Source organism: Aphidius gifuensis, linkage group LG2 (genome assembly GCF_014905175.1).
Source record: "Aphidius gifuensis isolate YNYX2018 linkage group LG2, ASM1490517v1, whole genome shotgun sequence".
Classification (NCBI taxonomy): Eukaryota; Metazoa; Arthropoda; class Insecta; order Hymenoptera; family Braconidae; genus Aphidius; species Aphidius gifuensis.
In genome coordinates this window covers 21,851,035-22,139,392 of record NC_057789.1, presented here as the reverse complement: position 1 = coordinate 22,139,392, position 288,358 = coordinate 21,851,035, and the positions used below count along the sequence as shown (strand labels likewise).

Sequence of the window (288,358 nt, the reverse complement as noted above, 5' to 3'; positions counted from 1 at the left end):
TTCTACTCTCTCTCTCTCTCTCTTTTCTTTAAAACTTCAAGTCTAATTAAACAAAAACAACATGATGGCTAAAATTGAGTCGATGAGTATCTAAAAATATTCAACTCTTGGTGATGATTTAAAAGGAAAAACAGAAAGCAAAATTTATGTTAAATAATTAAACGATTAAACATTATTTTGTTGCTTTTTTTTTCAAGGTGGTATACCGAATCAGCTGGAAAAAAAATGAATGAAATTTTTTTTTTTAAATAAAATCAGGAAGTATATATTTATATATTAACAAAATATTTAATTTGAATTTATGGCACATATATATATTTTAAACAATAATATGATTTGTAATTTATAATAAAAATTTAAGGTGATATTTATAATTAACTTCGATATTAAATATTGTTCTTTGTAAAAGACCAACAAGTAGTCAAACAATTAATTACCTCTTGTTGTTGTTTTTGTTAATAATTAAACTTTCAGTAACAATAACATACATCAAGTTGACATGTAATCAGTAATTACGTGTGATTATGAAAAAAAATGAAGTAAAAGAAAATTGTCTATGTATACTAGCCCCAACACAGTTTATATTTGAATATATAATTTTAAAAATATTTATCCTAAGTATCGTGATTTACGTATGAAATATAATGTATTGAATATCATGTTTTTTTTTTTTGCACAATCCCATGTTTCTTTGTAAAGTAGTGATTCACTAGGTCTTGGTCTGGAAATTTCTACAATCTATAAACTAAATCATTTTATTTGTTAATAACTAATATAGTAAATATTTAATATATTTATAAATTAATTAGCTGAATAACTGTGTCTGTCACAAACTAACATGAAAACTAGCTACAGCTAGCAAGCAGTTGGTGATGCTGGTTGCAATCCACCATTATAATATAGGTATCATAATATGTACATATATTATACCTAGATTTTGAACTTATTCACTTTCGTCAATGCCAACTAGCTGATAGATGTAACATGAAAATTATTCATAATTATTAATTCAATAAAAAAATAGAAACATATTATTTTTTTTTATTTTAAATTAGTTTTAGGAAAAGAAATAACGAATAAATAAAAATAGTAGTTAATTGCAAGTGGATATTTAAATTGAAACTGTTTAGTGTTGTTTATTAAATTAATATAATATAACAATTTTTCTTATTTATTCAACTCTAGACAAAAAAAAAAAAAACAAAACATTATTTGATTCCACTAAACATCATCTTCAAAAGAATGATGTACTTTCAATGGTTTCTTACGTTGTTTCTCTAATTTATATTAAAATAAATTATTATGGTTAATCTATGTTTATTGTTAATTTAATAATTCCGACATTGTTATTTTTTAATTCAGACAATTCTATTAAACGATAATAATTAAACGAAAACTAGGGACGCGGGATCGATCCGGGGCCTCTCACGTGGAAGTCCAATGCGCTATCATGTCGACCATCGGGGTATTGATAAAAGTGGTCGTCAAAATTTTTTATATAAATAAATTCTATTGAGACTAAACACACAGTCCTCGCGAATGCCTTACACAATAGTCAAAGCCTAATAATTTTTATTTGAAATTTATATTAAATTTATATATCTAATTACTATAATTTTTTTTTTTTTGAGTTAAATATATGCATAAGTCAAGTCTCGTGTCGGGCTTGGTGAAACAATGGGCACCAGCTTGAAACAAGGCTGTATTACGAGGCTCGTGTGAGGGCGGGAAAAATCAAGGGGACAGTCTTGTGTCGAGCCTGGATTAACAAGGCTTGTCTAGTGACTGGAAAAACAGGCGTGACACAACCTTGAAATTTTTAATCTTGTGTGAGGCTTGGAATTACCGATTGACACAGGCTTGGTACAAGCCTGGACTAGCAAGTCTTGTGCAATGACTGTAAATACAGGCTTGATACGAGCTTGGAATTTTTAACCTTGTGTAAGGCTTGGAATTAACGATTGTCACAGGCTTGGTACAAGCCTGGAATAACAAGTCTTGTGCAATGACAGTAAATACAAGCTTGACACGAGCTTGGAATTTTTAACCTTGTGTGAGGCTTGGAATCAACGATTCTCACAGGCTTGGTACAAGCCTGGAATAACAAGTCTTGTGCAATGACTGTAAATACAAGCTTGACACGAGCTTGGAATTTTTAACCTTGTGTGAGGCTTGGAAATAACAATCGACACAGGCTTGGTACAAGCCTAGATTAACAAGTCTTGTGCAATGACTAGAAAAATTCTTTGTGCCAAGCTAGGCACATTCTAGTCCACCAAGGCTAGGAAACACAAGCTTGTAACAAGCCTGGCACGGCCGTTCACCCTTGTGGGATCCTACCTGGGCCGTATATAAATCGTTTTTAGTGTTCCGTAGGACACTTATGTTTTCGCTTTTCTGTAACTTTTTGTTATTTTGAGATAAAACGAGAAGTCCTGAATCGAATTGGCTTGTGAGATGCTCATTTTCTTTATTTTTTTTGGCCAAAAGCAATGGTCATATTTATTTCCAATTTTGGGGCCTTATTGGATTTAATATGCCCATTTTTGGACATGGCGCGATTCCAAATATTGATCGATTAATTCCCGCAATGTTTTAATCGATGACGCTTCATCTGTAGACTCTACGATATTTTTTTCAAATTTTTCGGTCGTTTATTTTTTTTTTTATTCAACGATATGTAGTGTCACAAACTGTTTTTTTACAATATTTTTTGAACCGCTGAACCGAATTAGTCAATGTTAAAACAAATTTAGGTTTTTTTTTTTTCCAAAAACAGATATGATTTTTTTTTTCAACTTTTTGGGCCTTATTAGACTTAATATGCCCATTTTTGGACATTGCCCAATTCCAAATATTGACCGATCAATTCCGGCAATGTTTTAATCGACGACGCTTCATCTGTAAACTCTACGATATTTTTTTCAAATTTTTCGGTCGTTTATTTTTTTTTTTATTCAACGATATGTAGTGTCACAAACTGTTTTTTTACAATATTTTTTGAACCGCTGAACCGAATTAGTCAATGTAAAAACAAATTTAGGTTTTTTTTTTTCCAAAAACAGATATGATTTTTTTTTCAACTTTTTGGGCCTTATTATACTTAATATGCCCATTGTTGGACATGGCGCGATTCCAAATATTGATCGATTAATTCCCGCAATGTTTTAATCGATGACGCTTCATCTGTAGACTCTACGATATTTTTTTCAAATTTTTCGGTCGTTTATTTTTTTTTTTATTCAACGATATGTAGTGTCACAAACTGTTTTTTTACAATATTTTATGAACCGCTGAACCGAATTAGTCAATGTTAAAACAAATTTAGCTTTTTTTTTTTTCCAAAAACAGACATGATATTCTTTTTTACTTTTTGGGCCTCATTAGATTCAATATGCCCATTTTTGGACATTGCCCAATTCTAAATATTGACCGATCAATTCCGGCAATGTTTTAATCGACGACGCTTCGTCTGTAGACTCTACGATATTTTTTTTAAATTTTTCGGTCGTTTATTTTTTTTTTTATTCAACGATATGTAGTGTCACAAACTGTTTTTTTACAATATTTTTGTAAACAGCAGGAAAAAAAATAAAAAATCCTACGGAACACTTAGGGTGCACCTTGGGGAACTTGACTATCTTTTTTTTTTTTTCAAAAGCTCTTTTTCTTTTTTAACCACATTTAATCTTCTATACTCGAAGGTAAAAAATATTTTTTTGATGTGTAAACCTTTATCAAAGTATGACAAATTAATAATTAAATACTTTGTTCAATTACGTATATAATTGATAATAAATAATTGAAAAAATTCAGTTGTATATATACTAAATAAAATTTTTTAGTTTTCAAGCATCAAAGTAAAGGTTTATACGATTTTATGTACTATGGATCTGTTGGCCAAGACATGCACATACAACAAATCGTCAGGTATCTAGGAGAAGAATAAAATCAATAAAGAATAAATTGAATGAAGATATTCTATTGACTGAACAAAATTGACTGTAGATATTAAATATAATTGTAAATGTTGTTTGTTCAGGTTTTTACATTGGGTTTTCCCCTGAACCATGAGTGAATACTGTACAACATCTTAGGATAACTCGAGGAAAGTCCCTAGTGGTCAAGGATCTGATTGATACAATCGGATTGTTGAACATTCTTGAAGCTGTAGGTTACGGTTGTCGGACGACAATCTTCATTAGGCTTGGAGGGTAGTGTTACGAATATGAAGTTGATCGCTCCCCTCCCTTATGATAGACAAGGACGAACAATAGGAATAGTTAAGAACAAATGACGGGAAAGAGATGAGAGAAAGAGTTAAGTTGGCAGTTGCAATAGAATAGCAAATGAATAAAGACCTATTAATTTAAATAGAAAAGAGATATCTTTTATTTTAACCCTAAAACGTAACAATATATTGAAATGATTCAGTTGATGAAATACATGAAAAAACAAATGATATAAAGTACCTAATTAATCTCTGTGGAAGTCATTTGACAAGTCTAGATTTATCAACTTATCCTACTTCTCAATTAATGCCAATGATCAATGCTAATTGTCCAAATCTTTGGAACGTCGCATTAGGATTTGAAGAAATAATGAGTCAAGATTTTGAAAATTGTTTTCTAATATGTCTAAGCTTGAAGTGCTGTCAATTGAATGGGAATGAAATTCAGCACACCAATGACTTTTAGCCAAGTCATTAGAACAAATTAGTAAAACTTTGACAAATTTAGAACTTTCATAATTTACTTACTGGAAATGATATTTTCTCACCAGATTCATTGGCTTCAGTATGTTTAAATTTTTAATAAATATTACATTACAATAAAAAAATGTTATTAAATTTTTAATAAATTATTTATTTATTTTTTAGGTATTTCCACGGCTCACCCCTGGCGGAAATGGTGAGAGCTAAGCCAGAAGAAAACGATATCGCTTTTGTCGCCAAAGCCAGAGCAAATCCAGAGTAAAGCCAGACTTGTAAAAAAGACATTTATTTATAACAATAGCACTAACTATTGATAAACAATAATAAATTAATGAATTTTAATGACTTTTAAGAACTTTTATTATTAAAATTAATTTTTCGCTTAAAAACACATCAATCTCTAGCAATACAAAAAGCCAGAGTAAAGCCAAAAGCAAACCAGACTTGATGTGTTTTTTATATAAAATAATTATATTAATAAAAAGATCTAAAAGTCATAACTATTTATTAAGCCGATTATTCAACGAGCCAGTGCTATTGTTTATAAATAAATGTCTTTTAATAAAATCTAACTTTTCCCTCAACACCTAACAAATCGTTTACTCTAAATTACTCTGGCTTTCCTCTGGCTTTTGTATTTGCCAAGATTGATGTCTTTTTTTTTTTTTTTTTAAGCGAAAAATTAATTTTAATAATAAAAAAATCTCTAAAAGTCATTAAAATTCATTAATTTATTATTGTTTATTAATAATTAGTGATATTGTTATAAATAAATGTCTATTTTACAAGTCTGGCTTTACTCTGGAAAAGGTCTGGATTCACTATTGCTTCATGCTAGGGATTTTTGTGTTTAGTCGATTCAAGTCAACCTCAAAACGTCAAAATCTGCATTTACTTACGCATACTTGTTCTACTTATATTTATCTCTTTACATCAATATTATTGCTAAAAATAATTTAAATAATAATTGAATTCAAATAATATATCTATATAAAGCCCAAATTAACGTTTGATATCGTTAATATTCTGTATTTATTATCTCTGGCTTTGCTCTGGTTTTGCTCTGGCTTTGGCGACAAAAGCGATCACGCCAGTTCTGCCAGGGACTGCTTTGAGATGTTTAAAAATATGGAAATTTGGACTAAGTCAACTATTAATCCAGTCGATAAGTGAAATAAAAAATTTGCGTGATCTATCATTAAAGTCTCGTTGGCCAAAAAATCATCCAATGTTTGATACAAGAATCAATATGTATCCAATTGGAAATATGAAAAATCTATGGAGTTTACATATTGATTGTGATTATGGTATTAGAGATGAATTTTTGATTAATCTTTGTAATAATGCTAAAAAATTAGCGTTTTTAACTGTAATTGGCACAAATATAAGTGATATTGGTATGAGTGCAATTAATAATTTAGAACAATTACATGATTTTGATCTTGGTTTAACTTTTAGTTCTTTTGATCCGCGATCAGCAAAAAATGAATTTATCACTGATGAATCAATTCAATGTTTATTTAATCAAGAATTGGAAACGCTGAATATATCAAATTGCATTAATGTTACTGATAAATCAGTACTTAAACTTGTGGAAAATTTACCAAATTTAAGATCTTTATATGTTAAAAATACAAAGGTAACTCGTCCAGCTGTCGAAGAAATATATAAATTAACAAAACAACGTGAAAAACCAGTAAAAGTACATCATTCTTTTAAAAATAATGATTGATTATTTTCAAACCATTAGTGGAATTAAATAATGTTTTTTTTTCTTTTTGAGTCTAGAGTTAAATAAATAAGAAAAATGTTATTATATTAATTTAATAAACAACAAAAAACAGTTTTAGTTTTAATATTTACTTGCAATTAATTAATATTTTTATTCATTCTTTATTTCTTTCCCTAAAACAAATTTTAAATAACAAAATTAATATATATTTCTATTTTTTTTATCGAATTAATAATAATGATTAATTTTTACGTTGCATTCACTAGCTATACTTGACATTGACGAAAGTCAATATGCTAAATATATAGTACCTAGTGTAGATTATAATGATGGAATGAAACCAGCATTACCGACTACTTGCTAGCTAGCTAGTGTACTATGTTGGTTTGTGAGTGACACAGTTATTTAGCTTATTAATTTATAAATATCAAATATTTATTATAATATTGGTTTTTAAATAATAAAAAATGATTAAAGCTCCAAATCGATTTGAAAACTTAAAATAAAAAAGTGAATAATTATTAATTAAATAATAGAATGGTTTAGGTTTTAAAACCTGAAAATTAAAAAAAAAATGATTTGTTCATTTTTCACGAAGAAATATATTTTTTCAATAAATATATGTTCATATACGTTAGAAAAATGTTATACATTATTATCTCAATTAATAATTAATAATCATCAACGTTTATAAAATGGATCCATTACAAAGATTTTTTAATTAATTAATCAATTCATCAATAAGTTTATTGTTTCTGAATCTGATACTCACTTTTGTAGTTCTAAATATGACGATTCTAAATCAGTTGACAGATATGTTTCGGTGGAGATACAAATTCATGCACAGTAAAAAATAGTTGGTAAAATTAACAAATTCAGTTTGTTAATTTAGGTCCACCAACAAAACGTTTGTTAATTTAACAAACATTTTATTTGTTAAATTAGGTCTACAAATAATTGTTTGTTAATTTTACAAATATTTGTTTGTAAAATAAAATTTACAAACAGCTGTTTGTTAATTTTACAAATTTTTGTTTGTAAAATGAAATTTACAAACAATAATTTGTTATTTACAAATTTTGTTTGTAAAATGAAAGTACAAACAGCTGTTTGTTATTTACAAATACTTTTGATTTAAATTTTTTTTTTTTTGTTTAAGCAAAAAAAATGTATGATCATTATATAATATTTTTGATACGTAAAATTTTTATTATTTTCATATAACTAAACAATTAATGACTCACTCTGTACATATATGAATATTTATACAATATTATTTATCAATTACAAAATTGACAAAAAATAATCTGTTACAATAACTAATTTTTATCTGTAGACTCGTTTATATTCTAACTTTTGTATGAGGTATATAGATTGATAACTTCATAGTACATAATTCAAAAGTATTTTCTACAATATATCCTAAGCATGATGGTGAAATACCTTCTGTCTTAACTTTGACAAATGATATAAAACTTTAAAATTATGTGAAAAAATCATAAATTTTTTCGAAAGTTGGAAAACTATTAGTATTTGATGTACAAATAAATGTTTGTATTATCAAATGTTCTCGAATATCAACACTATTATTATAGAAATATAAAATTATTTTAATTATATTTAACGTTTTGTTAATAATATCACCATTCACTTGACTTTAAACATATTATTTTGTGTTGTTAATTTGTGGTTCGTCTTCAGAATATAGTTTTCTATTATTCCATGATTGTAGCATACATTTTCAATGACGATTAGCCAGTGTATAGTGCTTTATGTCTTTGAAATTTTCAACTTGTATACAGAAACTTTTTAAAAATCCATTTTACTTTCGTATTTCATGGTCAATAATTCTTAGTGGTCCCATCTTATTTATAATCATTGGAAGGTATTTATCAAATGATCTTTCATTATCAATGATAAATTAAATTCATTAATAATAAGAACTGATAATTATTTTAATTAAAACTGTTGATCTATCTAACATATCATTAGCTTATTGTTGGAGCAAATAAATTTTCATAATTTCTATTAACAATAAAATAACTCTCCCATGATTCAATTTCGTTATTTCATCAGTTAAAAAGAGTAGATAAATAAGTTATCAAACAAAACATTTAGGCTTTCCCACGCTGACCTACTAATTTTGCGTTTTTATTTAAATCTATTGGACATGGATGATTAAGATCTATTATGTGAGCCAAAATCAAAAGTTGATATTTTTATTATTTAAATTTGACAGATCGACAATACCTATCTTGATCAAATATTTAAGTACATATTTTATATCCCGGTGACAAATACCCTCTAAAAAGTCATGGAATATATCAACAATTGAACTATCTACAAATTTCAACTCTACCCAAAGATTTTTGTTTTTTATACTATAAAAATTAAATGTATCATTATTACAAATATTCACAACTGATGATATAATGAGATAAATTCTGATTTAGTTCGCAACAGACTTTCATTTAATGAAACACTTTTCTAGCTTCTTTTTATAGTTATTTTACAAATCTACAAGAATACGTGGCATGAAAAGATTCATTCATATACCATTATTTTTTGCTCCTCCCAAATTATCAAAACTTACAGATATTAGAAAACTGAAATTGACAAAGAATTAAGTCCTTTTATAAATATACCATCTGTTTCTAAAAATTTTGAATCATTAACTATATTATTTTAAAACTGGTTATACCAAAACTTTAAATATCAAAATCATAACCGAGAATCAAGTAAACGAATATTGTCTAATTTTGAGAAGCATATGTTAAGGTAAAAATTTTTAAATGGAATAATAAAAAGCACCAATTTTTTGTGTATACCTGCTTTCGGACTCAAAGGGTTACAAACCTCAAACTCGTCATCATAAATTGTAGATGAATTGAAATTTTATTTATTTGAAAAATGTATTATTTTTAAATACACTACCATCTTTTGTAACTTTTTGTATACGTTTTTTGTACTTAATAATTATTATCAACAAATTTTAGTCAAACATTGTTGATGAAATTTATCTTGAAATTAAAACCACATCTCTGCTGCATGATTTATTTTTTATGTTTTAAAAGTTCACTTTAACCACAATAATGACAATAACTTTCACATTTTGTTAAATATCCTAAATCATTGTATGATTCAAAATATTTCATCTCCATATTAGTGATTAATGAAAAGTTCTTTCAATTGCTTGATAAAATAAAAATTAGATATTCAGTAATACTTTTGGATGATATCAGCATATTTTAATCTCAGGTTTTGTACCATTTTTTTCATTTTTATACTGAACAATAATAAAAAGCACATTCGAAATTGACATTGATCGGAAATTCTTCTAATCCATTCATATTCTTACAATATTACCTGATATTTAACAATTAATTAATTATCAAGTAAGTAGCTTTGAAAATATTGTCAACAAGCATATTGTTATTATGTTATTAATTAAGAATTAATTAAAAATATAAAAATAACATTTATAAATAATCTTGAATTGTATAAATCACTTTTAAAATTAACATACTTGATGATCATTGAAAACACGAATTATTGATTTATTATAATTATAATTTTAATAATTATTTATTTGTTTTTGAAAAAAAATACTTACGTGTTGTCTATTATCAGCTGCTTATAAAAAAACACACATCGTCCGTCAATCCGACCGTATGCAAGATTTTTTAGATATTCAACTCTTATTTTACATTAAATCTTCATTTTATATTTACAAATTGATTTTACAAAAAAAAATTTGTAAAATTAACAAACGAAATTTGTAAAAATTAACAAACGGAGTTTGTAAAAACATTTACAAATTTTTGTTGGTACAAGAATAACAAACGGAGTTTGTAAAATCATTTTACAAATTTTTTGTTTGTAAAATTAACAAACAGAGTTTGTAAAAATATTTTACAAATTTTTTGTTTGTAAAATTAACAAATAAAATTTGTCAAAAGATTTTACAAATTTTTTTTTGTTAAATTAACAAACAAAAATTTGACAAACGACTGAAGTCTACAAATTACAAACGAATTACCAACTTTTTTTTACTGTGTGCATTCATAATAATCATCTACAGTTACAAGCAAAGTGTGAAATATCAATGAATAATAGAAAAGTAGAAACTAAAGAATACAAAGCCGGTAAATTTCTAGAAAAAAATTTATATAAAAAATATATAAATGAAAGATCAGTCTTAAGACTGAAGTGAAAAATCAGCTGATGTTATCATTCACGTGGGTTAAAAATTATTTCATGCCATCAAAGGCATTTTGAGAGCACGCAGTCCTATTTTTTTTGCAATGTTTGATCATGAACTACTTGCCAATGGAACTACTTGCTGCTGCTGAAAAATATCAGGTGGCTTGTCTTGAAAAAGTTTCTGAAGAATCAGTTTGCGAAACAATAAATTTTGATAATGTTGCAAGTACACTTGTTTGTTCTGATAGATATAATCTCAAAAATGGACTATTAAAAATATTTAGAATTTATAAAAAATTTTCAAACTGTTATGTCAAATAATTTATTTTTTTTTTACGGGTGTTATTGAGCACTTGCTGAGGCATCAGGTTTTGTAAGATTTCTCTCATCTCAAGGTTGTAAACCATTGAAGAAAGAAAATTAAAGGTGCAAGAAAATTTAAATAATAATTATTTTATCTGTTTTAAAAATTCATATTACAGTTTTGAAAGTAGTGAATTATTGAATAAAAAAATTTAATCAAACCACAAACGTTTACTGTATTCAATAAAACACTATGCATAGATGTGTGTTAAATTAATTTCCAGTTAAAAATATATTATTAAAATAAGCTGTTTTTTGTAATAATCAATCATTAATTTTATTATTAAATAAAAAACCAATTATGATGAATAAATTCCTTATATAAATTTGTATTTTGTTCTTAAATAAAAAATTAATCAATAAATTCTGTAAATAATTATTCAATTATAAAAAAAACAAACAAGTAGGATACACGTGAGCAATATCCCTATTATGTATATATAATTTTTCTAATAATGTGTATAATGTTTTTATGAATCATAGTATTTATTTATTATCAAAGATTAATTACAACATACAAAAGCATTTTCAAGTTTCTAGATAAACTTTATCAGATTTTTTTTTTAAATAGTTACTTTTATCATTTTTTATGATTTATTATCTTAACTAATACATGCTTTGATTTAAAATATATTTATATAAAATATTTCAACAATTTATCCAGTTGTTCTTGTATTTATTTATCAACTTGATTAATTTATCAAAACGTGTATTCACTGTAAAACGTAAATTGTTACATTATATTATAAAATTAATAATCAATAATAATAATAAATTTGTCCAAAGTTACACTTGTTTTTTTTTTAATTTTTTAAGTTTAATTTTATAACTTGGTGTAATTAATTAATCAAAAAAATGACGAATGTATTTTTCTTTAAATTTTTCAAGTTAAATGAAAATTAAATAATTTATCTTTAACTCTTATCATTGTTTATATCGGATATAAAATTTTTTTTATACAAAATTTTATAATGAGAATGTATTACATATATTTTTTAATTATTTCAGTAAATATAGATAAACAATTCCAATCAAATGATGGAGTTTTAAAATATATATCCCCACATGCAAGAAAATATTAAAATCAATGATTAAAATCAATCCATATTTGTATTTTTTTTTTTTTATAAAAAAAAATACAAATATGGATTGATTTTAATCCCAGTAAAAAACTTTATAAATGTAAATTTTTTTTTTTTTTTCTCATTACATTTTTCATGATGTTCAAGTAAGTTTAATTCATTTAATTTATTGAAATATCAATTTTTTTTCTTACGGTCAATACCCTCAAGACGGTTTAATAATTGCAATAAAAATAAGAGAGATAGCTTGAAAAAAAAAAAAATAGAAAAAATAACTATTTTCATAAATGAAATAATATTTTAGAAATTCAATTGAGTATACATAATATAATAAGGTTTTGAATTCTGAGAATGTTTGAAAAATTCCATAGGAAAATATGAGTGTGTTACCAAAATGGACAGTTACTGATTCAATGCGTATATCAATGATGAGTCATTGATGACAATAAAAAAAGATAAAATATTTGGTAAAGGAAATTTAGATATGTTAGTGAAAAAAGTACGTTCAAATAGTAAAATAACAGCTGTATTTACAAGCATGAATTTTTTAAGACCAATACAAGTTAAAGATTTACAATTACAGGAACTTTTTGGTGTACCAGTTTATGATATAAATATTCAATTATAATACAAATATTTCGTGTACATGCTAAAACAACTGAAGCAAAATTACAAGTTGCATTAACTGAATTACCATATATTTAGACAAAATTAAATTGGACTGCTGAAGATAGTGGTGGTATAGAATAAATTTATCTGAAAGTCGTAGAATGATATTACACAGTAGAGAATAAAAATTAAAAAATTCATTGAAAAAACTAAAGGAACATGAAAAATTAATAAGACAATTGTCTATGTTAACATAGAAAAAATCTTGATATTCCATCAGTTGATGTTGTTGGTTATACAAATGATGGTAAAAACTTGTTTAATAAAAGCTCTAACTGGTGATGCATTATTAACACCTGTTACCCGTAGTCCGTACATATATTATGTGAACTAACAGTACAAGTGAGTGTACCTACTGATATATGGGGGTGGTAGCAGCCTGTTGCAGTCGTTGCAGTATTGCAGTGTTGCACGTGTTGCAGTTCAGTTGGATAGCAACAGATAGCAAGATACAGTCTTACAGGCAAGATTACAAACCACGTGGCAATCGACTTCATAAGGTATGTAAGGTTAAACACTATTTTATTCACGTGCATCGGTAAAAAAAATCATACAAAAAGCAATCAATTTACGGAGAAAAAAAAACGACAAAAATTGTTGAGAAAACAGTAGAAAAATTGTTGTGCTGCACAGCAAAGTAGTGGCCGTGTTAGAACTCTACAATATTTGTTCTGTCGATTGTGCAGTTTTTAATCATCCGGTAGAGTAATAATTGCCCTGCTGTTCAACAAACTTTGTTGTTTATAAACAGTTAGTTGAAAAGTGATGGGCTGACCGAAAAAAAAAAATTGTAGCTGATATTTGTACTTGCATTGTAGATGATTGTAATATATTTAGTTTTGTTTGTCAACTCCCTAATTAATTTTAGTTAATTAATGAATATTTGAAGTTGCCAGATAGCCGACAATTTATAATTTTTAAATGGCTGATTTTTTTTTTTTAATATTAATTAAAAACCATTGTACTATTCATACCCTTGCTAATCACTGTTAAGGTGTTACCCCCGCATATCTAGAGGCCTCTTGCGGATGGCATTTAGAAACATAATATTTCTATGAGTGCGAATGAGATGAAAAAGAAAGAGAAAATCTTGTTTCTCACTTCCACTTAAGTATTTAGACAAAGACAAAAATTTATTTTTATTTATTGTAAAATAAAAAGGTCTCAAAGCCCTATTAATTTTTATATCAAAAGTTTCCTTATTGTTTCCTCTATCTATCTTTAGTTTTTGATAAAGCTATAGATTTTCCATAAAATGGCTATGGGTTCTAAAAACTAAAACCGGACTCTATAGAACTTTATGTATAACCTCCAAAAAAGTAGCCTACTTTAGTAATTAATTACGAAGTAATTAGCTACAAGAAAATTATCAAAAAATTTGAGCGTATGTATTATTATTTCATTAATCTACTTAAAAAATTTCAAAGCTCTATCTGCGTTTTTGATTGGTGATGGTAATCCCTTAATTGGTTCTTGCGTATGGACAGTGATAAAAAATGGCGACCAAATATCATGTTGGTGTTGGACAATGTTGAGGAGGCTTAATGTGTACAGTGAGGAAGCTAAAATGTGTAAAATGATAAACAATAACGTTTTCAAATAACCAACAACTAAGTAAATATTTAATTAATATCTTATCAATTCATCATTATAATATTTAATAGAAAATAAATGAATCAAACTTCAATATTTGTTATTTTTTATATCACTGTACCCGCGCAAGCGCAAATACCAATTAACAGTGATTAGCAGAGGGATGAATAGTAAAATAGTTTTTAATTAATATTTAAAAAAATAAAAATAATTGAACAATTACAATCGAAAAATAATGATGTACAAACGATTTGCTATCAAGTAAGCATCTTATTACTATAAAAATATCAGCCATTTGAAAATTATGAATTATTGGCTATCTGCAGGCAACTCCAAATATTCATTAATTAATTAAAATTAATGAGGGGGTTGACAAATAAAACTAAATATATTACAATCATCTACAATCCAAGTACAATCAGCTACAATCATTGTTTTTTTGTCGGCCCATTACTTGTCGGCTAACTGTTAATGAACAACTTTGTCATGCTTCAAACAAAAATTGATAAACATACAACAAAATTTGTTGTGCTCCCAAAAAAAATTGTTGTATTTAGTTTAATAATTTTTATTATTCTACATAACGAAAATTCTAAAACCATATTAAATTTTTTTTTTTTTAAAAAAAGTTCTGTTATTTATCTATTTGCTCAGCCTACTGCGCGTATGCGTGGTCATGATGCGCGAAAAAAAAGTCAAGGACGCTGCCATACGAAGGCACACGACCAAGACCGAGTCTTACCGATAACACCCAAAACTAAGGAAGCCGGGTGGGGACAAAACGCCCTTCATTGTTCAGCACGGTAAAATTTGCGAAATTTGCCTTGAAACTGGATAACATTTATTGAGCAACACAACAAATATTATGGAAGGGAAAAATTGTTGTGCGGCTAAATGAAATTTGTTCAACGATATAATAAAATTTGTTGCAGCACAAAAAACTTTGTTAAACGATACAACAATTATTGTTGCAGCACAACAAAAAGTGACAGAATAGGATTTCGCCTCTAGTTTTTCGTGCTGTCAGAACAATTTGAGTCGTTTTTTTTTCTTCGTAATATTGATTTATATCAAGTTTTTTCCATTAAATTTTTGAAATTTAATATTTTCCAGTATCATAATTCATTGTGATTTTTCTTTTTTTTTTTTTAAGTTGAACGAAAATTAAAAATGGAGACTGATTCAAATGAGATAAATATGGAGAGTTCAGATTTAATTCCTTCCGAATGGCATGAAAAATTTCTTACATTATTAAAAGAAGAAGTAAGTTTTGAATTATATATTATATTTTTATATAGCTATACTGTAATTATTTATCGTTATTTAAATTTAGAAATAAATTATTCATTTTTTTCTTATATAGAAGGAGTTAGAAATAGCTGAAAATAAAGAATTATATGGATCTAGTGATTTTGAAGATAATAATAATAACGACGATGATACCAATGATGATGATGATGATGATGATGATGATGATGATGATGATAAAGATGAAACTGATTATGATAATACTGACTCTATCGATAAATATACAAAAAAAGAACAAGAACAGTGTGATTTGCGTAAGATACGCGTGGGTCCTCTGTTTGCTAGTCAACCACGGCTCGAAAAAAGTAAGAAAATAACAACACTATAATTTTAATGATATAATAATATAATTTTGTATTATACTCTTAATAGTAAATATACTAATGAAAATATTTAATTCATTTTTCAGTATGTAAAGATGAGAAGAACGAATTTCTTTCTAGCTGCTTTACAAATTATAAACTTCAGAGCAATGAAAATAATTCGGTTGATGAAATACATGAAAAAACAAATGATCTAAAGTACTTACTGAATCTCTGTGGATTTAATTTAACATGTTTAGATTTATCATGTTATCCTACTTCTCAATTAATGCCAATAATCAATGCCAATTGTCCGAATATTTGGAGCCTTGCATTAGGATTCAGAGAAATAACAAGTCAAGATTTTGAAAATTGTTTTTCTAATATGTCGCACGTTCAAAGGCTGACGATTGACTGGGAATGTAAAAATTCAACTCTACCAATGACTTTAGCCACGTCATTAGAACAAATTAGTGGAACCTTGAAAAGTTTGGAACTTTCATGTTATTTACAAGGAAATGATATTTTCTCTCCAGATTCACTGGCTTCGGTAAATTCGAATTTGTAATAAATATTATATTACAATAACAAATGTTATCCATTTTTGATAAATTATTCATTTTTTTTTCAGGTATTTCCTCGGCTAATTACTTTAAAACGTTTAAAAATAAGTAAATTTGGACTAAGTCAACTATTAATTCAGTCGATAAGTGAAATAAAAAAATTGAATAATCTACAATTATTTTCTCATTGGCCAAAAAACCATCCAATGTTTGATACAAGAATCAATATGTATCCAATTGGGAATTTGAAAAATCTCTCGTCTTTATGGATTGATTGTGATTATGGCGTGACAGATGAACTTTTGATTAATATTTGTAATAATAATAGAAAATTAAACAGTTTACATATAACGGGCACAAATATAACTGATATTGGTATGAGTGCAATTAATAATTTAAAACAATTGTATTTTTTGAATCTTAGTTCAACTTCTGGTTTTTGCTTTCCGCGATCAGGAAAAAATGAATTTATCACTGATGAATCAATTCAATGTTTATTTAATAAAAGATTGACATGGCTGAATATATCAGATTGCATCAATATCACTGATAAATCAGTACTTAAACTTGTTGAAAATTTGCCAAATTTAGCAGATTTATCTATCAAAAATACAAAGGTAACTCGTGAAGCTGTCGAAAAAATATGTGAATCAAGAAAACAACGTAATGAATTGATAGACATACATTATTCTTCTAAAAATGATGATTGATCACTTTCAAATTATTAGTAAAATCAAATAATGTTTTTTTTTTTTTTTTTTGAGTCTAGAGTTAGATAAATATTAAAATTATTATTTAAATCTAATGAAAAACAATAAAAACAGTTTTACTTGCAATCAATTTATTTTCGTTTGTTATTTCTCGACCTGAAAATAATTTAAAATAATAAAAATAATTCTGTTATTTGCCATCTAATTACTTGGTTATAAAATAGATTTTCATAAATAATAAATAAAACTGTCAAAAATTAACATATTAAAGTGTTAAAAATAGTATTAATTTTATTTATTTATATTTTAATATCTTTTATTCATGAATTTATCATAGCAAATGATCGTTTTACATTAGTTTGACATTGCTTGTTAATTGTTAATTTTTACATCTTTATTGAGGCATTACGTTTTCCAATATTTCTTTGATCTCAAGTTTTTTTCATGATTCAAGAAGTTTTTACAGTTTGGATTAGAAGTCTTTGTAATAATTCATTTCCTTTTTTAAATTCATATTATTTTTTTTGAAAGAAAAATTTAATCAATTAAAAACATTTTGTATTGAAAATAAAAAATTATACATTAATAGATGTGTTAGATTAATTCTCGATTAAGAGCAGCGATTCAAAAAGCTGGTTTTTTTATTATTAAATAAAAAACAAATTATGATGAATAAATTCCTTGTATAAATTTGTATTTTTTTCTTAAATAAAAAATTAATCAATAAATTCTATAAATAATTATTCAATTTTTATTCTTACATAAGAAAAAGACATGAGAAAAAAATTATAGAAAGGTAAAAGGTATATTCATTGTTATCATATGACACTTGTGAATAAATTTCAAAATAATAACAATAATAAAGCCACTAGTTTTTTTTAAGATAATTGATGTCAAAGTTGACAACTTTAACACACAAGGATATGGATAGAACACACATTTACGCTTGTAATTAAGGTTGCTTACAAGGGACATAGTCGTACTATTATTTAGGCTTGGAGGACTCGTATACCCCCGAGTGGAAATTTAGTTAAGGTTCTGATCAGAACCGGATCAGGAATCCTGTTCAGGAACGGATCAGAATGTAACGCTCTTTTTTAGGATTCTGATCAGAACCGGATCAGGAAACCTGGCCAGATTGTAGGGTTAGAGCCAGGATACCTGAACAGGAATGGATCAGTATTCCTGACTAGAATATAACCAGGAATCCTGTTCGGGAACGAATCAGAATGTAACGCTTTTTCTTAGGATTCTGATCAGAATCGGATCAGGAAACCTGACCAGGATACCTGATCAGGAATGGAACAGAATTCCTGATCTGAAACGGATCAAGTAATTCTAAAAAAAAATTAATTTTTATTATTTGATGTTGTGTAAATCGGCTAACTAATTTACTATAGCAATGTTAATGATGAAACAGGTTGAATAATAAGATTTTATATACCTAACATAACTTAAACTACCTAACCATTAGCGGGACGCGAACTCGGATCGTTCAGATTACAACTACGGGCCTTAACACGCGCGGCCATGTCGTCTATCGATGATCGGATGTGATTTTTTGCTTTCATAAATTACATCAGCTAAAAAAAACTTAAATTAGAATTTGCGACGTAAATTTGACGTAAAAATAAAATATAACAATTTGTTAAATTTGTCATATTTTGTTTTAGAATTAAAATTAAAATTAAATCAAAAATATTTTTCCTGATAATATCCTGGTCAGAATCTGTTCAGGAAACCTTATTCAGGATACGTTCAGGTTTTTTCCTTTCCTGAACAGGAAAACTGAATAAAAAAAATTAATTTATTTGATAAATTTTTCCTGATAGTATCCTGGTCAGAATCTGTTCAGGAAACCTTATTCAGGATACGTCAAGGTTTCCTGTTCCTTTCCTGAACAGGATTGGATAAGGTTACCTGACTTAAGGGAATCGTAAGGTGTCCTGACCAGGTTCGTGTCAGGAATGAGTCAGGTTCCCTGAATAAGGAATCCTGATCCGTTTCTGATCAGGGTTTGAGGTCAAATAGGGCATCCTGAAAATTTTTCCACTCGGGCCACTACGTTTATTTTGTGGCCCCTCTTTAAAAGTTTTGTTACGCTTTTGCCTTAAAAATCGTAGTGTGTGTGTAAACAGATAGACACCAATACTATTCCAGCAAGCAAAATGGAAATCGTGAGACACTAGTAGTTTTCTTTCACGGCGGTCGACCGCCAGAAATACCACCTCCACAACTTGCCCCTTCCATTTTTCTCCCTTTCCACTTGCTCTACGCGCAGACTTGTTGGAAATACGGTTTTTGCGCAAGCCAGTTTGAGCATGGAAAGGGAGAAAAATGGAAAATAAAGATAACAAGAAATAATACGTAAATCAACCGAGAAACTACATTTTTTTTTACTACCACTACTACAGTGCATCATTGTGTAGTCACGTTGGTGTATAACATCCCGCCAGCAAGTGAAAAGTAAAAAGGAGAAGAGAGCAGTGTAGTATGCTATATTGCTAACATCCTATCTTGCCAATAAGTTGAGCTTTTCCGGAAAGAGCGTCGACGATATTTTCTCTTTTCAGGCAGTAAAATGTCAGAAAATTAGGGAGCGTAGGGAGGTTCGGATTAACTCGACAACTCACTAACTTGGTAACACTATTTTCACTTTCTCACGTATATTAAATAAATGAAATAAAATATTTTTAGAATAATTGAAAATAGAAGCGAAAAAAAAATGAATAAAAAAATTATTTTACTTTATTCAATATTTAACGTTAAATAATATAATTATTCTAGGTACATTTAAAAATATAACATGCCTGCATATTTAATACAATATACATATATATATGTATACATTGTTTTAGTAGTAGTCTATTAATCGAACCCTCCTACGCTCCCTATCTTTCTCATTTTTTACTGCTCTGAAAAGAAGGAAATATCGTTGACGCTCTTGCCTTCATAGAACAGCAGCCATATTAATTCGTATAGTAGTATTACATATATAGAGAGCAGTGTTGCCGGATCGCAATTCTCTCATGTCCTCGTTGCGAGAGAAAGACGAAATTTCAAAATTTAACATTAATAACTTTAAAATCAACGTCAGAAAAAATTCAAATTTTTTATCGTATTCGTCTTGTCAGCACTACAATTTGATAGTAATTTGAAAATTTTTTAGTGAAACGTCGTTAAAATAAAAATGTACGGTATATCAACTTATAGTCCTATCCTCGCGTATAAAAGTTGTCAACTTTGACATTATTATCTCAAAAACGACGTCAGAAAAAATTGAAAAAATTGAAGTATAGATATTTATTTCATTTGAAAAAAAGAACCAAAAAAAATTGAGTGACGATTTAATTATTTATAAGCAACCTTAAAAAATACATATTTTCCATTAAATAATTTTTTTTTTATAATAATCAGTTAACGCGTTAAAAAATAAAAACTAAAATTTTTTTTTTGAAAAAAATACTTTTTTTTAAATATATAACTTGTGATAACTTTCTTAAAAATAAATAAATCAACTTGAAAATTCGACTGTAGCTTTATAATAATCTAGCGATACCAACAGCATTATTGAAAAAATTCTTTATTTATATTGTTTAATTTTTTTTATTTATTGTTTCATGTCGACGGAAAAATTCGATTTGTCTAACTTCAAACGAAAAAAGAGTCGGAGAAATTTTTAAATTGAATAACTTGTCAGTGACAATATTGTGTAGCAGTATACCAGGAAGTTTTATACAAATTTTCAGGTATTTTTATTAATTATTTACTGAGTTATTAATTTAACAACAAATTGCGCATCTATCGTTTGTATTTTATGAATATACAAACGCGCGCGAGCATACGCGTTTACGCGGGAGAGGGGGTAACGATCAAGCATATATAGCCTTAACGGCGGCTTGCAATTTGATGTTAAATTAATAAATTAATAAATTTATATTCATAAATTAATATATTATATTAACACAAAAATATGCCAAAGTTCCATGTTTATCAGAATTTATTTGAAATATTTCATTAATAATTTTTATTTTTTGCGTTTTCAAATTTAAATATTTAATTGAAATACATGTTATTTAACTATTTGGATTATATATAACTATCATAATGTAATATTTTCAAAAATTATTTTTAGAATTTAAAAATCATCATTTCAATTGGTAGTTGATGATGAGTTCATATACTCTGATAAATCAATTGGATAAATTTTTAAGGCGATATAGCCACCTGATGATCCATCAGGTTGTCCTTTGTGAAATAATTCAATTCCAGCAAGTGGTACACTGTAATTAGGAGCAACTTCTAAAAGATCAAAATATGGAATCGTTGTTTGTCCTGCATCTTTTAATAAATCTGATGATCTTATTCGGATAAAAGAATTTTCTTTCGAGTCATAAGTATTTGATTGAAATTTCAATGGATCATCAGGTTGATTTAACATAATTTCAGTTCTAAAATGTAAAAATCAGTAATCACATTCAAATACATAGAACAGACAACAAATTTAATTTAAAATAATGTTTATTATTAAATATTTAATAAATAAATTTTATTTACCCTTTAGCTGGCACTTTACTTAACACTTTATCACTAATGTTTCCATATTGGTAAGAAAATGCAACATAATGAGCATTAATTTCGAAACACTTTTTATCTGGATGACGATTGAATCTAACACCTAGAAGTCCAAATAAAAATTGTATTTTTAATTTTTTTTTCTCTTATAACCATAGATTTTTTACCTACCAGCTAACAAGCTTTTTCCATCAAGTATAAATTTATTTAAACATATTTCATCTGCATGACCTTCTTGAACTGACTGGAAATCTTCATCTCGTTTTAATATAAGTCTTCTTCCATTCGGATAAATAGCCACACGAGGAAAATGATTTTCATATTCAAATTCCGGTAATGGCACCCATCTCTCAGTCAATTTATCAATTTTTCCAAATGGCAAAAGGTTAGCTTCTCGAAGTTGAATATGAATCATTCTATCCGTTGCAACAAGTCTTGCACCAGTTGCTACCCTGTAATTTAAATTAAATTTATAAAAAAAAAAGTTCAAAATTCCAACATCAACCAACAATATTCTTTGAATTCTTCAAGACGTATACTCACTTGTCAACACTTGTTTCAGACCATAAAAAACTGAATGCTCGAATCGTTGTGCTGTTAGTATAAATATTTCCATCGACACATTGGCAAAGACAAGGATGACATGAAGTTGCAGTCGTAAATGTGGTTTTATGTTGAAACCACTCATATGTATCAAAATTACATGGACGATTTGTGTCACCAAAATCTGTCGTTGTTTGTCTCACATTTTTCATCCAATAATAATGTCTACTACTCGAATTGTCATTTGTATTCTATCATAAATTATTCATTGAACTTTTAATGGTCATTGTATACTTGTTTTTGAAATAATTTTATAATATTGCAATTAACTTACTCTTCGACAAACATGATATCTGACTCCGTTTCCTCCACAATTGCTGATCAAACCAGGACAACTATCATGATGATCACCACGGTTGCAATTTTTACCATTCCATTTGCATATGTGTGAATTACGTGGAATAAGATCACATCTGCTTTGGCAATTCGGGTCAAGTAAATCTTGATTTACCACAAAGTAATATAAGAAATTTTCAAAAGCAGCAAAAATTTTATTGCCTTGATAGAAAAAAAAAATATATATTTATTTATTTTATTTGCTAAAAATATTTAATGTATAAAATATAATTTTTTGCTAAAATTTAAACAGACCTATGATTTCTTCAGTCTCACTCCCTTTTAAATTACAACGTCGAATATAATTTCTGGTTTTCATTAATTTATCTTTGAATAACTCTGTATATTCATTGATGGTATCTATTTTATCATTTTTCAAAACTTCTATTTCATCTGTATAATTGAAATTTGATTCATTAGTTTTTAATATATATGCAACTGTCATTGCAGCGAATCCTTGAACTTCTGCATAAATGATTAGACTGTATATTGAAAATAATTGATATTGAGGTGACATTTCCACATCACAAATCGCACTATTATTAAACTGCAATAAATATTTAAATTTTATAAATAAATAAATTCAAAATATAGTATTATTAAATTAAAAATATTACCTGTAAAAATTGATGGAATTGTTTCAAAAAATTAATACTATGTAGTGCTGTTTTTGAAAAAAATATTTCATGTAAATTAAATAGGGTCGTTAATGGATAGTCATCATCAAGTGATATCATTTTATTCATGCTAGCACTATATCTTGATAACGCTATACTCATTTTGTATAAAAAATTAATTTTATCAGTATAATCAATTATGTCTTTATACTTGCTATAAAACTTTTCATCATATATATAATTTTGCAAATTAACATCAATTTCATGAGTTTTTAATTGCAGATTATTAATTATTTCTGGTATATGATGTGTTATTATATTTTTTTTATCATCTGCATTAAATGTCATAATAAAAATTGAGTCAACTGATTTTTTTGCATGATCACCTATTGATGTGGCTGGAGTTGATGATGAGACATTTGACATCATTAACAGCAACATCAGCATGACAAAAAAAAATTTGAGTTTCATTTTTGACAAGTGTTTTTAAAAATAAACGTCACTTTAAAAATAAAATGAATTAATTAAGTTAATATATAAAATATTTAATGCTTAAAAAAATATAAAATCAATTTATCAACATACCTTTGTATAAAAATGTTTTGTCTTGTTTGCCTCTGTTGTTTTATATATATGATCAAAATAATTTTGGGAGATGAATTATTTGTCTACAAATGGTATCAAAATGAGCCTCGAATTGAATAATGATGTTGGTTTCGATATAAATGTCGGACTGAAAAATATCACGAAGCACAGTGTCGACTTGAGTGACCTTCTCCCTGGCTTGAGGCACTTTGAGGTGTGATTATTATTAAATTGTTAATGATAAAACTATTTTTACTTATGATGATAATGGCTGATGACTGATGTGGCGGTGAAACTGAAAGTTATTCGAATAAATTCAAAGTCATTACTTATTTTAATTAAATTTAAATAAAAATAAATAGTTTTTTTTTTTTTTTTCAAATCGAAAATGTCTTCAAGAAAATTTGTGGATAACTTGTGAATTTTTTTTCGGTATTTAAATATATATGAGCTGTAAAAAAATATCGCTTTATTTTTTCGAAAAAAATTTATTTTAATTGCTATTGATAAAATTTATTGCAAGAAATAAAAAGAATTTTTTAAAAATAAAAAAAAAAAGTTATTCAAATTGGTGAGGTATTTTACAATAAGTAACAAAATTTTTTGATCATTTTTTAAAATTTATTTATTTATTTATTTATTTGACTTTCTGCCCCAGGCTTATAGTAGTAGCCTTCCAGAGCTGATAATGTAAACGATTCTATTTAAAAATTTATTATAATATGAAAGTATTTAAAACAAAAAAAAAAAATATAAAAATATATTATCAATCAAAAAAAAATATCCAAGGTTGGATGGAATCAGTTTTTTTATTTATTTATTTCATGAGTAGAATGCGGCATTATTTTTTTTTTTTAAATAAAATATAATGAGTAAAAATATTTTTTTTTAACGATATAAATGTTTTTTGATATTTTTTTTTAAAAACGAATGTTGTAATAAAACTGATTTTTTAATTTTTATAGTCGTGAATAGAATGCGACTTTATTTTTTTTAGAAATAAATAATATAAGCAAATAGAATATTTTTTTTTTATTGTCAAACTTGGCTTACACGTGCGAATAGATAACATTTTATTTTATTGTAGAACATGTGCAATATAGTTGCATTCCAAACAATAAAATGAAAATGAAAACGACATATTATTACTTTGAATATGATGTAAGTGTTTTATTTTATTGAAATATAAATCAATTTTTATTCTTTTTTTTCTTCCATATTTTTTTTTTGTTTACAAGGTCAACAAAGTTTTTAATCATTTTTAAAATTTAAAAATCATCATTCAAATCATCAATAAATAATAATGAGTTCATGTACTCAGATAAATCAATTGGATAAATTTTTAAGGCGATATAACCACCTGATGATCCATCAGGTTGTCCTTTGTGAAATAATTCAATTCCAGCAAGTGGTACACTGTATTTAGGAGCAACTTCTAAAAGATCAAAATATGGAATTGTTGTTTGTCCTGCATCTTTCAATAAATCTGATGATCTTATTCGGATAAAAGAATTTTCTTTAGAGTCATAAGAATGAGATTGAAATTTCAATGGATCATCAGGTCGATTTAAAATTATTTCAGTCCTAAAAAAAAAAAGAGCTTATTGTATAAATGAATATTCAACAATAAGTTTATTATATAAATACACAGTTAAATATATTGCTTACATTGGTTCTTGCGTTTTATTTCCAGAATATTTTTCAATAGTAACATAGCCATATTGGTAACTAAACTTGCTATACTTTGCATCCAGTTCAAAACAACCCTTACCCAATTTCCGGTTAAATCGTACAGCTGAAAGTATAAAATTATAATTGAATTATTAAATTTGTTTTTTTATTATTTTTTTATTTTTACGTACCAGCTAACAAATGTTTATCGTCCAACATAAATGGATTTTGTTCAATATATGTCAATTTATTCAAACAGATTTTATCTTCTTCAACTATGCCAAAATCTCTACCTCGTTTCAACTTATATCTCGTTCCATTTGGGTAAATAGCCAGATAAGGGAAGAAATTTTTATATTCAAATATTGGTAGAGGTACCCATCTTTCACTTTTTTTATCGGTCTTTCCAAAAGGCAAAAGTTTAGCTTCTCGAAGTTGAATATGAATCATTCTATCCTTTGCAACAAGTCTTGCACCAGTTGCTACCCTGTAATTTATATTGAATTACAACATCAAACAAAATTACTTATCTAATTCTTCACGATATATTCTTACATATCAACACTTGTTGCAGACCATAGAAAACTGAATGCTCGAATTGTTTGACTATTAGTATGAATACGGTCATCTGTGCATTGACAAAGACAAGGATAACACTCTGTCGTATCGACAATCGTGATTTCCTTGAGAAACCATTCATATGTATCGAAATTACATGGACGACTTGTGTTTCCAAAACTTATGGTTGTCTCACTGATATTTTTCATCCAATAATAATTTCTATTACTCGAATTATCATCTTCATTCTATTCAAAATTATTCATTTAATTATATAAATTTTTTTTTGTATAACATTAATAATTATTAACTTACTCTTCGACAAACTTGAGCTTTGTTTCCGTATCTTCGACAATTGTTGATCCAACCAGGACAAATTTTATCATACGTATGATCACTACTATTGCAATTCTTACCATGCAATTTGCATAAGCGTGTATTACGTGGAATAAGATCACATTCACTTTGACATTTTGGGTCTAGTAAATTTTGATATTCCACGAAATAATACAAATGATTCTCAAAAGCAGCATAAGTTTTATTACCTTGAAATAAAAAAAAAAAAAACACTTATTTTTAAATAGTTTTGTAAATTATTTTTTTCAGTATATATTTTATTTATTTTATTATATATTTTATTATATTTTATATATTTTTTCAATATATTTTATTGTAAAATCATATTAATTCAATGTTAATAATACAAAATCAAACCAATTATTTTTACAGCTTCATATTTCTTAGCATTACATCGACGAATATAATTTCTCGAGTTTTTCATTTTGTTTTCAAATAATTCAGTATATTCAATAATGGTTCGTTCTCTTTCTTTTCTTCGAAAAATTACTTCATCAGTGTAATTGAAATTATTCTGACTAGATCGCCATATATATGCAAATGCCATTGCAGCATAGCCTTGAATTTCTGCATATACAAGCTTATGGTAAAGTGAAAATAATTCATGGTGTGGTGTTATTTCACTATCACAGAGTGTAGAATTATTGTTCTGTTATAAAATAACGAGTATAAAATTTTTAAAATATTTAAAATAATTTTTTTCTTTTGTGTAGTGTCTTACCTCCAATAATGCATGCCAGTTATCTAAAAAAGTATATTCACTTGTAGATGGAAAGAATATATCGTACAAATAAAAAAGGGTTGTCAATGGATAGCCTTCATCAAGAGATATCATATCTGTTGTTTTATCTTTAAGATCAAGCTTTTTTTTATCTTTTAATGCTTTTGACCATTTGACAGTTTGTCCATGTAAAAATTTAATTTTACTTGTATATTTATTTATTTCTTCATATTTATTTACCAATGATAAACGAATATTTTCTGTTAATAAGTATTCTAGAACACGATCGTTTTCCCATGTAATTTGTGCAATTTCTTCCGATATCATTTGGGATATATCATAAATATCTCTCATTTTATTTGCTGTATCATCTAAATTCATTTCTCCAGGAAAAGCCGATCCAATTGTAATTAAATTAGATATTTGACTAATTACTTCAAGCGAAATTGTTGCTATTAATGTTGCACTCACTGCAATTGAAAATACATTTGACACCATTAACAGCAATATCAATAAAATGATAAAATATTTAGGATACATTTTATTTAATAATGTTTTTTATAAACGATATAATTATGTATTTTATTTAACAAAGCAAGGTATATATAATTTGAGACACACGTGTGTCCAATACAAATTTTATTTTTCAAATGTACATTCTTTTGTTCAAAATAAATTATACTGTATATTTATTTTTCTTTATTGTAAATATTATCTAGAGGGGAATAAAAAAAGTCCGTACAGTATTATGATTATTATGAATTTTTATAGTTTATATATCCATGATCTCAGGAAATTTAATTTTTTATTTTTATTTTCAAATTTTAATAGCTAGAATATGGCTTTATTTAAAAAAATAAAAATAAAAAATATGATAATTCAAATTATAATTCAATTTTTAGTCAATATATGTAATAAATAATATTTTTTTCATTCGACTATCAAGCAAACGACATATATTTTTATTTTATTTTTGTAAAATAAAAATTTAGATTTAAAAAAAAATATAATCTATGTATTTTTTTTTTCTTGCAAATTCAAAATATGTCAATAAATTTTTTTATTATTTTATTTTTTGCTGGCCTTTTGCTGCTAAACTAATAAATAACTGATAAGAAATTTTATTATTTTTTTAAATGCATCAAGGTTAAAATACAAAATAATTATTATTAATGGTAATAATATTAAAATCGAATCATTTTTAAGACAAATAATTATTTTTAACTCAAACATTTATTGAATTTATTATTTGCATAGCATCATTTACAAGTCATTAATATACATTGTCAAATTTAATGGAAAAACTTTCAGAGAAATATAACCACCAGAAGTGCGATCCAGTTGTCCTTTATGAAATAATTCAATTCCAGAAAGTGGTACACTTGGGTAAGTAGTGACATTCAAAAGATCAATAAATGGAATAGTTGTTTGTGATGCATCTTTTATTAAATCTGACATTCCAATTTTGATGAACTGATTTTCGGTTGAATCATGAATATTATTTTTAAACTTTAGTGGGTCATCAGGTTCATTTAATATCAATTCAGTTCTGCAATTTAATGTTATACTCATTTATATATATATTTAAATAAATTCAAGTTAAATTAAGAATAAATAATTTAAACGTTTCTTACAAATTTATTTTTTGTTTTTTGAAAGTTTTTTCAGTTGTAATATTTCCATTTTCATAATTGAATTCAACATAATTTACATCAAGATTGAAACAACGTTCAGTATTATTTTTTTTCTCATTGAAATACATAATATTGAATCTGATAGCTGAAATTAAAATTATAGAATAATTATTCTCGTAAAAAAATTATGTTTAAAATATTCATTATATATCTACCATTTAACAGATATTTTTCACCAAAATTAAATTTTTGTAAGCATATTTTATCTGAAAAAATTCTTTGTACTGAGCCAAAATCTTTATCTTGTATCAATGGATAACGTTTTCCATTTGGATAAATAGCAACACTAGGAAAATAATTATCATATTCAAATTCCGGTAATGGTACCCATCTCTCAGTGGTTTTATTAATTTTTCCATGTGGCAAAAGTTTAGCTTCCCGAAGTTGAATATGAATCATTTTATCTTTTGCAACAAGTCGTACACCAGTTGCTACCCTGTATTTTAAATTGAATTTATAAAAAGTATAACTTCAACATAAAAAAAATAATATTTATCGAATTCTTCAAGATGTATACTTACATATCAATACCTGTTTGAGACCACAAAAAACTGAAAGCTCGAATTTTTTTGTTATCAGTATGAATATGATTATCTACACATCGACATAGACAAGCATTACAAGTTTGCGAACCAATAAAACCAGAAATTGATATGATTTTTTCAGTTGCAACACATGTATGATTTTTATCACCATAAAACACTCCATTATCTATATTTTTAAACCAATGATAATGCTTGCTAATTGATAGATTTTCATCCTAAACAATTTTGTTTTTATTAATATTTATCAATACACAATTTATAAATAATATTTTTAATATTTTCATGTACTGCACTTACAGTTGGACAAACATCATAACTTCCGTCTCCTTCACAATCAAATATCCAACCAGGACAAATATGGTGATAACGTGATTTATCTGATTGAAACATTATCTGTTTGTCGGGAATACTTTTGCAATCATCTTGACAATAAGCATCATTGTATTCAATTTTTTTTTGGTTCACAACAAATGCATAATATAGACCATCAAAAGCAGCATACGTTTTACCTTAAACAGAAAAAAATAACAATATATATTTATCTGATGAATAAATCTAAATGAAAAAGAGAAAAAATATAATTATTTATAAATTATAATTCAAGTACATAACAGTTATCAATTTTTAAAATTAATTTTACGATAATTTATATTTTTTTTTTTCAATTTTATTTAGCAATAAATTACCTTGATATTTTGTTGCATCACGTGGACGTATATAATTTAATGTTGTACTTATTTTATATTTAAATATCTTTGTATATTCAGTTATTCTCTGGACTGTTGTATTAATTCGACGAATTTTCAAATTTGTATAATCAATATCAGTACTTTGAGACTTCCAGAAGTATGAAAATATTAATGTTGTAAGTGACTGAATTTCTGAATATATAATATGATTGTAAAGTGAAAATAATTGATGTTGTGGTGATATTTTCAAATCATACTCTGTCCAATCATTTGACTATAATAAACAATTAATTATTTATAAATTATTAACGTAGATTTATGTATTAAAATTTGTATTATTTACCGAAAGTAGTTCACAAAATTTATCCAAAAAATTGAATGATAAAATTTTTTTATTAGAAAACAATATTTCATATAATTTATTTTTAAGTTGTATTGGATAATTATCTTTGAGAGAAATCATATTATCTGTAAATTCAACAAGAGGCAATGTTTTTCGTTGTTTATTATATGTTCGGGACCATTTTTCACATGTTTTATATAAAAAATCAATCCTTTTCAAGTTTTTTTGAATTTCAAAAAATGTTGTTGATAAATTAACTGCTGATAGAAAATCTTTTAGATGATATGTATCAACAACATAAAGATGTGAATTTAATTCATTGGTTTTTTTCCATACAGATTGAAAACGATCATTGAATGAAATATTTTTACCAGCATTTAAATTTGATGAGATATTGGAAATTAGATGAATTATGTCGATTGCATCTGTATCAATTGTTGCGGATGATAAAAATACTTTAATCATTATCAGTAGAAGAAAAAAATATTTATTCCACATTTTACTGATTTGTATATTCAACACAATGAACAATAATATTTTTTATTAATATATATGTATAGTAGCTGAGACTGTCGTCTAGAAATAATCGTGAACAACTGTTTTATTTTTTTTTTTCTTCTGATAAAAAAAACTGAAAAAGTTAATCGTTTTATTTATTCAAAAGGAACGTTTATGGCTCATACTTTATTAGTCATCACTGTTATCAATATTGAAAAATTTGTTGAAATTATAAAATAAAAATATAAATTTATTTTAATTTGTTAGTTTGACTAAATTAAAGTTTCGCTTCCTTTGACAACTAATTAATTCGAATATTGTATGATTTGTTGATTAGTGTTTTTCGTTTTAGTTTTGTGATGGAAAGCAATTAATAATATTACCAATATTTTTTTCACGTGTATTTTTTTTCAAGACATTTAATGTTGTAATAAAAGTCTTCTATTTTTATTTTTATGGATGGAATGTGGCTTTAATATTTCAAACAAATAAAATATTGTAAATTAAAATGAATTTTTTTTTTAAGTTTTTAATGTTATGTATAAAACGTGGCTGTTTTTTTCTAAAAAATGAAATAAAATAATACAGTTTGAAATGAAATACATATTTTTTTTTATTTTCAACTAATAAATAATTTTTTATTTTATTTTTTCTTTTTCAAAGCTTACATACACGAAAAAATATCATTGTTTTATTTTATTGTCGAACATTTGCAATATCCTTGCATTCCAAATAATAAAAAAAAAAAAAATAAACTTGGAATTTTAAAAATAAATATTGCATAACGTAAAAATTTTTTATTTTTTTTTTTCTTCCATCTTTTTTTTTTTTTTTCAAGGTCAGCAAAATTTTTATTTTATTATATTTTAGAAAACAATACAGAAACAATTGGTTTTGGAATTTACATTTTAACGTTAAATTTTAATGATGCCAATATTTTCTAGATTATGTTTAGAATTTAAAAATCATCATTCAAATCGTCAATAAATGATAATGAGTTCATATACTCAGATAAATCAATCGGATAAATTTTTAAGGCGATATAACCACCTGATGATCCATCAAGTTGTCCTTTGTGAAATAATTCAATTCCAGCAAGTGGTGCACTGTATTTAGGAGCAACTTCTAAAAGATCAAAATATGGAATTGTTGTTTGTCCCGCATCTTTTAATAAATCTGATGATCTTATTCGGATAAAAGAATTTTCTTTCGAGTCATAAGTATTTGATTGAAATTTCAGAGGGTCATCAGGATGGTTTAAAATTATTTCGGACCTAAAAAAAAAAAAAAGAGCTTACTGTATAAATAAATATTCAACAATAAGTTTATTATATAAATATTTGAATATATTGCTTACATTGGTTCTTGCGATTCCTTTCCAGAATATTTTTCAATAGTAACAAAGCCATATTGGTAACTAAATTTGCTATACTTTGCATCAAGGTCAAAACAACCTTTTCCCGATTTCCGGTTAAATCTTACAGCTAAAAGTATAAAATTATAATTAAATTATAGAATTTCTTTTTATTTTTAATTTTCACGTACCAGCCAACACATGTTTATCGTCCAGCATTAATAGATTTTGTTCAATGTATGTCACTTTATTTAAACAGATTTTATCTTCTTCGACTATGCCAAAATCTCTACCTCGTTTCAACTTATATCTCGTTCCATTTGGGTAAATAGCCAGATAGGGGAAGAAATTTTTATATTCAAATATTGGTAAAGGTGCCCATTTTTCACTTTTTTTATCGATCTTTCCAAAAGGCAAAAGTTTAGCTTCTCGGAGTTGAATATGAATCATTCTATCTTTTGCAACAAGTCTTGCACCAGTTGCTACCCTGTAATTTATATTGAATTACAACATCAAACAAAATTACTTATCTAATTCTTCACGATATATTCTTACATATCAACACTTGTTGCAGACCATAGAAAACTGAATGCTCGAATTGTTTGACTATTAGTATGAATACGGTCATCTGTGCATTGACAAAGACAAGGATAACACTCTGTCGTATCGACAACCGTGATTTCCTTTAGAAACCAATCATACGTATCAAAATTACATGGACGACTTGTGTTCCCAAAACTTATGATTGTCTCACTGATATTTTTCATCCAATAATAATTTCTATTACTCGAATTATCATCTTCATTCTATTCAAAATTATTCATTTAATTATATAAATCTTTTTTTGTATAACATTAATAATTATTGACTTACTCTTCGACAAACTTGAGCATTCTTTCCGTATCTTCGACAATTGTTGATCCAACCAGGACAGATTTTATCATAAGTATGATCACTACTATTGCAATTCTTACCATGCAATTTGCATAAGCGTGTATTACGTGGAATAAGATCACATTCACTTTGACATTTTGGGTCTAGTAAATTTTGGTATTCCACGAAATAATACAAATGATTCTCAAAAGCAGCATAAGTTTTATTACCTTGAAATAAAAAAAAAAAAAAACAATTATGTATTTATAAATAGTTTTGTAAATTATTTTTTTCAGTGATATTTTATTGTAAAATTATATCAAATATATGTTAATAGTACAAAATCAAACCAATTATTCTTTCAGCTTCATCGTTTTTAGCATTACACCGACGAATATAATTCCTCGAGTTTTTCATTTTATGTTCAAATAATTCAGTATATTTAATAATGGTTCGTTCTCTTTCCTTTTTTTCAAAAATTACTTCATCAGTGTAATTAAAATTAGTGAAACTCGATTTCCATATATATGCAAATGCCATTGCAGCATAGCCTTGAATTTCTGCATATACAAGCTTATGATAAAGCGAAAATAATTCATGGTGTGGTGTTATTTCAATATCACAAAGTGTAGAATTATTGTTCTGTTATAAAATAACAATTATAAAAATTTTAAAATATTCAAAATAATTTTTTTTCCTGTGTAGTATATTACCTCCAATAATGCATGCCAGTTATCTAAAAAAGTATATTCATTTGTAGATGGAAAGAATATATCGTACAAATAAAAAAGGGTTGTCAATGGATAGCCTTCATCAAGAGATATCATATCTGTTGTTTTATCTTTAAGATCAAGTTTTTTTTTATCTTTTAATGCTTTTGACCATTTGACAGTTTGTCCATGTAAAAATTTAATTTTACTTGTATATTTATTTATTTCTTCATATTTATTCACTAATGTTGAACGCCTGTTTTCCGTCAATAAATATTCAAGAATACGATCGTCTTCCCATGTAATTTGATCAATTTCTTCTGTTATCAATTTGGACATATCATAAATATCTTGTATTTTTTTATCTAATCTATCATCTTCATTCATAAAATCTTGAACAATTGTACCAATAGTTATTAAATTCGTTATTTGACTTATTACTTCAAGTGAAATTGTTGCAATTAATGTTGCACTCAGTGCAATTGACAATATATTTGACACCATTAACAGCAATAACAATACAATGAAAAAATATTTAAGATACATTTTATTTAATAATGTTTTTATTGTACGAATAAATTTTTTAATATATACAAGAAAGCTGGTCGTATATAATTACTTGAGTCTGACGTGCGTACCATGCAATTTTTATTTTCTGAATGCACATATTTTTTTATAATATTTTGCAACGAATGATAAAGAAAAATGTATTTTTTTTATCAACAAAAGATCTGAGGTTTCAGGAAATTCATTTTTTTATTTCTATTTTTATTGTATGGAAATACTGCTGTGTTTTTCTAAACAAATAAAATATAATGACTTGAAATATAACATAATTTTTTTTTCATATTTCTAACCGACAAATAATTTTTTTTTTTTTTTTTTTTTTCAATAACCGTTTACTTTATCCTTGCATTCCGACAGATAACACAAAAATTTTATATATTTTCAGCAAAATATTAGTAAATAAATAAATAGTTTTTTAAAAAATCAATTAAAAAATAATCTATGTATTTTTTCTGTAAATTTCAAATGTATAAATAAACTTTTGTGTATTTTTTTATTTTTTGCTGGCCAACTATATGGTACTCCAAAAGCCTAAACTTATTTCATTTTAAACAGTCAATTCACAGAGTCATGAGAGGTGCTGGCATTTTTTTTGTACAAGTCAGATTTTCTGTCCTCTAGTCTTCACGGCTTGTGAGTTAGAACACTTCTTGATTTCTTGCCATTCTTGCCTTGACACCCTTGAGAAAACTGCTGCTAAACGTTGAATAGTCGTTATACATGCGTGGTTGAACTGTTAAATATTATCATAAATAAAATTATTTGATGAAAATCTTTTTTTATTTGTAAAATATGAAACTGATCAACATTACTTGGCAAAAAAATAGTTCTGTCTAATAATTATAAATAATCAATTAAATAAATTCATACAAATCTAGTATTAAATTGAACAATCAATTCTCCCAACGTCAATACTTTTTTAGTTTTATTTTTAATCGAATCTCGTCATGTCATTTTTTACTTAATATATTTGTGTTTTGACCAAAATTGTATACAATCCATACGGCAAGTAATGTTGATTCGAATTTACATTCAGTTGATGTTGCTTTGATATAATCAAGACGAAGAAAATTATCAATAGTATTAACATTAAGAGTATCATTAGTAAATGTCATTTTTCATCGAGCCAATATGGTTGATTTTTTCGAGCCAATATGGTACACCAGCCCAAGCCAACAATTAGTAAAATGCATTTTATAGTTAACAGTTGACCCAAACGGCTCACCAGATAAATTCACCAAATTTAATCATTTTTCTAGCAATAATATGTTGATCACTATTAAATCAATTGCATACGAAGCACCAATGATATGTTTACTTGAGGTATTTTTCATTTTTAGTGAAAATTTATTAATATAACGTAGTTATATGAATTGAAATAGATGACTCAGTATTTGGGCTAGTTTTGAACACAGTGCTGGATGAAAAAATAATTTTATTTTCAAATCATCTAGATAGCCTGCTTTCAATGCACGTTCAATGTCAAGTTTTCATAAAGTCTTGCTTTGAATAATACAACTAACATAAACGATATGCATAAGCCAATGACAATTCAGTGAATTCAACTGGTGCATGTGCAAGACTTTTAGTATCTGCCTCAATTGATTTGCTTATATAATCTTTATTTTTTGCAGCATTATATATTTTGTCGCCAGTTTTCCGCCAGAATATCGAGCGACCAACTGTTTTGTAAAATTCATCACGACTTTCGTCAATAGATGAAGCTGAAAACTTCTATGCCACTTTAAATTTATCTGTTCAATTTTCTATTCCAAAATTTTATCATACAAAAGAAATATGACATTAAACTATTTCTGAGCTAGGTGAGTGCGACTTTTTTTTATTTTACTCCAGTGATTGTGCTCACCTCTCATACTTCGCAGACAGACTGATTTTCCGCTAATCGAGTATAGAATCTATACTATTTCAATTTTCAATATAAATTTTCAATCATATCCGCCATGAGTGTGATGAATCATGAAATTCCATGCAACTATAAATTTATCTTTTAAAGTTTTTTTCATTTCTAAAATTCACTTTTGTTAAAAGTGTATCTGTCTGAATGTGATATATTGTTCTGACAATGATCATCACTTCCATCCATTTCTTTAATAATAAATTCGAAAATTAATTTTTTTTACATATATAATTTTTCGAAAGCTTTAATTGTTTTTTTTTTTTTCCAAACCTGAATTATATATATTTTTTATACATTAATTTAATTGTTGTTATTTATTTTTTTGAAAAACGATAAACGCTCAAGTCATAAAAATACTGACAATGTAACACGTACATGATAAGATTAGATTGATAACTTACTTGAGAAATAGAAATAGTCAATTGTTATTGGACATCATTTTATTATCGTATTGTTGATACTATTAAAAGACCTGGTTTAGTTAAATGGCAATATAACCATTTAACACCATTTAGAATATTTAATTTTTATACATTCAATTTGACTTCATGCTGCAGTCCAATTCACAGGGCATTACAATTTAGGGCTTTTTTCCTCTACTGGCGGCGCTTGTAGAGCTTTTGTATGTGAAATCTATATAAAAAAAATTTGACAAGCGCCATCAGCGGCCAAAAAAAGCCCTAAATTGTATAAAATTTGCCCTGTGAATTGGACTGCTGGTGATGGACAAATAACAACAATGCTACAATTTATAAAAGATAAATGAGAATCAACCGTTACAAGTGAAGAACATTTTTTATATTTGTTTGTCATTTATTTGGACCAAGGCAGCGTTCGATAGCTGGCCGAGGCCAAAAATCCGGCCAATTTTTTATTATGGTTTATTTTATATGTTCGTAGTGCCAGCACTGCTACATTATAATTTCAAATATTTACATGGGATTTTCTCATAGTGAGTTTTTGATTTATCAAGTTGTCTTTCCAGTTGGATCCATAGGCCGAGGCCCGCCAGCTATCTAAACGCAATACTTCAAGATGATGTCAATTTTTTGTTGGCGCATCATGACCGCGCATATGAGCAGAAGTCAAGGAATCAAGTAAAAATTTTAAAGTACGTATGTGTGCGTTACCCACACTTAGAAACAATTAAAAACTTACGTGCTTTTTCAGCTTTTGCGCAAATGCGCGGTCATGGTGCGTCAACAAAAAATTGACGAAAGAACGCACCTAATGCTAATAGACAACGATGTATTGTTGAACTTTCAGTTAGCTTATATCAAATGTTGGAACAAGTTTCTCATTTTAAATAGAACTAAAACTTCTTTATTCAACTTTGATAAATCTGTTCTCATATAATTATTGTATAAAAACTTATTATTAAAGTAACAAAATATAAAACGGTTAAAATATTACAGACTGTCCCATTTTAATCTGACAATGGAATTTTCTTGAAATATATGGCTTGAATTAAAAAATTATTCAAGTAAAAGTTGTAGGATTTGGAGGGAGACATGGAAAAAATAAATCGGAAAAATTAAAAATGGTGGAGTTTCAGGTAAAAACATAGTTTTTTTAAATGGAGACTATATTTTTTTTTTGTACCAAAAAATTTTTTTACATCAAAACTAACACTTTCATTTGAAAAATTTTTCAATAAAATCAATTTTTTTTTTTGGCCCGATTTTGTTTGTTGATGGATTATCCTCGAAAAGTATGCCTCCGATCAAAAAATAATTCTCAGAAAAAAAGTGAGGTTCAGAATCATACGAAAAAAAAAAAAAAAAATCTTAAAAATTCAAAATTCTGAACGGACTCTCAATCGCTCGGGATAACTTGCGGATAATTATGTCAAGAATGCAGCAGTGCCCACCTCGAAATATCTAGCCGTACCTTATAGAGTCATATAGTTTTCATGTTACAGTGAGTTGAATGTTTATGTGATTCTATCAGGCGATAAAAAAGTTTCCTTGTTTTTATCGGACGCTATGAGATCGACAAAACGCTTGTTAGAAATCGATGAGAATGTATGGGAACTACTAACTGTTGAGATCTTATAAGTCCCAAAACTTATAAGTTTGAATAAGAAAATTCTCATTGCGCTATATTCCTATAAGAATGATATTTAATGAGACAAAAAAAGAAGCACTTACACTTAGTGAACCTCAAAGAAATCTAGTACATCATTTTTTTTTTATAAGATTTTGTAAGACATTTCGAGGTGGGTGAGCAGCACTAACGCAGGCACTTGCGGCTTTTCTAAAATGAAGACGCAATTATGGCAGCGTTCTTTGGCCATTTTTTTTTCACGCATTCTGACAGCGCAGTTGCGCAAAAGTAGAAGAATCAAGTAAAAATTTTAAGGTATATATGTGTGCGTTACACACACTAGGTGCTTTCTTTTGTGTATTTATTTTTTTTCACTTTAATGCGCATGATCATGCACATGCGCATATTATGCAAACATGAGAAGAGAACAGTGGCGTCGAAACAAATAATTCTTAAAAAATAAGAATTAAAACATGGCTGTCCAGCTCCTTATGTCCTACGCTGTTGCAATCTGACTTTTTGCCGACTGCGCATTAAACTGCGCATGCGCGAAAATAAACAGGGAAAAAAAATACACAAAAGAAAGCACCTAACAGTAAGTGCGTTTTTTCGTTAATTTTTTGTTGGCGCATCATGACCACGCATTTGCGCAGAAGTCATGGAATCAAGTAAAATTTTTATAATATATATGTGTGCGTTACACACACTTACAAAAATTAAAATCTCACGTGCTTTTATAGCTTTAGCGCAAGTGATTAAAAAATTGATGAAAGAACGCTCCTAGTGGCGTTGAACAAATAATTCTTAAACAGAATAATGCGAGGCGATCAGGTTGCCTCGTTGTCAAACTGACTTTGTGCTAACTGCGCATTCAACTGCGCATTCGCAAAAATAAATAGGAAAAAAAACATGGGTCCGTTCGAAAACTCACTTGGAAGCCCGGAAGTTCAAAATGGATGCTACACGAATATAAAATACTATTAAAAGTTGCGATGGTATTTATGTCTATGTAGCAGCCACTTGAACTTTCGGGCTTCTGAGTGACTTTCCGAATGGAACCCAAACACCCAGAAGAAAGCACCTCATGAAAAAAGCGGCCGCAATTTGCTTTTGTGTGCTTCAACATTTACGCATGCGCACAAAGTATCTCGTGATCTTCCGCCGGTAGGTGCTTTCTTTTGTGTATTTATTTTTTTTCCTGTTTATTTTTGCGCACGCGCAGTTGAATACGCAGTCAGCAAAAAGTCAGTTTGCAACAGCGTAGGACATGAGGGGCTGGATCAGCCATGTTTCAATTCTAATTTTTTTTAAATTATTTGTTCGACGCCACTGTTCTCTCCTCAAGTTTGCATGAGGTGTGCATGTGCATGATCATACGCATTGAAGTGAAAAAAATAAATACACAAAAGAAAGCACCTGGTTTCGCTCTCTCTACAGGCGCTTCCTTTTCTGTTTTTTTTTTTCTATTTATGTTTGCGCATGCGCAGTTGAATGTGCAGTCAGCAAAAAGTCAGTTTGCAACAGCGTAGGACATGAGGGGCTGGGTCAGCCATGTTTTAATTCTTATTTTTTGAGAATTATTTGTTCGATGGGTCTTCGGTCGATTTTTTAGTTTAATACATTGGGGACGTTCCAAAAATCACTAGGAAACCCGGACCGGCGCAGTAGATGAAAAATATAGAGATAAAATAAACTTAAAAGTAACTAGAGGTTACTGTAGATATTGTAAGCAACAAAAACAGCCATATTGCATATGCCATTTACTTTTGTTACTTATTACAGTTGTGAAAAGTATTTTTTATAATTATTATTAATAATTAAACAATAATAATTTATTGTTTTGTGCCTATAAAAATACATGACCAAAAAACATGTCTACCACAACAAAATATCAAAAATTTTCTATGATCACAATCTTGACCTTCCGAGTTTCCGAGTGATTTTTGGAACGTCCCCATTATATGCTAATTCTTGTAATTTATGTAATCTATGTAATTTACATATGACGCAATTTTAAAAGCCTTTTTTCACCGACCGTCGATGAAAAGCAAGCTGTCAATTGGTGTTGACATAGTATTTAATTGATTTACTCATTATTCAATTAATTAATATGGCAAACATAGCTAAAAAATAGATAAAACTAGATGAATTGTGTAGTAGTTTTCTTTAACCCCTTAGACATTTGCTAAATTAAAATACTATTGGCCAATGTTGTTGAGGAAAGGATGTAACTAAATCAAATAATTTGTAGTTTATATTAATTTCTATTATCAATATTTTCTATAATAAATTGAAATTATTAAGTCAAATGGCTGAGAAATTAATCATTAAAGGTTCTTTTCCTTAGCAACATTTGCCAATAGCTTTCTTATTAATTAATCTTTCTAAGAATCATTTCTCAGCCAATCGCCAAAATAAATAAAAAAATGTCGAATTTGTCGAGTTACTGACTGTGGAATCAAGGTTTCGTAGTTGCTGTAAGATAGCGCAGTAAACTTTGTATTGTGGGGTAATAGAAAGTGCTTTCTTTTGTGTATTTATTTTTTTTCTGTTAGTTTTCGCGCACGCGCAGTTGAATGCGCCGTCAGCAAAATCCGCCGTCAATTTGGAACAGCGTAGCACATGAAGGGCTGGATCAGCTATATGTCAATTCTTAATTTTTAAGAATTATTCGTTCTACGCCACTGCTGTTTCCGCATGTTTGCATAATATGCGCATGTGCATGATCATGCGCATTAAAGTGAAAAAAAACAAATACACAAAAAAATGCACCTAGAGTGAAACCGGCAGAAGATCATGAGAAACCTCATGCACATGCGCGGGTATTGAAGTACACAAAGGCAAATTGTATATCTGTGTGTACAAAAATTGTGAGCAGGGGGACGTTCCAAAAATCACTCGGAAACTCGGAAGGTCAAGATTGTGATCATAGAAAATTTTTGATATTTTGTTGTGGTAGACATGTTTTTTGGTCATGTATTTTTATAGGCACAAAACAATAAATTATTATTGTTTAATTATTAATAATAATTATAAAACACACAACTGTAATAAGTAACAAAAGTAAATGGCATATGCAATATGGCTGTTTTTGTTGCTTACAATATCTACAGTAACCTCTAGTTACTTTTAAGTTTATTTTATCTCTATATTTTTTCATCTACTGCACCGGTCCGGGTTTCCGAGTGATTTTTGGAACGTCCCCTGGGAATGAAGTTGTTCACACAGATGACACAGATATACAATTTGCCTTTGTGTGCTTTAATATTCGCGCAGGTGCATGAGGTCTTGCTGCAAGAACTTGCATGAGATTTCTATAGCGTGAAGACACCGCTTTACTCCAAAGAAAAATTATTGCTTCCCCATTTTTATCTGGTTGACTCGTGAAGATTAAAGACAAGAGTGGATTATAGAGTAACGGCAAAGAAAGATAGTGGTGGGTGATGCCAGTCTAAATCATATATTTAATACTACTATATCGCGCATAGGGTATGATTTTGGGTACGTTCCAAAAATCACTCGGAAGCCCGGAAACGGGGCAGTAGACAGAAAAATTTAGAAATAAAATAAACTTAAAAGTTACTGGAGGTTACTGCTGATTGTAAACAACAAAATTAGCCATATTGCATACATGCCACTTGCTTTTGTTATTTATTACAGTTGTGAAAAGTATTTTTATAATTATTAATAATAATTAAACAATAATATTTTTCTGACCTGCACCTATTAAAATTCATGGAAAAAAATCCTGTCTACCACAACAAAATATCGAAAATTTTCTATGATCACAATCTTGAACTTCCGGGCTTCCGAGTGATTTTTGGAACGTACCCTTTGTTCGGATTCATTACGGTGCAGACAATCTCTCTGTTGCAGTCGTACTGCTCGACAAAAATTTTTTGCGCATGTCCGAATTATTATTCGAGTAAGAGCTCGGAAACATTCGGCAACGCACACAAATTCATTAGGTGCTTTCTTTTGTGTATTTATTTTTTTTCCTGTTTATTTTCGCGCATGCGCAGTTAAATGCGCAGTCAGCAAAAAGTCAGATTGCAACAGCGTAGGACATAAAGAGCTGGATCAGCCATGTTTTAATTTTTATTTTTTAAGAATTATTTGTTTCGACGCCACTGCTCTCTCCTCAATTTTGCATGACTCACGCATGTGTATGATCATGCGCATTAAAGTGAAAAAAAATAAATACATAAAAGAAAGCACCTATTGTGTACACGTGTGAACCGAACCGATTATTTGGACATGCGCAAAAAATTTTCGTCGGGGAGTATGATTGCAACAGAGAGATTGTCTGCACCGTAATGAATCCGGACAGCCCACTTATTGGAAAGCATAGGCAATACGCAATATAGTAGTATTAGATATATGGTCTAAATCAGCTTTATGTGCAATAGGCTCTTGCGCATACTCATAGTGAATTTTTTACCCATTTTTTAATTATTAATTATTAGTTAAACTATGCATTCCCAAATTATAAGAATCATCCCAAATCATTCCCAAACGATTCTATATCTCAGTTTTTTATTTTTCATAATCGTGCCAACCAAGTATATGGAGCCCGGCTTGAGAGCCGCCACAGTGTAAAGCGCTGTCGTCACGCTATAGAAATGCTTGCAAAATCTTGCAAGAAGATCTACCATCACTAGATAATTACTAGAATTTTGGTGGAAATCAGCCTTAAAAAGTCTTGCAAGACTATCGCAGCCAATAGGACATGTTCCATTTTTTCGTGCAAGAACTTGCATGAGATTTCTATAGCGTGGAGCAGTGGAGCATGGAGCGTGGAGACACCGCTTAAGGAACCAAGCCGTGTAAATTACTGTAATTTACAAACTTTTACACACTGCTATGCACTGCTACAAACCCATCTATGTATACTCTACGGTACGGACAGACCTTGGGGACATGGTAGCGTGGCTTCATTTAAAAATTTTTCCAAATTTCGTTCCCGTAATACCGGCCAAAATTTTATAGGAAAAAGCTGTTTTTGTAGTGGCAGTACTGTAATATGACATTATTTTGGCTTCCAATTATTAGATGGATAACTGTTCAATGTTTGTATCAAACTGAAATAAATAGAAAATTGACTTGTTGTGATTGTTTGTTATTGTCACATAGCTCGTACCACACATTATCGTAAACTGTAAAGCCTGGAATATTACATAGAGAAATTTATCACTTTTGTCGTTGTTTCTGTTTCTAGTTTTTAGTCGGTATTACAGGGCGAAATTGCAAAACGGAAAAAAAATTTTTATTAAAGGAATGCACCCAAGTACTACAGGTATGGCAGTAGTCCACTGAAATATAATAAAACTGGAAGCCGAACTTCGTGTCGCCGAGAAAGAAACTCAATGGTTGGCCTGTTGTCCTTGTCGGTACAGTCACGTCAACTATAATTGGTTGAGACTAATTAAAATTATACTAACCCTATACCGTAAAAAAGCCGGTTTACATAGAGATTTATCGCATATGAGAGGGAAAGTAACATATATATTGTTATTCTGGCGACACTCCGTGCATTGGCTAAAGGTACGGTCTCCAAGGAGCGTCTGGAGTTCACCTTCCAGTTTTATTATATTTCAGTGCAGTAGTCCATGCTTTTTTCGTCGCGTTCTGCGCAGCCTTATTTTTTCAACCAATCAAGAACGCGCCATCGAGTTGTTTTGCTTTTCTTTCTAACACGCAATCTCTATTATAAAATCCTCTTCTACATACCGTCTTTTGTACAACTATTTTTATATGGCAAATTAAATGTTTTATAATGGAGCATATACAGCATGTTTATAAAAATCAAAAATATAGCTAAACAAAATTTATGTTTATTTTCATTGTTGTTGTTGTTTTTTTGCCACAAACAATAGAGGTTGTGTTGTATTTATTATAATGGATTCATTTATTTAATATAAATAATTAATTTTATTATTGATATGAATCATTATAAATATACCGTATCTAGCGAAAAAATATGATAACTTTTGAAAAATAAAACCAAAATTTTAACATTTGTATCCGCGCGAAAGTATACTTTCGGCAGAAGGCGACTTTTTGATTGGTCGATTCACAGCGGCCAAACCAAGCTGCGCACTGCCATACCTGTAGTATTTCTACCATGCTTGGGAACACTTGGGGATCACCTTGGAGATGCGGACAGGCGTGAGGCGACCCGCGACAGCATCGATACTCGATAGCATCGTTAATGAACATATCTTCTGTAGTCGTATTTTATTCTAACTTCAAAATTACAATCAGTCTTAGTTAAAACTATTTAATTATTTAAATGGGTTCAGGTATGTAATTTTTAACTATCCGTAATTATATTTTTTAATTATGAATTGTAATATACATAAATTGTATCTTACATACATTAAGCGAGACCTGAGACCATGAGGTCTCAGTTAACTTAAAAATGTGCAATGCTATAAAATTTAAAGTATGCCAAAAGAAATATATTTAAAAATTGTTATAACGTGTTTAATGCCAACAAAGTATTTCAATTAATTTTGACAATTTTTCGCTTTAGGATTTTTACGATTTCGTGGCGATGGTTTTAGAAGATACCACGGCCGTGGAAGCGGTTAAAGCTAAATTTGTAGAGGCTTGACGTTAGCAGAATCGCTAGATGACAAAATGATTATAAAAATTCAAATGAAATATGACAAATCTAGGCGTGATCTCGCTAAATAGCGCATCCTAATTCCTAACCAACTCAGAATGTTGGTTAGAACAAATAATGCTTGATGCAGTATTTGCTGATGCTACACAGCCACAAAGACTATGTAACATCCATTGAGGTAAGCATATTAATAATTGTTATCAATTGTTATACCATTTAAAATAGAATATGCACACGTTAGAGCCAAGCTGGTACATTCTTGCCTACCTGGTGTCGAAGTAGTGCCATATTAAAGAACTAATTTTGTATTAAATAGATTTTTCATATCAATTTATCGCAAAATATTCTTCCGACATTTACATTATAATTAATTTAATTTTTTATTAATGTTAGATTTTTACTTATCAATTGTTTTTTTTTTTTTTGGTCCAGGTCAGCTGCATGGACCCCACGCCTAATTCAAAAGCAGTATTTCGTTGAGATTTTTAAATCTAACCACCTACAACATATGTTGCTGATGTCGTTGGTCATAAAGGCTGATCTAACATCTCCATAAACAGCGATGTCCAATTCAAAGCTATTCTCTTAACTGAGATGATTATAGTTTTTGCACGATGAAATTTGATCGAATAACCAACTTTAATCTGAAAAAATACCAGCGAGGATTTCACGATGGTAAGTAGCTTTGTATTCAGGTTTTTTTTCCTAAATTATATATGTAAATAGAGTTGGCATCATTACTAATTAGTCAAGTTAAATACATATTTCGTATTCATGAATAATCAATCAATTGATATAATAAACTATTTGGTAAAACATTTATAAATTGTTATTCTTGATAAAATATTGTAATGCCACGTGTTTATCACATTTTAATGATGATTTAGATTTTCAATGTTTATGGTTTAAACTGAACAACCTTGAAGATATTATTCTAGGGCGGTCTGAAATAATAAAAATCAATAAAATCAATAATAAAGTTAATTTTTCAAATAAAATATCTAATATATTACTTTTTTTTTTATATATTAATTTTTCAGTCTCATCGGAAACTTAGTGTTCTACCTCTAGAAAGGATCTGAATGGAGTTACCAATGTATTTGCTCAAGATGTGATGATTCATCGATCATTGGTCTCTCCAAAAAAACAAGTAACAAAAGGTATATTCAATTGAAACTATAATAAATAATAATATATTAAATATTTATTTTTCTGGACACATGATGAAAGCATGATGTGCATTTCTGATTTTTTAAATTGAAGATATCATTCATGCTGCCTTCCTCCTGAAGTCCATTAAAAAAATCTTTTTTTTTTTTTAATTTTCAATATATATTTTTTAAATTCACTTAATTCATTTCAAATAAATTGCTAAATTATTTTTTAATTTTTTTTTCAAGGTGTCATCTCATATTGGCATTTTAGTAAACTTCCTCGCAAAACACAAGGATCTGAGATAAGTTGCCTGTATCAGTACATGTCATCCAAGTAGAGCATCATTCACCACTGATTGTACTGGTCAGAAAAGTTACCACTGTCGTACTAAGATGACTGAAAGTCTACAAAATTGGGCATGTTGTCTACAACAAGGACTTAAAGGTAATTACAAGTTTCATATTTTAATTATAAGATAAATATTTTGGCCGCTTCGCGAGTCGTTTCTCTTCGCGGGTATCAGAGTTCGATGAGAGATCCTTTTCATTTCGGGGATTATAAGTGGCCATATTAAAATGCTGTATCAAAGTACTCAACATGGACATGATTTCTTGTTGAACTTACCGGTCCAGCAACATTTCAATAATCTAATAAATATAATTATAATTTAACAAGATCCTTTTTTAATCAATGCTATTTTCAATTATAGATTGTCAAAAACAATTCATCAGTTGAGTATCAATGAGAGGTTTCTCTCCCACACAAGTAATAATTCACAGTACCTAAAAAACTTATCATCACTCTTTGGAAGGTAAATTATATTCAACTGCTTATAAATAATTGTTTCAAGCATTCAATTTTTTAATCATCAACATAAAAATAATATTTCTATATTTTAAGACATAAATTAAAAATTAATCAACACTTTTCTAATTATATTTATTAAATAATAAATAACTATAAATTTGATTTCGATTATCTTATTATTTTTACTTCGACATAACAGTTTTAAAAAATTGAATCAACACTTTTTCAGTAATGGTAAACCTGTGCTGAAATATAATTTAAATCCAATTGTAAAATAATAACTACAATTTGATTTACTTAGAAGATACATCTTTTCTTGATTTATTTTTTCTAATATAATACAATTTGTTTTAAAACGTCGTTTTTCCTCAAACTTGAATTGATTCTTTGTATACTTCCATTCTGCTTTTTTGGTTAAGTATATTTTTTTTTTATGTCTACAAAAATTGCATAATAAAAAAAAAAATACATAAAATTTTTTGACTTTAGTTATTGTAAAAAAATTGAAAAAAATAACTAAATTTTGCGAGGGGCTGAATTTTCTTAATCATTTTCATTAAATGAAGCGATGATATTATAATTAATAATTTTAATTCAATTATTTATAAAAAAAGTCAGAGTAGTTTTTTGTTTTATTTTCGCATTTCTTATACTTGAAAATAAATTTTTATTCCTCGTGTTTTCTTTTCTTTTTTTTTTCTTTTTTACTGAAAATATTTTCCTAATTATTTTTTAATAACTCTATAAAACTTTAAACTGATTGATTGTACGAAAAAATAAAATATTAAAAACTGTTCAATTGTTGAACAATTATCAATTGAACATTATAATCAGGCAAAATAGAATCGGCATAAAAAATTACGATGTCTATTTTTATATCTGTTTGTTTCCTCTACAAATCATCATTGTTCATAATAAACAATGACATCATTTAGAAAAAAATCTTGAAAAAAATTATGTCTAGAACATTGAGAGACAAATTCATTTTTAATTTTATAATTTTTACGAGTGGGTGTGTTTTGTCTGAAGGCTAATTGCCATCAAGTATTTTTTAAAAAGTAATTTATTAAGTTTAATATATAATTTATGTTAGGGTGTATATCTTTCCGTCGTTTTCTCATGAATAGAGATGCAACCAATAATATTTTTATTTGCTTTTACTTGTTCATTCATACGTACTTCTTAGTACACTATTTTATATTAATTTGTAAGAGTATATATGTACATGTAACTTTATGCTTTTTTTTCGTTGTGGGCGATTTTTATATTGGCCGACTATAAAAAATTCTCATTTTATCCACGGATATGGCGTCACAGTTTCTCTCTCCATATAAGGATGATCTTGTTGCACCTACCGAACTCGTTACTTATTTCACCAATTGAAATAATTAAAAAACAAAAAAACTGGTTGACTGTCGAGTGATCAATCGAGAGACCTAAAGATTATTCTTGCAATTAAATTACGTAAATAATTAATGTAACACTTGTAACATAATAATTTTTCTAAATAAAATTTATCTTTAATACAAAACAAGATATATAAATAAATTGTTGTTGAAAATTTTATTTATAATAAAAATAAAATAATAAATTAATATTTATATTTTCTCAATTAATAATTAAGGAAATAATTTTATTTTTTCTTTCCATTTTATTTGAAGGTCTTCATGAAATTTAATTTATTTGTTTATTTTTTAAATTGATAATATATTATTGTTTCATTAATCATTATTCATATATTTCTTTTCTTATTATCTAAATATTTCAATTTTTCAATAATATGTTGGTCAATCAGAAATAAAAAAAAATACATTCAATGCAAGTCAGTGTATGACCTCAACGCCGTATTTGGTATTCACCGAGTTTTCATGATGTCATTTTTTTTTCTGTCTACATAAAAACAGAATCCTGCAGTAGTAAATTTGTAAATTAAGGTTTTTTTTTTATCAATAGAATGACTCAAATGATATTTTAAAATGATAATTTCTTTTTATCTTCAAGACGTTTTTTTTTTCAACCATTAAATTAATTTCAATGTACATTGTAATTCATTTTTTTTTTTAAACATGAAGCGTATTACATGCTAAAATTTTTTCATCTGTAACTGTAAAAATAATTTTCAAGCAACGTTTAATTTCAGGGACGAATAAAATTATTAAGAGCCTTAATATGAAATAATAACTAAATATATTTTTATAATTGAAAAATATTACTCTATTAATATTATCAAAATTTAATATCATTATTATATATTTAAAATACAAAGTAACGCATGCCAAAATGTAAAAACTATAAAAATTTTCAATTAAAATAATTATTATGAAAATTTAAAATAAACATCTATATATAGCAATTACAAAAAAGGTCATTGGACACTACGACAAGTAAGTACATTTTTATTTTTTAAAATAAAAACACAAAAATATATTTTAAGACTAAAAATAAAATTCTAGATAGTAAAGTAGATTTATTGTTTTTCCCTGAATTTTTCTTCATTTAAATTTAATAAAATAACAATTATATTTAAAGTAAAATAACAAATGAAAAATTTAAATTGTTGATATTATTATTTATAAATAAATTTGTTGCTGGAATAATTTAAATTATGTTTTTAAGTTGGATATTTAACGAGATGGAACAAGCTACTTAAAACATGCCGGGTTTATGGATGATGAGACAGAAAGGACAAGCTGATTGAGCAGATGTATTCGGGTGCGGCGACAACGGTTCCCGGGATAAAGGGGGAAGCATCCAAGTCTACAAAAGCCATGGAACGTTTGCCCGGCGCGTCATAACGCTGTTAACGTTTGAAGGAGCTCCATTGCCAGCTTCAACTAACGTAAAAATATCAGTCTGTGAAATTATTCCATTGTTGGATATAAACTATTTTTTTTAGTTTTACTACTTAAAAAGAATCAATATGGTGAGTTATTATTTTAATTTAATTTTATTATTTAATTATTTTGTTGAGTGTTTTAAAATTAAAAAATATAAATTTACATAACCAATTTTTATTCACGTGGCTGCATACGTGTCATTTTTGTGTTGATATATATTTTTAATAATTTTGTATTAGTAAGGGATTCATTATTGTTCTTATCATATTAATTTTAATAATAAAAAAGTGATGATAATTTTTTTAGTCCAAATTAATAATGAAAAAAAGGAAAACATTTAAACAGTTTCCAAAAGCCGGTTGTGTATTAGCTGAATTTAATTGAGTTAAAAAAAATGCCTTAACCAAAAAACCTTTTTTGACGCTTTAAAATAGTTATAATGAATTTTTGTGAAGAGAATGCCGGCACCGCCCTTTTTTTTTTTTTTTACTTGTGGTTTCTCAGGCGTCCATTCTGTGCCCGGTGGATAATTGTTTTTTTTTTTTTTTTTTTATTTTACCATTTCGTACTGATCATGTAATGCGTTGAATAAAAATAACGGTTCCCTCGGACGAGACTATAGTAATAATAATAAAAAAAAATTTATTTGATGAATTGATTTTTTTTTTTTTAAGTTTGAATGAATTCAATTGGATAGCCGATTCTATCATTAATATTGCTACCAGAAATGTAATAAATTTTTTTATTGATTGTTAATTTTTTTATTTTAGCGTGAATGTATCTCAGTACACGTTGGACAAGCTGGAGTCCAAATTGGTAATGCTTGTTGGGAGTTATACTGCTTGGAGCATGGTATCCAGCCTGATGGTCAAATGCCATCTGACAAGTTACTTGGCAGTGGTGACGACAGTTTCAACACCTTCTTCAGTGAGACTGGTGCTGGCAAACATGTACCCAGAGCCGTTTTCATCGATCTTGAGCCAACTGTTGTCGGTAAGAATTCGTACACTTTCGACAATAATTGAAATGATTTTTATTAATATTATATATATTAATGTTGATCAAAAAAAAAATTGATATTAACTTATTGTTTTATTGTTAATTATTAGATGAAGTCCGAACTGGAACATACCGTCAATTGTTCCACCCAGAACAGTTGATCACTGGTAAAGAAGATGCTGCCAACAATTATGCTCGTGGTCATTACACCATTGGAAAAGAAATTGTTGATTTGGTATTGGACAGAGTACGCAAACTTGCTGACCAATGTACTGGTCTTCAAGGTTTTTTGATTTTCCACTCTTTCGGTGGTGGTACTGGATCTGGATTCACTTCTCTTCTCATGGAGCGTCTCTCTGTTGACTATGGAAAAAAATCCAAGCTCGAATTTGCCATTTACCCAGCTCCACAAGTCTCAACTGCTGTTGTTGAGCCATACAACTCAATCTTGACCACCCACACAACTCTTGAGCACTCTGACTGTGCTTTCATGGTTGACAACGAAGCCATCTATGACATTTGTCGCAGAAACTTGGACATTGAACGTCCAACTTACACAAACTTGAACAGACTCATTGGTCAAATTGTGTCATCAATTACAGCATCTCTTCGTTTTGATGGTGCACTCAATGTTGATTTGACTGAATTCCAGACTAACTTGGTACCATACCCACGTATTCATTTCCCATTGGTCACTTATGCTCCAGTTATTTCTGCTGAAAAAGCTTACCACGAACAACTCTCAGTTGCCGAAATCACCAATGCCTGTTTCGAGCCAGCCAACCAAATGGTCAAGTGTGATCCACGTCATGGTAAATACATGGCATGTTGCATGCTTTACCGTGGTGACGTTGTCCCCAAGGATGTCAACGCAGCTATTGCCACCATCAAGACCAAGCGTACCATTCAATTTGTTGACTGGTGTCCAACTGGTTTCAAGGTCGGTATCAACTACCAACCACCAACAGTTGTACCAGGTGGTGATCTTGCCAAGGTTCAACGTGCTGTCTGCATGTTGTCCAATACCACTGCCATTGCTGAGGCATGGGCTCGTCTTGATCATAAATTCGATCTCATGTACGCCAAACGTGCCTTCGTTCATTGGTACGTTGGTGAAGGTATGGAAGAAGGTGAATTCTCAGAAGCTCGTGAAGATCTTGCTGCTCTTGAAAAAGATTACGAAGAGGTTGGCACTGACTCCGTTGAAGGAGAAGGTGAAGGTGCAGAAGAATACTAAAATGTATCATATCAAAAAAACCACTGAACTTGGTTGTTTTAATAACCTATGACTTTGTAAAAATATCATGTTTATTTAAATCCAAAACAAGACTTGAACCAACTCATTCCTTAAAAAAATTGGCTTCGACAAATTAATAAAATATCTTGATACTTTTCAAATAAATCGATTTTGTATTGTTCTTTTTTCACAATTAATTGCTATTTATATTCGATATTTTTTCAATGATCTTTTTATTGAGTAGATAATGACTAAAATATCAAAACATCGTATAAATTTTTTGAATCATCATCAATCATGTGAATACGTAATAAATCTAGTCAAATTAAAAGAATATTACATCAGCAGTTAATGACTAATGATAAGAAATGAAGTAAACCAAAGCTATAAAGACGAAAAAACTGGATATTTATGATGAGATTTATTTAAAAAATAAGCTTGATCAACAATCTCAATGATTATTGTCTTACCAACCTATTCATTTATTTGTTTCGATCATTATTTTATAAATTATTCGGATGAATCAAGGTATCTTAATATTATTTTCATTAATAAATGTATGTAAACTAAATTGTTAATATAAAATGTAAGAATCTTGGATCTTTGTCGACGAAACACGCAGAAGCAAAGATATTAATGAAAGAATGAGGAAATTCTGGAATTCAAATTGAGAGGTAAAAGAAAATGTGATCATGTAATATTATATATTAGGTGTGTTCGACGAACACTGTTCGTTCACTTTTCACACCGAGCGTATGCACTGGTAATTCTTTCGCTCTCTTTCATTATTATTAATTGGTAATTTGTTCTTGCGTCTGAGAAAAAATTATTAAATTAACAAAATAAACACAATGACTGAAAATAACGAATGTTTTAGTAAATTTTAGTTACTAAAGTTTCTTCAAATGACCGCAAAACTCTAGCGCTTCCTTGCATACGCTCCGTGCATACGCTCGGTGTAAATAGTGAACGAACACACCTATTGGGCAGCGTTCGATAGCTGGCCGCAGCTGGCCGAGGCCAAAAATCCGGCCAATTTTTTATCATGGTTTATTTTATATGTTCGTAGTGTCAGCACTGCTACATTATAATTTCAAATATTTACATGGGATTTTCTCATAGTGAGTTTTTGATTTATCAAGTTGTCTTTCCGTTGGCCCAGGCCGAGGCCCTCGGCCAGCTATCGAACGCTCCCCTGAATAAATAGACACTATTGAGTGCATTCCTTTAATAAAAAATTTTTTTTCGTTTTGCAATTTTGCCCTGTAATACCGACTAAAAACTAGAAACAGAAACAACGACAAAAGTGATAAATATTTCTATGCAATATTCCAGGCTTTCCAGTTTACGATAATGTGTGGTACGACCTATGTGACAATAACAAACAATCACAACAAGTCAATTTTCTATTTATTTCAGTTTGATATAAACATTCAACAGTTATCCATCTAATAATTGGAAGCCAAAAAAAATAATGTCATGTGCCAGTACTGCCACTACAAGGAACAGCTTTTTCCTATAAAATTTTGGCCGGTATTACAGGGCGAAATCGCAAAACGAAAAAAAATTTTTTATTAAAGGAATGCACCCATTTATGTTTTCATATATATATAAATTTACTCAAGAGGTAAATTCTTATTAATAAACCATAAAATTCTTTCGCAATAATAATGTATTTGAATATACTTGATAGCACTTGGTAGGTGCTAGGTGCTTTCTTTTGTGTATTTATTTTTTTGATCATGCACATGCGCATATTATGCAAACATGAGGAGAGAGCAGCAGTCCAATTCACAGGGCGAATTTTTTACAATTTGGGGCTTTTTTTTTTGCCGGTGATGGCGAATGTAAAAATTGTTTGATATAGATTTCACATACAAAAGCTCCACAAGCGCTGCCAGTAAAGGAAAAAAGCCCTAAATTGTAATGCCCTGTGAATTGGACTGCAGTGGCGTCGAACGAATAATTCTTGAAAAATAAAAATTAAAACATAGCTGATTCAGCCCCTTATGTGGTATGCTGTTGCAATCTGACATATTTAATAAAATTTTGGTGGAAATCAGCCTTTAAAAGCCTTGCGAGACTATCACAGCCAATAGGACATATTCCATTTTTTCGTGCAAGAACTTGCATGAAATTTCTATAGCGTGTGGAGACACTGCTTTACACACCCAAAAGAAAACACCTAATAGGTGAAATTAAATCGTTTATTGGTGCTTTCTTTTGTGTATTTATGGGTACGTTCGAAAATCACTCGGAAGCCCGGAAGTTTAAGATTGTGATCATAGAAAATTGTTAATATTTTGTTGTAGCAGACATGATTTTTTTTTCCTGAATTTTAATAGGTACAAATCAAAAAAATATTATTGTCTAATTATTAATAATAATTATAAAACTACTTTTCACAACTGTAATAAGTAACAAAAGCAAGTGGCATATGCAATATGGCTAATTTTGTTGTTTACAATCTACAGTAACCTCCAGTAACTTTTAAGTTTATTTTATTCCTATATTTTTTTGTCGACTGCGCCCAGAGAGAAGACTTCTCTCTGCTGCGCCACTTCCAGGCTTCCGAGTAATTTTTGGAACGCACTCTATAAGTGCTTTCTTTTGGGTGTTTATTTTTTTTCCTGTTTATTTTCACGCATGCGCAGTTGAATGCGCAGTCAGCAAAAAGTCAGATTGCAACAGCGTAGGAGCTGGATCAGCCATGTTTTAATTCTTATTTTTTAAGAATTATTTGTTTCGACGCCACTGTTCTCTTCTCATGTTTGCATAATATGCGCATGTGCATGATCATGCGCATTAAAGTGAAAAAAAATAAATACACAAAAGAAAGCACCTATTTTTTTCCTATTCATTCTTGCGCATGCGCAGTTGATCAAATACACAAAAGAAAGCACTTATTAATTATTATTGATATGAAAAAACATACCCAACCGAGGTTTTGAAACTAACCCAGGTTTACAAATAGGTGCGTTCTTTCGTCAATTTTTTGTTGGCGCTTCATGACCACGCAATTGCGCAGAAATCATGGAATCAAGTAAAATTTTAAAAATATATATGTGTGCATTTGCACACTTACAAAATTTAAAAACTCACGTGCTTTTTTAGCTTTTGCGCAAATGCACGGTCATGATGCGTGATTAAAAAATTGATGAAAGAACGCTCCTATTGGGAAACGCACAATTCACCACGACGTCTGGTGGTAAATTTCTGGAAACTATTTCATACACCCATTCATATGTGGTATACACAGTATATATGCTAAATTAATAAACGAATAATATTTTTACAAATTGTTTAAAAGGTCTGGTACAAAATTTTCCGCAAAATTGATTAAAAAAAATAAAAAACAAGACTTTGCTGGGTGCAGCAATGTAATTAGGAAAATAGAATCGGTTTCTATGCATTTTTGAGGTTAGACAAACAACAACCTGTCAAAGTAAAATCACATTTTGATAATATATCAAGTGGCAAACACATGATACTGCATGATACTCATCACTTGAATCAATTTTACCAATATAATGTATATATTTCCGCATATATAATACGATTTTCTTTAAAGGGATACGTGAGGAATTCGTTTTTCGTGCCCATGAAAGTATATACTCAATAGTTAATAACATTTTTTTAATAAACAATAAAATTCAATGTTAATGGGATATACTCGGGTGTGTGTATTTAGTTTCTTTTTTTGCCGACTGCTTACAGCGATTGGCCACGCCCACAGTGCGTTTCCCAATTGTTTCCGTAAAACATTCGTGGGTGCATTCCTTTAATAAAAAATTTTTTTTCGTTTTGCAATTTCGCCCTGTAACACCGACTAAAAACTAGAAACAGAAACAACGACAAAAGTGATAAATTTCTCTATGCAATATTCCAGGCTTTACAGTTTACGATAATGTGTGGTACGACCTATGTGACAATAACAAACAATCACAACAAGTCAATTTTCTATTTATTTCAGTTTGATATAAACATTGAACAGTTATCCATCTAATAATTGGAAGCCAAAAAAAATAATGTCATGTGCCAGTACTGCCACTACAAGAAACAGCTTTTTCCTATAAAATTTTGGCCGGTATTACAGGGCGAAATTGCAAAACGAAAAAAAATTTTTTATTAAAGGAATGCACCCCATCATTTCTCAGAAAAAAATCATCTGTGGCAACACTCTGTACATGCGTATAATACACCTCCTTATTATATCTGACTTTAATACACGTACTCGACACAAGGTGTTTTCTTTCGGTAGGTGCTTTCTTTGGGTGTTTTTTTTTTTATTTACTTTTGTGCATGGGTAGTTGAATGCGCAGTCAGCAAAAAGTCAGTTTGCAACAGCGTACCCCAGGTTAGTTTGAGGTTTAAAGTTCGACTTCCAGTTTTATTGGGGACGTTCCAAAAATCACTCGGAAACCCGGAAGCGGCGCAGTAGACAAAAAAATATAGTGATAAAATAAACTTAAAAGTAACTAGAGGTTACTGTAGACATTGTAAACAACAAAAACAGCCATATTGCATATGCCATTTACTTTTGTTACTTATTACAGTTGTGAAAAGTATTTTTATAATTATTATTAATAATTAAACAATAATAATTTATTGTTTTGTGCCTATAAAAATACATGAACAAAAAATCATGTCTACCACAACAAAATATCAAAACTTTTCTATGATCACAATCTTGAACTTCCGGGTTTCCGAGTGATTTTTGGAACGTCCCCATTGTATTTGAGTGGTTTGAACAAGGTTTATCAACGGTCAATTAACGGTTAGTTATAATTTGGTTATTTTTAGGTTTAAAAAGCTTGTTTTAAGTTTTTTTTGCGCACATTCCAACCTCGAGACGACCGTTTAATAACGGTTCATAAGGAGTTGGACCGTACCGTTAGGAAATTATTGGTTTTACGAATCTTTAAGATGGCGGCAAATACAGGTTGATGATTCAATAATTTAAAAAATTCCCATACAATTCCCTATACTTTACAGGCTTGGCTTATATGCATTTTTTTTTTTATTTACTTTTCAATACAAAAGAGAAAAATCGGCAGACCAAATCAGATCTAATAAGATTTTATCCAATCAAATTAAATCTGTATACAGATCAAACTTGATCTGCATTCAGATCAAATCTTATTTTACCAGATCTAACTAGATCAAACTTGATCTGCACTCAGATCTACCTGCATCTGTACATATCTAACCAAATCAAATCATATCTGTTTAGATCTGACTAGATCTGATTTGATAAAATTTTGGCCTATGATGTGTTATACTCAAGTAAACTTTTTGCCATATAAATAAAGTCTGAATTCCTGATATTATATAAGCAGAAAAATTAAGGGAATTAGAAGATTACATCCAGTGTAATTGTGATGTACTGAAAAAAGTTATTGAATTAATTAACTATTTAAAGTATTGATAATTAATTCTACATCGATTAATTACTGTCGTAAGAAAATTGATAATAATGGTTCTGTTTGCTAATTTTGTTTCCTTTAATAACTAATATTGTCTACAATAAATAATTTTGCATATTTAACATATAGTCAAATGCATTTGACGCATTTAGATTAAGAATTAAATTAATTTCCAATTCTAAAAACTTGTCATTAAAAAACTTACAGATTCTCCAATTCGCGATACCTGTAGCTTCTTTTATCCAATGGGCAATGGTTTCTTAATTACAGAAAACCGATTATGACTTTTTTTTTTTCTTTGCCATATGCAAAACAATCTCATTGAGAGTTGCCCGATTCAATATATTAAGAAATGTTTTATCTTTTTAATTTTCGCTATGCGCAGATTTACGATTTCTGTTTATTGCACATCCCCAATCCATTAAGCACTTTCGGTTGAAAGTGTGTATCAAACAATCATACGAAATTGTGTGGTAATCTTCATTAATTCCTTAGCCATTCGCCTATAATTAAATTACAAGCTTGTAATGTGGCAGTATATTACATATATGGAAAAAACCGGCCTTAAATACCCTATGTAAGTTATTGTAATTTACACGGTATGTTACCTACCATACCGAACACTGCTGTCTTCACCAGTCTTCAACTCTTCACCTTCCACAGACTTTTCACTTTTCAGTCATTCAGTGACTAGTGAGTACATAAATACGGAGTACGGCGTATGTACCGCATCTTACACCGTACCCATGTTACCAATAATACATTAACTATAACGTTTTACTCCAAAAAACAATATTAATATTATAGAAATCAATCATGTATGACACTGAAGAACGTAAGTAAACATATAAAATATATGTAACAATAAGTAATCCTCCAACATATATTATAAACAAATTGTAAAATTTTAGATGAATATGATGATGAAGAAGAGGGCGAAATTTCAGCAAAATTATGGCAAGAAGCATGTTGGATTGTTATAAATGCATATTTTGATGAAAAAGGTCTTGTACGTCAACAACTTGATAGTTTTGATGAATTTATTGAAATGTCCATTCAACGTATTGTTGAAGATTCACCGCAAATTGATTTACAAGCAGAGGCACAACATAAATCTGGTGAAATTGAAAATCCAGTGAGACATACTGTTAAATTTGAACAAATTTACTTATCAAAACCAACACATTGGGAAAAAGATGGTGCACCGTCACCAATGATGCCAAATGAGGCACGTTTACGAAATTTAACATATTCAGCACCTCTTTATGTTGATATTATTAAAACAGTTATAAGAAATGATGAAGAATCAAACGAGACACAACATAATAAAACATTTATTGGTAAAATTCCAATAATGTTGAGATCCAAATATTGTTTACTTCATGGTTTAATCGATCGTGATTTAACTGAGCTAAATGAATGTCCATTGGATCCAGGTGGTTATTTTATAATCAATGGATCTGAAAAAGTACTTATTGCACAAGAAAAAATGGCAACAAATACTGTTTATGTGTTTGGTATGAAAGATGGTAAATTTGCATTTAAAGCTGAAATACGTTCATGTTTAGAGCACAGTTCACGTCCAACATCAACATTATGGATAAATATGATGGCTAAAACTGGTGCAAATATTAAAAAATCAGCAATTGGACAACGTATTGTTGCTATTCTTCCATATATTAAACAAGAAATTCCAATAATGATTGTATTTCGTGCACTTGGTTTTGTTGCTGATCGTGATATACTTGAGCATATAATATATGATTTTGATGATTCAGAAATGATGGAAATGATAAAACCATCATTGGATGAAGCATTTGTTGTACAAGAACAAAATGTTGCATTAAATTTTATTGGTACACGTGGTGCTAAACCAGGTGTTACTAAAGAAAAACGTATTAAATATGCACGTGAAATATTACAAAAAGAAATGTTACCACATGTTGGAATAAGTGATTTTTGTGAAACTAAAAAAGCATATTTTCTCGGTTATATGGTACATCGTGTATTATCAGCAGCACTTGGTAGACGTGAACTTGATGATCGTGATCATTATGGTAATAAACGTCTTGATTTAGCTGGACCATTATTAGCATTTTTATTTCGGGGTTTATTTCGTAATTTAACAAAACAAGTACGTATGTATGCACAAAAATTTATTGATCGTGGAAAAGATTTTAAGCTTGAAATAGCAGTAAATACAAAAATAATAACTGATGGTTTACGTTATTCATTGGCAACTGGTAATTGGGGTGATCAAAAAAAAGCTCATCAAGCACGTGCTGGTGTGTCACAAGTATTAAATCGTTTAACATTTGCATCAACATTATCACATTTACGACGTGTTAATTCACCAATTGGACGTGATGGTAAGCTAGCTAAACCACGTCAATTACATAATACATTATGGGGAATGCTATGTCCAGCTGAAACACCAGAAGGTGCTGCTGTTGGTTTAGTTAAAAATTTAGCACTAATGGCATATATTAGTGTTGGTTCACAGCCATCGCCTATACTTGAGTTTTTAGAAGAATGGTCTATGGAAAATCTTGAAGAAATTGCACCAAGTGCAATTGCTGATTCAACAAAAATATTTGTTAATGGTTGTTGGGTTGGTATACATCGTGATCCAGATCAATTAATGGCAACATTACGTAAGCTACGTCGTCAAATGGATATTATTGTGTCTGAAGTATCAATGATACGTGATATACGTGATCGTGAAATACGAATATATACTGATGCTGGTAGAATAAGTAGACCATTATTAATTGTTGAAAATCAACAATTATTATTAAAAAAACGCCATATTGATTTGCTAAAAGAACGTAATTATAATAATGATGGATGGCAAGAATTAGTTGGTAGTGGTGTTGTTGAATATATTGATACAATGGAAGAAGAAACAGCAATGATTGCAATGAATCCAGAAGATCTTGGTTATAAAAAAGATGCATACTGTACAACATATACACATTGTGAAATTCATCCAGCAATGATATTAGGTGTATGTGCATCAATTATACCATTTCCAGATCATAATCAAAGTCCAAGAAATACATATCAAAGTGCTATGGGTAAACAAGCTATGGGTATGTATGCAACAAATGTACATACACGTATGGATACACTTGCTCATTCATTATATTATCCACAAAAACCACTTGTTACAACACGTTCAATGGAATATTTAAGATTTCGTGAGCTACCAGCTGGTATTAATAGTATTGTTGCTATATTATGTTATACTGGTTATAATCAAGAAGACAGTGTCATCCTCAATGCAAGTGCTGTTGAACGTGGTTTTTTCCGTTCAGTATTTTATCGTTCATATAAAGATGCTGAATCAAAAGTAAATGGTGATCAAGAAGAACAATTTGAAGTACCAACAAGACAAACATGTCAAGGTATGCGTAATGCAATGTATGGTAAATTAGATGATGATGGTATTATTGCACCTGGTTTACGTGTATCTGGTGATGATGTTGTTATTGGTAAAACAATTATGTTACCAGAAACAGATGATGAGCTTGATTCAACAACAAAACGTTATATAAAACGTGATGCATCAACATTTTTACGTAATAGTGAATCTGGTATTATTGATCAAGTTATGTTGACATTAAATAGTGAGGGTTATAAATTTTGTAAAATACGTGTTAGGAGTGTTAGAATACCACAAATTGGTGATAAATTTGCATCACGTCATGGACAAAAAGGTACATGTGGTATACAATATAGACAAGAAGATATGCCATTTACATGTGAAGGTTTAACACCAGATATTATTATAAATCCACATGCTATTCCATCACGTATGACAATTGGTCATTTAATTGAATGTATACAGGGTAAAGTATGCGCAAATAAAGGTGAAATTGGTGATGCAACACCATTTAATGATGCTGTTAATGTACAAAAAATATCAACTTTATTACAAGAATATGGTTATCAATTAAGAGGAAATGAAGTTATGTTTAATGGACATACTGGAAGAAAAATAAATGCACAAGTATTTTTAGGACCAACATATTATCAACGTTTAAAACATATGGTTGATGATAAAATTCATAGTAGAGCTAGAGGACCTGTACAAATACTTGTTAGACAACCAATGGAAGGTCGTGCTAGAGATGGTGGTTTACGTTTTGGTGAAATGGAACGTGATTGTCAAATATCACATGGTGCTGCTCAATTTTTAAGAGAAAGATTATTTGATGTTTCTGATCCATATCGTATACATGTTTGTAATTTTTGTGGTCTCATTGCTATTGCTAATTTACGTAATAATACATTTGAATGTAAAGGATGTAAAAATAAGACACAAATATCACAAGTTAAACTTCCATATGCTGCTAAGCTATTATTCCAAGAACTTATGGCTATGAATATAGCACCAAGACTCATGACTGTTTCGTAAATTCAATTGAATTAATATTTATTTTAATTATACCTACTGTATATATGAATTTCCCTTTTATCAATAATTTCAAACAAAATAAATTGATATTTTTATAATATGATAATGAATTATTTTTTTATTTTTTAACAATAAATAAAAACTATCAATTATCACATTATTTCAAAACCATAATTTAATGATATTAATTCTTCACCAGGTTTATTGTAATTTTTGAAATTCTCAATTTTCCATTTCCATGTACCACTGTGTTTATTGGTTTCAATTTGATTTAGTATCATTTTTATTATTATTAAAAGAAAAAAAAAAATTATTTCAATTTTAAAAATGAAGACAAATTGTTTATATTACTGTTATTTCAATGTTTCGATTGACACTGACTAACTGATTTATTAATTTTTAAAATTTATAGAAAAGAGAATGGATTGGTCGAGGTATAATCACCTATTTTTGTTTTTCGATATTTGTTTTTATAACTTTTCTAAAAATATTTTTAAACTTTTAATTAATCTGACCTGAATGGCTTAAAATATATTGATGATAAAGTAAAAAAAGTTGAAATAAACTATAAATATCAATGATAAACATATACAAACAAATATATACAACAAATATTTATATTTAAATTTATTTCATAATTAGTAACTATTTATGTCAATATTTCGATTGATATCAGGCTAATGATCTTTTTTATAAAAATAGAAATAAATGCGTCAATTTTAATAGCAGGCATTTTATCTGACGAATTTTCAATAATGTATTTCAACACTATTAATAAAAAATATTAAAATAACAATCTTATTGGGTCATTATAGTTTTCATTCATAATTTTCAAATATTTTTTCTTAGTTTGCTCCGTTAGACAAGAGAAAAATAATTTATGAAAATTTTGACAACATAAAAAAAAAAATGCAATGTTTCTTTTAAATCATTCTAAAATGAACTCGTGCTGGTGAAGCATCCCGTTGGTGTATTACCGTCTGGACGACACATTAAGTGACCGAAGCACACGAATGCCACTTGGTCTACGTGCCTAACAATTTTTATTATATTTAAATAAACCGAGATAACCAGGAATTGTTTCTTCTGGTAGAAGCTTAGCTCTTATAGCTCCATTTATGTAAATATTTCTTCCTCCGTTAACATCTTGGTTCCATGTGACTCGACAGGCTTTATTTTGGCAAATGAGATACCTATGCAAACAAACAAACAAACAAACACACAAACAAATAAATAAATAAATAAATAAATAAATAAATGAAAATGTAAATGAAAAATATTTAAATGTTTACCTGTGAGGTGAGGAACTTTTTTTGCACACGCTGTAACATGCGCTATACACAACTTTGTTGTGTTATATTCATTAGTATTAATTATATCAATTGTTGAATTTGGTGTTGCTGCATGTCGATAGAGGTTTTGTTCAATTTTTCTTAATGGTACTCCACGATATCCATTCATGATGGGTGAAATTCTAACATCACCAATAACAACAAGTGTTCTACCACCATCTTCGAGCTTTTTTATTTTAATAGTTGTTTTCTTTTTTTTTTTTTGACATTACAATAAATTAATGTGACCATCATCAACAACATCAATCACACCAGTAGAACCAGCAACAACAGCACCACCAATATTACCATCACGTTGATCTCGAATTCTTTCTTTTTTTTTTCGCAATCTCAATTTTTTTTTTTCTCTATTTTTTTTTCGTTTTTTTTCTTTTAATTTTTCAGCAAATCAGCAGCAACAGTAGCAGCAACAACAGCACGAGCAGCTTCATCTTCACTCATATTTTTTTTTAAATATGCTTCTCTTGCAGCAGCACGTTTTTGTTTATTTTTTCTTTTATCAACTTTATATTGATATCTTGCTGATTTACATTGTTCTTTTTTATTTTTGGTGTGTTTATTTTGACATTCTTTGACAGGAACTTGTTGTTGTTGTTGTTGATCTTTTTTTTCATTCTATTTTTCTTTTTTAATTGGATTATTAATATTTCTATTTTTTTTTGCTAATTTTATTCTTTTTTTTTCAGCAAATTTTTTATCAATTCTTTTTTGTTTATTATCACTAACAAAACTACCATATAAAATCTATTGTATTATTTTATCAATGGCTATTTGTGTATTTATAAATTTACTTATTTAAACCTTTCTTCTTTTGATTTATCACCAAAATTAGTATAATTTTGTAGTATAATACTACCAAATATCATTTTTAAACGTGGATCAAGACCAACGATACGTGTATATTCATCAATTGTTGCTTTTGGATCATTTTTATATTAAGATATTTTTTTAACTTTACGATAAAGATGTAATGACAAACAAACTGTGTCTGTGGTCAAAGAAACGGCAATTTTTTTTTTTAATTTTACAGAAATATCAACACAATGACTCCATAATTTTATAAAATTCATATCACTCGTGGCAGCATTCCATGTAGAAGGTATTTCGACATTTTTATCATTTTTAAATATATTTATACTCGACGGCATAATTCATAAATAGCTTCGGTTGAATAAAAAGTATGCTTTAAGCCAAGATGACCCTGGTGGAAATATTTCTCCGGAATTTCTCCGGGTTATTCCGGAATTGCTCCGGATTATTCCAAATTGGCTCACTTCAAAAAAATTCAGAAAAATACGAGAGATCCGTAGCAATTCCAAAATACTCGAACTCCTGTGTAAAATAAAGGAAAATAAACGACTAAAAGATTTTAATGGGCCAATTCCGGAGCAATACGGAGCTTTCCGGAATTTTACGGAGAAATTATTTCCACCAGGGGACTAATTGGTGATAAAATAAAATTGGAGTTCCAAAAAAAAGGTATAAACTTCCACCACATTGCACCATTTACTTCTCAATTGTAAAAACTTAAATCTTTATCAAGTTTATTAAATATAGAATCTGTTGGATAAATTTTATTATTACTTGAAAATAATTTGTTTATTATTTCATGAGTTTCTTCTTTTGTTATTTTTTGAATTTTTTTATAAAAAGTTGATATTCTTTTTCGTGCATGAGTCCGTATGTTAGTTTCAAAATTAGTCATCCACATTTTAACTGATTCTTTTATCAAACCTCTGCGTAGACTACCATTATATGAATGATTATTTTCAAATTTATACAAGTCATTATATTCATTTAACAAATCTTTCATATATGGTTTTTTACTTTTATAACCAAATTTTAATTCTTCAGCATATTTTACAAAATCTGGTCTTGTGCTTGAGTTTGCAATTTCATTTAATAAACGACCTTGTGGTTCACGAAGACAATATTCAAAAAATATTGAAAAATCAGTCATTATTGAAGATATCATTTTTACATCTGATTTAACTGCTTCTTTAATTTTTTCATTTTTAAATATTTGGTTAAATGCTGAACTAGTTGAAGCCACTGAAGTGTTTTCAAATTTAGATAAACGTGATTGTCTACTTTGATCAATGGATGATGTTAATATTATTGATTTTCAGTAGATAATTTTGTTAAATTTGGTCTTTTAAATAATTTAAAAGATGATGATGATAATGCTGTATTTATTTCATTTGTATCAGTTGTTGTTGACGTTGTTGCTGTTTCATAACAAGTACGTTTACCAATTGAATCATAAGCGTCAGCACTCAGCATTAATCGATGAATTATTATCTCTTTTTTTAAATGAGATTGAGTAACTGGTGCTTGTTCATTTTCATCTTTTCATTGAACTGTAGACCTTGACTAAGAGTCAATTCTTGACTACTGGTAACCCAATTTTCTATTCTTTTTTTATTTTCCTCTTGAGATAATGGTTTCGGAATAATCATACGGTCAAAACTTTGTACTACCTAATGTATAATCAGAAATTTCAGAAGTTGTTGCAGCATCGGTGGGTTCATTTGATGAACAATCATCATTATTTGATAATTCAGATTACTAGTCAAATTTGTATATTTTTTTGAATAATTCTGACATTTTTTATTGTTTCTGTTGTGTCCAATAATACCACATGATCCACATTGAGTAGGGGCACGTGTCTTTTTGGCTGTTGGTTTTATATTTAATGAAGATTGTGTTGTTGGTACTGGTTGTTTAATATTTGTTGTTGTTGATGCATCAGGATTTATTGTAAAGTTAATATTTTTATTGTGAGATGATGATAAAGATTGTGTTGTTGGTACTGGTTTTTTAATATTTGTTGTTGTTGACCCTGGTAAGAATATTTCTCCGCGATTTCTCCTGAATTTCTCCGCGATTACTCCGAATTTCTTCCAAGTTGACCCATGCAAAGAAAAAAAATTGGAGAAAGGTATCAAAATTTTTTTCCGAATTTTCTGCGAATCGACTTGGGTAAAGAAACGTTCGGAAATATTTCTCCACGATGAGAATACGCGGAGAAATATGTAAAAAAAATAATTTTACTGCGGAGAAATGATCTCCGCGTGTCTTTTGCGCGGAGAAATTTTTTACGAATTTTCTCCGAATCGACTTGGGTGGAGAAACGTTCGGGAATATTTCTCCGCGATAAAAATACGCGGAGAAACGTGTGAAGAAAAAATATTACCGCAGAGAAATTCTTTCGAAATCAACGACGAGGGGAAATTTTTCCACTCATTTCCTTACATTCATTAATTTGATGAAACGATCACGGGAGTTTTGTAGACCAAGTACCTCAGGTACATCAACTTTTTTGAAAAAAAGTGTTTTCGAATTTTAATTTTTTACAAAAAAAATAAACATCATTATGCTTTGCGTTATATAATAATTAATAATTAGTCATTTTTTTTTTTTAAATTGAAAATTGAAAAAGTTAGAAAAAAATAGAACATATGGTGGAGAAAGTTGGAGAAATTTGTCCGCCTCTTCTCCAACCGTGTGAAAAAATAATTTTACTGCTGAGAAATTTTTCCGTCGTTTTTCTGAATCAACTTGGGTAAGGGAACGTTCGGAAATATTTCTCCGCGAAAGAAAACACACGCGGAGAAACATGTGAAAAAAATAATTTTACCGCGGAGAAATTCTTCCGAAATCAACGACGAGGAGAAAATTTTTCCTCTCATTTCTCCGCATGGGTTGGGAGAAATTCTGAGTAATTGCGGAAAAATTCCGAGAAATATTTTCACCAGGGGATGCATCAGGATTTATTGTAGAATTAATATTTTATTGTGAGTTGATGATGATGAAGATGCTTGTGCTGAACCAACAGTATCAATGTTGCTGCTGGTATACAGTTGATGTTGTTTTCTATACAATACATGAAAAAGAACACAATTATTTCAAAAAGAAACAATATTTTTTCATCATTATATTTAATAGTATTAATAAGATAATAAATTTCTATTATTTACCTTGAATTAATGGTTGATACAGGAGTTGTATTGTCATTGCTATCACGATTCATAAAATTATGTCCACTTCATGATGATGAAGATTGTGTTGTTGGTACTGGTTGTTTAATTGTTTTATATTAGTTGTTGTTGCTTCAGAATCAATTTTTTTATTGTGTGAAAAAGTAAATGATAAAAGTAATGATAAGTAAAGATGGTTGCGATGTCGTATTCTTAAAAAAATGTGTTATTTTTTTATTATTTTCAATTATTTTTGTATTTGTTTTATTTGCATAAGATTTCGATAATTTAGTTTTATTTTCTGGCATTGTTGTCGTCGTTGTTGTTGTTGTTGTGGTGATGGTGGTGATTGACTGAGGTGATGAATGATCAATTACCAAAAAACGTTGATATTGCCCATAATTATAGCTGATATCGTTACTATTGCTACTGCTGTGGCTCTTATTTGGCCCTGGTTGATTCATGTCATTATTGTTGTTTGCCATGATTGCTTACTGTATGTTAATTGAGAACGTTTGTATTCTATACGGTAGATAATGTTGACCAATTATTTTATCCTCATCTTTAACAGAAATAAAATTATAAATTATATGCGCTGAATCAGTATAAATATTATAAATTAAGAAAAAAAAAATTAAATTTGTCCATAGCAATTGCTGACAATTTTTTTTTTTCCTCCAGAATAACCACTTGAAATTTAAAATCAATTTTCTCAAAATTTTTGCAAAAAAATTTAATTGAAAGATCATTGTTTACCCTGATAGAAATATTTCTCCAACTTTTTTCAACTTTCTCCGTCTTTTTTCCAACTTTCTCCACCTTTTTACGAAAATGACCCATGGTTGGAGAAAAGTTGGAAAAAAGTTGGAGTAAATTTTTGGTTGAAGAAAGGTTGGAAAAAAGTTGGAGTAAATTTCAGGTTGGAGAAATGGCGGGAAAAAGTTGGAAAAAAGTTGGAGTAAATTTTTGGTTGGAGAAATTTGTCCGCCATTTCTCCAACCATGGGTCATTTTCGTAAAGAGGTGGAGAAATGGTGGTGAAAAGTTGGAAAAAAGTTGGAGAATTTTATTTGGAGTTTTTTATCTCTTTTGCACTCATAGAAATATTATGTTTCTAAACGCCATCCAAAAGAGGTCTCTAGATATGCGCGGATAACACCTTAAAATTTTGGCAACTTATTTGGCATTATTACTATTATTTTTATTATACTAATATAAAAAAGAACAAAATAAATATACCTATAAATAATAATAATAATAAATATTTGTGTATATAAAATTAATTTACTTTATTTTATTTTTATTTTATTCTTATTAATTTTTAATTATTATATTACTTACTTAATTAATTTTCAGCTTTATTTCAATAATAGTCGTAATAATAATGAGATGCACGGACGCTTACTCACGACTGCTCACGACGCTTAACTCTTTTTTTTTTTTTTTTGTTTTCGGAGCGTGAACATAAAATAATATAAAAAATAAAATAAATATATTAATAAAAAGATGGAAAAATATAAATGTGTATAGGTATATATAAAATTAATTTATTATTATATTATTTTTTTTTTTTAATTATTATTACTTACTCAATTAATTTTCAGCTGTTTTTCAATAATAATGAGATGGACGAACGCTCAACTTTTTTAAAAACTATTCATGTCGCTATTGTCACCCTGTTGTTTTTTCTCAACCGATTTCGAGAATTTAGCAAGGCACTAGAGAGGGGAGGCCGAAAAATTTGTAAATTATCATGAAAATAAAATTAACATAATTAATAAAATTAATAAAATTCATCTCAATTTTTAGCTTTATTTGTATCTTTTTCAATGGTTTCCATCAAACGACTATATCGCTTTCAAGCGTTTCCATGTTATCCCATGTAGGTGGGATAATTATGTCGAGAATAGCTATTCTGCTGGATTCGCTTTATTATATTTATGATTAATAAATATAATAATATAATATTAGAAAAAAAATATAAAATAGATAAATATAAATACAATTAAAAAAGAAAATTGCTGTAAAATATAAAAAATTTGTTTATAAAAAAAAAAAAAGAAAATACGCGGTAATTTCAAATTTGATATTCGATTATAAAATAATTATTTTCTAAAATCTAAAAATACGGTTAAATATTTAAATTATATTGAACAACGTTTAATCAGTTGGTGCTTTTTCTGTATGGCATAATGGAACTGCCACTACATCTGAGTTAATAGGTCATGGTGAAGCTGTATTGAATCTTCTGAGAAATCAAGTTTGAAGAAAGTCGTGCTTAAAAGGTGCATAGTTTTTGGAAAACTTGAATTGTTTATAATCATTGGCAGAAAAAATACACTAAGTATTGGTAATAATGATAATAAATACAATCGCATCAAATAATTATTTACGTTTTTGATATTTGTGCGAAGCACTTTTCTTCATTGACCTTCGTCAGCTTGATAATGTATTCATCTGGTATATCTAATGTTGATAAATAAAAAAAAATAAAAAACTAATAAAATAAATAAATTTTTATCATATGCAATTACATTTGAGACTTATCATATATCAATATTTAATTTAATAGATAATTAACATTTTCATAAATTATTTTTCTCTTGTCTAACAGAGCAAACTAAGAAAAAATATTTGAAAATTATGAATGAAAACTATAATGACCCAATAAGATTGTTATTTTAATATTTTTTATTAATAGTGTTGAAATACATTATTGAAAATTCGTCAGATAAAATGCCTGCTATTAAAATTGACGCATTTATTTCTATTTTTATAAAAAAGATCATTAGCCTGATATCAATCGAAATATTGACATAAATAGTTAATAATTATGGAATAAATTGAAATATAAATATTTGTTGTATATATTTGTTTGTATATGTTTATCATTGATATTTATAGTTTATATCAACTTTTTACTTTATCATCAATATATTTTAAGCCATTCAGGTCAGATTAATTAAAAGTTAAAAAATATTTTTAGAAAAGTTATAAAAACAAATATCGAAAAACAAAAATAGGTGATTATACCTCAACCAATCTATTCTCTTTTCTATAAATGTATCGCACCACGTATCCAAATATACCACGATAATTTCACAAGGGTTGTAAGGCCTTATGTTTGATACAGGGCTATCAAAGGATGTGGAGGATAGGTTGTAACTTGAAATAATAGGAATAACACTTTAAATAAATCCAAACACTGTGGCTTAAATTCTATTAATATATTCACTTTATTATTTCACTAAAATTATAATTAATTGTATTGTATATTGTATATTGAGTTGACTCTAACAAGTGTTGTCATGGACAGACACTACTATTTTATATTGTAAGTATAAAAAAATCCCGTTGTACGCGAATCAATATTAATTAGAGATGTTACGTAAACGAGTGTTGAAGAGCAACTGATTTCTCAGTTTGTTGAAAATTGTTAAGTCCAAAAAATGGGTGTATACTTAGTTAAAAAATTAGTTTTAATTGGTCAAAAATTAGTTCAAGAGAGGGTAAAAAACTAGGTGTAGGTGGTGGGATTTTTAGACATAAAATTGGGCCTTGTGTGGTCCAAAGGGTGACATAAAAAATACCATGTGTAAACAAAAAATATAGATTTTACGACCGGAAAGTCCAAGACGTTTTCATGAATTTAGTTTATTTTAAAAAAGTTATAAATTTACTTTTTTATTGTCGATTTTACGATCATTCTGTGTATCGAAAATACGTTAGTGCAGTTGTTTGACAGATGTGAGATTTTCTCTAATTCTTGACAAATAATGTTTCAAAAAATATGTTATAATAGTACCAAAGAGAAACTTGAGTTTATGGTTTTATTTGTTACGTGATTTTTACTAAAAAATCTATGCATGAGTTGACCATGTGTGGGAATATTCGAGTTTGTAAAAAGCTATTAAAAGTACATAAATTAAATCGTTGTTTAAAATATTTTAGAAAAAATATAAACCAAAATTGTTAGTCATATGTTATTTGAATTTGTATGAGCTCGTGATCTAGCCATAAAAAACAGAGTAATGTTTAAAACTTATCAACTTATTGTATTTTGTTTAAAAAATAAAAAGAATAAAAATCTGGTCAGTCTGGGACCGACAGACATGTGGTTCGACCCGGAACAATAAATATTAAAAAATTAATAAATCAGTTAGTCAGTGTCAATCGAAACATTGAAATAACAGTAATATAAACAATTTGTCTTCATTTTTTAAATTGAAATAATTTTTTTTTTCTTTTAATAATAATAAAAATGATACTAAATCAAATTGAAACCAATAAACACAGTGGTACATGGAAATGGAAAATTGAGAATTTCAAAAATTACAATAAACCTGGTGAAGAATTAATATCATTAAATTTTGGTTTTGAAAATAATAAAAATGAATGGTGCATGTGGTGAAAGTGGAGAAACTCATGATAATTTGGCCTTATTTTTACATTACAATTGTGATGAAGAATTTAAAGGAATAAAAATTAAATTTAAATTTTCAATTCTTACTGGTGATGAAAAAATAAAAAATCAAACAAATTATTTATATCATCCTGGTCCTAGTAAAAGATCTTTTGGTTTTGTATCATTTTTTAAAAAATCACAAGTTATCAACAAAACTAATGCATATTTTCCTGATGATTGTTTAACAATTATTTGTAAAATTACTAAAATATCTGTTGATGACAAAAAGAGTATTATTGATATACCTAAAAATAAAATAATCAATGATTTATCATTGATGATTAAAAATCAAAGTATTGGAGGCATTGTAACTCTTAAAATTGGAGAAAAAAATTTCAATATTTATCAAGGAATTTTGACAATACAGAGTCCAGTATTTAAAGCAATGTTCGACAATAAAAATACAAAAGAAAATCAAGAAAATATCGTTATCATTGAAGACATAGATGCTGAAGTCGGGAAAATATTTATAAAATATTTACATACTGGTGAGGTGAAGTCGGAATATATGAATATGCATCTGATAGAATTACTAAACTTTTCTGAAAAATATCAGCTCAATCGACTGAAGGCTCTTTGTGAAGAATCATTGCACGATGAATTAACTGTTGAAAATTCAATAGAGACTCTTATAACCGCTGATTTTTATAACGCAAACCAATTAAAAAAAGGAACAATTAATTTTATTGTCAAGAATATTAACGATGTTATGGAAGTAAATTCCTATAAATTAATCAAGACCAAGTATCCAAATTTAGGATGGGAATTATTTGAAGCAACAAAAAAACAATAATGAAATAACTATTTTCAGGAAAAATTTTTATACTGAGAAAATTTGAAACGATTAATTTACTTACATTAAGTTATTTTATTAATAAAGACTTTTCTTTTTTTTTTTTTTTTTAATACTATATGGTATATATTTAGAAAAAAAAAATTGCCATTGATATTATTTACATTTGAAAAAAAATTTTGTAATAATAAACAAAACCTGTACATACGTTTTATCGAAAAAAAATAATAAAATGCGTTGTTTAATTGTTAAATTATTGTAAATTGGACATAAACGTTTAATTATTATCATTAAGATTATTTTTTAAATGTTCATATAAAAAGAAAATATAAGTTAAGAAATAGAAAAACTCACGTACCTTTAAAGCCTCCATTTACAACATGTGCAAACGGTTGAAGCGTTCAGAACCCCTGCATCGAATGAATCCAATGACAGGGGTCAATCTACCTAAGAACAGGTTTACGTAGATTAAGTTATGAATTAAAGATAAATTCATTTTATTTTTTCGCGTAATGTTGATCTACTAAAATTATCAATATTTTTTATCAAATATTTTCTTTTAGGATCAAGCTTTACAATTGTTTTTAGCAGTATATTTTTAGCAGCATTGATATCGCGATTGAATGTAATTTTACAATTATTAGGACAATATTGATATCTATGTGGTGATTTACTGGTAATAACTATACCACTACATACACTGCATAACATTGTTGTTCTAAATTCATCAGTATTTATAACAACAATCATCGGATGATTATCAATTTTTTTTTAAATAATGATAATGGTGATGCTGTGTATCTTTTTGTGGAACTATTCATTATAAATTGACCAGCAGCAAACAGGGTTTTTCTTCCATCATAGGATGTATTACATTTTTTACCACTGTAAGTACTATATAGAATGAAATTGACTTGTTGATCAACAGCACGATTAGTTCGTATGTACTTATCAAAATCATTCAGTCTAACATATCGTCTACTAGTATAAATTGGTATTGATACTCTGAACATTTCAAGACGATATTTAGTTGCCAATATATAATTATCTGATTTATTAATTATAAATAATTCTAATGAATTTTTTTTTCTAACAAATATTTTATTTTTTAATTTATTATTTGAACTTGGATTATCATTAGATTTTTTATTGCCATTTTCTTGTTCTTTTTCTTGTTCTTGTTCCGTCCGACACGCAAACACACTCCCACCTCTCAAGGCTTGCCTCCCACGCGTTGAGTCGCCGAGAGCTGGGATCGAACCTAGAACGTTTAGATTACTACTTTCGATCCTTCACCTCACGCCAACTCAACGTTGATCATTTATTGATTCTTTTTTTTTATTTATTTTTAATTTATGCTCATTTTTTTCTAAATTTAATGGAAATATTTACAAATGAACACAATTTTCGTTCCATTTAAAGTTATTATTTATTTATTTAGGTCCATCGATTCCACGTATTTTAATCGCAATTTGATTTTGAGAAATACAGAATCATTGTCTATATTCGTTTATTTTATAAAATGGTTTCGTATCTACTCGAAAATATGAGTGCATTTGAGCATTGTTTTATTTGATTCACAGCATGCTGCAGTATTCACAACCAATATTTGTTACATAAAAAGTAGTCCTGACATGAAAAAATTTTAGGAGCTTTTAATGATATTTGATATATAATGCAGTTTTTATCATTATATTATTATTATACCATGTATCGAAAAGCGCCAAAGTTTTTATCCACAAATATTCAACTTTATTTCAAAAAGATATTTCACGTCTTTTGATTATTAAAGTATGATTAGACAGGTATTTAAAATTGACTTTTTGACATTAATTGTAATATGTTTTGTTTATTTCACTTATTTTGTTTAAATTAATAATAAATTATATTTGTAATTCGTCTACAATTGACCGTGAATACCATAATAAATCAATAATCATTAATTTTCGAATATAAAAATTTAAACGTGTATGTATATATTATGTACGCTTTAAATATATAAAAGGAAAAAGAAACAAATTTTGCTATACATCAATGATAAATAATCACATGCGGCTGCATACAACATATATGCATGTAAAATAAGTAGGATAGTATAACGTATCCGAAGAAATTAGACATTTCAGCTTGAAAATTTATTTTTAGTAAGATTTAATATTTACTGACTTTATATCTTTTATTATTTGTTGGAAAAAATCGAGAGTAGGCTCATTGGAAAGAGAGGCATCGATATATATAATGAAACTGTTTTTATTTTTTTTTTTTAACAAATAATTAGAACGACATTTGATAAATTAAAAACGACGACGTCACGGACCACTGACTTAAAATACTTATACCCGGTAAAGAGTCTCGCTTTTTAAAAATTGAGGCGAGACTCTACCGAGTCTCTTGATATGTTATCATCAACACTATACAAATCGCACACAATTTCAACTTTCAAGATTTTTTCACGGTGAGTTGATTAGGACTGAATGAAAATAGTTATTAATTATTGCTTGATTCATTCAATTCCATCACATCGTCAGAGTACATCAGATACATACTCTTATCATATTTATGTCGTTGAAAAATTTTGATTGATCAATTAAATTTTTCTGTGAAATAAAAAGATTTAAAAAATACAATAAAAGATTTAATAAAATATATAAAAATTAAAGAAAGTTTGTATATCCCTGGGGTAAAAAAAAATTTCTCCGGAATTCTCCGAATTTCTATACGTAAGATTTCCGGAAATAGAGTTTTCTGATGAAAATTTACGGAGATATTAAATTTACGGAGCAATGCACAATCTCAGATTATTTTCATAATATCTGGAATTTTTCCGGAATTTTCTCGTCAAAAAACCAACGAAAAGAAAAAATAAATAAAAGAACGAGAAATAAGAGTCTACACAAAAAACATAATTACACAAATAGGGAATTTTTTTTCGAAAAAATCCAAAGAAAATCTGAAGAAATCCGTAGAAAATCCAGTGAAAATCCGAAGAAATTTTTTTAACCAGGGATATAATAAATAAGTAATTTAAATTATTTATATAAATTTAAAGAAAAATCAATATTTTATAAAATACTACAAATTAAAAGCATAGCTAATGGTCTGCAGTTAATAAAATTTCATTAAAAATTCGTTTATATGATTCAATATTATTTTTTTTGTTTTTACTCTATATATTTTCAGTATTTACATTATTCTCTGATTTACAAAATACAAAATAAGAAAATATCAATCCCCAAGCGACTTGATGAATATTTGTTGTTTAGCCTAAGATATATAAGTATATATAAATATATTATTATTATTTTTTTAAATATATACTGATATATATTAATTAATTTAAATAAATATACTGATGTAAATTTATTCAAAAATATATTTCAAGCATCATAAAATGTCACAAACATTTCCAATAATTATTCGTATAAAAGTGTATTTAATTCAAATACAATTGATGACTAAAATAATGCAAACATATATATATTCATTTTATAAATATTGTACGATATTGAGCGGTATTGTAGTCAGGAGAATTGCGCATGTCAAGTCAATACTGTAGCAGCGAGTCATCGTCAAAGTTTTTTTTTCATGTCTGCAAGGTAAAATACTATTACTATATATTTTTATATAGTACAATACTCGACAGAATCTAAAAGGGTAGCAGTTGCGACGACACTCCCAAAGGTTCAACAGTCGTGTTTAGTGAGACTCCATCACCAGTATCGATTAAACCCTTCTGTTCAACAAACTTTATTTTGCAAACTCTTCAAAAATGGTAAGAACCAAAAAACACTTAAAAAATCTAAAAGTAAAGTAATCGGTTTCATGTTATTATATTATTATTATTATTATTATTTTTTATTTTATTGTTGAATTTTATTGATTTGGAAAAATACTTTGTATAGTGAAGTAGAAAAGGGAGTGGACTTGGGCATTTAAATGGTTATTTTTTATGACTCTTTTTTTAGCGTGAGTGCATATCAATTCACGTTGGACAAGCTGGAGTCCAAATTGGTAATGCTTGTTGGGAATTATACTGCTTAGAGCATGGAATCCAGCCTGATGGTCAAATGCCATCTGATAAATCAATTGGCAGTGGTGACGACAGCTTCAACACCTTTTTCAGTGAGACTGGTGCAGGCAAACATGTACCCAGAGCTGTTTTCATCGATCTTGAGCCAACGGTGATTTTTTTTAAATTTTTCTTTAATTATTTTCTTATTTAACAAATTCAAATTTTTTAATTTTACACTATACAGGTGGTAGACGAAGTCCGAACTGGAACATACCGTCAATTGTTCCACCCAGAACAGTTGATCACTGGTAAAGAAGATGCTGCCAACAATTATGCTCGTGGTCATTACACCATTGGAAAAGAAATTGTTGACTTGGTCTTGGATCGGATCCGTAAACTTGCGGACCAATGTACTGGTCTTCAAGGTTTTTTGATTTTCCACTCTTTTGGTGGTGGTACTGGATCTGGATTTACTTCTCTTCTCATGGAGCGTCTCTCTGTTGACTATGGAAAAAAATCCAAGCTCGAATTTGCCATTTACCCAGCTCCACAAGTCTCAACTGCTGTTGTTGAGCCATACAACTCAATCTTGACCACCCACACAACTCTTGAGCACTCTGATTGTGCTTTCATGGTTGACAACGAAGCCATCTATGACATTTGTCGCAGAAACTTGGACATTGAACGTCCAACTTACACCAACTTGAACAGACTCATTGGTCAAATTGTGTCATCAATTACAGCATCTCTTCGTTTTGATGGTGCACTCAATGTTGATTTGACTGAATTCCAGACTAACTTGGTACCATACCCACGTATTCATTTCCCATTGGTCACATATGCTCCAGTTATTTGTGCTGAAAAAGCTTACCATGAGCAGCTCTCAGTTGGCGAGATTACCAATGCCTGTTTCGAGCCAGCCAACCAAATGGTCAAGTGTGATCCACGTCATGGTAAATACATGGCATGTTGCATGCTTTATCGTGGTGACGTTGTCCCCAAGGATGTCAACGCCGCTATTGCTACCATCAAGACCAAGCGTACCATTCAATTTGTTGACTGGTGTCCAACTGGTTTCAAGGTCGGTATCAATTACCAACCACCAACAGTTGTACCAGGTGGTGATCTTGCCAAGGTTCAACGTGCTGTCTGCATGTTGTCCAACACCACTGCCATTGCTGAGGCATGGGCTCGTCTCGATCATAAATTCGATCTCATGTACGCCAAACGTGCCTTCGTTCATTGGTACGTTGGTGAAGGTATGGAAGAAGGTGAATTCTCAGAAGCACGTGAAGATCTTGCTGCTCTTGAAAAAGATTACGAAGAGGTTGGCATGGACTCGGCTGAGGGTGAGGGTGAGGGTGCTGAAGAATACTAAGCAACTCAATAAAAAAATAAAAAATACTGCAACCTTCTCCCTGAATATGGAACAAATAAAAAAAAAAACAAAATTAATTATTAATGTAACCATGAATAAAAACTTTTGTAATAAAAAAATGTAGTAATTTGTCATTGATAAATAAATATAGAACACATATTCATACTATTTCCATGTTGAGTAATTTTATTTTATTATTCAACACTTGAACATCCTATCAAAATTATATGCTTCTCAAGGCATTATGAAACGGTTATTAAGAATGTGGAATATATATGTATAATATATTAGTATATATAACTGATTATTAAATTTATTACAAGAAACGATTTTACCAAAAAAATTAAATAAAAAAAAACATTTAAATTTCAAAGCTTTATATTTTTTTTTTATTCCGGTATTATAATTATTATTTTGTAATTTTTTAATTAATAGATTGTTTAATTTTATTTAGATGAGCGTAATTGTATTGCTATATACACGAAAAACAAACATTACAATAATAATAACAAGAATAATCCTCATAATAATATTATAGAATTGTTTATCAATTTTAGTGTAACACTAACATCTTTTACTTGATATCTCATTTTTTTTTTTTTAATAATTGTTCAAATTATTTGTTTATGTGCTTTTTTTTTACTGTGTGAAAGAACTTTGGGTTTAAATTTCCACATTTTTTTTATTTTCCACAGTGGATTTATTTGTCTTTTTCTTATTTGTTCATTTTAGAGTAATATTGTATTATTAGCAAATTGTAGGGCTTTTTATAATCCCGGTCCCATTAGCTTTGACTTTTTTTTTCTTAATTTTAAAATTGAAAGAAAAAAAAGAGATATAATTAAAATATTTTTTACCATGATTGTTAAATGAATGACATTATTGCCTCATTATTTTGTATTATTATATTATAACGATTTTTTTTTTTTTTTATCTTGTTTTTATTTATTTTTTAGTTTTTTTTTATTTTAATATTTTTGTCTCTTATAATTAATAAATATTACAGTGCATTATCTAAAAAAATCTGTCTTTTTTATGCATCTTAAACGTTCAAATACACTTTACTCGAAATTTACAATATTATTGCCCTTACAAACATTTAAATTATTATCAAGCCATAATAATATGTGATTTATTTTTTTTTTCAACTTCATACAATTATATTTTAATTTATTCGACATTTTTTTATTTTAATAGTATATATAAGAAGAATTTTTATTATTATTACTACGCAAAATATGCGTGTGCTTGAGACACTAATAAAGTCATTAGCAATTATTAATTTTTTTTATAATTAATTAGTTTGTTTTTTTTTATTTTTTAAATAATTTTTGTTCCCGTTTTTCGAGTCGAATCCCGCGTATACGATCGACTATCTTTGTTTAAAATTTTTTTTTATATATGTTTATGTATATGTAATAGAGATATATATTTTTTAAATTAGTTTTATCAGCTGTTTTTTGTTTTTTTTTTTTGCTGTTATATCATTTTTGTTAAAAAATTTAATTTTTATAAAAATCAAAATAAGTAAAATATTTTATTTACAATTTTTTTTTTTCAAAAATAAAAAAATTAAAAGGAAATATATTATTGTAAATAATTGCCTAAAAGTTTTTGTAACAAAAAATTTTCATCAAGGGAAAATGTATTGATTATTTAATAATAATTCAACCTAAAAATAATAAAAATTGATTCTAAAATATATATAAATAAAAAATAATAGAAATTTATTGAGATAATTTTTTTTTTTGTTTCTTTTCTTTGTTCAGCTTTCTTAGACAAATTAAACGGTTTTTTTTTACTTTAAATATTTTATTACATTAATTACTTTATTATTTTGAAGCTCGATTATTGTGAATTAATGAAAGGAGTTACATGAAAGCTCGATCAACACCTTCATTATTACATTGTATACATAATATATATTTGCATTCAAGTGATAACTTTTTTTTTTTTTATTTATCAATCATGAGATTTACAACAATGCTTTATTATTTTTATAATTATTATCACTCAAAACATCAAATACACTGAAGATATATAATAAAATATTGATAAAAAATAAAAAGCAAATTATCTAGATAATTTGAGCAACCTATACTGCAATAAAAGCAAAACAATAATATCAATAATGAACAAAAAGAAAAGTATTTTATAAATAAGTAAACAATGACAGCGAAAGAAAAAATATTGAAATGTATTAAAAAAAAAAAAAAACATTTCAATATTTTATGTAATTATTTTTTTAATATATGACAATTAATTAACAATAAATCTTATAAATTACAAGTACTCAACAATATTTGATTAAAAAATAAAATGATACTCTCCTTTCATCTGGGATTTTTTTTTTTCTAGCATTATTTTTTCCCTTTTTTTGTCTTCATTTTTCGTGCTCAATAATATTAATAGCAATTATGCAAATACAAAATATATATATTTTAATGATTCTTCGAGGATTTTGGACCCCGAGTTTTCGTTTGCTGTTTGCGCTATTTGTTTTGTTTTTTGTTCTGTAATTAATCTCTCTTCTTCACTTTCTCGACAACCCTATTCATTTAAATCTGTTTTCTACCATTTCTTTCACTCTTCATTTGTATTTTTTTTCAATTATACTTTTTAAATTTATAGGTATGTTATTATTTTTTTTACGGTGAATAACAATTGATATGGATTGAGAAATTTTTTTAGGTTTCAGTAGAAATCGATAAAGCGAAGGAAGAGTTGTTCAATAATTTTTTCAATCAATGCTGTAAAATAAAATTTTTATAGAGATAAATTAACTTTCATTTTTCATATTTAATAAGAAAAAGAAAACAGTGAAAATTTTTTATCAACAAAGTATACTGATAAACATCAATTTTATATAATAATTTTTTGTATCAATCATTTTTTAGAAATTGCAAAATATTTTATAAACGATTCTTTGAAAATTAACAAAAAGATAACATTCAGCATTGATGAAATAATTATGATATATCAAAACAGATATATATATATATATTTGTATAATATAATGATTTAGAAATTTTTGTTTGTTTTTTAAATCTAATATATATTTTATTAGTTAGAATATATTTTTTTATTTTTTTGACCAATTAATTTATGCAATGGTTTCAAATAATATAGACCAAACAATTCTACAATAGATATGTTTACGTTTACTACGCATTTATATAGATATTTTATTTTATCATATCTTTATTATTTGAGACTGTTCGTATTCATTATTTTTCCATAAACTTATATTAGTTTGTTTTTTTGTTTTTTTTATTTTTTATTTCCAGTAAGTATACATTATTTTTTTTTTTATTTTTAGTTTTCTACTATGACATAAAGCACTCTTTCACGCCAGCTGAGTAATCATGTTTACAATTGCAAGCCTAGTGATATCACTTGAATTATAACTTTTTTTTAAACACTTGGTTTTTAATATTTTATTTTTATTTCCATTTTTTAAATTAATTTATAATTATTTTTCATTTTTATAATTATTTTATATCATTTTTAATCAATCATTAATTTTTCTATAAATTAATGCTTACAATAATGATAATAATAGCAGTATAATGATTTTTTTTATTTAAACTTTTTTTTAAAGAAAAAAAAATTAAAAGAAGCAAAAGTTTATCTTCTAACATGTTATTTTTATTTTTTTTTTTTTGTTATTACTTATCAAGTTTTTATATTATTATTATTATTGTTAATTAGTTAATTAATTTATCATTTTTTCTGACATTTTTATTGAACCAACAATTCACTCATACTTGTTAATTTTTTTTATTTCTAAATTATTTAACGTTTATCTACCCTCTTGCTCCTTTTTTTTATTATTATTTACTTTTTTTTTAATATTATTTTTACATTAATATTGCGTTCACCCATCATTATCAGACTATTATTAAATAAAAAAAAAAATTATCATTTTACCCTGGATTGATGTACTTTTTTTTTTTTTTTTTTTCTTTTTTGCTTCATAATTATTAAGCTGATGCGCGATAATATCGGAATTTAAAACGTGATATACGAATAAATTTAATTAAAATTTTATTTTACGTGAGTTAAATCCGATAATCGCAACATCGATTTACTTCCTGCATAACCGAACTCGTGTCGACGGGGTGGTAATCATTGGGGAATAGATTTTTTTTCTTTTATTATTTAGTTTCCTCAAATATTATTATCATTGATGCATATAAATATTTTGTATTTTTATCGTCATTTAGTTTAAAAGTTAAAAAGAGAAAAATTGAAAAAACGAAAAAAAAAAAAACTGGAAGATAATGCAAAAAATTGACAATTCAAATTATTTGTATTAAAAAAAAAAAAAAAAATCTTTCGTTTGAGGAAGACAATAGTGACTAATCAATATTGAAAGTAATTTGTGGTTAATCCAGAAATAATCCCAAAGGGTTAATAGAAGTTTGAAATTGAATAGATCTTCTTATCATTGGTTTGCAAGGATGGCAAAGATGATACTGATACTCTTGATTAATCAGAAAAGAGAAAAAAAATGTACATATATATTTATAAAGTTTTAAGTCGTTAATCTTCATTTTCCAAGAGTAATAATTACGTAACTTTTATAAGAGAAAAAATCAAATTAAAAAATTTAAAAAAAAAGTTTTAACAATAACAAATTTATAATCAAATATAATTTTGGCACATTTTTAAATTTATATGATCAATAAATATTTTTCATTACCCCGACACTTTAATACTAACATTACTTGTTTATTCGACAATTATTATTTGGCACTATGATCTGCAATTTTTTTTTTTCTTTTATTAATGCAGATTATATAATTTTTAAAAAGCAATTTGGCCATACAAAAATATGGCTTTGTTAAATTATTTAATAGTCATGTATTATTATATTTTTCTAATCGATGGGTCACGCGTGCGCGCGACGACACCTAATATCCTATAAAAACTAAGTTACTTCTTAGGTGATTGCCTTGCGTTACGATAAAAATTGAATGACTGACAAGGCCCGATTAAAATTATGAACATTCAATTAAGCTAAAGTAAAAAGAAATTGAAACTAAATTTGAAAAAGATTGTTTTCTTGAAAATAATACTTTGAATTGTTTTTTTTTTTTTTTGTTAATACTATACAAAATAATAATTGTTTTTTTTTTTTAAATTTAAATTAAAGTATAAAAGTTAATTTCATCTTTTGGACCTTGGCAGTAATCACGCAGTAAGGATAAGGCCCCTGCACTAACAGATTGCTCTACGCCACAACGTAATTACAAGTGTCTAAGTACTTTTGAAAATAAAATAGAAAATAAATTAAATTTATTGAATAATTTTTATTATTATTTTTTTAAAAGTATGTCTTTCATAGAACTAACATTGCAATTAAATAAAAAAAAAGAAAACATTTTTTAATTAAAAGTGTTTATCAAATAAAATTAATTTAAATTTTTTTTTTTTTTTTCTTTAAAATGTGAATCAATTTTTGGCACATTTTTGAGATTTAAATTCATAAATAAAAATCAATTAATTTGATAAAGTGTATATGTAATATAGTTTGAGTATTATTAAAATTTGGTATAATGACAATGCTTAATAATTAAAATTATCTTTGTTAATATTTTAATTAAATAAAATTGACAAAATATTTGATTTTAACAGTCGAAATTTTCCTAAAATATATTTATGTTTTTAAAATGATATTTTTTATCGTTAAGAAATTTAAATTTTAACAAGTTAATACTAATCATATGTTTAACCGGATATGTGAATTTTTCAATTTCAATTTGACATGTTTTATTTTCTTTATCAACTAATTAATAACTAATAATCGAAGAAAAAAAAAAATGTATTTGAGAGATAATCGAATGCCCATAAAAAAGTACAGAGGCCGATAAAATTTTATATGCCAAACACATTTTTTAATATAATTTTTTTTCAAGTTTATGATACTTTTTTTTTAAATTGATAATTCTTCATTTTTTTGGCCGTAAGTGTACCTAATAATTGTTCAATTTAATCATTCTTAATTAATGACTATAAACCGATTCTAATCACAGCGATATTTTATTGTTGATATACATAATCATTCAGCATCTCACTAACTCGTATTCACTTTTTTTTTTTTTTTTTATTGTTATTTTTACTTTGTTTGTTATATTTCAATTTACTCATTCAATGATATTTTAATATAATTTTATTTTTTATAAAATTGATATTTCTGTGGAAAATTACGGTGATAATACCTTGATGTGGGGAGGACAACTGGAAATCTACTGAAATTCGATATAATTTAGTTTTCATTATTTGATGATTTGAAAAATTTGAATTTCACAAAAAAATAATTAAAATAGTAAATAAATAAAAATTTTATTTTTTAAAATTGAGCTGAGAAAAATTTATTTACAACCTAAATAACAAATTAAAAATTAATCAAATTTTATATGCAACGGCTAAATACGTTTTTTTTTTCTAAATAATAAATAAATACAATATATAATTAATAAATAATATCAATTTCAACAATACTTTGTTTTGCCGCTGGTTGATTTTACACATTTTGTTTTTAACTTTAACAATATAAAAAAAAAAAATAATTATGAAAAAATAAAAAACATAATAAACTATAAAAAAATTAAAACTTTATCGAATTTAATATATTGATTTTATGATTTTCATTTGTTTAAATGATTCAAATTCATAATAAATAATTGATAAATTCGAAATCAAAACGAGTTATTTAATCAATGGGAAGCACTGATTTTAAAGTAAAATATTATTCTGTTTGGCACGCAGCTGGAAGAGGATATAAACTTAAGAATAAAAAATTCTCTTTTCATTAATAACCTAATTAAAAACAAAAAAATTGTAATAAATATTTCTATTAGAAATAATTATTTTTAAAAGATGACACAATGCCGTTAGAATTAAAAAATCAGAATTAACTGATTATAATTAATTTTGAGTAATTAATAAAGCATTCTGATGGAAAAAAAATCCATTCACTCTAGTATAGCCTTACCTATTTACTATTATTATTACTTTTTTTTTTTTTAGTTGTATAATAAATATATTTATATATAATATATGCATGTTCATATATATAATATATATTGTTACCTCTGTATTTCGGTTGATAATTCATTTTTTTATTATTTAAAAAAAAAAAAAAGTGTCCCGAGTTATAAGTGACTACCATTGTCAATATAAATTGATGGCGATATTTTTTTTTAATCATTTTAATTAACTAATCAATCATCATTTGAAGAACACTCAGTTTACTCTCTAGAATCACCAAAATATTATTATCCTTTCCACGACTTTCTGATAAAAAATAATTTTTAAAATTCATTTTTTTTTTTATTTTTTCTTCATATAAATAAAATATATTTAAAGATTATAATTTAAAATTCTACATCTCAGATTATTTATATATATTATTCAAAAGATAAAACGAATTATTAACAAGCCAGGTGAATCATTGAATCAAAAATTAAATAGAAAATAACTTTTTTTTAAAATTTAATTTCAACCCTGTCTATCCGAATTATTTTCATTATTTTATTATTATTTATCTTCAATTGATATTCGTTCATCTGGCTAATATTTTAATTCAATTTCTATATTAAAAAATTAAAAAAAAAAAAGCATTTTTAATTGCCAATTTTATCAATTGTGAGAATATTAATTTTTTTTTATTCAATTTTATTGGAATACTTTTCAAGTATTTCCATATTTTTTTTTTCTTTTTTCTTATCTTGTTGTTATTTTATTATTATTATTATTATTATTAATATTATTATTTTTGTCTTTCTATTATTTGCTTTTTTTTAAATATATAAAAATGAAAACTAACGTATCTTTGGCATTTGTTCCCTTTACCAACCTGCGGCAGCATTATTATCTGCAACGTAATATTATGATGTTTATTAATTTATAATTTAATTTTTTCTTTTTTATTTGTTAATCTAATTAAATTGAATTTCATGTTGACCTCCTCCACCGATTTAGACATTATTCCACTTGACTCATTGACAATCATTATTCTTCTATATATAATTTTTTTTTCTTTCTTTCTTTGAAGCCTAATAAATGTTCGTGTCTATCTGGCTCAAATATTTTGTCTCCTTATTTTTTTTTCTATGACATTCAACTATATTTTTCTCTCTTTCTCTTTTTTTCATGTCGATAGATGAAAAAATACTAAAAATGTTGAAATGAGAACGAAGCAAATAAAATAATTTAAAAAAAAACAAAATAAAACAAAAACAACGATTAAAAAAAAAACTAAAACTGCAAATTAAGTTGATCAGTTGTCATTATGATGTCATTAGTGAATTGGTGCTTTGACAATGTGATTTGGAGCGATGTAATGATAAGCTGGAATCGCCATTCCAGCAGTCTCCATTGATATCCTGAAACAAAATATTTTATAAATCAGTCAAATCAATATAATTTTTTTTTGTTCTTATTTAAACTTAAATAACAATTATAAAAATTAATTTATTATATATTAATATATATAAAATACATGTATATAAATAGACACTCTACAAATCGCGACATGTATATTTTTTAATTATTTATCAAAAGATAATTGTTTGCTTTTTTTTAAAAAAAAAACAAATATAAAATAAAAGTTTGATTCGACTCTTCAAGAGTTCAAAGTTTAACTTGTGTGAACATTTTCATTATTAATAACAGGATTTAATATTGATTGTTAAGGAAAAATAAGGCTGGATTTATATAAAAAATTAACTTAAAGAGTCGATGTGATTAATAGTTATTTATGAAAATGGATAAATAAATGAAAAAATGAAAAAAAAAAAAACAATAATCAAAGATAAAAAATGAAAAAAAAAAAAAAGGGAAATATTGTTAATTTAATTTTAAAAATATATATGTATGTATAGATTATAAATAGTTAGGGGACGAATAGATTAAAAGGACTACAGAAAGGATTGTGGATGGTGCTTACCGAAGATGGGCAGGAGCCTGGGTCAGTTGTTTGGATGGTTACATCTTCTTTAATCTCTTTTTACAAATAAATTTTTTTTAACCTTTTTTTTTTTCATTTAGTCTGACTAAATACACTTTTTTCCATTGACAGTGTGTGATTTAAAAAGTGCCACTTAATCCATTTTGAAATATAAAAAAATCTTGTAATAAATTGTTTTTTTTTTTTTTTTTTTCATCTCAATTAATCACAACCCCAAACAAATGGTCTTAATTTCCATGATAAAAAAAAAAAATAAAAAATACTAATTTAGTTCATTGATTAAAAAGAAAAAAAATTTAAATAAAATATGCCAATTGATCAGTAAAATTTAAAATATTATTATTGAATTTTAATTTTTTTTTTCAAAACGTCGTAATATAAAGTTAAAAATAAAAATATAATAAAAAAAAATTTATTTTTTTTAATTCAAGAGGATTTATGAAATATTTTTTGTTTTTATTATTATTTTCTTTTATTGCTACTTTTGTTGTATTAAACACGCCGTTTTATTTAACAATGTGATACAGTTTAGCCAGTGTTTCTGCTAAGCCACACAATGCAATTGTTATCGTTTCTTAATTAAATCATACTATTTTTTTTTTATATAAAGCATATTAGCTTTTGAATTACACGATATTGATGTACATTATTTCAAAGATTAAACCTACTTAATCGTGGTTTATTAAATATTTATTTATAATTATAAATACAAATATATATATATATATATATATATATATTTATTATAAACGAATAATTAAATAAACCAATTTTTTAATTTTTTTTTTTTTCTTAGGTCTTTTTCCAATATGATTGACTAAAGAAAAAAAAAAAGTTCAATAGAAAACAAAATGACTGAATAATAAAACAATTTTCCTGGATTTTTGTTTGATCTTTTATAAAAATTTTAAGTAAACAAATAAAAATTCTTTTTAATATTGAGCATACAATATTATTATTTATTTCTTTTTCACAGTGAAAAATATTGTTTTTTTTTTTTTTTTTGTTTGTCAAACTAAAAAAAAGAAATACTATATAAATTGAAACTTTTTTTTTCAATATACTTATATTTCTGACTTTTTTTTTTTTTAATATTTAATTATCTGGATTAACTGATTTTTACAACTGTCAAATATTACAAACATTTAAATCTAACATTATTGAAATCAACAAATTTCCTATAATTAATACGAAAATTATCAATAAATTCACTGAAATTTTATATTCAAAATATATATATATTTTTTTTTTCGAATTATTAATGGACAAAAAAAGTTAACAGAAAATCAAAATAAAAAGAATAAAAAACAAAAAAACTTTGATAGTAATTGATAATGACAGTTAATTTTTATTATTATTCTTACGTTTATTTTTTAGATTTATTTTTGTCTCTCTCACACGCACTATGATACGACACTATAACTATCATTATGTTTATTATTCAAAATTGTATGCATATTTATTTACATACATATAATTTTATACATAATTAATTGTAAACCAAATGATAACACTCATATCGCAAAAAGCAGTTTTTTTTTTTTAATTACTTATAATAAGCTCTACGATACTACGATGGTGGATTTAGAATTTTTTTTTCTAAAGCACTTTTTTATTTTTATTTTTACTTGTCAATTTTTATGAATTTTTAGTTTTCTAAAAACTTTTTTTTTTCATGATTTTTACTCTAGAAAAAAATAATAAATCCACTGTCGTTTACAATTTTTAAATACACATATTTGCTTATTTGCCAACGTCACTTTTTTTTTATGTTACTATTACTTTTATTTAGTACAATAAAGATTCAAAAAAGAAAAACAAAAAAATGAATTGATAATGGGCTAGAGACAATGATGTGGATAATCTATTTTTTTTTTTTTGTAATTTTCTTGATATTTTCTTCCTTGCTATTATCTTAGCTACATAATTCCTACATTATAATCCACAATAATCGTAATAAGAATATCATATAAAATAAAAACACGTTTTTGTTATTATTATTTTTTTTTTCCATGAATAAAATAATCAAAAAATAAAAAAAAAAAATAAATAATTAAATTCTAAATATCCAAAAAAATACAATTTTCATCAAAAAAGTAGATCCTCAAAATGAGTGAAAATTTTTCCAAAATTGTTGGCACAAGTTTTACATTAATAGAAAAAAAAAAGTATTAAAAAAAACCTTTGAAGCTTCAGTTTCAAATTTTACCATGATTACGGTTTTTTTTTTTTTGTTTAGTATTTGTTTTTTTTTATTATTTTAAACAAAAATAATTAAATAAACAAAAATATCATGTGCTTACTTTTTTTTTTTATGACAATTTTTTTTAATTTTGCGATTAATCGAAGAAAAAAATAATAATTAATCATAATGAATGTTGTAATTTAATTATCATATAAATTTGTTGATGTTAATAATTATGATTATTAAAATTTTGTTGTTGATTTTTTTTTAAATCATTCAATATGGATTGTACTTTGTCCTTTCTGATTTGAATTTTCCGCTGTCAGTTGGTCCAGGTGCACCAGGACTACGAAGACGTGGAGTAAATGTCTTGTGTGAACGATGTACACCAGTTGTTTGAACTGGTAATGATGCAGCAGCTGCACCAGCAGCAGAACCAAGTAAATCCGACAACCCACCAAGGGCGGTCAGGCTAGATAGGGCGTTGAGGGCACCTGGTTTGCTTAGCAACTGAGCCAAGGGAATTGCGCTGGCCAAAGGAGAGGCATTGGTAGTAGTGGTAGAAGGGGAAGCACTGGACCCGGATGCCCCGGGAGTGGTGCCACTGCCAGGGTTTTGGGTATTTTGGGCCTCAAGGTTAGCTTTCTGCAGTTCGACACTGGGAAAAAGACACAAATGTATAAAGGTGAGGGCAGGAACAATATTTGATATTTTTTTTTTGGTTTTTTTTAAATATGAATAATGATAATGATTAAGAAAATAATGTGACATGATTGCAGTTCAACGAATTATAATTCATAAATAACAACAAAAAGAAAAAAAAAAACATTCAAAATTATATATAATAGTAATTTTTTTTTTTTTTTCTTTTATATATAGGAACAGTTGAGTAATTTTTAATCGAGCATGTTATAGAAATAAATAATAATAATACTACAGTTATAATTTATTTTTAAAAACCATCTAGTTGTTTTTTTTTATTTAAATATAGTATTAATATGACTAGAAATGATTCTTTTAGTGTGTTATTAAAAATGATAATTGGAGAAAAATAAATGTTTTTTTTTTTTTTTTTTTTTTGAAAAGAAAAATTAATTAGAGCTCAATTTAAAATGTTAATCAACTGAGCCTTGTATATGATTTTATTGAAGGCTCGACAGTACAATTGACAACTTTTATTATTTATTTAAACATTGAATAAAGTTTATTTTAATGTTTTATTTATATATTGAAAATCAATTGAACACGAGTTGTCAGGTACTGTCGAGACAACGAGTGTAGTTCCAAAGCGCAGTGAGAAGTAAATAATTTTAGTGTCACAAAGTGTGATGGTAATTACAGGCTTCTCAATACTCTATGGATTCAAAAAAAAAAAAAAAAAAAAAAAAGAAAGTGTAATAAAATAAAACATAAAAATAAGTAAAAAAAAAAATTGAGGATGTGCCTCGTTGATTGATTGCAACGAGCAAAACGAATGTAGAGTTCGACACCGTGATCGTATGATCCATTTAAAAGACACACTCAACATTATTTTTTTTTATTTTTTTAAATTCATTGAATAGAAGTTTGAAAGTGCTGTATTAGATGTGAATAGAACGGAAATGAAACCCCATTCTTTCGTTTTACTCGGCAAAATGAAAAAAAAATAAATAAAAATTGAAATAAAGTTTTTCAAAAATAATGAATAACAAATCAATGATTGTTTTTTTATTTATTTATTTGAATAATAAATAATTAAATAATAATAAGTCGCACTATGTGCACTCTACTACAAATTAACAATTATTTCATGCATATAAATTGACTTGGTGCAATAATTAAACTGTTAATAAAATAAATTTGAAAAAGAAAATAAAAATAAATAATTCAAGACAGTGAGAATAATTAGAAGGAAAAAATGAAATAATAATGAAACACCATTTTAAAGCAGAATGCAAATTATACGATGAGCAATTTGTAGTTTAATTTTTTTTATTAAACAGAAATAAATGTGAAAAAAAAAGAAAACTTGTTGAAATATTAAAATGTCTCACTAATAAAAACAAGAAAAAAAAAATATTCAAAAAAAAAATTTTAAATCTGTTAATTTGTGTGAAGCTGTAGTAATAATATTTAAGTTAATGAAAATCTGCTATAGAATGTATTTAACGGATTGAAAAGTGAATAAAAGAAAAAAAAAACAAAATAAAAACTTTTCAAGTAAAGTTTTGAAGTAAAAGTCACGAATTAACTTGATTGAATTTATTTTTTTTTTTTTCTTTCTTTTTTTCGCCAAGATCAATGGTTGAAGTATCAGATAAGCTCTTATTAATTATCAGAACAATGGCTAATTGGCAGTTTTTTTTTCTTTTTTAAACTATTTTTAATTAACAAAAAAACAAAAAAAACTTGATTCTTTTTTTTTTTTTTTTAGCAATAACCGAATGTGCTTGTAGAAAAGAAAAGAAAAGGCTGATGATAAAAATAAAATGCAAAAATTAATATTATATAATAAAATAAGTATGCAAGGATGATCTCAGCTGATCCACTTTTAAACCGCGATATTTCAATAATAAAAACAGTGAGAAAGCATTAAAGTATAAATATAAATTAAACAATGTATTCATACAAAAAAATAAAAATAATAAAAGCGTCAAAAGCCTCCAGACAGGAAGCACCTTTTCTGAGTACAAAGAAGCTCTGAAAATTAAAAAAAAAAAAAATTATAATAATAAAACCCAGAGTGAACCGTAAAACACCATGATTTTGAAAAATGAAAATATATGCACCACAACGTTAGAAAAATTATTAAAATGTTTTTTTTTTCTTTAATTTTTTTTTAGATCTATTAAAATTTATCAACATCCTCGCTAGAATAAAATTAATAAATCAATTAAAAAAAATTTTTAATTTATCCATTTAAATAAAAAAAAAAAAAAAAAAAAGAATGAAATTAAATTGAAACAAAAAATATTGCTTGCATAAAAACTAAAAATTCTAGCAAAAGAGTTAAATGCAAATTTTAACAAAGTAAAAAAAGAAAAAAAAAAAAAAAAAAAAAACAACCATCGAACAAAACTGAAAGAAAAGGACAGCCAGCGGTCATAGGAGCGAATACAGAAAGAGATCGGAGTTGATATTTATCTGCAGGATACTCAGAGAAGGTATTAAAACTGGACCTGGAAAAGTCAGGACCTGGAAATAAAGGATTATGAAAGTCGTATATACATATTCGCTATATATCTCTTTTTCTCTCTCGTTTAATTGTTTTATTTTTTTTTTATTTTCTTTTGATCCTCTTCTTCAGCCAGGTACCAGCAGAACAATGGTTGAATATTCCTTGCTATTATTATTTAAAAAATTTATGACAACTTAAAACTATATATTTATATATATAAATATAAAAAAATTATTTAATAACATAAATAAAATTTTTAATTAAAAATATTAGATAAGTTAACATAAAAATTTCTGAAACATAAGTTATTGTTTTTTTTTTTTTTTTTTTTGTCACATTTTTGTTGCTTAATTGATTAATATTTTTTCACCTGGCTTTTTTTTTTTTTCTTTTATATTTATGATTTATTTTTAAATATGTGTATATTGCAAATATAATAATAATTTATTGTGACAAGCTAGCGGATAAATTTTAGTTTATATCAGGGGAATTTTTTTTTTTTTTTTTATATCAATATAAAATATCTGATGAAAATCTTGGAAACACTTGATGTTACTTGAAAAATAAAAAAATATGAAAAAAAAGAGATACTTAAAACTTGTACTGAAAATGTCGCAAAAGTTGAAGCATACCTTGATCACTCAGAATGAGATCACAAAGTAACCCAGAAACACAATTTTCAATTCAACTTGTCACTATCACTGAGTTAACCAAGAGCACTTTATACTTCGATATTGGAAATTCTCAGCAATCTTTTAAAATTTTTTATCAAGTCGACAATATTTTAATATTTTTCAAATCACAAATTTTTCATTAAAAGGAAAAAATAATAAAAAAATTGCATAAAATGCAAAATAAAATGTAAAATAATAGTTTTTAATTATCACGACAAAAAAAAAAAATAAATAAATATGGAAAAAAATTAATTTTATTAAAATAAATTTGTCCTTTTGTAGCTCATCACAATATCATAATATTTTTAATCATACTGATTGATAGATAACAATACTTTTAAAAATAAACTCTGTTCTTTCGTTCTTTTTGTACTTGCTCAAGTGCATTAAGCTAGAAAAAAAAATAACAAAATAATACTCGTTGAAAATGAGTAGTAAAAAAACATATGAATAAATAATCGATAAACAAAAAAAGAAAAAAAAAAAAACGTGCTTGGTTCAAGTTTTTTTTTCTTCAATTTTTTTCTTATAATGGTTTATAAAAAATTTTTTTTTTTAAATATAATAATTAAAACTTTTGTTTATAGGATATCATAAAAACAAGAATATGACGTGCAGAGATGAAACGATAAAAGGAAAAATATTGTGTCACTTTGAAGAAAGAAAAATAGTTGGAAACGAAAAAATAGACAAAAAACAAACATAAAAGGAAGTTGTTGAAAAATTTTGGAAACATTTTAAATCAAACAAGAAAAAAAGAAAAAAAATATTCCATCAAGTTACAAGATTATTTTGTTAAAAAGAAATAAAATTGTATCAATATTATTGATTTTTTTTTTCTCTTTGTTATTCATAACAGGATGAATTAGACCTGTATTGTAATTAATAAATTAAAGAATATGAAAAAAATAATAATAATAAATAAATAAAAAATAAAAACTCACCTCATGTTGATAAGGTACTGTGCTAATGCAACTGCATCTGGATTTCCAGTTATTGTGATTGTACGATCTGTTGCACCACCCTCTCGTTCCTCGCAATTACTGATTCTGATCATAGCTCCGGATATTTGACGTATTTCAGCAATTTTAGTACCACCTTTACCGATTATACAGCCAATGAGTTCATTTGGTACAGTCATTTCATGTGTCTGATTATTTGCTGCTGGCTGTTGTCTGTTTGTATGACTTGTACGCAATTGACTTCCAGCCAATGCTGCTAATGCTAAAAATTATTAATTATTTATTTTAGAGTCATTCAATAATAATATTGTGATATTTATTCATCATTTGTGATCATTTTTTATAATAAATATAAAAAAAGGTAAATTCAAACATAATTACCAGCTGGATTTAAACCTCCAGTATTTGCTGGAGTTGCAAGTCCACCAAGTCCAAGTGCCGCAAGACCAGCAAGAGGATTACTACCAAGTTTTCCCATCTGTAACAACGATGAGAATTTTTTTTTGTTTTTAAATTATTAGTTTGTTAATAAAATTTTTTTTTTCAAAACGAGGATATATATATATTTTGCAACTGCGAGGGAGGGCAGGAGAACAACTAGTTATAACAACTATGCGATAACTCAAACAATAATAATCTCTGTCAGTTTAAACATTTATTTTTCGAATATTATCCTCTTTTTTTTTTATTGCTATTTTATATTTTCATAAATATTTATGTTAAATCTTTTTCCAGTTTCTGAATTTAATAGTAAATTTGTGCTTTTTTTTCAGTTCATCAAAACCAGTGTTTTATTGCACTTTGAAACAAACAAAAAATATGAAAGACTGAGATTATAATCAATAGCAATGTTCGCAAAAATTAAATCAGTTTGTTTTACCCTACGTCAACGATTTTTTTTTTTTTTTTTGCTATTTTGTGCCTCAAATACTTACAAAAGCTTGGGTGGAATAAAAACAAAATAAATAAATAAATATTTATATGAAATATTTGAAAGAAAAAAAATATAAATCAACTATTGAAATAGGAAAATACAACGCGTTCTACTTTGATGTGAATAAAACATAAACTAAAAAATGAGAAAAATAAAAAAAGTGAAAAATCTATAAGGATAAAAAAAAAAAAGTAAATTTTCTATTTTTACTTTTAAAAATGTGATATATATAAATTTAATGATAATTTTTTTTTTTGATTTTTTGCTTGATGTTTTGAGGATTAATATTCAAATGGAAGGACTGCTTCCTATTTTTTTTCTTAATTAAACATAAAAGCGATTATAATTATATTGTAATTCATCGAAGTGCAAATTTTCTGAGTCTAGAAAAAAATCCTACAGTTGATTAAATACAGTTAACGATCTAGATATATATATATCACTCTTGTTATTTTCAAACATTGTTCTCTTTGAAAAAAAAAAAAAAATATATTTAAAAAAATAAATAATTAAATTACATTAAGTACATGAACATTTTAAGGGCAGCCCACCCTCGCACAAATTCTCATTATTTTTCCTAAATTGTTTATTCATGTTCATAGTCTTTCACTTTTTTAATTTTTGAAAATTTTTGTGCTGAGTAAGCCATGCTGTTTCGTTTACAATAACTTGTTATAGATAAAAGTGTCCAAAATGTCTTCAATGGTCGTATAATAAATTTTATTTATTTAAAAAAGATAAAAAAAAAAGTTTAACTGAATAAATTAATAAAAGTTGCGTATAAAAAAGACGAAATTTAGAATTTTATAAATTAATTTAGAAGCTTTTGAAAACGAGTAAATATGATAGACTAAAAAATTAAAATTTTACAATTTTTGATATATTAATTTAAAGATAAAGTAATAAAAAAAAAAAATAAGTTTTATTATGAAGTAAAGAAGTAAATAATTCGAAAAGAAGATGAGACACTGCAGTGAGCCATGAAAAAAAAGCTTCGAGAAAAGAAATATTGCTAGTGCTTTTTTTTTTTTTACTTCTTTTTTATGTACTCTAAAATTATTTATTCACATGCACTTTTTCATCGTATAAAAGAAACGTTTCAATTTAATTACTTTTTACTTTTAGTTTTTTATTATTCTTTGTTTTTTAAATTGTTGCAGCAATAGACTCTAAGAGTCATTCTTACAATTATTTTCCTACATTTTTAAAAATAATATTTTTGCCAAATTTTTGTCTACCTTTAGCATGCAGTCGATCCACAGAATATGTATCCTGCTACCTCAAGCATAAATATTCGTGACTTGATACCGATGAACGAAAATGAAAAGAAATAAAAATAAAAAATGAATTATGTGAATGAAATTTCATGATGATTTCAATTGGTTTTTACGATTATTTGATGTCAAGAAAAAATGTAAATCACAAAGATTTCTGAACACATGAATTTTTTTTTTTTTTTTTAACGCTATAATCTGATAAATATTTTAGATAATCAGTAAAATAAAAACTAACATTTCAAAAAAGAAAAACCTTGGTTTATATATATAATCAATATAAATTGAATTTATAAAATAAATAAAATTTAAAAAAAATTGACCGAAAAAATTATTATTTTTGCCACGATATCATACTAATTATTATTATTTTTTTATCAAATGCGACATTTAAGTAATATGCAAATATTGTCCACATGCAGATATTCCATTTAATAGAAACAAATATATATATATGAAAAATTTTATCTTCATGCAAAAAAACAGAGACACATTTTTAATAAGAAAGGAGACAAAAATATTATCTAAAGAATTATAAAACAATTTTGACATTTTTAATATTAAAAAAAAATTATTATTTGTTTTTAAATTATTTCAAATAAATATTTCAATGTCAAAATCATGATAAATTGGAGAAGGGGATGCAAAAATATAAAAGTAGTGTCACAGATGACCGAGCTTTTCACCCTCCAAGATATAATCCAACAACTTCAAGTATTCGAAAGAATGAAAATATAAAAAATAAAATAACAATAATAATAATAAAAATATGGATTTTATCTTGCAGAAAAGCTTGGCCAACCGAGCGTTAAAGAATTCAGTCACAAAGCTGGATTTTTAGCGTCTGTTGGCGGTTATATAAGAAATAAATATAAAAAAATAAAAAAAAAAATCATGTGAGTGGTAAGGGATGTTGGAAGTTCAGTGTAAAGAAAGGAAAAATATTTCAGGAAAAGAAAAATATATTTTTTTTTTCGATAGTTCAATGACTTTACAAAAGAAGAAAATGTAATACAATCATGTATGTCATTCAAAGGTCGGGGGTACATTAAAGTAAGATATTAAAATTTCATTGAAACCACAGTATTGTAAAATTTTTTTCCCTGATAAAAAATTTACTAGTTTTCAATAAAAAATAACTAATAGATTTTTAATCCGATAAAATTTTTCTCTATTGTGAAATTATAATGTAATATAAATAAGCAAAGCAATGGCAGGAAAGGGGTGGAAAATATAATCCGATATATATATATATCAACAAATATACTAAAAATATTATCTAAAATATATATATAATATTATTTGAGTCTGATTGATCTTAACTGTCATAATTAATTATTTTTTTAAAATAATAATAAATCATTATCAGCTCATTTAATTTATTTTGAATTAACTTAAAAATATTAAACAACAAATGTATAAACAACTTAATTGTGTGTAATAATTGAAATATAGAAACAGAAAGGAAAGAAAAAAAAAAAATAATAAATGTATAAATATTCAAAAATAATTGATATAAATTCATTTTAAATTTTTTTTTTGTTTTTTCTAAAACAGAGATAAGGAGAGGCTGGGTGTGAGATGGAAGGGTTGAGAAATTTTGGAAAACTTTGATAGAGTCTTGGTACTAGTATGTTTGTTTGTTTGTTGTGTTTTAATAATACTTTTTGATGTTTCATTATTATTATTTTTTTGATATATCTGTTTGTTTGTCTGTTTGTTTGTTTGTTTGTTTGTTTTGTGGATCACGAAAAACAAAAAACTTACGGCGTCTGCCATGAGCGCGGGCGGGAGGGCTGCCTGCAAGTGTCCACTCTTCAGCAGGGGGTCGGCGAGGCCTGCCACGCTTGCGTGTAAGGAATTTGGATGTAATGGATGATGGGGTCCAGTGAGATGATGAGGAATTAGCTGATGTACATGTGAAGCAAAATGTGATGGATGATGGGTTGCCGCGAAATGCGAGGCGTTAAAATTTTGAGAATTTAGCGAGGGTTGGGCAGGCCCGGCAGCAGATACCGGCAATGACAATACTGTACTTACGTCCGAGTGGGCGGGCACCGCGTAATTACCCTGGATGGTGTAGGCTTGACCACCAGCCAGGATCACTGGCCCACCGACTTGGGGTTTAGGGCGATAAGGAATCGTGGCACCTTTGGGAGGGGACTGCAACATACAAAAAAATAAAATTAGGAAAATATATAAATTTTTTAAATAAATTATAAACAACAATACTCATTCATACACAATGGTAAAATGTGCATATGTCAATGTTTTTTAATAGAAACATTGCAATTTGAAAAAATTATTAGCAAATGATTAACTCAAAGTTCTTTATGAAAAAAAGTATTATTCAATATTTTTTAAAATAAAAATGTAATTTAAATGTTTAACGAGAAAATTTTGATTCAACAGTTTGAACAAACATAAATTCTCTGGAAAAATAAAAATAATAATGATATTTATTGTTGATTTTAATCATGTTCTAACTAAACAATTATTTTCTAACTTGAAATGACAAGATGCTTTTTTTTTGCTAAACATTTGAATTATATATTTTTATTTTTAAAACAATATTAAATTTACTTTTTTTTTATTGCGGAGGAATTTTGAGTTACTTTTTTGTTAATTATTATTTTAAATTGTAATGTTTATATTAAGAAACGTCGATGTATATTATTTATTTATTTATTTTTTTTGTTTAATTAAATATTATTGTAAATTTTATTAAAGAATTAAATTTTAAATATACCTCTAGCATGACACAGCAAATATGATATATACACTGTGTAATTGCTTCACTTGTTCCTGAAATTGTAACTGTACGTTCAGTCGAACTTGGCAACATTTCTGATGCAACTTGTATCAATGCACCAGTTACTTCACGTATTTCTTTAATTTTTGAACCACCTTTTCCAATTAATGAACCACATTGTGATGCTGGCACAATAAGTCTTAATGTTATTGGAGTTCTAGTTGCACCATTACCACTTGGTATCTCATGAAATTGTGAGCACCATTCTTCAAACTTCTTGCATATCAATGTAAATGCCTTGAATATTGAATTTGTTGGTCCAGTTACAGTTACAATACGTTCAGGACAAGAACCATCTGATATATTGATCTTAGCTCCAGACTATAATATATTAATAAAAAAAAAAACATTTATTATTATTCAAGTCATGTTTTTTTTCCTTGTCATTAAAATTAATTTATTGTTATTAAATACTCACTTCTTCACGAAATCTCGTGACAATTTCACCTTTCTTGCCAATGATACTTCCAACTTCCTGTAACACAATAAAAATGATAAATTAATAAAAGAAAATAATTATTATTTTTGTTGGCTAGATGATTGCATCAGTCGATTTAATATCAAATAAATTTGAAAAATATAATTAGTAGATTGTCTAGGCTTAAAGCCAGGTTTTATTTTTATTATTTTTATTCATTCTATTAACGAATTGACCCCGGAGATAGTGTCAGTCATGTCTTTTTCCACTGACAAAACAACTCAATTGACTATAGTATTCAACTTGATGAAATAAAAAAGAGAATGTTAAAAAAAATAAATAAAATAATAAAAAAAAATAGCAGTAAGCATGCAATTCTAAAGTTAGAAAAGCTCGTGAGCCACGTGGGCAAATGCCAACGGTCTTCAAATAATTTTAACTTTTTTTTTTCTCATTATAAAGTAAATGTATTTCAAGATTTTCAAATTATATATAATTTGTTTTTTTTTTTTTTTTTTGTTTACATTAAAATCAGATCAAGGTCTTTACGAAATTATAAAAATATGAATATATATTTTCTAATTAATTAAAATACATATAAACTTAATAAGAAAAAAAAAAAAAATGATAATTTTAATTTTATTAAATGTTAAAGTTTTTAATAAATTTATTTAAATTAATTTTCAAGAACTAAATTTTACTTTTTTATGGGTATAATTTTCTTTCAAATATATATAGTTTAAGAATTTAAAGGAAATTTAGATAAAAAAAAAAAACTAGCACACATAAAAAAATTGTCCATTAAAATTCGCTCGTGAATAAATGTCAATGTATGTATATTAAAATGTTCCAATTGAGGTGTCTACACGTACAACAGTTTAACTGCAAATAAATGATAAACGTGTATGTTATGTACATTGCAAAAAAAATTAAAGAGAAAAATAAGTCGTTTAAATGTTGAATAGACTTGTTTTTTTGTTCAACAGAAAAATAAATTTCCAACTATTGGCAATAGTTGAACCAAGAAGTTGTAATTAAAATAGTTTTTATTTTTCAGTGATAAAAATAAGGTACTTCATCAATGTGTACTTTTGATTTTGATTTTTTTTTAACTTGAAAAAAAAAAAAAAATTCTTTAAAAGTAAATTATTCTAAAAATGAAATAAGGGTATTATATGAAACTTGAAAGAAAATTTAAAATGTCGTTTTCGTTAATACCATGAATATATTCATTTTTTATTTTTCATGTTATATTGGATAGTTTTACGATGTAAGCCAAATGTGGTACAAGTATATTCAACGAAGCCAATGTACTTAATGTATACAAAAATATAAAATAAGATTTTATTTTACAAAGTTGTTTAAAATGAGAATAATGAGAATAGTAACTAGTTTTTCTCGGTAACACTGAGTTTAAAGCGATAATTTGTATCAAAAGAAGAGATACTATATACATATAAATTCTCATGAAAATTAAAAATAAAAAATTTAAAATTCAACAAAAATTGGAAATAAAAAAAAAAGAGGTATTAAATAATTTATTAGCAATTATAAGATACCTTGCTGAAAATAATTTCTCCAATTTATTCAGTTTTTTTTATTTCGATTTTCTCTAAATTACCAAAATTACTTGGAGCCACTTTGCTTTTGACCAATCGATTTTTGATGTACTATGTTTTTTCTAAATATAGATATACTCCGTTTTCCTCCGAATTTTTAAATTCTAAAAAAACTAAGTATTAAAAAAAAAAAAAAAAAAAAACAGACTACTTAAGGTTGATTCCCAGTCGCATCACCGAACCAATATTTATGCCACGAAGGGCCCGTATATCAATAACGCTATTTTTTATTCCCGTGTCCTAAAATTTTTTGTGGCGCCACTGATGAAAAAAATAAGTTCTTTAGTAGTATGTGTGTGCGCGGCAACACACTAGCAAACAAAGTTTACGTCGTACACTGAAACCATGCTTGTGTTCATGTCTGTGTGCTGCGTTTCTCGCGAAATTTTTGAATTTTAAAGTTATTTATTTTTAAAACGCAACAGACGAAATACTAAAAATTTATATCAAAAATTTGTCTTTTCTAGCACTACAAACTGATAGAAATTTAACGTTTTCTGTTGCGTTTTGAAAAAGTTATTAATAAAAATATGATGTACCGCCTATACTTTGCGTGTTAAAGTTGTCAACTTTGACAGTAAATATCTCAAAAAAACCACACAAAAAAAAATTGAAAAAAATTGACAATGTAGATAACTATTTCATTTGAACATAAGATAAAAAAAAAAAAAATCTGTTGCGATTTCAGATTTCCAGAATCAACCTTAAATGGAAAAAATAATTTTTATTGAGGTATGTATAATATACACATAAATATTCTAAAATTTGTATTAATATATTTTCATATTGTATTCATTTTAACGACAACGATATGGTGATTATTTTATTTAGTTTTTGAAGATCATCAACGGAGTAATATTCACGAATAGAGTACTGGAAAGCAAGAGACAGCAAAAAAGGAAAAAAAAAAAAACTATTACAAAGTAGATCGTTTGGAATAATGCCAATTTATCAGACAAATTTAAGTTTAGGATACTTTTATGACAAGTTTAAATAAAAACGAAAATTAATAGATAATGTATATTTAACCACTTTTTCCAACACGAAATTTGTATTGTTAGTTATATTATCTATGTATTACAACTTTTAATGTAATTTTGAGCTTACTATTTTTTTTCAAATTAAATGCTTTTTTTTTTACTTTTTAAACAAAAAGTAATAATTTTTTTTTTTCCATTTTTGGTTAAAAAGATGACGGTGTTATTAACAGATGCATTGAGTGAGCTTGCCGTGTTGGCTTGAATCCCTGGCATGAGTCCAACCAGCTGGAATTTACCAGACTCAGTCGCAGACGTTTCTACTTGATCCAAGATGCTCAAAAAAAATAAATAAACAAAAACCGATAAAATAAAAAAAATAAACAAACAGAAACAAAGAAGTAAGATGAAAAAGAAATGATTGTAAAATTTTCTTAGATGTTGGTTGAAAAAAAAAAAAAAAAAAAAACAGCAACTCACAGTTTAAATGCAAATTGACTAAGAAAATTAATAATAATTATAATTGAACAAATAAAAAAAATAATTTTATGATGAAAATAATTTTGAAAATGGTTAAATTGATGAATATAAAATATGGTTTTGTTAGTTTAGTAAATAGTTGCGGAAAAAAATATGAAAATTAAAAATGTGTGGCGAACAATGTAATTGATGTACTTGATGGGTGACGATAAAGTTGTCTGCCAACTGGCAACCGATGGTGAATGCTAGGTCATGGCACAGGTCGAAAAGGTTTGATGTATATATCTCTACAGTAGATTACTTGTCAAATTGACAGTGGAAAATTAGAGAGAATAAATTAACACGTCGATTTAAGAATAATTGTGTTTATATATATTCATTTGTTTGTTTAATTCTTCAAGAAAGAGAAAAATATATAAAAAATAATAAATAACTGTTGTCAAACGGATACAGGGCACATTATTATTTTAACAATAACTGCTTTTTTACAGTTAATTTATCAGAACAAACGGATTTTAAAGCAGCCATTTTTTCTTCTTCTTTACATTTAAATAACTCATTATAAGAATTTCTTACTTCTTAGTATAAAAAATTATTTACAATATCAAATTTCAAGTGATTTATTTGTATGATTCCATAAAAAAAATTATAGAATATAATTTACAACGAAAAAAAGTGTTCCATTTTATTTTTAAATGTCTTAATAATAATCTAATTATTTTAAGTTAATTTGAAAAATAAAAAATAATTTTTTATATATACATATAAGTAAATTATTTAAAAATAATATGCATAAAAAAGACAAAAAATAATAATAATTGTTTTATTTATTTAAAAATAGATTGCAACTGTAAATGAGATTATTGATTTTGTAAAATAGTAGTCTGACAAGGTTGATGTATTGAATTCACGTCAGTCTGACATAAAATATTAACATTTAAATAATTTGACAATATATATGTGACACAATAGAATATCGAAGATTTTTAAAAATCCAAATTGTAAAAAATATCTAGCAATGAAAATTGGCATTATTCCAAAGCTATTTTAATGGTTGTAATAAAAAGAAAAAAATTCAAGATACTTTCAAAGAATTGTTTTGTATATAAAAAAGAAACAAAGTGGCCATCTATTAATTTGGCTATTGATTATTAGGGAGTATGTTGAAAAAAAAAAAAATGAAAATATAATAATAAAAAAAACTATTTAAGGGTGTTGAAAAAAAATAGATGGCCAATATGAAAACTGCCAAGTTTCATTTTTTTTTCAATAATATTATTATTATTATTATTTGAATATTTATTTTTACCCCTAGATATTTCACATTATGTATTATTTTTTATTGTAAATAAGTGGGTCATGAAGCTGAACAATATATCGATTGATCAAAGCCAATATTCACACAATTATATATGTATAAAAAAAAACATGTTGTTTATTAATTTATTATTTATAAAAAAAGAGAGAAAAATGAAAAAAAAATATTATCTGTTATAAATACTGATAATTTAATAAAAAATAATAATAGGCATGAATGAATGATAATACTTTTAAACAAACAGTATTAATTAACTCAAAGAAACCCTCAAGTGCTTCAAGGTAAAATAACATAACATTTATTCATTATAATACAACTCTGGAATTTTCATATTAAAACACACTGACGAGGGAGAGATGAATAGAAATACATTTATTAAATTCCATAAAATTTTTTCTTATCATCATTATTACCCTCTTGTAAGTTCTCATTAAATTTTTCAAACAATTTAAAAAAAAAAAAATAAATATATATATAATAAATAACAATTTTTTTAAAATAATTAAATCATCATACAATAAAAAAGATTTTACAGAATTTATCTAATAAATAAAAACATAAAAAACAAGTCAAATAAAAAAAAAAAAAAAACAATAAACGTGACGACGTTATAAGCAATATAACTAGATATTAAAAACGATGAGAAAAATAAGTGAGTGAAAATAAAAAAAGTATTAGTGAAGCTCTTAGAGTTACTTTTCATTGTCGTTAGTAAAATAATAATAAAAAAAAAATATGAAGGTGTAATGAGATTTGACATCTCGGCTTCACATCCTCTTCCTCAAACCTTTATTTTATTTTTTTTTTACGACCCCCTTAAGACTTTTTTTCTCGTTTACGATCATTTTTTTTTTTTTTTTTCTATTATTTTTATTTTTCATTGGAAGCAAGAAGAAGAGAAAGACTTGTTTAAAAACCCTTTCCTCAAGTTACGTTCTTTCTAGTGCAAGTATGGTTCTCAGGGGATGATTTTTTTTTTTCCACCGTTTTTCCTTCTTTGTCTGAGACCCTATACCGCCAACTAGAGTCCATGAATGTATGACATAGAAGTAAGGATCATTCAGTTGTGCAGAAACGTGCAATAATTTTCATACTGCACTTTAGCACGATTCTATCATGTATGTGTGTGTATCATGTATATGTGACACGTCTGAAGTGGTCTGTGATATAGAATATTTGTCCTTGTATGTGAATGATATATATACGTCATTTTAAGTTTGGTAAAGTTACATGAGACGACGACTTTGATGAAGAGAAATGATGGGAGATGAAAAAAGAAAAAGGATGAATAGAATGAGTCGAGTGTCAAAATGAAAGACAGAAGCAAAGATCGATGACTCAAAATTTTGACAAAAAATCTTTACTCATCATATTTCAAATGAATATCTAGTTTGATTCATCTGTTTGATTAATGATTGAAATTTTTTTTTTTTCAATTTATTATTGATCATCTTTTGATGGTTTGAAGTTTTACAGAAAAAAGCACATAAACATTTTGATTTTTTTACTTTTTTGAATTTTCAAATACTGCGTTAATATTTTATGGGTTTTCGTTTGACGTTTAGAAACATCCCCTTGAAATAATATTTCGAGTAATTTAAATTTATGAAGAAATAATTGTTTTTTTTTTAAGGAAGACAAAAAGTAATTATTTTTAAAACTCTTTAATACTTCTTTCCACTAACTAGTTGTTTCTTCCTTATTTATTTTTTTTTTTTTCAATCAAGGTTTTCTTCAATTGAAAAGAGCTCAGTAATTAATATTTTTTATATTTTAGTTTGGAAAATATTAAAAAAAAAAAATCATCTCTGACAAAAAAAATTATTTTATTAAATTATATATATATACAAAAATTTATTCATGTTTTTTTAGTTGTTTTTTTTGACCGTGATTGTATTTAATTACTCGATTTTACAGAACAAAAAAAATTGAAGTAGTAATGGAGAAAAAAAAAAAAAAAAACGAAAAGTTTTTATTATTAATTTCAAAAGAAATGAGATAGCACAAGGATGATGTATTGTGTTAATTGGAAAGCTCGTTTTCAAGTTCTTTTATTATTATTTATTTTCTTCATCATACATAAAAAGCTGGAATTTTTTTTATTCTTTTCAGATGATACAATCATCAGAAATTTATTATAAAAGAAAAAAAAATATCAAGTTGGATGGGTTTTTGAGGATAAAGTTTTAATTATTAATTAGAAAAAATATGTCAAAGAAATGATTTATCTGAGTATAATGATTATTTTTAGGGGGAAAAAAATTTGATAATTATTTTCTTAGACAAATGTATCAAATATCAATGAGTTCTGACAACTAAATAAATAATTAAATATTTCAAGTCAGTGTAGATGATAAAAAATGTATAAATAATTTCATTTAGATAAATAAAAATCTATTTTCGTTTTTTTTTTTTTTTTTTTTCGATTCGAAACCATTTACGTCAAAACGAAAATCAAAAGAGTAAAAAAAAAAAGATACCCATGACCCATGTCAATAATAAAATTGTAGGCAAGGATGCGTGCCAAGAAAGAATCTTTATTCAGTTTATTTTATTTCTCTCGTAACCACTCGCTTTTTTTTTTTTTCCATTTCAAATATATTTTTTTTATTCTTATACTTTATATCGTTTCATGTCTCTTTTATCATTTCCCAGACTTCCATCTGATTGTAGCCTTTAATCAGAGCTCAATGACAGACACAGACACAGACATGTTTTTTTTTTTTTTTTTATTACAACATTTTATCATCTCTAATAATTTCTTTCTTTCTTTTAATATATCTTTGACAAGTTTCCTTTGTAAATTGCAAAAAACTTGAATTTTAAATGATGAATTTTTTTTTTTTATATAATAATAAACAGTAATAATATACATATACTTAAAATTAATTTGAAAAAAGTAAAAAAAAAAAAAACCTACTATAATTATTTTTTATGCTTGGTTATTTAAGATTAACAAGTTGTGATTTAAAAAAAAAAAATAAAATAATTAATAGGTATGTAATGTACTTACTTTGCCTTGCATGATGAGGCGAATAGTGAGGGTGACCGAGGGGTCATCATTGAGCGCCGGTTTGTCCATACCGTCCATAATTGTTCCAGCAGTTGTTGATGTTATTGTTGCTTGTTTAGCAGCAATATTACGTGTTTGAATATTTTGTGAAAAATTACAAACTGGGGAGTAGGTTACGGATGAGGACAAAGAGGATAGGGGTGAGGTAATAAGGCGTGTGATTTTGGCTGGGGGAGTCTCAGGGGATGAACTTCTCAATTGATCCCAGGTAGAATCAGTCTCTACACTGTAAAAAAAAACAAGAAATACGTAGAAATTAATTAATTAATCATTAAAACATTAAATATTTTTTTTAAAAACACTTGAAAGAGTATGTATATTTCATTAAATAATTTTTTTTTTTTTTTACATTCAAACTACTCGTTAAAAAAATTTTTTTTTTTCAATTATCTACAATATCAAACTTCAAGTGATTTTTTTTTAATTACATAAAAAAATTATAATATGAAAATTTAAAAGTAAAAAAAAAAAAAAAATAACTGTAAATGAGTTTATTGATTTTGTAAAATAGTAAGTTTATATTCATATGTAATTAAAAATCAAGTTAAAATTATATTTAGCTGACACTGTAATTTATATTTCCTTTAATTAATTAAGTGAAATATGAAAATTTTAGTTTAATAAAAGTGAAATACATATATATAAAAAAAAAAAAAAAAAGTCGTTTCAAGTAGAATTTAATGCACTCTAAAAGTATATATATATATAATTTTCTTTTAAAATTAAATTAAATAAAACTTTTCGTTAAAATGAATTTTTAAAAATTGGATTGTGTAGGAAAAACTTTTATATTTTATATTTTTTTAGTGTTGTTATATAATAAAAATCTTTAGATGAATTTTTCTGATGATACTAATTACATTGCAACTGCATTGTACCAATCAATGTCCCCCGTTTTACTGGAGAATATATTACAAGGGGAAAGAGGAAAAATAAAAGAAGAGCTCATGGTAAACTTTGGACACCCGGTTTAACAACGAGTTTTAGATGAAGATGTGAGAGGGGAGGACGAGTTTTGCCATGCTTTGGTCCGTTACAAGCCAGAGGATATGTCTCATTTTACATTTTTTTTTTTTTTTCATTGTATGCTTTTTTTGCTGCATCTTGGTGCATATTGCACTTGGCTTGTACGTTTTCATGCTTTGTTTTTATGCATAACAAAAAATAAAATAATATAAAAAAAAATATATATCATCACATGTGTTGACATTCACTCCGCTGCATAAATTGAAAAAAAAATTTATAATAAAAAAATATACAGACACATTTAACATATCAATGTACAAAGAATGAATAAAAAAATAATACAAATGTTATTATTCAATTTCAATTGCGTAAATTAAAACAAAAATAAAGAAAAGACTAACAATGTTGTTTAGAAAAATATTATTGTCTTTTTAAGAAAATAATAATAGAAATTTTCATGAATACTTTTCAAGTATATTTTGAAATTAAAAAACAAAATTCTAACGAGAAATTTATATTGCACAATGAGAGAAGAAAATTGATTCTTGCAAATATTTTTTTTTAATTCGTTTTTTTGATTTTCTTCGTAGAGCAAGGTAATTGGCACAAACTAACGGTCGAGTAGTTTTCAACTGAGATTCAGAAGAAAAAAGAAAAAAAAGTTGTTTGTGTTGACTTCAAAGAAATAAAAGAATAAATAATTATTAAACGAGATGAAAATTTTTTTAAATTGAAATTATATTTGTAGAAATGTGATTGAGAGAAAAAATATAATAATATTAAAAAATGAGATAAATAAATTGAGGGGTTTCTATGTGATACAGATGATAGCATAAAAATTGTATAAAAAATTGTGAGGTTTTTCTTAATTATTTTGAGTACAGTTGTTGATTGTTTGCGGTTTGAAAGTTGCGACGGATCAATGAACGATTGAATCACGAATTCACTATATTTAAAATAGAAAATAATAATTGCATTTGCTAAAATTAATAAATAAATAATGAAAAAAAAAAAGTTGTTATTAAAGATAACACATTATTCCGTGAGACATAATAATATATTTTGTTTTTTTTTTTTTGTGAATAATATTATTGTAGTTTTGGAGGCGTTACTTTAAAATGATAAAAACCGATAAGCACTCAGCTGGCTTCCACGTCGTACAAGAATAAAAAAACTTAGAAAATTACTATTTTCCTGGCGTTGAAAATTTACATTCAATTGTTAAACAGGTTCAACATAATAAATTATAACAACAACAAAATTTTAAACCAATTTAGAAGAAATAAATAAATGGGCCTTAAAATTGAAAACAAAAACAAAATCAACTTGACAATAAAATCATAAACTCTTTCATAATATAAAGTGTCAAGTAAATCAAATGTAAATCTATATAGACAAAAACACAGTCGATAATTGTGAGATTTAAAAATTTATAAACATGTAATTCTAGTATTCATGTAATTCAAAATAAACTATTTAAAATAGAAATAAAAAAAAACTGAAGTTAATCAACAAATAAATGTCTTTTAACAAAGACCTCAGAGATATTATAAAAAAAAAAAAAACACTAAAATAAAGCCCTCATATAGGAGTAAGTTAAATAAAGACTGAGAAACACAATGTAAACTACTACAACGGGTTAAAAAAAACGTCAATAAAATGCTTAACCAGTAGTCAAATAATAGACAATAAAAATCATAATAATAAGTACTAAAATTGATTATTACAATATCAGTTGTATATGTAAATTTGTGCATATATACACAAGGCCATATAAACGTAGTTTCCAACCTCCAAAATATATGTATGTGTGTATAATATTTTTTGTTCCAAATGAAATTTTGAAACAAAAAAAAAAAAAATGAATTTCACATTCCAAACTTGTTTTTAAAAAAACAATTCGGTCTTTAGTTGTGTTTCAGGATTTGATAAATTCTGTAAAAATATTCGGACAATGGAAATGCAAGGAAAATCCATTTTAATATTCTAAATTTACAAAAGCATGTAATGCCGGCGGCATGGAGACAAACGCCGCAATGGCGCTTATATTCAATGACAAAAAATGTAACAATATAAAACCACTTCAATTTTATATTTATAAATTTTACTACCTCACTTTTATAATCACAATATTGATAATCACTAACAACGTTAACAATTAGAACAATTGACAAACAATACGAAAAAAAATAACAAAAGAATAACCAAAAAAATACACTGGTCAACGATCATAAGCGTCACGACACTTAACTTCCGATGAAAATACAGTCAGTCGTGCTACTGAGAGACCTCTACGAAACTTTTTCGTCATGAACCCCTGCTTTCCCTTCCAGTTGCTACCGAGCCGTAATCGTGCGCAATACGTTGCAATACGTATTATTCATGGAGGTGAATAAGGAGGGTAATCTCTCGAAATTTACTGAAGCTCACAGAATGGAGCAAGTCAGTACGTTTTTCTGCCGGTGATGACGCTTTTGCTACAACAGTTCTATGGTCACATGTTATTTTTGTTTATATTTTTTCATGATAATGTGACAAGTCAAAAGATAAGTACCAATGCAATGTAATGTTCATGAACAAAATGACTCTGATGTTCATGTACCAGATGAGTACGAATTATATGTACCAATGCAATGTAATGTTCATGTACCAACTAAATCATCATTACATATGATACATGCGTCAACTCAGACTGTAGACCATAATGATTCATTCGAACTAAATAAAAAAAAATTGAATGTAAACACCGGTAATTTTAATTTTTTAATGATCATATACTTTGATGTGTCACATTGTCATGTATTATGAGATTGCCAAAAATGTAAACAAAAATACCATGTGACCATAGAACTGTTGTAGTAAAAGCGCCACCATCGCCAAAAAAAGGTACTGACTTGCTCCATTCCGTGAGCTTCACCAACAGCCTATGCTTTAACATAGGAGATTACCCTCCTTATACACCTCCATGCGTATTATTCAAGAAGACTAGCGGACTAGCGGCCTCTAGTCTTCTTGGTATTATTGTTTAGGCCAGCGATGAGCAAATTGAGCACTTGGAATATTACGTGTATGATACATGTAGTTTACATATGCCATGTATGATATCTACATATTGAGAATTTTAAAGTATTATTTTGACGTTGAATTGAAAGCGATAAATCTCAAACAACAACAGAAGATAAATTGCATGTATTTCTCAGTTGTTTACAAATAACTAATAATTCAAATTCTGGTTATACCCATGGTAGAAATATACCAGGTAGTATATTTATACCATGGTTATACCTAGTTAAACGGTGTGTCCACGCTACAAGGCCGGTTTTGTAGTCCATAGTTACAGTTTTTTAGTATAGTCTAACGTTTCTCTTCTCTATACTATACTATACTATGTTAACTTTACTATGGATCACAAAACCGGTACTTAGCCAATAGAAATCTCATGCAAGTTCTTGCACGAAAAAATGGAACATGTTCCATTGGCTGTGATAGTCTTGCAAGGCTTTTAAAGACTGATTTCCACCAAAATTCTAGTAATGTATTCTAGTAGTGATGAAAGATCTTGCAAGCATTTCTGAAGCGGTGTCTCGACGCATAGAGATAGCAATAGGTGCTTTCTTTTGTGTATTTATTTTTTTTTACTTTAATGCACATGATCATGCACATGCGCCTGTCATGCAAACTTGATGAAAGAACAGTGGCATCAAACAAATAATTCTTAAAAAATAAGAATTGAAACATGGCTGATCCAGCCCCTCATGTCCTACGCTGTTGCAAACTGACTTTTTGCTGACTGCGCATTCAATTGCGCATGCGCGAAAATAAACACGAAAAAAAATAAATACACAAAAGAAAGCACCTATTATATTGGTTGGCTTTCCCTCTCACGCATGCGCACATTGAATCTTGTACAGTCAACGTCAAAACAAACTAGTACTACATGATATAAAATTTACATTATATTTCATTAGTCTCAACCAATTATAGTTGAGGTGACTGTACCGACAAGGACAACAGGACAACCATTGAGTTTCTCTCTCGGCGACACGAAGTTTGGCTTCCAGTTTTATTAAGCGGTGTCTCCACGCTATAGAAATGCTTGCAAGATCTTTTATCACTAGATAATTACTAAAATTTTGGTGGAAATCAGCCTTAAAAAGCCTTGCAAGACTATCGGAGCCGATGGGACATGTTCCATTTTTTCGTGCAAGATCTTGGATGAGATTTCTATAGCGTGGAGACACCGCTATAGAAATGGTTGCAAGATCTTTCATCACTAGATAATTACTAGAATTTTGGTGGAAATCAGTCTTTAAAAGCCTTGCAAGACTATCACAGCCAATGGAACATGTTCCATTTTTTCGTGCAAGAACTTGCATGAGATTTCTATAGCGTGGAGACACCGCTTTATATTTCAGTGATCACAGCCGATGGAACATGTTCTATTTTTTCGTGCAAAAAGATGCATGCGATTTCTATACCGTGAACACACCACTTTAACAATATTTTGGTGACTTACTGGTAAGATACTGTACAACTATTAGTACCAGTTACCAGTGAAATACTGATATGTTGTTGCATGATTTAGAGCTCAAACTCACGACAAGCTAACTTTCGCTTATAGACATAATTCTGAGCGATCTGAGCATGCGCAGCACGTAAAATTACTAGAAAAGTCACGTCAGCTGGGGACATATCACTAGTTTTATGGGATGAGGACGGCCATGTTTACAAGTTTAACACAACTCAACTTGCTGCGCATGCTCAGTGCGTTTTACAAACGAATTTTAGCTTTACCGCCAAATTGTACCGGGAAAATACTAATATTTATGCAGGACGTTAATCGAATGATATACGTTGTTTTCTAGAAATTTTTGCTTTAAAAAGAAAAACTAGTTGATTCACGGTCCAAATCAAAGATAGTGTCTACTATGCAAGATTTACGTGCATATCTTACATTCAATACCGTTTATTATCAAAAATAACTAGAAATATCACTAAAAAATCTAGTTGTTTTTGGTAATAAGTGGTCTTGCACCGAAATCTTGGAACGTGGACACAACGTGGAAGCAAGGTGTCGACTTGTGAATTTTTCCATGCAAGGCCTTTATTACTATAAAAACAACTAGACTATCTAATGATATGCAAGTAAAATCTAGCTGTTTCCGGGGGTAAACAGTCTTACATGCTAGCTTTGTATGAGAAAACTTGAGTCTCTCAAGCGGTGTGGCCATCCGCAAGTTTTTTCATGCAAGTCCTTGCACGAAAAAATAAAACATGTTCCATTGGCTGTAATAGACTTGCAAGGCGATTTACGGCTGATTTCACTAAAATTCTAGTAATAGACACTGAAATATAACAAAACTGAAGGTGAACTCCTATGCACAGCCAATGCAGGGACGTGTCGCCAGAGATAGCTGCATACGGGTGCATGGAGGTGTATAAGGAGGGTAATCTCTCGAATTTCACTGAAGCTCACAGAATGGAGCAAGTCAGTACGTTTTTCTGCCGGTGATGACGCTAGTAGCGAGAAGATCCAAAGTCACATGTTGTTTTTGTTTATATTTTTTTTTTTTTTGTGTAGCTCAGTTAGAGTATTCCTTCATTATGTAAAAAAATAATACAACTACATAATACATTATTTATTTAACAAATAAAATTAAAGCAATTTATTTTAATAAAATAAACACCAAGGACAAGCAGTGTCTAAGAAAAAGATAAAGCTAAGGAATTAATGTTGCTTACCATATAATTTCTTTATAGTCACATCAATTCTTTAGCTTCATCTTTTTCTTAGCTACTGTTTTCCTTTGGTATTTTTTTTATGATAATGTTTTTTACTTTAATGTTAAATAAATAATTTGGAATAAATAATAAGGATTTGTATTTGTATGGTGATAGAAAAACCATGCTGATGGATCTCTTTTAGGATTGTTGTGAGATAATTTATATCACAATTATTTTAATGATAATATAAATAAATAATTAATAAATATCATTGTTTACAGATTGAGAAAAAAGAACGTGTACATTTTTATTTATTTATGCTAGATGTACATAGTAAAATTCATCAAGTTAAAAAAACAATGAAACGTGTTTATAGTAGTACAAAACTTTGACCATTTGATCCAATACCACTAGTTGCTGATATGATTATTGAAAAATCATGGCTAATATATGTTTTGATGAAGTTGCTGATGCAACGATATTGAAACCATTATTTACTGAATTAATTAATTATAGATTAAAAATTGGACAAGGTAAAAATCGCTGTTATTTTATCAAAATACAAGACCCAGATGATTCAGTTGGAAAATGGAAATGCTACTATTAGACCAAAAGTTAAGGAATTGATGTGACCAAAGAAATTATGTGGTAAGCAGCATTAATTTCTTAGCTCCATTTTTTCCTTGTCCACTGCTTGCCCTTGGTATTTTTTTTTATTAAGATATATTGCTATAATTTTATTTGTTTACTAAATAATAAATACCAAAGACAAGCAGTGGCCAAGGAAAAAATGGAGTTCTGAAATTAATGCTGCCTATTCAATTATTTTTCTGGCTGCATTAATTCTTTTGTTCGATTTTTTCTTTGGCCATTGTTTGTCCTTGGAATTTTTCTCATTTATTTAACAAATAAAATTGAATTAATACATTATAATAAATTAAAATACCAAGAACAAGCAGTATCCGAAGAAAAAAATGTAGCTATAAGGAATTGATAAGGCTTATACCACATAATTCCTTTTGCTGCATTAATTTCTTAGCTTCATCTTTTCTTTAGTCTCTTGCTTGTGCTTGGTATTTTTTTTTATTAAAATACCAGCAATATCAGTTACCTATGATTATCAAATATTAAATTTAATGTTTTTAATTCATCATGATTTTTTATAAATTTAATTTTGTCTTGTCTGAAATTTATCAAAACATAATAGCTATGATTTTTCAATAATCATATCAGCAACTAGTGGTATTGGATCAAATGGTCAAAGTCTTGTACTACTATAAACACGTTTCATTGTTTTTTTAACTTGATGAATTTTACTATGTACATCTAGCATAAATAAATAAAAATGTACACGTTCTTTTTTCTCAATCTGTAAACAATGATATTTATTAATTATTTATTTATATTATCATTAAAATAATTGTGATATAAATTATCTCACAACAATCCTAAAAGAGATCCATCAGCATGGTTTTTCTATCACCATACAAATACAAATCCTTATTATTTATTCCAAATTATTTATTTAACATTAAAGTAAAAAACATTATCATAAAAAAAATACCAAAGGAAAACAGTAGCTAAGAAAAAGATGAAGCTAAAGAATTGATGTGACTATAAAGAAATTATATGGTAAGCAACATTAATTGCTTAGCTTTATCTTTTTCTTAGACACTGCTTGTCCTTGGTGTTTATTTTATTAAAATAAATTGCTTTAATTTTATTTGTTAAATAAATAATGTATTATGTAGTTGTATTATTTTTTTACATAATGAAGGAATACTCTAACTGAGCTACACAAAAAAAAAAAAAATATAAACAAAAACAACATGTGACTTTGGATCTTCTCGCTACTAGCGCCATCACCGGCAGAAAAACGTACTGACTTGCTCCATTCCGTGAGCTTCAACAGCTCCCTATGCCAATACACAGTGTGACGTCACAGATTACCCTCCTTGTTAAACTCCATGTACGGGTGTATTTCGCTCTCACTCACACATGCGCATGCATGCGCACATCAAATCTTGTACAGTCAACGTAAATACAAATTAGTACTACACAAACTAGTGACACTTATGACGCGAGAGTTCACCTTCCACTTTTATTATATTTCAGTGATGATAATCTAGTGGTGCAAGGTCTTGCACGAAAAGCTTGCGTGTGGAGACACCGCTTTAGCCCCTACAGGTAGTTGATCTAGTGATATCTCATGATAAATCTCCAGACAGTATTATTTTTATTTTTACCTCTTGTTAAGACGTAGGCTATTTTGTATTTCAAACACCCGAATTCGTTTGAAATATTGAAAACAAACCGATATTACTAATTTTTAAAACACTTAAAAAATAACCATTATTGAGTAAATTATGTGGTTTTTTTACATAACTTGTAGAAAAAATATTTACAAATGTGAAATTTTTCATACACGGAAAAAAATTTACAGTAAATTTTCTTGTAAATTGTAAATTGTCTCGCACAGTATTCAAAAAATATCGGTCGACTTATCAATTTTTTTCAGTAAATATTAAGAAAAAAAACAATGTTGTGATTAAAAAATTGCAATGGACCATAGCAATGTTTGAGATATCGATTTTTTACTTTGTATAAAATAAAAACTGCAACGTAACATGAAATCTTTACAAATTTAAGTTAAAAAAAATTACTATGCTTCTTTTTAAATACTACAATAAACCAACTGACTGTAGTTATCAAAAGTGTTTGGTGGAAATTCTAATGGGCCATAGTAAAAAAAATCGAATGACTGCGCGTCAGTTATTCTGCGCATTGGTCTGCCTTTGTCGACCCGGCGAAAAATTCCGAAGATACCCGCAGATACTCGATTTGATAATATCTGTGAACACATACACAGATCGCTACAGATCTTTGAAGATACCCAGCGATCATAACATTGAATGTTATATTTGCTACTGAATATCTTTAAAGATACCCAAGGAAAAATTTAGAAGATACCTGCTGGTACCTTACTTGATCATGTTTGTGCAGGCATACACATATTTTTCCAGATCTTCGAAGATATTTTAAGATACCTAACGATCGTAACCGTAAACTTTATGCATACCGCCGGGTGTCTTCACTAATGACATTGAAGGATCTGCGCGTGTCTTTGAAGATATAATCAAATGGGGTATCTGCGTGTATCTTTTCCGGTTATCTCTGGTTATCTTCAAGATTTTTTCCCGACTATAGTCGACTTTTCGAGTAAGACGCGGTGATAAATATTAACAGTAAAAACGGAATGACATGTAATGTGTTTTATTCAAAGTCAGTAATATTATCCTTCCATTGAAGTTTTCATGGGATTTTAAAAGTAAATTTATTTTAATTTACAAGTGAAATTTTGATAGAAAAAAATAAAACTTATCGATATATGTAACTTATTTAACTTGCAATTTATTTTTTAATTGGGCGGGAGGGGGGGGGCACGATGCAGGGTAAAAAACTGTATAACTATTGTAAAATTTAATATTGCTTATTTTAAATTTTAATATGTTTCAAACAGATTTCTCGGGTGTATTAATTTTTTTTCAATTTTCTACATTGTAAAATTTACTGTTTGTCTTATCAAATATTAATATCTACTTCTTTACAATTTACATCTTCAATTTTCAATATTTAGTATTAGGTGCTTTCGTTCGGTGGTTTATTTTTTTTCACGTCGATGCGCATATTATGCAAACTTGTGAAGAGAACAATGGCGTCGAATAAGTAATTCTTGAAAAATAAGAATTTAAACATATTTAATCCAGCCCTTTATGTGCGACGCTGTTGCAAACTGACTTTTTTGTTGACTGCGAATTCAACTACCCTGCTCAAAAATAAATTGGAAAAAAAATAAACTACCGAAAGAAAGCACCTATTGGCTTTGTAAATTTTTCATATGCCTATTTCAAAAATTACTATGGTACAAGATAAAAGTTCAAACTACGGATAGGCGGCACTCATCGAGAAAAATTGCTATGGCCCATATTGAATTTTAATACAATAAATATATTAATTTTTCCCTCACGTTTCGAACCCTCAGGAATTGCGACATACGGATTAATTGGCATAATATTTAGTCTGGTATTAGTTCTTCTGAGCTGCCTCGGAATAGAAATTTCACACTGAAAAAAAAAGTTCTACCAGATAGAACTTTTGTTCTAGGAAATTTTTAGTTTTGAAAGAAGATAAAAAGGTCTTGTTATGACTGGAAAACTTCTTGTTAAAAGACCAAAAAAATTCTTGAAACATGACAGATTTAGATTTGAAATGAAACTAAATTAGTATTTTGAAAAAAGAAAAATTATTCTTGTAATGATAATAAAAATTCTTGAAATAAATGCTAAAAAGGTCTTGAATTTAGACGCATACTTCTTAAAAAGATCTTTTTGTACTTATTTCAAGAACAACAGTTCTAAATTTTAGAACAAGGCTTCTTGGAGTTGAAAATAATCCAAAATGGTCTTGAATTTGAACGCATACTTCTTAAAAAAAATCTTTTTGTTCTCACTTCAAGAAGAACAGTTCTAGATTTTAGAACAAGGCTTCATGGAAATAATCAAGTTGTGTTTTAAATTGAGGACAAAAAGATTCCTATATCAAGTCAAAATTAGATTCAATTCAATAAAAAAAAAATTATTTATTTAACATTACTTCTGTTAATTAACAGAAGTACAGTGCAACTTTACATTGTGAACGATGTTTTTTTTTTCCTAAACTAATAACCTATGAGGGGATTCGAACCCTCGAACCGACGCAAACCACGATATTTTAGCTACACTTTCCAACGGTACGATCGTGTTCTAGAATACTTATTAACAGAAAATATTCGTTTATCATTGGTAAATAAATATGAAGAAATAAATAAATATACAAGTAAAATTAAATTTTTACATGGACAAACTGTCAAATGGTCAAAAGCATTAAAAGATAAAAAAAAGCTTGATCTTAAAGATAAAACAACAGATATGATATCTCTTGATGAAGGCTATCCATTGACAACCCTTTTTTATTTGTACGATATATTCTTTCCATCTACAAGTGAATATACTTTTTTAGATAACTGGAATGCAATATTGGAGGTAAGATACTACACAAAAAAAAAATTATTTTAAATATGAATGTTCAAGTAAGCTACTCAATAATTTCAATCAATTTTATATATTTTTTTAATTATCCATTTATTTATTTTGTTTTGTTTGAATTTGTTTTAGGTCGTTGAAAGAAAATCAGTTGATAAACCACTATTAAGTCACTCATCATTCCTGGATAGTAATGATGTATATTAATAAAGAAAAAAATAATGAATATTATCAGGATAAAGATGATTATGATGATTTTAATATATTTACTTGTAATGATTTTAGTGAAGATGAAAATAATGATGATGATGATTATCAAGAAAATAATAATAATAATTTATCTAAAGAAACTTTTAAAAATTTTACTAGTTCTGATCCAGGTAAAAAATTAGCATATGCTTCAATTACTGTTACTTCAATTGATGATATTGGTGATAAAAATAAAGAAATACGATATTGTCTACCAAGTAAAAAATTTTTAGCAAATACTGGTCATTATACACGTATGATTATAAGAAAATATAACAAGAGAACCTGAAAAAGAAAAAAGACAAATTTACGATAAATATGTAAAAGTTTTCGAAGATAAATATGAAAAATTTTTAGAAAAGAAAGGGATTGAAATTGAAGAATATATGGAGGTTAGAAAAAAAAAGGTTAAAATTAAATCAACAAAAATTATTGATGATAATTATGATAAAAATCAAGCTCCGAAAGTAAAAAATTATCAAAAATGGAAATCGGAACAAAAAGAAAAAAAAGAAAAATTACAAGAAAAAGAACAAGAACAAAATAAAGAAAAAGAACAAGAAAAAGAAAAAAAAAAAGAACAAGAAAAAGAACAAGAAAATGGCAATGAAAAATCTAATGATAATCCAAGTTCAAATAATAAATTAAAAAATAAAATATTTGTTAGAAAAAAAAATTCATTAGAATTATTTATAATTAATAAATCAGATAATTATATATTGGCAACTAAATATCGTCTTGAAATGTTCAGAGTATCAATACCAATTTATACTAGTAGACGATATGTTAGATTGAATGATTTTGATAAATACATACGAACTAATCGTGCTGTTGATCAACAAGTCAATTTCATTCTATATAGTACTTACAGTGGTAAAAAATGTAATACATCTAATGATGGAAGAAAAACCCTGTTTGCTGCTGGCCAATTTATAATGAATGGTTCCACAAAAGGATACACAGCATCACCATTATCATTATTAAAAAAAAAAATTGATAATCATCCGATGATTGTTGTTATAAATATTGATGAATTTAGAACAACAATTTTATGCAGTGTATGTAGTGGTATACTTATTACCAGTAAATCACCACATAGATATCAGTATTGTCCTAATTGAAAAATTACATTCAATCGCGATATCAATGCTGCTAAAAATATACTGCAAAAAACAATTGTAAAGCTTGATCCTAAAAGAAAACATTTGATACGAAATATTGATAATTTTAGTAGATCAACATTACGCGAAAAAATAAAATGAATTTATCTTTAATTCATAACTTAATCTACGTAAACCTGTTCTTAGGTAGATTGACCCCTGTCATTGGATTCATTCGATGCAGGGGTTCTGAACGCTTCAACCGTTTACACATGTTGTAAATGGAGGCTTTCCAACGGTATTTTAATTTATAAAATAACAATAAATAACAATAATTAACAATAAATTAATTAAAAGCAGTAAGTTTGTAATTAAGTTTTATAAATTTATAATAATATTATTAATATTAATTATCGTAATATTTCAAATTATTTATAGGATGACCGACGTTCATGTAACGCTAGCACCACAATGCACAAGTTTTTAATACCGTATTGATACCGAATTTTTACATGGAAGCATCGTATTTTTGAAATCGGTATCATATTTAGCCTCACGATATCATACCGTATTTAATACTGTGTTAAATACATGGAAGTACATATATATATAAAACTCCATGATTAAATACGATACCGTACCCAGTACCATCTCTAGGTATCGTCGCTTGCTCAATTTATTATCGGTTTTTCTCTTTCGCTAACACACACACTCAACCCACAACACACATATACAAACTTTTTCCTCTATTTGTGGCGATAGATTTTAAATCAATATGAAAATAATAATTTATAATTCATGGGGTCAATAATTAATGTTGATGAATTTAAAATTATTTAGTTTGATATTTTTCATTCAAATAAAACTTTTTATTTTAGAATAGTTTGACTATAGCTTTCAAATTTTTATTTTTAAATTAATTGTTTATTTTTTTTGTTGGAATAGAAAAAAATTTAAAAAAGTTTCTGTTGATGAATGATTAAAATTCGATTAAAGAGTTTAGTTAATTAAATTTTATAAATAAATTAATGACATTATATGTTTATTTTTATTTTTCAGGTTTTTGTAATTAAAAAAGTTATTTGCAATTCTACCTAATTTTTAAAATTCAGTTACATTATATTTTCAAACTATTGGCAAATATTTTATTTAATTTATCAACTTATAACATTTTTTCGATACTTGGTAAATGCATCAGATTTACAAAAATAAATAAATAAATAAATTGTTTGGTTTTTATTCTCTCCAGCATTGATTGAATTTATTTCAGCAATTGTTTTAATTGTTTCTTTATATTTATACACAGTTGAATTTATCAATTTCTACAAATTCATTTTCGAAAAAAAAACAATTATTGTCGATGGATAGTTTCTAAATAACTATTGCAAGTACTATAAATTATTTCCCAATAATTTTTATACAATACAATATAATAATAGTTCAACTTCAATTAGTCAATCAAAAATACCTGACAAATATAAACTGACTCAACATGAGCAAAAAAAAAACAATTCAATTAATATATTGTAGTTTTTATGATCATTATACTTAACGAGTAACGTATACCAATTTTAATTTCTTTTTTCTATAAAAAAAAAATTAATAATAACTTTAAAAAAAAACCATATTCCATTTATACAATTGATTTATTGAGCATTTTTCATTTAAAAAAAAATTTTTATTTGAAAATATGGAAACCATAAATTAACGAAGAATTTAAAAAACTTTTCATGTTAGCCTTTGTGCAGGATCAGCGATGTACTACTAAAATTATGATGGGGAAGTCTGACGATGAAAAAAAGGGGTACAAGAGAGTGAGTGTGTATCAACGAGGGTGGGTTACGGATTATATTCAAGGGGTTGCTTGTACGCATTGCCAGAGGGTTCAACGTAATGCACACATGCATGTATATATATGTTAACTTGAGACCCTGGGGCTCATCTATTACCACTGGATGTGACGTCGAAGGAACACCAGTTTCAAATCGATAAGCCGATGGGTAACTACCAATATCATCGTATACTTGATTTACTAAACTATATACCTTTTTGCTATATACCTCTAATCCACATCAAACTTTGAGTCTTTTGAATAGGTATAATATTACCGTTATTGAATGATGCCATAGAAAAATATATATAACTATATCAAATGACCCTTTAAAACTACCTTTTGCTATACATAAAAAAAAAAAAAAAACTTTTCAAAACAACAATATTTAATTTAATTTTTTCTTAAATTAAGCATTAGTTTGAAAATATAAAATATTTTTTAAATGTTTAACTTTATACAAAATTATTCCAAGTTTAATCTGTTTCATAAATTCAGGTTAATTTTCGCCTACAGGATAAACTATATAGAATTAATTTTTAAATTGATACTTAATTAATAAATCATAAATTTAGATATTGATAAGAAATATTAAATTGTGAGAGAAGTTTAAGATGAAAGTTAATAATTTCACAGAAGGAAAAAAAAATATATATATATAAATTTAATTTTATCACAATATGGAAATTATTATCAACCATAATCAATCTTGTATATTAAAATTATATATATATAACTTAAGTTATTTATAAATATGATAAAATGGTTGTTTGATATTGTGTATATTATCCAAGAATTTAATTATCATTTTAGGGAAAGTGAAAAGCAATTATTGGAAATTTAGTTTAGATGTATATGGAAGATAGTAAAAGGGTATGTATGGTCAAGCTACAACCACTGGTATAATACGAATAACCATAGGCGTTTTTAGGTGGTGGTTATATATGTATATATATTGTATTACAATGTATTTATTGTATATATATTTTGCTTTCGTGTGTATATAATATATATGTATACATATACATTAGCTTTTGAGGTTTACTGATTTTCCAACTATACCAAAATTATTTTGAACATTACATAGTAGCTTGGATAGATGCTTTATAAACTCAACTTTGACAAACTGTTTATAAGAGTAGATGATGAGGCAAGGGGATTGTCAATTTACAGGCGAATTTGCATATACATATATCCTTTGAGGACGACGACACAACAGGCTTCAATACCGTAACCAGATTCAACATTTTAAAATAAAAAATTTTATTGTGTTCGAATGAAAAATAAAATAGGATAAAATTCTATAAATTAATAAAATTTGATGTATTATTATTTGAAGACAAAAAAAATGTTTTTGCCTGATCATAGCATTTTTTATAGTTTCCTAGCATAGCTAGTATTTTTTTTTAAAGACTAAAACTTTTTGGAGATTGGAACAATTATTTAATCCAAGGTTTATTGTGAATTTTTTTCCTATAATAATTTGGTTTGAATATTTTTAGTTTTATTGATTTTTTTTTTTGTTAATATTATATAGAACAAAATTATTCAGCATAGAGACAGCAAAAACTCGATTGAATACAATGTCCCTTGGAATTTATTCAATTATGATTACTGTTGTTTTGAGAAATAATTTACAAAAAAATTTACATAAAATTGAGCAATAAATACTAAAATAATTATTCTTCAAATTTAGTAGAAAAAGAAAATGAAAAACCATTTTTTAAAAACAAAGTTTACTTAAATTTAGAATAATTTTATCTAAATATGAAAACTTTATTCCTCAGTTCATCCATAAAATTTAAATTTAAAAAAAAATAATTTTTTTTTCGTGGATAAATTTTTTGTTGAGTTAAAAAAAAATTGAACTGTGTTTATGTTAAGGTTTATGTAAATTGTGTGTTATATATATATGAGTTTATTCAAAAATATTGTAAACAAGGTATAAACAGTTTTTAAAAAATTTATGGGAAAAAAAAATAAATAAAATTGTTTTTTATATCGACACTTTGTTTATGTACAGTTGATGTGGTGCTATGAATTTTCTCAAGGGGTTGAGAGTTAGTGGTACACATTTGCCAGACAGCGTGAAATTGAATCTGCATGGATAAAGAAGGGGTAATTTTATTTTCCTTTTTCTCCCTTTTACTACTTTGAAAATTCATCTTCATCGTTTCACACCATTTTCTATCGTTAACGAGATGCACGATTAACGCGAATTTTATCTAGGCGGAAACTAGGGAGACAAGTCTTGCCATCATTTAACGAAAAAATAAATAAAAAAAAATAAATTTGTCAATTTTACATAATATAAAATAAATTTAGAGAATAAACAATATCTGAAAAATATAAAATTAGTTTAATTATATGTTTTGTTTTATTTATTGTATTTATTTTTTCTTTTGCATTTTTTAAATATATATTTTTAAATTAACTATTTGTTTTTATATTATTTTTCTGAAAGTCTCGATTACACTGTACAAAACTTTTCTTGTAGAATAACAATGAGAAACAAAGAAAGAAAAAAAATTAATTCAGACTACATGTTTATATTAAATTGAATATTTTCTTTTACTACAATAGTTATGGTGTATTTGTATTTTTTTTCTACGACTTTTGTTGTTATTTTAAGTGGACTTTCGTAGCTCATGTAGTATTGTGTAGTAATATGGTACGCCATTAAAAACTTATCAAATATACCAACGAAGACCATAAAAACTGAATGCTTTTCAAAATATTTGAATTGAATTATAATAATCAAATATAAATGATCATAATTTATTATCGTTAATAATAAACAAATTTAAAAAATGTAGTCATTGACTCGGGAAACATGTAATAAATTTGTTGTCAATCGTACACTCATTATACCCGAGTGGAAAATGAGATTCGGGTAGCCGGATTCTGATCCGAATCGGATCCAGTATGGCTAAGGTAATCCGGATCCAGGTTTCTTGACTCTTTTCGGATCCGAATCGGATCTGGGTAACCGGATCCGGCTTCCCTTACTCTTTCCTGATCCAAATCGGATCTGGATTGCCGGACTTGAATCGAAGTGTGATTTTTTTCAAAGTCAATCCGGGTTCAGTCAGGTTTGGCTAAGGTAAGCCGGATCCAGGTTTCTTGACTCTTTTCGGATCCGAATCGGATCTGGGTAACCGGACTTGGATCGGAGTTTGTTTTTTTTTTTCGAAGTTATCTCCGGGTTCAGTCAGGTTTGGCTAAGGTAAGCCAGATCCGGGTTCCCTGACTTCTTTCAGATCAGAATTGGATCCGGGATGCCGGACTTCAATCGGACTTCATTTTTTTTTCAAAGTTATCTCCGGGTTCAGTCAGGCTTGGCTAAGTTAAGCCGGATCCGGTTTCCCTGATTTGAAACGGATCCAACTTAGAAGTATTTGAAAAAAAAAAAAAAAATTAATTTCAGAATGTCAGTTTGTTGTTTTGATAATATTAAATACATTGTTGCCTATATCTATTATTAATCATATTAAGTTTTTCTATTGTAATTTTTAAATAACTTTCTACGCTTGTAACCCGTGTAGGAATTGCCAAGACTCACAACACAGCCGAGTCTTGTCCCAATAATGGCATCCAATGCTTGGCAGCCAATCGTGCGCCATCCATGGGCCAAGACTTGGCTGACTCATGGCTGGTTATTTGCTTACCAAGGCTTGTATTCCAATGATATTCATTATAAAATTTAAATTGTAGAGTAATGCGGTGGCTGAGCGGTATGGGGATTACAGAGTGGCGCGAGAATAATAGAGTGGTGGGGAGTTTGGCAGTCAGCTTGGAGTTTATATTAGAAAAAGAAAACTATAGAGAAAAGAAAGATACAAAACTCCCCACCACTCTATTATTTTTCCCGCATTACTCTACAATTCAATTTAATTTTTAATAATTTTTTTAACCACTTTAACAATTATTTTTTTGGTAGCCAAGTTTTTTTTATATTTAAAATACATTGAAAAAAAATAACCTAGCTCGGCTGCCATTTATAACGTGTTTTAAAATTCATGTTTTTTTCAAATTTTCAAAAATTAATATCTCGGCCGGATGGTAATTGATAAGGCAGCCATTTTAAAATTAATTTAATACAATAAAATTAAAAGTACTTGATAAAAAATTATGTGCGGAAGAGTTGTTTAAATTATCAAATTTTTACCTGGCTTACCTGTGGACGGCAGGTCATTAAAACGGAAGCCAATAGATGCAACGTGTTCTGGGTCTCGAGGACTACCATTGAACGTATTTTTGTAATATATGGTTCTGTTCAGGTTTTTTGCAACCTACTCACCGTTTATCATGGTGTAGTTTTTTCAGTCAAATAAATTATTAATTATATAAATAAAAAAATTAAATTGTTTAAACAATTAAAAAAATTAAAAAAAAAAAAAAATATTAAATTTTTGGAAGTCTTGGCCGAGTATTGGCAGTCAATGCTTGGCCCAGTATTGGTAGCCAAGCTTAAATTGGTGTCAATCTCCAAGCCTGGTGCAAGCACTGACCAAGACTGGCAGCCAAGACTTGGCAACATTTTACCAGGCTTGGCCCAATGCTTGGCCATGTTGTTTTCTCTTTTACGGGGTAATCTTAAATGTTTATACAAATTTTAATATATTTTTTAATTTTTTTTTATGATACAAATATTGAATTTCAAAGACTTAAGAATAATAAGTTATGATAAATACAAACGGAAATATTTTTATGACCTATAAAATTAAAAAAAAAAACAGTAACGCTATTGGCACTCAATACACGGAGAGAAATCTGCAGCAAACAATGCTGTAGAGTATCAAACAAATTTTACTGTAGTCTACTGGAAATTAAGAAGTTGCGTGGGGAGGCCACCAGGATCGACTAGAATTTCCTAGTGCACTACAGTAATGTTAATCAAAACAAAACAAAAAAACGACACAAAAAGTTAAATAAAACCTTATTGTTTAAACATCAAAATAAAAATGTAACGTGATTATTATTTTTCAAAAAATAAACCATTTTATAATTTTCATGTGTTTCACCGCATTTTTATTTAGATTCATGAATAAAATAAAAACAATAAACTTTTTTAGAAGAGGTCAGGAACACAATTGATTTCCAATAAATATTCATGTCATCTGGCGGGAAAATCTGCTGTACACTACAGTAATTTTTGGCGTAAAGTATACCATTAACTCAAGACTTCCAAAAATTCAAGACTACAGTAAAAAATTCTCCGTGTACACGGAGAGAAATCCGCAGCATATATTACTGTAGTGGTATTGTAAAAATCATAGCTGACGTCATTTGAGCGACTAATTCCCACTTATTATAATGATTATTATTATATTTCATCTAAATTTTTTACTGTAGTCTTGAATTTTTAGAAGTCTTGAATTTTATATCGGTTTCGTTTCGGCGATTCAGAAGACAGTTCCGTAACGGTTTCGTCCCGAAAAACTGAAACGATACGGAACCGAACTTGTTTCGGTGTCGTGTCCGGTCCTAATGGTATCACTAAATCTGGGAATAAAATAATTTAATAAATAATAATAATTTAATTCAAAACTATTTACTCTTAATAAGTATAAATAACAACTATTAAATACTATTAATATTACTAAATGTTTTAGTTTTTATTATTACGAGCAGTGACCAGTTATTTCATGATTGATATATGATTTAATATATATGTATAATCAAAGTGCATGGTACTGAATTACAGGATTAGGCTGGATGCAATATTTCGAAGCGCCGAGTCGTTATGTTGCGCTTTGGAATAAATTGCGGTTAAAATAATTCAGCCTTAAAATTAAAAGGCATTTTCAATAAACTTTTTATATGATATTGTTTATGAGATAAAATAAACACTTTTTGAAAATACTTTTTTGGTCGCACCTCGAAGACAATCTTGTGCAATGACTTGAAATTTTGACAGTTTATTAAGTTGCCGATTGCAAATAGTAGTAGTGAAAAACATTTATTTCTATTGTTTATTTTATTATATGATATTTCATGTCGAGGGTAATATAACTTTGATGAAAAAAAAAAGAGTCGGAGAAATTTAAAATTGAGTAACTTGGTCAGTGGCAATATTGTTGAGCAGTATATCAAGAAGTTTTTTACAAATTTTCAGATATTTTTAATAATTATTTACTGAGTTATTAATTTAACAACAAATTGCGAGCTGCCGTTAGGGCTATGTATGTGATCGTCAGCCCCCTCTCTCGCGAACGCGTATATTCGCGCGTTTGTATATCCATATAAATACAAACAGTATACGCGCAATTTGTTGTTAAATTAATAACTTAGTAAATAATTAAAAAAAATATCTGAAAAATTTGTAAAAACTTCTTGATATACTGCTCAACAATATTGCCACTGACAAGTTACTCAATTTTTTTAAATTCTCCGACTTTTTTCATTCAAAGTTAGACAAATTGAATTTTTCCTCGACATTGAATAATCATATACCAAAAAATTAAAACAATATGAATAAACATTTTTTATTATAATTGTTGCAATCGGTAGCTTATAATGAAGTTACAGTCAAAATTTCAAGTCGATTTATTACTTTAAAGAAGTTGTCTCGGTTATATGATTAAAAAGTATTTTTTCAAAAAAAAATTTCGTTTTTATTTTTTATCTCGTAAACTAATTATCATATAAAAATAATGGAGAAAATATTTACTTTTAATTTTATCAACGACTGTATTTAAATTTTTTTAATTTTTTAATTTTAATTTTTCTTATTTTCCACCCACAGCAATATAGCATTTTATTTGATATATCGAGCGCTCTGACGTTATTGCATTAGATATGAATTATAATAATAACACGTAATAAGTCTCAATCTTTTTCAAGTTTTAGACGTCACCAGAATTCATTATTGTATGCACGTATAATCTATTTTGTTTTTAAAATAGAACTACGCTTTATTGCATGATTGAAAAAATAATGTTTTGATTGGATTCAAAATAAATATATAAAGTACATTTTATAATATTAAGATCATTATTTTTTTTTGCATGCCGTCTTGTCAATATTAGTAATATATTTTTGTATTTATGTATTGAGAAAATTATGAATACTTATTTCAATATACATGAAAGATAATTATAATATATATTAATAATTATTTTAGGACAACGTTTCAATATGACAATATTATATTGTTTAACAAGTTAAAGTATACGAAACCTCATTTGTGATTTGTTGTAAAGCATGGTTATATAGATTTAGGGTAAAAAGTATCCCGGCTATGCCGAAGTATGGGTCCAATGTACTTTGGGACTCATAGATGGGGCGGGAATTCGCTCTATCGATAAATATAGGTTAGGGTTCACTTGAAACCAAAGGTATTGCTTCGCCTTAAGGCGCATAATTTGAGCCTAATACGAACTCTCTATCTGGATTATAACAAAAGTTATGACTCGCCGAAAAAAAAATCAAAAAAACGGACCAAAAAATGTCATCATAGAGTTGAAATAAAATGTTTATAAGGCTCCAAAAAAAAGCCTTGATTCGAGTAATATGTTATTGTTGATACACCATTAAATTATATTTCAGCAATAATTTGAAATAATCATGGCCCTAGCCGGAGTATTGAAAATTTTTAATTTTCAACGGGTAACGCGGGCCACACGTCCCAACAAACGTTACCAGGTCTTTTTTTTTTTTTTTGTTTTTTTGTTGCTAACGAAATAAATAAAAAAATAATAAAAAAAAGGAAACAGAAAGAAATTCATATAAGAGTAAGTGAGAGACAAACAATGACCAACTAAATGTCCGGAAGACCGATGATGTTTGTCCTTTTTATATAAAAAAAAAAAAATTTTAAATAATCAATAAATCGACTTTATTTGATGATTAAAAAAAAAAAAAAGCATATATTAAGCATTGACGTATTTTCATTGCGTCACATTGTGATACACAAAATGAATATTTATATATATATTGAAACGTGTATTGGACATTTGTAGTAAACAGTGTCTACCTGTGGAGCAATAACTGAATTGTGGTAATAAACCTGACGTGACACTCGAGTCGATAACACGAAATTTCTCATCAAAGAGCTATACACTGCAGTATGAGTAAATGGTCAAGTTGAATATATATATAAACATTAGGTAAATACAGATGCTCACTCGATTCTCAAAGGACTCCGAATATAAACAACTCAATAAATGGCACAATAAACTTCTGTATAGGTTTATTTTATAAAGGAAAATACATACAATCAATTTAACTGGTATTTGATAAACATCAAAATCATGACAACGTATAATAGTATGAATTTATATATACTTGTATTATTTGTCTCAATCATAAGCAAACTAATTATATTGTAATTATTTTCAATATTATTCTAAAATAATTATTATTTTTTCTCAGTGTATATTTGATAAAAACCTAATTTGTTTACAATAAATATTTTTCAAATGAATTAATCTTTTCTTTATATTAAATTTTTTTTCATGTTAGTATGAATATAATGAACTATATACAAAATACAAATATGGTAATTAAAATGATGTTAATTATCTAGTTGTTAGATGTACCCAAATGACAATGTAGTTAGCATATATAATATGTATATATATAGTCATTATGTATATAAAATCATTAAAACATATAGTTAAGTTTTGAAATGTTAAATTTACATTAAGTCGTATATTTATGATTGTATTATTATTTTCATATTGTATGAAATTTCATAAATTATAATCTTACACTTGATAAATAATTAACCCTTTAAACTTTGTAAATATTTCTATAATACTATCAGTCAAAATGTTATCATTAATTAATATATAACTTGATGTGTCTATCTATAAAATCAAATAATTATCTCAAAATGATAATTGTATCAAATTTAAAATGTCAAAAGTTCAAGTGAAAATTATTAATGATTCTATTTAGCACAGTCAAAATATCAAAAATAAATCCACAATATGTATATAGCTAGGGAAAGAAAATAATAAAATAAAAAAAAAACAAATATTTATTTTAAAAAACAATATTTTTTCTGTTTGCTTATTAATAACAATTTATATATTTATTCTGTATCATGCTATTGTATTTATTATTATATTTTTTTATTTTATTTCAAAGAAATAGCGAAAAATTTATAAACAGGAAATATTGATAAAATGGTAATTTAAATCCTCTCGTTAATAATTTAAAATATAATAAATATAACGATACAAATTTAATACATATTATTTTGATGTTACGGAAATTTAAACAGTAATTGGTATATTAGTTCGATTATATGAATATACAATTATTGATATACAAATGCCATATGAAAATAAGTTAATGGCAAATCGATAGAATTCAATGATAATATTCAATTGAGTATTCTTTTATTTCATTTTAAAATTTAAGCAAATTGAGAGACAATAAAATCATAATAAACACATATATACTGTATTACATATACACATTGATAAAATAAATGAATATACACGCACACACACACACATGATAGGTATGAAAACATTTATATATTCAAGTTTGGCTTTTGGATATGTCAGCAACGATATCGGAGACGATTTAATTTTCAAACTTCGACAAATGAATTAGCACACGATGGTACCATTGGAACCATTGAACAAATCTTTTATACATATACATATATATAACCCTCAAAATATTCACTCGGGGTTTTAACTTTGATTAGTCACAAAAATATCATAAATTAATTGGTATAATACTAAATTATTCAGTTATTCAAATTATTATATCTTAATGATTTAGTTTATAACTATATATTTTTATGTTTTAACAACAATTTTAAGTTTATTTGCTTGTTTTTTTTTTAAGTATCAATTTTTTTTTTTTTAATTTTATTATTTTTTATTATAACAGCATGCTTTGAAATATCTTCTTTCAAAGTATTTTCTTTGTTATTATTATTTTTTTTTTTTTTGAAATAGTAGTATCAATATATATATTGAGTTTATAAAAAAGCGCATGTTAAATATATAGATAAATGAAAATTTTTATTTCATAAATAAATATGAGAAAATTGATATGAGTATACTCAAATTTTTTGAAATTGTAATAAAAAAAAAGAATTAATAAATAAAATAGGAAAAAAATAAAAATAAAATTTACTTGTACAACATGATATTGGATACTTGAAAAAAAAAAAAAAACTTATTACACAAGACTACTATGTTGAGGTAGGTATTTGTATGTTGGATAACTGAAGAAAATTTTTACTCTGAATCTAGTTTAAAGAGGTGAATACATATCTAACCCTCACTAGAAATATAATCCCTGCTTCGTATTTTTCCTCATCTTTATACTTTTTTTTTCAAGATTCCTTATTTTTTCTTGGGTATACATTCAAGTTATATTAAATTTTGGAATCATCTCAGTTGGGTGTCCATTTTCTCAACGATACTTATATCCATATCAAAAGATTCAAATGTTAATAATAAAAATTTTATATATACTATATTTTTAGTATACTAAAAAGAATATATATGAAAAAAAAAAAAAAATAAAGATAATAATCGGATTGAATGCAAAATATAAAAAGAAAAAAAGAAAGTATGTTGGATATAAAAAAATGATAAAAAAAAAATAACTAGGATGAAAAAATAGGGTAAATTGAGTCGATTGGATTTATCAGCCAACCATTGCAGTACTACAATACACGGATTCTTGATGTCTATTGTCCAGTGTAAGTCTCAGCTCAAAACCACTTGAGTACCCTGTGAAGACTCCATGTGTTTGTTGTGATAACAAAAAATAAATGAATATTTTCCAAAATTTAAATTTACTTATAATATAATTTGAATATATTTTTACGATTTGTGAGTTTCTTAGTTGAAACATTAATTTTAAGTTGAAAATTATATATTTTAATTTTTTTCAAACAATAAATAAGTAATCAATACAAATGCTCTCACTTTATTGATATAAATTTCTGTTAAAAACTCTGATATTATATATGGATGCGAGTGTAAGTGAGATATGCGTACATATACATTCATAAATATATATTGATTGAGTTATCAAGTTTTTTACCCAAGGCTATACAACTTTGACGATGACTGTCGACCAATGATACGCTGAACCGTTGGTCACAGGCTTATCATTCAAATATAATATATTATATAGAATCACAAAAATAAAATGAAAATTCACATTTCCTTTGTGTGAACCATCCCAAACGACATTGAATATCATTAACTTTCCAAAAAACTAAAAAAATAAAATAAAAAAAAACATAAAACAAATAGTCAGAATAAAAAATGTTTGAGTCATAATATTCATGAATGCATGTGCAGATAAAATTTTTTTTTTATTTCAAATTTTTTTTCCAAAGGAAATGGCAATAAAACGGTTCATAAAAAATATTTAAATGCTTGCTGAGCTAGTCTGATGAGAATATTAAAATGATTTCGCACCGTTTCTTTGTATTTTACAAACGTCCCCGTCTGATTCCTTCTCAACCTTCTTAAACTCTTGTTTTTTTTTTCCTTACTCAACTATTTTCACCTCTGGCTATATAATAATTTTATTTTATTTTATATCATTTATCCACTTTACGGAAATTTTTATATAATTATAATAATTGTAAATTACAGTATAACTATTAAGTTTTTAAAATAAAAACTGTTATAATTAACTCGTTGAAATAAACAGACATCAAATATACAAATAAAATAACGAATTGATATACACAGTACATATATATATGTATATAATTTCATTTTAGTTATGGAATTTTTTTTGTTGAGTCTACACTGAGCAAAAAAAGTTTAAAAAATTTTTTTTTTTTTGTTTTTCAATGAAGAGTTATGAGCGTGTTTTTAATAATAAAATGACAAATATTCGGGAGTAGACGAGGTTTTATGAATTTGATGGTGTGGTAGAGAGAAAATACGTCACATCGTTATATCACATTGTGTTGTGATATGAGTAGCATAGAAGAAAAACTTTTTTTCTTTTTAAATTTACGAAAAGCAAAATTGTGTGCATATAAAAAGGATTCAATGATGGTATCCTCGACTATTCAGTCATGCGACTCTATTCATCGTGTTTTTGAGTCTATACGCGCCAGAGACATTTTACCCCGAAGATCTCTACTACCCTTTGCAAAAAAAAAAAAAAAGATAATAAAAACTAAAAAAGAAAAAAGAAAAGAAATCTCACGTGACGTTGGAATATAGAGATTGCAGAGAGGGGTGATCATGTGTGCTCTCGGGTTGAGGGTGCTTTTATATATGATTTTTTTTTTTTTTAATTTTTTATTTTGAACTCAATTTTTTTCTCGCTTCCACTCGTGCACGTCGCGTCAACTCGAGGAGGCCTCGTCAATCCTTCTTTTTCGAAACTTTTTTTTTTTTTTACCTTGTATGCGTTCTTTCTAATGGGGTAGCTTTTTCAGACTGTACCAAGCACCTGACAAAGTGCATGGTCACGTTGCTAAAAATTTTTTTTTCAACTTGAAAAATATTTATACCAAAAAAAAAAAAAATTAATATTGCACCAATAATAATAACAATAATAATAATAATAATAATAATAATAAATGAGATTTATTGTAAAATTAATTGAAAGGGAAAAAATGTAAAGATCTATAAATAAATAGGTCATGCAGAAAAAGAATCGAATCAATTTTTTTCTAATTGAAATTATTTTCTTATATATGTATGTGTATAAATAAATAAATTAAAACGAAATAATCAATTTATTTCAGTAATTGAAATTTCTGGTTTGAATAATTAATATATTTATATTTGTTTTTATTTGAATCTTCAATTTATATATAAAAGTATATATATTATATTATAATTATCGTTATTAATTTATAATAATTGAAGTATATGTCATATTTTTTTATCAATGAACTAGAGCCAGAGATCTACACGGAGAGAAATCCGCACCAAATATTACTGTAGTGGTATCGTAAAAATCATAGCTGACGTCATTAAAGCGACTAATTCCCACTTTTATAATGATTTTTATTTTATTTCATCTAAATTTTTACGTAGTCTACCGGAATTTTTGGAAGTCTTGAGTTAATGGTATAGTTTATGCTTAGAAATTCTTTAGTGTACAGCAGGTTTTCCATAGATGACACGAATATTTATGGAAATCAAGTGTGTTCTAACCTCTTCTAAAAAAAGTTTATTGTTTTTATTTTTATTCATGAATTTAAATTAAAATACGGTAATAACAATGAAAATTATAAAAATGGTTTTATTGTAAAATTAATAAACAAATTAAATTTTATTCTGATGTTTAAATAATAAGGTTTTAATTAATTTTTTTTTGTGAAATTTTGTTTGTTTTTGATTAATTACTGTTAGTGTAGTAAGGAAATTCTAGTCGAATCCTGGTGGCCTCCCCACACAACTTCTCAATTTCCAGTAGACTACAGTAAAATTTGTTTGATACTCTACAGCATTATTTGCTGCGGATTTCTCTCCGTGTATGACGTGATAAGTTGATTAATTACGAATTGATAAAATAAAAGAAAACTTTATATTATTTAAACAAAATAAATAAATTTAAAAAATATTAAAGTTCATACCATTGATATATTAATCAAAAAACCCAATACTGCTTCTGATATATATATTATTATATATATTAAAGATTATAATAAAAATATCAAAAATTTGCATTTCTATAAATTGAAATGTAATTTTTTTTTATGAAAGTATTTACATCATATAATGGATTGATATATACTGATAAAGTGGTAAAAATATGTATAAACAATTTCTATATATTTTTTCCACTTGAGATAATACAACAAGCTATTATGTGTTCTGTAAGTTGAACTCATGCGAGAAAAACTTGATTTCGATTTTTTTATATTTTATCAGAATTGATAAGTTGTTTTCGTATATAAAAAAAAATAATTTATATTTATTTTAAAAATTAATATAGGCATGCAAATTTTGAATATACTTCAGGCATATTTTATTTTTATTCTATATATTTTTTATATTTTTACATACATATATATATAAAAGTTATTAAATGAATAAAAGTAATTCATATTTATATAATTAGAGTATTTTTCAAATTGCAAATATTTATTATAATTTAAATATATATTTTATTCACTTGAGTTAATATAGTATAAAATTGTATTGTCATGTTAATAGTATCTAATAAGTAAGGCGTGGTCGTTTAATATAGCGTGACGTACTTCGTTATGATATACGATTTATGCAGTATAACCATGACGCAGATTAAGCTCATTTTATGCATGCGACTATCATTCATCATATACAGGTGAAAATACAAGAGACGGATAGATTCGCAAGGTGGAAAACCAAATTCTATTGCGTGTAAATATATGTATGGATAAATGATATGTATTGCAATACATTCATGTGGTTGTTTGGACGAGAAACATGAACCATCATCGTTTACATATATATACACAATTATATACACAGTATAACACAGTTACGAATTCATATGCGCTTTTTTTGTAATAAAGGGTTTTCAAAATTCGCGTGCTCGTAATTACAATTTATCAGTATACTAGTAAAACAATGTTAAGATTTAATTTGTTTATAAAACAATTCTATTGAATTACATTTGCAAAAATCCCTTTTAATGAGTTGAAAAAAAAAAAACATGAAAATTAGTTTTCCAGTAAAAATAAAATAGTAATTTCAGTAGAAATGAGTTATTTTATTTTCACTATTTGAATTTACATATCTTAATAATTTTAAAATTGTTTTTAAAGATATAGCTGATCAATAGGTAGAATTTGAAAAAGCGTTACGTTTAATTGTTTTTAAACTTTATTATAAACTTTTTTTTTTATCTAATGATAAATTTAAACTAGATAAAAATTATTCAGTTTATGCAATGAGACAGTTTTCATAAATAGTAGATTGTTGTTTTAAAATTTTCAGACATTCATTGTATACAATGAAACTCTTCATTTTCTCATTCTACAATTTTCATACAACTCGATGAATTTTATCCCACTTGTGCATAGCTGCGACGAGATTAAACTCGACTGTCTCAACACTGACAATTGACGTTAATATACATATGTGTATTAATACATACAATTGTATACTTTTTCTGATTATATTTTTATTTTCAAATGAATTCAAAATGAATAATTATTTCAAACCAAAATACAAAACAAGTAATGTAGCATTGTAAAAGAAAAATTAGTGAAAAAAAACAAAATTAATAGTAACGTTAAATATAAAATATAATGAAAATTTTTTATATTCAAAATACCATTATTTTGTGACTAAATTTATTTAAAATTTATAAAAAAAAACAACAGTTAAATAGCGACACAAAAAAAAAAAAAAACTACTTCTATAAATGTTGAAACATTTTGGAGTTTGTGAACACACATAAAAGAAAAAAAATAACCCATAACTGTAATTGTTTTTAGATTTTTTTATATTCGTTCACATGGAATTTAATTTTTTTATGAATCATTCAAAGTTTTTTAGAAATATGTTGAACTTCATGAAACAAGTGTAAAACATTTATGTAAAAGAAAAAAAAAATAAATTCAGTGAATAAAAAAAAAACACACACACACATTAGTAAATACGTAAAATAAATTTTTTTATTATTAAAAAATAAATAGGGATTAAAAAAAGGAAAAAATTTAAATAATTCGTGCTAAGTGCAAGTGTATGTGTTTCAAAAAATTTAGGCTGAAAGCTCGAAAGACTTCAATGATAGTACGTGACTTATTTTCAAACAAAAGAATGTTATCTTCCTCATCATTTTCAACTCGGTCCTTTCTCATTTATTCTTTTTTTGTTTCATATTAATTTTTTCATGTTTTTGTAAATATATATAGTAATTAATCTCAGTAAAACTTCCGTATTACAACCTCGCACTTGACACTCCAAAAAAAAAGAAAGAAAAATAAATAAAAATAAAAGAAAAACAAACAGAAAGACAGACAGTTGAAAAATAAAAAAAGAAGTTATCATTTATTTTTATTCGTTATGAAGAATGGGGATGAATTTCCGCAAGAGCATATACATGATGTGTTCATATATATGTGAAGAAGAAGGGTGTATCTGAAATTGCGTAGGAAACGAGGCGGTAAATTTGATTCGTCTGGAAAGGGCCCAAAAGGAAATGAAACCGGTTACAAATCGCACAACTGCAATTTTCGTTTATAAACCATCAAATATACGTGAATTGAAAAGTAAAAAAAAAAAAAAAAATAAGAGGGAATAAAGATCGATTCACGATATTATTCAGCTTCCGGGGATAAACCGAGAAGTCACATTCTATAGAGAAATAAATCATTCAATAAGAAGAAAAGATACATTATTATTATGGAATTTTTTTTTCTTAACCTAAAAAAAATTTGTAGAATGAGTAGATTGTCAGAAAATTGAAATGACAAGTGGCAGATTAACAATTGAGAAATATTTTGCCAGCAGCTATGAAACTGACGAAATTAGTCCGATAAATTTCATCCACTATCCACTTTGTAGCCTCGAGGGCTAGTGGTTGTCTTTTTTTTTTTTTTTTTTTTTTATCTTTCTTCATTAAGTTTCTCTAAAAAAATCAGTTCAATTTTTTCAAATCTTTTTTGCTCAACCTGCTTCTGACATTCTATCATTTTGATAATGATGTTATAAAAAAGATCAATATTATTACTTTTTTTCAGCCCAAAAATATAAATATCGGAAAAAATTAAATAAAACTATTTCAAGTAAATCGAAAATATTTTCAATTATTAAATGTATTTTAACATATTTTATCTTTTTATATAACAATAAGTGATTAAATTAGATAGAATTGTTCAAACAAATTTATTCAAACAATCAAATCATAATTATTAATAACATGAATTATTGAATATTCATTCGCATTGTAATATATTTTGAAATTTGTAATTATCTATTCGAGTGGAAAAGATAAATATTTAAGATACAAATTATATTCAAAACGAAATAAATTATGCATTAAAAATTAATTTAAAAAATATTTTATATAACAATACATTGTGTATATGTGAAAATATATAAAAAATATAAAATATGTTTAAAATTTTTATGCCTGTGAATCTAAAAATACTATTATTAATATTATTAATATTTTCATTAGTATATAGATTTATGTCACTTGGATAATTGGAGTTCAAACTTCAAAGTAACGAAAATTTAAAAAAATATATAAATACATCAGATAAATAAAGATTTTATATAAATAAATGTTGAAAAGTTTATATTTTTAAATTTGAAATGAAAAATTTTAAATAATGAATTGAATTTTTGTTAAATATAGAAAATAAGCCATTCACAAATGGAATGAAATATTTAATTTAAATCATGATCATAAACTGCCATTTAATCCAACAGATTGATGTGTGTCAAGTGACAGTAGACTGACAGAATGGTTCAAAAACTATTTCACGGTTATATATTTCCAACATATTCACATGCATTTTATCTTGATGAATCTACACAATTCCACAATCCGATTGAATTTTCTGTGTCAATATTAGTAACCGACAGAGAAAATTCAAATAGTCACATCAATATATTTTTTAATCAATCGAAAAACAAAAAATAAATAAGAATAAAAATGAAAAAAAAAAAAAAAGGAAATAGACCAATATGTATTTTTGACAGTAATCTGCATCTAACTTTTAAGTAAGATAAAATTTTTAAAATAGAACCAGTAATAAGATATATATTTATTAAAAAATGACAGAATAAATAATATAAATTTGTTAGATATTCACAATATAAATCTTGAGTCTGAAAAAAATGAAAAAATTGTGAATCAAATAGTTTTTTTTTAAATTTTAATATTAAATACTGGGAAATATTTTAGAGCTATTGAGGTTTGGAATCACTAATGGCTTTATAAGAACTTTATTATTAAAGAGATTATTACTTCAATGCGCTTGTATTAAATATTTACATGGTCTTAGTTCAGAACTATGTTATATAATCAAAGATTTGAAAAAAAAAAACTTATATAAAATATGAAAATAGAGATTGAACATTATTGTTCATAAAACAATCGAATATAATTTTAAAATAATTTAAATATTTATGTAAAAAATAAAGAAATTTAATCTTTTCAAAATTCGAAATTAAGTTTTGAATATAGTATAACTAATGTTGAAAAAGTAGTTTTTTATAGAAAAAAATTGTTTAAAATAAAGAAAGAATTTTTATATATAAAAAAAAGTCCTTTAAGGGTGTTTTAGTTTGAACATAAGTCTTCGAAGGAAACGACTTAGAAGGCACTTTACTTTGTAGTTTGTAGTTTACTTGCTCTTTACCTCCATCAAGCCTCACTCACTGTCTAGGTCATATGTACCACGATGGTGGTGCTTGTATATTCCTATATACAACTGGTGCTTTCGACTTTCTGCTGATGCTTCTAGAGTAGCAGCACTAATGTCCACTTCATCTTTTTTATTTTACTATTTTATATTATTATGATTATTTTATTTTATTCTACTGATTATTCGTAGAACAATTGAATGACAAACAAAAAAATAATTTTTATTTTTATCAGGCGAAATGTAATAAAAATAAAATGTCAAAAAAAAAAAAAAAAAAAAAAGAATAGAAAAAACAAAAATGAATAAGCGTTCATCTGACAATCAGTACGATTTTATAACAATGCATTTGTCATAGAATTGTGCCCGAAGGGTTGCTGCCAATTTACTATTGTTTTCACCGACCGTTTAATTAGTCCACGCTCCAATTTGGTCAAATTCAATTGTTTTCAACACTTTTTATCAGCAATTACTTTGTGTTTTTTAAATATGTACTTAGTGATTTTTTGGCTTAACACTGATTCTAATTGAAGTTATAATATTAGCTCTGAATTGATTCCTTTTGTTTTTTACGCTGTGTAATTTTCATATGAACGAAAATTTAAGTTTTATTTTCAAAAACTCAGGTAAAAATTTCATCTCACATCGATCTAGCTGCGACATTCATGTGAGACTTACGATTGTATTATTCATTCAATTATTTTCAATTTCATTATAATTGGTACACATCATGTGTAACACATGGAAAAAGTAAAAAAAGTAAGAAAATATAATTAGTATGAAAATAAATATATGGTATTCAAATCACTACATTGTTTTTTATTCATTTCTCTTTTTCTCCGAACTTTGATTGTTTCGAAAAAACTGAAATAACATGTAGAGATATCTCTTTTTTTTGACGATTGACACTGATACTCATAATCAAGACTGCATTTTTAACTTTATCTACATGAATGGGGATAAAGATACAGCGAAAGTTTTATTTGTGCATATATATATATGAAAAAATAAGTGTTCTCGACTGTTGAAATATAAATTTTTTAGAAAAACAAGTTTGAAAAAAAAAAAAAAAATTATTCCATATAAACCATAATGGCTTTGTATGAAGATATTATATAAAACCTTGATTTAGGAACAATCTTGTTTACATTATTCAGATAGCTTTTTGTATTGAACGCTAAGAGAGTCACATCAATAAAAAAACTTTTGAAACTAGAATTTTCTAGACCAAATGACTCAAAAAAAAAAAAAACATAATATTACATATAAGTAATATTGAATCACACCAATCACTTTTTGAAAATAGAAAATTATTATTCTTGCAATAATACTATACCTTTTTAATATTAATAAAATTTGAGTCTCTGAATACATTTTATATACGTTGAAAAATTTAACTTTAAAAAATGCTAAAAATTTCACCAATGGTTTTTACTTTTTCATGTGAATATATAAGAATTTTAATAAAATCATATATACATTTTATGTTACAAGGGCAGTGGGAATAAATAAATAATGTGTGAATTTCCAAAGCGTAAGAGGGGTAGTTTTTTGGAAATTCACACATTATTACCACTGTTCCTAGTAACATAAAATATAATTCGTTACATGTGCCCAATCAGAGAGCCCGCTCACAACACATTTGGAGGGGAAACAAATTCGTTGAGAGCACACTCTCTGAGTGGGCACTTGTAACGAAATATACTAATATGTTACTTTTATACGTAAACTAAATTTCCCAATATGGATATATCTAGAATTGAAAATACTGTTTCTGATATAATGGAATCAAAAATATTGAAAAAGATAGTTCCATCTTAATATATGAATATTATCTCCAAATATAAACATTTATATATGTGTATTCTTAACAAATATATATATTCGTCTGATAATGGCAAAAGCGGGAAAGTTTCATCGGAATGGTATAGAAACTAATGGAATAGTGAGTGAAGTGGAGTAGGTACCGAGATCCATGGATATTCGATTCAATGAGATTCGAGTGACTCATGTATGCATATATAGTCTACAATCTGAGTTCACGAAGATACGTCAGGGGCTTGTTCTATTGAGTGGAGAGACCATCAACCTATATACATCCTATCAAAATTTTCAAGTACACATCTCTATATATATATATATATATATATGTAGATCGATATATAAATTTCCGATATTCAATTCTCATGTTGTGTGGTTTATCCAGGTGTCAAATCTACCATAAACTATATATATTTATACATTCAAATAAATATATGTATATATGTACACACATAATATATTTCAAATTCTCGAATTCGACGATCCAATCATATTGTCATCCGTTCAATCTAATTTTAAAATTAAATTAATCTGCTAATCATTATCAAAAATTGAAATAATAATTTCAACAATTAGAATAATAGTTCTTAAAATTTTTATTAATAATGTAAATTTTTCATTTATCAAAATTAATAATACATTATCGAGTTTATTTTTAATTATAAATATTTCAATAAAAAATTTGAATTCGTTTTTTTTTTCTTTGTGATTTTAACAATAAGCTCAATTTGTGCAGTATAAAATAATGAATGAGGGAGTATATCATGTTTGAAGATGATAAATTTTCTATTTAAATATTTGTAGAGAAAGAGCCATGTGCTCAATGGAAGCTGATACTAATGAACAATTATCAATAGCGAGAATATATATATCTAGTACAGTGACGCCACCGCTAGATAGTGTGAGTGTCGTGTGTGACATATGCAATCACATTTGACAGTAGAAACTGGCCGTTATCTGTCAGAATGCAGGCAAGGCTGAAGAGCGTTTAATGAAACGTCCTTGGCTGTGCTTGCAACGTTGAAAATCACGAGTATATATTTCCAATACTATAGAATATTCTGTACACATCCGCACATATATAATATATATATTATATTTATAATGTTTCAAAACGAGAAGATGATGCTATAGCATATACATACACTTTATGTGTGTGAAAATTCAGTCAGATATATATTTGGTCTGACATATAATTTATCATATGTCTCTCATGATCAGATCCATCAGTCAGATAATATTTTTTTAAAATAGGATTATAATTTAGTTTAAAAATTAAAGAAAACTTGATTCACTACAGCTTTATGCAGATTGAATATTCTATTATTTTTTGATAATTGAATTTTCATTGGTTAATTATTAAATGACACTAGAAGAGGTTAGTGACCTGACCAGACTCAACGTCAAATGTCATCATGATAATTTAATAAATTTTCGGATGGAAATTACTCATACAAATATCATATTCTCCATATTTAAATGTCTTAAATATTCAAGTATTTTTCGTTGAATTTTTTATTTTTTTTTATTTTTCAATTCACTATTTAAAATTATTGCCGTCAATATTTTTTTTAACATAGATGAAAATATATTAAAAATTGATTTTTCATTGGTGAAATAATACTATGAAACTTATTTTTTGATGTAATTTTTAATGTACTTTTATAAAATGCACTTAGGTTTATGAAATTACTGCAGTAATGTGTATTCGTATAAAATTATAAATTTATTAAATACCCGAGAAACATAATCAAAGGAAGTGAAGTGGTTTATTGATTTCAAAATAAATTTTCAAACATTACATGGATATATCCTTTGGAATAAATTATGATGGTAATTTGATTCTCGAATTTCTATTTTTAAAATTATATACTCAATATTAAATTGATATGAAAAAAATGAAGAGATAATAATAAATAAGTAAAACACTGATAACTGTAGATGAAAATCAAATATAATATATATTTTCAATTCTAATTTTTATTGTGAATAGTATTTATATATTCTTTATAAATAAATCTAATAACATCAAAATAAAAATCCATATATAATTTTTTAATACAAAAATGACTCATTTTTTCCTTTTTTAATAAACAAAAGATATAAAATAAAAAAAATTAGGTGGTTTTCTTACGATAGTTTGTAATAAATTTGATTTTGTAATTTTGTTTATAATAAATTTGATTATGTAGTTTTGAAAAAACTGCCTGATTTTGTTTTATTCATATTTTTCATTTCACATCTTTTGTTTATTAAAAAGCGAAAAAACTGCAGGATAATAGTCGAATAATATATAAGAGTACCACCGTATAGAATTTGACAATAATTTGAACGGTTTTTTTTTTTAGAATAAAAATTATTAAAACAGAGTTTATAATACGTAGAATATTTATTAAAATTCAGGTTCCTATTTTTAAACAATCAGTTTTTATTTGTTTAAAAAAAAAGTCTAAAATAATTAAAATTTTAAATTAGAAATTTATTTATCGTATTTAATATGGTTTGAAATAAAATAACAAAATAAATTAATTGAAAACATAAACTGATTTAACTGTCACTCAATTTTATTCGTTATATTGTTATATATATATATATATATATTTGTTTAGTGGTAAAAGAGCTTTAATACAAGTTTTCCAAAACATTCATTGAATATATATAATCTATAATGAATATAAAACTAATTAAAGTACTTGATAAATTTTACCACCACTAAATTTATGTATAGTTTTGTTTTTATTTTTAAGGAAAAACAAATGTGTATTATATATTCTATAAGGTTTCAACTACATAAACAAATAAAATAAAAATGTTTTTGAGGTAAAATATATGTATAAATGTAGGAAAAAATCACTAATAGAAAAAGACTGAAATTTTCTTTACAAAAACAAAAAAATATATAAAGTAATAATAATAGTAATAAAGCTGAAGTTATCTTACGCCCCGTCGAGCTGATGCACATATACATCATTGTATACAAGAAATACTAGATGATTTTATATATGTTAAAAAAAAGAAATACTCAAGACAAGAGTTGACGCAGCCAGGATTTTCAAATTTTTAAAAGTTTTCTCAATATATCGTATATGCTTTTACTTGTCATGTCAGCTTCAAAACAACCACTTATACATATATATAGTACACTTTTTTTTCCTTTCCATGGCTTCATAAATAAGTACAGAGCTTTTCTTATATCCATATATAACGGATATTATCTATTATATTTCATACACGATCATCTTGCGCAATATTTAAACTGCTTGCTGACATGATGATAAAATATTAAAAACATGAAATAAAATAATAAAAAAATTATTATTTCAGTGAAAGAGTTATAAATAAAAATGTCAATAATAAAAGAATATTAATATTCTGAAAAATATTCATGGAACAATAAAAATAAATGATAATAATTATTTTATTTTCATAAAAATATTTTTATTATGTTTGTTATAAGTTCAATAAATTTATATAAAATTCCATAATAATTATTTAATATCATTACAAAATTGGACAATTCAATATTTGAAATTTACGATACTTGAATAAACTCATTTTATATACGCATAAATATAAAATTTATAATTCAATAAAATTAATTGTGTCTCGTAAACTTTGATTGCAAACAAATATACAACTAATAAATAATAATTTTCCATAGTTATAAAAACCAAAAATAACATTAATATATCAAGAGACTCGGTAGAGTCTCGCCTCAATTTTTAAAAAGCGAGACTCTTTACCGGGTATAAGTATTTTAAGTCAGTGGTCCGTGACGTCGTCGTTTTTAATTTATCACACGGAGAGAAATCCGCAGCAAATGTTACTGTAGTGGTATCGTAAAAATCATAGCTGACGTCATTAAAGCGACTAATTCCCACTTATTATAATGATTATTATTATATTTCATCTAAATTTTTTACTGTAGTCTACCGGAATTTTTGGAAGTCTCGAGTTAATGGTATACTTTATGCCAGAAATTACTGTAGTGTACAGCAGGTTTTCCCGCCAGATGACACGAATATTTATTGGAAATCAAGTGTGTTCCTAACCTCTTCTAAAAAAGTATATTGTTTTTATTTTATTCATGAATTTAAATTAAAATACGGTGAAACACATGAAAATTATAAAATGGTTTATTTTTTTAAAATTAATAATCACGTTACATTTTTATTTTGATGTTTAAACAATAAGGTTTTATTTAACTTTTTGTGTCGTTTTTTTGTTTTGTTTTGATTAACATTACTGTAGTGCACTAGGAAATTCTAGTCGATCCTGGTGGCCTCCCCACGCAACTTCTCAATTTCCAGTAGACTACAGTAAAATTTGTTTGATACTCTACAGCATTATTTGCTGCGGATTTCTCTCCGTGCAAATGTCGTTCTAATTATTTGTTAAAAAAAAAAAATAAAAACAGTTTCATTATATATATCGATGCCTCTCTTTCCAATGAGCCTACTCTCGATTTTTTCCAACAAATAATAAAAAAGATATAAGAGTCAGTAAAAGCCAGGTATTAAATCTTACTAAAAAATAAATTTTCAAGCTGAAATGTCTAATTTCTTCGGATACGTTGCGCATACCCCGCGCCTATCCCTACTCCTGAATTTTTTTTTACATGCATGTGTGTATGTATTTTTTTTTATTTTTATTATTTTTTTATTTTTATTACATGTATGTGTGTGTATGCAGCCGCATGTATTAGTTATTTATCATTGATGGTATAGCAGAATTTGTTTCTTTTTCCTTTTATATTTAAAGCGTACATATATAGTATACATACACGTTTAAATTTTTATATTCCAGAAAATTAGTATTCGATTATTATTTATTATGGTATTCACGGTCAATTTAAAGTAGACGAATTACAAATATAATTTATTATTAATTTAAACAAAATAAGTGAAATAAAAACAAAACATAAATTTACAATTAATGTCGCTAAAAAGCCTCAATTTTTAAATACCTGTCTATTTATCATACCTTTAATAATCAAAAGACGTGAAATATCCAAAAAAATGTCAAAATTTTGAAGTATAAAGTTGAATAATTTGCTGGATAAAAAAAAACTAAAAAAAAAATTAGGCGCTTTTTCGATACATGGTATAATAATAATATAATAATAAATACTGCAGCGCCTAATTTTTTTTTTAGTTTTTTTTTATCCAGCAAATTATTCAACTTTATACTTTAAAATTTTGACATTTTTTTGGATATTTCACGTCTTTTGATTATTAAAGGTATGATAAATAGACAGGTATTTAAAAATTGAGGCTTTTTAGTGACATTAATTGTAAATTTATGTTTTGTTTTTATTACTTTATTTTTTAAACTAAATTTTTTGTCAAAATAAAAGGCAAGATAGTTTGCGTACTTGACAAGTATAATTTTGGAAAATTAAGTTTTTTCTTTTTCAATTGTTATTTTCTTTTTTTTTCTTTTCCCTCAGATGATATATTCTAAAATATTTCAGTTCATTGTTTGCAATTTTCATGTACATATTTATTGCACTTTTTCTTTTTTCAGAATGTTCAATGTAACAGCTTGTTTACATGGAATAATATTATCATTCATATTTAACTTTTAATTTCATATTTTATTTATTTTTTTAAATTTGTTTATTATTATTATTATTATTATTATTATTATTATTATTATTATTATTATTATTATTATTATTATTATTATTTAAAAACAGTAAACTTTGATGATTGTTTTTATTTAAACAATGAGCTGATAATAACATGTTATTAAAAAAAGACTTTTATTATATAAATTTAAGTAAACTTTTATATTTATACAATTTCATATTTATGAGTAAAAATAACGTGATGAGATATAAAAATTTATAACGTGACTATAAAACTGAAAACACGAATATTCCTCTTCAAGTTAAATTCACAAAGTCCATACAATATTTAAATGGGAATAGTGAAATGTAAATAAATCAAAAATCAAAAAAAAAAAAAAAATTATATATTATATATAACATTCGAAAAGTTATGAGAAAAGAAAATAATATTGACATGAGCATTGATAAAGTTGAGTAAAAAAATAATAATAATATTAATAATAATAATAATAATAATCATAATAATAATAAATACATATAAAATACAGTTGACAACAAATAGAAATAAAAAATGAAAACAAAAAAAAAAATGTTTGCTGAAGTAATGTCAGCAATTTCCTTGGGGAAACGACACCAACAAAGTTCTCTATAGTTTTTCCAGTGAAATACAAAACATTTATTTCAACTTGAAATGCTTCTAAATTATCTGTCAGATGAAACGAAGGAAAAAAAAATTGATGTGACAATTTATATATACTCTATATACATAAGCCGATGTAAATTAAATTTAAGTACGTTTCAAGATTTGAACAATGAAATAAAACAAAATTCAGAAAATTGTTTGATATATCATAGTCAAAATATTCTGATTTCTATATATACTGAGAAAAATCGTGTTTCGGTTGGAAGCGAAAACTTCTGTATTCAAGAAAAATTGTGTCAATAAATTTTTAACGTAATCGTTATTGGCACCGATATGGAAAAATTTACGGAAAATAAGGGGCCAATGGCCATTTACGGGTTCCACACACAATGTAATTAGTCCTACAAACACAATGATGGCTATGTTTACCGTAAGTTTTTCCGTAACTTGTATAAATGTCCCCGTAAATTCCCCCGTATTCGATACCAATAGTCCCACCTACGTAAAAAACTCAGATATTCATTTTCATTAAAAATAAAAAGTAATTAAAAAAAAAATATATATTAAGTGTACATCAACAGAATTAAGAGATTCATCCCAATGGAATAAACAAGCATATCATGAAGCATCTATATTAGGAAAGGTCAAGCACAACTGAAGCTGTATCACCCGAGAGACTATATTTGATGAAGTCCTTGGAGCATAAAAAGTTATTGCAGTAACCAGTGTGCATCCATTTCTAGCACAAACCATCAACTGACTTTTACTCTGTAATAATCCACCCCTATATGATAGATACATTAAAAACTTATACATCAACAAAACATTTAGCTCATAATATTTTCATAGATTCAATTGAACTTAAGTAAGAAATTTACTTGACTCTAGATACATTGAAGAACCAAAATTTTGAATAATAATTAAATGCAACAAATAAACTTTGAAAAATACACCAATACACTTACAATATTATAAATAATTATAATTTTAAATAATTCGAAATTTTACTATATAAATTTCCACAGTAATTTATTAAAACGGTAAATAAATTTGGGTTGAATTATTAATGTAAAATTTAATTATTGAAAATTTCTTCAGAGTAATAATAATCGTACCCAAGTGGAAAAAATTAGTGATGCCGCGAGACGAGACGAGACGAGAGTCAGCCCTCTCTCGTCTCGTCTCGACTTTAAAAGATCGTCTCTCGTCTCGTCTCGTCTCTCGTGACGAGAGAAAATTTGTCTCTCGTCTCGAATATTCTCGTCTCTCGTCAGCTATCTCTCGTCTCGTCTCGACTTCTCTCGGTCAACAATTTATTTTTGGTAGTTTTATTTACAATATAAACAATAGATTCATTACTTTGATTTTATTATATTTTTTTTTTTTAATTTTTAATACAAATTTTTTATGCTTAGATATTATTCGATTATTCCGGTAATTTTTCTGCGAAAAACAAATATAGTATGGAGAATAGATATGTTCATATATAAAACAAGAAGCAATATAAAAAATAATATTATAATCAACATATTGATGAAAAAAAAATCGAAAATTTATTATAATAGATTTAAAAGAATTATAAAAGCGTCTCAAAGAAATGTATTATCATATAAGTAGATTGAAAATATATAAAAATCAAAAAAAAATAAAAACATGAACTAAAATATTTATCTCTCGACTTTTCTCTCGCATATCGACATTGGTGTCTCGTCTCGTCTCGTCTCTCGCGACGAGAGAAAATTCGTCTCTCGTCTCGAAATTTATCGTCTCTCGTCACCTCTCTCTCGTCTCGTCTCGAGTTCTCTCGTCTATCGCGGCATCACTAGAAAAAATATTGTATCCAAAATATTACGCTTAAGCGTTATATTAATTAAGCGTTATATTAATTAAGCGTTATATTATATTCTTTTAAATTTTTTTTACAATCGTTATTATTATTATTGCTCTGAAGAAATTTTTAATAAATAAATTCTACATGAATAATTTAACGCAAATTTATTTAACGTTTTAATAAATTACTTTGGAAATTCATAAATCCAAACCGGATATTAAGAAGATTTTCACATGAGTATGGTCTCATCCAATTACAGAATAAAAGAAGCCATAAAACAAAAAATCGTTTCAATTCGATAATTTTGAGTCGGAAAAAAAGAAAAACAATGTGTTGTTAATTGGAATAAAAGTGTCAAGGTTGAATGACATATGAATAATTAATTTAATATCTCAAATAACATTTATGATATCAGATGTAAAATATTTAATAACAGAAAATTAATCAGCTTTAGTTTAGAAATAATGATTAGTTTTTGAAAGTTTCTTTTTTTTTTAAATGAAAATGATGAGTATATTAATTTTTTTGTTAATTAATAATTTTTTAATTATTATATTATTATAGAAAAAAAAAGAGTACAAGTTTTGTTTTTCTATGTTTATAATAAAAATTAAATAATCATTAAATGATGATTTTTTCGAAAAAGTGGTTTTCGTAGACCTTGAAAATAATTTCAAAAAATCTGAAAAGCTTGCGTTATATCGTTTAAACCAGAGAAACATATTTCCCGAGAAGATTTATATACAATAAATGAAATAAAAGTTTTTCTTGAATCACCCTAACATATATATATATTATGGTAAATTTTGATGTTTACAGGTCGTTTATACACATACAGATATGCAGATACAATGTACATGTGTATTTAAGTGAATAAATGAAGGGTCTGACAACATATATATATTGACTACTGTTGTATATGCTTTCAGACGGTTGTTGCACACACGGTGAGGGTAGACATAATCAACGTCACCCAGTAAATCCTTGGTGCTTTCACATCCAATCGCATTATATACAAGTTTACAAGGGATGAGGAATGAAGAAGAAGGTATTGGCTAGTCAAATGGGTGATGAAGAGATATAGAGAAATAATATGCGTCAGGATGAGGAAAAAGAAGGTTTAAACTAAAATTATGAAGGATAGAGAAGGGACAAAAAGCTAAACTGGGTAGTCGAGTTTGTAAAATGTCTAATTCGTATAGGGGTCATGATGAAGAAAGATAGAGAGAGAATGAGAAAAGGAAAAAGCCCACAGACTTGATTCTAACAGACAGTAATTGAAAGACTGCAATTGAATTTGACGACTTGACAACATTTAACACTGCATATATGTGTGTATATGAATACGGACATTAAACTTTTTTGATTTATAATAGTGTTTTATAAAACTACATTTGTGATTTATCGAATTAAAATCTTTGATTGTATATATACATATTCTTAGTATACTAAGAAGAAATACAGTATATTTATTCATTTTATACCCTGGTAGAAATGCTCCGTCGAATCGACGTCAGGCCCGACTTAATATCGAGATAACATGTATATGTAGGATTAGGACACAAGGCAGATATAAAACAAAAGACAGATAATAACCCCGTGAATTAATGAATACAGTATAGTTTATTTTTTTATTTAAAACAACAAAAATCAAGATATTTATTCGTCGTCTTTAAGATATCGGTTTTCTTTCCGGAGCCCCGGTCTGACCTTTATAAAAGCTTGTTGCTAACTCACTTTATTTTCATCTATACCCTTGCATACAGATTCATTCCCTCATTCACTCTTCTCGAGTATTCCTCAAAAATATAACCACTCAGAACATCCGATTTCCCTTTTTTTAAATTGTTTTTTCCATGCGTTGACATTTTCAACTCAAATAAAAATCACTCAACATTCATTCTGTTTCTTCATTTATTTTATTACTTTTTATTTATTTAGTTTGAACTAATTCTTCACGGTCATGCACTCAAATTTCTATGCATCCCTCTGACCGTCTCGGCCAGCCTTTACATACACATTCATCTAGACATTCATACTCTATCTCTTTTACACTACTACATGTATAAGCATAGGGAAAAATTTTTAGGTTAAACACGTTATCTCGATATTAAGTCGATTTTACCGGTAAATTTCTACCAGGGTGATTTTAAAATTATTTGGTGAACGTATATTTTTATTGAATTAATTGTTTCATGGCATGTTACTTTTTTTTCAAATTTTCATCATATTCCATACACAAAGCTTTAAACAATCTTGATTTTCTTTTTAAAAAATACTCTAACTTTATGTTTACACGATCTTTATTTACAATGTCTACCGGTCGTTGTACATATTATATATATTTATGGTAATTTGGTTCCATTCTTGGCAATGATCCAGCTAATTTCGGAACTTAAGTACTTAAGTTACCTTTTTTCCAGCTGATTTATTTAATCTATATAAGGTCGTTCATCTGAATTTGGATTAGCAGACGATGTTGTATTTAATGTTGGTACAATTGATGATGTTAATGGTGATGAGAGATTCGACGTGGGGCTATTCATGCCCTGATTTAGTGACACGTAGTCAAAATATTGGCTGTGACTACGAGTGACTACACATGACTACCGGTGGCTAGAAGCAGCTGGTGAGAACGAATGACTACAGTTGAAAAAACTTGTGACCACCTTTGACTATGACACTTCAGCTTAATCAAAATAGTTTAATAAGAATAATAATTACCAATAACAAATTAATAAATGATTGATGTTAACGAAAAATATATGTCCTATATTGCTTTCAATAATTAAATTCAATGAGTTATTTAATTTACGATTCATAGATTTCCTATAATTTTTTAAAGATTACGACAGTTTATTTAATATTGATATATAAATTAGACAATTTAAATGTAAAAAGTAAAAGATATAAATTTATGATAATAGAACAAAAATATGAATGATGATTTGAGATGTACGAGACATTCATCACAAATGGCTCTGAGCCAATTGAGCTTTTTTTTTCTATAAAAATTACCAAACATCCGTGGATGGTTGAAAAGAGAATATACAGATAAAGACTTCACTATTCCGCAGGTGGCTCGTTTGCTCAATTTATGTTGAATTTTAGAGGCAAAAAACTTTAACTATACGATCATTACATCTATTTTTTATTTGCTCATATTTCTATCCTCTTTATTTTGCTTGTCTCTATTTATTTTGAGGTGAATTTAATACTATCACTCTGCTCAACATGTATTTAGAATGGTCTACAACACAATACTTTAGCCACACGATTAAACTAAACTAATTCATCCAAATGATATCATTAAAGTCCTGTATACGGATATTATGTGTGAAAAATTTAATTTACATATGTTATGAGCTTTTATCGTTTATTAAAAACGAGTTTTTGAATATAATATTTTTATTTCATTTAATATGGTTATTTTATATTTATTCATATATACATGTATATTGTTACGTATTGGTATATTTTTAATATTTAAAATAATTAATTTATTAATAATTAATATTGGTTAAATTCGAGGGACATGTTTAATATCAAATTGCACATTCGACATTTTATTTAAATATTTTTACTTTTTTATATATTATTTTTCATTTAAATTTTATTTTCTCAGCCATAGTTGCAATTTTACCTTAGCAACGCGATATCAAACATCAGTTGAATTTAACAAATAAAGCTAAGGAAATTGTCTCAGCAATAATTAATTTCTGACTATCATGGGAACCCTTAATTATGATGTATCATCTCTTCTTTATATTTTATAATTTTTATAGGAATTTTTATTTTATAATTTTAAGGAGCTTCACTCTTGCGACGACTTTTGTTATATTCAAATCATAAAATAATAAAAATCAATTTAATATTCAAACAAATAAAAATAAAATTAATCTAATATTTTAATAATTAATAAAAATAAACTCATATCAGTGAAGTTAAAATATAAATTAATCCTGGTGACAATTATTATTTCCTATATTATTCAACCTTCCCTTATAATCCTATAAAAATTCATTGACTGTGAAATTTTTCCGAGGTGTTATTTTTCTGTGCTTCGAGTTTTTTTTACCGTTTGGACTTTGGATATTTCGAGACTACTACCATCAACAGGCAATTATCCAGATTGACACGCTCTCAACAACATTGGTTTCGGATTATTCTAACTTCAAGGTACATCTACAATAATACACATTCCCTCCTAACCCGTTACCCTGTAGGGAATAACAAAATAAGAGGATTCTTTTAAAATACGTTAAATACCGAGTTGTTTAAATATTATTATTCTAGATTTATTATTTTGTTTTAATTTTTGGTTAAATATTCTTTCTTCCTTTTGTTATTTCATAGTCGAATTTTATTTATCAACTTGGTACGTAACAATAATAAATAAATAAGTAAATATATTTACTTACATTATAATTACATAAATTTATAATGATCATGAAAAAGTATGTATAAAATTTATTAAAAATACTTCATGTTTAAATGTAATTCAATTTAGTTACACGCATTTCTATGTGAATCCATGTTTTCTATACAACTGAGTTTGAAAAAAAATAACTATGCTATTTTTAAATTTTTCTTTTGTTTATTTTTTTATTCGTAGATTTATACAACTCGTTGTAAACACCGAGGGTTGACAAATAAATAGGTTTTTCAAATGTCCATTTTAACACTGTAAAATCCACCAGGTTTTCAAACCCAACATGAAATAATGTTTGGTGCTTCGTAAATTGAGTACGTGAAAAAAATATAATATATCGAAGAATGGTGGTATCCAAAATTATAATATGTATAAAGAAAAAAGATGTTTAAACCTCTCACGTCATTCATCCATACAATCTATTTACTTTATATCGTCTTTTAATTTATCCGAAAAAAAAAAAACAAAAACATAAAAAAATGTGTCTTTTAAACAACACAAAAACTGTATGAAATCCGAAGTCTAAAAAATTAAAATTCAGCACAATCGTCCCAGGTAGAAATTAGAGTCAATTTGAGGTCACTTTTTGACTTCACACGTTAATTTGATATGAGAAGTCAAAAAATTGACTATTATTTCTACCTGGGGTGGGAATTTCGTTGATTTTCCATAATAGAATGAATCAATTATTCAAACAATCATCAATTTTTCGGAATTAAGAAAATTAATAATTATTATAATAATGGTATACTAACGATTTACCGATAATATTATATTATTTATATATAAATGCATTTTATATAAACGATATTATATTGTTAATAAATTATTAATTTGCAGTTGCTGTATTAATATACTATAGAAAATAAGTAGTAAAAACTATTTCGTATAAAAATACTTTTTCAATTCACAATTTTTAATTTTACACCAGCATCTAATTATTACTACTAGTTATTACAGTACTACTACAAAAGTGTAATAAAATGAAGTCGTCTATACCACATTATAACGTTTGCTACTCTCGTTATTACAAAAAAACGTGACATTACTACTATACACTAATGAAAATACTCTAGTTTGAAATATTGTATGAAATATTTATTCTTTATACTTATTTTTTTTATTATATTAATAAAATAAATGTCATATATCATCTTTGAATTCGTAATTAACTTATTTTTTACAGGATAGTATAAATATTTTCTATCCATTTTTTTTCTGTTATTTTCGATTGTGGCAGTCATGGCTTCGCGATGGGTGGTAGTCATAACAGTTTTGGCAGTCAGAGTCATTTTTATAAGATCCATAAGTTATTTTTAATTGCCAATTTACGTGGCAGTTATTGATGAAAAAATGGAAGTATCACCCAAAACCACGATGAATGGCTCCTTGGTTAATTTATCTGAGAACTTTTTGATCAGAATATTGAGCCATGTGTATCATGGTCAACTATAAATAAATAAATATTACATAAATTTAAAACAAATAATTTTTAGTTGTTGTGTTGAAATAGAGCATGGCAAATGAACTTTGCAGGTTGATAGGATGATGTTGGCTAAAGTTTTAGCATGACGTGGGAAGTTTGGTTTTTCATGGGTGTGCCACAATACTACAATTGTATAGTGTTTGAGAAAGGTCCTTTCCTACCTGGTGAGATCCATTAGTATATTCATTTAACATATAAACTCTCTACATCATCATGTTATCCTCTTTTATACTCTTAATACAAATAAGAAATTACTTTTATATAATATCTAATGCTCTATGAAGAGACACAACATGTCTCTACAAACTAAATTGATATCAATAAACTTTTTATTTAAAATCAAAAAATTTATTGACTATTTTGGATAATAAATTACTCGTCACTAAATAAACGTTCCAAATAATCGAAAATTTAAGAAAAAAAAAAGTCTTTTAAGTTGTTCATAAATCTCAAGGTAGAACGAATTTTTGGGTTCACGAGAGCACTTATATCTAAATATGCTAATTAAAAAAAATTCGAACCCTTCCATGGATGTCTAATATCTTTACTGACGCGTTGTTAGCGTATATGTGTATGTGACTATACCTAGAGCAGTAAAAATTTAACTGTAGTCTATTTGAACACGTTGCTGAGTTAGTGTGAGTTGCTGCGATACACAAACAACAGAGTAATAGTATATTTCGTTACAAGTGCCCACTCAGAGAGTGTGCTCTCAACGAATTTGGAGGGGAAACACTCGCCAAGGCTCGTGCTTGCCCCTCCAAATTCGTTGAGAGCACACTCTCTGATTGGGCACATGTAACGAACTATATTTTATGTTACTAGGAACAGTGGTAATAATGTGTGAATTTCCAAAAAGCGCACTACCCCTTTTACGCTTTGGAAATTCTAACGACCATAAATTTTTGGAGTAGTTAGTGGATATATATATCTTTTAAACATGCAGAGACGAAATAAATAAATACTTAAATAATTTTCCTTCCATATATTACCGTATATTTGGAAAAAAATTTTTGACCTAAGTTGGACGCGAACGTGGTACTCCTGCGTGACAACCTCGAACCTTACCTACTCAACTACAGCAGCTAGGAGATAATTAATACATAGGATTGTTGATTTAAAGCATTACCAGCACTGGTAGAAAATGATCAACTATTGCCCAGGTAGGATCCCACAAGGGTGAACGGCCGTGCCAGGCTTGTTACAAGCTTGTAGTTTCTAGCCTTGGTGGACTAGAATGTGCCTAGCTTGGCACAGAGAATTTTTCCAGTCATTGCACAAGACTTGTTAATCTAGGCTTGTACCAGGCCTGTGACGATTGTTATTTCCAAGCCTCACACAAGGTTAAAAATTCCAAGCTCGAGTCAAGTCTGTATTTACAGTCATTGCACAAGATTATTCCAGGCTTGTACCAAGGATGTGTCAATCGTTAATTCCAAGCCTTACACAAGATTAAAAATTTCAAGGTTGTGTCAAGCCTGTTTTTCCAGTCACTAGACAAGCCTTTTTAATCCAGGCTCGACACAAGACTGTCCTCTTGATTTTTCCCGCCCTCACACGAGCCTCGTAACACATCTTTGTGTCAAGCTGGTGCTCATTGTTTCACCAAGCCCGACACGAGACTTGACTAATGCATATATTTAACTCCAAAAAAAAAATATATAGTAATTAGATATGTAAATTTAATATAAATTTCAAATAAAAATTATCAGGCTTTGACTATTGTGTGAGGCATCCGCAAGGACTGTGTGTTCAGTTTCAATAGAATTTATTTATATGAAAAAATTAACAAGGCTTGTCTAGTGACGGGAAAAACAGGCTTGACACGAGCTTGGAATTTTTAACTTTGTAATTAACGATTGACACAGGCTTGGTACAAGCCTGGACTAACAAGTCTTGTGCAATGACTGTAAATACAGGCTTGAGACGAGCTTGGAATTTTTAACCTTGTGTAAGGCTTGGTATTAACGATTGACACAGGCTTGGTGCAAGCCTGGACTAACAAGTCTTGTCTAATGACTGTAAATATAGGCTTCATACAAGCTTGGAATTAACGATTGTCACAGGCTTGGTAAAAGCCTGGAATAACAAGTCTTGTGCAATGACTGTTAATACAAGCTTGACACGAGCTTGGAATTTTTAACCTTGTGTGAGGCTTGGAAATAACAATCAACACAGGCTTGGTACAAGCCTAGATTAACAAGTCTTGTGCAATGATTGGAAAAATTCTCGTTATTCGGATATTGATAGATATAACTTTTACTATAGATTTTATTTTTATTTTCAATTTTCAACCAGGAACGAATTCGTTACCAAAATTTTTTTTTATTTATTTAGTTGTCATTGAATTTATCCTAAACTAGTAAAAACGAGTGAAAAAATCAATTTTTTATAATGTTGACAAAAGTTTATTATATTCTATTATTTCAATATTTATGGAATTTCGAATATTATGATATTCTTATAATTTTGAAATTTATAATCAAAATAAGCCGATTAGGAACAATAAAAGATTACGAGCTAATGAGATGACACCTTTCGGTGAAGAAGTAAATGACTTGGAACGTTACATGTACACACTAAATCGATGATTGTGAATAAACACAGCACTTTTCAGACAGTTGGACTTTCACCTCAGTTATCAACCTTGCAGTTCATATACAATACATTATCATTGTCTTGTTTTTTTTTATTATTGATTTTTATTATCTTTAAAGTTTCCATCATGTGTTCTTCATGCATAAAAATGGATCAACGTTAGCCTCATTACTTTTGTTGTCTATAATATATTAATAGATTTCTATTCCTTGCTTGCTAGTTATACTAGATGATTTTAAACGATGAATACAACTAAGTTGAGATGGCACCACTTGCAGCTCACTTGAAAATTTTAGCTATTTAAAAATCTCTCGAGTATTCTTGATTGGATGTTGCCACCTTTTTCAATAAATTTATGTTTTCAGATAAATAAAATAAACAATTCTATATGTGGAAAAAATTCTGTATCCATATTTGAAAAATATAATTTATTGGTTTGTGACTGTGTTAAAACTGAAAAATTTAATATCTAGTACCCATGTAGGAGTAAACGATTGTGCCAGGCCTGGCACAATCTTGTGCACAAGGCTCACATGCTTGTGTCTAGCTTGTGTTACAAGCTTGATGACAAGCCTTGTGCTTCGGGCTTGACACAAGCTTCCAAAAACAATTTTTAAAAAAATATAAATAAATTATTATGGTTAATCTATTATTATTGTTAATTTAATAATTCCGACATTGTTATTTTTTAATTCAGACAATTAAACGAAAAACTAGGGACGCGACGCGGGATCGGCCCGGGGCCTAATCCAATTGGACTTGGTGGAAGTCCAATGCACTATCATGTCGACCATCGGGGTATTAATAAAAGTGGTCGTCAAAATTTTTCATATCAATAAATTCTATTGAAACTGAAAACACCCCAGGTAGGAGTAAACGATTGTGCCAGGCCTGGCACAAGCTTGTGCACAAGGCTCACATGCTTGTGTCTAGCTTGTGCTACAAGCTTGTGCCAAGGTTGTTAAGTGATTGGAAATGTGCCTATGTTACAAGCTTGATGACAAGCCTTGTGCCAAGGCTCGTGTCAAGACTCGTATTCCAGCCTTGTGCCAAGGCTTGTGCCTGGGGCTTGACTCAAGCTTCCAAAAACAATTTTAAAAAAAATATAAATAAATTATTATGGTTAATCTATTATTATTGTTAATTTAATAATTTCGACATTGTTATTTTTTAATTCAGACAATTCTATTAAACGATAATAATTAAACGAAAAACTAGGGACGCGACGCGGGATCGATCCGGGGCCTCTCACGTGGAAGTCCAATGCACTATCATGTCGACCATCGGGGTATTGATAAAAGTGGTCGTCAAAATTTTTTATATAAATAAATTCTATTGAGACTAAACACACAGTCCTCGCGAATGCCTCACACAATAGTCAAAGCCTGATAATTTTTATTTGAAATTTATATTAAATTTATATATCTAATTACTATAATTTTTTTTTTTTTGAGTTAAATATATGCATAAGTCAAGTCTCGTGTCAGGCTTGGTGAAACAATGGGCACCAGCTTGAAACAAGGCTGTATTACGAGGCTCGTGTGAGGGCAGGAAAAATCAAGGGGACAGTCTTGTGTCGAGCCTGGATTAACAAGGCTTGTCTAGTGACTGGAAAAACAGGGGCAATTGCCGAGTTCGTTCCCGCTTCCCCGAAATGCCCGGATTAATTTTGGGGGGCGGGGCACGTTCATCCGAGTTCCAGCCAAAACAGGTTTGACACAACCTTGAAATTTTTAATCTTGTGTGAGGCTTGGAACTAACGATTAACGCAGGCTTGGTACAAGCCTGGACTAACAAGTCTTGTGCAATGATTGTGAATACAGGCTTGACATGAGCTCGGAATTTTTAACCTTGTGTGAGGTCTGGAATTAACGATTGACACATGCTTGTTACAAGCCTGGACTAACAAGTCCTGTGCAATGACTGTAAATACAGGCTCGACACAATCTTGGAAATTTCAACCTTGTTTAAAGCTTGGAATTACCGATTGACACAGGCTTGGTACAAGCCTGGACTAGCAAGTCTTGTGCAATGACTGTAAATACAGGCTTGATACGAGCTTGGAATTTTTAACCTTGTGTGAGGCTCGGAATTAACGATTGTCACAGGCTTGGTACAAGCCTGGAATAACAAGTCTTGTGCAATGACTGTAAATACAAGCTTGACACGAGCTTGGAATTTTTAACCTTGTGTGAGGCTTGGAAATAACAATCGACACAGGCTTGGTACAAGCCTAGATTAACAAGTCTTGTGCAATGACTGGAAAAATTCTCTGTGCCAAGCTAGGCACATTCTAGTCCACTAAGGCTAGGAAACACAAGCTTGTAACAAGCCTGGCACGGCCGTTCACCCTTGTGGGATTCTACCTGGGACAGACTTGCGAATGCCTCACACAATAGTCAAAGGCTGATAATTTTTATTTGGAATTTATATTAAATTTACATGTCTAATTACTATAATTTTTTTTTTTTTTGAGTTAAATATAAGCATAAGTCAAGTCTCGTGTCGGGCTTGGTGAAACAATGGGCACCAGCTTGAAACAAGGCTGTATTACGGGGCTCGTGTGAGGGCGGGAAAAATCAAGGGAACAGTCTTGTGTCTAGCCTGGATTAACAAGGCTTGTCTAGTGACTGGAAAAACAGGCTTGACACAACCTTGAAATTTTTAATCTTGTGTGAGGCTTGGGACTAACGATTAACACAGGCTTGGTACAACCTGGACTAACAAGTCTTGTGCAATGACTGTAAATACAGGCTTGACACGAGCTTGGAATTTTTAACCTTGTGTGAAGCTTGAAATTAACGATTGACACATGCTTGTGACAAGCCTGGACTAACAAGTCTTGTGCAATGACTATAAATACAGGCTCGACACAATCTTGGAAATTTCAACCTTGTTTAAGGCTTGGAATTACCGATTGACACAGGCTTGGTACGACTTGGACTAGCAAGTCTTGTGCAATGACTGTAAATACAGGCTTGATACGAGCTTGGAATTTTTAACCTTGTGTAAGCCTTGGAAATAACAATCGACACAGGCTTGGTACAAGCCTGGAATAACAAGTCTTGTGCAATGACTGTAAATACAAGCTTGACACGAGCTTGGCATTTTTAACCTTGTGTGAGGCTTGGAAATAACAATCGACACAGGCTTGGTACAAGCCTAGATTAACAAGTCTTGTGCAATGGCTGGAAAAATTCTCTGTGCCAAGCTAGGCACATTCTAGTCCACCAAGGCTAGGAAACACAAGCTTGTAACAAGCCTGGCACGGCCGTTCACCCTTGTGGGATCCTACCTGGGACGGAGAGAAATCCGCAGCATATATTACTGTAGTGGTATCGTAAAAATCATAGTCGACGTTATTAAAGCGACTAATTCCCACTTATTATAATGATTATTATTATATTTCATCTAAATTTTTTACTGTAGTCTACCGGAATTTTTGGAAGTCTTGAGTTAATGGTATACTTTATGCCAGAAATTACTGTAGTGTACAGCAGGTTTTCCCGTCAGACGACACGAATATTTATTGGAAATCAAGTGTGTTCCTAACCTCTTCTAAAAAAGTTTATTGTTTTTATCCTATTCATGAATCTAGATAAAAATGCGGTGAAACACATGACAATTATAAAATGGTTTTTTTTTTTTAAATTAATAAATACGTTACATTTTTATTTTGATGTTTAAACAATAAGGTTTTATTTAATTTTTTGTGTTGTTTTTTTGTTTTGTTTTGATTAAAATTACTGTAGTGTAGTAGGAAATTCTAGTCGATCCTGGTGGCCTCCCCACGCAACTTCTCAATTTCCAGTAGACTACAGTAAAATTTGTTTGATACTCTACAGCATTATTTGCTGCGGATTTCTCTCCGTGTACCAGAAAAGTTGTATTTCTTTTCATAACCTCGTAAGTTTTGAAACACTAGTTTATAAATTTAATTCAAACGATTGACTGTCTGGTTCGAAGATAATCACTACTTGTTCATTTTTTTTTTTCGTGAAATTCAGCCCATCTCGAATCAAGATTGGAAAATTTTCATAAAATTTTCATAAATAAACCGTTTTATTCTTTTAACGTTTTTTGACCTTGCCAAGACTTGATCAGACTTGATCGGACTTGGCCAGGATCAAAGAACCCCCACCGTCCTTCAATTCGGCAATGTAAAAATCGTTTCATTCTTTTAACGTTTTTTGAATATATAGAAAAATAATTAAATTATTCAGATGTGTGTATGTATTTAAGTTTATTAATGTCAAAGTGAAATGAAGATTTATTTAATCAAATTTTTTTTATGACTTACGTCGCTAAATCGAGATAATTACTGTGAAAAACACTCAAGAATGCTTGCACATTGGAGGCATATCACATTTGCCCTCATATTTTTTGAACCCTCCCACGAAATATCTTCGATTTACGATAGATTGAAATTCTTCAAATTATGAAATTAATCTTCTTCATTCATTTCATCCTTGCTGGTTAGAAGATATTACTATTTAATTAGCCCGAAATCTTATGGTCAAAAAGTAGCTGGCGAAGCACTGAAAGCCTGCTGTGCTAGGATAGAAAAAAAAATTTCGAAATAATTTTAAAATGGTGGACTTAAGGTTGCTTACAAGGGACATATAGTCGTACTATTATTTATAGGCTTGGAGGACTCGTATACCACTACGTTTATTTTGTTGCCCCTCTTTAAAAATTTTGTTACGCTTTTGTCTTAAAAATCGTTGTGTGTGTGTGTGTAAACAGATAGGCACCAACACTATTTCTGCAAGCAAAATGGAAATCGTGAGACACTGTATTTTTTTGTATACTACCACTACTACAGCGCATCATTGTGTATGTCACGTTGGTGTATAACACCCCGCTTGGCAAGTGAAAAGTAAACAAGGAGAAGAGAGCAGTGTTGCCGGATCGCAATTCCCTCATGTCCTCTCGTTGCGAGAAAGACGAAAATTTCAAAATTTAACATTAAATATCTTTAAAAATCAACGTCAGAAAAAATTCAAATTTTTTTATCGTATTCGTCTTGCCGAGCACTACAATTTGATATTAATTTGAAAATTTTTTAGTGAAAAAGGAACTTGTTAAAAATAAAAATGTACGGTATATCAACTTATAGTCCTATCCTCGCGTATAAAAGTTATCAACTTTAACAGTAATTATCTCCAAAAAACGACGTCAGAAAAAATTGAAAAAAATTGAGAGTATAGATATTTATTTCATTTGAAAAATAAGCCAAAAAAAAAAAAAAAATTGAGTGACGATTTAATTATTTATAAGCAATCTTAAGGTTGTTTGTAAAAGACATCGTCGAACCAATATTTCTAGTTTGAGGGGCCCGTATATCGTAACGCTATATTTCATGCCCGGGTACCCAAAATTTTGTTGCGCTTCTGTCTCAAAACCCGGCTTTTAAGTGTGTCCGTGCATATACATACAGACACTAACACAACTGCTAGCAAGCAAGTACAGTACACAGCTACATTATATGCTTGTGTGTGTCACGTCTGTGCGCATCACTTGCCGCGAGAAAGCAAATATTTTTTTTTTTAAAACTTGAATAACTTTTAAAATCCGTGGCAAACATAACTTATTTTTTCAAATTATATTCGTTTTTTTCTTATCTACAATTTGATAGAAAAAAAAAAGTTTTCGAGTAGACAACGAATCTACTATATGCTGTTTAAGAAAAAAAAAATTGTTTCGCACTATTCTCGTGTATAAAAGTTGTCAACTTTGACATTCATTATCTATAAAAAGCCGAGGCAAAAAAAATTGAAATAAATTGTCAAGATAGATAATTATTTCATTTAAAAAATAAGCCTAATTAAAAAAAAATCGAGTAGAAACTCAAATATTTACAAACAACCTTAAGGCTGAGTGTAAATTAATTTTTTAGGTTCAAATGCCCCCTAGTGACCATAGTTTTAATAAAAAACTAGCACCCTCTCATGTCTCAAATTTTTATACTTTACTGGCGCGTCACTAGTAGTATGAGTGTTCCGGTGCTACTTTTTGACTGCTGATTAATAACTTAAAGAATTTTTGTGAGAGGGTTTAATAGATACAATACATAGTGTTTAGTTCTTCCAACTTTGAAACTTATTAATAAGGTAAACAAGGTAGAATATTATTGAAAAAATTTAATTTGATAGATATTTATTTAACTAAGGCATTGATACTAACTTGAGAAAAATCGGTGAGAGAAAAATATTTTTAAAGATTTTAACATTCAACCTTAAAGATGCAAACACAATTTTTTCAAATCCAAACTAACACGTTTTATTTGAAATTATTTTTAAGTTATACATATTGCAATATATGTATACCTCATCAATGTTAAGTTCATTTTAACCTTTCACACTGAGAAAAATTTCTTATATTTTGACGAAACTCATGCTTTTCAACGATTTCTCTCAGCTGTAGATAAACCTCCGTTTTTAAAGCCGAGTTTAAATTATTTTGAAAACCAAACTCTGTTGATTTAGATTGAGTCATTTAAGGCGAAGCAATACCTTTGAAAAAAGCGTTTCACAAGAATCGCCCAAACTCTTTTAATATTGAACTTAGAGGCATGAAATTTTGAAGGTCAGTATAAAATTGGATGGCCGATGGGCTGATTGTCTCAAAAATTGTTAATAACAAAAAAAAATTATTAATAAATTACAGTTTTCTATAAAAACGCGATTGACCCGTTTTCATTCAAAAATGCATTCTCAGTTTCCAAAATTTGCAGGAGAACTTAGAATAATATGGCCGATGGGCTGATTATCTTAAAAATTGTAAATTATAAAAAAAATTTTTATTGTTTTTTTTAATAATTATGACCTTTTTTATCATCAATCACCACGTCATTCTTCAAAATTTGTAAAAACTAAATGGCACTGAGAACGCTTCTACAACTTGGGGGATGAAATTTAGGTTGGGGGCCTAATGCCCATGATGTGAATTGTGAGTGCTTGTAGAGATTATAATTATAAAAATCAATTACAGTAAAGAATCGATTATTATTAAGAAAAAAGTTTTAAAAAACAATTTTAAGAGTCTGTGTTGTGCCAAACAGTAAAAAATCGGATTTTGGTTTTGCTTTGTATGTAAGTAGTTTGAAGAAAATACTATAAAGAATAAGTAAATAAGTAAATAATAACTTATAAGAAAATACTTAAAATACTATAGTTTGTTTACATTTTGTAACATCAAGTTGTCAAAAAAAAAAATTACAACAATTACATATTTGTTATGAATTTTGCATGGTGTTTTATATTTAGCATGGTTTTTTATATTCTAGTAGTTCATAATAGATTTGCTTGCAAGTATTCTTAAACATTGCTGTAATTATAATAATGACAATATTATAATAATACCAGCAATGCCAGAACCGTATTATCAAAAACAGATATGTTATGAATTTTGCATGGTTTTTTATATTTAGCATGAACCTCAAATCTTAAAGAAAAGATTATAAATAATGTAAAATTCTGGTGACCAGTTATTTCATGATTGATATATGATTTAATTAATAAATGAATAATTATTATAAATTATAATAATGACACGTAATAAGTCTCAATATTTTTCAAGTTTTAGACGTCACCAGAATTCATTATTGTATGCACGTATAATCTATTTTGTTTTTAAAATATAGAGCTACGCTTTATTGTATGATTGAAAAAATAATGTTTTGATTGGATTCAAAATAAATATGTAAAGTACATTTTATAATATTAAGATCATTTTTTTTTTTTTGCATGCCTTCTTGTCAATATTAGTAATATATTTTTGTATTTATGTATTGAGAAAATTATGAATACTCATTTCAATATACATAAAAGATAATTATAATATATTAATAATTATTTTAGGACAAGGTTTCAATATGACAATATTATAATGTTTAACAAGTTAAAGTATACGAAACCTCATTTGTTGTAAAACTTGTAAAGCATGGTTATATAGATTTAGGGTAAAAAGTATCCCGGCTATGCCGAAGTATGGGCCCAATGTACTTTGGGACTCAGATGGGGCGGGAATTTGCTCTATCGATAAATATAGGTTAGGGTTCACTTGAAACCAAAGGTATTGCTTCGCCTTAAATAATAATATAACTCGGACAAAATCACTAACTGGGACATTTACCTTAACTCGATTATTTAAATTCAATTAAAAAAAATAAACCAGTATTTCAATTCATAAGGAAAAAATTCAATTTCAAATGTTTTTTATTTTTTCAATTATTTATTTACCATTATTACCACTATTTTTTTTTTGTTATTGTGAATCAATGTGTTTTGGATGTGATTGCCTGTTGAAATCAAATCCATTTGTAATAATACGAGATTTTACGAATGGCTGAAAACGATTAAATTAAATTTTATTTTTGTATCATCAAAACGTACATTTGTATGTGTATGTGAATGTGCATAAGTGAATCTTAAAATGTGTACAGTGATTCACCAAATTGAAATAGAGATGCAAAGGTCAATAGGTTATCACGTTGTACTGAGTGTCCGAACAAAAAAATAGCCTAGGCTTCAAATCACCCTTTAAATCATAGTTAAAAAAAAATTTCTTGCTTAAAGGATCAACTGTGAAGTATCCTCAGTGAAAACTAAAAAAAAAAAATAAGGCTGTACTATTTTTTTTTTTTTTTTTTTATATATCTAAAGGAAAAAAAAAAAATTATAAAGAAACAAAATGTACAAGCTGAAAATAACTTTTTCATTTGAGCTGTGACCTCTGTTATGATTTTTTTTTATCTTTATATTTTTTTTTTTTTTAATTTCAATCAGGTATATATCTGATTACATAAAATATACACCCACTTATCTCATACCAAAAATTTGCATGATAATAGTTTATCGAACGAATAAAATTTTTAATAAATTCAAGTATCCTTTTATACATGTATATAAAACTTTAGAATAAATGAAAAATAATTTTTTTTTTATCCTAAATACAAACTTTATAATAATTATGATAATATAATAAAAATGTAATCAAGATTATAATTTAATATATAAAATTTATCGTTGGCACAGTTCCCAGTTACGTAGTCAATTTTAAAGTTTAAAATTAATTTTACGAAAAAACAAGGATTACAATTATTCATGAATAACAAATATTTGTTTTTATTTTTCGATTTATATTTTTACTTTTATCTTATATTTTTCTAATTAATACGTTTGTACTATTTTGGCAATGGTATAATTTTAGTTTTAAAACATATGGATTAAAATTTCAAGAATAAGTAACATTAATTTATTTTCAGAAATATTGTTCAGTGTCTTTTATGATTGTCTTCGGCAAACGATTCTTGATGACACGCTTAAAACCCTGTTCTCATAAATCAACATTTTTTTTTTTTTTGCCAATTTACGAGTCATTGCGTATATAACAAGATGATAACTTCCAATTTAAATAAAATCCTATTCTCATAGCAACATTTTCATTATGCATAAAATTTACTTTTTTCCACATAATACACATAAATATCAAACGTTGAACACCACATTTTTTTTTTCTTATAAATTATAAAAAAAAAACTTATCTATACATAACGTTTTTTTGAATTGTCAACGAGGGTGTTTTTGTCATATATACATGTATGTTAATAGTTTCGTTTTCTATCCATTAATGATTTTTTAATTTCAGACAATTTATTTATTTTCTTTTCTAACGATTCAAAAATTCATATAATACATATACAAAGTCAGTAAAATTAATATATCTGAATATATATGAAAAAAAAACGGATAACAGCTGATGACTGCCTAGACTACCTAAAACAATGATACTTGCACTCAATAATCTGACTCTTTTGAATCTATACCAATACTAATTATACAACGTGAAAGCAAATTATTATTAAATTATATTTTTTACTGTATATTGATATTCGATATTTTATCATCAAAAAGGCCAAGTAAACATTAGCTACGCTTGCTAATTGTAAAAAAGTCAACCAAAGAACGAATAGAATCGCTTCAGTCTGAAGTCAACTTTTCAGTCAATAACAAATAATATACATCTGAGCATCTGGAGGCAAGAACCCTCTTTACACTTGAAAACTATTGTCCAATCCATCAAGTCAAACTAAATTTTTTATATTGCCAAAAAAAAAAAACTGAAACAAAGCCTAGGCTTTCAAATAATAATAAAAAACTACTTTATTTCTTCGTAATTATTTTTTAACAAAAATAAATAAATAAATTTAATGACTTTTCAATCATTTTGACATCATAACTTATTGAATTTTCATTGAAATCTTTTGAAAATTTAACTATAAATAGAGAACAAGTACACGGAGAGAAATCCGCAGCAAATATTACTGTAGTGGTATCGTAAAAATCATAGCTGACGTCATTAAAGCGACTAACTCCCACTTATTATAATGATTATTATATTTCATCTAAATTTTTTACTGTAGTCTACCGGAATTTTTGGAAGTCTCGAGTTAATGGTATACTTTATGCCAGAAATTACTGTAGTGTACAGCAGGTTTTCCCGCCAGATGACACGAATATTTATAGGAAATCAAGGGTGTTCCTAACCTCTTCTAAAAAAGTTTATTGTTTTTATTTTATTCATGAATTTAAATAAAAATACGGTGAAACACATGAAAATTATAAAATGGTTTATTTTTTTAAAATTAATAAACACGTTACATTTTTATTCTGATGTTTAAATAATAAGGTTATATTTAATTTTTTGTGACGTTTTTTTGTTTTGTTTTGATTAAAATTACTGTAGTGTAGTAGGAAATTCTAGTCGATCCTGGTGGCCTCCCCCACGCAACTTCTCAATTTCCAGTAGACTACAGTAAAATTTGTTTGATACTCTACAGCATTATTTGCTGCGGATTTCTCTCCGTGTATAAGCAAAGCATTTGAAATAATAAAATACTGAAAATCTTTATATTGTTAATTAATATTAGTTATTTAAGCGAGATCTATCAAAATATATGTTTTTCGCATTGAAAAAAAAAACAAGCTATAAATTTAAAATAAGAAAACTCTAATTAGCGATAGCTTAAGCAATAATTATTATTTAAAAAATTAATTTTTAAATTTTTTTATTAACAATCATTAACAATTGAACGAGTTATTTGATAAACTATTCCTTGTGCGATCACGTAAATGGCTGCCGCTTTGTGCACCAAACCTGCTCTTTCATGCATATTTTGCGTTATATGCATATACTTTTTTTTTGATATGTCAGACGTGATTGGACAACAGTTTTTTGAGTTTCGAGTGTAGAGAGAATTATTGCATCCAGACGCTCAATAAAGAAAAAAATTATAACATCAGAGTGTTACTGTTGTAGTGTTGTATATAATAAAAAAAATTGAATCATTCAATAAAACAAAATTATCCTTTATAATTTTTCAACAAACGCACATTACGAAAAAAAAAAAAGGTCACGAAAGAAAAATAAAAGTAGAGGATTAATGTCCATGATTTTGTATAAAAACATGGCTTTACATTCAGGTGGTAAACACATCAGTATGAAAACTTTTACACCAGTTAGAAAAAAAAACAATAATAATAATTCTCTGTTGTTTGTTTTTGGGATGATGCTTGGTTACAGTGGAAAATAATGAGAACAACGAGAAAATGAATATGAAAAAAAAATAAAAATAAATAAAAAGATAGACTAAGGAGTATAAGAAGTGAGAGAGGATGAGGTATATTTTTACAAAAGGTTTTTCGTTGGATACCAACCATGAGATTTTGAGTATGTATTTATGTTGTTTCGAATCGAAACAAGACCGCGGGCGGTTGTTCGTTCAACTAAAAATTCGAGTGGGCATCATGCAGATATATTCGAGAAAAAAAAAAAAAAATACACAGTAATAATTTATTCATAGACTCATTATGCTTCAAAGATTTTTTGTTTTGTTTTTTTGACAGTAATTATTTTTTCATTTCATGAGATTCCACTTTTGAATTAATTTATTTTTGATTTTTTATGGATTGTTTATGAAAACTATGAACCTTCCAGGCAGTTAGAGGTAAATAATCTTCAAGTATATTGGAAAAATAAAAAAAAAATAATGTTGACGTATAGTTGATGCCGCAGGCATGAAAAAAATTAAAAAAAAAAAAAAACTAATTTTTTGATGAAAATAAAATTGTTAGATTGACAAATGGCAATAGGTATTTTATCACATTGCCAAGCGCTTAAAAATTCAACTTTTTCACAATTCATGGAGATCAAAAATTGATGTAAATAAGTTGATTTCATATGGAGTTCTGAAAAAAAAACAGAAAAAAAATAACACTACGAAAGTAATCAAATTATGTAATTTTTAATGTTCTATTTTTATTATACTTTAGCAAAATTATTATTATTTTTGTTTTCTCATCGACTACATATACTGACTGAATGATTAACATCATTAAAAATTTGAAAAACATAAAATTTTAATTTACAATTTTTTAAACAGGTTTTTTTTTTACAAACTGAAATTCAATAAAAACGAAAATATAATTATATATAATTATAAAACGAAAATTTGAACAAAGAAATTTTTTAATTTTAAACTAATTTTGAATTAATTGACACGTTTGGAATGTGTTTATAAATGCTGAAATAATTTTTATATAAAACGAAAAAAAATAATAATAATATTATACAGTTATATATAACTACAAGTTATTAATAATTTGACGTAATATTGATCCAAATGTGCAAAATGAGGAATCTCAATATTCTCAAGCATCAAGTACCTTGTTTTATAAATTCCAATAATTACCACATTATTAAAGACATTCCTCGGTCCAAGAAATTGAATTATAAAAAAAAAAACGAAAATATTTATAAATAAATGTCAGAAAAGACAACCAGCTGATAAGTTTTATAATGAATGAATATTGACACTATGTAATGGAAAAAATAACATAATGTTTAACTGAAAACTTCTGTAATATACTTTACTTCCTTATATTCTTCATTCCTCTCATCCCTCTATTCCTCTTTTACCTATTTTCTCCATTTCTATTTAATCGTTTATACAATGTGACATGAAAAGTTTTGGTTTCAGCAAACACGTCTGTCATGGTGTGTTATCATGTCTGGTTTTCAAGCTATGAAAAGCTTCATATATAGGCCTCATAACATTGGAAAATTTTACACGACAAAGTGATAAGCACTATTTACAATGAATTAACAACAAAACAAAATAAAATAGTTATTTGAAAAAAAATTTAAAAAATTGTTATTAATGTATAATAATAGTGGCTTATTTTATTTTATTTTTTTAATTTATAAATAAACTCTTTATATAGTCGTATTAAAAGTATATAAAGACATGCCAGTGCCAAGAAAGACTGCACTTCCAAACATACACTCAATTTAATATTTTTTATTATTCTCGTCTGAAGAGCGATTAAAAAAAGATTCTTTTAGATGATTATACTTTCAATAATGCTGGAAAAACTGAGTTTTGTTTCTTGGATAAGAACTTTTCGATTTCAACAAATCTTTAACAAGAAAGTTTTGAATTTGAAAATCTAAACATTTCATATGTATACATGTATATATCTATATTTATTATTATTTTATATACTAAACAATATTCAAACTTTATATAATGTTCAAATTTCATTCAAGGCATGATTTACTTCGCTTAGCAGAGTTTGCACAAAACTTCATATGCAAAATACATAATTAATGATCTGAAACTTGTGATGGATCATGATCGTATGGCAACATATATATATACATGAAAATAAACACAAATTGAATTGCTTTCCAAGTTTCACGTTACACATAAACGGACACAATGTTGTCTTTTTTTAACTAAAGTATATACACACACCAAAATGCAATATAACGAAAAAAAAAACAACAGAACATTGAAAAAATATATATATATTTTAAAGTAAACCTATTCAAGTTTATCAACACAACAGCTTTACAATATCCGACCATGTTTTTCTTTATGTCCACTTTTCATCTCAACATTTTTGCTTCTCTTTTATTTTCTATATAAATAGTTTTTTTTTTATTTTCATTTTCACTTTTTCGAATTTTCATTTCTCTTGACAACTTTTTTTTTTCTACCTTTGCCTCGTTGAGGTCGATAAAAGAAAAAATATAAAATATTTTTTTAGTAAATACAAAAATTAATATAAAAAATCTGCCTCGTTTCGTCGTCAAGTAGCTGAACATGCCCAACTGTCTAGCTTTTTAACGTGATATCATCTTTCTTCATTTTCTATAAAAAAATACATCTTCCATTTTTATAAAGCCTTCAGTAATGTCATTATAACAATCCAAAAATATTCCTCTATTTAACCAACGATAAATTTTGTTTTACAAAATATTTAATTATAAGTTTAGATGGAAGATAAAAAGATTTTTATAATTTTAATATAAAAATATAACAAAAATTTGCACAATTGAATTATCAAATCAAAATTGTAAAAATATATAAAATCTAAATTATTCAATTATCGAGTTATTAGTAATTTTTAATTAAAACATTCATTTAATTTTTTCCAAATTAAAAAATTACAAATATTTTTTTTTAAAAAAGCATCTTTATTATATTTGATTAAATTGAGTTTAAATTGAACAATTATAGTTCAAAAAAAGATTAAAAAAAAAAAGTTATTTCAATGAATTGTTTTATTTATTTTATCTAAATTGAAATAAATAAAACAAATTGATTTCTAATTAAATGTTTGTCTTATTTTAAGTTCTCCTGATATATAAACTATTTACCTGATTTTTAATTTATTTATTTTTATTCCTTTCTTTTATCTTGTGACAATTGTTTTTCACTATTATTTTAATCATCATTAATAGTATTAATATTATCAATTTATTGATGACATTTTTTCAAAAATAGTATGTATTGACAAAAACCAAAATGCAGAAATTCTAGAAATTCAACGTATGGAAGCAGTATCCATTCGAAGGTATGCTAGGAATAATTTTCGCAGTGGACGCATTGATCGGCATGCATACAACATTCAAAAACCAATATGTACAGATACAAATGCATACGAGTATGTAAAATATCGATAGATATAACAAACACACATATATACATATGGGATGAGGTATGAAAAAAGTATACAACAAGTACATGACAAATATATATATACCTATATATATATAATATAACATATATATATTGTGTAGGTGTATATAAAACATAAGCCCCTCGGCCCTCTCTTGCTTTCAACGCAGTGTCGACATGGGTGCTACCTTGTAGAACATTTTACGTGACAAACAGAAAAAATGAGTTTCCATTTTTTATTTGTCAATCAGAAAATAGAAAAAAAAACCTCAATAAATGATATTTAAATTTGAAAAAAAAAAAAAATACAATCTGCTTAGTAACCACCAATTATTTTTTTATTTTTTTATTCTATAGATGGCCTAATTATACTTGAAAAAAAATTTATTGATTTAAAAATATTGGGTAAAGTATTTATAAAAAAAAAAAACTGTAAATCAATTGAAAAACTTTTTTTCTATGTATTCAATATTACAGGGTTTTTGTTTTTCTATTTGTTAAATGTTAAAACGTTTTTTCTCAAATACAATTAGTGATAAATTTAGCTGATATATTTTTCATCTTTCTATAAATTTAACCACAAATTTCGCAGATGCATTTTTAAGACTGGGTTAAGTATATGAGTATGTGTTTGGGTATGTTGCCTTGTAAATTTTCTTGGCGCGTAAAATCTATTTTAATCATTAAAAATTTGTTAAAATATACCCAGACTTAGATGACGCGGTTGAACCAAGAATTGTCAGTTGCACTTGCTATACGAGTTTATTCAAATAATAATAGATACTAGCACGGCATTAACGACCCTGCAACATAATGTCAACTCTGGTCTCATCTTAAAAACCAGCTAGGCTGTGAAAAATCCCAGACAAAATACTTTACTCTTTTATCTTTTGTTTTATTATTTTATTTCATTTACTTATTTATCTATTTTACTTATTTTTTTCCGTTTAAAAGTCTAAAAGTCTCATTACAGGAAAAAACTAGCAAAAACAAAAAAAGGATAAATAAAAAATTTAATGAAGAAAAAATGTAAAAACCGTAAAAATTGGCTGATGGGATTTTCATTTCTATGTAAAAATAAAAAAAGAATGAAAATAAAAAAATAAATAAAGTTTTATAGAAATGAGAATTATTCGCTAAATATGTATGGCTAAGTTTCTAGAGTTTCTTGAAACTTTGCATTTCCCTTAGTTCAACTCAAACTTACAGTATGCAAGTTGAATATTTGTTTTTCAATACTCAAGACGAAAAGTGGACCCTTGAACACTGATTCCCCCACAGATCCTTTTATTTGTTATTTTTTTTATTTTTTTATCAATATAAAAAGTTCCAAAAAAAAAGAAATTTGAATAATCATCTTTTTTAAGGTTCATTTTTTTTAATATTAAAAATTCTGCAATTTTCAATTATTAACAAATTTAAAAATTGATCAAATTAATAGCAATGAAAAAAAAAAAATTCAACTATAATATTTAAGAATACAATAATCTTTCAATTTTGAATTTAATGGTTTTTTTTTGTTTATACAAAAAAAAATAACAATAAATATTTTAAGAAAATAAAAAATTTTAATTTTTCACTATCACGTAAATTATATTTAATTTCAAATTTCAATTAAAAAAAGCAACACGTAAATAGTTTTCAATAAAATTATATATCAGTTATATATTTGTTAAAAAATTAAATATACATATTAGATTTTGATCTATGAAATAACTTGCCGATAAAGTAGTTATCCAAAGCTCCGGATGGTATGATGATGAAGTTGAAACAGCACTGGTACTGGTTGCAGCTTTGACTGGTACAGTTGTTAATTTGTGAATAAATATAATTCATATATCACCACGATAGTTCAAGATTAATTAGAAAAAAAAAAAATATTCAATAAATTTCAGGTGCTGGTGTGATATATTGTTAATGTATTGTTAATTAATTGATTAATTATTTATTAATAGGTGTGTTATTTATAATTGATATAATTTAATTTTTGATAGGTTTGGATTTGGATTGGCTAACGTGGTGCAGCGGGGCTGGGGGCTGACGCGACACTAAGCATGTTTCAACTAAGTTACTCGTAGATTTGCGCAACGAAACATGCGCATCTATACCTCGTGATGCAAAATCCATGTATTTTTGCATTAAATATATATAAATACAATTACAACTATTGAAGAATATAATGTATATATGTATATATGTATATATTAACGATATAAAATTGATGCCAAAAGCCACTCAGGCAGCTTTGTGCATATCAACCACTCGGCAAGTTTCGTATGAGTAGACACGAGGGTTTAAATTTTTTATCGTCATTTTTTATTATTCTTTTATATCATCATTATATTTTATTTTTTTTATTTTTTCATTTTACTAGAAAACAAAAAAAAATCATTATACATAATAATAAAAAAAAAAAAATCTCAAGCCAAACAACTAATCAAGCGAAAAAAGCTTTATGCACGAATGATCAATTTTCTATTTGATTAAAATAAATATAATATTATACATGTAAATTTTTTTTTTTCTATATACTTTTTATATATTTAGTCTCGATCATACGTATAATTTCAAATTATTTTCATGTATGATAAGATTTTATATATAATTTGAGTTAAGTTTTTTTCATTTCAATTTTTATTACTTATTCGATGTAATTGACAGATTAGATTTTTTTTGTTGCATTGATTGAATCTAATATAAAAATAGTGTCTGTGGGTAAAGAGATTTTCTGGCAACAGGTGAACAACTTCAGTCACGTATTACACTCCACTTGACTCACGAAAAAAAATAAAATAAAAAAAAGGCATTCGGATACTTTTAGAATTTTGATTTGTATAAGTTCATACACAATGTGTATATAAAAAATTGTATGTGATCCAGAAATTAGAGAGTGAAAAAATAAAAGAGAATAAATAAAAAAGTCACAGTATTTTGTGTTTATAGTTTCATCACGAATCATCAATTAATGATAAAATTGATACACTGGACAATATATATTTTAAAATTACCTACATATATAGATATGTCGAACATCATTTTTGTAAAGAAAATTATTTTTTGAGTAAATTGACAAAAAAAAAAATCATGAAGATCAGTAAATTTATAAGTATTAACTCGATAGATCTAAAAAAAAAAGGAAAAATTATTTTCGATTTATTATAAAGAAATATTTAAAATTGAATTTTTTTTTTTAATCAAATTTTCTCTTCAAAGCACTGATGGTATGATTTAATTAAATCATTATTGGGATATCGATAATGGTAAATATATGTTTTTAACTTTATTGGTAATTTAATTTATGCACAGGCATAGAGCAATATTTCAAATTGCTGACAGACACATATAGAGACAATGTGTTTGTGATGTATATATCAGATTGATGCATGTACATGAATATATATAAACTGAAGGTGCTGGAGAATGAGTATGAAGGATCCTGTTGTATATGATGAGCATGTAGCAGGGCTGTCGAACCATAAATTGAAAAAAACAGGGAGAGGGAGAGAAAGCCGTATATATATGAAGCAGCAGTAGGGGAAACTCTAAAATTTCTAGAACATCAGGGATGAAAAATTCTGAAGAGCATCAGGAAGACCATCAGTGACAGTATGTACAATGTACATGTATGAAATGGCTGATGGTTCTTGATTGTATCAAGCAACCAAATGCAGGACATATTGTATAGAGAAGGACACGGTAAGTGTAATGTAAACTAATTAGTACTGAGTCTCTGGCAATTAAGGTTTTCAGAGTGCCTCACTCTGACATAACGGCGTTAACAGAATGTATGTATATACATATATATCTAACACATTTGGTAACAAGGTATTAAGATAGACTTACTTATCTTTGAGTATAAGACCCAACTGCAACACGGATATTCAATTTTATTTTTTTTTTATACGAATTAAGAATTATAATTAATTAATTTTTTATGTGTTAGTCGATGTTGTTATATTGTGGAAATATTTTCAACCTGTTTTTTTTTTTTTTGCTTTTTTGACCGAGATACTTGTGATCAGGATAGATTAGGTTCAATTATTTGACTGAATTAAAGACGCGTAAATAAACTATCGCATAATAAGATGATGTTGACAAAAGTCTACATTTTAAACTTAATTTAAATTTTAAACATAGCACACATTTTATATACTAAAAATGTTTATTTCTGTAATGTATCATTATTTGTAAGTTATTCATTCTGTACATGCCTGAAGCAGATATTTGTATTTATACATCTACTAGCTGGGTTATATTTTTATTTGATAATTTTTATATTCGGTGGATTTTTATATACATGGATACTTTAGTTCAAAATATTTTACCGAAAAATTTTTGTTTTTCTTTTTGTTAGATAATATTCACAGTTGAACCAAAAATAGAAACATTCCAGTAACAATTAATGAATTCTCTTTGGATTTGCAAACAAACAAAAAAAATAATAATAATAGTATTAGCAATGAAGCTTATTGATATTAAAAACTTGAGCTAAATTTTTTTTTTATGGCTTCTTTTGGGAAGTATTATATTTTATCAAAATCCCATGAGCTATCAGTATAGTGATTTTTTTACGTATAATTGAAAAAAATTCTAAACCTTTTATAATTTTTTTTTTGTATTTTTTATATTATATAAAAAAGTGGTGATGAAGTTGGTTTTACATTTTATGTTTCCCAAATGAGGGAGAAGTGGTTAGATGATGATAATAATAATGATAATTTTTTTTCATTTGACTGTTTTTTGTTTTTTGTAGAAAGGGATTGAGCTAAGCGAGCACACATTTTTATATTCAAACATTTGCCTAAATCCCGAGAGTGTATACAGCAACCTCAGAAACTTAAGAAAGATCTTCAGATTGTTTCTCATACATGATTTTTTTTCTTTTGCTCTACAGTGATCCTCATATTTTATGAATTTTCCGAATTTTTTTAACGAAGCATGTTCTTGGTCACTCAATTTCGAAATATCCCTTGTAAATATAATCTTTATTCACATCCCGAGTGGAAAAATTTTCAGGATGCCCTATTTGACCTCAAACCCTGATCAGAAACGGATCAGGATTCCTTATTCAGGAAACCTGACTCATTCCTGACCCGAACCTGGTCAGGACACCTTACGATTTCCTTAAGTCAGGTAACCTCATCCAATCCTGTTCAGGAAAGGAACAGGAAACCTTGACGTATCCTGAATAAGGTTTCCTGAACAGATTCTGACCAGGATATTATCAGGAAAAATTTATCAAATAATTTAATTTTTTTTTATTCAGTTTTCCTGTTCAGGAAAGGAACAGGAAACCTGAATGTATCCTGAACAGATTCTGACCAGAATATTATCAGGAAAAATATTTTTTGGATTTAATTTTAATTTTAATTCTAAAACAAAATGACAAGGGACAATTTAACAAATTGTTATATTTTATTTTTACGTTAAATTTACGTCGCAAATTCTAATTTGAGTTTTTTTTAGTTGATGTAATTTATGAAAGCAAAAAATCACATCCGATCATCGATAGACGGCATGGCCGCGCGTGTTAAGGCCTGTAGTTGTAATCTGAACGATCCGAGTTCGCGTCCCGCTAGTGGGTTAGGTAATTTACCCGAGTGGAAATTGAATCCGGCTTGGCCGGATCCTGATCCGAATCGGATCCAGTATGGCTAAGGTAATCCGGATCCGGGTTTCCTGACCCTTTTCGGATCCGTTATGGCTAAGGCTAACCCGATCCGGCTTTCCTTACTCTTTCCTGATCCGAATCGGATCCAGATTGCCGGACTTTAATCGGACCTTATTTTTTTTTTCAAAGTTATCTCCGGGTTCAGTCAGGTTTGGCTAAGGCTAACCGGATCCGGCTTTCCTTACTCTTTCCTGATCCAAATCGGATCCAGATTGCCGGACTTTAATCGGACTCTATTTTTTTTTTCAAAGTTATCTCCGGGTTTAGTCAGGTTTGGCTAAGGCTAACCGGATCCGGCTTTCCTTACTCTATTGTGATCCGAATCGGATCCGGAATGCCGGACATTAATTGAAGTTCTTTTTTTTTGTCAAAGTTAACTTCCGGATTCGGTCAGGCTTGGCTAAAGTAAGCCGAATCCGGTTTTCCTGATTTGAAACAGATCCAACTTAGAAGTATTTAAAAAAAAAAAAAAAAAATTAATTTCAGAATGTCATTTTATTTTTTGATAATAATAAATACATTGTTGCATATATATAGTATTAATCATATCAAGTTTTTCTATTGTAATTTTGAAATAACTTTCTACACTTGTAAAGGACTTTTGATTTTATGGATTCCACGTACGCCGCCGTGGTCAATAGGATAGAGTTGCCGACTTTGAACAGAATAGCCCCGAGATCGATCCCCGCAAAATCCGGAATTTTAGTTTAGTTTAGGTTGAATTTTCTAAGATAAAAATATTGTTAATAATGATTGTTAAAAAAAATAATTGAAAAAAGCAAATATAATTTTTTTTTTAAATCAAAATTTTTTTAAAACAAAATTCGGATCCGGTTTAAATATAAAATCGGATCCGATTTGGATGTAAAATCGGATCCGATTTGAATGTAAAATCGGATCCAATTTGGATGTAAAATCGGATCCGTTTTAGATGTAAAATCGGATCCGTTTTGGATGTAAAATCGGATCCGATTTAAATGTAATTTCGGATACATAATTTGGTATCCGATTTAGCCACGGTGTCGTTATTGTAACCGGATCCGGTTCACCGGATCTGATTCGGAGCCTAGCCGGCGTTACATTTTCAGTCCGAATCGGATCCGGCCAGCCTGATCCGATTCGGATATGTAATCAGGCAAACCGGATCCGTCCTGGATCCGAATCGGACTGAAATTTCCACTCGGGTAAGTTATGTTAGGTATATAAAATCTTATCATTCAACCTGTTTCATCATTAACATATTGCTATAGTAAATTAGTTAGCTGATTTACAAAACATCAAATAATAAAAATTAATTTTTTTTTAGAATTACTTGATCCGTTTCAGATCAGGAATCCTGTTCCATTTCTGATCAGGTATCCTGGTCAGGTTTCCTGATCCGATTCTGATCAGAATCCTAAAAAAAAGCGTTACATTCTGATCCGTTCCTGAACAGGATTCCTGGTTATATTCTAGTCAGGAATCCTGATCCCTTCCTGTTCAGGTATCCTGGCTCTAACCCTACAATCTGGCCAGGTTTCCTGATCCGGTTCTGATCAGAATCCTAAAAAAGAGCGTTACATTCTGATCCGTTCCTGAACAGGATTCCTGATCCGGTTCTGATTTGAAATCAGGTTCCCTGATCCGGTTCTGATCAGGACCTTAACTAAATTTCCACTCGGGATATATACAGGAAAAAAAGGTATCTTAGCATATATCTTTTAATTTTTGAATTTAATTTTAAAGTTCACAAATATCATTCATTTTCATTTGTCTATCAGGGAAAATAAGCTTCATGTGGTTAAATTGGTTTCAATTATAAAATAAAATATTTCTTTATTTTGTTTTTCATTTTTATATATATTCAATCGTTTATCACACATGATCGTTATTTCAAAGTCAAGAAAAAAGGTCTTTAAAACAAAGCAAAGTATAACAATTTGTTTGCCAAAAAGCTTTGATTCTATTCTAATCAAAAAAAAAAAAATTTCCAATGACCTTTTAGAATCATTAAAATAATTTTATGTTACAAGGGCAGTGGGAATAATGTGTGAATTTCCAAAGCGTAAGAGGGGTAGTGCGCTTTTTGGAAATTCACACATTATTACCACTGTCCCTAGTAACATAAAATATGGTTCGTTACATGTGCCCACTCAGAGAGTGTGCTCTCAACGAATTTGGAGGGGAAACACTCGCCAAGGCTCGTGCTTGCCCCTCCAAATTCGTTGAGAGCACACTCTCTGAGTAGGCACTTGTATCGAAATATACTATTATTTAAATGAATGATAATTATAATTTTACGTAATTTAATAGTGAAAAATTATTATTATTTTTTTAAATTTTTAAAAATAATAGCACACTAAAAAAAAAAATTTCTATTTATAAGACAAAAAGTTCTTAAGAATAGAAGTTTTCTTCTTGAAAAAAAATGTATTTGGATTAAGATAAAATTGATTTGGATTAAGACAAAGACTTCTTAATCCAAATCAAAAAAATTTTCTTGAAACATGAAAAAAAAGTCTTGGTTCAAGACGAACTGTTCATGTTTTTAGAAGTATACTTCTTGGATCATGAACAAATGCGTCTTGGACCGAGACAAACTGTTCATGTTTTTAGAAGTATACTTCTTGGATTATGGATAAATGTGTCTCGGTTCAAGACAAACTGTTCATGTTTTTAGAAGTATGCTTCTTGGATTATGGATAAATGTGTCTTGGACCGAGACAAACTGTTCATGTTTTTAGAAGTATACTTCTTGGATTATGGATAAATGTGTCTCGGTTCAAGACAAACTGTTCATGTTTTTAGAAGTATGCTTCTTGGATTATGGATAAATGTGTCTTGGACCGAGACAAACTGTTCATGTTTTTAGAAGTATACTTCTTGAATTATGAATGAAAGTGTCTCGGTTCAAGACATATTGTTCATGTTTTTAGAAGTATACTTCTTGAATTATGAATCGATATGTCTCGGTTCAAGGCAATATTGTTTTTATTTATGAACATTTATTCTCAATAGGATTGAAAATAAAAAAAATAAAAAAAATTTTTCAATTACAAACTTGTAATTTGCAATTTTTTTTTTCCTGCAATTTTTATTTTACAATTTTTTTTCCTACAATTTTTTTTTTTTTACCTAACGCGGGACCCGAACCTATGACCGTAAAACCTATCTTATCTAAACCTGTGCCTTAGCTCGCTTAACCACGGGCGCGATATGGAAACGGAAAGTTATTTGTATTACTTTAGTGACAAGATATTTTTTTTTTAAATTTATGATTCAAATGAACTGAAACTACACGTATATCTATATTTTTTTATAATTAATTATTAAATTACTATAATATCATTCTTTTGTTATATCGAAACATTTTATGTTTTCCAAATAATTGTTAAACATATAAATAACATTTTATCATTATTATTATTATTTAAGAATATAAACAACAATAATATAATAGTTAGAATTATTGAAAGATTTAAGATTTACTGACTGTAAAGAAAAACTAAATTATAATCGAAAATTGAAAAAAAATGTATTATTTTTTTTTTAAGTGTTATATCAGTACATTCTAAAAATAAATTAAATCAAATAAATGTTAAATTTAATTTATTAAAATACAAAATGTGTCAATATTGAATTGACTCAAAATACTAGCATTCAAATTGTTTATATTCTTAAATAATAATAATGATAAAATGTTATCTAAATGTTTAATAAAATTTAGAAAACATAAAAAAATACGATAGTACACTCAAGTAATAAAAATTGATACGTGGTAGTTTTAGTTTATTTGTTCATGTAATAAATTTAAAAAAAAAAAAATATCTTGTCACTAAAGTAATACAAATAACTTCCCGTTTCCATATCGTGCCCGTGGTTAAGCGAGCTAAGGCACAGGTTTAGATTAGATAGGTTTTACGGTCATAGGTTTGGGTCCCGAAAATTGTAGGAAAAAAAATTGTAAAATAAAAATTGCAGGAAAAAAAAAATTGCAAATTACAAGTTTGTAATTGAAAAATTTTTCTTATTTTTTTTATTTTCAATCCTATTGAGAATAAATGTTCATAAATAAAAACAATATTGCCTTGAACCGAGACATATCGATTCATAATTCAAGAAGTATACTTCTAAAAACATGAACAATATGTCTTGAACCGAGACACTTTCATTCATAATTCAAGAAGTATACTTCTAAAAACATGAACAGTTTGTCTCGGTCCAAGACACATTTATCCATAATCCAAGAAGCATACTTCTAAAAACATGAACAGTTTGTCTTGAACCGAAACACATTTATCCATAATCCAAGAAGTATACTTCTAAAAACATGAACAGTTTGTCTCGGTCCAAGACGCATTTGTTCATGATCCAAGAAGTATACTTCTAAAAACATGAACAGTTCGTCTTGAACCAAGACTTTTTTTTCATGTTTCAAGAAAATTTTTTTGATTTGGATTAAGAAGTCTTTGTCTTAATCCAAATCAATTTTATCTTAATCCAAATACATTTTTTTTCAAGAAGAAAACTTCTATCAGATAGAATTTTTTTTTTTCAGTGCATAAATAATATTTTATCTAGATTTTTTATTATCATTTTATCTGTCCACTGTATAAATATTTACAGCAAAATGTATACCTATATACATATATACACAAGACAGGTAACCTTTGGAAATGATTGGTACAAGCAAGCTAAATTCATCTTCTCTTAAATTCATCGAATTTCATCACAGATATACGGGATAATAGTCAGATAATTTTTTATCTAGTTTTAATCTTAAATTGATAACAAAAAAACTGAAAACGACAAAATGTCATTCTAAAAAAAAAATAAGGGTAGAAAATGATGAAGAGTGTATTATATATACGACACACCTTGACTGACATAGCGGCCTGAAGGTTCTTTGAGGACTTCGAGGTGCAATGTGAGGCTGATATAAGAGAGGTATCATGAAAAGTAAAAAAAAAAAAAAAAAGATGAGGAATAAAGTAGTTGGAAGAAGATACAACAGAGATAAGCGGAGGAAAAAAAAAAAATTGATTAAAAGAGATGCAGTTGAAAAAAAAGAATGAAATAAGTCAAAAATAGAGAGAAAAGACAGTGATGTGACGATTGTAGAATGAAAAAAAGAGATATATATTTATATATCATATAATAGCGGTGAAAAGAGAGTATATTTTCGTTGCAAAAAGCACGTGAATAAACCTTAGTTTTTTATATCTCTTTCACTATTTCAGAATTCAACTTTTTTTTGTTTTTTTTTTTTTATGTTATTTACTTATTTTTTTTTATAAAGGGTAAGAATGTCACAATAGACTGTAGATTGAAGAAGCAAACGTACAGTAGAGTTTCAACCTCGGTTACAGTCTTGTACAGTCATACTCGAATATATATACTTTATAAAATAAAAAATCATTTTATTATTGTTGTTATTAAATTTTTTTTCTTATCTTCTTTCATATGTAAAATATAAAAAGTTGGATTATTTGAATTCACAGTGAGACTATTAGGCTATACGAAAGAAAATGAGGAAACGCCGGAGTAAAGGCCAATATTACTACTACTACTACTTGTAGAAAATATTCTTGTTCGGGACCTACTAAAATGTCAGTGGTACTTAATAATTCATTATGGCTAATGCTTAGTTGCCAGTCATAGGCCAACCCTTGGCTGATTCATGGATTGTTGTCAATCATCAGCCAAGCTTTGCTCTATCCTCGGACCGTCAAGGCCGTTAAGCCTAATATGAAGTCTCTAACACCATTTCATCATGAGTTATCGTTTGCCTAAAAAATGAAAACGGCACAAGCTATAACTCAAAATAGAGTAGTCGCAGAGGTTTCATATTAGGCTCAAAATAATCGTTTTTCAAAATTCTATAACTTTTTCAAATGAATTTTTATCGTACGAATAGTATTTTTCGTGCAAAAAAAAAAAAAAAACACAATTTTTTTTTTTTTCGTTTTTTGGGAAAAAAAAAAAAATGGCCGAATAGATAATGTTTTTTTTATTATTAGGGGCGATAGAATTCCCAGAGCCGCTTTTTTTGAGCCAAATCCGAAGTCTTTACGACAATTAGTTTAGAAGTTATGAACGTTTTTTTTTTTTGGGGGATAAATCCAATACTGCGGCTGAGCCTTTCGGCTTCTAGCCTCCGTAATTTCAATTAATTTCTTCGCTTAATTTCTTTCAATTAATTAGTAATTTTTATAAAAATCCTGAGAGCTGTACAGGGTGTACGGTTAATGGCGCACGTGGGGAACATTACGTTATTGTTGACAATATTTTAAGAAAAATAGTTTTTACAGCTAAGCTCTACGATCCTTTTTGGCCCTGTAAGTAGGATTTCAAATTGGCCAATCAGAATCAAGCGTCGGTAACCATTGTTATTATGCCGTGGAAAAACATGTGATGCATTACGCGCCACAATATCAATCAATAAGCCCCCCATGATATTTTTGAATTCAAATTCATCCGCAAGATGTAGCTTGATTAAAATTCTTGACAGTTGTAACAAAAAAGTTTAACAAAATATTTAACAATTTAATTAATAAAAATAGTAACACGAATTTTAACAATTTATTTAACAGTAATTTTAACAAAATATTTAACAATTTAATTAACAAAAAAAGTAACACGAATTTTAACAATTTAATTAACAAAAATAGTAACATGAACTTTAACAATTTATTTAACAATAATTTTAACAAAATATTTAACAATTTAATTATTGCTAATATGAATTAATAAATAAACTTACCTTTATATTATTTACAACTGTCAATAATTTTAATCAAGCTACATCTTGCGGATGAATTTGAATTCAAAAATATTATGGGGGGCTTATTGATTGATTTTGTGGCGCGTAATGCAGCACATGTTTTTCGACGAAACATAATAATAATTTAAACGCCATTATTGGCCAATTATCCCCTAATACAGGCAAAAAATGGTTTTAACTACTTACCTAACAAAATATTGTCCTTTAACATAACATAATATTCCCACGTGCCGCCAGCTACTCTTTAGTGTTTGCCAGAGTATGTTTGTATTATGCGCATTGTAAAAAAAAAGCGATACAAGTCGCGCACGGTACCAGGGTACTACTAGTGCCCCTTAATTATGCGGCGATCACATAGCGATACGGTTTTCATATACAGGCGAGATAGGGAATAAGTCCTCTTGTATTTCTAGTCTTCTTGGCAGCCATGAATCAGCCAAGAATTGACCGATAATTGGCACACTAAAAAAAACTTCTGACAGGTAGAATTTTAATCAAAGATAGTCGGAATGGCCAAGGGTACTAAGGCCCATCAATATAGTAATCTGAATATCAAGGGGTTACTATTGCTTCATGCTAGGGATTTTTGTGTTAAGCCGATTTAAGTCAACCTCAAAACGTCAAAATCTGTCAACTTTTACATTACTTGTTCCACTTATATTTATGTTTCTACATCAATATTATTGCTCAAAATAAGTTAAATAATAATTCAATTTGAATAATATATCCATAAAAAGCATAAATTTACGTTTAACATCATTAATATTCTGTATTTATTATCTCTGGCTTTGCTCTGGTTTTGCTCTGGCTTTGGCGACAAAAGCGATATCGTTTTCCTCTGGCTTCTCTCTTACCATTTCCGCCAGGGAAAACCAAATGCGTCTTAACATCGACGTCCTGAATTCTGTAATTACTGCAAAACTCCTTGTCATTGGATAAGAGATTGCAAGAAGAAGAGAGAAAGAGACAAAAGGCTTGGCAATCCTGAAACATCTAACTGTAATTTTCCCAAAAAGATCCTACTGGTGAGTCTCTCATCCATGGTACGATTCTCGTCACAAATATAAGTGGTAACTCCAGTTACACGTGGTATCTAGATTCGGGTACTTCACATCACATTACGGGGAGAAAAGAATGGTTCTCGAAACTGGTAAGTCTTGAACACAAGATTTCAATAAGAGTCGGAGATAATAATATACTGGAAGCATCAAATTGTGGTTTCATCAACATTCTCGCCTTTGATGGCCAGAAATAGTCTGAACGACATCTTGATGGTGTCTTAAATATACCAGAATTAAAATATAATCTGGTTTCAATGAGTTCTATTGCACAAAAAAATTACAAGGTGGAATCAACCAAAACACGATGTGTCATCAGCAAGAATAATAGTACTGTTGCAATGGCAGGTTGCAAAGATAACCTGTTTCAGGTGAAATTCAAGGTAGTACCACCAACTCATGACACTACCTTGGTTGGAAACACACAACCGAAAAGTCTGAAAGAATGGCATGAAAGACTAGGTCATCAAAACTATGATCATGTCAAATGTGTTCTTGAAGTAAAAGACATACCAGTTGTTGGACAACGTGAAGAGTGCCAATCGTGTACACTTGGTAAAATTCAAAGAGTATCACATCCTTTAAGTAAAACATCAACAAGTCAAGTTGGTAAACTCATCCACACAGATGTGTGTGGTCCATTCTCTCCATTATCATCCAACAATTCTATATTCTTTTTGCTATTCAAAGATGATATTCTTACTACCGTCACGTTTACTTCATCAAAAAGAAAAGTGGAGTCACAGGTCGTCTAAAAATTATATTCAGAGAGTCTAGAAAAAAACTGGCATGTCAGTTGACTCAATAAGATCAGACAATGGAGGTGAGTTTATAAACGAAGAACTAAAAACAATTGTTTTTGATTTAGGTATCAAGCACAAGAAAACAGTTCCATACACGCCAAAATGGCAAAGTTGAACGAGACAACAGAGCTCTGGTTGAAGCTACAAGAACCATGATGCACAGCAAGAAAATGTCCACTAAATTTAGGCAGAAGCTGTTAACACAGCAGTGTATGTGTTGAACAGATCTGGTACCAGTTCAGTTAAGGGTAAACACCATTTGATTTATAATATAAAAAATCAGCTAGTTTAGATCACCTTTGACCATTTAGATCAAATGTCATGGTACACATCCCCAAAGAAAAGCGTGAGAAATAGCATCAAAAAGCTGAAAGAGGCGTCATGGTTGGATACAGTGAAGAAGTCAAAGGCTTTCTATAGGGTCTGGCTTCCTGGCAAAAAGAAAATTGAAATTCATTGTGACATTAAGTTTCTTGAAATGGGTTTTGATGATGAAAAACCTCATACAAACAATACTGATGATGAACATTACACTGAACTTCATATCTTGATTGTGATGATACTCAAGATCCTGATGATGCATCACCACATGATGACATTATCTATGTTGATTCAAGTAGCTTTGGTGGTACTCATCAGAGTAAGCTTGATCAATCATGGGAGAATAATGATTTTGCTGCTCAATAAGAATCAAGTGATGATGTCTATGACAGTGCTGGTAGGAGGTCAATTGACTCTGCTGATGGAAATTATTGCAAGGCAACTGTTTGTATTCATCCAACAGTTAGAATACGTGCCTGGGTTGGATGTGAGAGTTGTCCAGATTGGTTTCACATTCAATGTGTTGGACTGGCAACACCTCCTACTGATGATGATAAATATTTCTGTATAAAATGTGACCAAGAAGTTGACAACCAAGCTGCTAATGGAGCTGTACTTCTCTCTGAAGAACTAACAAGTTCTGCTGAGGTCCAAGAAAGTAATAAAAAAGAAGAGTGGCTCCAAGCTATGAATGTAGAAATAGTTTCTGGTTTTGAAAAATTTGGCTTTGACTAGTCCGGAACGTTTAGCCCAGTGGTTAAATTCGATTCTATCAGAATCATGCTAACACTAGCAGCATCAAAGAATATGCATCACGGAATTTGATACCGAGACAGTTCTATGGTGAAATTGAAGAAAATGTCTATATGGTCCAGCCAGAAGGTTTCAGTAATGGCAGCATTGCAGCAATCAAGTATGTAAGCTCAGTAAAAGCTTATATGGAGTTAAACAGGCACCAAGGTGCTGGAATCGAAGATTTGTTGCTTGCCTCGAACAATTGAAGATGAGGCCATTGGAGGCGGATCCTTGTGTCTTCAGATCTCATGGCAGTGTTGATAACTGTCTTATCCTTGCCATTTATGTAGATGGACTAGTATTAGTGTCTGTAAATATAAGCCGGCAACACTCACACTACTTAGGGCGCATCAGTAAAGTGGAAAGATTTTAGGCATGAGAGGGCACTATAATTTTTTTTTTTTAATATGAGTTTATAAGCACCCATGTGGACCCAAAAAGTCGCCCGATTATGCGATTTACATAGAACTTTAATTCTACAATTATTGAAAACAAAATTAGAGTAACCTATTTTGCATAACGATAATCAATCTGTCATTTCATGGATTAACAATGGTCAATTCGAGTCTAAATCAAAACATATTGATATAAAATAGAAATTCATATTTGAAGGAGCTCGAAAAAATTAAATTATTCCAAGATATATTAATACAATTGATCAATAGGCTGACATTTTTACCAAGCCCTTGACAAGAAAAAGATTTGAAAAATTGCGTAACTTTATTGGAATCGTCAATTGTACAAACTATTAAAAATAGAATACCTGGTTTTTAGGTTAAATCTAGAATCAACTCATGCACTGCTCAATAATCACATTAAGTGGGAGTGTTGAAAAAAGTAATGTCTGCATTATTTAGGGCTCAAACTCACGACAAGCAACATTTCGCTGTTCCTACGGACCTACTGGGCATGCGCGAATCCGTGATTTCAGTATGAGCTGTGCTATTGTCACGGTTCAAAAAATAAATAAATATAACCTTATTAAAATCTCAATATTGATGTTTTGATTAAATTTTGGAGTATTTTTGAAATTCTTTTTTAATTGAACACTTTTGCTCAAGGTTTTGTTTATATATTTTTTTGTGTAATGTGGTGTCATGCCCAAATGTTTTTATAATTATTTGGTATTTATTTTTGTAGCACTACTGACAGCTGACTATTTACACTGCATATAAACACAGTGCATCCGTGATTTAAATCACAAGTTCGACACTGTCGAACTTGTGACTTATTTCACGGATTTGCGCATGCTCAGATCGCTCAGAATTATGTCGGCCATGTTTACAAGCGAAATGTTGCTTGTCGTGAGTTTGAGCCCTTACACCATACTAGTTGCAGCTTGTACCTATAGACTGCATTAATAATATAACTTTGTGAGATCTATGAATCTTCTATCCTTTACCATGTCCATGTTGATTATTATAATTTCCTTTTACTAACCTGTACATCCTTCTTCCTATTCCAACAACCTTGTGGTACGCACGCTGATATACAATAATAAACTGAATATACAATAATACGAATCTGAGTTATTCATTATAATCACATAATTCACCGCTCTCATTTCAATAAATGTGTGTTCCTGTGGATTAAAGTTGTCAACTTTGACATCAATTATCTTAAAAAAAAACTAGCACGAGAACTTTAAAAAAATTTATCAAAATAGATTATTATTCTGGCTTTAATTTGAGTCCAAAAAATCAAAAATTCAATAACAGAAAGTATCTTTTACCTTCGTTCTTAATAACCCTTAGCGAAAAAAAATTGCACCAATACAACTCCACAAAAAAAGTAGAACAAGTAATCTGTAAAGTAAGTCCAAACATTGAATATAAAAAAAGGGAGAAAAGGGTGGTGAGTAAAAAAAATAACGAGAATGTGCAAGTGGTTGCTGAAGTTGGTGAAGAAGTATGAGAGACGGAAAAAAGGACTGGAGGATGATAGAAGAACATAGGTCGTGATGTATAAAAGTCCAAAGACGAAGGGAGTAAAGAGCCCCCTGGGATCGTCTCAGGAGGTTGGTTTGTTGAGAAAAAATTGACGTATATATTACATTATATTATATACATTATACATAATAGATATAAAGAAAGCGAGAGAAAGAGAGAAATAACGGGGGATCATAGAGGTTCAGAGTAAAACTAGTGACCAGAAATGAAGTGACAGAGGAACGGAGATGAAAGTTGAAAAAAGAAGTATGAGTAAGAAGAAGTCCGTCTCCGAGGTCTCGAATGCTTTGACTCTTACTCTGCTAGTCGTATTGATTATGGCGCTGGTTTCGAAAAGAGGAGAATAAAGGAGAATGAAAATGAAAGAAGTGAAAAAGAATGAGTGAGTGAGTGAAAGAGAGAGATATATAGAGAGATATGTTGGCACCTTCTTCACGCCCACTGGTTAGAAGAGGGGCTTGGCTGTTAAGTAAAATGATGAAAGAAGAAGAAGCAACGGATCTGAGTGGGTTGCATCCAGCAAATTATATGGATCCAAAAAATTTTCATGCATGTGCTTTTAAAAATTTGAAACGCAAATGTTTAGCTGTAATTTTACTTTTTAGTTGGCACATCGATTAAACTATAGTGAGAATCAGGGTAAGTATTATATACAAAAATAATAATATTGACGAAATCCCTTAAATAGCATTTGAAAAAAATGTTAAATGATTATACTTTCTTTATATGAAAAAAATATATGTTTTTATTATATTGTTGTTTATTTTATTTTATTCAGCTGGTTTAGAATGGAATATTTGACTTTGTAAAAATTTATAATCATTCGAACGATGTGGGATCTACTTTATTATTTTTTTTTTAAAGTTTTCTGCATTTTTGAACGCGACAGGTTAAGCTACCGAATAGAACGCCACCCTTTAAGCCAGACAAGGCTTTTCTATGGTTTCGAACTCGCTTGTGTATATTTGCGTGAACCCCTCCATCGAACGCGCCAGGCAAAGAATGTTTTTTTTTTCGCTTTTACATTTTTTTTTTTTGTGATTTTACGTGTTATTTATTTTATTTTATTTTTTTTGTTTTATTTTACTTTTTCTGTTTTTTTTTGTCTCGTGTATTTACCTTCCGCCTTTTTCTGCATTACCGTTGGGTTTCAGTGGCATCTAGGGGGATGAAAACAAAAAAAAATAAATGAACAGGTATATATAATAGCTTTGCATTACACTCACACTCTTTAGGAGAGCCGTGAAACCTCATTATTTGAAAACTTTATTTGACAGATTTATTAATTTTTTTTTTTGCTATTTTTGGTCATATTTTTTAGTGTACTACAATTTTCGTTTTTTTTGTTTTTTTTTTTTATCAACCTAAAAGTAAAATCAAACACCCATATATACACATTTGTATACATATATACAAATATGAAAAATGTATATTTGTTATGTACGCATGGCTCCTATACGTGAAATTTTTATAGTGATATATAAAAAAACAATTTATTGTTTCAAAATTTTTCGTGAATACAAAAGATTTGTCTATCAGAAGAGACGAAGGACAAATGAAAATTGCTGGAACATGAAAAAAATGAGAAATGCTTGTAGTAGTTGGCTGTGCATGGAACTAAGAGGTCTCTACAATTACCAAGCTATGCTTTCTATGTATAGATACCATTCTTCCCCAAAAAGTAACGATTTTATTTTCAGTATATTATTATTTAATAAGTTTCCATTAAAAATTGAAAAAAAAAAAATTAAAAAATGAAGTCGTAATAATAATAATAATAATAATTAAAGTAATGAATATTATATAAAATAAAACATATTTAAAAAAAAAGATTTTAATTAATGAAATTGATATTCAATGGGAAATGTTTCTTTTTTATATTTTTGAAAACAACTTTTATTTTTAAGTAATTGTTTCACTTTAAAAATATATATTCATCATGTAACAATATAGAGATGTAATGATAACAATGTAATAATTTGGGTTGAATATTTGAGTATATGCATAGCATCAACATGTAAAATATAAATTTCCACTTAAAATTTTTAACTAGAACCTGAGTGTAACTGGGCATAGCCAATGTGCATGATAATGGAAAAGAAATTCGATGAAAAATTAATCGCTCTTTTTCATTTTTTTATATATATTTACTTTTCTTCGCAATAAAAGAAAAAAAGAACTAAATTTAACCCGTGGAACAGTTGGATTGAGACATGATAACGAATCTCCCACAAAAAAATTTCATGAAAATTAGACAACTTTGTTTATGTTTTTATGAAAATTTTATAAGTTGACATCATAATTTTTCGCTCGAGAGCCTTTTTATTGACAGCCAATAAATGGACTCAACCCTATAGTCATCCGCCGGACAACGACGCCGTGTAATAATGGCCTATAATTTATAAAAAAAAATTTTTTTCTTGAAATTTTCGTTATGTAAGAAAAAAATGAGTAGCTGTTATACACATATATATATTGTAACCGATTTTCTGACCTGCGCGGTGAGAACTATCGGCCAAGGTTAACAACGAGGATTTCTCACCATCCTCCTCTAAATCACCGGGGGGAGCCATGTTGGTTATTTCGGAAGCCAACAGCCGTAGGAGTAACGAGAACAAAATACGGGAACCGAACTCAGTCTTAGAAATGGTAGAGAGGCGCGGTCCACCTGATCGGACTATGAAATACGTAACCAAACCTGAAGGAACTATCGTGAACCAAGTATAGTGTGTTACATACGCCTATATTACATTGCGACTATACTATAGTAAAATACTGACGTCACAAGTATCATAAGTGTAGGAGCAAATATTCTACATATGAAATGAGTATTTTGTATAGGGAACCATACAGCGATCCATCCGTGACCTGGTCTTACATATACGTTGCCATTGCAATAATAATATCTCTCAATATTATTATTATTGTTATTATTTACAGCGATCCATTCGTGAACTCACACATACACATCTATGTGTGATGATGGTCTAACCATCACATATACATTATGTAGCGAGAATATAATAATAATAATTATTATAATAAGAGAGCCATATAGCGTGATGATAAGTATTAGTCTGTCATTGGAAATTCGGGCAGAGTTTCACCAGGACTCAACGTCATTACATGCAATAATGCTATGTATGGATTCCACAGGATCAAACGAGAACGACTTATTTGGCTGATCGTGGTAGAACCACGTCTGTCCAAAAAAATCTACGACTATTCCAGCAATACGCAGGAAGTCGATACCTATAATGAATGACTCTGACAGAGAGGGCATCCATAAGGTTTCTATCGAGATCGTACGGCCACCAAGTGAAATTGGAGTCATCGACGTTTGTCGGATGATTTCTACTTGTCCGTTAGCTACGAGGACCTTTTTACCAGAACTTTCGATGGTGGAATATTCGAAGACTCAAGCAATCGAATACCTTCTAACCCAGCGAACGTGCGCGTCGCACCGGAATCCATCAAAGCATTAAGAGAACGTCCACCGATAGAGATGTTCAAAAAGAAAGTTATCTTTTTACCGGGACCAAGTGATCGTTGCAATTTCTCCAACATAGGATTGGATTCAGGGGTGGCCCAATCATATGCGAGACCCTGTCGGTTAGCATCGTCCAAGATCGTAGTCTCAGGGTGAATTATACGACCGGACTTGCGTTTCCCGGGTTGCATCGAGAACAATCGATAGTCGTGACCCCTACTTTACCACAACGGTAACAGAACATGTTGGTGGTTCTTTACAATCGCGGAATTGATGACCAGTCTGTTTGCAATTGAAACAGCGGTTCTTACAACTGAATTTGCCAAAAGGCTTGGGGCGACCCAAAGCATCCAACATTTCGGGATCTTCTTCCGAGAACTCTTCTTGATCTACTGGTGACTCGTCACCATCGAGAGCGTTGACCACGTTTGGCTTTGAATCTCGAGCTGTCCTAACAGGCTCTTTGTATGCCAAGCTTGGACATACTGATTCTTCTGGCCTACGTGGTGGTTGCCAACTTCATGAACATTCCATGTTCTTCTCTTGTCGTCTTAACATGCCTTCCAATTCGGTTAGAGTGAGACACTCATCGAATCGTAATCCGATTCGGCATTTTGGCAGTAAGTTACGGTATACTACTTGTTACCGTCTCGACTAAGGCCATAGCGGGATCGTTTTCGAAGAGAGAGCATCCATCTTGGACAGAAATTCACTAATACTTTCGTACCGACCTTGTGTACGTGTGAATATTTCTGCCTCTAATGATGGCTGGAAATCGAGATCAGCAAATCGAGATCGAAAAGCTTTGCGGGCTGTATCCCAGCAAGTAGTCTTTTCCTCGATACCACAAGAGAGCCGTGTCTTTTAGACACCCACGTAAGATACCCAAGAGATCTTCTTCCCTAATAGGAAAACTAGCGAGAGCGTCGTCTATACGTGCCAAGAATTCTTCGACGTCTTCTTTACGTTGACCCGAAAACTCAACTTTCTAGCGATTCAATAGTTCGAATACCTTTGCTGGTGGCGTTGTACGGACTTCGTTATCGTTGCGAGATCTTCTGCGAGCATCATCACGATGATTGAGCAAATCATCCAATCGTGAATCGGGATCGTCTGAAAGCTCGTCGTCTCCAGGTGGCAGAGTTGACTCAATAACCCGAAGGCTTGGAGCAGCTCTGCTTACTGATGAAGCACGATTGCCATTCTTCCTTGGCCTTCCTCGTCTATCACTACGAGAACCAGAGGGACCTTCCTGTTCGTCTCCTCCTAGAGGTTTTGAATCAGAGGTTTCATCAGGGAACCTTCCTTCAGACGTAGCCATTCTTTAAGAGATCCTTACTAGTCAAAGAGAGCCAAGATTGTGACTTACTTGAGCTCGAGACTGGGCTTATATACCCGTTTCAAGGGTAGAGAGGGTAACTCCTACTCTAAGTCAAGTAGTGCACAAGACTTCTGCGCAGCCTGAGTGGAAGTGGTAAGACTAAGACGAGATCCAAATCGGGTGTATTGACAATCCCTGGACTGGACATCGCCGAACGTTCTGACGTTGAATGTCATGATATTATCGACCTCAACGCCATCGCGATTCTTCACATCAACCACTTTGTCTGGTCGGACATCCTCAACGAGATCCGAGGACCTAACCTCTCTTACGGGATCCGATCTGGCTTTTTCAGGAGTGGGAGGCATTTCTGGAATTAATTCCATATTGCTCCACTCCTGGATTTCCTCGACCACCTTCTCCAAGATGTTCTGAGTTGGTTGGTCGATATAGAAACTAGCCAGAGAACCAGTCAATGGACTCATTTTCGGGAGCTGGTGAAGCTGTGGAAAGTGTTGCCTCTGCATCACTTTCGGTTGCATGCTTCTTGTGATCCCTGGACATCTCGTCCATCAAGGTATCCAGGTCCATGCTGTGTAGAACCAAGTCGTACGGTAGCCAAGACGATAATGAGCTGCTCTGAATGAGACAGCTCTTTATATAGGCTATCATCCCTTCTATCGAGAACTGATAATTGCTGTTTGCGCAACTCCTAGCCCTTCTCGACCAATGAAGAGTGCGGGCCAATCACAAAAGAGAACCCAGACATCATCCGATAGCGTCAGCCAATCATAAATTCGCTTACAACTTATCCATTCTTCTAGGTTTTTGCACCTAGATCTGTTGGGATTTCCGTGGACCACTTTTGCCGGAAAAGTTTAAAAATTTTTAAATTTAAATTTTCGTTTTACGGTAGCCATCTTGTTTAATGTATCCGTCGGTAACCACGGTATCCAGTCACTAGTTCTATACACAATGTAACCACTCACTATGATTATAAATCTATAGCAGCCTCAATAGGTAACCCCTATTTCATAATCCTTTCACGGCAGGCCCCACGTTGGGAGCCATTTTGTAACCGATTTTCTAACCTGCGCGGCGAGAACTATCGGCCAAGGTTAACAACGAGGATTTCTCACCATCCTCCTCTAAATCACTGGGGAGAGCCATGTTGGTTATCTCGGAAGCTAACAGCCGTAGGAGTAACGAGAACAAAATACGGGAACCTAACTCAGTCTTAGAAATGGTAAAGGGGCGCGGTCCACCTGATCGGACTATGAAATACGTAACCAAACCTGAAGGAACTATCGTGAACCAAGTATAGTGTGTTACATTGCGACTATACTATAGTAAAATACTGACGTCACAAGTATCATAAGTGTAGGAGCAAATATTCTACATATGAAATGAGTATTTTGTATAGGAAACCATACAGCGATCCATCCGTGACCTGGTCTTACACATACGTTGCCATTGCAATAATAATATCTCTCAATAATATTATTATTGTTATTATTTACAGCGATCTATTCGTGAACTCACTAGTGGTCTTCGATATTCAACAAAAGTACTCGGTATAAAATGAATCGAATAGTTTCGTGGGAATACCGGGTACTCGGTATATCGGTTCAAAAAACTACCGGTATATCGACTATCGAGTACTTTGTTTTTTTTTTTTTTTTAAAGAATTCAACTAGTATTTTTTTGCTAAATAAACAAAATATTGTAAGACATTCTTTAATTTTTTTATAATTTATCAGTCAGTACAAAATTTGCCTGTAATAATTAATTATTATTAACAATAATAATTATAATACATGCAATAAAAATAAAATTAATACATATATTTATAGTCAAGTCAAACAGATAATTTTTAATTCTTTGATAATTATTAATATTATATAAAACTTGTTAAATATAATGTTAATATTGCATAAACATTTCATATATTTATTTTTTAGTTAGTTGTTTGGTCTCAATGAAATAAATATAATTAATATTGTCAAATGTCAATTTGTTGTTGTCACAATGTGCAAAAATAGACGCCATCACGTCAACTGCAAATAAAGGTTGTTTTATATGTGGCAACGTAAATCCTCTAAAAATGGCGCTATTATAAAAAAAAAAATAATAATAATTTAAGTTCACTTTGAGGTCAAAGTACTCGCGTCCGATATTGGCCAAAAATATACCGAGTACCGGTATATCGGGGGAAAAAAATACCGAATAGTTGAGTACTCGGTATACCGAGTAGATACTCGTGTCTTCGGTATATCGCTCAATATCGAAGACCACTAGAACTCACACATTTATGTGTGATGATGGTCTAACCATCACATATACATTATGTAGCGAGAATATAATAATAATAATTATTATAATAAGAGAGCCATATAGCGTGATCAAGTATTAGTCTGTCATTGGAAATTCGGGCAAAGTTTCACCAGGACTTAACGTCTGATACCTAGAGAGCCTTTACGAGAGATCTAAACAATGTCGAGAGAACCAGTAGTGAACCAAGAGAGCCAGTCAAGAGAAGTAGTGATCAGTTTGAGAGCCAGACATGTTGTGTCGTTTCACGACAGCGTTGTGCTCTAAGCTACTGTGAGTCCTCTGAATCCCCACTCACGCGCTCTCCCACCTATTGTCCCAGACATGCGCAACACGCTTTTCTAGCCCGCAACACGAATAGGTATACGAATGAAGCCTAGAAAAATCAACGGGAAGAGGTTTGTATCAAACCTGTGCTACCAAAACTCGTGTAAGGCCAGGTAAAATTAAAAAAAAATTTCGCCTCAATTTTTTGCAATGCGAGCACTCTTACGGAGTATAAATATTTCAAATCAGTGGTCTATTTTTGTCAATTATTCAATAATATTCAAAATTTTTACGGAGGTGGGATAGGCGCGAAGCGCCCCACCTAGTATTGCTTTCTGTACACTTTTTAAGAATCCCGCTCATAGTTTCCTTAATAATTGAGATCGACTGTTCATATTAGGCTTAAATGAAAGATTTCGGTAAAAGCCACAGCCTCTGATAAAAATAAAATTTTTAAAATGAATAATGAAACTATAAATGACAGAAGAAAATTTGCCAAAAATATTCAAAGCGAAATATTAAGAAAACTAATAGTCCGTGAGTAGGTTGCAAAAGACCTGAACGGAACCGTATATTACAAAAATTCGTTCAATGGTAGTCCTCGAGACCCAGAACACGTTGCACCTATTGGTTTCCGTTTTAATGACCTGCCGTCCACAGGTAAGCCAGGTAAAAAATCGATAATTTGCACAGCTCGAAATTACTTAATTTTTTATTTAATACTTTTAATTTTATTAATTTAAGTTAATTTTGTAATCCCTACTAAAGTAATTGGCACCCGACCGAGATATTAATTTTTGAAAATTGAAAAGTATACGAATTATTATTATTATTTTCAACGTGCCTCATACAATAATAATAATTCGTATACTTTTCAATTTTCAAAAATTAATATCTCGGTCTGGTGCCAATTAATTTAGTAGGGATTACAAAATTAACTTAAATTAATAAAATTAAAAGTATTAAATAAAAAATTAAGTAATTTCGAGCTGTATTATCGAACCTGGCTTTTGTGGACGGTAAAACGGAAACCAATAGGCGTCTCGAGGACTACCATTGAACGTATTTTTGTAATATACGGTTCTGTTCAGGTTTTTTGCAACCTACTCACCGTCTATAAGCAAAAATCATGGATGTGAAAATTTGACAGAATAAAGTACGAAACGAAATTGACATTATTAAAGGTCTATTTTATTTTTATTTGTTAAATTCGTTTATTTATTTAAAAAAAACCAATATCTGTTTTTTTTATACCTTACACAACTTTTTCAAAAATCATCTTACTTGTTTTTTCTTAGTTTTAATCGATTATTCGTGCCGAAATCTACAACCAAGGCTATACTCGGAATTTTTTCAACAATTAGTTTACTTATAATCAGCAATTGTTTATAAAAAAAAACCGAGTAAGTGCTTAATACAATGAAATAAACCAGAAAAGAGTTATTTCTTGACCATTTTTATCTATGTACGGTAGTACGAGCTCTCTTTATTGAATAGTTGATTAATTAATGAAGATTTAAACAATTGGGATAGTGGTTATTTGATAATTTTTTTAATAGTTGTCGAAATTCAGCGTCAGATAGCGGCACGGAATTTTAGTGATTTTTCTATAATTCCCTAGTCTTCCCTATACAAATTACAAAAGCGTATTAGTGTAAAAACTGAATGACAGATGGCGGTACTTTTATTGACAATAAAAGCATTATCTTTTTTATCATAAATAATTGTAGGGTTAAGAATTTAATTATTTAATTTATTTAATTGTTATGCATATTGCATATTGTTGCATATATAATAATTGTGAATAATATTGGACCAAAAATGATGTAACCAAACGCGCCATCCCACCAGAGTTTTGGAAATTTTCAATTTCTAATTAATAAAAGACCAAAGGTCGTCCGTTAATGCATTTTATAAATTTAAAAAGAAATAACATTAATATTATTATTGTTGTTGTTGTGTCGAATGAAGTGTTAAATAATGAATCAAACAACAGCACTCAAATTTGACGAAAACCGTCAGAAGCTTTGCAACTTCACATCTTCCATGTCTCGTATTTACTCCTCTCCCGTCCCTTGAGCTTTTTCTTAACTCTTTTTTACTCTTTCTAATTCTTTAGTTTCTTTTTTCTGACAGTTACTCTCCCTCCTTACCTCTTCAAACTACCCAACCGAAAAAAAAGAGCCATGGCCAGACGAATTCCCAACCCCTTATACTATTTTTTGTGACGTTTTTCTTTTTTCGTTTTTCTGTATTTCTTTTCCTCTTGAGTGCTGGAATTCAAAGACCTTTTCTCTGTCTCTAGGTTTAACTGCAACGAATCCACTTTATAATCTCAAAAAAATTCACCCCAACTGAAGAATAAAGTTGAAAATAAAGTATATTTTTGGAAATTAAAAAAAGTTTGTATTTTATAATGAAAAATATATATATACATACATATATATATATACATATATTTTAAATGATCTATAACATTTTTAAAATATAAAAATTATAGAACAATTAAATAAGATTTTTCAACGAGTATCATTTCATTTTATAAAGGTTTAATAAACTTTTTAATTTTTTTCGATGTGATTTTTTTCTTTTCTCCGTTGCATTAAGTGTAAGATCTTCGAATAAAAAAAAAAACAAGTTATAATTAATCCAAAAAGTATTAAGTGCTAATAAAACACCAAGTATTAGAAATTATATTTATATACCAGAAAAAAAGTATATGGACAATCGTACATGAATATTGTAAAAAAGCGTGTAATAAACATTGATAATCATTATTCATTATTGAATTATCAATCGAAATTTGTCAAAAATAAGTACTTATAACAAAATAATTATTAAAATTTAGATAAATCTGTTTAGGCATTGGTCAAAAACAGTTTACTGGATGTTGAATATTTTCAGTCTTGTAGAAGACAATCATTTATTTAGTATTAGTTTTTGATCAAATCTAATGAAGTTATGGTTTAGCTTTATCAATGATGGAATTGATCAATTATCTAGTTATTTTCTTTGTATTTTCGGCAATTTCTTCTTCTCCCGTGTCAAAAGGATGCATAGAAAAAAAACTACGATTAAATTAGTTAAGCTTCTATGAAAAATTTCGGTAACAAATTCGTTCCCGGCTGAAAATTGAAAATTTTCAAAACTCGGGCAAAGCCTTTGTGGTCCCTATAGCTCTGTGATCAAATATTTATTAAATTTATTAAATTATATAAAAAAATGAATTGTTTAACGTACTATACTTCTTATTAGGAAGTTTCTTGCACGGTGCCTCTCTTTCTTTAAACATTTTCCAACCGTCAATTCCTACAACTCATTTTTGCGACAGACATGGATGTCGTCTTTGTAATGCGTTCAAACTGTACCCGATTCCTATTATAGCCCAGGGAAACCATGAAAAACCTAAGCAGTACAGCCGGCTTGCGCCTACCACTCGATACATGGCGTCGGTGGTCGGGATCGAACACGAGACCTCCTGTTTCAAAGCCCGAACCGTTACCGCAGTGCCATATCGTTGGTTTTTTTATTAAATTATATATATTAATAAAACTTTGATTATGTAAAAACATTCAATTTATACTTTATTTTTGTTTTTGTTTTTTTTTTTTAACTTAAAAACGTCAAAATTTTAAAAAGTTTTAATAAACGGAAAAAATAAGTAATATATTATAGTGAAAGAAAAAAAATATAGTTTATAGTTTTTTTTTTTTCTTTTTTAAAGAGCAAAATTATGAATGTCAAACCTCAATATTTTTTTTAAATTAAATTATGTAACAAAATAAATACCGATCAAGCGAGCAAGGTAAAGAAGGTTTGCAGCATAAACGCAAGTCGTTTTAAAAAAATATGAAAAACCGAATTGACAATAATTGTTTAGGCATTGAATAGTTTTTAAACAAATCAACGTAGAAAAATTTTATAAAGCTTAAAAAATTCTTAATTAAATTTCTGAGAACCACACAGTTTTCAAACAAACCGTTTAAATCAATCCTTCGTTGTTTTTTTTTTAATTATAAAATAGTGCCCAGTACTTATTGTTATGAACAATTGTTAATTACTCATTAATTTAAGACCGGAGCGATTTGTATTAAGAGAGTTCTCGGTATTCGAAAAACTAATGATTTGAGACTAAATTGACGTTTTTAAGTTCAAATTTTCAAAAGTTATACGAAATCTAAAAAAACGTTAAAATTGTTTTTTCGTTAATCAACAAATTTCTAACAATACACTGAAATAAAAAGTTCTACCAGATAGAACTTTTGTTCTAGGGAACCTTTAGTTTTGAAAGGAGAAAAAAAGGTCTTGTTATGAATGGAAAACTTCTTGTTAAAAGACAAAAAAATTCTTGAAACATGACAGATTTAGATTTGAAATGAAACTAAATCAGTTTTGAAAAAAGTCTTTCTCGTAATGACAAAAAAACTTCTTGAAATAAATGCTAAAAAGGTCTTGAATTTAGACGCATACTTTTAAAAAAAAATCTTTTTGTTCTCACTGCAAGAACAACAGTTCTAAATTTTAGAACAAGATTTCTTGAAAATAATCAAGTCGTGTCATCAATTGAGAACAAAAAGATTTCTATCAAGTCAAAATTACATTGAATTCAAGGAAGAAATTACTACTGATTTAAATAATAAAAAAAAATTATTTATTTAACAATACTTTTGTTAATTCTTTAATTCTTTTTGTTAATTGATATCTTAAACCTAACGACTTTCCCACCGAGCCACGAGCGCATGTACGTGACGGGACGAAAATTTCTGTTCTCATAAAGCATGACATTTAAATAAAAAAATACGTCGTATTCCAATTAAGGTTAATTTTGTTAACAAGTCGAAATAAAAATGTTTTGCTTATAATTTTTTTTACATATATCATAAGACAACTTATAAGACAATACAATTAAAATATTATTTTTCTATGTTTGTATTACTTTAATAATAATATGATAATAATATAAAAAATGAATACCGACTAAAGATTAGTTTTCTATTATTTTTTTTTTTAATTTTTTCGTAAGTATCTATTATTGAACGTTAGTTTTTCAATTCGAATAAGACTAATTTTTTTTTTTTTTCAATGTCATGTTTTATGAGAACAGAAATTTTCGTCCCATCACGTACATGCGCTCGTGGCTCGGTGGAAAAGTCGTTAGGTTTAAGATATCGTGGTTTGCATCGGTCGAGGGTTCGAATTCTTTCATAGGTTATAACTTATAACTTATAAGTTTAGGAAAAAAAAAACATTGTTCACAAAGTGAGGTTGCAATGTACTTCTGCTAATTAACAAAAGTAATGTTAAATAAATAAATAATTTTTTTTCATATTTAGGTAAATCAGTAGTAATTTACTTCTTGAATTAAATCTAATTTTTCCAAGAACTCTTATTTTAAAATTTAGAACTATTGTTCTCGAAGTGAGAACAAAAAGATTTTTTTCAAGAAGTATGTGTCTATATTCAAGACCATTTTGGATTATTTACAAGAAGCCCTGTTCTAAAATTTAGAACTGTTGTTCTTGAAGTGAGAACAAAAAAATTTTTTTTTAAAAGTATGCGTCTAAATTCAAGACCTTTTTAGCATTTATTTCGAGAAGTTTTTTTGTCATTACAAGAATAATTTTTCTTTTTTCAAAACTAATTTAGTTTCATTTCAAATCTAAATCTGTCTTGTTTCAAGAATTTTCTTGTCTTTTAACAAGAAGTTTTGCATTTATAACAAGAACATTTTTTCTTCTTTAAAAACTAAATATTTCCTAGAAAGACAATTCTGTTGTCAAGAACTTTTGTGATCAAATATAGAATTTTTTTTTTACAGTGTAGTAAAAAAATTGTTATTTCTTAATTGAATAGATTTTTCAATTTCAATTATTCTGGCAAACAATTGCATACATGATTTGTTTTGAGTTTTCTTAATAATTCGTCTTAAAAATTTATGAACAATCTTCTTTTGTTAATAATAATCTAATAAAAAATTGAGTAAACTTCTATCATATCCTCGGTTATAGTATTTTTTTTAAGGTTTAATTCGGTCCTAGTACGAACTTTCTATACACTTTACTTCAGGAGATATAATCGTTCTTTCATTTAGTCGTACAAAAAACAATACTAATAGGCTGGTGCCTACGTAATAAATAATGCTGAACTCAATAGTTATGGATAGTAATAAAACGAAATTTGATAGATTTACTGCACTGTCACTGGTATGTGTCGGAAAACTGGGCTAGTCGTGATATAAGTTCAATGACTATTATTATGAGAAGTTATGAAATGTTTATGTGAAATAGTATAATTTATACCATTTCATTTTATTCATGTTCTTTATTTGTTAGTCAAAGTCCAAAATAAAATATTAATATTTAATGAATAATATTTATTCTTATCCAGTTATTAATTTTGAATTATTTATAAATTTATATTTTATAATATCAATTTTATATTTACTATATATGCGGTTGCTCGTTATTAATCCAAAGCCAACCCTCCCTCGTGGTTGTATCTAGTCCAGCTTTTTTTAAACGCGTTTGTCCAGGCAACCGAGACAAATGGGATGAACAAAACAAAGGGTGACGAAAGGAGAAAATGAAAGAAGAAAAAAAAATATAAATAAAAATTATATAGGCAAGAAAAAAAAATATTCATAAAACAATGAACACTGAATGATATTACAGATAGAATAGGTAAAAAAAAAACAAAACAACTTGAATTTATTTCAATGAAAGAGCTCTAGATTGTCTAGAGTATTTTATAACCAATTGTTAAAATGTATATAATGTATATATAAAAAATGTACATATATAAGAAAGTATACATTCAAGAAATAACAATAATAATAATATCGTTGCATCGAAAGTAATAAGTTAATTTATTGAAAACTCCAATGATGATTTCAACTATGAATTGCAATACATCGATTTATAAATTATAAAACTTATAAGTTTTAGTAATGACTCATTACTAATGAGTGACAAGTTTTTATGATAAGTCAATAACAATCTTATTCCAAGTGCCCATGAAGGAAAATATAACATGGCCGAGCAATGGCCCCAGCCAGCCAAAATGTTGCTAAGGCTTGACTCATGCTCAACCCAGGCCTGGGGATTGACACCAATTTAAGCTTGGCTACCAATACTATATTTCATTTATATAATTAATGATTTATTCGACAGGAAAAATGACACCATAAATACTTGACATCACCAAGACTTGGACACGGTTTCTCCTGGTTAACCACAGCAGGAACAATGAAAATAACGAAAATTTGTTCTACTTAAATATTCATTATAATCATGGCAATTCAAGAATCAACCGGCACTTGGCCGATATATAAATTTCATTTGTTTCATATTATACCCCGGAATGTATTTTCATAATTTATAAAAAAAAAAATTTTTCTCTTGAAATTTTTGTTATGTAAAAAAAAAATGAGTAGCTGTTATATATTATTGAACAAACAAATTTTTCAATATTAAATACATAATAGTGGCTTTTAATCTATTTATATATTTCGAAAGAATAAAAAATAATCAGTCTTGGTGGCCCAAAGAACAATCGACACTCGGCCGACGAATGGCAAGTCATAGGTTGGCGAGTCTTTAATGTGCCAACTCTTGGCTCAATTGTATATTCCCAGTCTTGGCCACCCAATAATTTACCAAAACTTGGCCAATGAACGTTCGGTCAATGGCTGGCCAGCCCTCAATGAGCCAAGCCTTGGCATAATCATCTGTTTCCAGTCTTGGCCACCTTGCAAGCCATTCAGCGGCCAAGTCTTGTTGAATTATTGGGTGCCCTAGAAGAAATAATCTTTCCGGATTTTCTCCAGATTTCTCCGGATTTTCTCCCGACTTTCTCCGGATTGTCTCCGGATGTCTGCGGATTCTCTACACAATTGAGACGTCCGGAGATATTATTCCGGAGTTTCTTTCGGGTTTTCTCGGGATTTTATTGGATTTTCTTCGGATTTTTTCTTTCTCGGTATACACGGAAAAAAATTTACATTTTTTTTTAATAGAATAGCATAGCAATTTTTGCGTTGTGTTACAGTAAGCTGGTACCATAAGAGCATCATATTAAAAATCGAGATGGAACATAGCAATTTTCATTGAAGAACGCCACCTATACTGGCCATGCGACCTTCCACGGTGTAACATAGTAATTTTTAAAATGGTCAAACGCAAAATTTGCTTTGTTTATAAACGCTCAAAAAAAATATTATAAATAAATATTTTTCTTTGTTTTTTTTTTTTACAATAAATACGTAGACTTAAAAAATCGGCCAGGCTCAGGATTTGAACTCTGTACCTTTCGAGTACAAACTCTACTCGGCATCCGTTGCGCCACGATAACGCACGTGAAAATAAAAATTTATTTGTTTTACATCAACAATCGGAAAATAAGCAAAGTCACGCCTGCGCAGTCGACTAAAAAGTGGGGGCAGTTGACATTTCTGAGTCCGTCATCAATTTTGCTATGCCCCATCGTAATTTTAAATATGTTGCTTTGTATTTGTTAGTGACACCTACAGGAATTCCAAGAAAGTTATTAAAATTACTATGCTACATTGTAAATTTTCAGAGGATCATTTTAATTTTTTCCACAACAACAGAGTAAGTTTTATAAATATACAAAGCAAAAAAAAAAAAAATATTTTTTGCTATGCTACATTGTAATTTTGAGGCTGGATTATTTTAAATTTTAAATTTGGTTTCTGTAAAAATTTCTTTATGCGTTGTAACTTTTTCATCGGGAAATAGCAAAAAAAAAAACATGAGAAATTGCTATGCTACATTTTAATTTTTCAAGACTAGTATTGTTTTTTTTCGTTAAAATGATATTAAATATTTCAATAGTCAAAAGATAGTTCTTTGGTAATGTGGCAGCATAGTAAAATTTGGTGAAAATTTTTTTCCGTGTATTAACATGGCATTGTGTGGAATTGTCTAAATTGAGATTAGCTTTTGTGTGATTGACATTTTAAAAATAAGTAACTAGATAAATAAGAAAACTTGATATTCAACAAATCACATTACTAATAAAATATGATTTATGAAAATGGCAGACATAACCTGCATCTGTCATTTTAATGCGCAGAGATTTTTTATTTTAATCTTTGGTAATAAATATGAAAAATAGATCAAAGAATCGTAATTTGAATTAATTTGTTCCTCAATTATTTTCCTTCTAATTTTTAATTATCATAATGAAAATTTATTCTGTTATTTTGAAAAAAGATAATTTCATATGATTTTAGAATTTTTGTTAAGTGGAATAATAAAAATTATTAAACTAAATACAAAAATTGTTGTATGTTCAACAATTTTTGTTTGAAGCATCACAAATTTTGTGGTATGTTTATCAATTTTTGTTTAAAGCATGACAAATTTCGTTAAACAGCACGGCAATTATTGATCTACCAAATTAACTAGAACTGTACTATCGGTAGAACAAATATTGTAGAGTTTTAACTTGGCCTCTACTTGAATCTGACAGAATCTGGCAGACTGTTAGATGCCTGATTTTTTTCACCAGGGAAACGTGTTAGTATTGAATGAATAAATTAATATTACGTGCATTCATTCATTCATTATTTAAAATTATTCTTTATTTAGCGTCGTATATTTTGGTGTGTAATATTAAATGTGTAAAATCACGTGTGTTTATTTATGTATATGTGTAATTCTTGATCGTGTAAATATTTTTTGTTAATTTTTTTGTTTAATTCATACACTTTGAAAAAAAAATTCTATATTTGATAACAAAACCTCTTGAAAATAGAATTATCGTTCTAGGAAATTTTTAGTTTTGAAAGAAGAAAATAAGTTCTTGTTATAAATGGAAAATCTCTTGTTAAAAGACAAAAAAATTCTTGAAACATGACAGATTTAGATTTGAAATGAAACTCAATTAGTTTTGAAAAAAAAAAGATTATACTTGTAATGATAATAAAACTTCTTGAAATAAATGCTAAAAAAGTCTTGAATTTAGACGCATACTTCTCAAAAAAAATCATTTTGTTCTTACTTCAAGAACAACAGTTCTAAATTTTAGAACAAAAGTTCTTAGAAATAATCAAGTTGTGTCTTAAATTGAGAACAACAAAATTTCTATCAAGTTAAAATTAGATTCAATTCAAGAAGTAAATCACTACTGATTTAAATAAAAAAAAAAATTATTTATTTAACATTACTTTTGTTAATTAACAGAAGTACATTGCAACCTCACTTTGTGAACAATATTTTTTTTTCCAAACCTATAACCTATGAGGGGATTCGAACCCTCGACAGACGCAAACTACGATATCTTAAACCTAACGACTTTCCCACTGAGCCACGAGCGCATGTATGTAACGGGATGAAAATTTCTGTCCTCATAAAGCATGACATTCAAACAAAAATGATGAAACAGTTGCTGAAGCAACTGTGCCTGCCCTGCGGGGGGAATTTTAATTTCTTCATTGAAATTCGTGATTACAAATTCATTTTTTTTTCTATTGTTACAATGATTACTGTCACAACTTAAAATTATTCATCCATTTTGTTTTTTCCTTCCATATTTTCTTAAGTAAATTTAGTATCTTTACTCGATTTATTAAATTTTTTTTATTCAAATTTTATTTTACTTCATAATCGTCTGCTAATGTTATTGTTCTTTTTTTCAATAAACGTCCTGTCGTTGCATATATAAATTCTACTTCATTTATTGCTATTATGACTGCGGTGATTTCTATGTAATAACATTATCAGTATTGAAAAATGAAAAGTTTCCTTTTTTTTTTTTTTTTGTGCTCAAATAATTTTACCTGCAAATGAATTTTTTTTTTTTCAAAAAATGAATTGACGCATAGAAGGACGTCGGAGTTGACTTGATGAAACTTAGAAAAAATAAGAAGCCCTGTGGTCTAGTGGTCAAGGCGTTTGCCCGGAAAGCAAAAGACCCGGGTTCGATTCTTGGCGGGGGAACTTCGTTATTTTTTCTAAGTTTCTGGTTTTTTTTTTTTCATAGATGATTTCTTGTATTTTTTTGAATTCGAAATTAATTTTCAATATATATTCATTTTTCTCATCGTCTTCGAATTTTATATTAGCCTCTACTGGTATCATTATTTCTTTATTATTTATTGACGAGTATTGTTCATTAACTTTTCTCACTAATCCTCCAGTGATCATATATATTTTGTTCAACTTGAATGTTTAATAATTTATCATATGTTTTTTCGTAATCATTTCTGTAAGTTTACAAGAGATTATTGAAGATTCTTCTTCCGATGTACACCAGATTACACAAGTGACTTCCCCCTCGGATTTTTCTTTATATTCAGCGCTTTCTTTTTTATATTCACTAATATTTTCCCATATATATCGTATTTTTCTTTATATTCAGTGATTTTTTCTTCATATTTACTGATATTTTCCATATTTATCGTATTCTCTTTTATATTCAGTAATTTTTCCTTCATATTCACTGAAATTTTCCCATATTTATCGTTCTTTTTTTTATATTCTGTGATTTTTCTATATTTTTCTTTATATTTAATGGTATTTTTCAGTGTATGTAAAAAACACAAGTATTTGAATTGAATGTGTTTATCCGACCCGATGCCTACAATGTGTATACACTTAGTATATTTAATTTATCATTATTTTAATTTATTTAGTATCAATCATGACGTAAAAAAAAAATATGACAAAAATTAATACTTTCAATCAGATAAATGTTAAAAAAAAATTGATTTCAAAATAAAATTAGCAATTTGATCAAATATACATATCATCAATTAATATATCGGCTCGAAAAAGAAAAAAAAATTGTTACTAAAGATGTCGAAACAGAGATTATCAAACAAACAATTTTCATGATGTGAACATCAATGTTAGTTTGCATCATGGAAAAATGAACAGACCACGTCAAAATAAAACAAAACAAAAAAAAATAAATAAAACATTACAGATAAGGTCAAAAAATTTTCTTTCCTAAACAGTATAACACGTGGAATAGCTTCTTTTTCAATCGTCTGAACTTCAATAATATTATGATTTAATGTTTAATATTAAACTTTATTTTACTAAACTAAGATCAGATAATTTCATGAATAAAATTTAGATTATTCGTTTCATTCATTTAAATTATAAAAATCTGATTCTAATTATAAAAAGATTCAACAATAAAAGTTTTATATTATCGATCAATGCATTTACAAGTAATTTAGTTCAAACTTCGAAGAAAATTGTGTATTCACATTTACCATCAGATTCGCTCTTAATTTTATTATAAAATATTCAAGAATATACTCAAACAGGTTTTTTGTCAAAATCGTTTTTAACTGCGTATTATTGAATAAATGTGATGAAATAAAAATTTAAGAACTGGAACGAAAAAAAAATATTATAGCGTTTTCAGAGTATCCATATAAATACCTAAGTCATGGAATTTTTTATTAAATTATAAATATAATATTATTGTATTTCATATAAAAAACTGAATAACTCTGTAATGTCCTGCGGTAAGCGCCGAACTTTTTTTTATTTTAGATAAATTGTATTTTATAAAATTATATATTCAGGGTCCAATTGGATACCCCTAGCTCCATCTTATGAATTATAAGGGTAGCATTTAAGGGAGCAAACGCATCCCCGAGCATCCCCGAATATTCCCGACCTACCCTACGGTCAGCTTGTGCCATTGACCCAGGATATCGATCAGTTCACTGGGATCTCTGATCCTGTGACTACCAGCTCTAACTGCTTTAACTGCTTTAATAAGTGTTTTACAAAGTCTTAGAATAATTTTAAGAGTCACCAGCCGAAAACTGTAAGTTACATTTATCCAATATTTCATTGATTTATTTTGCTTAAATATCTTTAATTATAATTACGTAATATTTGGTTACGCAAATTATTAATTTAAACTCATTAAAATCATATTTGATATAACTCGTAATAAATTCAGACCGCATGGTCTAAGTTGTCTTGTTCTTTTAAATTAGATTCAAGTGCATACTTTTTGTGTTGAATTATTTAATCAAATAAATATTGAATAAAGTAAATTATAGTTGGCCGATTTAAGCAAGAATTCGCTTGTTAAAAATATTGAATTATTTTAAATATAACAATCAACGACCTCGTGGTCATGAATTTGGTCTTAACTACGACCTCCCGAGTGGAAATCTGTTCAAGCTAGCTTGATTTGCTCCCAATCTTGATCAATACTTGATCAAGGTTGCCTTAACTCAGGAAACCTGATCAAGTTTTGATCAAGATTTGATCAAGATGCTTGATTAAGGATAACCTGCTCAAGATAGGATCAAGAAAACTTTAACTCGTCTGTGATAAGGCCGTCTTGATCCAAACTTGATCAAGAAAACTTTAACTCTTCTTGACTAAGGCCGTCTTGATCAAGATAGGATCAAGAAAACTTTAACTTGTCCGTGATACGGCCGTCTTGATCCAAACTTGATCAAGAAAACTTTAACTCTTCTTGACTAAGGCCGTCTTGATCAAGATAGGATCAAGAAAACTTTAACACGTCCGTGATACGGCCGTCTTGATCCAAACTTGATCAAGAAAACTTTAACTCTTCTTGACTAAGGCCGTCTTGATCAAGATAGGATCAAGAAAACTTTAACTTGTCCGTGATACGGCCGTCTTGATCCAAACTTGATCAAGAAAACTTTAACTCTTCTTGACTAAGGCCGTCTTGATCAAGATAGGATCAAGAAAACTTTAACACGTCCGTGATACGGCCGTCTTGATCCAAACTTGATCGAAGCTTTAACTCTTCTTGACTAAGGCCGTCTTGATCAAGATAGGATCAAGAAAACTTTAACACGTCCGTGATACGGCCGTCTTGATCCAAACTTGATCAAGAAAGCTTTAACTCTTCTTGACTAAGGCCGGCTTGATCAAGATAGGATCAAGAAAACTTTAACACGTCCGTGATACGGCCGTCTTGATCCAAACTTGATCAAGAAAACTTTAACTTGTCCGTGATACGGCCGTCTTGATCCAAACTTGATCAAGAAAACTTTAACTCTTCTTGACTAAGGCCGGCTTGATCAAGATAGGATCAAGAAAACTTTAACTTGTCTGTAATAAGGCCGTCTTGATCCAAACTTGATCAAGAATTGATCAATAAATATTTATCTCGTTACTTGTTCTTTTTTAAATATTTCTTGATCAAGATAGGATCAAGAAAACATTAACTTTTTAATTTATTATATATTATGTTCATTATTACGATTTTTTTTTTAAATATTGATAAAAGTTTTTTTACTGAGAAAAAAAACGCCAAACGTGGCCTAATAATGTCTCAAGACTGGTCTAAATATATAAGCTTCAAAAAATCACACGGTACATCGTTTCCCTCCGTGGTCGAGCGGTCTAAAGCGTACCCGTTACTACGTCAATCTATACTTCGTCGGTTCGATTCCCGGTTACCGTGTATTAGAAAAAACAAAAAAAACTTCTGCGCTCGATAATTATCTAACTCTTCTCTATGACATCACACTTCATAATACAATAATAAAAAAATTAATAATTTGTAAATAATTTTTTTTTTTCATTTTTTCGATCAAGCTTTGATGAAATATCTTGATCAAGTTTTGATCAAGTATCTTGATCAAGTCTTGATCAAGCCTCTTGATCAAATCTTGATCAAGCCTCTTGATCAAATCTTGATCAAGAACGTAACGCTAAACGTGATCAAGATTTGATCAAGATACTTGATCAAGTTTTGATCAAAATACTTGATCAAATATTGATCACGTTTAGCGTTACGTTCTTGATCAAGATTTGATCAAGCATCTTGATCAAGAATGGATTTGAAATCAATGTTGCCTGATCAAGTCTTGATCAAGACTTGATCTCAATTTCCACTCGGGCTGTAAAGTATAGTAAAGCGTTTTATGTAATTATTAAACCAGACAAATGTAAAAGTGAACTTCGTTATAATTTTTATTGTAAATTCAGTGTTACACAAGTGCGTCAATTATCTCAAGGTCCACATCGGTCCAAATCTAAATATGTTATACTCGACATCAATACTATTGGTAAACTTGTGGTATTTTCATAATAAATTTACCATTTTATTTAACATTATATGTTTTGTGTTTGACTCAAGTTCTTATAAATTATTTGTGTTTAATTTGTGTACTATTCTCGCGTACTTTTCAGGTTCCTTTTTACTCCTCCCTACATTACGTAATTATTATCCCCTACCTTTCTAATGTTCCTTCACTGGGCAGGATAAACAGGGTTAATTAAAATACATATCTAGTTGGATTATTTTACAGGGCAATATTGATTGTCTAATAGATAATCCGGCTACGATATTTCACTCTATAGATTATTATATCAATAAGGTCAATTCAAATTTTCAGAGAAAAAAATAAGGAATAAACATAAAATTTTCTATATTCTACATTGAGAAAAATTACAGATTTCAACAAAAGAGTCTCTTCTTTATCCAAGTATCCAACTTGAGTGAAGATGCCCGTGTAAGAGTCAATTCTGCCATCAATGTAGAAATGCACACTAGACGAGACAGCCTCGTCTCGGTATCGCCTCGCCTGAAAAAATCAGAGTCTCGTCTCGAGTAAAAAAAAATAAGAGTCTCGTCTAGTCTCGGCTGTATAAATATAAAATGAACAAAAGTAAACTTTTTTTTTTTTATTATCAATACAACATTTTTAAATATATACATTCTTGTAATATATGCATATATACATATATATGCATATTTTCTTTTTTATTCTTTTATAACGTATGATTACTTTATTAGTTTTTTTTTCAATTATTAATTAACAATGAATATTGCATTTATTTTAACTCAAAAAGTACGTATCGATTGTACTGAACAACAAACAAAAAAATATATAAAATGAATATCAATTAATAATAAATAAATCAAGTTTAAATTAAAAAAAAAATGCTTATTTATACTTTGATTTAACATATATAATGAAGATGTTCTTTATTTATTTCGTACGTCTAAATCAAAATATAATTTACCATTATTTTTTTAAATTAAGCTGGATTTCAATTTAATTTTTATTCATTTTATACATTTTTTGGTTTGTTTATGGTTATTATATAGATACAATATGTATGAGAACTCAAGGGATTTGGACGATTTTTTTCGGAATATGAGAAAGAAATGAAATTTATACAGTAGATTTTTGAAATACTAATACATTTTATGTGATTTTTTGGTAATTGTTTGGAAGCTCGTTTTTTTTTTATTAATTTTTAAAGTTGACAACTTTTAACATTGGCTCTTATGGAGAATGCGATTTTCGTCAAAAAAAAATCCATTAAAATACCAATATCTCCAATCGACAATATGACATCATGAAAAAAAAACTATCGGGTTATAAAATGAGACAAAAGAAAACGTATAGAAAAAAAATAAAAGAGGTTTGGAGCATGGTTTTTTTACAATTAATAATTAAAGTATGAAAAAATGGATTTTTATGAGGAATTATTGAAAAATCACTAGAGACCTCTTGCGGATGACTTTTAGAAACACAATATTTCTATGAGTGCGAAAAAGACAAAAAACAGAGAAAAAATGTTGTCTCTCTCTTCGTTTTAAAAAATCGTCCAAATCCCTTAATACTAAAAAAGGCACCACAAAAAAAAACAAAAAATTACGAAAACCAAATTTGATATTATTGACGACACGGCGAGACTCTCGCGAGAAGTCTCAGACTAATGCTAGTATCGTCTCGGTCTCGTTTCAAGTACGCGAGACGAGACGATAAAGTGCCGAGACTGGTCTCATCTCGTGTGGATCTCTACATCAATGGGCCATTAATACGTCACGCTTGAGGTGATACTTCAATCTATTATTGGCTGCCATGAATGCCCTATTAATATTCTCCAAGACTGGCCAATTAATATATTAATTATAAATAAATAAATTTATAAATAAATATATTTACTAATAATCAGCCAATAAACTCGGCTAAGTGAAACAGTTCTATAGTTCTATAATATAGGAGTATATTTTTTCTTGTGTTTATTTTGCTCCGCATTACTATATACATATATATATTTTCTACTTGGATTTTCCACAAGTTTTTTCGGCATTTCCTATAAAACCTCAATATTGTAGATGAATATATTCCTAAAACAAGTTTTTCAATGCATACAAACGATAAAAATATGTTTTTTCAATTTTATATAGAATTTTTCTTTTTCTAAATAAAGGCCACCACGATAAAGATGACGCGTGGCATCACGTGGATTATTGATCGCCGGTATAACCAGCATCCATACATGAGCCATCTCTACCTACCCCAACCAACCAACTTTAACATGCCTGGCTTCCCGGCATACATATAGCGTCACTATTACCACCACTCGCACCCATACTTCTACTAACATCTACTACATGCCAACATCGACATTTACTTAAAAATAAAAGAAAAAAAGATAGACAGGAAAATCATTTACATTTTCGTATATCTTCATTATCCACTTCAGTCTGTCTACATGCGTATGCTTGACGGACCATTGGTTATGAAAGAGCTGGCCAGCTTTTTTTAAGCTATTTATCGGCCGCTGAAGTGAAAATTGGATCTGGGCAGCTGCATCCTGATCTGAATCCGATCCGATGGCTCAGGCTAACCAGATCCCGGTTTTCTAACTCTTTCCTGATCGGAGTTCATTTTCTTTCAAATTTGATCTCTGCTTTTGGTCAGGTTTTCTTAAGGTAAGCCGGATCCAGTTTCTTTTACTCTTTCTTAATCCGAATCGGATCCGGTATTGCTCAGGTGAACTGAATCTGGTTTTCTTAACTCTATCTTGAACCGAATCGGATCCAGAATGCCGGACTTTAATGGAAGTTTTATTTTTTTTCAAAGTCAACGTCCGGATTCGGTCAGGTTTGGCTAAGGTAAGCTGGATTCGGTTTCTCTGATCTGAAACAAATCCAACTTAGAAATATTAAAAAAAAAAAAAAAAATGTTTGATACGAGTCGGTCGTGTTTGGCTACGCCGTGATAGTTGTATATCTATTTTTGATTCTACAAAAAATTAAAAACAAAAGAAATATGTAGAAAAAATTCAATTTCTACATTCTGATAAACCGGAAAACAACATTAGGAACCAATGCATTTTTTTTATTCTTTTCTTCTTGATAAAATATATTGCTTGATGAAAAAAAAATTAAGGGGATGATGAAAAAATTCAATATCTACATCCTGCACGGAAAAAAATTTATAGTTTTTATTACTATGTTTTATGATTAAATTTACTATACTTATAGTAAAGTTGGACAATGGCAAAAGTATAATTAGATTTACTAGAAAGTATAGTTAAGGTTACTATACTGGTATGGTAATTAAAACTATACCGGTATAGTAAAACAAAAAGAAAATTTTATACAGATTTACTATACTGGTATAGTAAATTTAACTGTACTTATAGTATCTTTTACCATACAGTATAGTAAATTTATGCTTTTTTTAAAAAAAAATTAATTAAAAAATAAAAAAATATTTTAACTAAGTAAAACATTATAGTTTATTGAAAAAAAAAAATTTATATTCAATATTATTAGTTAAATAATAATGAAGATAAAATTCAATAAATATTAATATTCAGAAAAAACAATGTTAATAATATATGGGATTTGATAAATTTTTAAATCAAATCTAAAAAATATATATTTTTTATTTACTTTTTAAAATAAAAAATATTCATTAAAAAACTATACATTTTATACAAGTATAACTACAGCTTAGGTATAAAATTTTTCTGATTGTTTAAGGTTATTACGTACGTAATAACTGCATTACCTGACAAAATCTCATTTAATTTCATCTCATTCAATATCAATTGATTTTTTTTACTACAATACAAATTTTATTTTCAATTTTTAATATGATATACAATGTATACCAAATAAAAACATGGTCCTTTTTCTGATGGAATAATTTAAACGAAATCCTTACGAGGAAAATACTTATATATTATTTTGTTTACGAAATTCAAAAGCACGTTGTTCAGTTTCAAATTTGTCAGTGGTGAATGAACCAATTGTCATGAATATTGTTAATAAATTCAGAAGTTATTGCCTTCAGCACGGAAATGATTTATTTTATTTTTTTGTAATTGAGTAATTCAGATATACGCCAAAAAATATATAAATTTTAAATTTTTTTTTCCATAGAGAATCAGTTTTTGATATTTCATTAGTTAACTGATTTCAAATATTAGTAGCTTCCAGTTTTAATAATTTTTTCACTTCAATAATAATTTCAGTAATTTTGACTCGTGGTAATTCATAAAGATTATATAATTCAGAAACGAATAAGGTTGCTTGTTTATCTAAATCTAAATAGAAAATTTTCTAATGATTCAGCACATCTTTCATCAGAGCTATCCTCTTCTAATTTATCAGTATCTATATTGATGAATTTTTTACTGAAACAGATTTTATATATGGCTATTTATATTTTCAATATGTTGATCAGTGTCATGATCACTCAGTCGATGTCTTTCAAAACTACGATGTGACCAATATATTTTATTGCAATTTAATTCAGCCCACTTGAACAATTTCTCCTATTTACAAAGTGTTTTTATATGAAATAATATTGTTGAATTTTTGAGACACGGAATTCTAAATTCACTTGTAATTTTTTACGTAATCAAATAATAAATTGAGATAAATTATAAATAAAACTAAGAAAATTGAAGAAAAAAAAAAAAAAACTACAAATTCGAGTAATTATTCGTTATAGTTTTTTTTTATTTTTTATTATAAATAAATTTAAATTTTATTAAATATTTTTGAATGTCTTGCCTTAAATTTATTTTTTGTTTTTTTTAAGCAACTTATTCAAATGATTTATTTGGTAAAAATTTTCTTTTTTATTAAATAAATTTATTCATATAAATAAAGAACTGTACCAGTATAATAATGATTACAATACAGTACAATAATATTTACCATACAGTATGGTAATATTTACGATACAGTATAGTAATAGTAACTGTACTTTTTAACATTTTTTCATGTATATACTATACCAGTATAGTAAGTATTACTATACTGGTATAGTAACCAAAATTGTATTTATAGTTTTTATTACTATACGGTATAGTAAATTCAACCATACTTTTGTCGCTGTCCGAATTTACTATAAGTATAGTAATAAAAACTATAAATTTTTTTCCGTGTGGTGAACCGGAAACCAACATTACAAACTAAAGCAATATTTTTAATCTCTTCTCTTTAAAAAAATATATTTAATCATAAGAAAAACCCTGAAGATAATCGGAAAAATCATTTTGACCTCCTGGTGATCGTAAAAGGTAATCTGGGTGATAATTTCGTGGGCTTAAACCCTCCTTAATGAATATTAAACTAGAACAAATTTTCGTTATCTACAATTGTTGCTGCTGTAGTTAAGTAAGTAAGGTTCTGGACTGTCAACGAAGTGATACCATGTTCAAGTCCTGGTGGAGTCAAGTATTTATGCTGTCATTTTTACGGTCTAATGAATCATTACTTATAGAGAAGAGTGGTCGAAAACGGGCAGGTGGTCTAATATGAGCAGTTTTTTTTTTTTCTTGAAATATATAAAATATTTTTTTTTTTGGCCTCCAGTGCATGAAAATTTTTGTTCTCAATGAAAATGACAAAATAGATTAAAAATTTTTTTTTTCCGATTTTTATTGAAACATCACAACGGCATAATTGATTTTTATTGGAATAAATCACGATCAAAGCGCGGTATCAACTGAAAACAGTCATAACTTGGCCAAATTTAAAGATGTAGACGTCATATTGTGCTTGTTTTAAAGGTTAGAAAAAACTCTACAACTAATTCTTGATGATTTTCTATGCTACTATTTCCGTTTCATTCGAAAAACAGACAATTGTCGTTACCAAATGCTACTTTTTGAATTAATTGATAATTACATTGCATATAAGTATTTTGTTTATAACGATAATCTTTAAAAAAAAATTGCATTTTCAAGGTCTTTAAAGGAGGAACATATTACATCCTATTATTTTTTTTGTCAGATTAATATTTAATTATAAATAAACCGTAAGTAGATCAATATAAAATTTTTCACTTACTGAAAATTAAAAAAAAAAATTGATAAGCTGGCATATTTTTTTCATTTATTAAGTAATCCTGATTGACTGAGGCCTAGAGTTACGAGCTATTTATGTACTAATTATGTGTGTAAAGAAAAAATTTATTTATAATAAATTTTTTTTTATCAATAATTATGCTAGCTTTCAACGAAAGCTAGCTCAGCTTTTTTATTTAATATTCGACAGAAATCAAGGAAGGCCCTAAATTATGAGTTATTTACGAGCTCAGTATGTGTGTAAACAAAAACACAATATTGCTCCGAAAATTATAATGAATGGCAGGTCATGGTCATCCTAGGTCAACATGTTTATCAGTGTGGCCAACATTTTTTTTTTTTTACAGTTTAAGATTTTCAGCCAATGAAAAAAGAGTTTAAAATTTTTGACCAATAAAAAAATAGTTTTCTTATTTGAAATTGAGATAATTATATTATTTTTGAATTTTTTTTAAATAATTGACAAGTTTTAAATAAATTTCTATTAAAACATGTATGTAAAAAATGAGTTTCACTTCAAATTATCAGACATTTTAGAAAATTCTAAACTTCGGTATTTTTTTTTTTTTTTTGAATTAATTGTTTATTCTAAGAATGTTTTTTTTGGTGTTCCCTCCCCCAAATCATGTACAAAAAAAATTGTTATAAGAAAAAAAAAAAAAAAAAAAACAATCGATTAGTCCAGTTTCATTGTCATTAAAATTAATTATTCATAAATTAGTATTTTTATTTATTCTAAACAAAAATAGGTCAGTATAAACGTAAGACAACTAGACAATTCTGGCATCTACTCAATATGATCAAAGCTATCAATGATATTGTGAATAAGAATAAATCAATAAATTCAACAGCTCTATTTCATGATATTCCACGATCAACTATTTCTCTTCGTATTTCACGTACAAGCTTTTAGCTAGTACTGTTTATTTCATGATATTTATCATGATAAAATAATGATGGTGGTCTTGACAGTATCATGATGCTTTAAGTACATGGATCACAGTTCTTGGTGTACCGTTTGCTCAGTGATAGTGTATAGACGATGATGAATTTATTTACACCGCCACACGCAGGGTTGCCACAAGAGTTTTCAGAAAAGTACCTCGCGGAGTGGGAGAAACGTATTTTTTAGAAAAAAAAGTACCTCCACTTAATTTTTGATTTCATAAACAGATGACTCTGTTTTAGGCCTCCATTTTTTCCTTAAATTTTAAGTTAAGAAAATTAAACATGATAATACAGATAATACAAAAGACCAGTGTTTTTATTTATTATTGCAATTAAGGTTGATTCTGGAAATCTGAAATCGCAACAGATTTTTTTTTTTTTTATCTTATGTTTAAATGAAATAATTATCTACATTGTCAATTTTTTTCAATTTTTTTTTGTTCGGTTTTTTTGAGATATTTACTGTCAAAGTTGACAACTTTAACACGCAAGGTATAGGCGGTATCTCATATTTTTATTAATAACTTTTTCAAAACGCAACAGAAAACGTTAAATTTCTATCAGTTTGTAGTGCTAGAAAAGACAAATTTTTTGATATAAATTTTTAGTATTTCGTCTTCTGCGTTTAAAAAATAAATAACTTTGAAATTCAAAAATTTTGCGAGAAGCGCAGCACACAGACATGAACACAAGCATGGCTTCAGTGTACGATGTAATCTTTGCTCGCTAGTGTGTAGCCACGACACACATACTACTAAAGAATTTGTTTTTTTCATCAGTGGCGCCACAAAAAATTTTAGGACACGGGAATAAAAAATAGCGTTATTGATTTACGGGCCTTTCGTGGCATAAATATTGGTTCGGTGATGCGACTGGGAATCAACCTTAAGGAGGTTATGCACAAATTCATTGCGGGTGTTGCGGGGAGCTTCTGACGTCACAGACAAAACTGAAATCTGGCTACACTGTAAAAAAATTAAGTGAAAAGCGCCTGCGCCCCGTATACAATATATGGGATTGCGGGTATGTGTTTGTGTTTGAACATGCCATACGTTGCCACATCTAATTTTTGTAAAGTTTATAATTAATTTCTCATTAATTGACCGATCAACATATGAAAATTTTTCGCGCAATTAATAAAACTCTGTTTCTAGTATATGTGTGATTTTTTTCAAGACTTTTTCATCATTTTTTCTATCCGAAAAAAATGGTTGAAATCTCCATAAGAGCCAATGTTAAATATTATTTTCAATAATTAATTACAAAAAATTGAACCGATCAACATAAGAAAATAATTATACCGTTGTATTCAGAATGAAAAGATCTACTTGTGTACAAAATTTCAGAAGATTCTCATTATATTTTTTAAAAAAAGAGTAATTTGTGCATAACCTCCTTAAACAAATATGTAGTACATTTTTATATAATACCGTCAAGTAATAAAATTATTCTTTTTTTTTTTTTTTTTTTAAACATAACGTTCATACACAATATATTTATATGTGTATATATTTGTTAAACATATTTATATTATTTTTTTATAATATTATAGTATAATATAATTCGTTAAATATATTTTATATATTTTTATATTAAATATATATTTGCTAAACTTTTGACTTGTAAAGTTGTAATTGTTTATTGTTGTTAACGGTCAGTTTGTTATCCATATTTTTTTTTTTCGGCCTACCAATTTTACCGATAGAGTGCGATAGGCGAAGTTATTCTAAAGAAATTTTTTGATTGATTTAATTATTCAACTCTTGATACAATCTTGATGCCTCTATGTCTTGGTAGTTTACAAACAGTATTCACTTCAGCACAAGAAACTGAGTTTAAAAATCATGTTGTAAAAGTTGAACTACGTGGTCTTGGTTCCAAGCAAGCAAGAATATTGGCAATAAGAAATAATATTCAGGTTCCCCGGACATCTAGAATTGCTGGAAAAGATTGGTTCTGAGGGTTCCGAAAAAGACATCCCGAGGTTGTCCTGAGAAAACCAGAGTCTGTTTCAATTTACAATTAACAAAGGCTTTAACAAAGTGGTGGTGGGTGAATTTTTCAACTTGTTGGAGCAACGACTCAATTTGTTCGACGTCATTGGTGTATCAAGTGGTCCACAGTTTCCACCAAGCCGAATTTTCAATGTTGATGAAACGAACCAGACTGTGGATCTTACGTCACTGCACACATCGACGATAACCACTAGATGTGAGTGTGATGAAGCCAAATGCTGATGCATATGCTGCATATTTTTATTCTGCAATGCGTAGCGGTGATAGATCACAACAATTTGATAAGTTAATGCATAACGCTGCAATTAATTTAAAAAAAAACAATATAAATGGAAAATTTTTCCTAAAAAGACGGCTAAAATAATCGAGGGAAAAATCTAAAAAAAATTTGAAAGTGTATTTCTTGATGTCGACTATCAGTTAAAAAAAATTAAAATTTATTCGCAAACATGCAAGCCCAAAAGTGGTACTTGAATTGGCGGAATTCATATATATACCTTTGCATAAAAAAAAAATGTTTTCTGGTGAAAGATCACCACTTGTCATAGTTTTTATTAATTTATTTATTTCTATTACTTTCAAATGATTATATTTTTTTCTGGAGTTTCTTTTTTTCAATATTTGTGTATCAATCTGTGAAACTTGACGTATGATAAATAGAATTAAAAATAGAAAAAAAAGAAAACGAAATTACTAGACTTGCTTATAGCCAATCAGAATAAAGAAAAAAACATAATATTAATCTTCAACTGTGAATAAAACCGTAATATTATAATGGTTTGATATACGATTTCACTATTAACTCGATGATTTTGTGATGCTCATAAAAAAAAAAAAAAGAAATTGAAGTCAATTAATTAGTATTTTGAGAATTGGTTGACCAACATTGAATTGGCTTTGGCCAGGATGAAAATAGATTCCACTTATTGATTATCTGATATCTCGACTTTTCATATTTTTTTTTTTTTCCATTCATTAATAATATCAACTCTTTTTTTACCTGAACATTCGTGGAAATAAATATAAATTTTATTTTTTCAATTAATAAAATAGAACAATGTGAAATTCAAGTGAATGATTAAATAGAAACTACTTTTAAAATAGTGGATTTGATATATTTTTTTTTTTTTTATGCACGTTTAAAAGGTCATTTTAAGCTCTTTTATTCAAACAAACTTCTTATTAGATTCTTATTTTGCTTACGGATATTTTCTGGTTAAATTTTTGTTTATTTTTTATTTTTTTTTGCAATGATATTTTTTCAAGTTTGGAACTTTAAGCAATTCGTTTGAACTATGATCCCATTCAACTTTTTTTTTATAGATGTTTTTTTTTTCTTTTGGTTGTTTCAGATTTATTTTTCATTCCCTTTTAACACTTTTGTTCCTTTTTTTCGCTCATATCTATTCTCATTTGTTGGTCGTTTATAGAGCCATAGAAAGAATCAGCTCAACGTCTGCCTCGATATAGAATTCACGAATTGCTACTTTATTTTTTTTATATTTTCGAATGCAATGAACAATTCTACTTTGAATCACAATCCTAAACAAAATAAAAGAAAATAAATCAATTGAGGAGTGATTCAAAGAATGGTATTTCGACTATCTAAACGTTGCGTTTTATAATCAGTAACTCACTCTAAAGTTTATCTTAAAAATAAAAAATAAAATTTTTTATTCGAAATCAATAGAGTAAAAAGATAGTAAACCTCTTTCTTCAAATAATACAGTAATATGATTATTAACATTGTGGTTGTACGAAGACATATACTGAATGAATATTGAAAAGAAAAATCACGAAATATATATATATATAAAATATAAAATTGGGACATGAAGCATAAAACTTTTTAGAATCACACAGCCCAATTATCGATTGTCTTTCAGTTCTCAAGCTTTTATTTTCTTTATTTATTTTTTTTTTTTTTCTTGATATTTATATCTCACTTATCAATCTTTTTTTTATCTTACTCAGTTTTTAAATGTTCCATTTTATTTAGTGCCCGAGATAAATTTTTGAGTTTCTGGGCGAGAGACAAAAAAATTGACCTATATATAAATTGTTTCTATGAATGAAACCAGAGACGCTTTAGAGACTAATATTTGTATTTTTCTGAAAGAGAGATAATTCACACAAAACCACAAAAAACGGATTTTTCTAACGATTCTAGAGTTGTTGTCCGATGTTATCATGTGTTTGAAAGAAAATTAAAGATTTTTTGGCTCCAGATAATATTTATAATATCTAATCCAAACTTATTAATTTCATTTATTCATGAATTTTTGTAATTATGAAATTTTTCTTCTGAATTTTTCGAATGAAACAATGAGATATGATAATTATTATAACACAATTTTATGCTGAAAATTCTTATTATTATCAAGTGCAGAATTAGAAGAAAATTTTATTCAGGTTATCCAACAAATGAGACTAAAATTTAAGATAACGAACTATTTTCATTTCAGCAACAGAATTTATTTCGTACAAACTGACTGAATTTAGATATTGCGATAACGTTAATTTTATCATTTTTTATTCATTGTACATTTTATATATACCGAATATTTACCAAAATTTTTAAATTTGTAACTTTATGCACTGTAAAAACTTTTTGTTGAAGTTAAGACACAAACTTCTGTAAAATAGAACTTTTTGTCCAGGAAAAGAAAACATTTAAAAGAAGTAAAAAACAGTTTGGTTGCCCGGGGAAAAATTCCGAAGATACCCGCAGATACCCGATTTGATAATATCTGTGAACACGTACACAGATCGCTACAGATCTTTGAAGATACCCAGCGATCATAACATTGAATGTTATATTTGCCACTGAATATCTTTAAAGATACCCAGGGAAAAATTTAGAAGATACCTGCAGGTATTTTTGCTTGATTATGTTTGTGCAGACATCTAGAGATTTTTCCAGATCTTAGAAGATATTTGAAGATAACTAGCGATCGTAACCGTGAACTTTATGAATACCGCTGGGTATCTTCAAAGGTATACCGAGACATTGGAGGATCTGCGCATGTCTTTGAAGATATAATTAAATGGGGTATCTGCGTGTATCTTTTCCGCGTATTTCTGGGTATCTATTCCAGATTTTTTCCCGGGTGGAGAAAAAAATATGTCTTATTGAAAAAAAAAAATTCTCGATTATATAAAAATGAATTGTTTAACGTGCTATACTTCTTATTAGGAAGTTTCTTGCACGGTGCCTCTCCTTCTTTAAACATTTTCCAACCGTCAATTCCTACAACTCATTTTTGCGACAGACATGGATGTCGACTTTGTAATGCGTTCAAACTGTACCCGATTCCTATTATAGCCCAGGGAAACCATGAAAAACCTGGGCAGTACAGCCGGCTTGCGCCTACCACTCGATACATGGCGTCGGTGGTCGGGATCGAACTCGAGACCTCCTGTCTCAAAGTCCGAACCGTTACCGCAGTGCCATATCGTTGGTTTAATTCTCGATTATATATTTTTTAGGTTCAATTGAGTATTATAAACATCAGATACAGTGAAAAAAGATTTATTTTAAACCACTCATATACTTCAATTGAAGGATTGAATTAATTATTTTTTTTTCTTATTTAACAAATATATTTGTCTTGAAAAAAAACGAAAGTGTCTAAATTTGAGACACTTTCGTCTTGCTTTATAACAGATTAGGACTTGTTAAAAACAAAAGTGTCTTGCTGCAGATGACAATTTTCTTTGTTTTTTTTTTTTTTTTTGTTTTAAATTCCTTTTAACCATTTTTTTTATTTATCTAATTATTTTATTTTTATTTATTTATTTTTCTATTTATTCGTTTATTTAATTTTGAACGTACGTATTTTTTTTTGTCAAGAAACTAATTATCACGAGGTGTTTGTCGTTATTTTAGGGAGAACTGGTTTATATGTGACTCGTGTAACTAATTCCTATTTGACTATTAATTTTGAAGTAATTTTTCCCGTTTCTCTTTACAAATATTGTCTCGATAAATGTTTGGATTTTATTTTACTTTATTTTATTATATTTTATTTTATTTTATTTTATTTTATTTTATTCTATTCTATTTTATTTTATTTTATTTTGTTTTATTTTATTTTATTTTATTTTATTTTATTTTATTTCATTCTATATTATTCTTGCACGAAATTGTAAATTTCAGATATATTAAATTAATTTGTTATCAGTACTAAAATAATTTTATTTAAAAAAAAAATTTTCTCCGATTAACACTTTTTATTTTTATAATGTAATTTTCTTATAGTTACTTTGAATTTACGTTTTTATAAGTTGTTGTCGTCTGTCGAGTGCTTACTCTGTTCGGGCACAATTTGTTACGTTTATGAGCCTTAGTTAATTTTCGTCACTTTTAATTTTCTATTTTTAATTTGATTTCTATTCTTCTCTTTCTCTAACTCCACTTAGTTTTGCCGTGTCTCAACTGTTTGGGCGCCATTTTGTTATGTCCGAATTTACCTGTAATAATAATTATTTATTTTAAATCAGTTATTTGACCCTAACTTTTCCGTTACTAGATCAAGTCCACAGCGTAGTAGGAGAAGACTTAGGACAAGAGAGAGAAATAAAAATATTGTGGATGGTAGTTTTTTGACAATAACGATTAACTATATTTATTTTAACAATGTGATATGACGATACAATAGTTGACAGTAGATATTATAAATTGTTGTATTTGAATCTAACATCTTCTATAAAATATTAGTATGTTCTGTTCATGAAGAATAGAGAACAGGAGGACGAACTTAAACGGGGCTATCGAGCCAAAAACGCTACAAAAACCAACAAGGTGAATTAGTTTTATTTTGGCCGGTAGATAGCTCTGCTGCGAGGCTTGGACCACTTTTAGTTGTAGTAGTTACCTACGTGTGATAATATATGAAACGGTATCTTTACATGTGTAGGTGCAATGTTTATGTTTATTTATCATTGTTGATCATATCAATGTGTGAACTTAATGTTTTCTTTATTAAACAATATATTTGATAACTCTTAACAATTATATTGAATAGATTAAAGAAAAAAATTACAATTTCACGGAAAAAGTATCCGCAAAAGTATACATGATTATAAAAAAAAATTAAAAAATCAAGGTTGATCATGATTCAATAATAAAAATATTTATCAATTGAATTCATATCGAAAAAGAAATCTTGATTAAAATTAATTAAAAAAAAAAAAATAATATTGTCGGAAATACAATACTCGTATAAACATGTTCGTTATTTTTAGAATTAATTTTTTCTGTATTTCAATTCATAAGTGCTTTGAAAAAATGTTGACTCCAATATTAACAATTCAGCATCTATCAAATAATAACAAAAATAAAGTAATTTAAAAACAAATTTTGAACTATGTTAATCATTATTTGTTTTAGTTTGTTATTTACAGATAATTGTAAGTTACCTTAATTATAATAAATTTGTTGATATTGTTATAGTTTAAAAACATTTTTAAAGTTTATTTTTTATATATGTCAATAGCCGAATACTATTTTAGTAGCCATACCTAAAAATCATAGTAATTATCATTAAAATAATATGCATTATTTTCTTGACTTAAATTTCATTGATTTATTATTATTATATTATTATGAATATATATAAAAAAAAACTATGTTCTTATTTTACCTTCATTATACAACAAGATTGTTTACATTGGAGTAATCTGAAGAGTAATAACTAATCAATTTTCGTGTCGTTGACAATTTATTATTAATTTTTTTATTATGAATATTATTATTTTTATTTATTATTTTGTAAAAAAATAATAAATAATTAAAATGATCACTTTATTTACTAGTTAATAATAATAAACATTGATAAACAACGACGCACACTCAGCAGCTGTCAGTTGGGTGGTCCAAGAGCGCTATTTCGCCCTCTTTGTATAAATTTTAAAACTAATTCACGAGTCGATTTTTATACACATTTTTAGCTTACGGAGTTCGTCCTCCTGTTCTCTATTCTTCATGGTTCTGTTGAGTTACAATGTGTCTAATAATTAAACGTGATTACAAAGATTTTAAGTCAGAAGACCTGACTCTAACGTGATGATAATTACATGGCTATGTTTCGGTTCTCGGTCCCTAACGACAACTAACGACAACTGACTTGTCTTAGTTTTTTGGGATATATTTATACTCGTATTTTCTCGGAGTAGACAAAAGGGCTGACCCCAAATGTATCGCTATCCGAGGGCATTGTGTTGGTCTATCGTAGATGTAATCTAATCTGTCACGTCTGGCTCCAAGAAAGTCGTAAAATTTTTATGTATCCAGTAAAATAGTTGGGGAAAAGTACCTTTAGTTCACGGAGAGAAAAAAATATTAGGTTTTACTAAAAAAAAACACTGGATTTTACTATGTTTTATAGTACTGGTGGATGTTGTACTGGTGGGAAATTTAGCAACATTTATCATGTAAACAGTGAGTTTTACTATGTTTGAGAATTTTAATCAGACGTAGTAAGTATCATAATACTCAATCGTAAAAATGGCCATGTTTAAAATAAAAAGTACTATGTTGTGTAGTCAAAAATATATTTGATTAAAAAATATTTAAAAAGATTGTCAATTTTTTTTCTGTTGTATTATTAATGCAGAAGCTTTTGTTTTGTTTTTTTTTTCTTTCTCACTCTGACCGGGGATCGAACCGACGAAGTATGTATTGACGTGGTATGGGGTACGCTTTAGACTGCTCAGCTACGGGACTTAAGTGGAATTAACGTAAAATTGGCTCTCTTGTTTGGTATTTCGTCTTTCTGCATTTTTTACTATGTGAACATAGTAAAATTTAAAATTGATGAGTAGTATAAATAACATTGTTTGAATTTAGGTACTGAATGATTATTTTAACGAGCGTCAATTGTCAATTCTACTATGCTAACATAATAAACATTAATTTACACATAGCACTTTGTATCTAAAGTTTATTAAAAAAAAAGATTTCGTTAGTAATTTCGACTATGTCTTCAGTAAAAACAATCTTGTTTCATAGTTTGATTACAAATGATTTAATTTACTATGTGCCTTTATTAAAATATATAGTATAAATAATGAAAAATATAAAAAAAAATATTATATCTTATCGAAAATCCGAAAACATCCACCGGTACTACAGTAGCACAGTAAAACATAATATTTTTTTCTCTCTATATGTTTGAATATCATTTTATTACTTTTTTAGTGCATTCAGCTGTGTAGTTTTGGGTCTTATCAAATATTTGTATTTTAGTTTCTTGAATTTTGATAAAATCTAATATCTCGTGAAAAAAAGAACGTCTTGTGTGGTTATTTTAGTTGATAATTTATGTTTCCTTTTTCTTTATATTTTACGAATTTATAGCATACGCTAGGATATAACATTATTTATTGTTATTATATGTTCATACGATCACAATGTAGTACCACTAATGTACGTGAGATGTCACTACAGTTTTTAGCCTAGAATATTAAAAAAGGTTGGGTATGTATGTATGCTTTACCTATAAGGCCGGTTTTGTAGTCCATAGTTAAGGTACATTGTTGCTAGATTTTGTGGGCGTGTCCTGAAAAAAATCCTATGCCTTTTACATTTACGATTTTGTCGTACCAACCCCAAAAAACCAAAAATTTGAAAATTTCGTGATCATTTTTTTCACGTTAATCATTTAATTTTGCTATTATTTAACAATTTTATGGAATATATTTCAATAAAAATCTATTCTACATCAATAAAAAAATTATTTTTTAAGATTTACTCATTTCAATATTGCGCTCAACACACGGCAACATAGCATTTTTTTTGTTAGTGTACATCACTGGTCGTAAAAAATAATTATTTATTTATTAGTAATTAAATTATATTGATTTTAATCTAGTTTCAACAATTAAAATATAATTTATATTCACTCAATTTAAATATCGAGATTAATATCAATTTTATTATTATTATTATTATTGGTTTGATCAATATTTGCATTTACATTGCTCCATTTTAAAGGTTTATAAAGTTGTTTTTCTCTCTCTCCAGTTTTCTTTCTCTCTCATACAGTGTTGCCAAGTTGTCATGGTCGGTCTCCAAAAAATTTGAAAAAATCGTGTTTTTATCAGATATTTTTAATTACTACTCAAAAACAAGTATTATAACCCCATGTCAACCAGATATTAAGATATTTCTTATTATTTTTACTATAATCTGTTAGTTTTTCAGAAAAAGTTTGGATTTAGAAATGTCATTTAGTTAAGTTCAAAGAAATTTCAAACATTACCTCCCATAAGAACCTATGCTTAACCTCTCTAAAAGTAATCAACTTTGATTAATTATTAAAAAAAAAAAAGATTTATAACAACGGTTCTAATTTTACAAATAGATGCATTGATATTTCAATTATCTATTGTGTAAATTTCAAAAACATCTTGGATTTGAAAAGCATCCAACAATGTACTTTAAGTTAACATGGTATAGTAAAGTATAGGGTAGAGAAACGTTCGACTATACCAAAAAACTATAACTATGGAATACAAAACCAGCCCTTACTATCATCATAATTTTTAGCACAATCGTTTTATCTATTGAACAATTTAAAATCTATTTCTTGTTAAACAGTGAATAAGTCACCATTCTTATCGCCGAAATTAATATTATTATTGTTATTATTTTCATTATTTACTAGTTTATTTATTGGTTTATTTCATTTATTTGTTAATTTATTTATCTGTTTATTTATTAAATTATTTATCCACTTAGCGTGGGAGAATTATTTTCAGTTGTAGGAAAATAATATGGAAGGGTTTGATCTCTTCGAACGAAACTACTTGTATAATCTCGATCGAGCGATACCGGACTATAGCGGGCTCGCTCGATCACACGATTATACTACGTGTTTCGTTCTTGAGATCACAATGTAGTTATTTAGAGGTTCGATTTCCGAAAAACGAGGTTAAGAGGATTCAAGTGAACATTTTATTATTTCTTTATTTAAATAGGTTTAAATTACTATTTATTTATTTATTTTTTGTTTAAATGTTTATGACAAATTCAGTGAATTCTTTTTTGTTACTTATTATTGGTATATTGTAGAATTTGTCAAAGACCTGAGGATTAGTTGACCAACCAGCCAGGCTCTTGATAATGCTTAAGTTGACTCCTTTCTTCCTTGCACACGATGATGCTGCATGTCTGAGGCTGTGTGCCCCAAAGTTCATTTCGATACCAGCTGTTGTTAGAAAGGCTCGAATCCATCTGCTGATCGTGTTTCTTGAAGCAGCACAAACTGGTTCTTTGGTGGTGATAAACAGTTCTTGGCAACCACCTCTTATAAGGTTGATGTCTTTTGTAAATACTTTTCTAGTGTTAATGATGCACAAAGGTCTGGTCTTTCTGTAAATTTAAGAATCAGAAGTAATGGTTGAGGTTTACGTGGACCTGAGGTTTCAATTGAGTCACGTATACGAATTTCCTAGTCACTATCTGGTAAGCAGTGGACGTTCTGGATTTTTATTAGTGATATTGTTTGTTTGCGATGAGCTGTGATGATCATCGATATTTGATAACCCTTGGTTATTAATGGGTGTCATTGCAGAGCCCAGTGTGGCTAGACTACGATTACAAGGATCTTGAATCTCAGTCAGGTATTTGTCACGAGATTTGACTGTTTTTTGACAGAGAGGTGGTTTAGCCAACTCTGGATTAATGGCTAGGGCTTTCAGTGCACAATTTCCTTTGTTTGGATAATCATATAGTAAGGTAGCTGTACTACATTGTGATCTCGAGAACGAAACACGTAGTATAATAATAATAAAATTATTTTATTGTCTATACTTAAATATGCTACATATCCTGAAAAAACCTAATTCTATTTTCGACTCGAACCTACTAAATCTTCTAATTACTAAACGCATATCTTTACCCACGCAGCAATCGAACGATTATAATTATAATGGATGCCATTACGTTGGGCCACTCATACGTGCGATCCCGGCGTATGAATGGCCCATTAATGGCAGAATTTTCCCATGCATCGGCCGGTGCATGTCGTGTTGTATTCTCCTACACGGGCAATCAAATAAATAAATTTTTCATTAATATACATCATACACGGAAAAAAGAAAAACGACAAAAATTGTTGAGAAAACAAAAAAAAATGATCATACAGTTGCTGAAGCAACTGTGCCTTCCTTGCGGGGGGAATTTTAATTTCTTCTTTAATATATATCGAAATTCGTGACTACAAATTTATTTCATTCTCTATCGTTACAATGATTATTGTTACAACTAAAATTTATTTAATTTTCATTCATTTTGCTTGTTCCTTCTAATGGGTCATCTCCATGTCCAGAATCGCTTTCTTCTAACCTTTTAAACTCTCCGTTTTTATTCATTTTGTTGTACTATGATTTTAGCCTGTCAATGTTAAATATTTATTACAAAATTGTCGAGTTCGATTGTATTTATTTTATTTACTTTTTTCTCTCGGTTGAATCAAGATTTAACATTTTAGTTGTTGCTGAAGTTGTCGTTATATTTTTATTTTTTTTATATTCATTTATTTTCAATTTCTTTGATGCTATCACATCACCCTTTTTTCCCTAGAAATTTTCTGCCTCTTCATTCCATAAAGTTAGTCCAATCTAAAATATATTTCCTTTGGTAAATTCATTATCTTTGTTTAGTTTAATCAAACTTTTTTTCATTTAAATTTTATTTTACTTCATAATATCACTGTCGTCTTCTAATGTTATTGTTCTTTATTTTAATAACCGTCCTGACATTGCATATATAAATTCCACTTTATTTATTGCTATTATGATTGCGATGATATCTAAATAATGTCATTATTATTATTGAATAGTTTTCTTTTTTTTTTTTTTTTTTTCGCTCAAATTATTTTGCCTGCAAATGATTTAAATGGTAGATGTACAACTTCTTGTATTTTTTTAATCTCGAAATTACTTTTTGGTATATTTTCATTTTCCTCATCGTCATCGAATTTTATATTAACTTCTACTGGTATCATTATTTCTTTATTATTTATTGATGGGTATTGTTCATTAATTTTTCTCACTAATCCTCCAGTGATCGTATATATTTTGTTTAACTTGAATATTTAATAATTTATCATGTTAATAATTTTTTTTTAAATCTTTTTGTTGAAAAATCTTGTTGTTCGATATGATTTTCCCATAATATTCTGTTATACTTTTCTTTTTTGTTTACTCATATTTTCCTAATATTTTCCTATAATTATCGTATTTTTCTTTATATTCAGTGATTTTTCTATATTTTCGTTTATTCGTTTATATATTCTTTATTTTTCTATATTTTTCTCCATTTTCCATATTCATCTTGTTTAAATTAATTAAGAGACTTAGAAAATTTTCGGGGGGGGGGGGCATAATTGATATGCTCCCTTATTTATCGTTTTGTTCTTTATATTCAGTCACTTTTCTATATTTTCCTTTATATTTACCGATTTTTCTTTGATATTTTCCTATATTCTCCTTTATATTTACTGATATTTTCCCATATTTATCGTTTTTTTCTTTATATTCAGACACTTTCCTATATTCTCTTTTATATTTACTGACATTTTCCCATATTTATCGTTTTTTTCTTTATATCAGTCACTTTTCTATATTTTTCTTTATATTTACTGATATTTTCTCATATTTATCATTTTTTTCTTCATATTCAGTCATTTTTCTATATTTTCCTTTATATTTACCGATTTTTCTTTGATATTTTCCTATATTCTCCTTTATATTTACTGATATTTTCCCATATTTATCGTTTTTTTCTTTATATTCAGTCACTTTCCTTTATTTTTTTTTATATTTACTGATATTTTTCCATATTTATCTTTTTTTTCTTTATATTCAGTGAGTTTTCTATATTTTTAGGGAATTTTAATTTCCTATTGTTTTCGCTTTTCTTCTGGACCCCCCCCCCCCAACCATGGTAGACACCCCCCCTAAAAAATTTTCTAAGTCCTTCAATCTATAATAATCATTGTAACGATAGAGAATGAAATAAATTTGTAGTCACGAATTTCGATGTATATTAAAGAAGAAATTAAAATTCCCCCCGCAGGGAATGTTAATTTGTATGATCATTTTTCTTTATATTTTCCATATATATCGTATTGGTTAAGATTAAGGGACTTAGAAAATTTTTTGGGGGGGTGTCTACCATGGTTGAGATTGAAGGACTTAGAAAATTTTTTAGGGGGGGTGTCTACTATGTGATTTGTTGAATATCAAGTTTTGTTATTTATCTAGTTACTTATTTTTAAAATGTCAATCACACAAAAGCTAATCTCAACTTAGACAATTCCACACAATGCCATGTTAATATACTGAGGCACACGACCAAGACCAAGTCGTACTGATAACACTTGAAAAGCCCTACATTGTTGTGCAGCTCACTGAGAGAATTTTTAATTTATTTTTACAGGGCAACCACTACAAAGTGGGCCGAGTCAACATTCCCGTATTTATTTATTTACACGAATATTTCTGCAAGTGGTTCCCGCTATTCACAAAAAAGTCACGTAAAAATTTAAGAATTCATAATGACGAGATTATTATGTAGGAAATGACAAATTTTTGCGGAACTATTTCTTTGCAGATTGACTATTTTACGGTGTATTCACGAGTGTTTTTAATTTTTATGAAGGCTGTATAAATTATTTGTGAGTATATCATTAAATATTCCGATATGACCCTGTAAATATCGAAAGTTTTCTAAGAAATTTATAAATACGAAAAAAAAATTACAAAAAAGTTAGTAAAACATGGACAATTATTCAAGTTACCGAATTATATTTATGGGGTATTCCATACGTTTCCTCTACAGTCATTATTTTTATCCGCTGTAACATTCATATTTACAGTGTACCCCATTCTTTTATAGCTCCCTTTATTTTATTATGATAACAAACAAATTCCGCAGGCTTGACAAAATAAAGAAATAATTTTTACGGGGCACCTCGTACTTATAAAAAAAGTATATACATTTTGACGAGTCACCAAATGTATATTTACGAGGTACCCCGTTGTTTTGTTCACTCTTTCATTTTACTAACGTTCAATGGAACGCGGATAACCTTCATCAATACAAACTGACCTAACCAATAATCTACCTAACTAAATTTTGCTACAAACTCCACCCTTTGACACAGGATTGCAATGCTAGTACTAGGGGGAAACACAAAAAACAGGCTTGACACCAGCTTGGACTATTGAGGCCTGTGTGAGACGGGGAAAAACAACAGGGACAGTCTTGTGTCAAGCCTGTGTTAACGAGGCTCGTGTGGGGCCAGGGAAAACAAAAAAAAACAGGCTTGACACCGGCTTGGACTATTGAGGCCTGTGTGAGGCCGGGGAAAACAAAAAACACAGGCTTGGATTATTGAGGCCTGTGTGAGGCCGGTTAAAAACAACGGGGACAGTCTTGTGTCAAGCCTGTGTTAACAAGGCTCGTGTGAGGCCGGGGAAAACAATAGGCACAAGCTTGTGTCAAGCCTCTGCTCCAAAGACTTGATACACGACCCTCGCACAAGCCTGGCACAGTCGTTCAAGCCCAAGAACTCCTACCTGGGATGTAATAGAGATAGACGGATACTATCTTGATCAGGCCGTTTCTACTCCATCTTTAATAGGGATAGCCTGATCCAGTCCGGATCAGGACTTGATGAAGATGAAATTATTTAACAAAAAAGATCTGGTAACGTTTGTTAGGGCGTGTGGCCCGCGATACCATTAAAAATTAAAAATTGTCAATACTCCGGCTAGGGCCGTGTTAAATTTTATCTGTTAAATGATTTTTAAAAGTAACAATACAATAATAGTACATTTTTTTTTATTTTTCTCAAAATCAATTTTTTTTTTTTTTTTCGTTCGAGTTAAGGCAAGCTATAACTTTTGTTGGAATCAACGGAATGACTTCAAATTACGCTCAAAAAACGTGGTTTTTAAGATTCTATCGCCTCTCAAGGGGTTTGTCGTGATTCCAATGGTCAATTTTTTTCTATTTTTGAAAAAAAAATTACGAAAATATTTCAAAAATTCTATTTTTTACAATTTTATAAAAACTATAATTTTTTTTGAAAAAAGTTTTGAGTAAAAGTTGTAGGATTTTACCACACATGCTTTTTAAGTCTTATACGAAGTATGTAGGACGATTTTGTCGAAAGTTAGAGCGTTTTTCAGAAGTTACTCGAAAACTAGGAAAGCAATAACTTTTGATAAAATTGTAGTAGAGACTTCGTATTAAGCTCAAACAACGCGTCTTCTGAAATTCCATCGCCTCTCATGAGAAAGAGCATTATGTGTTCAGTCACTTTTTTTTTTTTTGAAAAACTAAATTAAAAAAAAAAAAAAAACGATTTTTTTAAATTTTTTATGAAAAATGTGATTCATAGATCAAAATTTTCTCGAAATGGCGATAGATTTTTCGAATACGCATGTTTTAAGCCTAATATGAAGTCTCTAACGCAATTTCATCATGAGTTATTGTTTGCCGAAAAAATGAAAACGGCACAAGATATAACTCAAAAAGGAGTAGTCGCAGAGGTTTCATATTAGGCTTAAAATAATTGTTTTTCAAAATTCTATAACTTTTTCAAATAAATTTGTCCCGTACGAATAGTATTTTTCGTAAAAAAAAAAAAAAAAAAAAACACAATTTTTTTTTTTTATTTTTTGCAAAAAAAAAAATGGCCGAATCGACAAGGTTTTTTTTATAAGAGGCGATAGAATTTCCAAAGCCGCTTCTTTTAAGTCAAATTTGAAGTCTTTACGACAATTAGTTTAAAAGTTATAAACGTTTTTTTTTTTGGGTTAAATCCAATACTGCGGCTGAGCGTTTCGGCTCCTAGCCTCCGTAATAAATAAATTTAATACTTTTATCTTGATCAAGTTCTGATCCGGACTGGATCAGGCTATCTCTTGTGACGAGTCTCGCTCGTCTACCTTAAATTAAAATTATATTATTTTTCTTTGTTTGTTATTATTATTATTGTACGGTTGACCAGTGTTTATTTTCGTGAGTAAAGAGGGGAAAAACCGGTTTGTACACCTTATAATATCCCCTCTAGTACTACCATTCCCACCGTCTCCAACAAATTTGGAGAGGGTAGAATCACGGCTATTTAAGCTGTGCCTACAGCTGCAGAGGGTCCAGGTTCTCTGGCGACTTGGCGAGTCATCCCACAACTTCGGACAACCCCTCCCTTGCCCCCTTGGAAGAAGAGCCATCCATTCCACCAAGGTCTAGGAGTAGGAGTCATCCATCCTAAGATTTCCCCTTACCTCGGCCATAGTTAGTATTGTGTGGTTCTGTTGTTCCTCTTTTTTTAGTAAGCGTATTTGGTCAATCATTTATTGTGTTGTATTTGGATATTTGATAGATTTTCGTATTTAATTATTAAATAAACTTGGTTAATTTTGAGTGCATTGATTATCGTTTTGTTGAGTGATTTATTTTCCCATTGTTTTATCATTTCAGTGACGTAATTTTAATATTCTTTACCCGTCCCTCTCTCCACGAACCAGCATACTGAGCGACCCAGGCAAACCCCTCAACTTAATTTTAAGATTTACTATTTCAGGTCCGGATCAACATCTTTGGATTATTGTGCGCTATTTGGATTATTTGACTTATTGTGCGATATTTGGATTATTGTGTGCTATTTGGTTATTTGGATATTTGGTTATTTGGTTTATTTAGTTAATTTTAAGGTCGTTTTGTTGCTTTAGTGGCGTAGAATAAAGCAACTGACATATTTTAATTGTCGTTTTTGGTGATTTTAGCGGCGTAGAATAAAATCCCGATAGTTTTAGTGACGTTTTTGGTTTGTTTTAGCGTCGTAAAATAAAATTTACTGTCCCCCCTTTGTCTGAAAAATTAGTTGATCCGAGCCTGTAGGTAAAATCTAAAAATTGAGTGAGAAGGTAACATGTCACGTTACACTCTATTAAGGAAAAGATGTAGCTGCCTGATCCCGACGTGATCAGGATGTGATAGAGTAACTTGAATAGGGATAGCCTCACGATATCCTGATCCGGCCTGGATCAGTGTTCTGGCTATCCTGAACAAGTTTCTACTCGGGATGGTTGATATAGCTTAGCTTAGTTACTAGTACGCGAGTACTAGTTGCTGTAACCAGAAGTTTTTTTCCGTGTACCTCCAATTAACTTCAAAATTCTCTCAGTATATTTCGTGTTAATCGGGAAAAACGATTATAAAGTTGTTTATTATTTGAAAAACTACAAAATGCAAGCTTCGATTCGATTCTAAAATCATATTGGTCAAAGAAAAAATAATTTCTAAAAAAATGTCATCAAAAAAAAAAAATCCGGTTTACATATATAACCCGTGTAGGAATCGCCAAGCATGGAAACATGGCCATACACTGGCTGATAAACGGCAGCCCATGATTGGTAGCCAAGCAAGGGCCATTAATGGGATATACTTGGCAAACGATCGGTCCATTATTGTGTTGCCAAGATTGGCAGTCTTGTCTTGGCCAACGTCTGGCCATTAATTGGCTGGCCATTCAATGGCCAATTCATGGTAAATGCATTGCTGGCCATTTAATGGCTGCCGTTCATTGGCCGATCCTTGGCAAATTCATGGCTGGCCATTTAATGGCTGCCGTTCATCGGCCAATTCATGGCAAATTCATGGCTGGCCATTTAATGGCTACCGTTCATCGGCCAATTCATGGCAAATTCATGGCTGGCCATTTAATGGCTGCCGTTCATCGGCCAATCCATGGCAAATTCATGGCTGGCCATTTAATGGCTGCCGTTCATCGGCCAATCCATGGCAAATTCATGGCTGGCCATTTAATGGCTGCCGTTCATCGGCCAATTCATGGCAAAATCATGGCTGGCCATTAATGGCTACCAACCATCAGCTAATTTTTGACAAAAAAAAAAAACAAGACAATAGAAAAAAAAAAATCAACAAATTAAATGAATAAATAAATATATTTGTATTTGAATAATCATCTTCAAAAAAGTCTACCAAGTCTACGAGTGAACTTAATTACTACAAGAGAACAAAAAACTTCCGAAATATATATATCGCGCTCGTGGCTCAGTTAGTTAAAGCATAGGTTTAGTGTAGGTTTAGGTTTTCGGTCGAGAGTTCGCGCCCGGCGAGAGGCAGAAAAAAAAAACATTTATTATAAAAAAAATCCAGAGTTGGACTCGATAATCTATATATGCAATTGAAAAAAAAATATTTTTTTTATTTTTATTTATAAAAATAATTGATTTCGCAAGTAATGGGCCAATCTTGGCAAATGTTAATGGGCCAATAATGGCAGCCAATATTAGAATGGTGTAACGCGCCAGGCCCGGCGTATGAGTGGCCCATTAATGGCAAAATTTCGCCATGCATCGGCCGTTGCATGGCCGTGTTGTAGTCTCCTACACGGGAAGCGACGTACGAACAATAAAGAATAAGTAATTTGTCTGAAAAGGCACTATATTCATTCAGTGGGATAATTTCGAAAAAATCATTTTGATAAAAAAATCAAATAAAAAATACAAAAATAAAAAAAATAGATGTTTACATGTCGATAATTACATACATAATAAGTATATATGTAAGTGCGTATACTTTAATTATAAAAAAAAATGTGTAGATATACATGTTGCATATGTCTATCCAATAGTTGACCACAGTTTCGTCAGCTATCTAGCCACAATTCGGCAATTTCAGTTGGTTAATTAGCAAGCATACAATCACACATTCCAGTATGCGTGTACATATATATGAAGAAAATTTTCGTAGATATATATATTCCAATATGCCGATAAATCCAATCAAAGCTTAAGTTTTAGTAGTTGAAGCAAATGTTGGATTTTAAATTGAAATTGGAGTACCGAATAAAATGCTAAAAAAAAAAAATGCTCTACTTGGTGAAATAAAAAATAAAAATGTCTGGGATCCGTTTTCTTTTTTTGTTTTTATCATTTTACAATTTATTCCATTGTTGGCTGGGTAATCAACGAATCGAAGTATTTATATAAAACTAAAGAATCAATTTTCAGAATTGTTAAGTAAAGTTTATTGTTTGTTTTTTTTTTTTGTCAAATATTTGTTTGCTTTTAATTGTTTTTTCATTTTGTATTACGAGCACATTGGCGCACTACGCGCGCCTGGATCCATATTTTTTAACCTAATATTTATTCTAATTTACGTGTTATAATCGAGTTTCACGATATAGTTTTAATAATTACCTACACTGAGAGAAATTTTAACTAAAAATTAAAATCATGGTTAAATAGAAATTACTATAGTACTTTGTAATTTTTGTTTTAATTCTGGGACTGGCCGCGAGAGTCGGAATTCTACAATAAAATTATGTAAAATGTGTAAAATGTCAAAAAATTGCTAGGTTACTTCAAGCCTCTATACATCGTTATCCATTGCAGATAGACATGGGGTTGAGTGGAGTTTATTATTGAAAATTCAATTCTAAACAATTTATGAAGAATTACTTTTTTTGATTAATCTCTTAGATTATGAGTTATGAGTTAATTAAATGACGGGGGAACGCAGTTTTTACTATTTATTTTGTAATTTTTTCTTTTACGTTTGTAATTCTTAGTTAATATTTCTCTCAGTGTAGTATTTTGCAAAAGAATAAAAGAACAAATTCTTCATAAAATCTTTCCATTTATGAAAATATATATTATCTAATCGATTTTTGGGTATGTCGAGGATAGGTGTACGTCCTCAAATTTCCCTCTAAACACAGGTGATAAATTCTCTTCTAATTCTTCTAAATCTATTCTACGATAGCTTGTAATGAATAAAATTAAAAAAAAAAAAGCTGTCAGTCAAGATTAGATGTATTCCTTGAGATTTCCTTCTGCTTATAGCCGATCTATTTTATGTCAAGTTTGGAAAAATGATTACACAATTGAGGTGTATTTCTATTGATTTTCTTTTGCATACAGCTAATCTATTTCGTTTTCATTTTTAAAAATCTTATAATTTTTTAACTGATTTTTATAAAATAGGAATAGATTTATTTTACTGATATTAAATCCTCCGAAGATCACTCTTTGTTGATTCGATTTATTTCGTTAGCGACAAAAAAACAAACTACGTCTCACTCACTCTTTTTTTTTTTTGTTGCTAACGAAATAAATAAAAAATAATAGAAATAAACAAAAAACAAAAAACTATATAAGAGTGAGTGAGAAGAACAACGACCAATCAAATGTCCGGAAGACCGATGATGTTTGTCGTTTTTATATAAGGAATATTTGTAAAATAAATTGTTTTGTTGGGTTATTCTCAAACTGAATTTATAAAGGAGCAATGAATGTTTTCAAGTTTTTTTAACCTTTTTACGGAGGCTAGAAGCTACAGGCTTAACCGCAGTATTAAATTCTATAATAAAAAAAAATAACGTTAACAACTTACGAACTAATTACAAACTTTTTTCGTACGACTAACAGTTTTTGCAAAAAAAAAATTGAATAATTTGTTATTTAGTTTTCTGCTACTTTGCAAGTCGCAATGACAGTTTGATTCGAATTACGATTACCTAATATAATGTCCAAGTTTCCAGATCCGATTCGGATATGAATCCGCAATCCAGCAAATCGGATCCAGTTCCAGTAAGGATAATTTAGCCAATCTGGATGACAAAATTTGAGTGTGGCATGGATCCGAATCGTGATGTAAAAAAAAATATAACCCAGGTAGGATCCCACAAGGGTGAACGGCCGTGCCAGGCTTGTTACAAGCTTGTGTTTCCTAGCCTTGGTGGACTAGAATGTGCCTAGCTTGGCACAGAGAATTTTCCCAGTGATCGCACAAGACTTGTTAATCTAGGCTTGTACCAAGCCTGTGTCGATTGTTATTTCCAAGCCTCACACAAGGTTAAAAATTCCAAGCTCGTGTCAAGCTTGTATTTACAGTCATTACACAAGACTTGTTATCCCAGGCTTGTACCAAGCCTGTGACAATCGTTAATTCCAAGCCTCACACAAGGTTAAAAATTCCAAGCTCGTGTCAAGCTTGTATTTACAGTCATTACACAAGACTTGTTATTCCAGGCTTGTACCAAGCCTGTGACGATCGTTAATTCCAAGCCTTACACAAGGTTCAAAATTCCAAGCTCGTATCAAGCCTGTATTTACAGTCATTTCACAAGACTTGATTTTCTAGTCCGGAATAATTCTGTACCAAGTCTATTGTCAATCGGTAATTCAAGCCTTAAAATGAGGGTTGAAATTTCAAGATTGGTAATCCGAGCCTGTATTTACAGTCATTGCAACTACACTGAAGAGAATTTTGGTTTTCTAAAATTAAAATTACATGGTTGAATAAAATTACTATAGTACCAATCTGTAATTTTGTGGCATGGAACGTGATGTAATTAACCGGGACACAGCCATAGAGATGGAATTCTACAATAAAATTATGTAAAATGTGTAAAATGTCAAAAAATTGCTAGGTTACTTCAAGCCTCTATACATCGTTGTCCATTGCAGATAGACATGGGGTTGAGTAAAGTTCATTATTGAAAATTCAATTCTAAACAATTTATGAAGAATTACTTTTTTTGATTAATCTCTTAGATTATGAGTTATGAGTTAATTAAATAAAGAACATACATGTTTAGTGAAAACAATAAAAATTATTATATGTTTGAATGAAAAATACTGCACAATTTAATAAATATTCTTATATATATAATAAAAATTATCATGTAGACATATAAAAGTTAGCATAGACTTAAATATTTTTTACTATATAGCTTTGTAAAAATTCTGTTTATGGGGCGAAATAACACAAAGATGGCCGACCGATTGAACAAATGATTAAACTGTCATGTAATTTCAAGCATTTCTACAGCCTTATCTGTTGAAGCTAGGTATGGGGTTAAGCGAGGTTTATTATTGGTTATTTATTTCAAAACAATTTATCAAGAATAATATTTTTCTATTTAACAATTAGTTTTCGAGTTTTGAGCGTGTAAAGAGAAAAGAAAAAATGTTGCCGGGAATTGATTGCCATTCTCCGTGAATCTAGCACAAACTGCCCAACTCACCACAAAAAATGTCCAACTTTTAAATAAAATTTATAATAAAATTTAGTAAATTCTAAAACCGGTAGTGGGTAAATTCTCAGCCTGCTAAAATTTACTTGTGAGTGTCGTGAATTTGGTCATTTTTTTAAACAGAAATTACAATAAAATTGTGTAAATTTTATGGCTTAGTATTGTATATAGTCAATGGCCAGATTTTTTACATAATTTTATTGTAAAAATTATCTATCAATATACGAATAATTCTTATAAATGACGGGGGAACGCAGTTTTTACTATTTATTTTGTAATTTTTTCTTTTACGTTTGTAATTCTTAGTTAATATTTCTCTCAGTGTACTATATCCATTATCCCGTCCGCCATCAACTATCTATATACATATTGCATACCCACTCTAGAGATCACGTCATGTTACTTTCTGATACCCTGAGCAAGAATTCAAGTAACAGTCAGATTAGAATTACCTGATTTTGAATCCAGAATAAAAATAAAAATTGAAATCAGTAACGACTCGATACTTTTTTAACGCACGTTGTTAAAGTCCGATTTTCTAGAACGAGGGGAACACGCACTATAGTTTATACAAGTGAAAAAAAATCAAACTTCAATTAAAGTTCGGCATTCCGGATCCGATTTGGATCAGGATAAAGTAAGGAAAACTGGATCCAGTTTACCTTAGCAATACCGGATCCGATTCGGACCAGGAAAAAGTAGAAGAAACTGGATCCGGCTTATCTTAGCCAAACCTGACTGAGCCCGGAGATAATTTTGAAAAAAAAATAAACTCCGATTAAAGTCCGGCGTCCCGATCCGATTCAGATCAGGACAGAGCAAGGAAAGCCGGATCCGATTCAAGTCCGGTTACCTGGATCCGTTTCAGATCCGAAAAGAGTCAGGGAACCCGGATCTGGCTTACCTTAGCCAAACCTGACTGAACCCGGAGATAACTTTGAAAAAAAAACAAACTTCGATTAAAGTCCGGCATCTCGGATCCGATTCAGATCAGGACAGAGTGAGGGAAGCCGGATTCGATTCAAGTCCGGTTACCTAGCTCAAGAAAAGATGTAGCTCAGGAATTATTGCATAGACAGAGGAATTATGTACTGTGCTACATTCTTTCCATATCTACAGCATTCTTACAGTGAGAACAATTTAAGGTTGCTTATAAATAATTCAATCGTCACTCTATTTAAGCTGTGGCACAACACACTCTCTTCACTCTTTTCCCTGGCGTTCAGCCACAGAGGGTCTAGGTTCTCTGGCGAGTCATCCTAGAACTTCGGACAAGGCCCCTGGCCCCTTTTGGAATTGGAGTCGTCCATAGCCTTAAGAGAAGAAGTCATCCTATCTTGAAATAACCCCCCCCCCCCCCCCAATTGGAAGTGGAACCATCCCTTCCACCAAGGTCTAGGAGTAGGAGTCATCCATCCTAAGATTCCCCTTACTTTAGCCATTATCAGTATTGCGTGGTTATTTGTTTCCCCTTTTTCGTATACGTATTTGGTCAATCAGTTATTGTGTTGTATCTGCAGATCCATGGATATTTGGTATTTCTCAATGATAGATTTTCGGATTTAATTATTAAATGAACTTGTTTAATTTTGTGTGCGGTAATTATCATTTTGTTGAGTAATTTATTGTATTTTCTAATTGTTTTATTATTTTAGTGACGTAATTTTAATATTCTTTACTCGTCCCTCTCTCCACGAACTAGCATACTGAGTGACCCCAGGCAAACCCTTTTCGAAACTTTCTATTCCGTTTCTCGCGGAGGTACTCCCTTAAGAAATGAATCAATACAAATATAAAAAAAATAAATCTTTCAGTTTACTTTTTTTTTAACTAGACAAATATTTTTTTTCCAACCATTTTGTTTAATACTTTTATCTATAAAAATTTGTCCATGGCAATTCTCCTTTTTCTTTCAATAACGGGATAATTTAAATAACTATTTTATCGATTAAGCAATAAAAAAAAAAAATGTTTGAATTAAAAATCGGTAATTGTTTATAATTTGGATAACTTTTGAACAAATTAACATGAAAAAGTTCGATTCAGCTCAAAAAATTCGATATTAAATTCCTGAGAGCCACCCTGCTTTGATAAAAATCGCTAAATTCACTCCTTTACAACTATTTTTTAACTGTAACATAGTGATAGTGATTGTCATAAATAATTGCTGATATCTAATTAACAAGTGATCAGAGCAAATTTTATCACGAGTGGGTGGCTCTCGGTATCGATTAGGCAATCAATTTGAGACTTGAATGAAGCTTGTAAGTTAAAATTTAAAAAAGTTATGCAATATTTGAAAAAACAGCAATTTTGTTTTTTTGTTCATTAACAATCTTCTAACGACATTCAAAACAGTTTTCGACTTTATTATTATAAATTCTGTCATTTCTAATATCCTGGCAAAAAATTGCATCCATGATTTGTTCTTAGTTTTCTTATTATTTGACTCCGAAAATTATACAGTGATCATTTTTTGTTAATAATAAATTAGCTAACAATTGAAATTACTTTCAGTAGGTTTTTGGTTCTAGTATTTTCATAGACGAATAATTTGGTCCTAATACGATCTTTCTAACTTTATTACTGTGTAAGATATATGATCATTTTTAAAAAAAAAGTGGATGAATTCAATACTATAGGCTTCGCCTACGTAATAAATACAAAAAAAAGCCAACAGGAAATCAGAAAAAACTTACCCCCGGAGGCTAAAGTTCCTCTTTGCTAGCTCCAGCTTGATGACACTTGACGTCTGAGCGTCACGAAAAAACTTAAAATAAAAAAGATTCAGAGACGTTGTCTACCCTTTTTTATTCTACACAATAAAAAAACTTTTTATTCTGTATGGAAAACACAAAATAAACAATATAATTAATAAAAATTATCAAGGTTTAAGATTTTTCTCCTTAACTTAAATTTTCATCAAACAAATAAACCACAGATTAAAAATTTTCAATATTAATGAAAGGAAAAATTATGTAAATAAATTTCTGGAGTAGAAATTGATGGATAATGATTTTGGACAAACTGTGAGATGTTTACAATAAAGAATTGAATTGAGAAGATGATAAAGAAAGTTGAAATTAAAGAGTATATGAGTACACAAAGGCAATCAGAGTGGACCGACCAATCGCATCTGCAGCAGATGCAAAATAAATCTAAGTTTAGAATACCAATGTAGAAAAGATACACAGCAAAAAAAAAAAACCGAAACAAAATAAAATACTATTATATAAAAATAGAAGAATAATAGATAAAATAAATGGAGTTTAGAACAAGAAAACGAATTTACGTTTTGTAAGAGATAAGGCAGAATACAACAAGGTAGTTTTCAAATACAATAAATTTATCAAATATATAAGTTCAGATTTTTCTGTATGAGTGGAAATGAGTGATAGAGAGAGGGACGATTTGAATATGTAATGAAAGATATGATAGTACCTCTAACTGAACACATAGAGTGGCAGATTTGTCAATGCAAGTATAAACGTTTATTCTAGTAAGGAAGAAAATAAAAAACAAGCATTGAAGTAAATAGAGAATAAAATTCCTAAGCAATGAGTATATGAGTTCCATTAAACGACCATTGCCTAAATTCAAATTAACATATACGAAACAATTTACTGTGAAATATTAAAAAAAGATTAGTTTTAAAATGCATCGTTAATTTTTTACGATGATAAATCATGGAGAAAAGTAGATTTCAATTCAAATTAAAAAAAAAATATATATAAGGGAAAGCGGGGCAAAATGGAACACCCAAAAAAATATTTTGACTTATATTATTTTTTATTTTTTTGTTACACTAGTGTAGGGTAGGATCCCTCAAGGGTGAACGGCCGTGCCAGACTTGTTACAAGCTTGTGTTTCCTAGCCTTGGTGGACTAGAATGTGCCTTGCTTGGCACAGAGAATTTTTCCAGTCATTGCACAAGACTTGTTAATCTAGGCTTGTACCAAGCCTGTGTCGATTGTTATTTCCAAGCCTCACACAAGGTTAAAAATTCCAAGCTCGTATCAAGCCCGTATTTACAGTCATTGCACAAGACTTGCTAGTCCAGGCTTGTACCAAGCCTGTGTCAAACGGTAATTCCAAGCCTTAAACAAGGTTGAAATTTCCAAGATTGTGTCGAGCCTGTATTTATAGTCATTGCACAAGACTTGTTACTCCAGGCTTGTAACAAGCATGTGTCAATCGTTAATTTCAAGCTTTACACAAGGTTAAAAATTCCAAGCTCGTGTCAAGCCTGTATTTACAGTCATTGCACAAGACTTGTTAGTCCAGGCTTGTAACAAGCCTGTGTCAATCGTTAATTCCAAGTCTCACACAAGGTTAAAAATTTCAAGCTCATGTCAAGCCTGTATTTACAGTCATTGCACAAGACTTGTTAGTCCAGGCTTGTACCAAGTCTGTGTCAATCGTTAATTCCAAGTCTCACACAAGATTAAAAATTTCAAGGTTGTGTCAAGCCTGTTTTTACAGTCACTAGACAAGCCTTGTTAATCCAGGCTCGACACAAGACTGTCCCCTTGATTTGTGCCTCGGGCTTGACTCAAGCTTCCAAAAACGATTTTAAAAAAAATATAAATAAATTATTATGGTTAATCTATTATTATTGTTAATTTAATAATTCCGACATTGCTATTTTTTAATTCAGACAATTCTATTAAACGATAATAATTAAACGAAAAACTAGGGACGCGACGCGGGATCGATCCGGGGCCTCTCACGTGGAAGTCCAATGCATTATCATGTCGACCATCGGGGTATTGATGAAAGTGGTCGTCAAAATTTTTCATATAAATAAATTCTATTGAAACTGAACACCCCAGGTAGGAGTAAACGATTGTGCCAGGCCTGGCACAAGCTTGTGCACAAGGCTCACATGCTTGTGTCTAGCTTGTGCTACAAGCTTGTGCCAAGGTTGTTAAGTGATTGGAAATGTGCCTATGTTACAAGCTTGATGACAAGCCTCGTGCCAAGGCTCGTGTCCCAGCCTCGTGTCAAGACTCGTATTCCAGCCTTGTGCCAAGGCTTGTGCCTCGGGCTTGACTCAAGCTTCCAAAAACAATTTTAAAAAAAATATAAATAAATTATTATGGTTAATCTATTATTATTGTTAATTTAATAATTTCGACATTGTTATTTTTTAATTCAGACAATTCTATTAAACGATAATAATTAAACGAAAATCTAGGGACGCGACGCGGGATTGATCCGGGGCCTCTCACGTGGAAGTCCAATGCACTATCATATCGACCATCGGGGTATTGATAAAAGTGGTCGTCAAAATTTTTTATATAAATAAATTCTATTGAGACTAAACACACAGTCCTCGCGAATGCCTCACACAATAGTCAAAGCCTGATAATTTTTATTTGAAATTTATATTAAATTTATATATCTAATTACTAGAATTTTTTTTTTTGAGTTAAATATATGCATAAGTCAAGTCTCGTGTCGGGCTTGGTGAAACAATGGGCACCAGCTTGAAACAAGGCTGTGATACGAGGCTCGTGTGAGGGCGGGAAAAATCAAGGGGACAGTCTTGTGTCGAGCCTGGATTAACAAGGCTTGTCTAGTGACTGGAAAAACAAGCTTGACACAACCTTGAAATTTTTAATCGTGTGTGAGACTTGGAATTAACGATTGACACAGGCTTGGTACAAGCCTGAACTAACAAGTCTTGCGCAATGACTGTAAATACAGGCTTGACATGAGCTTGGAATTTTTAACCTTGTGTGAGACTTGGAATTAACGATTGACACAGGCTTGTTACAAGCCTGGACTAACAAGTCTTGCGCAATGACTGTAAATACAGGCTTGACATGAGCTTGGAATTTTTAACCTTGTGTGAGACTTGGAATTAACGATTGACACAGGCTTGTTACAAGCCTGGACTAGCAAGTCTTGTGCAATGACTGTAAATACAAGCTTGACACGAGCTTGGAATTTTTAACCTTGTGTGAGGCTCGGAATTAACGATTGTCACAAACTTGGTACAAGCCTGGAATAACAAGTCTTGTGCAATGACTGTAAATACAAGCTTGACACGAGCTTGGAATTTTTAACCTTGTGTGAGGCTTGGAAATAACAATCGACACAGGTTTGGTACAAGCCTAGATTAACAAGTCTTGTGCAATGACTGGAGAAATTCTCTGTGCCAAGCTAGGCACATTCTAGTCCACCAAGGCTAGGAAACACAAGCTTGTAACAAGCCTGGCACGGCCGTTCACCCTTGTGGGATCCTACCTGGGACACAGTCCTTGCGAATGCCTCACACAATAGTCAAAGCCTGATATTTTTTATTTGAAATTTATATTAAATTTATATATCTAATTACTATAATTTTTTTTTTTTGAGTTAAATATATGCATAAGTCAAGTCTCGTGTCGAGCTTGGTAAAACAATGGGCACCAGCTTGAAACAAGGCTGTATTACGAGGCTCGTGTGAGGGCGGGAAAAATCAAAGGGAAAGTCTTGTGTCGAGCCTGGATTAACAAGTTTTGTCTAGTGACTGAAAAAACAGGCTTGACACAACCTTGAAATTTTTAATCTTGTGTGAGGCTTGGAACTAACGATTAACACAGGCTTGGTACAAGCCTGGACTAACAAGTTTTGTGCAATGACTGTAAATACAGGCTTGATACGAGCTTGGAATTTTTAACTTTGTGTGAGGCTTGGAATTAACGATTGTCACAGGCTTGGTACAAGCCTGGGATAACAAGTCTTGTGTAATGACTGTAAATACAAGCTTGACACGAGCTTGGAATTTTTAACCTTGTGTGAGGCTTGGAATTAACGATTGTCACAGGCTTGGTACAAGCCTGGACTAACAAGTTTTGTGCAATGACTGTAAATACAGGCTTGATACGAGCTTCAAATTTTCAACCTTGTGTAAGGCTTGGAATTAACGATCGTCACAGGCTTGGTACAAGCCTGGACTAACAAGTTTTGTGCAATGACTGTAAATACAGGCTTGATACGAGCTTGGAATTTTTAACCTTGTGTAAGGCTTGGAATTAACGATCGTCACAGGCTTGGTACAAGCCTGGGATAACAAGTCTTGTGTAATGACTGTAAATACAAGCTTGACACGAGCTTGGAATTTTTAACCTTGTGTGAGGCTTGGAAATAACAATCAACACAGGCTTGGTACAAGCCTAGATTAACAAGTCTTGTGCGATGACTGGGAAAATTCTCTTTGCCAAGCTAGGCACATTCTAGTCCACCAAGGCTAGGAAACACAAGCTTGTAACAAGCCTGGCACGGCTGTTCACCCTTGTGGGATCCTACCTGGGAAAAAATGAAAAAAAAACAATTTTTTTTTTTTTTTTTTTTTTTTCCAAGAAAAATACTGTTCGTACATAGTATATGATATAACTAGTACGTGAAGTAGGTGATTCTTTCATGAGTATTGACACCTTCAAAGTCTTGGAGGATCACCTTCTTCACGTACGAGTTATACCTATACCTATACCTACACGGAGAAAAAAAAACGACAAATATTGTTGAGAAAACAGGACAAAAATTGTCGTGCCGCACAACAAAGTAGAGGCGAAGTTGAAACTCTATAATATTAGTTCTGCCGGTAGTACAGTTTTTGTTCATCTGGCAGAGCAATAATTACAGTGCTGTTTAACAAAATTTGTCATGCTCCAAACAAAAATTAATAGACATACAACAAAATTTGTTATGCTCCAAACAAAAACTGTTGAACATACAACATTTTTTGAATTTAGTTTAATAATTTTCATTATTCCACATAACAAAAATTCTAAAACCATATTAAATTTTTTTTTTTTCAAAATTACGAAATAAATTTTCATTATGATAATTAAAAAGAAGAAGGAAAACAATTAAGGAACAAATCAATTCAAATTAATGCTTTGATTTATTTTTCATATTCATAATTATTAAAGATTAAAATAAAAAATCTCTGCATTAAAATGACAGATGCAGGTTATGTTTGTCATTTTCATATAATTTCATACTTTATTGTTGATGTGATTTGTTAAATATCAAGTTTGGTTATTTATCTAGTTGCTCACAAATATTTTAGTTTATAATTCAATGATTAAAATGTTATTAAAACTTGACATCTTGGGATTAATTAATTTATTTTTAAAACGTCAGTCACACCAAAGCTGATCTCAACTTAGACTGACTTAGAAAATTCCACACAATGCCATGTAGATATACCGAGGCACACGAACAAGACCGAGTCTTACCGATAACACCCGAAAATCAAATTGTTGTGCAGCACGGTAATATTTGCCTTGAAACTGGACAATATTTATTGAGCAGCCGAACAAATATTATCAAGCAACACAACAAATATTATTGGATGGTAAAAATTGTTGTGCAGCTAAATAAAATTTGTTCAACGATACAATAAAATTTGTTGTAGCACAACAAATTTTGTTTAACGATAGAACAATTTTTGTTGCAGCACAACAAAAAGCGACAGGATAGGATTTCGCCTCTAGTTTGTTGTGCTCTCACAACAATTTTTGTGGTTTTTTTTTCTCAGTGTATGGACGCCATTTTGCCCCAATATAGTGCGTAAGGATACTTTTATGGACGATTTCTAGTTGAAAAATTGTGCGTAAAAGTATTTCTTTACAAGTTATAAAATAAGGAGTTATAGATTTTTGAAAAGTTATTATTTAAAACCTAATATAAAACCTCTGTGACTACTCGATTTTGAGTTATAGCTTGTGCTGTTTTCATTTTTTAGGCAAGGTAAACTCGTGATAAAATGGTGTTATAGACTTCGTATTAGGCGTCAAACATGCGTACTCCAAAAATCTATCGCCTCTCCGAAACAATTTTGATCTATGAAACACATTTTTTATAAAAAATGAAAAGAACCGATTTTTTTTTTTTTTTAATTTAGTTTTTAGAAAAAAAAAAAAAGTGGCTGAAGAGACAATGCCCTTTCCTATAATGAGCGATGGAGTTTCAAAAGATGGATTGTTTATGCCTACTACGAAGTGTCTCTATCACAATTTTCTCATAAGTTAATGCTTGCTTAGTTTTTTAGTAATTTTTAAAAAACGCCCTAACTTTTGCGAAAATCGTCATAGATACTTTGTAGAAGATTTAAAAAGAGTGCGTGGTAAAATTCTTCAATTTTTTATCAAAACTTTTTTCAAAATAAATTATAGTTTTCATAAAATAATAAAAAAAAAAATTTTTGTCATTTTTATTTCAAAGATCGAAAAAAATTGACTATAATATTATATTGTTACTGTTCAAAATCATTAAAATAAATCAAATTTAACACGGCCCTAGCCGGTGTATTAAAATTTTTCATTTTCAACGGTAACGCGAGCGACATGCCCCAACAAACGTTACCAGATATTTTTTTTTTTTTGAAATTTTCGTTATGTAAAAAAAAAGAATAAGTAACTGTTATACAGTATATAATAATCATATACAATTTTATACAATTATTAAACAAAAAACTTTCAATATCAACTACATAACAACGGCTCTTAATATATTTATATATGTTGAAAGATTAAAAACTAATCAGTCTTGGTGACCCAAAAAACAATCGACACTCGGCCGACAAATGGCAAGTCACAGGTTGGCTGCAGTCTTTAATGTGCCAACTCTTTGCTTAATTGTATATTCCAAGTCCTGGGCCCCTGGCCCCCCAATAATTAACCAAGGCTCGGCCGGTGAATGAATCAATAGCTGGCTAGCCCTTAATGAGCCACGCCTTCCCAGGTAGAAATATTAGTCTCAGAGTTCGACACTAAGCCTCGTTCGACGTCGAAGACCGAGCTCGATTCTATGTCGAAATGTTACACGTTTCGACGTCGAAACGAGGTTAAAACGAGGTAGAAAATAAAAATCACCCAAAAAGACTTAAATAATGGATATTATACTAGAAAATCCATATTATTAGTTATATATTAAACACAAATATGAATATAAAAATCATAATAATACTAAATTTATAAGGTTTTTATGTATTCTAATTTCTAACCCGATGCGAGCTCGTTTCGACGTCAAAAAGTAACGTTATTCGACGTTGAATCGAGGCTAAATCAAGCTAGAAAATAAAATGCATAGAAAATTATTAAATTTTTAATAATAATAATAAAAGTAATATATAATATTATCTAGTAAAAATAATATAATAATAAATTATTCCATATATTATTATTATATTGTATATTATTGTTGTTTTATAGATAGAGTGGGTATAAGCAGAGTGAAGCCACCAAGGTCCCATTTGTCCGACATTTTGTGCTCGCCGTATGGAGTGGGTATAAGAGGTTTTCGTCACTTCCGAATTCACCGTATGGAGTGGGTACACTGAGAGAAATTTTAACTAAAAATTAAAACCCATGTTGAATAGAAATTACTATACTGCTTTGTAATTTTTGTTTTATTTCTGGGATTGGCCGCGAGAGATGATATTCTACAATAAAATTATGTAAAATGTCACACAATGTCAAAAAATTGTTATGTTACTTCAAGTCTCTGTACATCGTTATCTATTGCAGATAGACATGGGGTTGAGAGGAGTTAATTATTGAGAATTTAATTCTAAACAATTTATAAAGAATTCCTTTTTTTGATTAATGTCTTAGATAATGAGTTATGAGTTAATTAAAATAAAGCACATACATGTTTTGTGGAAACGACAAAAAATTTTATAAGTTCGAATAAACAATACTGAACAATTTAATAAATATTCTAATATATATAATAAAATTTATCATGTACACATATAAAAGTTAGCATAGACTTAAATATTTTTTACTATATCGCTTTGTAAAAATTCTGGTTGTGGGGCGAAATAACACAAAGATGGCCGACTGATTGAACAAATGATTGAATTGTCATGTAATTTCAAGCATTTCTACAGCCTTATCTGTTGAAGCTAGGTATGGAGTTAAGCGAGGTTTATTGTTGGTAATTTATTTCTAAACAATTTATCAAGAATGAATTTTTTCTATTTATCAATTAGTTTTCGAGTTTTGAGCGTGTAAACAGAAAAGAAAAAATGTTGCCGGGAATCGATTGCCGTTCTCCGTGAATCTAGCACAAACTGCCGAGCTTAGCACAAAAAATGTCCAACTTTTAAATAAAATTTATAATAAAATATAGTGAATTCTAAAACCGGTAGTGCGTAAATTCTCAATCTGCTAGAATTTACTTGTGAGTTTCGTGAATTTAGTCATTTTTTTTAAAGAAAAATTACAATAAAATTATGTAATTTTTATGGCTCAGTGTTGTATATAGTCAATGGCCAAATTTTTTACATAACTTTATATTGTAAAAATTATTTATCAATATACGAATAATTCTTACAAATAATCGGAGGAACGCAGTTTTTACTATTCGCTTTGTAATTTTTTCTTATACGTTTGTAATTTTTAGTTAAAATTTCTCTCAGTGTATAAGAGGGTTCCGTCACTTCAGAGGTAAAAATCATCTATGGCTTCACTCCGCTTATACCCACTCTATTTATAGAGGCCTAAGAGCGCTCCCTACAATAATAAAAAAAAAAAATATCGAGATGCTCTTGACCTGCCAATATTTTATATAATTAAATAGATATAAATAATTAAAGAGGCTCATAAATATAAATGTCCAAGGGAAAGCAGTAGCTCAGGAAAATATGTAGCTAAGGAATTACAGTTGCTAAAAAAATTATGTTTCGAGCAATATTATTTCCTTAAAACATATTTTTTTGGCAACTGTAATTTCTTAGCTACTGCTTTTCCTTGGACATTTTTTTTTTTGAAAAGAAAATTACATCCCAGGTAGGATCCCACAAGGGTGAACGGCCGTGCCAGGCTTGTTACAAGCTTGTGTTTCCTAGCCTTGGTGGACTAGAATGTGCCTAGCTTGGCACAGAGAATTTCTCCAGTCATTGCACAAGACTTGTTAATCTAGGCTTGTACCAAGCCTGTGTCGATTGTTATTTCCAAGCCTCACACAAGGTTAAAAATTCCAAGCTCGTGTCAAGCTTGTATTTACAGTCATTGCACAAGACTTGTTATTCCAGGCTTGTACCAAGCCTGTGACAATCGTTAATTCCAAGCTTTACACAAGGTTAAAAATTCCAAGCTCGTATCAAGCCTGTATTTACAGTCATTGCACAAGACTTGCTAGTCCAGGCTTGTACCAAGCCTGTGTCAATCGGTAATTCCAAGCCTTACACAAGGTTAAAAATTCCAAGATTGTGTCAAGCCTGTATTTACAGTCATTGCACAAGACTTGTTAGTCCAGGCTTGTAACAAGCCTGTGTCAATCGTTAATTCCAAGTCTCACACAAGGTTAAAAATTCCAAGCTCATGTCAAGCCTGTATTTACAGTCATTGCGCAAGACTTGTTAGTTCAGGCTTGTACCAAGCCTGTGTCAATCGTTAATTCCAAGTCTCACACAAGATTAAAAATTTCAAGGTTGTGTCAAGCTTGTTTTTCCAGTCACTAGACAAGCCTTGTTAATCCAGGCTCGACACAAGACTGTCCCCTTGATTTTTCCCGCCCTCACACAAGCTTCGTAATACAGCCTTGTTTCAAGCTGGTGCCCATTGTTTCACCAAGCCCGACACGAGACTTGACTTATGCATATATTTAACTCAAAAAAAAAAATTCTAGTAATTAGATATATAAATTTAATATAAATTTCAAATAAAAATTATCAGGCTTTGACTATTGTGTGAGGCATTCGCGAGGACTGTGTGCTTAGTCTCAATAGAATTTATTTATATAAAAAATTTTGACGACCACTTTTATCAATACCCCGATGGTCGACATGATAGTGCATTGGACTTCCACGTGAGAGGCCCCGGATCGATCCCGCGTCGCGTCCCTAGTTTTTCGTTTAATTATTATCGTTTAATAGAGTTGTCTGAATTAAAAAATAACAATGTCGGAATTATTAAATTATCAATAATAATAGATTAACCATAATAATTTATTTATATTTTTTTTAAAATTGTTTTTGGGAGCTTGAGTCAAGCCCGAGGCACAAGCCTTGGGACAAGGCTGGAATACGAGTCTTGACACGAGGCTGGGACACGAGCCTTGGCACAAGGCTTGTCATCAAGCTTGTAACATAGGCACATTTCCAATCACTTAACAACCTTGGCACAAGCTTGTAGCACAAGCTAGACATAAGCATGTGAGCCTTGTGCACAAGCTTGTGCCAGGCCCGGCACAATCGTTTACTCCTACCTGGGATGTATATAATTTTTTTGATTTCGTTTTTATTTTTTATTGCTTAAACTAATTATCATAAAAAAACATTTATTTGGAGAAAAATATGTATTTTTTAATTTTATCGATGATTGTATTTTTTTTTTTTTTTTTTTTATTTTTCAATTTTAAATTTTCTTATTTTCCGCCCACAGCAACATAGCATTTTCTTGTCTTCGAGCGCTCAACGTGTTATTGCATCCGGACCCTCAATTAATTTATAATGAATATTCTTATTATAACTTTTACTATTTCATTTGTTTTAAAGTTTAGAAAGTTTAGAAAGTTAGAAAAAATAAGAAGCCCTGTGGTCTAGTGGTCAAGGCCTTTGCTCGGAAAGCAAAAGATCCGGGTTCGATTCCCGGCGGGGGAACTTCGTTGTTTTTTCTAAGTTTCTGGTTTTTTTTTTTTTTCTTTTTCATCAAGTTAACTCCGACGTCCTTCTATGCGTCAATTCATTTTTTGAAAAAAAAAAAAAATCAATTCAATGTTTTCAATTATAATGGAAACTTATTTTCTGTCAGTTTACGGTTCATACAATTCACTATTCTTAACATTCCAAGTGGCGTAAATGACCGGGAGCGTCATAAGCGTATAAGCTTATACCCACTCTAGGAGCGTGTATTTATTGGTGACTGCACTGCGTAAATTTTCAGAGGATCATTTTAATTCTGTCCACAACAACAGACCCAGGTAGGATCCCACAAGGGTGAACGGCCGTGCCAGGCTTGTTACAAGCTTGTGTTTCCTAGCCTTGGTGGACTAGAATGTGCCTAGCTTGGCACAGAGAATTTTTCCAGTCATTGCACAAGACTTGTTAATCTAGGCTTGTACCAAGCCTGTGTCGATTGTTATTTCCAAGCCTCACACAAGGTTAAAAATTCCAAGCTCGTGTCAAGCTTGTATTTCCAGTCATTGCACAAGACTTGTTATTCCAGGCTTGTACCAAGCCTGTGACAATCGTTAATTCCAAGCCTCACACAAGGTTAAAAATTCCAAGCTCGTGTCAAGCTTGTATTTACAGTCATTGCACAAGACTTGTTATTCCAGGCTTGTACCAAGCCTGTGACAATCGTTAATTCCAAGCCTTACACAAGGTTAAAAATTCCAAGCTCGTATCAAGCCTGTATTTACAGTCATTGCACAAGACTTGCTAGTCCAGAATTGTACCAAGCCTGTGTCAATCGGTAATTCCAAGCCTTAAACAAGGTTGAAATTTCCAAGATTGTGCCGAGCCTGTATTTACAGTCATTGCACAAGACTTGTTAGTCCAGGCTTGTAACAAGCATGTGTTAATCGTTAATTCCAAGCCTCACACAAGGTTAAAAATTCCAAGCTCGTGTCAAGCCTGTATTTACAGTCATTGCACAAGACTTGTTAGTCCAGGCTTGTACCAAGCCTGTGTTAATCGTTAGTTCCAAGCCTCACACAAGATTAAAAATTTCAAGGTTGTGTCAAGCCTGTTTTTCCAGTCACTATACACGCCTTGTTAATCCAGGCTCGACACAAGACTGTCCCCTTGATTTTTCCCGCCCTCACACGAGCCTCGTAATACAGCCTTGTTTCAAGCTGGTGCCCATTGTTTCATCAAGCCCGACACGAGACTTGACTTAAGCATATATTTAACTCAAAAAAAAAAATTATAGTAATTAGATATATAAATTTAATATAAATTTCAAATAAAAATTATTAGGCTTTGACTATTGTGTGAGGCATTCGCGAGGACTGTGTGTTTAGTCTCAATAGAATTTATTTATATAAAAAATTTTGACGACCACTTTCATCAATACCCCGATGGTCGACATGATAGTGCATTGGACTTCCACGTGAGAGGCCCCGGATCGATCCCGCGTCGCGTCCCTAGTTTTTCGTTTAATTATTATCGTTTAATAGAATTGTCTGAATCAAAAAATAACAATGTCGGAATTATTAAATTAACAATAATAATAGATTAACCATAATAATTTATTTATTTTTTTTTTTAAATTGTTTTTGGAAGCTTGAGTCAAGCCCGAGGCACAAGCCTTGGCACAAGGCTGGAATACGAGTCTTGACACGAGTCTTGACACGAGGCTGGGACACGAGCCTTGGCACAAGGCTTGTCATCAAGCTTGTAACATAGGCACATTTCCAATCACTTAACAACCTTGGCACAAGCTTGTAGCACAATCTAGACACAAGCATGTGAGCCTTGTGCACAAGCTTGTGCCAGGCCTGGCACAATCGTTTACTCCTACCTGGGGAGTAAAACTTTATAAAAATACAGAGAAAAAAAAAATTTTTTTTTTGCTATGGTGCAATGTAATTTTTAGGCTGGATTATTTTAAACTTTAAATTTGGTTTCTGTAAACATTTCTTTATGCGTTGTAATTTTTTCATCGGGAAATAGCAAAAAAAAAAAAAAAACATGACGAAATCGCTATGGTACATTTTAATTTTTCAAGACTAGAATTGTTTTTTTTTTTCGTTAAATGATAGTAAATTTTTTAATAGTCAAAAGATAGTTCTATGGTAATGTGGCAACATAGTAAAATAGAGTGAAAATTTTTCTTCATGCAGCACCCGCTGTGCACATCGAACTTTGTCAATTGTCATTGAGGAATTGGGCGTACTTCACTGATAGTGGTTCCATAACGCCTAAATCCAATGGCTGAAGACGATGTGTGCAGTGTGGAGAAAAGCATATATAATTACCACGTGATTATCTCGAGAAAATGTTGATACTGCCAGGTTCCTTGTGTGGCTGGAGTGTCCATCGAGAGCCAGCAAAACTGGACTCTTTTCGGTAGGCTTTACTACCTCACGAACCATTGAAACCACTGCATGAACAATTCCGCCGTCATCCAGCCTTTTTCGGAAACCAATCTCCAGGTTCCTTCAGTTGTATTGGCTATAAGAGACGGAATTATTTTTTTCCTGGTAAAAATAAAAAATGGTCGTAATTTTTCACCAGCAGCAGAGACACACTGTTGACGTTAATGTCTTGCTTCTGTCACTGGTAACAATAAATCTAACTTGTCGCTTGCCCTCTGATGAGAATATTAGTTCTTGCGTTTTTGGGTTGACTGAAATTGATATTTCGTCAACATTCTCCATCGCTCGGGTTCGTGTCTCCACCAGGGCCTATACTCTAATGATATCGTTTATTTTGAGTAGTTGTTCAAGTAAATTAAAATAATCTTAAACAACTACTCGATTGAACCCTCTGACTCTGTAAATAGACACTGACTCTGGCTTTCGGAGTACCAAAGATGGGTGAAAATGTTCCTAACACTCCATTTTTGCAAGGTTGCTGAATATTATTCCAAACAGCAGCGATAGTTGTTTGTGTTGTTCCCAGTACTCCATATTTCTCCCAAATTGACCCATGCGGAGAAATGAGTGGAAAAACTTTTTATTTTTATCTCGGAGAAATATTTCAGAACGTTTCTCCACCCAAGTCAATTCGGAGAAAATTTGGAAAAAAAATTTGATACCTTTTTCCATTCATTTCTTGAGCTGCTAAAAAAATGGCTGAGACTCATACAGTTCAGATGCTTGTCTGATGGACATATCATTTCTTACGACTTCGTGTATTGCTTTACCCATCGTATGTTTGTCCCAAAATTGTCGATCTTCTTTCCTTTCATAGTGACTCATTATTTTAATTTAAATCAATTAAAGTAATTATAGCAAAGATAATTAAATTAATTTGCAGAAAAATCCATTAATAACATTTTACTAGAAAAGACAGCAAAGTGAAACAACAGAATTTTTTCCATTATTCTGTATAAGAATTGGGATCCAATTCAATTTTCACCAAAAAGGAAAAATCAAAAACCTCAAAAGGGGAAAAAATTCAGATTTCCAGGATCCCACAAAAATGCCCATGGATCAAGACCTGCTGGCACCTGATCACTTCAAGTAAGAAAATTATTAATTATCGACGTTATCGACTATTAAAAAAACTCCATTATATTTCCACTTTTTGGTTTTAGGTTTTAGATTTAAAAATTTTAGAAAAAATCAATGAATCGAAAAATTTAAAAATTTAAAAAAAAAAAAAAACTAAACATAACCTAAGTTAAATATGTCATTAATTAGTAGTTCGAAGGTGATAAAATTCCATCAAAAACGATTTAAAAAAGTTGAAAAAAAAAAAATATATATTACTTTTACAGAAAAAAAGGCTGATCATTTTGAGCCACTCTCCCCTATAGGGCAATTCTGTACGAAACAAAAACTATATAAAATTTAGATAAATACAACAAAAACTGGAAGTTTTTTTTACAATATCGTCGATATGACGATACGATACGGTGTGATAATGAGACAATATATGGCACTTGAAAATTACGATACTATTCGATATGAGGCCTCATATCGTATCGTATATCGTATCGCAAAATCACTACTCTGGGCGTATTCATGACTAGCCAATTCATCATTGCCCGGGCAATTAAGTGCTAATACTCGCCCTGGTCGAAATAATTTCTCTGGAAATCCTCCGTAAAATTCCGGAATCACTCCGTATTGCTTCGGAATTGGCCCATTGAAATTCCAGACAGCTCAAAAAGTGTATTATTCATAATATTCATCAGATTTCGATACAACAATATTTAATTCTTGACAAAAAAGTTTTATTCGTTTATTATTTTTCATTTTACCTAGTTTACCTAGCGAATGATTGGCTATGTTTCTATATGCTTGGCAATTCCTACACGGGTACATTATTATACATATAACCTTGATGACGAGAGAAACATACACTGAGAAAAAAAACTTCTACCTGACAGAATTTTTGTTCTTGGAAATTTTTAGTATTGAATTATGAAAAAGATTTCTTGATAAAAAATAAAAAATTCTCAATTAAAACCGTAAACTTTCTTGAATTATTAAATATTTGATTATAATTAAAATTGAATTGTATTTGATAAGAGTAGTACTGTTCTTGTATCAAAGAAAAGCTTCTTGAATTAAGTACTCTGGAAGTGTTGTATTGAAGAATAAATGATACGTCACTGTCTTAATTCATGATTTAAATGCCTTAACTTTAGAAGTTGGCTTCTTGAATAAAATCAATTCACTTCTCGATACGATAACTTTGTGACATAATTCAAATCAATATCAACCTTAATTTTAAAAGTTCACTTTTTAAATCAATTCGATACAATATAAACTTCATGTCATAACTCAAATGATAAAAGAATAAAATAAATTTTTTAATAATCCTTTGCAAAAAAAAACACTTTATTTCAGCTAACTTCACACTGAAAGGTTTTTATTTTGTTATTATTTTTTTTGTTTATTGTGAAGTTAGCTGAAATATAGTGATTTTTCCTTTTTTTTTCAGTTGATTATTTGAGTTATATTAGAATGTTTTTATTCATTGATATATTAGTTTTTGTTATTTAAAAATTAATCTTTTCATTTATTATTTTTTTACGTAGGTGGGACGCTTCGCGTCACCTACGTATTGAATTTGTCTAAGAAAAAAAAAAAAGTGTCGTAGCTCCTTAGCCAATAGACCTAGAGACTTCATATTATGATCAAAAGAAGCGTATTTTTAATACCTACAATTCGTATATTTTCGTTTTTTTTGAAAAGTAATTATTAAAGCCGTAAATGCTAAAAATATCAAATTTGTCATTTTGTCTTTTTTTTAAAAAAATTAATAACTCTTAAACTATCCATCCGATTAACTTCCACCGACTAATTTAAAGTTTCATTCTATTTTTATCTACAATTTTCCGCAAATATGAACGCGATATCTTAAAAATTGACAAAGATATTGATGATTAATTACAAAATTTTATTTTCGGAGTCACGGAACTGATTAACATTGAAATCTGTCAAAATTATATTAAGGCAGATTAGTCGCACGAAGTTGGCAGCCCTGCTCAGTAAAACGCATTCACACAGATGATTATATGTTTATAATAATATTCCGTGGTAAACAAAACGACATAACCTATGAGCAATATGACATTTATTTAAAAAAAAAAAAAAATGAACGAATTAATAATTGCACATGACCCACCGGAGTATTGAAAATTTTAATTTTCGTCACAAGTGATTTTTTTAATTTTTGTTTTTCTTATTTTCGTTTTTTTTTTTTTATTTCGGTTAATTAGGCTCATTAGTTGTTGATATTTATAACGTGATTGGGTAATATTATTTATAGAATTTTCTAGATTTACTTTTGTACATATTTGAAACGGTCGTAAAGGGTGAGAAAAAGGTTAAAACTGCGGATCTCATGATTTTTTTGATTACGATTCTTTTATCTTTTTAAACATTCGTAGCTGCCAGTTTTAAATATCATTTTCATGTTCATGGGGTGTACAAACATAATTCAGGAATTTCTTGAGGATTATGTCAAAAGGGGAAAGAAAAGAGTTAGAACCATGGATTTCATGATTTTCTCGATTTCGGTTTTTGTTTATACCGTCCCGTGTAGGAATCGCCAAGACTCATAACACAGCCATGCATTGGCCCATCAATGGCACCCAATGATTGGTAGCCAGGCATGGGCCATTCATGGTTAATTATTGGCAAACGACTGGCCTATTCTTGTACTGCCAATTCATGGTTCTGGTCCATGGCCGAGCCTTGGCTGACTCTTAGATGGCCAATGATTGCCAACCATGCATCGGTCGAGCCTTGGCTGATTCTCACATGGCCGATGATTGGCAACAATGCATGGGCCAAGACTGGCTGACTCTTTAAATGCCATTGCTTGGTTACCAATCACTGGCTAATCCATGTCTGATACATTAATGGCCATTGCTTGGTTGCCTATCATCGGCCAAGTCTTAGTAGACTTTCAATGGCTTGGTTGCCAATCATTGGCCAATCTCTGGCTGACATATTAATGGCCATTTCTTGGTTGCTAATTATTGGCCAATTCTTGGCAGACTTTCAATGGCCGTTGCTTGGTTGCCAATCATTGGCCACTCTCTGGCTGATACATTAATGGCCAATGCATGATTGCCAATCATTGGCCAAGACTTGGCTGTTACTTGAACAGTTGTTACTTATTCACACAACTGTTACTTATTCATAAGTTTCGTTATAGCCGCCGTGGCCGAATGGTAACGCTTCAAGATGTCGCACAGAAGACCCGAGTTCAAGTCCAGGTAGAATCAAATCTTAGTAGTGATTAATCATGATTTCTTCAATTAATTATCAATAGTTTGTTTAATAAAAGCCGATTGTTAAACAATAAATAAATATTTTTAGGGAATTTTAATTTCCTATTGTTTTCGCTTTTCAGCTGGACCCCCCCCCAACCATGGTAGACCCCCCCCCCCGAAAATATTCTAAGTCCCTTAATTAATCTAAATACGATAAATTTGGTAAATATAAAGAAAAATCACTGAATATAAAAGAAAATACCATAAAAATGGGAAAATATCAGTAAATATAAAGGAAAATACAGAAAAATATATGAAAATATCGAGAAAAACCACCGAATATAAGAAAAATACGATAAATATGAGAAATTTTAAAGGGAAAATCACTGAATATAAAGAAAAACACGATAAATATGGGGAAATATCACGTAAATATGAAGGAAAATATACGAAAATTTCATAGGAAGATTACTAAATATGAAGTAAAATACGGTAAATATGAAAAATTTAAAATAAAAATCACTGAATATAAAGGAAAACACGATAAATATGGGAACATATAAATTATTTATGAGAAATTTTAAAGAAAAAATCATTGAATATAAAGAAAAATACGATAAAAATGGGGAAATATCTAGTAAATACCAGTAAATATAAAGAAAAATACAGAAAAATACGATAAATATTAGAAAATATCACATAAATATCAGTAAATATAAAGGAAAATATACGAAAATTTCATGGGAAGATCACTAAATATAAAGAAAAATACGATAAATATGAGAAATTTAAAGGAAAAATCACTGAATATAAAGAAAAACACGATAAATATGGGAACATATAAATTACTACCCCTCTCCCCTCCTTTCCCTCCCCACTCTCCTCCTACTCCTTCACCCTCCCTTCCCTGAAAATATTTATTTAAAAAAAAAAAAGGATGAAAGATGACCAAAATCCAAAACAAAAATCTTCAATTTTTTTTTATTTATAAAATGTCAAATTGATATCAGAGATGTCAACATAATGATCACCTAAAATATAGTAATGTTGATCCATTTCAGTTACAATTCATTTACAACATACAGTAACCACAATTTCTGACATAAAAATAAAAAACAAAAACGATAGAACAACTTCACATTAATGAATCAATAAAAAAAAAAAAGGAAACATCGATCATTTTTAACCAATTTGTAAACAGATCAAAGGGAATTTTTCAAAATCAACAGCCAATATAATCAAAATGGGTAAAAGAAAACAAGAAGGGGATAATCCAAAACATGACGAAAAAAAAATTAAACTAAATGAAAAAAACACAACAAAAGATACAACGATGAAAAGAAAAACTACAAAAATAGCAAATTTAAAAATAAACACAATTGTACCACATATTAATATGGTAAATAAAAAATAAGAAATAAATATAATAAACATAAGGTAAAAACTAAATTAAAAATTCAAATACAGTGATACAGTTCGAGCACAAATTATACATAAAAGTGAGATAAAAGAATGGAAAAACGAACGAGGAACAGGCAAAAAATTTACGATCGACATAAGTGATGAAAGCGATAAATAAGGTGTATTTTTTTTTGGAGAAGCTGCAAATAAATATCATGGATTAATTGAAGTACAGTTATCAATGAAATTTATCAAACAAAAAATGTTTTAAAATAAATGATTATTGAAATAATCAATTATTCTATGTTACAGATAAACAAAATATATACAATCACTGGAGGATTAGTGAGAAAAGTTAATGAAATATACCCATCGATAAATAATAAAGAAATAATGATACCGGTAGAGTCTAGTATAAACTTGGAAGACGAAGACGAGAATGAAAATATTCCAAAAATTAATTCCGAGTTTAGAAAAATAAAAGAAATCGTACATTTACCGAATAATTCATTTACAGGTTAAATTATTATTAAATAAAAAAAAAACAATATTATTAATACTGGTACTGATTTTTTATAGATATAATCGCAATCATAATAGCACTGAAAGAAGTAGAATTTATATATTCAATGACGGAACGGTTATTAAGAAAAAGAACAATATCATTAGCAGACGGCAGTGATTACGAAGTAAAATCAAATTTAGATGAAAAAAAAACTAACTAAAGATACTAAATTTACTAAAAAATATATATTTCAGATTGAATTAAATATGTGGAATGAAGAGGCAGAAAGTTTTGAGGGAAAAAAGGGTGACGTGATAGCACTGAAAGAATTGAAAATAAATAAATATAAAAAGATTAAAAACTTAACAACGACTTCGACAACGACAAAAACACTAAATCCTAATTCAACAAAGGGGAAAAAGTAAAGTAAAAGAAATAAAATATAATATGGAAATTTATAAATAGATTTTAAACATTCACAGAGTAAAATCATGGTACAACAAAATAAATAAAAACAAGGAATTTAAAAAGGTAGAAGAAAGCGATTCCGGAAATGAAGATGACCCATTAGAAGGAACAAGCAAAATGAACGAAAATTAAATAAACTTTACGCATTATAACAATAAAAAATAAATATTTCTATTCACGAATCATTTTTATTCATTACCTCAATTTTCAATAGACTAAAAATTGAAATTAAAATTCCCCCCGAAGGGAAGGCACAGTTGCTTCAGCAACTGTAATATTGATTTTTTTTTAATGGAATTACTAAATGGGCCATACTCTTGGAAGATTAACGGGCCATCAATGGCCGTTCATTAGCTCATACTTGGTAAATGATCGAGCCAATCTTGGGGAACATCATTAGGCCATTCATGGCAGCCAATATTAAATTACCGTAACGCTCCAGGCTTCGCGCATTAATGGCTCATTAATGTTCGCCGATTATTGGCGGAAGTTCGCCAAGCATCGGCCGAAGTTTGGCCAGGTTGTGTTTTCCTACACGGGGTGGTAGAAAAAATCTCTTCTGATTTTTTCAGATTTTTACGCAATTGAGACTCCTGGAAATATTCACGGAATAATCTCTATACTATTTTAATAATATCTCCGGATTTTTTCTGGAATTCCCGCTTAAACAAGAATGGAAAAATGAATTAAAAAAACGAGAAATAAGAGTTTACATAAGAAAAGTATTTTTGGAAAAAATATTTTTCCAAAAAATCCATACATGTTCGAAAGAACTTGAAAAGTCTCAATGACGTAGAAATCTGGAGAAATCCGTAAAAAATTCGTAGAACATCCACTGAAAAAAAAAAAGTTCTACCAGATAAAACTTTTGTTCTAGGAAATTTTAAGTTTTGAAAGAACAAAAAAAGTTCTTATTATGAATGGAAAACTTCTTGTTAAAAGACAAAAAAATTCTTGGGACATGACAGATTTAAATTTAAAATAAATCTGAATTAGTTTTGAAAAAAGATAAATTATTCTTGTAATGACAAAAAAATTTCTTGAAATAAATTCTAAAAAGGTCTTGAATTTAGACGCATACTTCTTTAAAAAAAATCTTTTTGTTCTCACTTCAAGAAAAACAGTTCTAAATTTTAGAACAAAAGTTCTTCGAAATTATCAAGTTGTGTCTTAAATTGAGATCAAAAAGATTTCTATCAAGTCAAAATTAGATTCAATTCAAAAAGTAAATTACTACTGATTTAAATAAAAAAAAAGATAGTCAAGTTCCTCAAGGTGCACCCTAAGTGTTCCGTAGGATTTTTTATTTTTTTTCTTGGTGTTTACAAGAATATTGTAAAAAAACAGTTTGTGACACTACATATCGTTGAATAAAAAAAAAAATAAACGACCGAAAAATTTGAAAAAAATATCGTACAGTCTACAGATAAAGCGTCGTCGATTAAAACATTGCCGGAATTGATTGGTCAATATTTGGAATTGGGCCATGTCCAAAAATGGGCATATTAAATCTAATACGGCCCCAAAATTGGAAATAAATATAACGATTGCTTTTGGCCAAAAAAAATAAAGAAAATGAGCATCTCACAAGCCAATTCGATTCAGGACTTCACGTTTTATCTCGAAATAACAAAAAGTCACAGAAAAGCGAAAACATAAGTGTCCTACGGAACACTAAAAACATTACTTATTTAAGATTACTTTTGTTAATTAACAGAAGTACATTGCAACTTCACTTTGTGAACAATGTTTTTTTTTCCTAAACTATTAACCTATGAGGGGATTCGAACTCTCGACCGACGCAAACCACGATATCTTAAACCTCACAACTTTCCCACCGAGCCACGAGCGCATGTACGTGAATGGACGAAAATTCCTGGGGTGCTATTCTTGGTCCCGTATTGCGGGAGTTATTGCGGGTCCCGCAATAACGATTCGCCGACAAGAAATGTTTGTCGCAATAGAAAAATATGAAGGCGCTTGTTGTTGCTTTCATGTAAAGCTGCCATAGTCGTATGCAAATGCAAAAATAAAGTAGAATTTACATGAAAGCAACAACATGCGCCTTCATATTTTTCTATTGCGACAAACATGTGCAATAAACGAATCGTTCGCAATACAAGAATAGCACCCCTGTTCTCATAAAGCATGACATTTACAAAGAAATATTAATCATATTCGAATTAAAAAACTAAAGTTTAATAATAAATACTTACGCAAAAAACTAAATTTAAAAAAAAACACAGAATATTTTTTTTAATAAAATTAATTATTGATTCATTTTCGAATGAGTTATACGAATTTTCAATATTTCAATTTTTTATTCAATACTTCTGATGATTGAAATATTTAATCAAGTAATTTTTTAATGCGTTAAACTATCTGTATACAAGAACCTTTTTTATGGTAACTATATGTGACATACTTCAAAGTATGTTTATATGTACACATTTTAGTACCCTATTCTCTATATAAACTTTATATATAACTATATATAAGTTTTATCTTACTTTGCAAAAGCAAATTTTTCCTATGAAGCAGAGTCAGGCCACGTCCATAACGCACGAACGCTTATGTACCACCGCAAAGGATTATTTTTAGTTCAATTTGTCGCTTGGATAAAACCATAAAGTGTTAGGATGATCAACAAATATTTACGCGAGAAAAGAGTATAAAAAATTTATAAAAAAAAGGGTTCATTATTTTTTATTTTTTTATTATTTTTGATAAATGACGCCGTCAATGTAAAGTTAGGTGATTTATTATACATTTTTTTTTTCACTTTACGTTATAAGTTTTGAAACAGTAACTCATATAGTAATTGAATTATTCTTCTTGATATATTCAATCATGACTTTTATTAATATTTTTCAATTGTCTTTTTCCTTTATTAGTTATTTGGTTCATCAAGTTGAGTTTATTCATTTCGACTTTAATAGATGAATAGAGCCTTACATCTAGTTGTTATGGAGAAGAAAAAAAATTCCTGATAAGTTAATTATAGAGTCAGGATCAGTGTATACACTTATCAGGGAATTAATATCCTAATGAATATACTGCATCAATTAATTACAGAAATTTAGAGTTTCTTAGAAAAATATACAAATATAATGGATTTTATTCGTTTTTACGTAGGCGTAAGCCTACTAGTATTGCTTTTTGTATGAACAAATGAAAAAATAATCATATCTCCAAAAGTAAAGTAGATAGAAAGTTCGTACTAGCACCAAATTGAACCTTCGAAAAATTACTATAACCAAGTAAAAAGGATATGATAGAAGTTTGCGTAATTTTTTATTAATTTATTATCAACAAAAGAAGATTGTTGATAAATTTTTAAGACGAATTATTAAGAAAACTAAAAACAAATCATGGATGCGATTTTTTGCCAGAATACTTAAAATTAAAAAATCTTTTCAATTAAGAAATAACAAGTTTTTTACGATTGTTAGAAATTTGTTAATTAACGAAAAAACTAATTTAACGTTTTTTTAGATTTCGTATAACTCTTGAAAAATTGAACTTAAAAACTTCAATTTAGTCTCAAATTGTTAGTTTTTCGAATACCGAGAGCCACACTCTCTTGATAAAAATCGCTTCGAGCTCAAATTAATGAGCTATTAACAATTGTTTATAACAATAAGTACTATGCACTATCTTATAATGAAAAAATAACCATGAAGAATTGATTTTAACAGTTTGTTTGTAAATAGTGTGGCTCTCAGAAATTTAATAAAGAAATTTTTGAGCTTTATAAAATTTTTCTACGTTGATTTGTTCAAAAATTATTCAATGCCTAAACAATTATTGTCAATTCAGTTTTTCATATTTTTTAGAACGACTCGCGTTTATGCTGCAAACCTTCTTTACCTTGCTCGCTCGATCGGTAAAATCGGTATTTATGTTGATACATAATTAAAAAAAAAAAAATATTGAGGGTTGACACTTTAAATTTTGTTGTTTAAAAAATAAAAAAAAAACTATCAACTATTTTTTTTCTGTCACTATATTTTAATACTGAATTTCTCTTTTTTATTAAAACTTTTTATAATTTTGCCGTTTTTAAATTAAAAAAAAAAAAAAAAAAAAGTATAAATTGAATGTTTTTCCATAAATAGAGTGTTATTAATATAAAATTTAATAAATCTAATAAATATTTGATCTCAGAGCTGTAGGGACCACAAAGGCTTTTGCCGAAGTTTTGAAAATTTTCAATTTTCAACCGGGAACGAATTCCTTACCAAAATTTTTTTTTATTTATTTAGTTGTCATTTAATTTATCCTAAACTAGTAAAAACGAGTGAAAAATAGTATATTGTGATACTAGGGGGTAAAGTAGGGTTTTATCAAACCCACTAAAATATAATAAAACTGGAAGCCGAACTTCGTGTCGCCGAGAGAGAAACTCAATGGTTGGCCTGTTGTCCTTGTCGGTACAGTCACGTCAACTATAATTGGTTGAGACTACTGAAATATAATGTAACTTTTATACCATGTAGTACTTGTTTGTTTTGACGTTGACTGTACAAGATTTAATGTGCGCATGCGTGAGTGAGAGGGAAGGCCAACCAATATATTGCTATCTCTGGTGACACTCCGTGCATTGGCTAAGCATAGGAGTTCACCTTCCAGTTTTATTATATTTCAGTGATCAAACCCCTCACTCGCAGTGTTTAATAAAATTCTGCTTAACCCCCTAATTTCACATATATTTTTCCTCACGTGGGCATTTTTTTTCTACTTTTTTAAACGCGTTTGTTGTGGTAAAGTGAATTATTATCTCACTTTTCGCTGTACACGTCTTTTTCACTTTAACCGAAACTTCCGGTAAAATGATTTTTACGGTAAAATGAAAGTTACGCTTCCGGTAAAATGAAAGTTACGTGTGGAGCGGAGAGTGAGATAATAGTTCACTTTACCACCGCAAACGCGTGGAAAAAAGTAGTAAAAAAAATGCCTCAGTGAGGAAAAATATATGCCAACTCGGCTCCGCTTCGCAGCGTTTGATAAAACTCTACTTTACCCCCTAGTATCACAATATACTATTTTATAATGTTGACAAAAGTTTATTATATTCTATTATTTCAATATTTATGGAATTTCGAATATTATGATATTCTTATAATTTTGAAATTTATAATCAAAATAAGCTGATTATGAACAATAAAAGATTACGAGCTAATGAGATGACACCTTTTGGTGAAGAAGTAAATGACTTGGAACGCTACATGTACACAGTAAATCGATGATTGTGAATAAACACAGCACTTTTCAGACAGTTGGACTTTCACCTCAGTTATCAACCTTGCAGTTCATATACAATACATTATCATTGTCTTGTTTTTTTTTATTATTGATTTTTATTATCTTTAAAGTTTCTATCATCTGTTCTTCATGCATAAAAATGGATCAACGTTAGCCTCATTACCTTTGTTGTCTATAATATATCAATAGATTTCTATTCCTTGCTTGTTAGTTATACTAAATGATTTCAAACGATGAATACAAGTTGAGATGGCACTACTTGCAGCTCACTTAAACATTTTAGCTATTTAAAAATCTCTCGAGTATTCTTGATTGGATGTTGCCACCTTTTTCAATAAATTTATGTTTTCAGATAAATAAAATAAACAATTCTATATGTAGAAAAAATTCTGTATCCATATTTAAAAAATATAATTTATTGGTTTGTGACTGTGTTAAAATTGAAAAAATAATTGTTTAGAATAATATGTAGTTCCAACCCGGCCGCTAGGTAGAGTAACTTTTCCCCAGGCACTTTGTACGCTTGGAAATAATAAAGTCGGAGGCCGGACAAGATTTAACCATAGTCCAAAATAAACCAATGTAAAACCATGTACTCAATTTTGATATATGTAAGAGTAAATGAATAAAGATACATTTTGAACTGAACTGAACTGATTTAACCATATTCCAAATAGACTTTATTGCAGGTATTTCCTATGAATACCACAGGTCAAAAATACCATGAATTTAATATCTAGTACCCATGTAGGAGTAAACGATTGTGCCAGGCCTGGTGATTGGAAGTGTGCCTATGTTACAAGCTTGATGACAAGCCTTGTGCCTCGGGCTTGACACAAGCTTCCAAAAACAATTTTTAAAAAAATATAAATAAATTATTATAGTTAATCTATTATTATTGGTAATTTATTAATTCCAACATTGTTATTTTTTAATTCAGACAATTCTATTAAACGATAATAATTAAACGAAAAACTAGGGGACGCGACGCGGGATCGATCCGGGGCCTCTCACGTGGAAGTCCAATGCATTATCATGTCGACCATCGGGGTATTGATGAAAGTGGTCGTCAAAATTTTTCATATAAATAAATTCTATTGAAACTGAACACACAGTCCTTGCGAATGCCTCACACAATAGTCAAAGCCTGATAATTTTTATTTGAAATTTATATTAAATTTATATATCTAATTACTATAATTTTTTTTTTTTTTGAGTTCAATATATGCATAAGTCAAGTCTCATGTCGGGCTTGGTGAAACAATGAGCACCAGCTTGACACAAGGCTGTGTTACGAGGCTCGTGTGAGGGCGGGAAAAATCAAGGGGACAGTCTTGTGTCGAGCCTGGATTAACAAGGCTTGTCTAGTGACTGGAAAAACAGGCTTGACACAACCTTGAAATTTTTAATCTTGTGTGAGGCTTGGAATTAACGATTGACACAGGCTTGGTACAAGCCTAGATTAACAAGTCTTGTGCAATGACTGTAAATACAGGCTTGACACGAGCTTGGAATTTTTAACCTTGTGTGAGGCTTGGTATTAACGATTGACACATGCTTGTTACAAGCCTGAACTAACAAGTCTTGTGCAATGACTAAAAGTCAAAAAATTCAGGTTTAATCAGTTAGTTTAGAGCTTGGCCGAAAAATTCAATAATCAATAATTCGTTTTTTTTTTGGTAATTTTAAACCCAGAAGAAGTTGTGTGTGGAGACTAGAGATGTAGAAAAGATTTGTGACCGTCGTTTTCGGGTGGTCAACTTAAAAACTATATAGGTGACTTGATAACGACCGAAAAATGAATGGCATTATACTTACGACAACATTACCGTCTGACTATCATTTTTAAATACCGGCACTGCGAGAAATTTTAACTAAGAAGTACAAACGTAGAAGTAAAATGAAATAATTATCTATATTGTGAATTTTTTTGAATTTTTTCTTGTTTGCTTTTTTCGAGATATTTACTGTCAAAGTTGACAACTTTAACACGCAAGGTATACGCGTTACCTCATGTTTTTACGAATAACTTTTTTTTGTGTTGATTTAAAACTGTACATTTACTATCAAATTGTAGCCCTGGACATGGTAGAAATATACAGGTATGTCCATTTCTCGGACGAAAATAAAAATCTACTGCGCAGACCATTGGCGGCCATCTTGTTTGCATGTGTGTAAATCTGTGTGTCCGTCATATTATTATTATTGTACTGTTAATTATTTATGTATAGCATGCTTAAAAGTTATATTAATCATAAATAAAAACTTTAAAAATATTATTTGATAATTCTACGTATTTATAGATGTTGCAAAACAATTAGAAATTGAACTTTTACTTTTTCACAAAAAACAATTAGAAAAAATAAAAGAAATCTTTACATATTTAGTTAACAAACTAGAAGTTTGAATAAAAAGAACAATATAAATATTGCACTGGATGCAATACAATGTTTGGTATACATACTTGTACGGCTTATACGTACATTTGACCGAGAGTTTTCAATGAGCAAAGTATAGAAGATAATAAAAAAAGAAATAAGAAAAAAAAGTTGAAAAAAATATGTAAAAAAGCTTCATATAAATTTTATTTTGTATATAATTAACCATTTGTTTATGTGTTTTCATTATTTTAATCTTCTATTAAGATCATCGTTAATATGTATTTTAATTTATGATTTAAATAAAGTCGCGCCACTTTAGCCAATATGGCAACCGGAGGTTAGCACTTCTTATTGGCTTAAAAAAACGTATGCGCATGGATACCTGGGGTGCTATTCTTGGTCCCGTATTGCGGGAGTTATTGCGGGTCCCGCAATAACGATTCGCCAGTAATAGGTTATGAAGGCGCATGTTGTTGCTTTCATGTAAATTCTACTTTATTTTTGCATTTGCATACGACTATGACAGCTTTACATGAAAGCAACAACAAGCGCCTTCATATTTTTCTATTGCGACAAACATTTCTTGTCGGCGAATCGTTATTGCGGGACCCGCAATAATTCCCGCAATACGGGACCAAGAATAGCACCCCTGGTCAAGACAAAATTTTGATAATTATTTCAATTTTTTCTTCTTTTTCTTTTAAATAAATATTTAACTTTTAAACATTAAAATTTGTTGTTTTTCGCGAGGAGTATTCGTGGGGGATTTACGAATCAGACACTGATCGACACACAGACATACACACACACAAGCTTATACTGTACTTTTTTTTTCACAGTGTTTCACGATGTAAGATTTGCGTGCTGTATTAGTGTGTATTGGTATAGACTTGCTCACACAGATACTATTACAAAACTTGATTTTTTGATCAGTGACGCCACGAAAATTTCTAGGACAGGGGATATAAAATACAGCGCTACAGTATTTGGGTTTTTCAATAAAATATTGGTACGGCGATGGGACTTGAAATCAACCTTAATATAATAGCATAGCAATTGTTGCGTTGTGTTGGTTGTGTTACAGTAAACTGGTACCAGAAGAGCATCATATTAAAAATCGAGATGGAACATAGCAATTTTCATTGAAGAACGCCACCTATACTGGTCATGCGACCTTCCGCGGTGTAGCATAGTAATTTTTAAAATGGTCAAACTTAAAATTTGCTTTGTTTATAAACGCTCAAAAAAAATATTATAAATAATAAATAAATGTTTTTCTTTGTTTTTTTTTTTTTTTTCTTTACAATAAATACGTAGACATAAAAAACGGCCCAGGCTCAGGACTTGAACATACCTTTCGGTTACGAACCCTACGCGGTATCCATTGCGCCACGATAACGCATGTGAATATAAAATTTTATTTGTTTTACATCAACAATCGGAAAATAAGCAAAGTCACGCCTGCACAGTCGACTAAAAAGTGGGGGCAGTTGACATTTCTGAGTCCGTCATCAATTTTGCTATGCCCCATTGTAATTTTAAATATGTTGCATTGTATAGTGATGTCGACTGATACGGTATTTGGTATTTTACCGGTATTAAATACGGTAAAATACGGTATTTGGTATCAAATTGAAATACCATACCAATATGCCTTTTACCGATTTTTCCATGTAAATACCGTAAAATACGAGTAAAATTTTCGATACGGTATTTTTACAACTATATAGGTAAAAATACGGTATTTTCTGTTTTTGGTACCAGCAAAAAAAAAATTTTTTTTTTTTTTTTTTCATATTATTTCTAGATTATCAACAGTGGCACTGGTCATTATTAGCGGCCATATTTGATATTTTGTTTTATTGTCAAATGTCAATTGCTCAGCTGTTTTTATTATATTGCACATTCCACATTGACATTGACATTATTATTTTAAAAGCCGATATAATAACAAAGAAACTTTTTAAGTGTAATGAAAATTTATTAATACAAATACTTCTTCCAATAATACTCTTTTTAGTGTTCCGTAGGACACTTATGTTTTCACTTTTCGTGTGACTTTTTGTTATTTCGCGATAAAAATAAAAGTTATGAATCGAATTGGCTTCTATGAAGCCCATTAGGTTCCATTTTTTTTCCCAAAAGCAATCATCGTATTTATTTTCAATTTTTGGCCCTTATCAGTTGTGATAGTGCCATTTTTCTACAGGGTCCAATTTCAAATATTGACGGATCGGATCCGGCAATGATTCAATCGACGACGCTTCATCTGTAGACTCTCCGATATTTTTTTGAAATTTTTTGGTCGTTTATTTTTTTTTTTATTAAACAAAATGTAGTGTCAGAATTTGTTTTTGCAAGATATGTTTTGAACCGCCGAACCGAATTAGTTGATGTTAAATAAAATTTATGTTTTTTTTTTTTCCCAAAAGCAATCATCATATTTATTTTCAATTTTCGGCCCTTATCAGTTGTGATAGCGCCATTTCTCTGCAGGGCCCAATTTCAAAAATTGACGGATCGGATCCGGCAATGATTCAATCGACGACGCTTCATCTGTAGACTCTCCGATATTTTTTTGAAATTTTTTGGTCGTTTATTTTTTTTTTTATTAAACAACAGAAATAAACAACATTAGAAAATAAAACAAAACAAAAAAAATAGTCATTTATTTTACAGCAAAATGAAAAAACAAACAACAAAAAAAAAAAAATAAAAAATCCTACGGAACACTTAGGGTGCACCTTGGGGGACTTGACTATATTTTTTTATTTAAAAAAACCTTATTTTTTTAAGGACAAATATTTTTTTTTTTATATTTTAATTTTGCTATATAATTTATTTACTGAATTTATTTATTGAATTTATTTATCATCTATAACTTCGTATGTATTTATTTTTATTTATACAATAAAATCAAGTTATGTTCATATATTTTTTATTTTTCAATACTATGAGTAACATCTCTATAGTTGTAAATACAGTATTGGTATCGAAAATTTCACTGATACCGTATTTTTACATACAGATTATTGATACGGTATTGAATGGTAAATTACCGTATCAATACCGTATTTTGTACCGTATTTGGTATCAAAAATAAAATACCGGTATTTGCACATCACTAGCTTTGTATTTGTTAGTGACACCTACAGGAATTCCAAGAAAGTTATTAAAATTACTATGCTACATTGTAAATTTTTAGAGGATCATTTTAATTTTGTCCACAACAACAGAGTAAATTTTATAAATATACAAAGCAAAAAAAAAAAAAATATATTTTTTGCTATGCCGCAATGTAATTTTTAAGCTGGATTATTTTAAATTTTAAATTTGGTTTCTGTAAAAATTTCTTTATGCGTTGTAATTTTTTCATCGGGAAATAGCAAAAAAAAAAACATGAGAAATCGCTATGCTACATTTTAATTTTTCAAGACTACTATTGTTTTTTTTTCGTTAAAATGATATTAAATATTTCAATAGTCAGAAGATAGTTCTTTGGTAATGTGGCAGCATAGTAAAATTTGGTAAAAATTTTTCTCCGTGTACAATTACATATAGCAAATAAAAGCCAAAATTTTTTTCGATGAATTTTTATTAAATTTTCCTGCTAGGTTTTTTTTTTAGATAATGGATGTCAAAGTTGACAACTTCAACACGTAAGAATAGTGGCAGAACACATATTTACGCTTGTCGTTAAAACAATTTTTACAACTACTATTTTTTATATTACCCAGGTAGGAAGTGACGACGGGCACAAGCCTGGGACAAGCCTGATTACCCGGCTCTCGGGCCTGTGTCGGGCCTGAGACACAGGCCTGTGTCAAGTCTGGAATGTTCACGATGTATTTGCTGGTGTCGGACTAGTGTATCGGGCTTGACACCGGCTTGCAAAAAAAATTATAAAAAAATATAAATAAACAAGTTCATCTTCAATTGAACAGTTTCAATCACTATTGTTTAAACATTTACATGCAGTAGAGTCAGAGGAGATTATGTACCAGTGATTGATTTTTATTTTTTATTATATTTTTTTTTTTTTTTTAAAAAAAGGATTATGTAAAATTTAAATAAAAGTATCAACAATTAATTAAATAAATAAAAGGAAAATTAACAAATTAAAAAAAAAAAAAAAAAAAAAAAAGAAAAAAAAAATAAAAAGAGAAAAACTATTAATTGTAATCTTTTGTATATCTGGGTTCTGGAAGGCACTTGCCTAAAACATTATTTTGTTAAATAAATAAATAAATAAACAATTATTATTAATTTATTAATTTGACATTATTATTTTTTACGCAATACAATTTGAATTAACGATGATTATATGAACGAAAATAAACGGCGTAACGGGGGATCGATCCTAGGTCTCTCACGTGGAACTCCAATGCTCTATCAAGTCGACCACGGGGGATTCATGAAAGAGTCAGTCAAAATTTTTTATATGAATGAATTTATTCGAGAGTCAATACACAGTCCTTGTAAAAGCCTGGCACGATAGTCAAAACCTAATAATTTTTATTTAAAATGTCTATTTACAATTTATAGATCTAATTAATTTATTTTTTTTTTTTAATTGAATATATGCACAAGTCAAGTCCCGTGTGAGGCTTGGTAAAACGGGCTTGACACAAGGCTCGTGTGAGGCCGGGGAAAACAAAAAAAACAGGCTTGACACCGGCTTGAATTATTGAGGCCTGTGTGAGATACACGACCCTCGATACACGACCCTCGCACAAGCCTGGCACAGTTGTTCAAGCCCGAGAACTCCTACCTGGGATATTAAATTAAAATGAATTATGAATTATCAGTTGGTTTTTCTTTACAATACGGATTACATACTCTTGGGCCCAAACTTTGTTCGACGATGGAATTTACTTTCAGCCTTAATTATTTGAAAGAAATTTTCTTTTTTAATTTTTTGAATGGGTTAATAAGGTATGATGGTAATTATCAAATAATTTCGCGCTGCCATTTTCATTATCATTAAGGACAGAATTAATAGAAAATCTAAAATAAGGCTATCCAACAAAGAAATTATTACGTACTCACGGACTGAATTTTATTATTTTAAACGTTAACACTTTTATTCTATATTTCTATAATTGATGACACATTTCATTTAAACCGAATATCCACCAAAAATTTTAAATTTGTAACTTTATTTCGACCTACATTCATATTCATCTATCTACCTGATGATTCCTGAGCTAGTTGATTCAAAAATATTATGAATAATTTTTTTTTTCAATTTTTTGATTATGTTAAAATGCAAATACATAAATCATTTGGGACTATATGGCGCGTTCTCTCTCTTTTTCCAACTCTGTGATTGTATGAGTGTATAGGGTTCTGACCATGGAGGTGAATAAGGAGTGTAAGCACGTATATTGATCTGAGACCTTGACCATGGAACCACTGAGCAAACAGTCGAAACAGTCGTTGGGATAGGCTCTCTGAGAGACTCTGGATATCAAGAAAACAGAAAACACAAAGAGAAATACATAAATTTCTCGAAGATTATTGACATTATGAAAAAATTAAAAAAAAAATATAGCCATTTCCGAAAATGATTTTAAATATAAGTATCTTGACTATTATAACATAGATATTTAAAAAAAAAACAAGCTATCATTAGTTACTATATATTTATTGTTTTTCTTTTTCTATATCGGTTTGTTTTATTTTTATTTTGAAAGTTGCTATTTGTTTGTTCATTTGAACCAATTTAAACTCAAAATATACTATTTGATAATGTTAGTACATTTATTATTTTTCATTTTTTTAAATTGAATTGAAAATTGTTTAACTGCTGTTTTCGAAATTACATAAAAAATTTTTTGGAAACAATGCAAATATGTATATAGCATCCAGTCAATTGGATGCCGTTTCGAAGCGTCAACCATGTACTTCGTTAAATAAGAGATTTTAATAAATTATCATCGGTTTATAAAAGTATTATTCGTAATTATTTTTTTTATCATAATCAGGTCAAAAAAAGTATGGATGACTTAATAAATAGAATTAATGAAGCAATCGCTCAAAAATAATTTTAAATTTGTAAAATTTTCAAAAATTTGAAATTATAATCGCTTCTATATAATTTTACGAGCTTGTAGAATTATTATTATTTTATAATTTATTCAATGTAATTTAATTGGATAAATTAATAAATAAATTCGCAATAATGTTTAAATAATTATTACAAAATTTATAAATGTATATGAATTTTTCATTTGTATTTTTGATATCGTTTATTGCGGTCAAATTGCGATCCCACGAAAATTTTAAACATCAGCGAATAATTTGCTTACGTTTTATTGAATAATTGAAAATACAATAATTACTTGAAAATATGTCAGTCTTATAATTCAAGTTGATCACTAACCACATATATATATATATATATATTTTTTTTTTTTTCTAAAAATGTATAAACATTTTTTGATAAATTTATTTTTATTATCGACAGGTAACTTTTATTAATTAATTTAATCATAAATTATCTTTTTTTTTTATTATTTTGGTGAAAATAATTTCTTGTTTTTATTAAAATTTATTATTTATAAATTGTCCAGTTGTTTGTAAAGTTTTAAATGCAAATGATCCAAATAAATGTCGAGAACTTTGCGGTACTTGCAAGGGAGTTTCTTCTTTTGTTGATGATCGCTGTGAATGCTATGGAATTGAACCAGGTAAATTAAATAATAATTATTAAATTACTACAAAATAACACTTAACAAATATTTATATATTCATTTATAAAAGAAGGTGACGAATGTATTGGAAGAATTAAAAGGGAAGCTGAAGAAATTGGTTTTGATCTTGTTGATTGTGAATTGCCGAAATTACATCGGATTGCTCGATGTAGTTACTTTACAAAAAAATTCTTTAACAATTGTAAGTTGAGAAAAAAAATATATCACTTAAATAATTTAAATAAATTAAAATATCTCGAAAATTATTTGTCAGGCAATATGAATCGAGTAGTAGATAAAATAGTTGAATCTCAATTAAAGAAATACAAAATAAAATGTAACGACATTAAAAAATGTAAAAAAAATGAATCTAAAAAACAACAAAATAGATGTTCATGTGATAGTCATGATAAATCTCAAGAAGCAGTATTAGATGAGCAACATAAACAAAATATAAATTTTCGATTCTATAATGGTCTTATCTCTCATTCGCCATCCATCCCTACTGAGGATAGTAAAGTTGAAAGTAAAGAATTCGTTGATAAAGATCAAAATGAATATGATGACTCTCATATTTATAATGACGATTATCCTGCAGGTTCCAGCATATCCAATCTTTTAGAAGCACCAACAAACAATTATCGAGAACTCGATGAATTTGATGAAGAAACTGTATTAACTATTCAATATTTTTAATAAAAATTGGCAAGTTTTTTTTTATAATTTATGTGTTATTGTTGATTTTTCAGGATCAATCATCAAGACAATTTTTAGTCTCATCACCTCTAAGACAAGGTATGATAACACAGCCAAGTTGGACACTAGATGGTTCTGATGACACATCAACGTTAGACAATAACAATACAAATAGAGAAGTTATTGAAATCATTAGAAATATCCAATCGTTACGAAATTCTATAGTACAAGAAATGACTCATGTTCTTAGTCCTGATGATTCAACTGAGTCAAGAAGTTTAGATTTTAATGAAAATGATGGATCTATTGATGGATCACTTTTGCCTTCTGATAGTGAGTGTCTTTCTTTTCATTCTACTGAAGAACCAGTTTTAGGACACCCTCGAGAATATCAATCTAAACTTCATGAAATTAAAAAATCAACACTGCATATAATTAATAACAATAAAAAGCGAGAAACTAATGATCAAAAACTAAAAAATAACAAACTTTTAAGACTTTGATATTAAAAATAAAATAAAACAACAAGTTCATATCAGAATATGAAAACGTCTTAATTAAAAATATTTAAAACTGAATTTTAAGAAATTAAAATATTTTGTTGTTTACACAAAATATAAAAAAAAAAAATTAACTCGTATTGAATATTTTAAACTTTGGAAAAAAAAATTATTTTTAATTTAAGAAAACGTCTTGACAATTTTATAATGAATATATAATTTTTCATTTAATAATTAATCATCTTCTGCCTTTCCCTTTGCCTTTTTTTGATGATGTTGATGATTGTTGTGAGCTTGGTTCAGGGTGTTGTTTACCTTGTCGTGTTTTCAAGTTTGGTATTGTTTTACCAAGATGTAAAAGTATTGAATCTCTTGTTGGAAAATTTGAATGCAATGGTGTACCATCATCATTTTTCAATTGTACACGAATTCTACCACGATAAAGTAATTCTTTGCTTCGTTCACGTGAATGAAGTTTATTTTCAACGCCAACCGTTAAACCAGCTGCTGTCAAAACATCACGTATTTCTTGATGAGTTGGATCTTCAACGCAATTATTTTTAGCTAATTTTCTACCTTGCGCCAATGTTCTTTTGCTGTTGAGATAGATTGGATAAATGCAAATCCACCTGTAAATGATTTTGTTTTAAATATTAATTGATCGATACACGTATGAAAAAATTTATTGCTCAACTTATTTCTATCAATGTTATTGTTTTCAAGAACAATCATAACAAATAATAGTGTCGTTAAATGTAAATAAATATTTTTATTATTGACATAAAAAAGTGAGGTTAGAAAATTATCAACGGCCATATTGACAGAAAAAAATATTAATAAACTATCAAATTATTGATGAAAAAATGCCAAAAGTTTTGTAAACAGGATCATTGTGTTTTTTAAATAATTGTTTACCTTTCACGATCACTATGCAATTTTGAATCACTGAATGCAAGAGCCATGACGTTTATGTGCTTGCTTTTCGAATTGTTTAGAACAGTTTAGAATGTACATATGTCAGTACTTGATGTCTGATGACGTATTCGATTGCGTTGTGAGCGAGCGAATGTCGATGCATATGTGTATATCTCGATTCTGCGCAACAGACGTGTGTCCACTTGTTTTTTTTTTTTCCATTATAATTCAGTTCAATTCTATTGTTCTCATTACTGCCCACAAAAAAATGAATGGAAATTAACAGAAAACTTGAATACAAAATTTTTCTCTTCTAATTTTTAAATAATTAACGTTTGTTAATTTGTTGATACATGAAACTGAAAAATCAAAAAACTTATTAATTTAAATTTAAAAGCATTGATTGACTATTTTAAATAGGCGAAAAATAATAACTTATATATAAGTTAATAAAAAAACAACAATAGGTATAATATTTAAGAGTTTTTAATATCAACAGGAGAAGCAGCAGTTTTAACAAATATTTTGTTTTTAATAGTGAATGTAATACAATAAAAAAAATTAATTAATCATATAATACATTGCTCAATAGCATTTTAATATAAAAAAAAAAAGATTCAAAAAATATTATTTAAACATAAATAATTAACTGTAACCATAATCGTACATGTTAGTTATTTATGATTTCTTTTTCTTCCATTATGGTTTAAGATACATGTCTGGCATTCTATTTAAAATAATGATTTTTCAATATTGCAATAAACAATGGTAATTTATAAGTAAATTTATTGTACAATTTAATTAGTTTTATAAAAAAATTTTTTGTTTGATTTTGAGTGCAATATAAAAAGACTGACTGCTGCATTAAATTTGATTTTCTCTTTTTTTTTTTGCGTATTTATGAATTTTTAAATTATATTTGAAATATTTCTTTATTTCATTTTTGTTATTAGCATCAAGAAAGTATGGCTTAATCTCTAGCTCTTAGCGTTGGCAATATTTCAGTATTTTATTTTTTTCATTTAGAATATTTTCTATTTCTATATTTTGTGAATGTTTTTATTGTTTTCACAATAATAAAATGTTTTATTTTGTTTATGGTAAGTGTAAAGTGTAAATATTATTTTTATTTTTAAATTGTTTTTAAGTTTCTGAAATACTGTCAGATATTTTATTATTTATGTGAATTATTATTTCTTTTGTATTTAGAATGCAAGACCAGCTTCGGAATATGTAGTGAATATCTTTTCAATTGAATTTACGTAAGCAGCTGTCCTCAGATCAAGACCTAAGTTATACTTCATGGCAGTCTTCATAATGGCCTATAAATAAAAATAACCAGGTAATCAATAAAACAATAGAACAAAGTTATACATTTAAGATGATAAATTGTTAATGAAATATGAGGATGATGATATATTGTGATAATATATGTAATAATAAAATATAAAAATACCCTGGCTGATCGTTCCATGGTGTAATCGAGACCAGAATGAACAATATCTTTTTCTGAAGCACCTGATATACGTTTCTGGAATGCCTCCGATGCTGTTACTGGAATTCTACCTCCAACACGTCCAAATCTACGTTCTAAGGACTCCTGGACGGATTCTATTGAATAAAAATATTTGTTTATCAAACTCAGATAATTTATCATACAAATATTATTTTTTAAATTAATAAATTAACTTACCAAGTAAGTGATAATTTGATTCTCTTTCATACTTGAAAGTAAGTCGACCATATGATACATGATTTAAATTTTTAAGCCATTCAAAAAATGAAACAGTAACACCACCAGCATTAATATAAAGATCAGGAATGACAAGTACATTTTTTTCAAGTAATATTTTATCAGCAGCTGGTGTTGTGGGTCCGTTTGCTGCTTCAGCAATGATTTTAGCCTAGTTAAAAAAAATATAGAAGTGAAGTACTTTTAAAAGAAAACTAAATTTTGCTCTCAATATATTTAAAAAAAATTACTGATAGGAAATTTAAAAAAAAATAATATATTCACTATTAAAAATAATTTACCTTTATCCTATGAGCATTATCTTTGTTTATAACTTTCTCAATAGCAGCAGGTATGAATATATCACATTCTTCAAACATTAAATTTTCACCAGTATATGGTTGAGCACCAGGAAAACCAACAACAGTACCATTTTCAATTCTATAATCTTCAAGTGCTTTTGGATCAATACCATCAGGATTATAAATTGAACCATCATGCTCAATAACACCAGTACATATTGCACCAGCACGATGTAAATAACGCATTGAATGTAATCCAACATTACCAAAACCTTGTACAATAAATGTTTTACCACCCCATCCAGGTGTTGTACCAATCATACTCATATAATTTGCTTCATTTATAAAATTTTCGATTCCATGAAAAACACCACGACCTGTTGCTGATATGCGTCCATGTATACCACCTTGATTTATTGGTTTACCAGTAACACATGCATGTGCATTTATATCAAGATGACCAATTGTTTTAGCATATGTATCAGCAATCCATGACATTTCACGTTCACCTGTTCCCATATCTGGTGCTGGTACATCGACACCAGGTCCTTGAAATAAAAAAAATTATTATTTAATAAATAATAAAATTATTATTATTATATAATAAGATTATTATATTTTTTTTTTTGTATCATTAAAAGAAACTTGATTATCTTACCAATAAATCCTTTCTTGGCCAATTCCAGGGTAAATCTACGTGTTATTTTTTCCAATTCATGCTCAGAATATTTTTTTGGATCGATCTTAATGCCAGCTTTGGCACCACCAAATGGCACATCAACACATGCACACTTAAAAGTCATCAATGCTGATAAAGCCTTGACTTCATCTCTGCTGACATCCATTGAAAAACGTATACCTAAAAAAAAAATAATAAATACAATCAGTAAATCATTTTTTTTTTTCAAATCAACTTAAGGTTGTCACTTTTTCAACTGATTACAAATTGTTGATTAATATTCTTATTGTTTTCATTATTAATAGTTTTTTTTTATATGATTTCAATGAATCTAGGATAAATAAAATCAACTTATAACTTGTCTTTCATAGAGCTCATAAAAATATTAGTACCCTTGATAATTTAAATTTCAAACGTCGTAATGTTTATCAATGTCTGACCTGAACATCTTAGACATTATGGTACCAAATAAATTTTTTTGTAATTTTTATTGTTTCAAAAACACTTTTTCTTTAAGCAAAAAATTTAAAAGTTGAATTATTAATAAAAATGTAATAGTCTAGTACATACTAACAAACGATTAACATCGTTAATATATTATTTTTGTATTCATAAAACTATGTCAAATCATTACCATATTATGAGAAAACTGTTCACCCAACTTTGTAACATGAGGACGAGCCTCTATTTATAATTCAACAGATGCCATTGCCCCTTAGTTTGACCCATTAACAAAAAGCAGAAGAAGAATTATTGAAAAACATAATCTGGCCAAATGTTTCATTTTTCACTCTTATTTTACTTCAAAGTGTCTTCAAACTCAAAATAGTATACAATATTTCAATCATATAGTAATCAGTTTTATAAACAACAAATAAATATATATATTTGAAAAATATTGTTGATCTGAATAATAAATGAGACAATAATCATTTGTTTATTAAGATCTATCAGAATCAATTGATTCAAAAATTATAAAATAAAAAATTCTATCAGACTTAATAAAACACAATTGATGACGTCAGAAATTAAAAAAAAAAGACATGTTTCATGTGCCATACGATGAAAAATAAAAATATGCGTATATAACAAAAAATAACTTCTATTAAAAATCAGATGAAACTAGAAACTCGTGTGACGAGTAAGCACTTAAAAATAATAATAAAAATAACTATTATAATGAATTGAAACATTTAAATTTAACTTGGTTAATATTTTTTGTTTTCATTGAATTACTGCGTATAGTTTCAACTATTTTTTTGTTTTATAACACGCTGAATCGATGACAAAAAAAAAAAAAAAATAAAGATTTCAAAAAAAGGGAAACCAGACAGCTGATTCGATAATCAGTCTTACAGATATATCAAACGTATTTTCACAACAAGCAAATTAAAATTGAAAAAAAAAGTATTTTATCAATTTATAAAGTTTTTAATGTTGAATAAATTATTTATAAAAAAAAAAAAAAAAGGAAAAACAAAGTAATGAAAGATACGAAATTCAAATAATGGAAATAAGTACGATAAACTTTTAAACTTGCAAATTAATCTTGACTTTTTTCTAAATTTTATTCTTTGTTCGAGAGATTTCACTTGACCTGATGAACAGCTAAAGTTGTCTCGAGGAAGCAATTTAATCTAATAAAATAGTATGATTAATGTGTTTACAAATCACACCAACCTTAGTAATTATTAACTATTCTCATTTTTTAATAAGTCATCAATAATATTTATCAAAAAAATATATCAATAAAATAAATTGTGTTGTCTTTACAAATTTTGAATTATTAATAAACAAATATATAATTGAAAAGTAAAATAAATTTCTTTGATTGGTTATGAATTATATATTTAAAAAGATAATTATACCTCCTTTGCAAGGTGTTCTATGAGTGGAATGTTGAGCTCGATAACCAGTAATCATTTCATAATCACCAGAATCACGCCTCAATGGAAATGTTGTTTCCAAAATATGATCGCAAGGTTCCATTAACATCAAAATTCCTTTGACTTTTTTACGCTTTTCTTCAATAGTCATTTTAGATCTTTTGCCAACATCTTCAACAAGCTTGTCTTCACTTATTTGACAAGCACGATGAAAAAAATATTCAATCATATTAAAGAATCTTGGGTTTTCATCACTTGCAATATCTTTTAAACGATCTGGGATTTTATGATCAGCATAATTTCTTAATTGATGTTGTATTACAATTGGAAATGCACGTGAAATATCAACAACCGGCTTAAATGGTCCAGCTGACTTTGCTAATTTGTTCAAATGATACATTTTTTTATTTTTTTATAAACAATGATTTTTTCGCTGAATTTGTTAATGCAATAATCACAAAAAAGGAATCTTGATCAACAATTAAAAATATATTCTATGACAGATATCTAGAAAAAACAAACAAGAAAAATAGTGGTAATATATGAAAATAATTTTTCTCCAGTTTCAGATCTTATAATTGACATAAAAAAAAAAATAAAAATAATAATCACTGGCACAAATTTTATCGATTTGACGCGGCACAAATGAAACCGTATAGAATGATCGAAGAGTGGAAGTGAGTGGAAGAGTGTTCAACCAGTTTTAGACGAAAACACACACCTTGCCCAAATCAGCCATACACGACAATATGTACACGAATATAAATTGTTTTTTTTTTGTAAAAAGTAAACGTGGAGTTAGAACGAGTCAGACATATAATGTGCCGAGATGGGCATGTATAAAACATAATGTTTTAAACACCCCCAGTTTTCTCCATTTGTATAATACATCTTTCTCTAGCGGTGGAATTTGTAACTGCCTATGAAATAATAGGCATATATTTAAGGCATGTCCAACGCGAAACGAAAATACAGAGAAGTTTTTGAAATTTTGACAGTAGATTATTTATGTAATAATACACAATCTCTAATTTTTTTATAATTTTTTTGTCGGTGGTTTTTTTTAAATTAATTAATAAAGTTAACATTTTTCAAGGAGGTTATACATAGGCTCTTATGGCCAGCCGAGTACACTTCACACAAACCTGCAGTCCAATTCACAGGGCATTACAATTTA

General features: G+C 28.5%; 9 protein-coding genes, 1 long non-coding RNA gene and 1 other non-coding gene across 16 annotated transcripts; 7 read left to right on the top strand and 4 right to left on the bottom strand.

Annotated features, from left to right (window-relative positions):
• The first annotated feature begins 16,079 nt into the window (after positions 1-16,079).
• LOC122849514 lies at positions 16,080-17,496 on the top strand. The gene is made up of 2 exons (XM_044148227.1): positions 16,080-16,516; positions 16,598-17,496. Exons 1-2 carry the CDS (start codon positions 16,256-16,258, stop codon positions 17,237-17,239), a joined length of 903 nt encoding a protein of 300 aa, XP_044004162.1. The 5' UTR covers positions 16,080-16,255; the 3' UTR covers positions 17,240-17,496.
• Positions 17,497-31,989: 14,493 nt separating this feature from the next.
• On the bottom strand, positions 31,990-34,472 carry LOC122850525. Its single transcript, XM_044149656.1, has 7 exons — positions 33,972-34,472; positions 33,609-33,900; positions 33,259-33,488; positions 32,941-33,191; positions 32,577-32,872; positions 32,389-32,515; positions 31,990-32,305 (listed from the first exon to the last, which is right to left on the bottom strand). Exons 1-7 carry the CDS (start codon positions 34,470-34,472, stop codon positions 31,990-31,992), a joined length of 2,013 nt encoding a protein of 670 aa, XP_044005591.1.
• A 10,748-nt stretch (positions 34,473-45,220) lies between these two features.
• On the top strand, positions 45,221-47,239 carry LOC122849513. Its single transcript, XR_006373577.1, has 5 exons — positions 45,221-45,305; positions 45,560-45,802; positions 46,168-46,287; positions 46,528-46,726; positions 46,992-47,239. It is a non-coding gene; the product is annotated as an uncharacterized LOC122849513 (long non-coding RNA).
• Positions 46,003-46,079, top strand: LOC122850756. The gene has a single exon (XR_006373663.1). It is a non-coding gene; the product is annotated as a small nucleolar RNA U43 (small nucleolar RNA).
• A 2,526-nt stretch (positions 47,240-49,765) lies between the features above and the next one.
• Positions 49,766-52,327, top strand: LOC122849512 (tubulin alpha-1 chain-like). The gene is made up of 3 exons (XM_044148225.1): positions 49,766-50,012; positions 50,697-50,919; positions 51,036-52,327. The coding sequence occupies exons 1-3, from the start codon at positions 50,010-50,012 to the stop codon at positions 52,160-52,162; spliced, it is 1,353 nt and encodes a 450-aa protein (XP_044004160.1). The 5' UTR covers positions 49,766-50,009; the 3' UTR covers positions 52,163-52,327.
• A 5,677-nt stretch (positions 52,328-58,004) lies between these two features.
• On the top strand, positions 58,005-62,799 carry LOC122849511 (DNA-directed RNA polymerase II subunit RPB2-like). Its single transcript, XM_044148224.1, has 2 exons — positions 58,005-58,423; positions 58,500-62,799. Exons 1-2 carry the CDS (start codon positions 58,405-58,407, stop codon positions 62,006-62,008), a joined length of 3,528 nt encoding a protein of 1,175 aa, XP_044004159.1. The 5' UTR covers positions 58,005-58,404; the 3' UTR covers positions 62,009-62,799.
• Positions 62,800-76,186: 13,387 nt separating this feature from the next.
• LOC122849508 (tubulin alpha-1 chain-like) lies at positions 76,187-84,276 on the top strand. Its single transcript, XM_044148221.1, has 3 exons — positions 76,187-76,369; positions 76,563-76,778; positions 76,854-84,276. The coding sequence occupies exons 1-3, from the start codon at positions 76,367-76,369 to the stop codon at positions 77,985-77,987; spliced, it is 1,353 nt and encodes a 450-aa protein (XP_044004156.1). The 5' UTR covers positions 76,187-76,366; the 3' UTR covers positions 77,988-84,276.
• On the bottom strand, positions 82,079-246,512 carry LOC122849507 (poly(rC)-binding protein 3). 6 transcript variants are annotated; one of them, XM_044148216.1, is made up of 8 exons: positions 107,708-107,850; positions 106,788-107,073; positions 99,381-99,437; positions 98,900-99,283; positions 97,918-98,313; positions 94,324-94,420; positions 93,925-94,204; positions 82,079-86,380 (listed from the first exon to the last, which is right to left on the bottom strand). In XM_044148216.1, the coding sequence occupies exons 1-8, from the start codon at positions 107,794-107,796 to the stop codon at positions 86,296-86,298; spliced, it is 1,674 nt and encodes a 557-aa protein (XP_044004151.1). In that variant the 5' UTR covers positions 107,797-107,850; the 3' UTR covers positions 82,079-86,295. The 6 variants fall into 6 exon arrangements, with proteins under 6 accessions (XP_044004151.1, XP_044004155.1, XP_044004154.1 ...); XM_044148220.1 differs by having other exon boundaries at positions 98,191-98,313; positions 107,708-107,831; XM_044148219.1 differs by lacking the exons at positions 82,079-86,380; positions 107,708-107,850 and adding exons at positions 88,329-89,807; positions 246,111-246,512.
• Positions 246,513-253,663: 7,151 nt separating this feature from the next.
• Positions 253,664-281,670, top strand: LOC122849509. Its single transcript, XM_044148222.1, has 4 exons — positions 253,664-253,738; positions 280,352-280,468; positions 280,542-281,143; positions 281,221-281,670. The coding sequence occupies exons 3-4, from the start codon at positions 280,751-280,753 to the stop codon at positions 281,668-281,670; spliced, it is 843 nt and encodes a 280-aa protein (XP_044004157.1). The 5' UTR covers positions 253,664-253,738; positions 280,352-280,468; positions 280,542-280,750.
• Positions 281,671-281,813: 143 nt separating this feature from the next.
• On the bottom strand, positions 281,814-282,746 carry LOC122849510 (signal recognition particle 19 kDa protein). Its single transcript, XM_044148223.1, has 2 exons — positions 282,583-282,746; positions 281,814-282,296 (listed from the first exon to the last, which is right to left on the bottom strand). Exons 1-2 carry the CDS (start codon positions 282,627-282,629, stop codon positions 281,906-281,908), a joined length of 438 nt encoding a protein of 145 aa, XP_044004158.1. The 5' UTR covers positions 282,630-282,746; the 3' UTR covers positions 281,814-281,905.
• Positions 282,747-283,052: 306 nt separating this feature from the next.
• LOC122849506 (glutamate dehydrogenase, mitochondrial) lies at positions 283,053-287,999 on the bottom strand. Its single transcript, XM_044148213.1, has 7 exons — positions 287,903-287,999; positions 287,164-287,688; positions 285,275-285,475; positions 284,617-285,164; positions 284,276-284,486; positions 284,039-284,193; positions 283,053-283,904 (listed from the first exon to the last, which is right to left on the bottom strand). The coding sequence occupies exons 2-7, from the start codon at positions 287,579-287,581 to the stop codon at positions 283,788-283,790; spliced, it is 1,650 nt and encodes a 549-aa protein (XP_044004148.1). The 5' UTR covers positions 287,582-287,688; positions 287,903-287,999; the 3' UTR covers positions 283,053-283,787.
• Between the last annotated feature and the right edge of the window lie 359 nt (positions 288,000-288,358).

Bases quoted from the DNA above. Each gene is read 5' to 3' on its own strand.
- LOC122849507 (XM_044148214.1), bottom strand. From the start codon at position 107,796: ATGAGCTCTTCTTTTATTTTTCCTCTTTCCCCTTGTAATATATTCTCC. The intron at 94,205-94,323 runs GTAATTATGTTT...AATAATTTTTAG, and splicing joins TGGAGGTTTAAATCCAGCTG to CATTAGCAGCATTGGCTGGA. The intron at 89,808-93,924 runs GTGAGTTTTTAT...TCTTTTTCCCAG, and splicing joins CAGTACCTTATCAACATGAG to TGTCGAACTGCAGAAAGCTA.
- LOC122850525 (XM_044149656.1), bottom strand. From the start codon at position 34,472: ATGGTGTCAAATATATTGTCAATTGCACTGAGTGCAACATTAATTGCA. The intron at 33,901-33,971 runs GTAATATACTAC...ATTTTATAACAG, and splicing joins ACTGGCATGCATTATTGGAG to AACAATAATTCTACACTTTG. The intron at 32,873-32,940 runs GTAAGAATATAT...TATAAATTACAG, and splicing joins TCTGCAACAAGTGTTGATAT to GGTAGCAACTGGTGCAAGAC.
- LOC122849512 (XM_044148225.1), top strand. The intron at 50,920-51,035 runs GTAAGAATTCGT...GTTAATTATTAG, and splicing joins TCTTGAGCCAACTGTTGTCG to ATGAAGTCCGAACTGGAACA.
- LOC122849508 (XM_044148221.1), top strand. The intron at 76,779-76,853 runs GTGATTTTTTTT...TACACTATACAG, and splicing joins TCATCGATCTTGAGCCAACG to GTGGTAGACGAAGTCCGAAC.
- LOC122849510 (XM_044148223.1), bottom strand. From the start codon at position 282,629: ATGGCTCTTGCATTCAGTGATTCAAAATTGCATAGTGATCGTGAAAG. The intron at 282,297-282,582 runs GTAAACAATTAT...AATCATTTACAG, and splicing joins TTGCATAGTGATCGTGAAAG to GTGGATTTGCATTTATCCAA.
- LOC122849514 (XM_044148227.1), top strand. From the start codon at position 16,256: ATGCCAATAATCAATGCCAATTGTCCGAATATTTGGAGCCTTGCATTA. The intron at 16,517-16,597 runs GTAAATTCGAAT...TTTTTTTTTCAG, and splicing joins CTCCAGATTCACTGGCTTCG to GTATTTCCTCGGCTAATTAC.
- LOC122849509 (XM_044148222.1), top strand. From the start codon at position 280,751: ATGAATCGAGTAGTAGATAAAATAGTTGAATCTCAATTAAAGAAATAC. The intron at 281,144-281,220 runs GTATTAACTATT...TTGATTTTTCAG, and splicing joins ATGAATTTGATGAAGAAACT to GATCAATCATCAAGACAATT.
- LOC122849506 (XM_044148213.1), bottom strand. From the start codon at position 287,581: ATGTATCATTTGAACAAATTAGCAAAGTCAGCTGGACCATTTAAGCCG. The intron at 285,476-287,163 runs GTATAATTATCT...TTTTTTTTTTAG, and splicing joins TAGAACACCTTGCAAAGGAG to GTATACGTTTTTCAATGGAT. The intron at 283,905-284,038 runs GTATTTTTATAT...TTTTATTTATAG, and splicing joins CCATGGAACGATCAGCCAGG to GCCATTATGAAGACTGCCAT.